The sequence below is a fragment of the Indicator indicator genome, chromosome Z (genome assembly GCF_027791375.1).
Source record: "Indicator indicator isolate 239-I01 chromosome Z, UM_Iind_1.1, whole genome shotgun sequence".
Classification (NCBI taxonomy): Eukaryota; Metazoa; Chordata; class Aves; order Piciformes; family Indicatoridae; genus Indicator; species Indicator indicator.
This window is the reverse complement of record NC_072053.1, coordinates 21,221,532-21,484,383: the sequence shown is the minus strand read 5'-3', so window position 1 is coordinate 21,484,383 and position 262,852 is coordinate 21,221,532. Positions and strand designations below refer to the sequence as shown.

Sequence of the window (262,852 nt, the reverse complement as noted above, 5' to 3'; positions counted from 1 at the left end):
GCTGGACAGATGGGCAGAGTCCAACATGATGGCATTCAACAAGTCCAAGTGCCAGGTGCTGCACTTTGGCCACAACAACCCCATGCAGAGCTACAGGCTGGGGTCAGAGTGGCTGGAGAGCAGCCAGGCAGAAAGGGACCTGGGGGTACTGGTTGACAGGCGCCTGAACATGAGCCAGCAGTGTGCCCAGGTGGCCAAGAGAGCCAATGGCATCCTGGCCTGCATCAGGAATAGTGTGGTCAGCAGGAGCAGGGAGGTCATTGTACCCCTGTACACAGCACTGGTTAGGCCACACCTTGAGTACTGTGTCCAGTTCTGGGCCCCTCAATTTAGGAAAGATGTTGAATTGCTGGAGCATGTCCAGAGAAGGGTAACCAGGCTGGTGAGAGGCCTTGAGCACAAGCCCTATGAGGAGAGGCTGAGGGAGCTGGGACTGTTTAGCCTGGAGAAGAGGAGGCTCAGGGGAGACCTCATTGCTGTCTACAACTACCTGAAGAGAGGTTGTAGGCAGGAGGGGGTTGGTCTCTTCTCCCAGGCAACCAGCACCAGAACAAGAGGACACAGTCTCAAGCTGTGCAAGGGGAGGTTTAGGCTGGAGGTGAGGAGAAAGTTCTTCACAGAGAGAGTGGTTGGCCATTGGAATGTGCTGCCCAGGGAGGTGGTGGAGTCACCATCCCTGGAGGTGTTCAAGAGGGGATTGGACGTGGCACTTGGTGCCATGGTTTAGATAGTCATCAGGTTTAGGGTGACAGGTTGGACTTGATGATCTTTGAGGTCTCTTCCAGTCTTCTTGATTCTATGATTCTATGATTCTATATTCTGAGATTTCCAGAGCTTGCAGACTGTGTTCCTACCATGTTGCTCATTCCTGCTGCTTTTCTCCCTCATCACTGGTGCTCTTCTACAGCTTTCTCTTCACAGAATATATCTGATTGGAAGAGACCTCAAAGAGACATTCAGTCCAACCCTCACCCCAGCACTGAAGTGTCAACACTAAACTAGAAGGGAAAGTTTATGTGGGTCTCAGGAGGACCTGTTGCCTACCACAATGAAGAAATGAAGATGACCTAAGTGGCACATATTTGGGATGAGCAGTCGTGGAGACTTTTCCTCCTAATGTTTATCTAGAAGTTCAAATCATACTAACAGCAAATCTTCTTCTATCAAGCATATCCAGTTTCATTTCAGATACAAGTGGGAATCAAATTTAGAAACCCCAAGCAAATCAATGATAACAAGACATTTTTGCAAGGAGTAAGGAAACCTCCCTTTCTGATTTTGACAGCTGATGGAATAAAATTTGGAACATTTTTAAAAAGTTCTCTAAATCCTTCTCCTTTAAGCTGTTGAGAAAGGTGTGGTACAACTTAGTGGGGTTTTTTTTTTTTTTTGGTTTTGGGTTGGGTTTGGGGTTTGATTTTTTTTTTCCTTTGGTGTCTCTGTCAGTAAAATGTGACTGTTACAAGACAATGCAAGTAAGTGTCAGCAACGGACTGCCCTTTATATAAGGCTCCGAATGAGCGTGTATACTGTGTGCTAGTATGAACCAATGAAGCATCACTGTGTCATAAGGGGCTTCTCTGGGGAGATGATTTTAAATCCCTTTAAATCTCTGCTCTTTTAGAACAGATGTGGTACTGCCTATATTTAATGTAAACACATCTCTCATAAATTTTTTCCTACGTGACACAGGTGACATTTCCCTACATGACATGCTTTTTGGTACAAAGTGAAATAGTGCACAGCCTAAATTTTTTTCCCTATCCCCACCATCTGAATGGCTAACACAAATTAGGAATGACCAGAATCAGAGGCTACAGCAATGAAGTTCATTAGAAGTTTCATGTGTTGCTTTAATTTATTCATTTCATGATAAACAATAAATCTCTATCTTCTTTGACACTAACTATAGACTCAGAAGAGTATTTTAAAATTACTCTGTGTGAAGATTTTTGAGCAAATATGGTAAAGCCACTCTTAAAAACAAAGGTAATCCCTCTGAGCCCACATGGTCTCGGTCATGTTTATTCACCTCTTCCAGTGTTATAACTCAATAAATACTGCTACAGCTTAGCTAGGACAGCCACTAAATGTATACTTTTATAGCTGAGTCTGCTCTCTGGCTCTCATTTAATAATGTGTTTTATTGTCAGCTCTTCTCAAACTCTCAACCATTGTTCCTTATGAGAGAGAGACCTGCTTTCTGTAACACACATCCCTGTAGTCCCACTCATCATTTGGTACTATTGCTTTTCTTTTCTCTAGCCTGTTGATGACATTTATGGCTTTTTTTCCCCCATGAAATAGCACATTTTTAAAATAGGGCCTCTTTCACTTTTTAGTGCTTTGGCTCAGTAATTTCTTACATGCTAGAAACGGCCCAGCTGATGTCTTGATCCAGCCCCATCCAAAAGCTGTAAGTAGCAGTGAAAATTCACAACGTGTACTGATTTTCCCTTCCTCTGGAGGCCCCGTGGAAGATCCCTTTCCTCAGTAAAACAAGTGCAGAAGCCACATGCACTGTGCTCCACGGCACAAGGCTGCTTGCTCCTCATGCCTAGCCTCTGCCACTTTCCCTGAGCACAGGCACTGTGACCATGGGCAACAAGGTCAATGCAGTGGAGAGATACAAATACTTGCCCACTTTCACATCCAATAGAAATCTACTACCAGTGGCACGGCACTCCAAACCGGTGGTGTGTAAACCTGTAGTGGCCTCTACTATGCACAGGATTTACCAGTGCTGTGGGGCTGTCTGTGTCCATATAAAGTCTCAGAATAGAATAGTACAGTCTCCACTGAAAAGGATCTACAGCAATCATCTAGTCCAACTGCTTGACCAAGTTAAAACACATCTTCTGAGCTTCAAACAAGGAATAGCACACAAGGATCATCGAGGAGAGATGTTCCTTAAGCAGTCACCAGCCTCATTTCGACCTACAGGGATTCACAAAGACAACTGTTTAGCAAGAAGAACCAAGAAAATAATCTGCTTCTTGGGCTTTTATGCATTTCCATGTACAATATTTTAAGAAGAACAGTAAAAAGAACTGGCTGTTTCTCTTATGCTTTTTCAAACTCAGCAATTTGTTTCTCTATCAGAAGTCATCACAGCAAAACGGAAACCTTTTGTGATAACTCATCCATTCAGCCAATGCTTCCTATGGCAAGCAACAAAAAGGGAGCTCAGCACACCTCTCCCATGGATGTAACACAGCATGTCAGGCTGTGTGGTAAAGCTGAAACAAAAATGTTTTGGCATTGCAGAAGCCAAATATCCCAGCAGGTTTGCCAAAAATATCCTTAGTTCTTGCTCCTGACACTTCACTTCCAATACTGGTCTGCAAGTACCTTGTGTCCATCCTGACAAGTCCTGGGATCATCCAATTGATAGGATGCTAATCAGGGCATACCTGTTCCCACTTTCTGGGACATGGTGAAACAAATAGTAAAGCAGAAAAAAAAATCCATCCACTGCTTTCTGACAGCTATTCACTACAGAACCACCCTGCTGAAGACAATGGAAAGCATCAATGACTTTCACATCATCAGTTTAAGAGGAACAGAACAAATTGAAAAGAGAGTCTTAATACCATGCTAAATTGCATGGTTTCAGTCTCATGACCTATGCATTTTTCAGGTGTTCCCCAAAAGCCTAACTCATGAATTAGGCTGCCTGTTCTGCCAAGACTTGCCAAAACTGCTCAGCAAGTGGGTGGACAAGAGTGTATCGCAAAAGCAGAAGGGTGCTTGGAGCTTGGGGGCTGTGCTGCAGTACCACTATTTCAATCCAGCTGAAGAAAACCCTCTGTCTGAAATCATACAGAGCGCAGTAAATGTGTGTTTCCTGAACTCAACTGCAGTATGAGAGGAGCCCATTTCAGTTGTTGAAGCTTTGTACTTTGTCTTTGCAGATTTGCCAACTCCCTCTGCACGATGGCCTGCAACATGTGTATAACATGGTATCTGGCAACAATAACTCAAGAGAAAATGAAAAATGCTTCCCATTCATTGCAAACAAATGGGTACTGTACAATCCCAGGCAAATTTTCCCAAAACAAGAAGCTTTCTGGATTAAAAAAGATAAGAGTGAAAAGAGAGTGTGGGAGCCCATAGGACCCCTGACAGAAAATGCATGGGAACAGTTACTTCAAAGAAGGGAGCAGATATCTAGGAAAAGAGCAAGTTTTCAAAGGCAGCCTTTGCTTCCTTCTCTGGAATAACACAGCTCTGCCTGTGGCCAGAATGGGTGCTCACACAGGAATTGCCAGGACTGCAAACCACACTGTCACTGTCAACATCCTGCTCCCAGCATGGACCCTTGTCAGTCATTGCCAAATTATCCCCAGAATAATTAGCTGTGGCATTTTACTAGCCTTGGGTCTCTGCAGGTCTAGGCACCTTCTAAGAAATAAAAAAAATGCTTCATTTACTTCCAGATATCTTCCTTGTAGAAGCTGTCTGTCAGGGCCTGTGGACACCAGCACTTCAAGCCACTGAAAGAACAAATCCATGGACAGCCCCCATGGGCAAACTTCAGAGGGAAAACTTTAGAGGGCAGCCCCAAAGCTCTTCTGAGCAGGGATGTTTCAGATGAAGGCACCAAAGCCATGCAGTGAGTAACTGCCAACACAGCTCAGAACCTCTTAGCCACACAAAATTTGAGGAAACCAACATGGCTGTCTGCACCCATGCCTTTACTTGATGGCCCTTCTCATTCTTCTCTGATATAAAATTAAAAATTATTCATAAAAAAGCTCAGCAACTAGGTGGAGAAATTTAACACTACTGCCAAGTGTGAAAAAGCCATAGCATGCAACATCGGTTAGCAAATAAACCACTTTTATGAAGACTACAAGACATTTGACTTGGAGTTGGATTGTATCTAGTGTGAAAGCTAAGGCATGTTACTATCATCTGTCAATAAAAATTAATTCCCACTATATTTTGGGCATACACATATTTATTTATATACATCAACAGTGTATGCAGTGTGGACGTCGTAACTTGTCTTAGCAATAGAACCTCAGAGCAAACATAATAGATTTCATAGTCAGCCATCAAAATTCTAAACCAAACAGCTCATCTGATTTTTCCAAAGCAATCACAGAACAATAGATTCATGATAACATTTCTATTCCCATTGGTTTAAAAACTATATGAGTGTTTTCCTGAAGGTTTACAGGGACTAGCAGTGGACAGTAATATCACTTAGGAATGCTGATTGGAGATCACTTGTTTTGCTTTCCCTTGTAAAAGCTCTGTTATGTTAACTTTACTAAAGTTTAACATGGCTATGATTTCATGACTCCTGAATTCACGCTTTCCCCCCACCCTGGGCCAAGCCACAGAATAGCTAAAGACTCAATAAAGATGAGTGACGTCATTAACTCAATACAGTAGCTATTCAGATGTACGCTGTGGTCTCCTTACATAATCACCTAATTTTAGCCTCTGAGTGAGCCACGTACAGTACCACAGTGTATTACAAGCTCCAAATAACTGTCTCATATCCAAATGCTTTTCCCAAGGCTCTTTTCCTGGTTTACAATTATTTTCTTAGACAAATCTCAAGGTGTTCTCTTCTCTCAAGTACACCTTCTCTTCAAAACAGGTTCAAGGCTTCTGTTGCTCCTGATCACCTTGACACATCATTGGCTGGTCATCACAGTTGTAATGGTGATATGATACAAGCCTCAATTCAAGCATCAGGTGCACACATACTCATGTCAAAGCATCTGGTTTGCTAAAAGTGGCCGTTTCTTTTATCTTTACAAAATGCCTATGAAAATATTTTTTTTTAACACTACATAATTGGAAGCAAGAACTTCTTTTTGCTGCACACTATAACAACAGCATCTGCAAGCATTGTTCCCTGCAGACAAATGCATATTTGATGTCTTTTATAGGCATAAACTCAAGTTATAAATTAAATGTGGTAGCTGAGATGTGCTAGTGGTAGAGTTGGAAATGCCTCAGATGGATGTTTGACCTTTAAAAAAGAAGTGAAAACAACAGAACCTTCACTGCAGGAATCCCATCTGCACCCTTGTGCCATGCACACCTTCCAGGTGAGTTGCATATGATGCACACTGCACATGCAGACTCCACAGATCACACCACATACAAAACCAATCCAATGATCCTATTTGTCCAACTTACCTTGCTTCAGCCTTTTATTGTAATTTTTTTGGTCATGTTTTTACATAAGTGTGGTCTAACAATGAGACCCTTAGCTTTAAAACACTCCCTGTTTCTATAGGATGTTTTGATCTACATTACTTTACACACTAAATGCCAGAACTTATAATTGCTAATTGCTCAGATATTCTTGTGCTGCAGAAACTTACTGAAAAGAGAATGATGAATTCCTTCAAAACTACAGAAACAATACTGCCTAGGACTAGCTAGAGTGCTTGTACCAAGGTGCTTTATTATGGAGCATGTAGAAGGAGATTATATGTAGAAGTTGACTCAGATGTTACAATCACCAAAACCACAATTTCAGTAATCCCCCACATCCCTGTACTAGACACTTGACTTTCTCTCACAGCACAGCCTCCTTCACTGCTGCCCAGAGCTGTTCACCAGCCAGGAGAGCTGGCAGCTGGTCCCCATCCTTTGTGTAATCAACTAGCTCACCTCAGAGATATGCTCATGTTGTGCTGGCACAGACTCACTTCTTCCACTTTGCAGTGCCGTGCTCTGCAGACAGAAGTCTGGCCCAGCTTTCTGTCTAGTTAAAACAAAACTAGCGTCTTTGTGACAATTTCTGGAAAAACAAATATGCTAAAACCCAAGGCAACACCGTCTGCTGGCTTAAGTAACTGCAGCTACTTAGCACTCCTTTCCATTAGCAGAGGTGCTGGCTCTTGAACTCCAGTTCACTCTGCACTACTGGTACAATGGTTTTGCTTGTGGTGTTAACAGGAGTCAAACAAATCATGCTAATGTTAGGAGCTGAATGTTTGTGCTGAAGAGGGCAACTCACTGCACACAGCTTTTCCCTCCAAGCATCTCATCTCTGCCTAATGATACCATGGTAATTAACAAAAAAATCCTCTCCAAGGGGTAAAAACTGACTGTAAAATTCATACATTTAATCAACATATTAAAAACTAAACCAAAACCCAACTGTGCAGGAATGCTGAGCAAAGCAAATGGGAATGCTGATCATGCCCTGGGACAGGGACAGCCTAGCTGTCCCACCAGGGTCCTGTCTGTTTCTCTAGCAAGTTATAAACAGTGTAAGCAAAATAGCATGGTTTGATTCTGCCCAGGACTGTTGGATCACTCCTACAGGCACAAGGCCCTGCATCTGAAATTCCGATCATTTTTAATTTAAAAAGCCTTGGCTCTCAGGCAGTAATAAACATCATTAATGCTGAGGCTGAGTTGTGGAGAACCAGTGCAGCATACTTGCTTCCCGAAGGAAGTGAAATGTTCCTCATCCCTCTGCAGAGTACAGCATGCCAGGAGGAGTGAGTTAAGGAGCAGAGTGAAGGCAGACATGCACAAAGCAGAATTAAGCTATGTGTCAGTCCAGGCACATTTCTGAAGAGGCCATTTCAACCTGAATTGCCTGTGTGATATGCCCCCAATATGAAGGATTCAGTCTTTTTATGACAACCAAATGGCTGCTGCTGCAGCACCATGCTGTTTGTATCTCAGTTACAGGCACAAACTCACAAAGGTTAAATTACAACCATAAGATATTTCTCTGCTTCAAAAAGATGTCTTACAGACTTCCCCACAGCAGAGAATTGCTGGTAAAACACACCAAAAGGACACTGAAATAACTAAACTATGTTCCTAGATCTGTCACTAATCTTTGATTAACAATCCTCCTCTTCTAGTTCTGTTTCTGTATTCCTGCAGTAATAGTTGTTTTTCTCATTTAGATTCTTACAGAAGATTATATAATCTCAATCATAAGAAGCACCTAACAATAAAAGCCTGAACTTAAACAAAGATTCTCTGTAGGAAAAAAAAAAAACAAAAAACAAAAAACAAGGGTGGGAAGCAGGGATACTTTCCAAAATTTGATTAAACTCCCATCCCCAGAGAAAAAGAAAAACATTTTAACAACTTCTCTTGCAGAACTGTTTAAACTCTGTTGCGTTCCACAGCAAGACAATATGCTGGAGAGTAAAACAAATGGTTAAAAGAAACAGGAAGAATATATACCACTGTGGAACTGATCTCATTTCCAGAGCTAAGCTCCCTTTTAATTTTTTTTTTTTTTAGTGTAAGCATGAGTTAAATCTAGTAAAATTTAACAGAAGAATTGTACAAATAGACATTTTATAGATGCTCAACAAAATAGACTATCACCCTATGAAGAGCAAAATATATCACTGAATTTGGGAATGTGACAGCTGTTACCTTCACTAAAGCTTCCTTCTTCTGTAATCCTTCTTGCATTACAGGATGATTTTGCAGTATCTTTGTAAAACAATATGGAACCTCTGAAAGCTGACTTATTTATGACCACAGGCTATGATGCATGGGTGTGCATCATCTTCATCTCTCACCTTCATCCTGCAGACCAACCTGGGTGCTCATCTGCCAGCTCTACCACTCCTATATATTTCCTGAAAAAGGAGTCAGTGCAATAGAATCACACAAACCTGAATTTCAGAGCTGAGGATAACTAAAAATGAGTGCCTCAGCACTGCAGAAAAATCTCACCAAGAAGATGACTTGCAGCACCACGTCACTCTAACTCATTTTCTTTTTCCATTTTTGGGCTCCTTCAGTGCATTGATCCATTCCACAAAGGGTTATTTATTATCAGGTGAGTGAAGATCAAACCCCAGAATGTTTAATGTTTTTTTTCACAAGGGACAAGTGCCATTCCCAACAATTCAACACTCATGTGAAGCTCTAAAACAGAGCACCTGAAGCACAACCATATGGATAACAGCATAACTGGGAAGAGACCAGCAGAACTGTTTTTTAAAATGTGAAAATTTCCAAACCAGAGAGATACAGTGATAAAAAGTCTCTTATATTCCTTGAAAGTTATAAGATGTTAAGGATGCAAAGAGCTGAAATTACAAGCAGGAGAGAGAAAGGAGATGTTTTAAAGCTGATAGGAGACAAGAGTTTCTCAGAGCCAGCTAAATTTGCAAGACTGCAAATACAAAGGAGCACTTTTTAACTTGTAGCATACATAACATCAGCATTTGGTGCTTGCAAGAGGAGATCTTTCTACATTGTCTTTACCATGATGATTTTCAGGTGAAAGGCATCGCAACCACTTCTGTGCTTCTCAGTTGCTGCACGATACATTCCCAGCCCAAGTGTCACTCAAGCTGCTAAGTCAGGAGCAATCCTTTTGGCAAAAGCTCCAAGCTCATTTTTGTCTGTCTTGTCAGAGGAAATAGAGAAGCACAAACTGCCATCCACCAGCTCTGGTGTAGCTGAGAGATATCCCATAACAGAGGAAAAGAAATAATCTGCATTTTACATTACTGTTTTCTAGATACATTAACTTGTATTTGTCAGGGTGACTCCTTGTTATTTCCTGCTTCTCCTTTTTCAGTGGTGTTTGCAGTATTCACCTGCATCATCTGTTAATTTGATTAACAACCTATTGAATGATCTTGAAGGGGGGAGTTTAAAAAGATGTCACAGAAAACCGGACATAGATTCCCCATTCCTGCAGCACCCCATCCTTCACCTCCCACTCATCTCTGGGCCCTATTATTTATCATGACCTCCTTCCTTGTCTCCTGCAAGAGCTCTTCTTGCATTTGCATGACGTGATGTTTTCAGGTCAAAATTCCTGAGTCACTGGGCCTTAGTTTTATTCTGGGATTGATTCTGGTTTTCCTTTGACTGCTACATTGTGCTGTTAAGGACCTTGTTTCAATCCCCACCCCCACTCCCTCCTCCCCCAAGGACTGAATTAACAGTTAGAATGACAACAGAGTTTTGCCCCAATGCTGCGATGGGCTTGTAAACAATGGCAACGTGGCTATAGGCACAAGTGTTACAAATCGTAACAGGCGCTGATATAACAAACTGGAAATTTCATATTCTCAAAAAGATGATTTAGTAAGTGTATGCTTTTACTACTGACTCAACCACTTCACTAAAATACGTATCGAGACACACTGAGATTAGCCTATGAAGATCTTAGTGGAAAATGCCACAAAAACTTAAGAGGCGTTGTTGACAAAATTGTTTGCAAAGGGTATTTTGAAGATGCTGACCTCTCTACTTGGAATATTCCTGATGTTTGCTTAGTCAGGAAATTTTCAATGAACCAAATGCAAACTGCACACCAACACCACAACACAGCACAGTGACCTCCTTCCTGATGCCACAAGTCATAATGTTAGAGTAACTGAAGTTTGCTTGCTAACAGATGTTTTTCATTAGAATCACATGCAGACTCCTAAGTTTCAGAGTCCTTTGCTTGCATCACCCCTGCAAACTTACGTTTCACTGCTCTAGAGAGATGCCACCAAGGGACAATGGAAATGAATAATACAGAAAAAGGATAAGCCTCAAGTGGCACAGAATGGCTGCACTACTACTTGTGCAAATTATGTGGGTTGAAGAAGCATGCCTATATACAACGCCACAAAAATTACTACTGCAGAACTCAGAACAATACAGTTAAAACTATTATATATATATAATCCCATTAGATACCCCTCCTCACCCATCTGGTCCTAAGCTGAGGAGCAAAGGGGGAGATGGGTGTTGTGACAAGCTGTTAGCATCCCTAGCTTTTTGTCAGGAAATTGATGTTGATGAGGGGGTTCTTCCCCTTCATTCTAGAAACTGCATGAGAATATTTTTACACATTTTGCAAGACATACTGACCCTTTGCTCTTTTCTTGCTGAAGTTCCATGTTTTGGTCAGATTTACTAGACACAACCTGCTTTGTATTTACAGATATGTGATTTTTCCCCCTCTTTGCTATCCCTACAAGGAGTTTATCCAGCTTGCATTTATCCAGTTGCATTCTCTGAATGACTAGTAATTACGACTGAAGTGTTCCTATTAGCCCTAAGGCTCACAGTCCTCTGTCCACACCTTCAAAGCCACTGCTGTCACCCGTCACTCCACTATGTTACATTTTAACTGCAGGGTCATCAAGAGTTCATTCACCACAGAACACCCACACAGAGTTACTACCACCAGCTGCAAATTCATGAATGATAACTTGAGTTTCCCTGTCATTGTACATGGCAAGGCGAAACCTTAGATAAAGCAGCAGTCACCTGGTGACTAGACAGCTACTAAAGAAGCCCAGACAAAACTGCAGGTAGCCCAAGAAACGATGAAAACCAGACAAGTCCTGAGGCCTCTTACCTTCATACAAAATCTTGGCTGGATACTAGCAATGGCAGCTCCATATTAAAGGGCATCCTAGGCTGCACAACAGATCCTCAGAATAAAGCTAAGTAACGGAAGTACAGAAAGTGCCTGAAGACAGAGACTTCCAGAGCAGCTCTCTAATAAACGCCAAGTTCCACAGCATTTGAGCACTATGGAAACCTGCACGCTGTCACATAACGCCTGCAAACTAAGTGTCATGTACACTACTATGTTCTTAAATCAACTGCAATGTAAGTCCAGCAATCCTGACAAGCATTACTAGCAGGCTAGAAAAATGCCTACAGATGATGATTTTCAGTAAAATGTTCTTGAGGGCACTAGAAGAACAGATGGTGAAGAGGAAATCTGTGGAAGAAGAAACATTGCTGCTTCTATAATGCTTGGGGATTTGGGAAGTCAGCGTGTGGGCAATAGAATCATCACAAGAAAGGCAACCACAGATTTCATTGCAGTGTCACAGCTCTTGGCAGGTACAAATGTAGTGATTCAATCTTACCATAGATCAAACCAGATGTACACTTACAGGTGTGTGGCTAGCAGTACTGCTAATTCACAGAGTATAACAGATGACATTTTTTACTATAGAAGGAGAATTAAAACAAGTGAGAATTTAGGACCAAAACACCTAGCTGGGACAGGCTTGAAATATGTTCAGAATGTGGAGGACTGAAATGCTGAGCATATGGAGATCTTAAGTCTCCCTCATCTAACACTCTCAACGTGAGATTAATTCCCGCTGGACACAAAGGGAGAGAGCCATTGCAAAAAATCCTGACACCAAATGATGTGAAGGGAATACAGCAATTTCTAGGAAACCCAACTGTTTTTCAAAATATTTCTGATTACATTAACTAGAAGAAAATTAACACTGTTTGAAACATTTCCTTCCCAGACATATGGGAAAACTTACTGATTTGCCACTAACCACTAACTTCAATAGCAGCTTTACTGAACAAAAAAAGAACACATTTGTTGTATCCACTGACAATTTGAAACTGTAAAAAGTTACAGGCATTTTGGGCCCAAGAGAAAATTCAACATAACCTGAACAGAACAGTGATATGTTTTTGAGAAAATGCAATGAAATGCAGGACAAGGGATAAAGACCAATACCTCAGGATAAGACAAAACCACTAGACAGTGAACTGGCTGGGCAGCAGCTTTGCAATATAAGTTCTGGAGTTGTGAGGGGACAGACCCGAAATTGAATCTGTAAGGCCAAAATGCAGAGACAAAAATGTGACTGTAATAAGATATGCAAACAGTTTTCTGTTCACTTAGTGGTGCTAAAATAGTAATTTCATCTGAAACATCAGATATATTGTGGGCAGCACTCTTCAAGAATTGTGGACAATCATAATAAGGCATATAGAAAAGTAAGTGATGATATACCAGAAAACAGATAACCATGAAGGTAAACTGAAACAATAAGAAGAGTCAGGATAAGTTAACATTATTCAAACAAATAAAAAGCTGCTGCAAAGAAGAATATCACAGAATCATAGATTGTCAGGGGCTGGAAGGGACCTCAAGCCCCTGTCGTCTAGTCCAACCCCCTGCCAAAGCAGGATCACCTATACCAGGCCACGCAGGAACTCATCCAGGTAGGTCCTGAAGATCTCCAGAGAGGGAGACTCCACAACCCCCCTGGGCAGCCTGTTCCATTGTTCTGTCACCCTCACATGGAAAAAATTTTTCCTCATGTTTCCATGGAACATGTTTCCATGGAACTTCCTATGCCTCAACTTCCATCCATTGCCCCTTGTCCTGTCATTGGGCATCACTGAGAAGAGCCTGACTCCATCCTCTTGGCACTCACCCTTTACATATTTATAAACACTAACAAGGTCACCCCTTAGTCTCCTTTTCTCCAAGCTGAAGAGCCCCAGCTCCCTCAGTCTATCCTCATAAGGAAGATGTTCCACTCCCTTCATAATTTTTGAGGCTCTGCACTGGACCCTCTCAAGCAGTTTCCTGTCCTTCTCAAACTGAGAGGGGCCCAGAACTGGACACAATATTCCAGATGTGGCCTCACCAGGGCAGAGTAGAGAGGGAGGAGAACCTCTCTTGACCTACTGACCACACCCCTTCTAATACACCCCAGGATACCCTTCGCCTTCTTGGCCACAAGAGCACATTGCTGACTCATGGTCAAACTTCCATCCACTAGGACCCCCACATCCTTTTTCCTTTCACTGTTCTCCAGCAGGTCAGTCCCCAACCTCTCCTGGTACATGGGGTTGTTCTTTCCTAGGTGCGAGACTCTACATTTGTCCTTGTTGTGTTTCATTAAATTTCTCCCTACCCAGCTCTCCAGTCTGTCCAAGTCCCACAGAATAGCAACACAACACTCTGCTATGTCAGCCACTCCACCCAGTTTGGTGTCATCAGCAAACTTGCTGACAGTGCTCTCTGTTCCCTCATCCAGGTTGTTGATGAATATATTCCTCATATATTCATATAGCTTCCATTTTCAAAAAGGGTAAGATGGAAGAACCAGGGAACTACAAGCCAGTGAGTCTCACCTCTGTGCCTGGTAAGATCATGGAGCAGATCCTCCTGGAGGCACTACTGAGACAGAAGAATAGTGAAGAGGTGATCGGGTACAGTAAGCATGGCTTCACCAAGGGCAAATCCTGCCTGACAAACCTGGTGGCCTTCTATGACAAGGTCACAACATTAATAGATGAGGGGAGAGCAACTGATGTCATTTACCTGGACCTGAGCAAAGCCTTCAACACTGTCCTGCACCACACCCTGGACTCCAAACTGGTGACACATGGGTTTGATGGGTGGACCACAAGATGGATAAAGAACTGGCTTGATGGCTGCACCCAAAGAGTGGCTGTCAACGGATCCATGTCCCAGTGGAGGCCAGTGACAAGTGGAGTCCCCCAGGGATCAGTGCTGGGACCAGTCTTGTTCAACATCTTTGTTGGTGCCATGGACAGTGGCATTGAGTGCACCCTCAGCAGGTTTGCTGATGACACCAAGCTGTGTGGTGCAGCAGACATGCTGGAGGGAAGGGATGGCATCCAGAGGGACCTTGACAGGCTGGAGAGGTGGGCACAAGCCAACCTCAGGAGGTTCAACAAGACCAAGTGCAGGGTCCTGCATCTGGGTCAAGGCAATCCCAAGCACAAATCTAGGCTGGGCAGGGACTGGCTGGAGAACAGCCCTGAGGAGAGGGACTTGGGGGTGCTGGTGGATGAGAAGCTCAACATGAGCTGTCAATGTGCACTTGCAGCCCAGAAAGCCAACCAGATCCTGGGCTGCATCAAGAGAAGTGTGGCCAGCAGGTCAAGGGAGGGGATTCTCCCCCTCTACTCAGCTCTGGTGAGACCCCACCTGGAGTACTGCATCCAGTTCTGGAGCCCCTATTACAAGAGGGATATGGACATGCTGGAAGGTGTCCAGAGTAGGGCCACCAGGATGATCAGAGGGCTGGAGCACCTCTCCTGTGAGGACAGACTGAAAGAGTTGGGGCTGTTCAGTCTGGAGAAGAGAAGGCTCTGAGGTGACCTTATTGTGGCCTTCCAGTATCTGAAGGGGGCCTACAAGAAAGCTGGGGAGGGACTTTTTAGGCTATCAGGTAGTGATAGGACTAGGGGGAATGGAATAAAGCTGGAAGTGGGGAGATTCAGGCTGGACATGAGGAAGAAGTTCTTCCCCATGAGAGTGGTGAGAGCCTGGAATGGATTGTCCAGGGAGGTGGTTGAGGCCCCATCCCTGGAGGTGTTTAAGGCCAGGCTGGATGAGGCTCTGGCCAGCCTGATGTAGTGTGAGGTGTCCCTGCCCATGGCAGGGGGGTTGGAACTGGATGATCCTTGCGGTCCCTTCAAACCCTGACTGATTCTGTGATTCTATATTGAACAGCAGTGGTCCAAGTACTGACCCCTAAGGGACTCCACTAGTTGCAGGCCTCCAACTAGACTCTGTCCCATTGACCACAACTCTCTGACTTCTTTCCTTCAATCAGTTCTCAAATATGAAACAGACTTCCATGACTGCTGGGCACAGGATAGTAAATAATGGTCTTAAATTGTTGCAAGGACATTTTTCTTACAGATTATGAAAAAAATTCTACTGCTAAGAAGAATGAAGCATTGGAACAAAATGTTTAGGGAAATTGTACAGTGTCTGTTATAGGAATTGTTAAAAAACTGCTTCAATAAACATGCCAGAACTGTTTCAGATATAGCTGTAACTGGAGTCAAGAATGTACTACATAACTTCCTAAGGACCCACCTAGCTCAGTTTATTGACTGCAGATATTCATCTCTTGCATCTACTACTTTGTGATACAAGGGAAAATGCCAGAGCCTGCAGTACTCTTCTAAAGCATAAGAAAAATTGTAATAGCCCTGACATACAATAGTCCAACATGGCATCTAAGGTGAAAACAAACAAAAAATCCAATCAACCCCCTCAAACAAACAAAACAAGCAAGCAAACAACAACAAAAAAACCCAAAGAGAGACATACTATCTAATGCCTTTCTTTTGAGTCATGAATATATTGTTTGAACATCAGTCATAAAAACACCAACCAAATAAAACCCAAAAAGCCAAAATCATAAAGTATTACCAAGGCACTCAAGGAACACATAGCTTATAGAGATTACAAGCTGATCTGAGTGTAAGGCAAGGCTGCTGAACTGGGGAACTGACAGCATGCTCCAATGCCTTTGCATGTAGGATGGCAACCTTGGAAAATTTCAACCAGGATGATATGCCACACACATATCTTGTTTCAGAGCTATCCAGACTGCATGAATCAATAAGATGTTTGATTCCCTGAGGATGAAGTATACCTTGTATGCAAAATAGCATATGGAATTAGCCAAAAATCCTAGCAGATTTAAAGACTGATATAATAAGATGCATCTATGCTTCCATGCCAGGCAAACATAAGGACATCTCTGCTAGCCAACTATCCAACTTTTCATTGGCATGTAGTGTGAAACAGTTCAACAATTTAGAGGAACTCAAGTGCTCAACAACAGTGGACAGAACTTCATGATTCTAGCCTAGCTGTGGTAAAAAGTCAGAGCAAGCTTGCCAATTTTTAATGAGGGTAGCTGTAGGGCTCTTGGTAAATTCCCATTGCTGAGAGGTAGGCTAAGAGGATGTACATTTAATATGAGAAAGAAACTGAAGAGGGGTATTTTGCAATACTATTGCGACTAACAGGTTGGATGTGAAGTACCAATTACTCGAGCTGGACATCCTCAAAGGTATCAGAGGTCAAAGAAACTAATGGACAAAGGTTTTACCAAGAGGACTGCACTTCAGCTCAGCAATGCCACACATTGCAAAACACTTCTTAGGGTCCACCAGAGATGAAACTGATAGGATAAAGATTCACGGTTTCTCTTCCCCATAAGACGTATTTTTCTATAACCCAGTAGAGAAAAGGCAGGCCTGACAAAAACCATCAAACTAGGTATGTGATTATTACAAAGTAGCTGCAAACAGCCAGATGAAAAGTGTTAGGATTCAAAGACACCTTAGCACTCTTCTCACCTATTGACGAACACTTAAAAAATAAGATAAGACAAAGGAATAAGGACAATAGGACAAGGACTTCTGAATGAACAGCAGCAGCCACACAAAAAAGGAATGGGAAAAGAGGCTGACTAGTAGCTGGCAAGCTGCGATGATCTGGTAGGAAACGTCTTGGTCCTTATGGACAGGTATGTAGTGTTTGACTGCTGGTCTTAACTAGTCATTAACACAGTGGACAAAAGATTGTAAACTACTGTAAAGATACATCTTTTAAGGTGCAGAGAATATGGAGGAGGCAATTTTGCACATCAGAATAGTGATGATTATGGCATCCCTGTAAGTAGGTTTTCTAAGGAAGCAAGCAAACAAAATGCCCACTTTGTGAAGTATTTAAATAAAAGCCCATCTAACACTAAATTATGCCACATTAACACTAAATATGGACACATTGAGGACCAAGAGCAAAATGTGGCCAGTAGTGAAACCCAGTGAAATTAGTGAATCCTCTGTGAAGTTTAAAAATATTAGGTTAATTAAAAGTATAGTTTCTACAGTTCCAGTTGGCATGTTGAGTTGTGTCTTTCACGCCCAAATACTTAATCACGTTAATACTTTAGATGTTAAGATTTTTTTTCCCCTGGACAATTCAAAGGGTTCAGCTTTTCAAAATGTTTTAAGATTCACCTTGTTAGTGAATATGCCTGAAAATCCATTGTGATTGGCAATGGCAAACCAACCAAGTCAAGACTTAACAGTGTAAGTACAATCTAAGTTAGTTTTAAGCCTATTAAACACATATCTGCATGGGCATTGTTTTAAATTCTAAGCTGCTAAAATGACCATTCAAGGTAATCACTCTAAGTTACAATGATGAATTCTTAGAGAAATTCTAATGGAACCTTTGCAGAGTTCACTTACTGAACTCATTGTTCTACAAACTAGGAAACAAGATCTAGTTGATATGACTGAAGAAGCAGCTCCTCTCAAACTCAAGAGTAGTTTTCTCATTGTGCCTTTCCCTGCAGCTCAGCTCCTTAAGCCACACCACCTTAGTGAACAACTAATAACAGAAATTATAAAATGTTAATTTTCAACCTATAATCAAGGACATATTAATCCTTTAAAAACCTTATAGAAATCTATTTTATAGAAAATTATTTTGTAGTGCATAATTTGCATGGGAAAAAAAAAAGGACAAAAAAATAGCCTTAAAGGAAACAAGGAAACAATGCTATTTAATATTTATTTGCTGAGGGGGACACTGCATGGGTAAGTCATACCCATAAGGTCTTGTTAACTACCACTGCTCTTCATCTAGTACTTGTTCTCCTCCTGTCTGCCTAGGTATCAAGTCTTTCATTCCACATAATACAGCTGCAATTTTAAATTCAACACTGATTTGCTATTCTACACAAGTATATATTAAAATATTTTTACAAGGGACAAAGTCAAGTTGTGGAATATTTAGTGAGCTACACTGAATAAAACCAGCGAAATATTTTGTGGTAGGAATGTTATGCCAACACAACCTTTTAAAGTGAAGCTTACTTTTTCCTAAGATTTAAAAACGGTAATTGAAAAATAAGGATAAACTTCAAAAAGCAAATCATATAATGATACAGAACAATGCTTTAAAAATTCTAAGCTCTGCTAACTATCAGGACCATTTGCTTGAGGTTTGGAAGGTGATTAAGTGCTTCGCTAAATATAGTGTTAAAATATGCCTTTGAATCTATTCATAATTAAAAAAGCTCGATTGTTTATTACTCTCTGCTCCTAATGGAAATGTGGAGTGTTCCTATATTGTATATTATTACAATCAGAAAACTTAGCATATTGTGTATTATTATGACCACATTATAAATACCTAAAATTAATGTAGGTTCCTTTCTCCTTCTCTAAAGGACATTAATTTTAAATCTGGCCTTCACTTTATGACATGCAGAATCACAATTTTGTGTAAAACAAAGAAAACTTTCACTATTGAAGAAACCACTTTATAGTGGCTAGTCTTCAGAGGGTGTGAGGCAGGATATACATAATTCAGGCACACAAAGTCAAAAGATAACACGGATTTGGTAGTAAATGCACAGCTCTACTCTATCCTAACACTCATCAATACAAACTAACAGGGATAGTAAGCGTGAGGAAAATTCTGCATTGCTTAGGTGATAAGCATGTTATTTTTTTATTAACCCAAAATATGTAATCGTCCATTCCAATTTCACATTGCTGAAAAACAAAAACTGCGTGAACTTCTACTGAGATACTACACATACTTTTAAAAGGAACGTAATTCAAGTAAGGACACCATAAAAAATGTTCTCTAAAATTCACACACAAGTGTGAACTAAATTAGAACTTATGTGAAGGCATTAACGAACTTAACTTGACTGTTCCACATTAATTAAATAAAGATGTAAAGTGTTAACTTGTAACAAAGGGGGTAATTTATTCAATCTTAACTAGAAAAAATGAAAAGGAGCCTGAGAAATTGTATTAGTTTATTTGTATACTTAAAATCATTGAATGCTGTCATGACACGGCATTTGCAAAGTTGGCAGTAATTAAAAAAAATTCGCAATGAAATGAATTCACTATAATTATAAAGAAATTCTTTTCATTTGAATCACAAATCTAGACAACTGACATGGAGAGAAGCTCTTTGCACAATACAATTAATTACTTATTACAAAATTCAGATGCAGGGTTACAATCCACTGTAATACAACAATCCCATTTTACAGTGCAGAAAGTTTTATGAACTGAAGCAATTTTTGCTTTAAATTTTTGACTCACTACCTAAAATAAAGAATTAAATGCTGTACTTTTTTCCTAATGTGCTGAAATTATTCTTTAAACCAAAATTTTCAAATTTTACGTTTTTTCCACTCTGGCTTGTCTGTTTCATCATCTTCTGGTTCCACTTCTGCAAAAACTGTTTTTGGCTGTGTTCTAGAAAATATTGGGGGGAAAAAAAAACAACAAACAATTAAAATAATGGTCAGACTAGAATCCTTTATCAAAAACTTTATTAGACATGCACTAGACACATTCAGTTCTTTGCTTACTTAAAAAGAGTATCCTAGAAACTTGCCTGGTTTTCATTTTCAATATAAACCTACCAATGAACCTTCTAAGAACTGAAGAAACTTTCAGCTCTCAGGCAAAGAACAAGCATAACAAACACACAGCTTTTGCAAATATTAATTCCTCTTCAGCACGCAACCACTCTCTGTGTGTTCCATTAACCAAGATAGAACAGAGAAACATGTCAATTTAATACAATGCTAGAAAAATGGAGCTACAGGTCTTCTCATTCCATGGTTCTGAAAACCAGAAACCTCCATTTTGATACACTATATAGTATGACAGCAGGTAGTAAACGAAAACAGAATGGCTATCAGGTTTCTCGCTTAGCCTATGCATGAAAGACAGCTTCCCCAGAAACTTTATCCAGCACTACCATAACATACAAACCCTAATGATCTACATATGAGAACACAGTGTATCCTACAGTCAAGCTTGATGGTATCTATTCCTCTGCTGTTTACTTGTATTTTAAATAACACTTAAACTTTACAAAAATAATTATTGATTACTTTTTAAAAACAAACACAGTATCAAGTAGCATTTCAATAAACTGTTTGGACATTCAGTTCCCCTGTTTTACACTTTAATCACTGCATGGTCCTCGTTTCCAACCTAACTCTCAGCACAATCACTGCAGAGCTGAAACTACTGGATTTCTGATGCTGGCGGTGCTTGACTTCTCATTACTTCAGACACGACAAAGTACAAAATGCAGCCAAGGCAGTCATCCTCTCATTAATGTATTAACTAATGTTTTTACAGCACTATTATTCTAACAACTGTTATTTGGCAGACTCTATAAAATGCATAAACCTTAACAAAATTGTGTCTGCCTTACTTAACACAATAGACATAATTCAATGTTGCCACTAACTTTGAAGAGTAATAGTAGCAAGGCACTGGCTATTAAACTCCAGGATTCTCCACTTGTTATATGTGGCACAAAGAGAGTTTTAACATTAACAAAACTAGTCAAAGACAACGTCCTTTGTATACAGGATCTTTTTATCGACCTGCTCTCTCTTCCATCCTCCAAACTTGCCACAGAGGTAAGAAGTATACAAAGATGTTCCAGAGATGGTCCTACTGCAGGACTCTGTTGGCACACGGTCCTGGATTCAGGCGTATACTTAAGCAGATCTTGTACTCAGATAAGGACCTCCATTATTAAAAGTTAGTTTCTATGCAGTCACCATGGAATGTAGAATTGTTTGTTTGCCCGTTTTTAAATTCCACTTTTTAAAAAAAAGGACAATAATTATAAAAACTCTACTTAACCAATCACTGAAAGATGATTAAAAAAAAAGTAACCCACTTCTGATCCAAAACAGACAACAGGGAGGACAGCTACATTATCTGAAATGCTGCATTTGGTTAGCTGTTTAAGAGGTGGAATTTGCAGAATCTTCTCTTATTTCAAAATACACTGATTGAAATTCACTTAGTCCATTTTAGCAGTGCACCTTCCTTTTATCAGAACAGATGAAAGGTAAATGCCCAATGACCTAGGATCACATCAGGTCAGTATTACGATGATTATTAGTAAAGCACAAACAATCAATTATAAACCTACCATTTCTGACTACAAAACCTGAAACTGTCATAATTCTGGTTAGAAACTTCCAACCAAGAAGAACAACTTAATTTGTGAAACAAGCACCAGATCCTATGTTTTTTCCAGCATAAAAGTGCTACAGACAAAAGCAATAGGCTTCATCTAACATAAGTATGCTACTGAATGCAGCAAAGCTGCAGGTGGGTTGAGAGAAAAACTCCAGAAACTGTAGCACAATCTAGCAGTAACCAGCTAAAGCAAAACCATACAGTGCTATCTCATTTTTTTAAGTTACCATGAAATAAATGGCTCTAGCCTCAGCTCAGTTGAAATGTGAGCTACTGTATCTCCACAAGCTACACAACAGTAACTGGGGCACCTCAGGTGATTCACTTGATCATTTTAAAGAAATAAGCATATAAACCACTGGTTTAGCTATAGCTCTATCAGCAGTGATAATTTAATTTAAACACAAATGAGGCTTGAAGAGGGAAGGGATTAAACACAACAGTACTAAAGATGAAGCAAAGGAGGCTGAGGGTGGTAAGCCAGAGATAGGGTTAAAACCAGCAGCCCAGCCGAAGTGTATGTACACTAATGCATGCAGTATGGGTAACAAACAAGAGGCCTTGGTACAAGAGGAAAACTATGATGTCGTCGCCATCACAGAAACGTGGTGGGATGACTCACACAACTGGGACCCTATAATCAATGGCTACAGACTCTTCAGGAGAGACAGGCAAGGAAGAAGGGTGGAGGAGTGGCCTTGTATATTAGGGAGGGTCTGGACATCATAGAAGTAGAGATTAAGGATGATCAGATTGAGTCCCTATGGGTAAAAAATAGGGGGAAGGCCAACAAGTCTGACATCCTAGTTGGAGTCTGTTATATACCACCCAAACAAGAAGAAGAGGTTGATTTATTATTCTTCAAGCAGCTGGAGGCTGCTTCAAGATCACTTGCCATTGTTCTTTTGGGTGACTTTAATCTGCCAGACATCTGCTGGGAATTTGACACTGCAAAGAAGAGGTAGTCTAAAAGGTTCTTGGAGTGTATGGAGGATATCTTCTTATCCCAGATGTTATGTGAGCCTACCAGGGGTGCAGCTCTGCTCAACTTGCTGTTTACAAATAGAGAAGGGTTGGTGGGAGATGTGGTGGTCAGAGGCTGCCTGGGGTCCAGTAACCATGAAATAATTGAGTTTTCAAAATACAGTGAAACCAGGAGGGGCATCAACAAAACCTCCACACTGAACTTCTGAAGGGCAGACTTTGGCTTATTTAAGGAACTAACTCGGAAAGTTCCTTGGGGAACAGCTCTTAAAAACAAAGGGGTCCAGGAAGGCTGGACTTAGTTCAAGAAAGAACTCTTGAAGGCACAGGAACAGACTGTGCCCATGTGCCGGAAGAGGAGCCAACGAGGGAGAGAGCCAGACTGGATGGGCAAGGAGCTTCTAAAGGAATTAAGGGAAAAGAAGAGGGTGTATCACTTTGGAAAAAAGGGAAGGTATCCCAGGAAGAGCTTAAGGACATTGATAGGTCTTGTAGGAAAAAAAATCAGAGAGGCAAAAGCCCAACTAGAACTTAGACTGGCCACTGCTGTAAAGGAGAATAAAAAATATTTCTATAAATATATTAATGGCAAAAGAAGAGGCAAGGACAACCTCCACTCTTTATTGGATGTGGACGGGAATATAGTAACAAAAGATGAGGATAAGGCAGAGGTACTTAACACCTTCTTTGCCTCAGTCTTCAATAGTAGGACAGGTTGTCTTCAGGACAACTGGCCTCCTGAACTGGCAGATGGAGCCAGAGACCAGTATAGTCCCCCTGGAATCCAGGAGGAAGCAGTAAGGGACCTGCTGAGCCACTTGGATCCTCACAAGTCCATGGGACCTGATGGGATCCATCCTAGGATGCTGGAAGAGCTGGCAGATCAGCTGGCCAAGCCACTCTCCATCATTTATCAGCAGTCCTGGCCCACTGGTGAGGTCCCAGATGACTGGAAGCTGGCCAAGGTGATGTCCATCCACAAGAAGGGACAGAAAGAGGAACCAGGAAATTACTGACCTGTCAGCCTGCCTCAGTGTTATGGAAAAGGTCATCTTGAGTGCAATCACACAGAACCTACAGGATGGTCAAGGGATCAGGCTCAGCCAGCATGGATTCAGGAGGGGCAGGTCCTGCCAGACCAACCTGATCTGCTTTTACAATCAGGTTACCTGTCTGATGGATGTGGGGAAGGCTGTGGATGTAGTCGACCTGGACTTCAGCAAAGCCTTTGACACTGTCTGCCACAAGAAGCTCCTGGCAGAGCTGGCAGCTTCTGGCTTGGACAGATTCACTCTGAAATGGGTCAAGAACTGGCTGGAGGGTTGGGCCCAGAAAGTGGTGGTGAATGGTGCCACATCCAGTTGGCAGCCTGTCACTAGTGGTGTCCCCCAGGGATCAGTGCTGGGCCCCATCCTGTTCAATATCTTTATTGATGATCTGGACAAGGGGATTGAGTCCATCATCAGTAAGTTTGTAGATGACACCAAGTTAGGAGCAGGAGTTGTTCTGTTGGAGGGTAGAAGGGCCCTGCAGAGGGACCTTGACAGGCTGGATGGGTGGGCAGAGGCCAATGGGATGAGATTTAACAAGGCTAAGTGCAGGGTTCTACACTTTGGCCACAACAACCCCATGCAGAGCTACAGGCTGGGGACAGAGTGGCTGGAGAGCAGCCAGGCAGAAAGGGACCTGGGGGTACTGGTTGATAGTAGGCTGAACATGAGCCAGCAGTGTGCCCAGGTGGCCAGGAGAGCCAATGGCATCCCGACCTGTATCAGGAATAGTGTAGCAGGCCCTGTACTCAGCACTGGTCAGGCCACACCTTGAGTACTGTGTCCCGTTCTGGGCTCCTCAATTCAAGAGAGAAGTTGAGGTACCAGAACATGTCCAGAGAAGGACAACGAATCTGATAATGGGCCTGGAACACAAACCCTGTGAGGAGAGGCTGAGGGAGCTGGGACTGTTTAGCCTGGAGAAGAGGAGGCTCAGGGGTGAGCTCATTGCTGTCTACAAATAGCTGAAGGGAGGTTGTAGCCAGGTGAGGGTTGGTCTCTTCTCCCAGGCAAGCAGCAGCAGAACGAGGGGACACAGTCTCAAGCTGTGCCAGGGGAGGTATAAGGCTGGATATTTGGAGAAGGTTCTTCACAGAGAGAGTGACTGCCCATTGGAACAGGCTGCCCAGGGAGGTGGTAGAGTCACTGTCCCTGGAGATGTTCAAGAAAAGACTGGATGCGGCACTTAGTGCCATGGTCTAGTTGATTGGACATGGCTGGGTGATAGGTTGGACTGAATGATCTTGGAGGTCTCTTCCAACCTGGCTGATTCTATGATTCTATGTTCTGCTTAGCAACTGCACTTGAGATTGCCAGTGTAGCAGGAGTTTGTTGCACTTATACAAAAACTATCAAAATAGGTTTAAAACTTTAAAATATTTTTATTTCTGAAGACTAAAATAATACATATGGAAAGCTGCATTCTTTTCCCTATCAATTTTCTCATATTTATTTATCCTTGACTTTTGGGATTGATTTAAATTTGTTAGCATCTGCTCAGCAGACCCCACTAGAGAATGCGATGAAGGGCAAAGGGGTCCAGGAGAACTGGTTGATTTTTGAGGACAACCTTCTCAAAACACATTCCATTCTGTGTGCAGAAAGTTAAGTCTGGGAGAAGCTTCGTATGGATGTGGAGGGATCTTCTGACCAAAATAAACCACAAACCCAAAAAAGGAAGATCACAGACAGAAAAAGCAGGGACAGCCTTAGCAAAGAGGAACAGAGGCACTACAGGAACATGTAGGAGCAGAGCTAGGAAAGCTGAAGCTCAGCTTGAGTTAAAACAGGAAAGAAATATGAGAGGCAACACTAAGGGCTTCTACAGCTACAATGACAGCCAAATGAATACAAAATAAAACGTGCCCAAAGGGCCAATAACACACTAATGTAGGATAAGGAAAAGCTCAAGATACTTGGTGCTTTTTTCCACTTTGTGAACATGTTTCAAAGCAGGAGATTAGAGTGGGTGCTCTCCAGGGGTCCTTTCCTAGCTAAGTAATTATAGAATCCTGTGTTTCCACAGAACTGTCTGCTGAAAACCAGTATCTCATACACTGACAGATGTATCCCTATTGTGGGAAAACAAACTAACACAATTTATTCATACTGCAAACTTCCCTCTGTTTTAGAGGGTTTCAACATACTCAAACATGCAGATCCCTTAAAAATTTCCAGGTGCCATGCGGACTGCTTTAGTCACAGTAATCCCTCTGGTTATGGGTTGTTTTTCTCAGTTACCTTTCAGGGATCCAATAAAAGTAGCTCATTAACATCTGAGGTTCATAGACTAGCATATAAAAAAACCTAAACTAGAACAGCTAAACCAGCTGGAGATGACAATTGCATATCTCAGCATGTGACTCATGTCACAGTAACTTCTGAAAATTGTGTTTATATTGCACTGAAACAAAGCGGGCAAAAAGGCTTGCAAGCACATTGGAAACCGCAATAACGTCACAACGCCTGCTTCCCTGATGAAAAGTGAAGATTTTTAGCATCAGGCCACTTTGTACTCCTTAGCCATTAACCAGACAGACTCTTCTGTGAATCTGAAGGGCATCCCTCTCAAAATCACCTACTTAAAAAAATTCAGCTTAAATACATGTGTAAACAAAATCACTGTTACAAAACATTGTTCAGTCCCACTTCTTCAGCTAAAGATACTTGAACCTCTATATGACTGACACGTCACACACAGGCACTGCCCCTGAGAAAAAATTCGGTGAACACAGTACAGATACAGGCTGTTGCTTCAAATCACAGAAGCATAGAATGGTTGGAAGGGACCTCAGGGATCATCTACTCTAACCCCGTGCCATGGACAGGCCTGTGACACAAAGCTATGACAAAGACAGCAAAATAGAGTAGAGACAACATCACTAAACCAAAAGGTGTTTTCTAAAAACTCCGAACTATCTTGGTGAGGAGGGAAATTTCACGCACACGTTCCCTATGGTACAGAAGAAAGCTACATTTGGACTTGATTAGGCCCTCAGCTACAATGCTTAGTAATTCCTGCTGGTACTTCAGAGGGACATCTGAAGTCATTATACTATCTCTGTACAGCTGTGCTAAAACAAACAGCTCACAAAAAGAATGTAATTTTCAAACATTTATAACTGATGCCTCAAGTTCCTTTCCTGTAGTTCTTTGCTTGAAATCTTCAATCTGTCCTTCCTTTCCTTTCAGTCCACTGGAATGGCTCTTGCCAAGGTCTCTAACAAGCTTTTCCCTGAAAAAATCTCAAGGTCTTTTCTTCATCCTCATCCATTATGACTTTTCTACTGTGTTGATCATATCTTTATTTGACACTTTATTCACATTGGGGTTCTGTGATATGTCATCTACTGATTCAGCATGTGCTTATCATTCCCAGTATCCTTTTCAGCAGCATCTGGTTTTTTACACTCATCCTTTTGCTTCTTACATACTTCCCCCACCCATTTCTGGCTCAAATTTTAGGTGAAACAGAAAGGTCAGCCTAATGACAACAAGCCTGAAAATTTTTTCAAGTGATAAATAACACAAATTACTATTTGGCTTCAAGAATAAATGGGGCACCTTTAATTCCCACAACAAGAAAATAGATTTACATACAATGTATAAACTAACAGCAAATGTCATGTTGCAGGTATTTCTCGTAAGAATTATTGAAGTAAAAATACAATTAAAAAACCCCATAAAAATCAGTTATGTAATGTAGAGTGATCGCATTAGGATGAATCAGAAGAACTCTAACCCTATGAAAAGTTTGATCAACCAGAAAGAGTATTTCCTGGTTTTCTCAGTCTAAATTATTTCATAATCACCACATAAGAAATGTAAGTAACCACAGTTTCCTTAGGCATTTCCTAAAGAAAGAAAATGAGAAACTGTAAGCAAATAGCCATTTGTTAGACAAAACAAGGCTAAACATCTCATCTAACAAGAGACATATTAAATGGATAGTTCTATACCACATTTAAGTGAAAATTTACTACAAGTAATCTGGAAGCACAGCAGAGAAATAAAGTAGTAAAAAGAACAAATACTATTAAAAAAAAAGAGAAATGTACTAGATTTTTTAGGTATCAAGACAGTATATAATTCTAAGTATGTATCAGACCTTTCCTAACGCTCTAGTATAACTTAAGCTATAGCCAAAGCAGTCACTTTCCCTGTATTTTTACACTGATCATTATTATGAACTCCTGATTTTAACAGAGCCACCAGGGACACTCTCACAATCCAGTATTACATGATAATTTATATAAAACGACTGTAAGGTATTTTATATACATGTCCTGTAAAGTCAGCTTTCTCTATTATCTATGCATGGAGGCAAAGCAGCTAATGAAACCTATGACTGCCATTGGTCTGCAGCTAAAGTATAGACTTCCATTTCTGTACATTAAGAACATAACACAGTCATTAAGAAAGGTTTTGCATTCCAGTGTCCTAGCTAATAGTAATAACAACAACATTAAAAATTATTATTATTAAAATGCTTTCTACATAGAGTACATCAGTCAAGCTTTTAAAGCAAGTGTAATGTCAGTTTCACTGGCATGAGATTTATCAGCTGACAAAATCATCAAGGCAGCATACTGCTGGCTGCAGTTCAATTCTTCCACATGCATATCACCGTCTGGACTGCAAGTTAATAGCAGTCTGGATGCGCATCCTCCCCACTACTCTCCTTTCCCTGCAGCTACATCTTTAACAAGCAACTGTAACAAGATCTGCCCACCCGACAAAGTAAGCCTCCTGAAATACAGCTATGTTTTAAAACTTTCATGTCTACTACATTGCACATGTCAGAGATGAAACTTTGGCTCAGTTCCTGAGCCAAAAACATTGAGATATCTATCTACCTGATGGAATGTGTGACTGCATTAACTTTTAAGAATTGGTAGTTGTGTATCTCAAATAAAATCAGGTGCCTACACATTCAAACTAAAATTTAATCTCTAGCAACAGGAACTCTAAAATAATTAAAAATTGGTACGTAGCACATTAATTATAACAACTGTCAGAGAAACAGGCTTACAAATACTCCTACTTTAGTAACAAGGATGATACTGTATAATACACTGATTTAATCTACAACATCAAATTCCACACTTAATAATTACCAGTGTGTTACACTTATTAACTACCTAGTCAAAGTCAGGCTGGGTCATTGATGTTCTTAAGCTGCTTCGAAACAGCTACTCAATTACATTTGTGAACATGTGGATCAAGTCAGAAAACTGTCACCACAAGAAATTATTACAATTCTAAATATTTTTTGAGTTTCTGAAAGAAGTGATGATTGTTTCACTGAAGAGCTAAACACTAATAAAGAAATTACTCTCAGTAATGTACTAACGAACATTCAGCCCAGTTTTGTGTAACAAAAACATCAATGACAATAACAAAATGTGGAAAATAATAGTAATTTTTAAAGGGGTAGTTTCTGTTCATTAGTATGATGTGCATTTATTTAGAATTCCTTTTAGCACTATTATGAATGTATTTATTTAATGGCTCAAATCTTATGTATTTTTAGAAAAAAAATCTTTAGTAGAAAGCATTCTAGAAGTATAATGCACAAACTTCATTGTGACACATACATGCAAATACCACACTCACACATACAATTTAAATTGAGTAAATTACCTTCTGCAGGATTACCAAGATTTTATTTTTCTTTACATTTATTATCTTTAATTTAACAACAACTGAATATTAACTTCTTTATGTTGAATTTTGAAATAGGAGATTTTCTTGGTGCAAATGATACATTTGCTATAGTTTTAACAAGTTCATTTAAACAGGTACTCAGGTCCCTATGTAGGAAAAAGTAAAGTAAAATGACATTCAAGAAATTATATAGAATATGCTGTCATAACACAAAGTAATTATTTTGAAAGTTTAACCTAAGAATCAGTCAGAACTAGAAGGTACATTAGAAAACTTATCCTTACAGTTTTTCATTGGGACAGTACCTTATTAAAAGCCATATTGCAATTTCAGGTATTTATTTAGGGAAAATTCTAAACAACTTAGGAAGCTTAGAAATTACTTCTAGTACTGATAGGTATGTTTTAAAAATGGAAATGTCGAATTTCAACAATTTAACCTCCTGGAAATTCTTGTCTTTAGAACAGAGTATGGCATATTCTTGTTTTACATGTCCATGGAATCAACCCAGAAGAGGCAAAGCATACCATTAAAAATAGCTCTTCAATTTCTACCAAACTCTCACTGGCCTCCAGAAATACTGTATTTTTAATTGTTTTCTTACTTAGCATATGCTGGGGCAACCCAGTATGGATTCTCCTCTGCTTCCTTTGCATGACGTAAAATAGCCTCTCGAGGATTGCTATCATCTGTCTTATCCAGTGCAATATTTTTGACTATATAGGATGACAAGGTGCCTCCATGAGTTCCAACACGCCCACCACGACCTGTAGCAAAAAAAAAAAAAAAAAAAAGAAAAAGAAAAAAACAAAAAGGTATTTTAGAGAAAATATTTAAGAAATGAACAGAGAAATATTGTGTCAATAATACTGACCTGATACAAAGACATTATTGCATTCACATTTTACTGATGTTAAGTCACAGAATCACAGGATATTATAGATTAGAAGGGACCACGAAAGATCATCTAGTCCAACCTGCCTGCTACAGCAGGATCACCCGGAATAGGTCACACGTGAATACATCCAGGCAGGTTTTGAGTGTCTTCAGAGAAGGAGATTCCACAACCTCCCTGGGCAGCCTACTCCAATGTTCTGTCACACTAGTGGTCCTGGTTCCATATACATATATAGTGGAGGGGCCACCCAAAAAAAGTTTGAATGAAAATGTGCGAAAGTATAGAACCTAAGCATGATGGTCCCTTTGGCAAATGGCAGCCTGAAATTACTATGCCTTGATTACCTGGTCCTGCTACCGGAGGTTCAGGTTTGTGAGACTTCATGGGGTCCAACCTATCCTTTTCCAGCTGTTTCCTGGTGCTTCGCTGTCGTGGTTCACGGAACATCGGAAGTGCATGGGCTAAAGGGTCATGGTTTGGAGAAAAATAAATGTTAGAAGTTCAAATTTCTTAAGTTTAAATTACAATGACTGGGATTACTCCTTGCAATGGAAAATGTGGCAGAAGCAGCCTCCCAATTCTTCTGTATCCAAACAGTGGTTTACTGAGTTAATTTTTCAAAGATGAAAGCAGCCAGATTTCCAGGGTTCCTTCAGGCAACAGCTTTACATCTGAAATACTGTTTGCACAGTTTATGCATATTTAACTTATACCTCTGTCATTCAGTTCTCAGCATTAGCACTGTAACCAACAGGTTGCTTTTTTCTGAACTTTCCATGTTTCTACACATTTCTGATAGTCTAAGAGCATGACAAAACCCTAGATTCATTCTTGGATCTGGAACATAGACGGATGGAATCACCTCCATGATCCAAAATGTAATGTTTCTGCATATGAAGTCAGAATCATACTCTTTCTTAAATTATGAGATTAATCAAGGTTCAAAGATTACCCATATCTGAGACAATCTGGCTAGATGAAAACTTTTATTTCCTCATTGCTACAGTATCCTCAATCACAGTAATTGTTTTGGTCTGCTCAGACAAGACACATTTGTCAGCAGCAGAGAAATGCCATGTTGAGTAACACAGTTTTCCTGTGGTGTACTGATTGCTGCTGTTTTCCAAAATGTGGGAAATTATGTTGGTGTCAAAAGTATAGGGGGAGTAGCACCACACTGAATAAAAACCAGAAGGCAGCATCTAAGGACCTATCAGCTTTATTTTTCTGATTATTTCTGGAAGCCTGCTCGATTTATTAGATTGACTGAAGTCACAGCCAGGTGATACAGCAGCAGATCTTTGGAAATAAATATTTAGGTTTCATTATTGCAGAGTTCATGAAGTATGAAATGCCTGGGACAATTTGCTGGCAAGCACAAAGCTTGATAGGTTTGCACAGAGCATCTGTGGTGACTAATACACAAATCCCAGCTTTTGCCATTTCTGGAGTCCAGACTGCCTAAGGGAAACCCAAACTGCATATTTTTCTGTTTTAATAGTAACACCTAATCCCTCAAAATAACATTCTTGCATTTTAAATATCTATTACAGGCAATCCTGACATTAAAGAGCAGCTAGAAGTCCAAAGGGGAAGGAAAAGTAAAAAAACCAAACTAAACCAAACCAACCCAACCCAACCACCCCCCAGGCAACCCCCCACAAACCAACAACAACAACAAAAACCCCAACCCATAAAACACTAAAAGGAAGAGAAGGAAAAAGAAGTTGCTTCACTTTGCGAAAAGGACTCCTGAGATCCTCAGTTCTTTCCAGTTTGACCTGTAAGCTTAAATGACAGACATCTAACCTCTGAAAAGTTTCCTAAATATGCAATAAACTTTGCCAGCTGCTACTTTACCCACTGCTACCCAAAAACTGGAGCTGGACATTTGCAGCAATGAGGTAAGCAGGAGACAGCTGTAGCTGGAAAGTACTTGAGATGGGAACCCAGAACCAAAATGCCTTGTGATAGGAGGCTGGTTACCGAGACTGCCCAGACCTTCTCGTTCTAAACTTTCTTTTTATTTATTATGCTGTCAAATCTCTGTTTTGCTCTACAGAAGTGGTTTTAGCTATTTCTAAGATCAAGACTACTGGAAAATAGAGCTGAATCCAAACATATTGTAACTGGAAAAGGATGAAGAGAAGCAGGACAGCACAACTGTGTAACTGTTCTCATTTCACACAAGCCATTTCTTAAGCATCAGTGAGCCTCAATATGAACACACAAGTATAACCCTGAGGCTAGAGAGATATTTTAAGCTATTTTATACCCCATACAATTCTGGGCAAGTTTTAAAGTTTGAAAATTCACTGGAATTTGTTCCAAGACTTACCTCTAACGTCTCCAATTTTGCCAGTAGTACTGTTAATGGTCCCAAGTGGCAGAATACATCCTAAACCCATTCACAATTACCAATTTATTGGCAAATGATACAATGAAGATCTAAGAAAGACCCAGAAGTTTTTGAGGTGTTTCTTTCAGCTATTTTTTGGTTGTGTAAAACTATCAAAAATTGTATGAAGCACTAACATCTCGCACCAATGATGAGTATTTTGACGAAAGACTTCAACTTTTTGTGGGAAGCAAAAAAGCTAAATGGTCTGCAAATACTTTCAAACTGAGAAAGAGCTAAGAATGCTGTTATAAAGATATGTTTAAATTCCTTACGTGTTATAATGTAATCCTGTGTAAGAGTCTCTGCATGTCTCTCTTTTCGTTTTGTTTTGACAACACATAATTTTGCTCCCCTAGGAGGAAACATACAGCAGTTTAGTTGGTCTGGTTTTATCAAACTATTTTTTATTCAAGACAGTGTCAACAAAATTATATAGTACTTTACATATTCATGAATACACGTATCTTTGCCTGTCCATTCACATGTAAGAGAGATTAATGTTTCTGCTAAAGAGCAGTTATAAGAAATGTGGAAATAAGGGTGGAAGACTCATTTCACACTTCATTTGTCCACAGTACTTGTAGCATGCACACTGAAAGTGTTCCTCTCCAAACATGGGTAATTATTTGCTTCTAGTTCTCTCGCTTAGCAGCAGAGGTGGCAGTTACCTAACCAGAGGTATCTGTAATATTGCAGCAAGAAAGACTGCCCAAGCCTGGCTGCAGCAAGACTGTTTTAAATTGGTGGAATTTTCCTCCTCATCATTAACACCAGGAAACAAACAAAGCACAAAACTGAGCTAGGTCACCTCCTATGACTAGGAGACCCCCTCTGGAGAGGGGTCCAAAAGATTATGACCAACTCTCTTGTTCTCCAAACTGATAAAGACCAAAAAAAGAAAACCTATTTCCAATAATCTTGTAAAACCAGTGTTTATCTTCACATCAAAGTGTCCAGGTCACAGTAGGTATCCAGAAATGGTGAACTGTAACACAGTATCATTTTGGATGTCTTTGGCGAAACAGGACGACTGCATATAGGAGAAGAATATACCGCTTAGTATAGATGAAGCATAGACTTTCCCCCTGCTTACAGGAAGGAAGCATGCTCAAGTTCTTCAGCCAATCAAGACAGTAAAAGAAAAACAATTGCAAAAGAAGTATTTATAGACTAGTTAAGTCTTCTTCTTTTCATTCCTGGCTGATAAGCCACCTTCTGATGAATCACTACCACCCCTTTCCATTAGATATAAAGGCAAAACCTAAATGTGATAGGATCAATCAAATTATGTTTTCCATTATTAATTCACAGACACTTAAGTTTAAGCTAATGCTTTTACAAAAAATTTTTACTTCAAACAAAAAAACCTCCCAACTACTGTATGCAATAAATATCCTTTTAATAACACTGCAGCAGCACCTTCCAGTGATCACATGAAAGGTTATTCTTATTGCAGATTTCATGCAATTAAAAATTGAAAGTGTTCGTAAATTCAGGTAGAACTGCCAGCAAGTAAAGCAAAGGATACAAAAGCAGGTTTTCTAATTCTTAGCATGTGTCGGTGTAAGCTGAAATTCCCACCCCCCCCCAGCAATAACCAGGCTAGCTCAGTCTGGAAGCAAATGAAGGCTGTATTTACAAGCAGAGTCTAAAATCTACGATGAAATGCAATGAATATGTACAAACATACAAAATTCACAACATTCACAAATACATACAATCAACAGAAAAAGCACAACCGATCTCCCTTTGCTTCCCCCCAAGGGGACCCTCCCAAAGGGGCCTCTCTCTCTCCCAGGAGCTTCCCCCCAGGCCCCCCTGGACAGAGAAGCAGAGTTTGTTAATCAGAAAGTTGTTAACTTAGCTGCCAAGGTCAGTACGTGTTGTCTTCAGCCAGAAGAGAAGAAGAAACAGCAACCAGACAGCCCAGCAACTGCTCCCACTGCAGAACGCAGAATGTGCAGAGTGCCCACTTTGTTTTGGGTAATAGTTCTTAAACACTTCTATTTATCCAATGGAAGTGTTTAGAACAATCAGTATTTTGCTTTCTTATACCAAATAGTGACTTATTTACAATCTTTCACTTTTCTGTTTTGAACTTTGCAAGGAAAAAATTAAAAAGACAGTTTCAAACCATCACATAGCATAATCATAGAACTTTAGAACTAGGCTAAATTTGAGAAAAATGTCTTCTTGATTACATACCTCTGGCTTTTGATTGGATCATAGTACACTTTGGCCAAACCATTTCCTGTACCAACCATGATTTGGTTCAACTTAGGATGCCAAAGGCAACGCACAACACTCTGAAATAAAACACATTAATAGTTCATCATTAATCTGTATCTTACAATGAATATTCATATTGCCAAATACTGGATCAAAGTCACACTGTAGCAGGAACAAGCTGGATATGTGAATGAATAAAAGTTCCTCTCCAGAGCAGGATACAGTGTAAAAGGAATGACAATACACAGACATAGGCAGACAAGGAAGTACAAATTAGTGGCAGTGTGCTAACCGGTGGTTTCCACAGGGTAACTGCACCACGGTCTTCACGGGCATAATGAAAATGTAAAGTTTAAGGGGGATTTGCAGGAGAACAATGAAGTGCTTCAGATATTGCAGCGCAAGCTTTCATGACGTTTTTATTTTTAATTCTTAATTCTGCCACCCTGTCCTTTATCAGTTTTTTTTCCTTTTTCTCATACAGTGCTGACCTTTCACTTGCTGACTGCAGAAATGGAAGAGCAGCTGATTTTCACTCTTGATTATTTCTTCCCCACAACACCCAGAAGAACTTGGTATTTGAAGCCAGTGTCTCACAGCTCTGTCACCCGTCTAGTCAGCAGAGAAACCTATTTTCAGACATTAAGAGTGTTGTTCTTTTCCACACACAGTGTGGTTCTCCACGTGACGCTGACTCTCCGTAAGATTACTGTATTCAGTCTGATTAACCAGTCCAGCACAGACACGCTTTAAGACTCAAGCTTCTGACTCAAGAGAGCCAAAGAAGTGGGCACAATCTGCCATGAAGGACTCAATTTATCTTAACAAAAATATAAAACCAGTCCATGCTTTTGACCAACTAGAGGGGAAGATGTATTTCTGGGAAATAGTAACTCCTTAAAGGCTATTGTCCAAGACTGAAGATGAGTCTTAACAATGTTTGTGTTGCCTATGTAATAAATGCATCCAATAAATAAATGCATCCAATAAATGCTAGCAAGATGCACTGGCCTTTCAGTATTTCACTTAACTATACTCATTTTTCTAGCCATTTTCCTCCCCTAAAGCTAACGACTTATCCTTTCTCGAAAGCTAGGAATAGACTCTTCCTGTAGTGTGAATGGTTTAACCTGAGGGAGAGTAGGTTTAGACTGGATCTTAGGAAGAAGTTCTTAGAAGTTCTTCAGTACAAGGGAGGTGAGACTCTGGAATAGGTTGCCCACAAATGCTGTGGATGCCTCTTCCCTGGGGGTGTTTGAGGCCAGGCTGGATGAGGCTTTGCATAGCGAAGTCTAGTTGAGAGGCATCCGTGCTCAGGGTGGGGTGGTTGGAGCAGATGAACTCTAAGGTCCCTTCTAACCTAAGCCATTCTATGAATTAATAATTCAATATTCAACTACTATCATCCATCATTAAAGTGTGTGTGTGTATATATACATATATATATGCATGTATGCATTTTTTTGGTACATAACACAGCATATAAAATAAAATGGGAACCACTAATCATAAGAGAAGTACAGAAAAGATAAAATATAATCAGCAATTTAATGCAGGCCTAATGTGGGAGATGAGAACCACCTAATCTGGAAAAGAATGGTTATATATCAGATCTAGTGACTTCTGAATCACTTTCCACTTCATGCTCCATACTATTTCTGGTTTGGTCCAGATCCTTTTTTTTTTTTTTTTAATTATGAGAAATATAATATTAAAAAGATTTGGAAAAATTCTGAAGCCCATTCAGCAATAATGAATCAGAGCCTCATTTTTTACAAGATGATGGATGACTCTCTTCTGAGCTGTTCTCCTGCTTTGTGTTCTTGCTTCAGAAAAAAAATTGACTGAGTTTAAATGCATCAACTGACCATTACTCCCCAGTAAAACATCCAACATTATACATTCCCATTTACTTACAGATACAAACATAAGTACTTGCTAAATACAACTAAAGGACAACAATCTTTTCACAAGTAACTCTGAAGTACAAAGTAGAATTCTTATAATGCATTGTGTCCATGATCCCTGCTACAAATTCAGAGCTGTTAAAGAATTGTTTGACTTAAATAAGAGACTCCTACACACTGCTACGTAATACTCAAAATGCTATGTAACTCTAAAACACACAAAGCTAATAACAAGTATTGAAGGTCAAAGGTGGTTAACCTTTTCTTTTATTAATATTTATTGCATGTGTTTAGCCAGTCTTTTAAAAAGTTTGTAGTTAGCGTGGTTTCCCACATTTTTAACTGTTAAGTAAACGTGTTTAAGAGCATGGTACTGGATACTAGCCAACAAAAACAAAGCCTGAGACAGTGTGGGTCAGCACTGATGGGGATTGCTAGGTTTCTAACTTGTCAAACATACACAGCACACTTAAAACCACCACGGCACGTGCTCCAAAGGAGGCAAAAGAAACTGCTATAAAATGCATCCTTATAAATCTTTAGAAACCACAAAACATCTCCAAAATATAATTTGTTTGAAAGTAAACAAATACAAGGTCTGGACATGCAAGTAATTTTATTAATCCACTGACATATAAACCTACTTTATAATAAAAAATACTTTTTTCAGATTTTCAGATAATTTTAGAAATGAGCAATACTTTGAAAATATCAAAATACTGAACTCCTGATCTAAATCTCAATCATATAGCCCTACATAAATAAAAATTCTGACTATACATAGAGATCCTTGTACACTAGCACTAATACTGTGAGTGAAGGTGAAAGGGCAATCTTTATCATATAAAAGTAATTAATTCTTATAGAACATTTATCTTTCAGTGCCTATAACTTTCCGTTTGCACGTAGAACAACTGAGGTAGACATCTTTATCACTGGAAATGCTAAACATCAAATTCCATCTCAATCAAGGCCCTACCTCTCAGACACATAAGTACATTAATAGCAGGAAAAGAAGTGTCTTGATTGCCTGGCCTACCTATGCACATTGGTAGATACCCACCCACTGATACCAAATTGTACACAGATTTACACAAAATTACAGAACGGCTGCTGTTGGAAGAGTGCACAATCTATTTTCTTATCTTTAAGTGGAATTTCCTGTAATTAGTTCTGTGCACCCTTGAGCTCTGCTTTTTCTGCTTCACAATCCTGTCCCTCTTCAAGTACTTCTATGTAACACCACCCACAAGCCACCCCTTCTCCAGGATAAGCAATCCCAGCCTTCTGTGCCAGATCCTCCAAACCTTTAATCATCTTTGCAGTCCTTCACTGGACTCACTCTAAATCTATTTCTGGTACTGGGATCTCAGAACTGGACCCAGAATTACAGATGTGTCTCACCACAGCTGCATGGAAGGGAGTAACAGCCTCCTTCTGCTGGCAATGCTCTTTTGCCTGATGCAAATGCCCATGGGATCTGCCACTATGCAACCACTTTTTAAAAATAACTTGTTTCATTTTAAGGTTGGGCCCTGCAATGGAACCCAACACAAACAAGGTGATACTTCCGTTGTAACTGCCCCTGAGACAGAAGCTTTGACTAGCAGCAACGATCTCAGCAGTTAAACACCAACTGCAAGCTCTCACTCAACTTAATAAGCTGGCTTAGTAAAATAAGTAGAAAAGTAGGGAAGTAAATTGCCTAACATAGTTTTATGGAAACTTAGCACAAAACACTTGACTAACCAGAGCATTGGAACAGGCTGGCCAGTAAGGTTGTGGAGTCTCCTTCCCTGGACACATTCAAAACCTATCTGGATGCATTCCTGTGTGGATTACCCTAGGTGATCCTGCTTTGGCAGAGGGGGTCATACTTGATGATCTCTGGAGATCCCTTCCAACTTCTAATGTACTGTGGTACAGTGGTAACCCTAAGCACTATTTGGAGGACAGCTTCAAGACTGAGAAATTACGAACACTAGAACAGTAAGAAAATCCTTCAGTTAACTAATTCTTGACTCAAACATTCACCACAGAATAACTTAGTTTTGCAACATTAAGTCTGAAACAAGACAAATCTGCAGATTCTGAAATCTAAAAAATTTTTGGTCACACCTCTGCTTTGCAAAGGGAAAATAATGTCTTCTTATAACAAGTAAGAATGGTAACATGCAAAATGCATTATCACATAAACATCTTCAACATTTCAGAAAAAGCTATCTGTAATGACTGGATGTTTTGGACAGTGTATCTTTGGAACACGAAGTCCTGGAAACCTGTCAACAAAATCCTGAAAATAATTTCATCCATGGAAATAATGTGGCCATCTTCGTGACTCTAAGATCTGAGAGCACAGCACTACTAGTAACAGTTCAAAGGCTGTTTGGTACTATTGCTGTTCAAAAGAATTTGGTTCTTAAAATGAAATCAATCTGAAAAGCCTTTGACAATGTCTATTGCATGCAGGAAACACAGTTGCTAGCATTGGGAAATACTCTGAAAAAATGTGAAAATATTTTCCTGAAATTGGACAATAAAAATATAAATAATGTTAACAGGAGAACCACTCCAAATTTACTTTCACTGTGAAAGGTTAGAATGGATTCAGTGGGTGTTACTGATAGTGGGTCTTTGTTATTATTTTCAGGTAACAGACAGTCTTGTAATACTGACTTAAACCTAAAATCAATTAAAAATTATCTACACTATTTAAAAATGTAATTTTTTTTTGCAATCTGGATGAATGTATCTGTTTTCCTAAACAACTGCTTAATAAAATAAGAAGATATTACTCATTGTTCTGAAAATTAGCCATGCCTTCTTCTAATGTTGCTATGTTATTGCTTTAAACAGAAAATATTAATAAGCAAAAAAAATACCCGATTTTTACTTTCTTTTTAAACTAAGCACTATACTGACTTCAGAATCTCAGTTCTTTCAAAATAAACTTCAGCTTTAGAAAATTTTACCTGTAGTATTTCGCCTATAATTACTTAAAGCTCATAAATGCATAGAAAGGTGGCAGGCAAAACTGATAATAGCAGTATTCCCTCACATGCCTTTTCACCTGCATTTCTTCTGAGACATGTGCAGTCCCATCTCATGTGCAATCCTAGGGTCATTACCCCTGTCCTTACCCCTATGCACGTAGCATTTTGATGGGATTTAACAGCAGCGCCTCTCAATGAGAAACTGAAGCCTGAAACATACTTTGCTGTAACACAGAAAGGCCATTTATTCTGGCTTAGAAATACACCCTGTGTTAACAGGCAAAGTGAACAATAAGTGAAGCAGATTTCTCAGCAAGCAAGAGCTAATTACCTCAACTGAAACTGTCCAGATCACTTGGGTAACACCCTGACAGAAGTAAACAATACATGGCACTTTACAAAGTCAGCAAAGAAAGATTAAAATTATCTGTAGCACAGGAATGGAAAATTTACCCCTAAGATGAAACCATGAAGCTGGTAAGGTCATAAAACTACAGATCGACGTAAAGGATTAAAAGAACTCTCCTGAGGAATCTCTGCTTATAAAAATAGTTCAAGACTGCAGCAGTAAAGGCAAAATTCAGTTTCCTGGCCCTCACTCAGGACAGAGTGGATTCAGGATAGGAAGAGCAGTCTCAGGTGGGTTACTACAGATCGGAGGTTAATATGTTAATAAATTCTAGTAAGAGGTACTAGGAAGGGTTAGAAACGTTTCACATTGGGGACTAGCAGAAACAATGGGGTTTGTGAGACGCTTCAGAGGGGATGCACTATGGAAACCATAGATGAAGCCACTTAATCTCACTAATATATTTTGTATCTACCGAATTGTAAGATTGGCCATCAAGTAACTATACAAGGAGAGCACATATAAACACTGTCTCTTAAAAATATTATCTATGCTCTATCCTCTTTCATTCCGCTGCAAGAGAGCTAGGGAAAATTAAGTTTTCCCTCCATTGCTGTCTTCTTGTATTCCTATACTAGCATTTTGCATATCCGTGTGCTGAAGCTGTACAAAAACCTGGATTTTAAAAATTTTATTTATTTCATTTGAAACTGATATCCCACAAAATGCAACTCCCTTTATTTGTACACAAACTACAGGAAACAGTTGGTCTTTTGCAGTTAGCAAAATTTCATTACAGGCACACATGTATGCATACATCTAGTGGTGAGATAAAAAGACTAATATTCCCCACTATCAGAAATCATGAATTTTGGCCATTTTACGACTGCAGGGCGTTACCATCCTGGACAGGGGATTCTGGGTCGCTCTCTTGCTTTCTGGGTCCCAAGCGTGCGGGTGTGTTTTTTGCTTGTTTTCGGGATTCTGGACAGTATTTGCCCTTTCCCTTTCTTTCTGTTTCATATATACAGTAATGTAATCTGATACCTTTTAATGAGAAGTAGAATATTTTGTGTAAGTCAGCTAGAGAACCCTCCCTGCCTTTTTTCCTCCCTGTCTTATCTCTTGGTAAGAGGGGAGGGAGGAGGCAGGAGGGGTAAAGGTGGGGCATTAAAACCATAACAATATACTTATCTAATGGATATGTCCATTCAAGTCATAATTCGCTGCATGACTGGCATGATGTTTCACCATTTTCCAAGGACTTTCGTATTTTGACCTAAACAGAAATCACCATACATTTCTGCAGCACCCAGTCCACTTTGCTACAGCAAAATGAGAAGTAAATTAAAGGGGCCGTATTTTACAAAAATGGTTTAATTTCTTATCCCTCCTTCAGGAGGCCTTAGTGCTTCTCAGTCAGACATTGTTTGCTTTTTGAAGTTCATTATTAAAGCTCCTCCTGCCACACAGGGAAGAAGATAGAAATGTATGCTTCCATATCAGTTACACACTGTTGGAATAAAACTTTTCAATTTCTCTCTCTCTTCAGTTCAGGTGCAGCCTTTCACTCTTCTCTGATAGTTCTTGACCCTCAGCCTGCTTATACATTTGTTCCAAAATACTAGAATTGATTATTCAGTTATTTACAGGTACCAGACTTGTAATTCACTGAATTTATGTCTGCTCCCACGGCTATTTGTGAAACCTGTTTAAACATAAGTATACACAAACAAGTCTGGTAAATGGAGAAGACGCATCTATCTACTTCCACATCTGCCCTGAAAGGGTAGAAATCTCTACTGAATGATGCTGACATACAATTAGTATTTGCACTATCACTGGGGTGAGTGAGCCAACATTCCTCTTGTAAACTGGAAGAAGCAGAAGTGATTTACTTACAAATTACCACTGGAAAAAAAGTCCTGCTATTTCCAGATAGTGACAATTGAAAAGGAGCATGCTAATCTTAGGCTTTCACACATCGCCTAACTGTTGAAATAAAAATTCGTATGATGTTTCCATTGATTTTTATTAAAAAGGTTTGTTACAATTTGAGTAAGGTTCTGTAATGCTGAAGTGGAAATCAGGGGCAAAAGAGCACAGACTTGATTCTCAGCTAGCACAATCCTTTCACAGAGCAACAGGCTATTCTCCTGTAAGCTGCCTAGAGCCATAAAACCTTAAATCAAAGAAATGAACACAAAAGTAACCCATTGCCTCCCACTTTGCTATTTGCAAGATCTGTCTGAGCACAAAAGAGTTAATGCTCCAGCGCTTTTGCAGGAGAGAATAAACCCAAACGTAAGGAGAAGCTAAGATCTTATTATCTGTGTGACCTCTAGATAACTGATAGGAGCAGGAGAAATTATTGAAGGTAAGTAGGTATTGCACATGAAGACTTTACTGTTACTCAGACTGTTTTTTCTCCTTTTAAACTGACCCTGCCACAGAATAGACTCACCAAACATAAGACCTTTACACCTCTGACCTTTTTAAGTCTGTTCTTCCAATAGCCCCACACTTTCACCTGCCTTTATAGTTAACAGAAAGAAATAAGCTTTTTATAGTGGCCTTCATCTAACCTATTTTGGAGATCTATTTTAGGATGAGATAAAGTCATAGTCTGTATGTGTTTATTTTTCTCTGATGATTAGAAAAGGAGCCTAGGGTGACTGGATCAGCTGTAGACATCTATATTTGGTCAGGTGAATCCTTGCAGCGTACAATGGCCAAAATAACTATACAAGAAAAACAGAAAACTAACGAGGATCTGTATTTACTGACATAAAACTCTGCAGTTCAAGGATGAAGGATTCTGGGAGCCAAATTAAATACTCTAGTGCAGAAAGAATACACCATATACTAACGTCTAAAACCGCCCAACAAAACTTTAGAATCCTAGCTTGAAAGATCAGGTCTGGCTCTGGAGATAGCTAAAAAGTGAATGATGATAAAAATAAGAAACAAACACAGTCTACGGTCACCCGTATTACTTAACCCTTTCCTAACCTATATCAAATAAATAACGCCTTCAGAATCCGTTCTGAAGCTATACATTAAAAAAGTGACAGCAAGAGCTGCTGCTCTAGGAAAATATTTTTGGTTAGGGAATGAAGAATTTAAACAAACTTTCTCTCTTTCCTACGTGCAAGCTTTGCTTCAGTGGCCATGACGGTATGTGACAGGTTCTGTTTGAACAACCCTCCTTGCATTTGCTGCACTTGGCTGTTCAGACAGCCAGATAAGTTGTATGACAGCAGGGACGATAGTGAATGTGTAAAATGACATTCTGACTGTGGATGTAGACTCTGTAGGTCACCACAGCAGTGGCCAAATGGGGCTTTTCTGACTGAACTGAACATTTATCTTAACTATAATTTTTCCAGTGTTGCTGGAGAAAACCCAAAACCAATCTGTCAAAATCAGTGCAAATACACATACAATTTATTTATTCAGCACATCTATTCTGTTGCTTGCCCTGTAAAACCTGTATATATCTGTAGTGAAGAACTGCTTGTGCATGCAGTATCTTTTAAACATGCAGAAGCTTAAACTATAATTAAGCAATAGTACTTCGGAAACCCAACTGCTTATTAGTATTTATTTTTAAGAAACAGTAATTACCTTTCAAACTAACATTTTTCCTTACCTAAGTTTATAGTTACATTATATTATCTCTGTATTTGAGAGGAGAAAGGATTAAAGCTTCTGCTGGACTGAGTGACCAAATGCCAGTGTGTCTTCCAGCTTAATCTCCTATAGTTCTAAGTTGCACAGCATTAGTGATATGACTTCCCAGAAGAGAAGGAAAAATGTACAAAACTGTTTCAGGAAAAAAAAATGTACTTATTTCAAAGGCTTTATATGTCTTTAAATAAAATATTAAAGTATTTGGATGCAGAAAGTTAAAGACAGCTTTCCACTAGCACAAAATCAGTGATTCTTCCCCATCCCTGTCTGGCTATTGCGGCATTTTATTAGCACAATTAGTAAACACTTAAGTGCAGTTCATTTTATAATGAAGAAGCAGAAGCCTTTAGAAACTACTGTATGGGGGATACAAATCTAGTTTTAGTACGTACTAAAGTGGACATACTTGAAGTGCCCCACAGTTTTCTTTGCAACTGCTTATGAAATACCTTCCTGCAAGACTGCATACACTACTTTTTAAAAAAGAGGACAATGCCTCAAAATATACTAAAACTCTCATGATGCTGGACTGCAGGAAAGGCCCATAAGCATTCAGATTTACAGGGAGCACAGTGAATCCTGCCTGTCTTACACAATGTCAAAGCCTCAAAAGGAAATATTTATTTCCTCATTCTCACACTCTATAAAGTTCAGAAACAGGTCTAAAAGACTTTTAAGCATTGTTCACCAAATTTTTACCGAATGTATGGAGATGCTTTATCCCCAATTCCATGCAACTGCAATTTAAAGAAAAAAATACACAACAAACCAAAACATTACAACAGCAAACCAAACAAAAAAAGCTCCACAAACCCCCCAAACCAACCCAAAAACCCCATAAAAGATTACTTTTAAACTCAATATTCTAATCTAAAGCTCATGGCTACCTTATCTGCAGAAACATCGCTATTTCTACGCAATAATCAAGGATCATTATTAATGATGGTTGACAATCAAAATGGAAAGTAAAATCAAGTGATAAAGTTAGTATTGTAAGGAAAGGCTTTCATAGACAGGTCTTTTCATTCTCCTATAGTCACCTTCATTTCTCTAACGAAGACCTGCATGGAACATCAGCTATGTTAACTGTCTGCTCCCCTTCCAGAACAACCACAGTTGTGCCTTAAGAATCATGAGAAGATAATGCTCACAGAGACAACATTAATACCCATTGCACACTCTGTAATCTCTTTACGCTGGTGTCTTAGACCACAGTGGTGACCCTGAAGTCAATGACTTGGCTAGCCATGCTGCTGTATCTGGGAAAGGTTGCTCTGCCTCCTGGATGTACCCAACAACCAGAGGAGGGGAAAATGTGTAAACTGAGTAACTCCAAAAACTGCTGGTTTTTTTGTTTTGTGGGGGATTTTGTTTGTGTGTGGGGTTTTTTTGTTTGTTTGTTTTATATATTGAAGAATTTAGAACTATGTCATTTACAAACATCTGCAAAACTGAACAGTAAATGCAACCAGTCTGCTTCCACCTGGTTTCTTCTTTTGAGCAAAAAGATGGTTAACACTTACATGTTGATACTGTGACTGGTTTGATCCAAAGTTAAAAAAGAGGCTATTCACACAATAAAAATATACAGCTATTATATTAAAAATTTAAAGTTTAAATCCCAATTGTAAAAATCTTCAGGTTTGAGATTTCCCTGGAGCTCTTCCAAGGAAAAATGCCAACTACAATAAATAAGGTGGGAGGTTAGGGACTACCTAGAATGGAGTGACCTGCTATCATTAGATTTAAAATACTCATGAGAAAACAGTAGTATAGGAAACAGCACTAATATTTTTCCCTTGTGAAACATGACTCAGAGAATGTGTGGAAATGTTCAACTGACAGGGACCAGAAACAGACAAAATGTACAATTTTCTATGTAGAAACCAGAAATAACTTTAAAGTATTTTCAGGGGCAAATAATTTAAAGCAGGGTCTGAGTATAGAACACATGGCTAGCAATGCTGTATCACTTCCCTTTCAAGGTACAGGTATAAAATATATTCTTAGAGGTAAGCTGAGCCACTGAACAACACCTTCCTTTTCTGATGAATAGAAAAAGTGACTTAAATCAAGGTGGCAAACTGGCTTCTTTGTAATTTCAAGGTAGGACATTTTCAGGCACTTGCTGTGTTAAAATTACAGCCACACCTGCATCACAGTATATTGCAAAAGTAAAGCAGACAACTTTTGCATACAACCCCCACTCCCTGCACAGTTTATTTCTCTTGCATACTTCAAATATCTAGTGACAGCTTTCCTAAAACAAAGTACACGCTGCTGTGGTATATATGAAGGGAAGGACCACGCTGTCTTTACATACACGAAGGCAGAGAACAAAAATTAATCTTTGATAGTTACCTCACTGTAAAATAAAAAATATTCCTCTGAATTACCTTTTATACTAGATATACTAGGGTTTTTATTTTAATCAGCACCAAAAATTTACTGGACCTTAATTACTGTATTTACTTCCTTGTGGGAAAAAGGTAGTTTTTTTCCTTTCAAATAAAACAAATTACTTAAAAAAACCCCCACAAACCAGAAGTACCATGATGATGTATTCCAGAAGTTAAAAGAACTTATTTTTGTTAAATGTAAAAGCTTTAAATCTTAGTGAAATGCGCCACAGTGGAAAAGCCGTTTACTATATTACTGCACCTTATAAATAGTAAATGATAATGTTTGAGGTCAAGGAAAGAAATACTGCAACCCTATATCAACTGTGCATAAAAGATGCTGGAAGTTTCATATTCCTTATTCCTTCTCTCCTTTTCACTCTTTAATCTAAAAAGAAGCTTTATTTATATCCTGTCTCAGAACATCTTCCTGAAACATCCTTTAGAGGTATTTTTCAGAAGTATGTAATAATTTTTAACTTTTGCTTATATTTGAGAACCAAAGAAAATACTAAGGAATCCTAACAGAAAGAGGTTTCCCAAAACAATCATAAATGTATGGTTTTGGATTGTTGCTGATTTACAAAAACACATGGGAAACTTTATAAACTTGCACATCTCATTTTATAATGTACAGAATCTCATCATATTTGCTTATTTTTAAATTGTGACATTTTCATGTAAAAACAGCATTTTCTGTAATTGTGCAACTTTTTGGGTTTTCCTCCTAGTGTTCCCTCTTGCTTGGCAGTAAGGAGGTGTACTAGTCCTTTTCATGTGGGGAAAAATGACTGCTCTGCTGCTGTCAAAATCAATCTTGTCTGCAGCAATAAGGCTAAGCACCGGGTGATCTGTTCAAGCTAGACAAACGATAGACATGTGAGAGTGATTTGAGTGGCTATCTACAGCTATTTTAAATTAAATTGACACGGGGAAAAATTCTGTGTACTCAACTTTGCTTCCCATACACTACGTATTTATAACTGGTTCTCATAAAGATCTCATGCTTGCTTAAACACGCACAAGTCTATGGGGCCAGATGGGTCGCACCCATGGGTACTGGAAGTGCTGGCGGATGTACTTGCCAAACCTCTTTCTATCGTTTACCAGCAGGCCTGGCTCTCCGGGGAGGTCCCAAGGGACTGGGTGGTAGCAAATGTGATTCCCATCTATAAGAAAGGCCGAAGGGAGGATGTGGGGAATTACAGGTCTGTCAGTCTGACCTCAGTGCAGGGAAGGTCATGGAGAAGATCATCTTGAGTGCCATCATGTACCATATACAGGACTACCAGGTGATAAGCCTGAGTCAGTCAGCATCAGTTTATGAAGGGCAGGTCCTGCCTGACAAACCTGATCTCCTATGACAAGATGACCCACCTAGTGGATGAGGGAAAGGCTGTGAATGTTGTGTACCTGGACTTCTGTAAGGCCTTTGACACAGTTTCTTATGGCATTCTCATTAAAAAAAACAGCTCCTCATGGCTTAGATGGGCACACATTCTGCTGGGTAAACCACTGGCTAGCTGGATGGGCCCAGAGGGTAGTGGTGAATGGAGTTAAATCCACCTGGTGTTCCCCAAGGCTCAGTACTGGGACTAGTCCTGTTCAATTTCTTTATCAGTAACTTGGATGAAGGGATTGGGTGCACCTTCAGTAAGTCTGCAGACAACATGAAATTAGGTGGGAGTCTTGAGGGTAGGGAGGGTAGGGAGGCTCTACAGAAGAACTTGGATAGGTAGGACTAATAGGCTGAGGTCAACTGTATGAGCTTCAACATGGCCAAGTGTCAGGTCCTGCACCTGGGCCACAACAACCCCATGCAACACTACAAGCTTGGAGAAGAATGGCTAGAGAGCTGTGTGGCGGGAAAGGACGGGGGGGTACTGATTGACAGGGTGAAGACAAGCCAGCAGTGTGCCTAGGTTGCCAAGAGGGCCAATGGCATCTTGGCCTGTATTAGAAATAGTGAGGCCAGCAGGACCAGGGAGGTAATAGTCCTTCTATACTCAGCATTGGTGAGGCTGCACCTCGCATACTGTTTTGGGCACTGCAGTACAGGAGGGACATTGAGGCACTGGAGTGGGTACAGAGAAAGGCTGCTAAGCTGGTGCAGGGCCTGGAGAACAAGTCCTGTGAGGAGTGGCTGAGGGAACTGGGGCTGTTTAGTCCACAACAAGGAGGATGAGGGGAGACCTTATTGCTCTCTACAACTACATGAAAGAAGGTTGTAGAGAGGTAGGCACTGGTCTCTTCTCACAAGTAACTAATGATAGAACTAGAGAGAATGGCCTCAAGCTGCACCAGGGGAGTCTTAGGCTGGGCATTAGGGAAAAAAAACATTTCATGCAAATGGCTGTCTGGCACTGGAATGGGCTGCTCAGGGTGGTGGTTAAGTTGCCAATCCTGGACATATTTAAAAGCCATAGAGATCTGGTGTGTGGGGACATGGTGTAGTGACAGAGTTGGTGGAGTGGGTGAAATGGCTGGACTTGATCATCTTGGAGGTCCTTTCCAGCCTGGATGATTCTGTGATAACCAAACCAAGACTCAGGAATAAACCCTTCCTGACTTGCAGCTGACAATGAAATTTCCCTTCTGCTCCAGAAAGAGAGTACATCCACAGACATCCCAAAAGAGAAGACCTCATTACAAAGCAATTACAGGTCATCTTTCCTCTCATACTACTTGAGGAACTTTCTCAAACTGAGAAAGTTCAATAAAAATATTTTCTGGTTGTTACTTGAGGTGAAAGCAAAAGAACAATTCACAGTTAATGCTGTTAAGATAGAAGAAATAGGAGCAACAAAACTATGAAGAACCTGCATGTGCATGACAGGAATTTTGTCATGTCCAGTTCTTGTTAAAAAAAGAGAGGAATTTGTACAGCTTAGCATACAAAACTGTGGTGACAGTACAAAGCTTTCATAACTTCCAATAATACCTGTACACACTGAAATACAGCATATAGAGCATCAGTTTCCTCATGAGTGGGAAAGGTAGAAGCTTCCACCCCTGAATTTTCATCTGATCTGCAGCAAGTAAATGACCCTGTCAGTAACCTGCAACATGGGTGATTTCAATCCTTCATAAACTGATGGAAGAAATATTTCACTGAGTGCTACTAATTATAAACTCCCTATGTCCATATCAAGATATCTCTAAGCCACAGATTACTGGAGGCAGAATAAGATAGTCAAAGAAGCATCATTAAGTATTTGCCCTGTTCACACCACCTTCTGCTGGCACACTGCTACTAGCCAGAGGAGGAGTCCAGAGTCTGCAGCATTTCTGACATTTAGTTAGTTTTTCTTCAGAAGTTTTGCAATTTATCCAAGAAGCTTCAGTTCTACAGAAGTGCCTACATGTTGGGATGACATTCAATAGTGGACAGAACAATATAGTCATTAGGTTAGCCTCAGACTGTGCCCAAAATTGAAACAATAAATGACTAACATGTGAAATGAAAAGCAAATTAATATTCTATACTTAGCCACAACAGCAGAGACTATCAGACTGCTATAGTCCATTAGTAAAACCATAAGGTTTCACTCCAGCAGCTCTGAAAGAGTAATGGGTTTTCCCATGAAAACTTGAAAGAAAGGTGAAAAAAGGTTTGTGTGGTATGATGGAAAGGAATGCCAGACACAGCTTTGGTCAAACATTCCCACTACATACTTTCCCATTACCCCCTAGGTTCATTCACAGGCCAATTGCACTGGCTATTTACCAAGAGGGTTTAAGATAATGTTTACTGCTCTTTAATGTTTTCCAATTTTCTAAGCTTAACAGCAGTCCCTTTAAAAAATCCTTTTGAAATTAAAAAAGTAATACATTAATAGTTTATATTTTCTCTTCATAGTAGATTTTCTGTTTTTCTGATTATATACATGCTACCACTAGACTGGTATACAACTGACCTCAAATACTCTTATTATTTTAAATTTCTACTTTTTATTAATGACTAATGATACCTTTTTTCTTTACCAATTTGGACAAAATCCAACTGAAATCACAGAAATTATTTTCATGAGGAATGGGAGCAGGTCAGGCTCTTTGCAAAGACAGATATTGGTGTGTTTGTGTAGGCACAGTGCAACTTCACCTACACAGTGGCTAAAATCCACAGAAGTAGGAACACTGAAATTACATATTTAAGCACTAGATGATACAAACAAGGTATAGCAGTTACAAAACAAAAACTGAAGTCTTAGACAACACTGCATGTTTAATCACACTAAGTGGTACTTGCAGGTTTGAGAGTATAATGAAAAAGTGGAAAACAAAAAAAGCAGCCTGCAAAAATGAAGTAATTACTGCACTGCTGAAAAAAATGCCTTGATAAACTGCACAAAAGATATTAATTTAACAATTTATAGACAGTGATCTTTCAAAAAGCCAGCATGTAATGCTTATAAAATACAAAAGCCAGATTCTTGGAAATTCATTTGTTTTTAGCATAGCTTTGTTTGTGTTTTATCAAACATTTCAATCTGAATAGAACAAGAACACTAATGAAGAAGCCAGGTACACAAGCAATAGAAAGAACTTTAAAAAATATACTGCTTTTATTTTATAATACCACTTATAGTAGTTTTTCTTCTTTTAGATTCAGGTTAATATACATAACTGCATTTTTCTTAGATGTGTAGCGTTAAAGACAAAAGCTAGGCAGACTGATTGTGGATGTAATCATTAATGCCGACTCAGTGAAAATTATGTCATAAAATAATCATTTCTAAGTCTCAATTCTTCTTAATTTGATCCATTATATTCAAAGCAGAATGACAGTCTTAATTTTTTTTAACTACAAATGAAGAAAACCAACAGCACTAAAACTCTGTGGGCAAAAGTAATTGACTACAGTTTTAAAAAGCACCATATAAATATCAGCACCTATATAAATTTATAGTATAAACTATGAACCTGCTGAGATTTGTACACACACTTAAAATTTTACTACATGAGTGGCCTCAGTGAAAGTCACTTATTGACCTTTAATTTTGTTTTTCCAGCAATTTCCTACTGTTGGTTCTCAGCTCCTTGCCTTTTTCTGCATTCTGAAGCAGAACAGGAATTGACCTCCCAGTTCTGAGAGAAACTGATAGCAAACCAATCTTTTTTGGACTCCCCTGTAGCACTACCCATTTCAGCCAGTAAACTGGCTATATTTCAGAGTATTAGAGAACTATTTTTCTGGGAGACAAAGTTAGCCAGTGACAATTATACCTCGTTTAAATACAAAACAAGTAGGTTGGCGAGTGAGTAATTCTCAATACTTAATTTCTTTTGGAGATACAGGATACAAACTTCTCCTTGCAATCCTTAATTTCAAGTGAAGTTTCTGTACCTTGTTACTGACTTCATCACCAATAAATGGAGATGCCACCATGCCCATATCCAAACACTTGGTTCTAAGAAGCTGAATTTCATTCTGAATGGAACCGCTAAGCTATTTTGCTTCCTCTGTCCAAAGACAAAAGAACTCCAAAAACAACCTACTTCTTGCACTTTATCTTATGTAGTTTTCTGTGCCATGAAGTTTCAGAGGGAATCACAGAATTGTCAGGGTTGGAAGGGACCTCAAGGATCATCGAGTTCCAACTCCCCTGCCATAGGCAGGGACACCCTCCACTAGATCTGGTTGCCCAGAGCCACATCCAGCCTGGCCTTAAAAACACCCAGGGACAGGGCTCTTCCACTACCTCTCTGGGCAACCTGTTCCAGTATAATTGTATCAGTTGTGTTCTTCCCATAGGCTGTGTCTTATGGCGTTTCCAGGTGAAGACAAGACAAGAAGACTCTTACTGTGAAAGGCAAAAGCATTTATTGTCTAAGCAACTAAGCAAAGTACAAAGCACAAGGAAAAGCAAAAGCTGAACCCAAAGCCTACTACTCTGTTACATAGTCAGCTCATACACTTTTCTAATACAGAGCTGCCACATCCCAATTGACTATCCTTTCACTGACATGGGTCCAAGCAAAGCACACAATAGGTTAATACTGACAAACAAGCTTCTCAACATATCCAGTCAACTTCTGCCTAGTCTTTCTCTTCAGTTACAAGGTGTTTACACTATTTCCAACTCAAAGACAAAACACAGCCTTCTCAAAAGTCGTTCAAAGTTTTGCTATCTTCCTACATTCCAGTGTATCACCACCCTTATGGTGAAGAACTTCTTCCAAACATCTAATCTAAATCTACTCTCCTCTAGCTTGGATCCATTCCCCCTAGTCCCACCATTACCTGACATCCTAAAAAGTCCCTCACTCACTGTCTTGTAGGCCCCCTTCGTATACTGGAAGGCCACAATAAGTGGAGCCTTCTCTTCTCCAAATGGAACAATCCCATTCATGTTTTAATCAGAAAACGTTGATAAATGCTTTGATATAATACTTTTGAGAGAAAATAAAAACCCACTAGAAAGCCTCATGAGCTGAGATGAGGTTTGGTATGTTCCATAAGGGAAAAAATTTAAATCCAATTTATGCTGGGTTTGGAGAAATTCTTCAATACTAAATACAACTCCCAATGTCATATAAACCCTGTATTTAGAACATACATTTAAAACAAACACAGAAGGGTTTTTTTTCCCCTCCACAAAGAAATAAATGCTTTCTGCTTGGACATGAAATGTGCATTTTTAATTTGCAAGGCTGCTGCCACAGAAATGATAGATATAAAAAATTCATCCAGAAGCATTTTTTGCTTCAAGATGAGTTAGAAGAGAAAATGGCATTTGAAAAGTAAATGAAAATGTAAATTATGTATACAGGATCTCCACCACAACGGGGTTTGTAGGCTGTGCTAGGTTCAGAAAATTGCAGAAGGAGAAAACAATATCATGAAACAAAGCAACAAAGCTGCTGTCAGACTGTAATGAGACTTAAACATACACTGCCATACCTAAGCAATGGCAACTCCAAATTTATTCCTCTCCTGTTATAATCTGCAGACTTACTTGTGCACACCTCGTGAGTGAAAGGACCTGTTTTCAACTATAATACTAAGCTTTGTCCTTCTTTAAAAGGGAATCAGTAGGCAACTTAAGCTATACAGACTCTTCTGTATTACAGATTCAAAATTTTAGGGTTTTCTACCACTGATGAGAATGGTATTTTTTATGGAGGGTTCCTAATCACACCCTCCTTTTGCCATGAAATCACTGCATTTACACAAGCTGGAGTCCACCAAAATACATTCTGTAGTAACCACCAGTCCAGTTTCAGGGTCAAGTCCAAGTCTTACCACAATATGGTATCTCATCATCATAACTGTTGGAGTTAAACAGCATAAACATAGAACTTCAGGATTTACACCTCATTTCACAGATCTGAGGGCTCAAAGAAATCCTTCTGAAATGCAACAGTAACACCAAAGCAGGGATCTCCTACTGCTTAAACACTTTGCCCTGTTATTTTATTTCAACTGAAAGGACAATAGCATGTACTTAGGCCACTCTATTTCCTAAATATAGAGTAGAAAAATTACAGTAGTGTTAGTAGGTCCTTACCTGTGTAATGGGAAAAAAGCATATGAATATGATTTCATTCATATTTTAAACAGTTGTCAGAAGAAAACTAAAATACATACCGCATCTGTAACTTCTATCTCATACAACTTCTGGAATGTCTCCCGATAAAAGAAGAAAAGCTTCCCACTGCCACCACCTTTCTTAACAGAGGTGCCTGTGATGAGTATTTTATCATCTGGGCTGAAACAACAATCTGTCCTGTTGGACAAAACAAATCATCATACTGGGCAAATCAGTAATTAATGCGTAGGGGACTCCTTAAAAATAATGCTATTTGGTAAACCTTTTAAGACAAAGCTTTTAAAAGAAAATCTTTTGTCAGCTGTCATTCTGTTATAGTTATAAAACTATAGTAGTTATAAAACAGCTCACACACACAATTACAAATGTGCACAGAATGTGCAAAATCCTTGCCCTAACAAAATCCTCCTTTGCTCGTAAGTCTTGTAAAGTTTTCAGCATGAGAATAAAGTAAGAAAAAGCATTTTCAAATCTGGTCATCATCACTACATAAACAAAAAGTCATTCATGGTATCTGTTTTTGCTGACAATACATTCTTCAACAATGCAAGGCAGCATGTTTACACAGTAGACAAAATTTGTTTGGCTGGTTACTTCTCCTCTATGCTACAAATTGCAGTCAGGATTTAGCTGTCCATGAACTGCCTTTCTCAGATCTTATGTAAGAAGAATAAATTGTCCTTAGAGTTGGATTTGGCTGTGCTACAGCTACAGAAATGCAAGTAATACCAACAAAAATATTAAACACAATACTTAGCACTATGCACTACAATAATAGTAACAAAACCCCCAGTCATCAGCACTTCTAACATCGTAACTTAACCATACCACTCACTTTCATATTATGTCTACTTTTTGGTCCAGTTCTGCTATTATAGACCAAATAAGAATGAGGATTACTTACGTATCTTATTACAGAAACATAAGGCAATGAACAGGCCACTTCCTGAAAAGTTGCTAATCTAATTAGACATAAGACATATGAGACTGAAAAATGGCATAAACCAAGCAAAACTAGCTATATCACGCCCCCCCCCCAAAAAGTATCTTTTAAGGTAAAACCTAAAATAGCCAAGCATCCTCACTGTGCCATCCTCCCTACGCAGTACCTTTTGCACAGTCCTGAACCTAGTAAGAACTGGGGAGAACTCCAGAAGAGTCCCTCCTATTACTAAGCACAAAAAATTAGAGTACTTACATTGGAAAGAAGCTGGGCAGCCTTTCTGCTGAATTAAGAGGTTTTTTAAATTGTCTAATATCCCATATCTTTAAAGTATCATCTCCTACAAACAAAAGGGATGAAGGTTAGCAATAATGAATTTAAGTCAGGAATTGAGACATGCAGAAAACGTTATACTCCAATTCAGATAGGTAAGAATGATACAGTAGAAGCACTCAAAATGGGAATGGTTTGGAAGGGATTTCTCACTAAATGACTATGAAAGTGCATGGATAAGAAGTCTCATATGCTGAACTTCAGCAGATCTTAAACTTCTCCCTCAGTGGCTCAACCCCATTACAGCAATCGCTACTATCAAGAACTATTATTCACAGTGTAATCAGAGGCCTCAAATACTAATTTATTCTGTGCTTGTGAGTATTGATGCTTCTAGGAGTAGTTTTAATTTTTAAGATATCAAAAGAAATTTAAATGTTATCATGGATGATCTAGATCAAACCCCTGCAACCTCAGTATGGTGAACAGGCCCTAGAATCAGCCAAAAATCCTTGGGGAACCCAGGAGAGAGAGGAAGCAAGTAAACCCCACTTGCTGCAATGAAATCTTTTCACACCACCTTTGGCCACAAAAGCCAAAGTCAAGGTTACAGCAAGACATTTATAGTAATTCTCATCTGTGTTTGATAAACATGGTGTGACAGTAGGCCAGTAAAAGTCAGGCTGTTTATTCATTTTTGTGAATACGTCGTAACTTTTCAAAGTCAGAACAGGAGTCAAAAGAAAAAAAAAAACACCCAACCCACTACGCTTGGTTATTCTGAGAGAGATCTACACCTCTGCTCATCATCCCTCAGGGAGAGATTTTTCCACCACGAGATGCACTACAGAATTTGAGTTTTGAAGCACCTCACTCAGGAACCTAGACGTCTTCTTACTTTTTAAATCAGTGCCTCAGTGCTTTCAAGGGTGAACAGAAAGACTTTCAAACAACAGTTCGTTTTTCCAAAAACCCAGAGAGAAAAAGTTATAAAATCTTCCTGACCTAGGAACAAAAGCATGCAAGTGACTGGTAATCCACAGCCCTGCTTCCTTCTGAAACACAATCCTTGCAGGGAAGTAATTTTCTTGTTTTGAAGTATTTTGTGGATTCACAGCCTCTAAGATCAAAAACTTAAAGGAGGTCTTGGTAACACAGTATTTTTTAAAACCTACAAACACATGCTGTAACAGAAGAAATTGGGTCAGCAGTACCCTTTACAAGGAAAGCAGTAATGTGTGGCCTCGTACATCATGTATGTTTACACTGAAGACTAGGATAACTCCTCACTACAAAATATTTTTAAGAAGCAGACAACTTAAATAAATGATGTATAGAGCAGAGTATATTTCTGTTCATTGGCAAGCTAAAAAATGACAATAAAGAAAAATGTTGAGTTCCTGTTTTAGGAATATCTGTTTTCTTATTGTTTCCCAGTAGACTCCATCCCAAGCACATTGAAGCATTTGGTCTTGTAATATGAGCCCTCCTTTTCACTATCATACCCAATGAAAAAACACATTGACAAGATGTTATATTTAAAGCACCAGCACTTTATAAATGTATGCATAGGATACCATTTGGCCACCCTGCAAATCTTCTGGATAGGGACAGATCTAAGGCTAGCAGCCAAAGCTGTGTTGTTCCCAGTGGAATGAACCTCTACATGATCTTGAAGCTGTAGTCCTGACAGGCTTTAGCAGGAGAGATGCAGTTAGACATCTAGCTACAGCTCTTCTGCTAACAAGAAAATATTATCTGCTGGTGAAAAAAAAATAGAAGACTCTACAAGGACTCAAAAAAGTTATGGTTAACTTCAAATCATCCCTGTCTTACACTGTGCAGAAACCAACGCCTAAATATTTCAAGAGGGAAAAACTCTAGTAGAATGACTTGGGCTGTGCCATCAAACTCTTGCCATTTTCAAGAATTTGTCCAAATTCACTATTTTTTCTAATTAACATTTTCTGTGTTGTAAATACAATATTGCTTCTTGAATCTAATCTGCATTTGTGGTTGAATTTGCCATTAATAAGAAGACAGACATACTAACTTTGCACAGCACCACAGAGTTTTTCTAGTAGCAGCCTTCCATTGATGCTTAAGGGGCTTCTTCATGAGACCTGTACCCATAACGATACTTCATTCAATTACTTCATACATGGACAAACATAGACACCCTTAAACAAAACCATGTAAACAGAAGTTTGCAGTTCACCATGAGGAATTCAAAATAATCCACTTGTATCATTCAGTATTTTTCTAGATAGCAGACTTCTCCAAACCTGGAAGGATTATTTAAAGTTTTTACAGCATTTTAAGAAGCACTTCAGACTCAGTTATTTGCCATTTTAATAAGAAGGATCCCAATAAAAAGGTTGTAGTTTGATAGGACCACATCAGACACCATTATGACAATTGTATTGAGCACTGGATTTAATCAAGAGGTAACAACTGGAACCTAGAAAAAAATCATCTTCAGTGAGGCAGGATTGGCATTTTGCAAATGGCTTTCTGTCAATATAGGGTCAGTGCAGATTTAATCCAATTTTATTTCTGTCAAGAAGACATGGACCAGGGAGACAAGTATATGGGTGCAAATGAGCCCAAAAGAAGCAAAAAACGCTGCCAGAAACTCATAAAGCCCTTCATGAAACTCCTATTTTAAAGAGAGTTCTGTGCTACAAGCAAAGCTCAAGGACAGAAATTCACAAAGATCACTGGGGAAAGCAAAGAAACATAGAGAATGAGAACTTAAAAAAGAAAATACAGCTTGTAAATGCATAGCATAATAAGGCTTACCAGGAGGGAGCAGGAAAATACGTTTACACTATGGTCACATATGTATACTACATATGTATACTACATATGTGAGGACAGGCACATACTTCTGTGTTCTGCAACAGTTCCACAAGAGGAGCTGCAACAGCTCAAGAATAACCTTTGAAGGCACCACAGGTCTGATGGTGCTACTGGCCTTGGGCAGAAAGTCACAAATTGAGGATTCTGCACTTACACTTGCAACAGCTCTCACCAACCTGCATTTACACCAGCCTGGCCAAATATTTCGGTGCATCATCTTCTCTAAATATAAGGAAGTGAAGGATGCTGGAAGACTTTGAGAAAGCAATTTCATCTCCGTGTATCACAAATAGTTGACTATGCCTGTGAAAGCTAATGAATGCATTTTTGGCATTCACATTCACCTCCTAAGAAACACTACTTGATGTAACATTTGTTTTTAAAAATTCTAATGTTTGTATCTACCACAAAGAGCAATATATTATTATTCTCTACACAAAATATGAAGTTATTATATATACTGCTGCATAATCCTTATTTATATATAATCCATATATAACAGGAAACTATACTGAAGGTGTTCCTACTCCAAAATTATATGTTTTGTTTTTCCTCAAGAATATTGCAAAAAGAGAAATATAGTTCAAAATAGAAACCAAAACAGATACAACAAAATGAAACACAAAATAGTAATTTTTGAGCTCAGAAGAAAGCATGTTATCTGCATAAGCTACCTGATAGGCTCAGATGTGAATATTTTCCTGTGGGTTTAACTACTGATTAAGATGGCAGTGAGTCTCCACACTGTTCAAACCACAAAAATAAATGAACCATCATACCAGTAGCTATCAGGAGTTTCATGGAATTAATGAAGTAACTACTTCATATTATGACAAAAACTATACTCCATAAATTCTTCATGTACCAGGAGTCAAAAAAAGATTACAAAAATTTGTTTACAGTAGGAACCCAAGTTTAACCCTAATGCTTACCTCTTCTCTCCTAAGAAAAGGAAATGTTCCCCAAATACTATTTTCACTGTATTTGGGAAAAAAAATTACTTTCACTGTTTATAAGTGTGCAACTATATCACTTTCTTAAGTTTCTGTCAAGTCATTACTTAATACCCAACAAAAGCAAGACTGGGAACTCTCACAAACAGCTCCTCAGCTTTTCATTTTCCCTTGTGCTTGCAGCTGAGCCCTGCTTCATCTCTCTCATATCCAACACAGAATCTACATCAGATGTAGGAGTCAATCAGGCTTTCAATGAAAATCCCCATGCCCCAAACAACTATCTTCTCTCTTTGATCCTCAGCACTTGGCAGGTGTGTTAATCTATGAATGCTGGATTCACATCTGCTTTTATTGGTACAGATCCAAAGCAATACTCCTATTAAAGCACTAACCAAGTAAGTCAAACTAAGGTATGAAACCTTCCTTATTCTCTAGCATAGCATACAGAACTTTTTTTCTTCCTTTTTTTTAAAATACACTAGACAAGGGTAGCACTTTTATCCATACAAAGGGGCCAAATTTCCACACACTCTTACATTCCCAAATCACTCAACATTTCATACAGCTTAGAGTATGGTACAGCTTAGAGAAGAAGTGAAAGTCTGTTTATCATGACACAAAATCTGAAGATAGAAGAGGAAGAGCAGGCAACCAAAGGTGCTACATGCAATGAAAGTATACAGAGGTCATTTTGGCAACCTACATTCATAAATGCAAATCATTAGAAAAATTTACACAAATGGAGTTTAAAGACAGCACTGGTGAATATTCCTCACATAAGCATTAACTTCTTTGCTGCTGACATTTAAAACACATTGGGGTTTCTGTTTAATTCTTATCAAGTATGTCTTTGTGAATTTTTCAGGGGCAGCACCACCGGTAGACAGATGCAGCACTTCACTTACTTAGCCCAGGTTCTCACATAGTAACTTAGGCAATTATGAAATAATCCAAGTGCCATTACCATGCTATAGAAAGCCTAGTGATGTTGAGGACAAGACTACCATCACCTTACTCTGAAAGATGTGAGATCACAGGTAGCATCCAGTAGCAACTGAGCATTATTGTAAGAGCCACCAATGCCATTTTACTTATCAGGAACTGGGAGGCGGAGCACACAGGGCAATTACAAACTCAAACACTTGGCTTGAAAGTACATCCCCTGCTTCAGAGTTTTGGCCCTATGAATACCTCTACCCTGGTGTTTTGTATACGTAATCTCACTGTCCATGTCCCAAACTGACCAGATGTCCTGTACATATGTTAGACACAAAGTTAGCTGACATTAACATACCCCCTCTCCCTAGGCCTGTCAATTTGGCCTCGGGGCCAGGCTAATGCATACACATTGCTTCTGGTTACAGCTGGTTTCCATCCAGACAGCTCAGATTTTATGCTTACACCTGCCTGAAAACTTCTGGTTAGACAAATTCCTGTATGATAAGCTGTGTTAGGCAGACACCATCCTATCCAATACATTTAATACTGGAGTCTTCTAACACATCTTTGCCTTCTCAAGAGTTCAAGTATCTAAGACTTTTTAATAGAATTTTTATGTAGAGTTTAAAAAACAAGATTTTTTTTCCTGTCCTGTAGACATTTCAAGGTTTTTTTCCCATTCAAACACATCTTGGTCACTTACTTCCAGTCATCACCTCTTGATGTAATATAAATAAGATAAAAATTCCAATTAGAACAGAAAAGGACATTACACAAAAAATTGCTTCAGGTTTAAATTACTGGTATCTAATCTCACTATCTTAACTCCCTCATAAACAATTACACTTAACAATTATAGCACCAAACCACTTAACTTAGTAAAATTAAAATTATTTTACATTCTATACATCAAAGGGTTCTTCTAGTGTCCTACCTCCTCGGCTGGCAAGGGCAGTACCATCATAAGAAAATGTCAAGCATGAAGTGTCAGTGCCTGGAGCATGGGCTTGCCTGCAGTGGAACTTTGTATGTACCTGTTTGTCAAACAAATAAAAAATTAGAAAAATGGCATATTTGAAGATGGAACAAACGTTTCTTTATCACATTCTGTGTACTCTTCTATTATTCCTACATTTAAACAAAAAAATTATCATTTTTAGCAGGTAGAGAAACTAAGTATTTTTACAGTATTTTAAAAATATCATATATGTTTCAGAATAAGCTTTCACAGTAAGAGCTAGAATGCAAACTTTTACTGTTTTCTAGGTTTAACTATACATCACATAATTATATACACGCCTTTACAAAGCTTCAGTGCTCTTGGAAAATTCCCATGAGCGTTGTATGAGGATAGTTATGCCTGGTTAAGATAAAAATATACTTTAAGACAGTTCTCAACACTGCCCTAAAGCAGGCTTATAGGTTAAAAAAAAGGACTTAAAAGAAGGATTGGAAGAACTTACTTTAATCCCTGCCAAAACTCACAGTTTATATAACAGAACAAAGCTCAGATATTCTAAGGTTTGTGAACCACTTAGCTGCAATAAAATTCAAGTTTAGGAATGGTGTATGTTTATTTTTAATTATTTCTATTTCACCAATAATCCTAGAGATAGTTAGAAATTAGTTTCATGTTAACGCTCTGCCCTTGTCTCTTAGCTGCAATAAAATTCTGTTAAAAAAGGAAGAATATCTCTTAGCATTTTTGTATAATCAGGCTTTCCTAATATCCAATCAAAAACAAAGACCTCAGCTGAGATACAAAGATGAATTTCATACATAAGAAGGGAAAAATGGAAGAAAAGGGAAAATACAGAAACAGTGGAATTTGAGACAGTTTGACTCCTTTTTCAACACCTAGGAAAACACACTTCTCATTTGTCCTCTGATCCTAATATAAAACAAATTAATTTCATTCTAAAAAAAAATTCAGGAATTAAATACTGCATATGCAGTGCATCTCAGCTTCCCATCTATAAAACAAGGACTAAAACGGGTCCTTACTCTTACAGAGCAGAAGATGACAAATCAGTGACCTTGAAGTCCTTTATTTACCATAGTAATGAGAAAAGCAGAAAAACACACAGAGAACCATCTATTTTCAGAGAAAGGTTTAAATAGCATACAGTAAGTCAGATCTAGAATCATATACTGAAGAACAGGACAACTGCATGTCTCTGGTAAGGGTGTTTATAAATACTAAGATATATTTTATGCATCGAATGCCATGGTATTTTCGAAGTTTCTGGTAACGAAAAAAAAAGATAAATCTTGAATTTTCCAGCAGAAAATTAATTTTCTATAATACTTGTTTAACAAGCAATTAAAATGTATTTTCTGTCTAAGAGATATCATGGACACTTGCAACATCACCATAAATAGTTAATAACCACACCTAAAAAATGAATGAAAGATCACAATATGGTATTTAGCTATTTTAAATAAATTGGAAAAAACTTCATTTGTGGCTACAGAACATTTGTCTACTGAACTGTATCAGTGTGAGAGCTGAAATCCCCTCCCAGCTGACAATAACCAGGCTAGCTCAGTCTGGAAGCAAATAAAAGCTGTATTTACAAGCAAAACCACAATCTATTATGAAATGCAATGAACATGTACAAATATACACTATTCACAACATTTACAAATATGTACAATCAACAGAAAAAGGACAACAAAGCCCCCTTTGCTCCCCCCAAGGGGTCTTCCCCAAGGGGCCTCCCCCCTCAGCCAGAAGGAATCCCCCCAGACTCCCCTGGCAGAAGGCAGAGAGTCAAGAAGCAGAGAAGCTGTTAGACTTAGCTTGTCAAGGTCAGTGTGTTACCTTCAGCCAGAAAAGGAGAAGAAGCCAAGCAAGCTGAAGCCAAGCAAGCTGAGATCCGAGACTGCTCAACTCCCCAATCTTGTTTTGAGTAGAGATTCTTAAACATTTCTATCTCTCCAATGGAAGTGTTTAGAATAATCATTATTTTACTTTCTTACACCCAATAGTGATTTGTTTACATTCTTTCATTTTCTCTGCTTGAACTTTGTGAAGAAAAATTAAAAAGACAGTCTTAAAACCATCACATCAACACACTCATCCCTTCCTGGCAATGTCACTCTGACACACGTGTATTAAAAATGCAGGGTTTTTCATTTTGCTGGTGGGTGGAATTTTTTCTTTCCTTTCATTCTCAAGCAATCTGAAATTTCTTTTTGTTATGTTTTGGACACAAAGTAAAATAAAGGAGAAGATCTGGGGTCCAATAAATGCCTTTTAGTTTTTATTAGTAAAATTCTCAAATGGATAGATAGATAGATATCTATCTACATATACATGTATATACACATATATATACATATGTATATATGTAGATAGAAACACAGAAAGACAGGTGTAAACACACTAAGAAAGAAAATAACATGTTTCAGGAATTTTGTTATTTTTCTATGGTAAAGATACTGATTTTATTTAGCATGAATTTACAATCCATTAATGAAACTCAAACCATATGTTTTAGGAATTAAACAGCTCACCTTAAAAATGTCACCCATTATTGAGCCTTCTCAGTTAAATACATGACTTCAACCAGTTTTCACACTTGCTCAGCTGTCCCATCAAAAAGGAAAAATCGCAATATACAGATAAACCAATAATCAGATGTGATTTAGCCCTTAGCCACAAATGTAAACAGAACAAATTTCGCCCAGTTCTATCCAGCTTTGATGCATTAGGATTTGATGTAGAAGAGTTGTCTGAAAAGGGACAATAAGACTGCATCAAAGATAGTTTGTATTTAAAACAAAATTTGCTCAGTTTACCAGTAAAAAGATTGTTTTCCTAACTTTGAGCTCTGCAAGCCTGCCCTCCATATATTATTCTGCAGTGGAATATAACCCTGAATTGTAGTACTAAATCAAATATTCTAAAATGACTGAAGGTTGCTCTAAAATGATAAAAGGTTGAACAAGAAGGTTTTACATATACTGGCAAACGTTCATTGCAGTTTTCAAAGAAAATAATGTGTTTGACCTTCTGGCCTCTTAACTTTTTTAACAGATGTCTAATCTTGCTAACAAATCATTAGCAAAAAAAAAAAAATCTGTTATCAGAATGTTTCTTGCTGGAAAGACATGAAACAACAGAACTAATGCATGCAATTCAGAAGGGAAGATGAGAGCACTGAAAGACTAGATAAAGATGCCAAGATAATTAGAGATGTAAAGATAATTTCTCTGTCACTGCCCGCTCTCCTTTTGTGCAAAGGCTGTCTGCTATTAGGGAGCCAGGGGCCTTACAAAATTTGCTAAGTTTATTAGTCTTTTTTTTTTTAAGTTTTAGTTATTTCAGCAATTCAGCAGTAACACAATTTATCTTCTGCAACTTGCTTGAAGGCTTTTTTGCAAATAACTCTGGCAACATAAACACTTTCTTTCTAGTTTTGTATTGGCACATATATTTTTGATAAGCAATTACAGCTGACTCGACTTGTGTGCAACATGAAATGACAGGCAGAAAGCATAAAGCACATGTGAGAAAGGACACAGTTTCAAGCATTTAAAAAAAAAAAAAAAAGAACACAGGTAAATGTCAGGGTTTACAATATCATCTCAGTTCTCAGAGAGGATGAGAATGCCAAGAAAGAAGGAAGCCAGAGAATGGACTGCAAACAAGGGGAAAACAAACAAGGATACCAGTAACTAAACATTCTTTGTACTAAAATCTGGGTAGACTGATGAGGACCAATATGGGAAGCGAAGGTGACTGTGGCCACATGAAGTGTTTATCACAAATGAATGATCTACAACAGAGCTGCATGATTAGAGTTCTATGCCATACAACTACTCTCACTCAGAAACCTAAATAAAACATGTTCTACAAAAAAGCGTAAGATAGACCTATTCAGTCTGTTCACCTCAGAAATCCAAGCCATGTCCATGAGAAAAACAACAATACACTTAACTATTTTTTTTAATTTTGCACATTGTTTCTAGGATACAAAATTTCACAGTAAGCTAACACATTCCCAAGACTATAATGCTTTCCCTTCCTCTGCCCTTCTTCCTCCTAATGAAATAATGAATGTCCCCGCTATTAGTCTACTTGTTCCTAATATCGTCAAGATTTTTTTTTTTAAAGCAGAGACAGTAAATTAAGGAAGGCCTTGGGAAAACTGAGATCCATGATCTACAAAGGTTAACATACGAATATTTCTCTGTATTATAGACATGCAACAAAATCTCCCTCATTTATAGATTAGCGTGAACACAGTCAACCATGCAACTGCAATTGTGACTACAGCAAAAGGAATTCTATCCAAATATTGAGTTTGTCATTAGCAACGTGCAATCTACTCCAGTTTGCCCCAGGACAAGGAAGGCCAACAGGGAAACTCATCTCTAGAGATGCCTCCCGTGTTTGCTTACGAGCTGTTCTTCCTCCTTCACGTCAAGGAATGTTTCTAACACTCCTTAGAGCTGGAAATTGGGATTTATGCTAGTTTTAAGCATGAGACAGAAGGGCAGGACTAGTTGGACTAAGATGCCAGACAAGCAAGTCCCAAGCCATGTATGGCTGCTTGAGACTTAAATGGATGGTTTTACCTGACTAAGATACTTTGATCCAAATAAACTAGCTGACACTGACAATATTGAACTGCAAAAAAAGGTAATTTTTAATAAACATAAAAGCTTTCCACGATAACACATTATCACAGGCCAGCCTCAAGGTGGCAAAGGCATGAGCTATAAATCTGCAAGAAGAAAACAAACAAACCAACCAACCATAAACCTTTTCGGTTACAAAGGAGCAAAGCTGCACAGGGTTACTCTTGAAAGTGATTCCATCAGAGACAGCCAGCAATCACAGAGATGAAAAGACACACAGGTTCCCAGGGCATGAGCTAACACTTTCTAAACAGCTATTTCTCTATCCCCACTTTGGTCAGCTCTACTAAAGGAAGCATATTTGCTTAGCTCCTAGAAAAGAAACCTAACTGTACATTCTTGGTTTAGTTATCACTTCCAATTATCAGGTCTACATATGCCAGCCGAACTCAGGAATTTCTAATTTTTTTTTTCCCTGAGTAGGCAGTTACAGACTGTATCAGATGCTTCTCTTAAGTTTCTGTAAACATGATCCCCAGGCTTTCAATTTATGTGACAGCTCTTCAATACCACTTCCTGTAGTGTGGAAATGGATGCTGTTTCAGTAATGACCATACTGATGCAAAAACAAGATCAACTTGTGAAATCTGAGTTTTCAGTGTTTACATGATTTTGCACTATTACATGATTTGCTCTTTCCCGGGATCTTCTCAGTGACATCCACATGTATCATTAGCAAGCCTCCACATCAATTATGTGAATACAGTAACTTTATTTGCAATAAAAAGGACATTTAACTAGCGATTGCGTTTAACTGTCCTGTGTGTCCATTATACTCTCATCTGCTTTTTCAGGGTGGAGGGATGATATGCTAAAAGAGGCAACTCCTTGAGATTTCTTTCTCTCTCACATCCAGGAGTGACTCAATACACTCCAATCAACATTTGCAGTCATTTCATAGAGTTTTCCTAGTTATTTACAATTACTGAACAAATAAGAGACTTGGCAATTTTTTGGTTGGTTGTTTGGTTTGGGGGATTTTTGTTTTGTTTTTTTATTTTTCTGCATTTTTAACCCTGAGCAACATACCAAATTGGGATGAAAAAAAGAGAATAAATAGAAAAGATAACAGCTCTGTAACTACTTTCAAAGTTTGCAATGAATCATGCATTCTATCATGGAAGTATGAACAAAAGTAAAAACAAAAGTGTGAAAAGTTGGGCTGTTAGGGCAAAGAGCATTCTTAGAAGAGAAGCCACACAGCCATGCAGTCAGTTGAGGCGAAAAATGATTTAGCATTATGTTAATTGCAACTAATTAAAAAAACCCCGAAGTTGATTTGTTTTGAAAAAAAAATTTCTCTAATACTTGTACTGAAGAAAAGGAGGCAAGGCATCCCATATATTTGGCTGTATGTGGTTCTAGACAATACGAGAACATAACCAGGCTGACTTGCTTTAGAGATGCCACTGTAGAGTGATGAGAAAGTCCTTCTTATAAGCCCATGTTTTCTTCACCATTTAGAGCACTGAATTTCAAAGAACATTGCTGACCACAGAAACAGTTTCTTCTTAAGTTTATTAATCAAGAAAGACTTTAAGAAACCATTTTAGAAAGATGGCTTCTCAACAGCATTGCTAAATATTTGTCTGATGGTTTGAAAATGGAATTCCAGCTGAATGTTTGGCTGCACTGTCAAACTATGCATTTGAGAAACTCATCTATCTTGGCCACAAACCCAATAAATATTACTAATAAAAATAGCTTTTGGAAACTATTCAGTTGGCTTCTTTTGAGGATTTTTTTACACCGCATGAGAAAAACATACAAGGATGTAAAAGAAATGTGCCTTTATATCTTTTCATAGCTTATCTAATTCCATGCTATTCTGTTTCACTGAAATAATCTAGAACCTCACTGAAAGTCTAAATTTCTTCAAACTCGCACATCAGACATTTGCCTATTAGCATTAAACAAGCAAAAATATAAACAGAAGCCTGAGACACATATTAGTGACCTTAGGGAGGTACAGTATGAATATATGGAAATACAGAAATTCACAAAAACCTAGTATTTCTGGTAACACTGTAACCTAGTATATTTGGTAACACTGGAGCCAAAAAGGTGTATTATCAAATATGGCTGTATAATAAACGAACTGACTTGTTGAAAAAAAATTTAGCTAAAATATATATATATATATATACATATTCCAACAAGATGGATGTATTTCTCTAACAAGTGTACAGTTACTTTGACTAAGCTATTGTAAGCTATTGTTTCTTCTACACTACTTTTTTCTATAAAAATGTACTGCAAACTGCTATGCTGTATTTTCTCTCCTTATTAATTAAAATAATAAAAGAAAACATGGGTTTGATTTTATTTATTGATTTTATTTTTTTGAGTGGAAAGGAAATGAAGGAAGAATGCCTCAGTTAAAAGGGTACATTATATTTTGCCACATGAAGTACTTCAGTCAAAAAATGACCACCCTTAACTCAAAGCCTCAGTGGTTATGAATAATGTTGCGTAAGGTGACTGTGATTATTAGCTCAATATATGTAACACTAATTTTCAAGGACCATACATACTGGAAATTCTAAAAACCTCTAGAAAACAAAAAACACCATCATACTTCAGCAAAGTATGACATTGAGAGAAGTTCTTTAGAAGTTAAAGGAAACTGTTTTTCTTCTGTTACAGGCGAGATGGGCACTTACGGATGGTAGGGATAGGGGATACACAAAGTTTAATAACCAAATATATGTTTGCTATTGTCTGAAAAGCAGAGTTGCCTAACGTTCTCAATTTCAGCTACCTTTAGCTCAGAATTTTACCTGATGAGTTCAGATTCTTCAGGACTAGGTCACAGAGTTATGTTTGGTTAAAAAAAAAAAAGTTAACTAAAGCAAACTTCATTTTCTCTTTAAGCAATCTTCCTATCTCAGTTTCATGATTACTTCAAGCCTGCTTTTTTTTTCCCCTCACAGTAATTTTATGCAATTAAGTAGCTAAATGCACAAAGAATTTCAAAACCCTATACATTTGTATGCCAAAAAAAAATAGGCAGTGGAAAAAAATTATCAAAGTATGTTTTCTGCAAATAGTTTCTACTAATTGAACACAGTGTTCCACAGAGAAAAGAAATTTCCACTTAGCTTCAGAATCTCTAAACCCAAAGCTGCAGATAAGAAATTTAATGGTTTTCCAGGTAAAATACTACACAATATAGAATCATAGAATCAAGAGGGTTGGAAGAGACCTCAAGGATCATCGAGTCCAACCTATCACCCTACACCTCATGACTATCTAAACCATGGCACCAAGTGCCACGTCCAATCCCCCCTTGAACACCTCCAGGGATGGTGACTCCACCACCTCCCTGGGCAGCACATTCCAATGGCCAACCACTCTCTCTGTGAAGAACTTTCTCCTCACCTCCAGCCTAAACCTCCCCTTGCACAGCTTGAGACTGTGTCCTCTTGTTCTGGTGCTGGTTGCCTGGGAGAAGAGACCAACCCCCTCCTGGCTACAACCTCCCTTCAGGTAGTTGTAGAGAGCAATGAGGTCACCCCTGAGCCTCCTCTTCTCCAGGCTAAACAGTCCCAGCTCCCTCAGCCTCTCCTCATAGGGCTTGTGCTCAAGGCCTCTCCCCAGCCTCCTTGCCCTTCTCTGGACATGCTCCAGCAATTCAACATCTTTCCTAAATTGAGGGGACCAGAACTGGACACAGTACTCAAGGTATGGCCTAACCAGTGCTGTGTACAGGGGTACAATGACCTCCCTGCTCCTGCTGGCCACACTATTCCTGATGCAGGCCAGGATGCCATTGGCTCTCTTGGCCACCTGGGCACACTGCTGGCTCATGTTCAGCTGCTGTCACCCAGCACCCCCAGGTCCCTTTCCACCTGGCTGCTCTCCAGCCACTCCGACCCCAGCCTGTAGCTCTGCATGGGGTTGTTGTGGCCAAAGTGCAGCACCCGGCACTTGGATTTGTTGAATGCCATCCTGTTGGACTCTGCCCATCTGTCCAGCCTGTCAAGGTCCCTCTGCAGAGCCCTTCTACCTTCTAACAGATCAACACCTGCTCCTAATTTGGTGTCATCTGCAAATTTACTGATGATGGACTCAATCCCCTCATCCAGATCATCAATAAAGATATTGAACAGGATGGGGAACAGCACTGATCCCTGGGGGACACCACTAGTGACAGGCTGCCAGCTGGATGTGGCACCATTCACCACCACTCTCTGGGCTCGGCCCTCCAGCCAGTTCCTAACCCAGCGCAGAGTGCTGCTGTCCAAGCCGTGGGCTGCCTGCTTGGCCAGGAGTTTGCTATGGGGGACAGTGTCAAAGGCCTTGCTGAAGTCCAGGTAGACTACATCCACAGCCTGCCCCACATCCACCAGGCTGGTTACCTGACCATAGAAGTAGATCAGGTTGTTGAGGCAGGACCTGCCCTTCCTAATCCATGTTGGCTGGGCCTGATTCCTTGGCTATCCTGTAGGTGCGCAGTGATTGCCCCCAAGACAATCTGCTCCATGATTTTCCCTGGCACTGAGGTCAGGCTGACAGGCCTGTAGTTCCCAGGTTCTTCTGTCCGTCCCTTCTTGGGGATGGGCGTCACACTGGCAGTTTCCAGTCTTCTGGAACCTCTCCAGTGAGCCAGGACTGGTGGAAAATGATGGAGAGAGGCTTGGCCAGTTCATCTGCCAGCTCTTTCAGCACCCTAGGATGGATCCCTTCAGGTCCCATGGACTTGTGAATTCCAAGTGACTCAACAAGTCTCGAACTAATTCCACATGGATTTCAGGAGTATAACACTGCTCCTTGACCCCATCGACCAGTTCAGGAGGCCAGTTATCCTGAAGTCCTCCTGCCTTACTGTTGAAAATGGAGGCATATAGAGTTCTTGAGAGCTCTTTAAAAAAATAAGTGGTTTGTTCAAATACAAAAAATTACAACTGAATAGTGCATTTCAATTCAGCTCCAAAAAAAAGCATACTATCTTAAATAACTCTGGCAGTTTGGATTTTCTGGTAGCGTCAACTTCAACCCAAAAAGCCTCTTAAAATACTTAAGGATTAAAGACATTTTGTATCTTTTGTAAGTTACATTTATATGCAAGATTTTACTGCTTCTGGAAGATGTGGCTCTAGTATACCTGGATTTCATTTCTGACAATAATGAAATTACTCAAAAATAAATATTTCTATTTTGAAACATGTTGCATGTTTATCCCCCTATACTGCAAAATATCATTTCGAAGCTAGCCTGCAGAGCAGCAATCAGTAGGATTCCTGAATATATTTCAAAAATGGATCACTTAAAAAAATATGTTTTTTAACGTATACTAAAAACAATCACTACTTATATATGAAAGGATAGAATTCCCTTGGAATTAACATCCTTAAATCATTTAATCCCTTTGATAATTTGATTATAAATAATAATCTGATTACTGAAGCTATGGTAATGTACAAATGCCCCAATCAACATTCAAGAATCCCTCAAACAGGCTGCAGTATCTCCATACCAATTTGCCTCAGGAGTACAGAATCATTGAAGATTTTTTTTTGCAATTACCCTTCTCCTCTACTGTTAATGTTATTTCAAAACCATCTTTTCTCTTTTCCTACTTCATTTTTTTATACTACTCTGTAGTACCCACAACTGTCTTTTGCCACTAACATCCCTAATGTTCTTCATCAGATAAAAATATTCCTTCCATTTTCTCATCCTAGCCTTCCGTTTTGATTTGAGCACAGTATTTCACACACATAGCTGGCAGTTTCATACTTCTTTTCCACCACCAGTGGCACCTTCAGAGCATAGGGAGACATATGAACTACCGTTTGTGAATGTCATCTCTCCGAAATTTTATTTGCATTATCCACATCTCGCCAAATAATTCCATGTTTCTTTCTCTTCATTACTCTTTTTGACATTTTGGCCTTTTCATCCAATACCGCGTTCTTCTCCGTCCTCATTCCTTATCAGTTACACTTGATTCCTTCCTATGTCTCAACAGATCTGTCCCTAACTCCCTGACAAATCCAACAATGCTGTTATACCCCCATTCTCATCAGCCTTGGAAAAAAGTGCCTATTTTTGATTCCCCCTTGCTTTACGATATTCTGTATCTCCTCTACACCTTGTACCTGTTGTCTCCCTTCATGATTTCCTCTGGTTCTTTATTTTCCCTCATTCTTTGTTTCACTGGCAGTTCATCATTACCCTTGGTCACAGAACTCACTCTACAGGGTATTAAAAAAAAAAAAAAATCTTGTTCACAACCACGAATACCAGTATTTTCGTTCCATTAAACTACCTTCCAATAAAAGGTACATCACTCTCCATCTGCTGAACATCTTAGTTCACTTTATTTAACTGGCAACTTAACTTCAACGTGATGAAAGCTGTTCCCGATTTTCTTACCTGGATATCATATCTCCTAAAAATTCCCTGCAATATCTAATCTCTTAACTATTCATCATAAGAAAAATGTTACAGGTACCATAATGTGTCACATCTTTTCTGTCAAATATTGTAAAACACACCATAATAAATCCAATCAACAACCCATTGCCACTATTATTACTTTGACATCTTTTCCCTGTTTCCTTCACAATGACTCTTTGGAGTCCACTGGTGCCCTTTTTTGTCTTCATTAAAAGCTGTATTTTACCAATGAATTTAATAATAATAATAATAATAATAGCACTAAATAATAGCAACTACAGATCATACCCTTCATACTCAAGTGTTTCTGTATTTTTCTCATATAAATAAAAACAAAGTCAAAACCAAAACCACCACAATTCAATTTTCCATAACACATAAACCATCATTTAAAAAATAACCAAACTAAAGTAAAACCAAAACCCAAACAAGTAGCAACTGAGTTTGAACACTGCCTTGCATTTTTTAATGTTGGTACATAACTTATGAACTTGATACTAAATGATTCATTTTCTGAGATAAAGTCATTTGTTTTGGAAGGAAAACAATCAAAGCTGAAGTTTGTTTTACACACGCTGACTCACAGCAGACCACATTAGTACAGCTCTGCCTTGCTCTCCTACCTCAGTGTAATAGCCAATAAAGAGCTCTGACCTGTATGGACAGTGCCCAAACCTTGTCAAACCCCCCAAGCCCCGTTTGGCACTACACTTTTACACACCAAATTTCAAAATCAACCAGGCATTTGCACCTCTCTGACAAGTGATAAGCCAATGGCTGGCAATGCAATGCTTTCCGCTGACTAAAACTGGTGTCTCTACTTCCGAAAAACCACTCAGGCTCTTGAAGATGGTCTTGAATATAAGCCAGTCCTCCCATTACAAGGGCAGGAATACACCATGTATACTAGTTGTGCTTTTGCAAACCCTGGTGAAATAGCCTCTACAAAGATCACAGATGGTAACCTCAACAAGATGAAGTCTTCCTGCAGGTGTCAGGTTCAGCTTGCTCTCCAGATGAGACGAGAGACCTGCATATTAGTGAGGACAATAAAAAAGGCTAGGGAGCTGGGATACAGTGCCATTTATATGCTCTTACCATGGGATGTGCTAATCACAACAACTACCTTTATCAGGAAATTTCTTAGTGTCCATCCAAACCATGACCATAATTATATGATGCATTAGATTATTTCAGAGTATGTCCCTCTTTGTATATGAACAAGCACAGTACTTTCTAATTTGTCCATCCTATCTCATCCTTAATCAAATGCATTATACTGAAAATTAAATATAAATCAAGCTTTGTGCATGAAACATTCATGAGCCAAACCAGGAAGTGATACACACACATGGTAAGAAGTGAAAGAGTAACCGCAAAAATCAGGTTTTTTAAACACCCGACACACTGCTTAAATGAAAATTACATATATTGAATTACCTTTTTAAAACTACTAGAGCTTAGAATGATTATTCAGATCCAAAAATACTATTAAACTAAATTTCATTGTAAGTCTGTAACACACAGAGATTTCATTATAATTCTAGACACACAGATACACTGCATATGCATTTATGCATAATGTGTGAAATATATAGGTAGTCATATCCAACTCCAAATCCAGTTCTCTATCTCATGAGAAATTTAGAACTTGGTTCAAGGAAGGCAGCTGTTCCACGGATGTATCCGATTTCAGCCTGTGTAGTATCACTGCAGTCATACATTAAATAAAACACAGCTGGACAATGCTCCACTTATTTCACCACCCTCTCTGCTAACTGATTAACACTACCATCTGTTGAAAACAAACTTTAAAAAATAGAGAGATCAGGAAAAAACCTCCATATTTTAAAATACTTTGCACTGGAAGAAGTTTTACTTATTTGTAAAGAAAGCCACACATATTAAATTAGGTTTTAATTACCAGAGTTATACCAAGACTTTAAGGAAACTTGGTCACTGAAAGCCATCTTACAAAAAATATTACAAATACTTTCTTAATTTCATGATTGGTTTAGTTCTGTACCTAATGCCAAGAGACGGTGTAGTTGTCCTGTTCATCATCTCATTGATAATCATTGACACAAAAATAAATTATTTGGTTTATAATCTTACAGAATTTCTACAAATGCCAAGCAAAGTTCTATTAATTAATGTTAACTGGACTACTGGACTTATGAGGTGTTACTTAGAAACTGAGGTCAATCTATAGCGTATTTTGGTCAACTATTAAAGCATATTTAGAACTGTATTCTCACAGAAGTGCACCTTGTAATGGATACAGCCATGAAATTATTGTTCCCTATGCAGAAATAGCTTGTTCTTTATCAGACTTCCTCCAAGTCAAGTGTATGTAACCTAATGCTACATACAAAAGCTATGCTTCACTATAATTCATATTTTTTTTTTAGCTTCTCAATTTCTAACATATTAATGGAGAATGTTTTTGTACTAAAATTGTGTTTCTTCATGTCACTCAAGTCACTCAAAACTGAGTACTTTTCAAGATATATCATTCAGTCAGCAGAATTAAAAAGAAATGTACCATACTTTTCTGTGTGCATCTGTTTGGCGAGTTTATTTTTACTAAATTAAACAGTTATGAAAAAGGTTATACACAAGCACCACACAACACTGAACTATCGGTTCCCCAGGCCAGTGTTCCATTTCTGATAGCAGCCATTGACAAAAGACTACATGAAAATCCCACAACTCTTAAATAGGAAGTATATGTTAACCATCTTCTACATTAGACCTCTGGAAAAGTTAGAAATTTGGTAATATTTACAATGACAGCAAGTTTAAAAAAAAAAAAAAAGGTAAAAGTTTAGTCTAGTCTAGTAGAGTATGAATAGAACTAAGAAGGGATATATGAAATATATTTCAAAACTTTAAAAATTCCTAATAATTACTTGTTTCCAGATTTTGTATTACCTGAAATGACACTTGTTTTAAAAAACCAGAAACCTAAAAACTCAAACCAGCTAGCTCTCAGAACACTATTTCCTAAAATTCGTTTCACATTATTCTTTATGAATACTCCAAAATAGAAAGTTTTCTAAAACTTACTCAATGATACAAAAAGTGAAGCCTGCAAGAGATATATTCAAATATGAAGCTGGAAAGGGGCAAAAGGCCCATAAAATAACCCAAGAGACAGAGCAATCATACGTAGAAAGTACCTAATCTTCCCTCAATATGTTCTATAGATCAGTAGTTACTATTTCCTACATTTTCTGTTCTTAAATAAATCCACTCCATCAAGCTATAACAGCTTTACTTTCTTAAGCATTTTAGGGAGTTTCTGGTTTCTCTAATAAAATAAATTTAATGACCAAGAGTTGCACAGAAATATGCTTTTCATTGCTTTTTACAAAATTTACAGTATAAAACTGCTGTTCCTCTTATCACTGTCTTCAAGTAGTGACATACTATGAATCACAGTGAGAAACATTTGGACTCAGAAGTAGCTTTCCAATGCACACAGCAAACACAAATTCCTTTTTGTAATTTACAAACCTGATCAGACACTAGACCAATGAAGTGTTCAGCTTTCTGGGTAAGTGCATATATTAAAGTATCTAAACCTGATTTTTCTGATAAGCCAGACCAGTGTGGAGTTCGCTTTTGGTTAGACTGGAATGTAGCATCTGTACTTTCAACCTTCTGCCTCTGTATAAAAGGAACATTTTCTCTAAAATAACAAAGCTAGCTCACGAAGGTTATTCTGTTTCATTATTTTATCTATTTCTGTAACATGATTCATGCTAATTAACATTAATAACATTACAATATTAATAAAGCAAATCCTGTTGCTGTAATTGCTACTCTTTTCAAAATGTCATTTCAAAAATATTTCTGAAAGCTCTACTGTTATTTTTCTTAATAGTAAATCAAAGAAAGATATATTATCCTGGTGGGAGAAGCCCTTTTCCTTTAACCATACATGAATCCTAACTAAAATTCTCTATGCTGTTTTCACTGGAGTGTGACAACCTTCAAGATTTAGAATTGCCTTTCATCAGCATATTAGATAGTGCAAACATTTAGATAGTTCTTAACTATAAACTGTTTATTACATAAGAGAGAAATGCACTTAGAAATACAGCAGGGCACATTTTATCTTAGCGTATGACTGTCAGATTCTTTACTGCAGCTAGCTGCAGGGTATAGATAGTGATGCACTGGCTAAACCAGACGTATACAAAAAGGAGTAATATATGTATCTGTTAATATTTGCTGCTGGCAAGCTTGCATGTGATTTCCAGTTTCTTGAACAGAGGTCTGGCACACATACATATGGAATGAAAGAGTGGGATATTATGGATATGGAAAACTTACCTTAAGTTTGAAAGGGGAGTATAGTATATTTGGATATACTTCATCTTGTATTTACACAAGAAATTTCCAGATGTAGCCAGACTGCCCTCTTCAAAGCATGAAGCATGTTACATACTTGAGGGAAACTAAAAATTTTGCCTGCTGTTTAGCTGTAATAGTGATATTCAGCAAATTTAAGAATAGCCATCGTAAAATGTTTCTATTAATGTTAACTGGCATAATTTTTAATGCTGAGAAGACATCAATATAAACCACAATTTCTATACAGCACAACCAAACCAAACATCCAAGCAGACAATTGATTATTCCACAGCCAAAGCAATGAATAAACCCTATCTGGTGTGAAAAGAGCACAATTCTGGAATGCTATGATACACCACATGCCGAAGACATGATCTTTGCCTGGTAGAAAATATATCTAAAAAAGCATATGCATACAGGTAAAACTTTCTAGCAAACATGGAAGACATGCATTTTGAGAATTTATTACTGAGAACTATATCTTTTGCATTTTTGCATAGACAAAAAAAACCATTCTGCAACTGTGTAAAGATCAAACAATCTCATCTTCCCAAAGCATGGACGTAAATCTCCTCAAAGAACATATAAATTAACAAAGAAAAATGTTTACAACAAGTCTCAGATCTTACTATTAGTTTTCATTACTCTGTCTTGGCAGCATTGGCTGCAAAATCCATCAAGAACAGCAAAATAACAACAACAACAAACCAAAATAAGATCTGGGCTTAGGATTCCCATTCCAAAACAAAAGGGTCACCCTATTTTGGGGAAAAAAACCAGACCAAAACACAAAAAAAGGTGAGAGAGAAGAGAAAGGAGAGGGAAGAGAAGAATCTTACATGATCTTTTTGAATTATGTAAATACATGTCCTTAGTTGCACAGTAATTCTTCAAAATGGCTCCAGTACTTGTAAACTTTTTACCTCTGAAAACTCTGCCTTAAAACTTCATACTGCACACCACAAACCCAAAGCTCAGAATAACTTTCAATCACTAAATATAGAAACATACTTATCCTACATCTATAAATCATGCAATTATTTGGAAAATACTTTTAATATGAGTATTTGTAATTAAAATGTACAGAGATTAGATCTGCTTAACTTCAATGCATACATACTGCGACATCCTACTTTTCCTTTAATGTATCGAGGATAGGGTGGCTTATGTTGGGATCAGCACTTGATCACACCACTTTTGGGGATATTCAGGTGGGCAGTATGTTAGCATAGTGTTGGATCTCTTTATTATTGTGTCTTCCTGTATAATTATTTGAGCTTTAGCTAAGTAATTTTAAACTGGTCAAAATACACAATTTATTCCAGCAATTCAAAAAGCCAAGCAAAATCAGGAAAAAAGAAAACACCAGCAAAGCATTAGTTCTACAATACTGTAGTAGATGTTCCTGAGTAAGACATCACTGAAGAATGGAGTTAAATGTAACAGTAGGTTTTCTATGAAAAAAGAAAAGTTAAAACATTCATTAGTGAGAAAAGTGTTCCCATGAAAGACTAAATCAATTTGTGTTTAGTCAGAATTAAATTATCTTGAAAAGCATAAAACACCGCATCTTTCCTTTTCAGACTTACACTACATAAAATGATAAACCAATTACAGAATCAGAATCACAGAAAACACACGATTGGAAGAGATCTCAAAGATCATCCAGTCCAACCTTGGAAGCAGCAGCACTACAGGAAGGAGCAGCACTAAACCACATCCCTAAGTGCCAGGCCCACATGCTGCTTAAACACTTCTGGGGACAGTGACTCCACCAGTGCCCCAAGCAGACCATTCCAGTACAGACATATTAGTCAAATCTTAACTCTTTCCTACTTAGAGTGCAGCTACTAAATAGCTAAAAGCTTATAAAAATTACTCAAAGTTTGTATTACAGTTGCAATAATACGTGATGTGTGAAACTGAGAAACATGATTAAGGCTACATACGCAGAGAAACTGTTCATGCTGTCCTGGGATGAATGACCCAGGAAAAAGCTGGAGGGAAAAATCATGTTAACAGGTAGCTTCATCACATGGTTTGAACAACTAAGAAAGGCCAACTAAGAAGTTTTAACTTTTTCAGCCTCATGAATTGCATTTGTTGTCAGTGGAAAACATCTTGATCCTTTCCTGTTCAGTGTGGAAAGTGTGTGTGGGGGTGCGTTCAGCAATTTTAACTCAGCACATTTTTAACCTACCCACTAAGTATACTAATAGTCTTTACAAAAATTACTTCAGCTTTTCTGTATGTCTAGGCATTAAGTACTCCCACTTCTACACAGAGGTTTACTAATTACAAGTAAAAAATGGTTCTAGATACTTAGTCTTAAGACTGGATTGTGGATCAGCTTGTTCACCCACCTATATTACTACTGGCCTCGCAAAAGTCTCTGAATGGGCAAGATGAGGAATTTGAACCTATGTGAGTTGCAGGTAAACCTAGAGTTTTTCCTGCAGTGACTTGTGGATAAGTAATTTTCAAGATCCTGCATTGTTTTCACTATTAGTGCTCTCCAACTCACCATATTTGCCAGACACTTCTCTGAGTCTTAGAATGCTTGAGAGTTTTAATGTATGTTATAATTAGCTACTTCACACCATTGCATCCACTACTCATTGGAAGTTTGAAGGAAGTTATTTTTTATGTCCTTTGAAGCTGTTATTTTAAGCCAAGCTGACAGTGTTCATAATATTTCAAATAGGTTGACAGATCATTCTGCTAATGTGCACCGTAAATGCACATGTACATGAAACTTAAAGAAAAACCATGCACTGACAAAATAACATACGTAAGAAAATAACAGAGATTTATGACAAAATGAAAAAAATCCTCTGAGGCAGGTGATTATAATGGATCATGATCATGCTGAGGAAGTTTGGAGAAAGGCAAGGTAGAGATGGAATGCATTAGGCTAACTTCAGCTTTAGCAAGTCACCAATGTCAGTGTCATGGAGACAGAAAAAGTCTTCCTCCAAGAGTTCCAAAACTGGTTTTACTCTCACTACATACAGCTGGGAGATTTGGAATTGCACCAGAAAAACAGTGGAAGCAGAACACTGAATGAAACACTTACAGTGTGCATTACTCGTCAGAAATAAAGAACGCAATTGATCACACACCAAAATCACTCCCTATGTACAGTAACATGATGACAATAAGAACCCTATAAACAAAACAAAAAAAAACCCACAACCAACCAACAACAGCAACAACAATCCCCAACACCAAAAAACCCCAGATGATGCTAACTTACAACAAATAGCTACTTTGACTTCAGCAGGAATGATAAAACATGCCATAGAAAAGACCTTCTTTCCCTCTAAACTAAACCAACAGCAAACTAAACAACAACAAAACTCCCACAAACAAACAAAAGAACACACAAAAACCCAAACACCAAAACATAATCAAAGAATTATTCAATCACACCATTGTGGACAAAGTTTTACTGAGCAACAATCACAAGTGAATCCATGGTGGTGATGGGGATACCACTACACAACAGGTTGATTTTTAATTCGATGGTGCTTTGACAGACATATCAGTGGAATTCCTGTATTCAGATGTAAAGTTAGCTAACCATCTGTGGAGTAGAGGATGATATAACTCTAGCCAGCAGTTAGAAACTATATCTATAGTGGCAAGGAAGTTTTACGCAAGCTTCATCAAGGAAGCGCTTGTACCACTGATAGACCTTGCGAAACCTCAAAGGAAAAGCAGCTTCCCACCAGACTGCAGCAGTATGCCTGCCCATAATGAGTGCCCTTTTTGCCCTAGGAAAGGGCTCAGACCCTCCTTCCTATTGGGGTGTCCACTTGTGCTCTTGGTACTGATGTTTTCATGACCCTTCTCCTATGGGAAGAAAAGAAAAACATTTTCTGAAGTGGGGCCTGTGTTTGTTATGAGTTTTTACTCCTGTCAAAAAAAAGAAAAAAAATCTGTAAAACCTTTCACAGGCACCAGGATAACAGGCACTGTGGAGAGCATGTAGTGTGACCCATATTATCTGGTAGGAACACCAGCATGGATTTAGTTTGTGCTGTTACCTTCATGTACAGGAAGAGTGGTATTAGCATTCAACAGCAGGGCTGAAATGTCATTAGTATTTTTTCTTAGATGCAAAACTGAATTCAAACATGTCTTTATTGGATCAGCTCTGGCATGACACTGTGGTCAATGAAGTCAGCTTTCACTTTAAAAGATCTTCCCGTCCTATTTCCTGCTGCGTATCTGCCAAATCCATACTCTGAAATAACAATGCCAAAATAATTCCTAACTGATTAAATATAAGAAATTACAGCGTCATTTTCTGATTTCAAACACTAGTGACTTTTGTTGCAGACTCAAATAGAGCCCTCCCAAGTTAAACACGAGTGCTGTCTTAATTTTGATTTGAAACAGAGCTGTACTTTAGTAAAGCAAAATCTGTGTATTCAGCTCTACTCTTGTTTCAACAAAGTCAAACAATATTTGCTGGCTGGGAAATAAAAAACGTTTTCTTCAAAAATCAGAAGTGAACATTTCTACTATATATTTCTTCAAGCAGTTCAACCCTCATGTCTTCATTCTGCGTAGCTTTACCTATTAGTCTATGTCACAACTCGTACACCCAAAATCACACCATTTAGTCACAACTTACCCTTTTCTCGTTCAAACTTTGCAAGCATTAATGCATCCTGCCAGACCAGTTAAGTCCTTCTACCATGCCTGTACAGGAGTCATTGCCATCCTTCTCTTTCTAAATCCTATTTTGAACTCACGTTCTTTTTTTATTGGGTTTTTTTTATCTCTCCTCCCATCTCCAAATGTAAGCTGAAGGGATTTTGTTTGGTTTCTTTGTTTTGTTTTATTGTTATTTGGGGGGGTTGTTGTTTTGTTTTAGTGTTGTTGGTTTTGTGTTTTTTTTTTATTATTTGATTAATACGCATTTTTAAATACCTGGGTTTAACTACACATAGAGATTTCCAAAGGAATATCAGCAGTTTTAGGTAAGAATGCCACTGAAAAACAATTTACACCACTCTTACATAAAAATATGGCACATTCTTAACGACACGAACAAAAAATGAGACAAAAATTCTTTAAGCTCAAAAAATAAAATTTAAGGATGATATCAACTTCACTTCCACTAGGAACTTGCTTTAGTTTTGCATTGTTATTCAGAGGTCATCATTTGGAAACAGCACAAGATGCACAGGATATACGTTTAAATTATTCATAATCACCTTAAACTGCACTCAATCAGCATTGCAATATGTCATCTCATAGACACACAAAAGTTCAAAAGGAAAAGTACATGAAAAAGCAGACAACCAAGAGAACTATTGTTAAAACTACAGCAGAAAGCTTAATATTTCAATACTGTATATGTTAAAATAAACAACATACACAGGTGATGAAAGCCAGTCTCTGAAAAATTTATTATTCTGTTAGAACAAGTTTACACTTAGAATGAATTCTCAAGCTTCACGCCATTAGGAAGTTTTACTGGGTTTATAGTGGAAATAAAAACAGAAATAAAAATAGATGACAATCCCAAAATACAAGCTGTACTTTGGATATGATCATCAGGCTTACTTTTCCCTTTACATCTCTAAATTTCCTCTTGCCTACAGCCATCAAATTTTATTCAGAGTTCAGGGGAAATAACCTAAATAGCCTGACTTCCTTTCCAGAATCAAGTTGTTTGAAAGAATAAAGTTTAACAGACTAACACAACTTGTATTAGTTCAATATTATTTTTCCCAAAGCCATCCTATTAAAGTAGATACTCACAATTATTAGGCTGATTAATTTTAAAAGCGGTAAACTTTTCCCTGGTGAATTTGGATTTCAAATTGGAAAATTAAACTCTTGGAACAGGATTGGTTTGCAGAATATGCTACACAAATAAATTAGGAGCACTTACTGCTCTAAGCTTCAGATTATAGAGTAGTAATAGTGAGAATTGTACGTACTTTTTGACAGGTACATACATAACTACTAGAGATTCCCTTTTAAGTTCAATATGAACATAATAAATTACAGAAGATACTTTGTAATTTTAAGGAATTTTAAATAGGTCCCATTCTGACTGACATTACATTTACATAAATTGTTTGTATTTGGCTCCATTTTAATTTTTACGAGTTGGACAATGCAACAGATTTGGCATCTAATGTGCACCATTAACATTATTCTCACTCACTTGGATGTCATTCCCCTCTGCATAATACTTGAATGAATAACTGATTTCACTATGAAGTTCTGAGTTACTGCTTCATGCATTCAATATCTCAAATGTATGCAAGCATACATCTTTAGTTACATAAGACCCACAAAGAAACCACAGCTTTTTTTCACAATCATCACATCTTAAATGAATATAATATTATAAGTACAGATGTGAGGCCAACTCAAATAACTAACTAACTAAATAAATAAATAAAGCCCAAACCACACAAACCCAAAACCAAACCAAATCAACCAACCAAAAAACCCAAAACCTCAAAACAAACAAAAAACCACCAAAAAACCTCAACCAACAACAAAACCCCAAAACACACATTGCCAAGAGTATCCTCAGTGTTTTGAACTGAATAGCAGCACACTGGATAAATAGTTGTAGAAAGGAAGAAGAAATAGTAAATATTTTGTCTACAAGCTATTTAACTTTTAGGGAATGGGAAATAAGTATAAAAGTACAAAAGCTTCAACATTTGTCACCTGATGTATTAGAGGTAGATATTGCTACAAAATACTTGACTTACATTCATATTCCTATCCCAGATCTGGATGGAGCCATCTTGACAGCCAGCTGCAATAAGTTTACCATCTCTGTTGTACGTGCAGGTTGTAGGAATCACCCGTTTACCTTGAACTGATCGTGGTTTAAATATGCTTTTGTGTTTTTTTTCATTGTTAACATCCCATGTCCTCACAGTTCTGGAAAAAAGTTTAAATGATGATTTGTTTTAGATAAAGTTAATACATGTGAAATAATTCTTCCTGTAATATTGAGGCACCTTTTTCAGTATAAATGGCATATAATACTGTTCAAATAAAGTTTATAATGGGCAAATAGAATTTAAGATACGGTATAGCAGTCATGAAACTAATGTGACAATTTTCCCACTACTTACATGTATAGGAAGCTTCTAAAGAAGTTCTCTCCCCAAACTCTCATGTAAATACATGAAATTATTTACAACTGCACAAACAGTCAAAGGTTAATACACAGGTACTACATAGTCTCCACTGTCACTGGAGATCAGGAAGATTAAACCAATCAGTCCTTTACAAGAATGAAGACTTCAGGGAACAGGCAGGAGTGCTTCTACAAGTTTCTTCAATTAAACAGATTGTCTTCATTGTTCCAATGTGACAACTAAAAAACCTGTTTTTAATGGGCAGTATTGCAGGCTGGGTGATTATTCTTCAGACTTCTCTTTATTTTAAATAGCCATTTTAAATAATTACTTGCAATAATATTGTATTTCTCTTCAATAATCCCAGAGGTCTTAGAATTCTGTTGTAAAAGTGTCCTTCAAACACTTTACAAAGATTCATTTATATAATATTGGCTTTTAAAGTTGAGTTTTTCCCACATTATTAGCAAAATAAATACATACCTTTGGTTTTAATGGGAAAAGAGTATCTGACTGGATCTTCAGTGTTTCTTAGATACACAAAAACATCCAAATGACAGAGAACTAAAACACTGAGATACAGGTGGACTCTTTAAACTGTCTTAGATACAAATGTTTTCTGTCCTTTTAATATGTTGAGTTCTTTCCAGAAAAAAAAAAATTCAAAACTCTTCTGGCATCTAATGCAGAGAGGAGTTTCAGCATTTGGCAAAGGAAGGAAGACCATTAATTTAGAAAGAAAAAAAATCACTAAGTTCTCAAGAAAACTTCATTTGTTTAGACTATACAAACATTGCTTACAATCCAACAGCACGTAATTCACTGGTCTCTAGCAAAGCAAATACCACTTTAGCAAGGCTGCCATTACTCCAGAACAAGACAAGGCACTGAGGCATAACATTAGGAACCTCCACCAGAGTTACAAGACCAGACATGCTAGAGAGCTGACCTGTAGATAATTTTAGGTAGGAAAATGAGCTGCGAAAAGCTCACAGAAGTTCTATTTAGTTGTACATTTTAACATCAGTAGCTGAAGTAGAATGAATCTCTGGTTGTCCATAGTAAAGTAAAGACTAGTCTTGAAATCTCATATTTATAAAGCATCACTTTATTGTTCTGTTCGGAGCATCTGGGTAAGTCCTGATGCTTGTGAGACTCAAATCAATGCTGCCATACAGAACACATCGCCCAGTAAGGTTATGGAGTTGTGTTTCTTGGAGTTATTCAAAACCTGTCTCAACATGGCCATGTGCTGGGTGCCTAAGTGATCCTTCTTATAGAATCATAGAATTGTTCTGATTGGAAAAGGCTTCAAAGATCAACAAGTCCAACCATCAACCTAACACCATCATGGCCATTAAACCATGTCCCATAGTGCTTTCTGACCACCTCTAGCCACAGTGACTCCACCACCTCCCTGTGCAGTCTGTTCCAATGCCTGATCACTCTTTTGGGAAATCCAATCTAAACCTCCCCTGGCACAATTTTCAGGCCATTTCCTCCCATTTGTATTACTTGATACTAGGGAGAGGAGACCAATGCCCTAGCTCACTACAGCCTCCTTTCAGGTGGTTGTGGAGGACAGTGAGGTCTCCATTCAGCCTCCCTTTCCAGACTAAACAATCCCAGTCCTTGTAAGACTTGTTCTCCAGACCCTTCATCAGCTTTGACGATCTTCGTACACACTCTAGCTCCTCAGTGTCTTTCTGCTTGGTAGGGGCCCAAACCAAACACAGTATTCAAGCTGCAGCCTCACCAGTGCTGAGTACAGGGGCTCAATCACTTCCCTGCTCCTGCTGGTCACACTACTCCTGACACAGGCCAGGATGCTGTTGGCCTTCTTGGTCCCGTAAGATCTTTGAACAGGATAGTTGGATTAGAGTATCTTTAGAGGCCACTTCCATTCTCAAACATTATGTTATTATGAGGTTCCCCTTTTCCTCTCCGTATGTTGTCAATAATCATCTCAGTCTCTTACCTTTCAATAGGCACCATGACACTTCCTCCCATTCTAATGTTTACTTCAAATTTTCATCTTTTTCAAGATCCCTTCAGAATTTCGTTTGAGTATCCTGTACCTCCAGCTTCTCTTTCTCATCTTGTGATGAACACCTGCTAGAAAGCTACTCCCTCTCCTACAGTGCAGGTTTCCAGGACTGCCATCGCATACCTACTTAAACAGTGTACATAGTGTTACATCACCTATAACACTGATAAAAAATGTGATCCCTAATCTACTGTAAAAACAGCAGCTCAGGCGAGAAAACAAACACCCCAAAAAATAACCCCCCAAATTTCCTGAGATGCTACTTCTGCTGCAGTTGGCCAGACTCCCTCCCATACAAGGCTACATGACCTCTAAAATATGCCCACATAGACTGCAGTATGTATCTAACATCCTGAAACGTTTTCTGAATGTCCCCCCACTGAATGTATGTTTACTGTTTGATGCTTCCACCTCACACCCCAATCCTTCCATCCAATCCATCAGCCCCATTTACACTTGAAACTTACTTGAAGCCTTTTTCCAGTCCCTTTCCCTCACAACAATTGAACTCATCCCATTCTAACCTGAATGATAGAGGATAAACTAGAAAGGAAGAACATACACCCAAACAATTTACTTCAGGGAACATGTCTTAAACTGGCAATGTGGCAGTTTACTTTCTCTCTCCTGATACTGGTCATCATAGTGTATCAAAGTCAACTTAGAAAACACAATCTTGAATTATGCCTCTTTTTTACAGAATATTTTCTACCATTTAGCCATTCTTCCTCAAATATAATACCTGAGATTGCATTACAGAAGTTTCATTTTTCATTTTCTAACCTACCCTGGGGCCAATCTAATATTGTTTGAACAACACTGAAAGAAAGAAAAAGTTTTACCCCTTGATCCAAGAGACAAGTTCCAGTAGACTTACTTGGGCCAAAAATGTCTCTTAGTATCTCCTTAGGCCTAAATAAGCATGGGATGAAAGAGTAACATTGTTTTATGCTTTATGTTGCAGCATTTAGCCAAAGTATACTACAAATATTCATCTGTTGATAGATATAACCAAGATGTTTTTGAACTCCACTGAAAACAAACAAAAATTTCATGAATTATGCTTTTTTCTGCCTGAAAAAATGTTTAAAGTTTGTTCTTCAGTAAAAATGTGGGGTTTTAAAATTATCCCTCCAACATACAATGTTATTCTTTCACATCAGATTTTAATGTACTGAATGATACCCACAGCCAAACAAATATTTCTACTTTCATAAATTTCTTTTGAACAAAACTTTCATGAAAAAGGTTCCATATATATTCTAATTTTAACTTTCTAAATGGTGGATTCCACATCTGCAAAACAGGTTTTATAATGTTCTTTTGTTTGCCAAGAGCAATTCAAAGCAACTTAGAAGAGAATAGGAATGTTCTTTTGGAAAGGTACATGTGCATATTTTCCTGACTATTGAAAGTTAACAGTCCTATAATAAACTAGTAATTAATGTAATTAACTAGAGTTTGGGGAGGGGAGCTGTGGGGTTTCTCCACTCCCCCCACCTTTTTACTGTTAGTACTAAGTGACAATTTCTAACAAAATTAATTATTGCGAATGCTGCTCTATTACACAAATTTTTGAAAGTCTGTATTTGGCTACAATTCCCAGTCTGCAAGCACAGAAAGCTCATCTGTGCCCTGACTCAGCATGCCACTTTCCCATTCCAATACTATTCTAATATATTCTGCTGAAATTCAGGGAGTGAACCAACTCACATATTAAAAGCCAGATCTGTCATATTCCACTGAACTTCTCTTCCTGTCCCACCTCCTCTGTTTCTACTGGACTGCAAAACTCTCTTGTACAATATCGAATGTTATTAGCATATAATATACTATAAATACATTAAATGTGTTCTTAGTAAATAAGTATATTATTACTACAGCTAAAATAAAAGAAAAAATTTAAAAAGGCAACAGAATACATTACTTGCTACAAATACAGATCAGGCTTAATGTTACACATTTCATCACTATTTATAATGCCTTCCCTTCTAATATAAGGTTGACCAAAAAAAGGCTACCTTGGAAAGCCATAATGTATTTTAAAATCATCATACAAACACTGCTGCAATTGAATGTATTGCCAGAACAGAGAATTTCAGGTCATCTTAAAACTGATCAAAAACACGTTTTCAAAAGAGCATGCTAAGTTAAGCCACTTTACTAAAAAGTGACTGGTCTTAAAGTATGATTTCTTCTCATCTTACCTACACAGGAATGAAATTAAGATGTTCATGTAATACAGTGAAAAACTACCTAAAGCAGATTTATGTAAAGAGAAGAGATAGACAAGAAATAGTTGAAAAGCTCTGTTAAGATGCACTTTGTACATACAGTAATACAAGACTCTGTTAGCAAGAAAATTTTCATTATTTTCTTTGCCCTCTTTCAGCTGAAGTAAGTTACAGTCTTCTTTTGAACACATGGGACCCAGCGAAGGTGGAATCACCTACCAGACATTGCAAATAAATTGTACACACAAACAGATGGGGAAATCTGAAGAAACTTCCCATACTTGTTTTGCAGTAAAACTTCTAAATAAGCTACCAACTCCCAGCATCTGTACAGAGTTAAAAGAACTTAAAGGAAAATACAAGAAAATCACATCCAACGTCATAGCTATGGGAGGAACTAATGAAAAAATTAATTCAATTTAGTAATTTATAAGAATTCTTCAGCTTTTCTGTTACTTCCATAATCCCTAAATGTAAAAAAAAAAACAAACCAAAACCTTGAGAAACATTTTACCAGAGAAACAAACAAATAAACCATTGGTTAATTTCTACGTGATGTGCAATAAATGGGTTAAAGCAACTATGAAGTATTTCCAAATAAAATAGGTATCCCTTCTCAGAGGAAGGGAGTATGACAGTTATAACGTCATGTCAGATTCGGCATGACTAACTTCAAGTTATTTATGCTGCATGTTCATGAGAGGAGAACAGAAGAAGCAGCAGCAAATACTAGCAAGTTATGACCTACCATCACTTTTGGCTAAGGAACTGACCAACAGTTACATTCAAATATAAAGAGTTACCCACCAATACATTTGTATAACCCCTTCCAGGTTATAAGGGACAATTAATTTAGGTGGTCAAACTTTGTGGTTGTGAAAGTTTCTTCCTTGAAGATTTTTTTTCTCAAGTTCAACTCAAGGTAGTTATAATATTATAATAGATTCAGTCTGTTTGACAAAACCTCTTCCTCAGCCCACCATACAGGCAATCACTGAATGTGCCAATCATGCACAAATTTACGTAAGCCCTTAGTATTTCCTCAAATACTGAAGTATTTCCATTTGTACTTCCCTAAAACACTGAATATATTTGATTGTACTAGTGATGAGCATGTGGGCAACTACACTGCATTAGCAGAAAAAAAGCTTGTTATTTTTTAATGACTTTCTCACAATGAATTTGCTTTTGTTTTTCTTGATAAAGTCTTCACATACAAATCCAACTGAAGAAAAGAATTTGTTTTCCTTTGCATCAGCCATTAGCAACCATAGATGCCTGCATCGAAGCGTATCACTGCTCCACTTCAAATCAACAAAGTATCTGCGCAAGTCTTCAAAAAACCATCGACAGAGTAGGTTAGAGAAGCATCCACCTGAGATCTTTTAATTCAATGAGTAAGCCATTAAGTTATTTTAATCAAGTTTTAAGAGACTAAATCTTGTCTCCCAATTTAAATGAACAAAGATAAAACCACCTTTGCTCCCAGCCCAGACAAGAGATGCTCAGAGAGGGGATGCTGTAAAGAGCCTCTGTAATGTCCAACAAAAGATAAGATGGTTGTGAATGACCTGCCTGATGGGTCAGCTTTGCCTACTGAGAGCACACGGGGCAGTCGCACATGCATTAATGTGACTTGGGCGTGGGCTGAGCTGTGATAACTGAATAAAAGACACTGAGCTTTAGCAGCTCAGAGAAAAAAAAAGACACCACCATGCAACCCGAAAGCTGCTGCCCAGCTCTCCACCACCACACCACACCTGCCCTAAGTTTCATTTGCTGTAAGAAGAAACGGAGAAACTCATTGAAGACATCACACATTGGAAACATCACTGGGCAACACAAACTGAAAAGGACTTGGACCTTGGGATCTCTCTCTCCCTCCTCCACCTGAGGACAGCACAAGCCAACAAGATGACATCTCATTCAAGCCAAAGAGGCAGCACCCTTCCTTGGACCTAAATGGTCTTGTGGGGGGAGATGGTGGTGGTGGTAATAGAATTCCTTTCCTGCTCTCTCTCCATTTTTCCTCTCTCTCCCTCCTTCCGTTAATAAGTAGCCTCACTTTTATTATTTGGCCTCGTTTGTGCCTTTAGTTTCACAACACAGGAAGAGAACCGAGTCTCTCTTTCCCTCCGGACTAAGACACAAGTATTTTGAGGTTTGTGAAGAGTCAATATACTTTTGAATTAATAATAATTCAAAGTCTATGATAAAGATGTGCTATTTGAAAGAAAACAAGCATCAGTATGGTTCTTAGACTATGCAGCACTTTGCACAGAAGAAGTCCTTCACTTATTACTTCAGTAACATCTAACTTGAACATTACTATTTCTAAACAGAACATTAAATGAATTACAGATAATATGTGATTTACTTCTCGAAGCTGTGACAGTAAAATGAGGTACAATTTTGTGTCATTTTCCAAATGGGACAAAAAGGCAATGAACCAAGATCTCATCTCCCATTTGGTAAAGAGTGAGATATAATCAATCTTCCTCTGTGGTCCTTCTGATTAAGATCAAAGCGGAAGTCTTCTGGTAAAGAACATTGACAGTTGAAGTTACTGTCACCTGTATGAACTGGAATGACTCAAGAGCAGTCTTGCATGACACAGCAAAAGCAGTAAGAGTAAAGCACTAGGAAAACAGGATGCTTTCCAAAAAGCTGATTAGTCATGGCTATAAAATAGTTAAGCTCATTTGGATCTCAAGTTTTTCTTCACTCCCATAAATAACTTAGATTGGAACTCTCCATTAAACCAGAGAAAAATCAACTGAAATTACATTAAACAAGCAAATAAAAGCTCTTTGAAGCAACACTTTAGCTGATGCCATACACATGACAATTAGTTTTAACCATTTTTGTTCTTGTCTCAGATCCCACTTGCAGCCAGTCTTCTGCAGTTTCCTTAATAGTGAACCACAATCCAAGAGAGATGAGTAACAAAAGACAGTAAATTGTCTTAAATGTATTGTAGTTTTTTATAGGTACAGATTTTATTCTAAACAATGCAAAACTGTAAAGGCTAACTATGTACTTCAGGCTACCAAGTTTTACTTTGCATTTAAGTATGAAGTAATGAACCTTGTATGTTAGTAGTACCAATCTTCATATAGGAGGAAAGGCTAATAAAGACCAAGCTAAAATGCAGCACAAACTGTATGTAAACAGAAATTTATGCATTCCTTACACTTTCTGGAATACACAGCTAAGAGTAAGACACTTCCCTACTTCTCCCAAGAATTCGGAAAGGAAGAGCACCTTTTTTACAGAACAAATATGGCTGTTAGCCTAAGATCTCCAAAGAGCCATGATACAGTTCCCTATCTGTCTGGATAATCAGGCAAAGCATCACTTCTTTATATATTTGTCACCATGGTCTGCTTATATCAAAATATTGTTGCTAATGAAGAAGCATCCATACAATACTTGGAGATGGATATTGGAAAAACTGCAGATGTAAATTATAGTTCTTACTTCTCCCTTCTGCGCTCATGAGGAGTTAACAAGCACCTATCTTCACGCGGGTTTGGATATTCCACAGCAATTGAGGTTTATCTTGCAGCTTCGAATGCTCCTACATGGATCAATTAAGAAGCAGGACTATTTTCAACTATCTTTTTTTCCAGCTAGAACTCATGGATGCCTCCTCAGTAATTCAGCTGTCTTTAAATGAGTGTAAATGCCCAGCTTTACCCTTTCTTTTTAGCTGGCGAATTTTGTAATTCTGCTTTTCTTAGAACCACATAATATCTCAAGTGGGCAAGGATCCATCATTTTCTGCTCCTCACATGACCACCTAAAACTAAGCCCTATGACTGTCATCCCAGTGCTCCTTGAACTCTGACAAACTTGGAGCCATGACCACTGGGAAGCCAGTTCAGTGAATGGATGACCACTCCCTCCTATTGTCCAGACTGAACTTGCCCTGTAGCATTTTCTTGTGTCATGTCAATGGCCACCAGACAGAAGAGACCTGCACCTCTCCCTTTGCTGTCCCTCCCTCTTGCTCCCCAGAAGGAAAGCGTAGACTGTCAAGAGAGCACCCCCCAGATTTCCCCAAGCTGAACAAGCTGAATGGCCTCAGCTGCTCCTTTTCCGTCTTGCACTCGAGGCCCTTCACCATCTTGGTCACCCTCCTCTGGACACACTCGACTTATCTGATGTCCTTCTTACACTGAAGCACCCAAAATTGGACATTAGTACTGGATGTGGGGCTGCAGCAGCGTAGAATGGGCCAGTCACCTCCCTCAACCAGCTAGCTATGCTGCACTTGATGCATGCAGGGCTCAGTCAGCCCTTTTGGCTGTCAGGGAACACTGTTGACTCACATTCAAGTTACTATAAACCCAAACGCCCAGATCTCTTTCTGCAGGACTGCTCTCTCCAACCTCCTGTACCCAGTTTGTAAGTGTAACCTCAATTACCCCATTCCAGGTGGAGAACTCTGAACTTGCTCTTTTGAAATTTTGTACAGTGGAATAGGAAGGAAAATCAGGAGAAAAACGCAAAACCCATGGGATGAGATAAAGAAAACTTAAAATAGAAAGTGAGAAGAAATATAAATGACAACCACACTAACGAATACTTTACACAAGTGATAGAAAACAGCACACACCAACACCTGACCCTATGTCATGCAAAAGCCCATCCACCTGCCTGAGCCAGCCCTCGCCCTTTTATGTTGGGTATGATTGTCAGAATACCCCACTGGCTAACTTAGCTGGCTATCCTGGCTGTAACCCCTCCAAGCACCTTCTGAAGAAAATTAACTCTATCCTAGGTGTAGCCAGGACAGACTAACAGACCTGTAATTACCACGATTTGCCTTCTCACACTTACTGAATGTTGGGACATTAGCCAGCTTCCACTCAGCAGGAATCTATCAGTGAAAAGCAAGTATATGATGATTTGCATGTTTAGTTCCTTTCTACTATGACAAAATACATCTAAGGAAACTCTTACGAGCTACAATTCAGCCATTCCTAAAATACAATTTTTACTTTTTTAAAAATATATTTTCATGTTTAAAATCCAAATGTGTGTGTTCTTAAAGCAAGTGAGCCATCTATATACTAGATGCAAACATGCCAGACTAGTGGTCTCAGACTGAATTTGGCCTCTTGCACAATTTCATCAATTCTGGCACCTTCAGTTTTGTGGCAAGATATCACAGCTTTTAGAAGTGCCTAAGATGTCAAAACCACCTCTTGTACGTAACTATGACCAGGTGTTTAGACCCACAGTTATTGGTGATTTTACACATCACAGGGTAGACGTTACTAAGGTGCCATTCAGTTCCTACCACTCAAAAAGTTGAACCATCTTATTTGAATGTGTATGTAGTAGGTGCAGATGAGTTAGTGTCAGAAGCGTAAGACTACCATGTGCTTTCAGCTTTTGGTGTAATCATGCTAAGCTGTAAACTAAGTTTATGAAACCAGTTCCACTTCCAAATGTATGGGGGGGGAAATGTGTATTTTCAAGTCACGTCTGCTGTTTGCACATGAAAAACACGAACAACTTCACATGCTTACGGAAGTCGCTGCATTTATGTACACACCAGATATACATGCATGTATGTGTATCTCAAACTACTGCAAAAGAATTACAAATTCTTAATTTATGAGCCATCCCCACTGGGTGGATTCCATAGCTTTTCCTGTCTGAGTTTCTCAGTCTAATGTCGACAAACAAGAGTCTCCTCTATTTCATATATATAAAACAACCCTGGAAGCTGGGGATAACACGAACTTAGAAACTTTTCATAAAACCAAACTGATCTACTTTGGAATCAATACATTAGACAAGGGGCAGCATCTCAAAACGAAACTGGAAAATCAAAGCATAATGCTTAAGTGAAAACCTAGCTTTCATCAAAAATTTTTGTGTTTACATGAGCTACAATGTAAAAACCATCAATTCCACTTCAATCATGCGATGGATAAAGTAGAGCTTTGTTCCTATGTGCATAAACACATCTGGACTTTAAAATGAAAACCATTCCACAGGTACAAGCCATACTCACTTCCACAGAGTCATGGACAATGTAACAGCAACATTTGCCTAAATAAATGAAGAAAAAGAATTGGCAGCATTTAACACAGTTTGGTCTCTCCTTTTCTCTGCTTTGCAGCAAGTTCTGATTTTGTTTCTTAAGATAATCCACCTGAAATTTCATGAATCCTTTAGAAATCAAGTTATGCTGTAAAAATACCAGTTGAAAAAGGTCTCAAATGCAATCTCTTACAACAGACTGCATTTCTTACTGCAGCAGCTAACATTTTAATCAAGGAAAACTTCAGGACAATATTAATATAAACATACAAAGTTTATAAAGATAAGAATAGCTTTACTAACCCTTTTGTAAACATACAGCTTTCAGCAAGGACCAGCACAGTCATTATTCAAACTCCTTCTAACCAGGCCTGCCCATGTGCTGTACTCTCTTAATCAGCTTTGTACTGCATATACACCTATAAATAGGGAAGTTAGTCTAGGAAAATCCCTCGTCATGTACCTGGAGTGCACTTCACAGCTTTGCACATGTCAAGACAAAAAGCAAACTACTATGCTAGTGCTGCGCAAATTACTACCCACAAGTGAGATACAAGCAATTTCTCTATGAAGGCACTCTTGTATTATGAACAAGTCTCCAGAAATTATTTTTCCAAAAATCCAGGATTTTGACTGACCAGGGGAGATTTTTCCTAAGCAAAAAAGAACTTGATAGCTACACAGCCACGATGCTCCTTCTTCCTGCAAGATACCATGCTCCTATGCCAAAGGATGAGAATTCATACTGCTCCAGAGGTATGAGAAAGAAAAGGTCACCAAAACTTAAAATAGTTGCCAAAAGTAATTCTTAAACCTCACTATCGGAAAAAGCTGAATTCCTATGGCTGAAATAAAAAACAAAACTATGTGAGGACGACAGACAAAGTGGATATACAGATTCTCATGCATAATCTGATCTTCATAAATGCCAATTCTGCTTTATTTTTACCCCATGAAATTCTTGAGAACAAGATTTTAGATAATCTGCATAATATTTCAATGTAGGCATTTAAACAACAACTCTACAGTACAGAGAATATATAAGATACTGGTTATAGCACAGTTGTGTGGAAGCAAAAAGTATTATATTTTACACTGTTAAGAACTGAGATAAAGACTTAAAATCTCTGTAATTAACAGAGGAACTTAAAAAAATTATTCTACAAAAAATATTTTATCTTGGAACTGGGTACCAGATTATCAGTTCCTCATGATCTGTGCCTATCTACATGCATATAAACATCTGATTTCTTTGAAGCCATAAAACTTTGTTGCATTATGTATCACTAACTTTCCTCCTGCTTTGAATTTTATGAACATAGTGTGTCAGATACATTTGACAGTTAACTCTAAATATTACCTGCAACAGCTTGAGGGTGCCTCATTTGAAGAGTCATTACAAGAAATAAAGCTTGTAAGGATCATTACCTTAAAGTCTTCTTGTTACAGCACTGAATATGCAAGGAGTACGTTTAAGTTATATTCCATAATTACATGTTTTATCAAAGTGAGCAGATCTACCACATCTTTTTTCCGCTGCAGGCAGCACAGAGCCTGGCTCCACCAGTCTATCTCCATTTCAGTGTCCCTAATGCTCCTAAGCCTTTCCAGTTCGCCTTGCAGCTGTGCCACTTGGCACATCTACCTGCTACCTATTACCCTTCTCTGGATATGCTCCAGCGCCTCAATGTCTTTCCTTTAGTTAGGGGCCCAAAACCAAACACAGTATCTGAGGTGCAGCCTCATCAGTGCTGAGTATAGGGGCACACTCACTTTCCTGGTCCTGTTGGTCACACTATTCCTGATGCAGGCAAGGATGTTGTTTCCTTCATTTAATGAAAAACAAAACACAGACAACATTTATCTCTTAGGTGCTGAGCAAATAATGTATCAGTGGGATTTTAACTAAAACACATAACATGAGGACACTGATAAGAGGAACAGTTTTAAATCTCACTATGCAATGAAATTATCTGCAATTCCTAAAGTCAAACATTCCAAAGCAAGTATTTTTGCAGAATTTTGATCTATATTAAGTACCATTACTCATTACTGCATAACTTAATACAGAATCTAATCTGAACATTAATCATGGCAATTTAATTTTATTTTCTTAGACAGAATGTGTATTTTATCTTTGTAAGCAAATGTGCCAAAATAAATAGTCTACTCAACTTTATTTTCTCATTATCAAACAAAAACATTTGAGTTTAGTTTACTACATCTATTGTACTTCCCATTATTACTAGAATAATCAGAGAACTCTGGTCATTCAAATAAGATGCCTATCTTATGAGAAAATAGTCCTTTAAAACGAGTTATAGGTTAAAATAACTAATGAATACTTGAGTGGAAAGGATTTCATCTTCATATAATAAAAGACATAATCAGTTCTTCATGGGAGAAGTCAGCAAAGGAAATGACCAGAGTGAAAGATAGTTGTGGCACAATGTTACCACAGAGAAGTATTTGCTCAACAATCTGTGTATGACCCAAAAACATAGGGAGTTTCCTATCAGTTAAAAAAACCCAATAAATTCCATTCTTCTTCCCTATCAGATATCACCCTGATCTAAGTATTAAAATTTTCAGTATCCTACCATTTCTATCCTGCCAGAAGATATCCCTCAGATCTGCTAAAGGGCTTGCTCAAAAGCATTATCTAACCCATCTCGACGTGAACCAAAACCAGGAAAGGCGTAATAATTAGACGGTTTTTCCAATGGATTGGAGAACAAGTCACAAGAAAAGCTTATGTGTATAACCCAGACTGTGTGCAATACTGGTGAGAATAAGTACTACATATTCTGGGATAAGAGAAGCCAATACATGCACCAAAAATACCGCCTTCCCATGCTGAGCTAAGAATACTGTCAAAAGTTAACTTCCTATGAAGAGGTTGCCCCTTTCTGCTATGCTCACCACACAGTTAAAGAGAGCAAAATGTTCACAATGCACTAAGTACTGTGAATATTTAAATTCTGTGCTTTTCAGGTAAACCAACAGAATTTTTAAACATGTATTTTCTTGTAACACAAAAAGGAACTTTCAAGTTTCCTGCCATAACAAAAATAAGAATGAAACAATATTAAGTAACAATAAATGACTGACTGGAATGGTATCCTTTTATGCTCTAAATTAATTCTGAAGATTTGCCTAAACTGTAATATTGTTCGGGGGGGGGGGGGGGGGGGAACATAAAAATCTTGAAATCTAAGAATAAAGGCTTAGCAATTAAACAAGTTTTTTTAGAATGATCCCCTAGACAAAGGTGAAACATTAGTAGCTATTCTCAAGTACGTTTTGCCAGCTAGTCTTCAAATCTCTGAAGACAGATGCAGTGTTGAAGCTTAGGTTTTAAAAAAAGTTTATACAAACATCTTGGTAGTAGCCTTGGCAGTGCTATCTTAATGCTCTTAGCAGCTTTCAAAGCTGCAGACTGATCAGTGTTAACTGTATTTATTACACATAAAATGTTTAACACACACACACACAAGGCATTAAGACTAATAATATTTATTCAAAAGCTACTATGCTGAACACAATGTGGTAGTCTGATGCTCTTACACAAAAGAGGTCATAACATGTAACAAGTTAAGTCATAGTTATCCCAAAACAATATTCACAAAACTCCTAAATTTTGCATAATAGCAAGACAATATAATTATATTTACACTGAACTGCCCAAGTCTGGATTCTGCTCTCACCTGCTTTCATACATACAGTACTACTGATACTTAAAACATTGAAGTGAAACTATAGCTTCAGTTCTCTTGTTGCCAACCAACCTACTCCTGGCCTTAGACTTCAGACAAAATCCAGGATTGTATCTACTTAGCTGAGTCCGAGAGGCTATCCACCTACAGTGAGCAGACAGCGTGTAACCTGAAGATTAGATTCTATAAATGCAGGAGAAATGGCATGTAATCTCACTTTCACAGCCAGCAGAGCTGAACTTCACAGTGTGTTGCCAAGCATGCTAGAGATACCAAATCTCAAGCTCTCCTGAGAACATACTAAGACATCTAACATCTAAGGAGCATGTATGTAAACTGCAGTAGGTGCATTGGCTCTAAAGCTTGTGGGTCACAGACTTCATCAAGGGTGACAAGTGCTCAGGGGTCAGTGCTGTTTAATATTTTCATCAGTGATACAGTGGGATCAGGTGCAGCTTGCGGATGACACCAAGCTCAATACTGTGGCTGATATGCCAGAGGACCAAGATGTGATCCAGGGGGTCCTGGACAAGCTGGAGAAGCAGGTCCTAATGAACCTCATGAGGTTCAACAAAACCAAGTGCCTGGGTCAGGACAACGCTCATTGATCGATACAGGCTGGGGAGGATGCTATACAGAGCTGCCCAGAAGAAAAGGACTTTGGGGTTCTGGTGGATGAGAAGCTGGACATGAGCCAGTAATACACACCTGCAGCTGAGAAGGCAAATCACATTCTGGACTGCAGCAAAAGAAACACAGCCACTTCTGCTCTGGTGAGACCCCACCTACCTGGAGCACTGTTTCCAGCTCTCGGACCCTCAACACAGGAAGGAAATGGACCTGATGAAGAGGGTCCAGAGAAGGGACACAAAGATGATCAGAGGGCTGGAGCACCCCTACTCTGAAGATTGGCTGAGAGAGTTGGGGTTGTTCATTCTAGAGAAAAGGTGGCTCTGGGGAGACCTTAGAGTGGCCTTGCAGTACTTGAAGGGGGGCTACAAGAAAGCTGGGGAGGGACTGTTTACAAGGGCATGTAGAAGGGTAATGGTTTAAACTACAGAAGAGTAGATTTAGATCTGACATTAGGAAGAAGTTCTTCCTAAGGGTGGTTGAGCACTGGAACAAGTTGCCCATGAAAGGCTGAGGCCCCATCCTTGGACACATTTAAGGTCAAGCTTGATGGTGCTCTGAGCAACAGGATCTAGTTGGGGATGTTCCTGCTTACTTGCAGGCAGGTTGGACTAGATAACTTTTTGAAGGTCTCTTCCAACCCAGCGCATTCTATGATTCTGTGATCAACTGAATGAAAACAATCATCTGGGTCAAAGGGAGCTTGCCAGTTAAGACAAGCATAATGGCATCATGTGAGGAAAAGCAACGGGTTACTCTCTGAGTACTAAAAATGACTGCTGGTCACCTGCAGCAGTCCTGTTTCAGACCTTGCTCAAATGTTTTTTCTGTTAAGCTATAAAACCTTTGTGCAGATCTGTATCTAACTTAAGAAACACTTGCCCGAAAACAGAAGTCAGATACTGAGAGCTGCCACCTACACAGACACAGAAAAAAGGCAGCTAAAGGGAGGAAGACAGGAGAGAAGCTATTCTAGATGCAAACATGGTTAATAAGGTGAAATTGGTTAACATAAAAGAAGTGAAGGGTAGCTGAGATAGAAGTGATCATGAAACAATTCTGTTCACTAGGATGTATCAAATTTCCAAAGCCCCTTGAGTAGTATGTAGGATGTTACGGATGTCCTAAAGGACAGAAAGCTCCTCTGAATAGCAATGCATGCAAACATTAATGGAAGACATGCAAGACTATTATCTACATCTCTTCTCCTAAAATTATATTTTGTATCCTTTAAAAGGAAACGTATTTGTAAATTTAATTAAGCTTATTGTCAACTGTTCCATTAAGTAAAGTAATTACGCTACCATTACCAAACAAAGTTTTAAATCTGAAAAGAAAGATTTTAAGAATGGAGTCACTTTTCCTTCCTGAACACCCTTCTGTGGTCTTTCACTTATTCTCATTAATGCCCCAAGTGGACAAAAATCTGTCTCTTTTTCATTAAGATACAGAGAACATTTAATAAGCAATAGTATGTATCTGAAAACAGAAGCAGAGTAGCATCATATTTGAAACATATATTTGATAAAACTCTAAGGATTAAATTGTACCTTAAAACAAAAAAAAAAAAAAACTATTTCTGAGGATCTGAAGCTAGTTCACTGAAATAAATCCATTATTTAATTAGAGACAGATCTACACTGGAGCACAATTTATTCCTAAATAATACAAAACTCACTCAATGATGTCCCCATCAATATTCTCTAAGACACTTTTTAAAGAGTATAAACACTAACTTACTAGAGGGTGAAAGACAGAAGACTCATGAGAGGAATTTTCTACAGAAAAACAACTGTTAAGCAACTAAAGCCCTACCTGCAATGAAAATCAGGACTGCTAAATTTCAAGGTTGGCTGTGATTCTATTTTCTAAAAGGGAAAAACATGAGAGCAGGAACATAGAACACCTGTTGCTGGAATATTTAATATCACTGAGGTCTATTGCTTACTTATACAGCACGACCCATCACATTTCTGATAAGAAAACATCCAAATAACAAAACCAGTATTATCCGTTTCCTCTTCCTCCTTTGTTTTAACAGAGAAGTGAACTGGTATTTTGAAATTATATAAACAAGGAGTTAATTATATCATAAAACATATGCTTGGATTTTTTTTAGGCCACTCTGCTCAGGTGTATTTTCAAGGAGGAGAATAATTTTCAAAGTCTAATTTCCAAAATTTTCTTTCACTTTTAGGCGATGTATTAATGCTGGCATTTCTGTTACCACAGACCTTACTGCAGTCCTGTAGACTTGCTCCATATACTGCTGATATATATCTATATCTATATCTATCTATCTCTATATACACACACACACACTAACAGAACCTTACTGTCAGAAGTGTATGTTCCAAATAAGCCTAAATAATATGGTAAAGGCATTATGGAAAAATTGACCACACACTGTATCTGAGCCTGAGCCTTTCTAGAATGGCAAGGAGTACATGCAATTAAAAGGAACTGATCTTTCAGTAGTAGCTGTGGGGTATTTCAAGTTCTAGGCAACATAGAGGCATAAATGGAAAGACAGACTGAAAGAAGAAAAGTTAATACCAATAATGAAAAGAGATTTGTAAATATGTTTTAAAACCAGTGAGACGTTAGTATGAATTAGCAACAGACAAAGTTAGTGAAATCCAGAATTATCGTATCTGCAGAGCAAACTTTTTAAGATATTATTACTGCAGTTCCATGAAGAAGATAATTCAAGTTTCTCTCTTGTTTTTGATACAATTTTAATTTTGAAACATTAGAAAGATAAAAGCAACATTACAGAGTTCTGAGAATATATAGGTACAAGTCTTAACCTAGCTTACATCGAAATAAAAAACTCCTTATCTGTATCTCTAGGTTAGCCTTGTTCATCCGTACACTTACAGATGTAAAAGCCTAACAAAACTATAATTCATCTCTAATTCAAGAACAGTGATACTCTTTGTTTAAAAATAAAGGTTGTTTTTTTCTGTGACATGAAGAAAGAAACTTCAGTATTACATATTTTAACAAGAAATCATCTGTAATATTTTCAAGGCAAACAAAATGAATTGAGCTACTGTAAATTATCTGTATTCACTAACAATCACATACATGGATATAAACTTATTTTACTAGTTAAAAAGAGGAATTTTCAGACTTATTTGGAAACTGCCAGTTCTAGGGTCTGCCTCATTGCAGTGTGTAGTTTTTCTCATACAGGAGGCAGAACGAACTGTGTCTTTTTCTTATGTAGTCTTTTCTGAGTTCAATGTTGTGCCCTTTAACAGTCATACAAAACACACTGAGACTCCCTGCTGGTAACCCATAGATCTGCAGTCTGAGGAAATCAAATTACAAATAGCCTAATAACCACAAATCAGAATATGTTAAAGCAAAAATGTGATTATAGGAATTTTGTTAGAATGTGGAACAAATTTAAATGCAATGAATAGATCACAAGAAGCAGACCCTTTCTCAAAATAATTATTTTACAAGAGCCATTCTAACAGCCTTCACTTTAATTACCTTTTAGTTCAGGATACTATTGCAGCCTTTATCAACTGGAATCAAAACGTAAAGTGCATGTGAAGACCAACCCAAGGAAGAATTTTGATTATAACAGCTTAACATAAATACGTATTTTAAGTATTTTTTTAAAGTATTTAATTAAAATTTACATGAAATGTGCTATTTCAACTTGACTCCATGAGTCTGCTAACAAAGTTTGGGTTTTAGGATCTTCATGTATCATGAAAACTGCTTTCAATACACTAACCAGATAATACAATCATCCTGTCTTACTTTCTTTTAAAGTGTATGCAAGTGACAACATTCACCTAAAAAAGCAGACAATGCAAATGCTACAGTACAGACAAAAAGGACTCCATAATTTGTAAATATCTCTAACCTTCAGTTTATGAATGATTGCTTCCTCTAGAGGCAGGACAAACGCTATATAGAAGCAGAAAATACACAGCTTAGGGTTTAAAAGTACATTAACACCCCTCAGGTGCTTTCCTGTATGTTCATCTTCAATCTCAGATTACCACTAAGCATGCCTTAAGGAGTTTCTCATACATGCTTCAACTGTAACTTTCATCAGCTTCAAAACTCATAGACGGACTGAAACCCTTATACCTTTTCTTGCAAACATCTTTTAAAGAGCTACCTCACAGAAAAGGACCTGGTGGTGCTGTCTGACAGCTGCCTGAACACGAGCCAGCAGTGTGCTCAGGTGGCCAAGAAGGAAAATGTCATCCTGGCCTGTAACAGGAACAGTGTGACCAGCAGGACCATGGAAGTGATCATGCCCCTGTATTCAGCACTGGTGAGGCTGCACCTTGATTACTGTGGTCAGTTTTGGGGCCCCTTTAGCGTTCCATCACTGCTGTGATGTCCAAACAGAACCTAAAGCCAGCAAAACTTGATGTTCAATGTTTGCTCATGACGGCAACACTGGTTTCATTCCCCATTTATTATCCATGCATTCAGTGTTTACTTTGGTGTTATATAAGGTGTCCTTCTACACACATGCCAGTTGTGGTTGTTCCCTTTCCAGTGAAAGGATTAAATCTCAACATCTAGAGATATAGATAGCACCACACCGTCTATTAGAATTTCCAGAGCAGACACTGTAAGTCAAGTCAATTTGGCCTTACATCCATATCTACTACAAGTTCTAGGAAAAAAATAACAGAAACCTACTGCAAAATTTCCAGAGCTCATCCCTACTGTACACAAGAAGAGCTGTGAAATGTCAGGATAAAATCTCTGAGATGAGTAGGTGTTTGATTTCACCTTTTCCTTTGATGTGCAGCAGTGCAAGGCTTTTAACTTCTCCCCTTACGGATATAGATCTTCTTGACAAAATATGACAGACAGGAGTAAGTTGAGGACTGGGAACGTCAAATCACATCTCAGTATAGTGTCAAGAGTATCACAATTTGGTACAGGCAGGGTGATTCAGGAATAGGAGACTTTATAAAAAATACATAAATTAAACATTCTTACCTGAAAGCTCTCTGTACTAAAGCCACATAGATATACATTGGACTTAACATCTTCCCTGAGAGAGAAGATCCTCCTAACAGTTAACCTATCTGCATGAAAAATGCATCGATTCTAGATATAAAACCCTTACCAAAGTATTATCTTGAGAACAAACCACATACTAAATTTCCAACAACAGTGGAAATTTTGACAGTGAGGAGGTTGTGGGCAGAAGTCCAAAAGCAGTCAAAAGGGACTTCAAGGCACTGGGGCAGTTAGCTGAATGATAAGGAGCACAGGTGGTGTCTTCCTCAATCCCTTCAGTGGCCAGGAGGAATACTGAAAGGAACAGGAAAACACACCTGATGAACATGTAGCTCAGAGGCTGGTGCCACAGGAGGAATTTTGGTTTCTTTATTCATGGGGAGGTTTACATGACACCAGGCCTGCCAGCAACAGATGGAGTCCAGCTCAGGAGTTAGTGGGGCTCATCAACAGGATTTTAAACTAAATTCACTGGGGTAGGAGGATAAAAACTAGGCTCACTAGAGATAAGCCTAGGTGTGGCATGTCAATGTTGGGTGTGAAATCAATAGGCCATCTCAAATATGACTACACCAATGCACACATCATGGGCATCAAAGAGCTGGAGCAGGGAAGCCATTGTGCAGCAAGATAGCTATGACTTAGTTGCCACCACAAAAATGGTGGCATGACTCTCATGACTGGAGTATTGCAACATTAAGATCGACAGGCCAGCAAGGTGAGGTGGTAGAGTTGCTCTTATGTGAGAGAGCAGCTGGAATGTATTGAACTCTGCCTAGGGAGGGAAGAGGAATGAGTTAAAAGTGTGGGTAAGAATTAAGGACAGGCTAACACGAATGACGTTATAGTGTGTGTTTACTCCACTGGCCACCTGATCAGAAAGAGGAAATCAGTGACGCCTTGTGTAGACACCTGAAAGAAGCCTCATGATCACAAGCCCCGATTATCATGGGAAACATCAACCACCCTTGTATTTGCTGGAAATACAACACAGCAAGGCACAAACAGTCCAATAAGTTCCTGTAGTACATGGATGATAACTTTTTGACACAGGTGGTAGAGGAGGAGAGGTATGCTGCTGGATCTTGTGGTAACAAAGGAAGGAGGTCAAGTCAGGGATGTGACAGCCAGACACAGCCTTGGCTGCTGCAGTGACCATGAGATGATTGAGTGCAGGATCACAGAATCACAGAATGTTAGGGGCTGGAAGGGACCTTGAGAGATCAACTAGTCCAACCCCCTGCCAGAGCAGGATCGCCTAGAACAGATCACACTGGAACACATCCAGGCAGGTCTTGAAGATCTCCAGAGAGGGAGACTCCACAACTCCCCTGGGCAGCCCGTTCCAGTGTTCCATCACCCTCACAGGGAAAAAAATTTTCCTCATGTTTCCATGGAACTTCCTATGCCTCAACTTCCATCCATTGCCCCTTGTCCTGTCATTGGGCATCACTGAGAAGAGCCTGGCTCCATCCTCTGGGCACTCACCCTTTACATATTTATAAACATTAATGAGGTCATCCTCAGTCTCCTCTTCTCCAAGCTTCTCTGACACAGCTCCCTCAGTCTTTCCTCGTAAGGAAGATGTTCCACTCCCTTCATCATTTTTGTGGCTCTGCACCAGACTCTTTCAAGCAGTTCCCTGTCCTTCTCGAACTGAGGGGCCCAGAACTAGACACACTATTCCAGATGTAGCCTCACCAGGGAAGAGTAGAGGGGGAGGAGAACCTCTCTGGATCTACTAACCACACCCTAATACACTCCAGAATGGCATTGGCCTTCTTGGCCACAAGAGCACATTGCTGGCTCATGGTCATTCTTCCATCCACTAGGACCCCTGAGGTCCTTTTCCCCTTCACTGCTTCCAGCAGGTCAGTGCCCAGTCTATACGGATCTATGAGGTTGTTCTTTCCCAGATGCAAGACTCTACACTTGCCCTTGTTGAATTTCTCCCTGCCCAACTCTCCAGCCTGTCTTGCCGAATGGCAGCTCAGCCTTCAGTTGTGTCAGCCACTCCACCCAGTTTTGTGTCATCAGCAAACTTGCTGACAGTGCACTCTCTTGCCTCACACAGGTCATCGATGAATATATTGAATAGTACTGGTCCCAGTAATGTCCCTTGAGGGACTCCTCTAGATAGAGGCTTCCAACTGGACTCTATCCCGTTGACCACAACTCTCAGTCTTCTTTCCTTCAACCAGATCTCAATCCACTTCACTACCTGATTATCCAGACTACACTGCCTCAGTTTACCTGTGAGGATGCTGTGGGAGACAGCATCAAATGCATTATAGATAAACCACATTCACTGCTCTGCCATCACCTATCCACCTGGTTACATCCTCACACAAGGAAGTAGCAGGGTACTAAGCAGGACTGCAACCCTCCTTGGAAGAATACTGGAACAGGTTGCCATGGAATGTGGCTGAGGTCCCATCCCTGGAGACATTCAAGATCAGACTCAATGTGTCCCTGTGTAGTCTGACCTAGTTAGAGGTGTCCTTTCTCACTGCCCCTGCTGACTGCCCCTGCTCACTGTAGGGGGATTGGACAAAATTACCTTTGAGGGTCCCTTCTAGTCCAATGCAATCTGCATAGGTTAGGGGTCTAGAAGATAGGGAGGCTAAAGAGAGATGGTTAATATTCAAGCACCATCTCCTCCAAGCTCAAAATCAGTGCATCCCCACAAGTAAAAAAGCAAGCAGGGAAGACAAGAGACCTGCATGGATGAGCAAAGAGCTTCTGGAAAAACTCAAAATGGAAGAATGTATGTGGAAAAAGGGACTGGGCACTTGCAAGGAATATAGGAATATTGCCAGACTATGTAGGGATATTACAAGGAAATCTAAGGCCCTCTTGGAATCAAATCTAGCAAATGATGTAAAAATGATGCTGATCTCTTCTCCCTGGGATCCAGTGACAGAACATGCAGGAATGGTTCAAAGCTGCATCAAGGGAGGATCAGACTGCACATAAGGAAGCATGCCTTCACCAAAAACACACTTCCTAAAAGGTGGCTGATGCAACAGGCCTGTCAGTGTTTCAGAGACATTGGGACAATGCTCTTAACAAGGCATTTTAACTTTTGGTCAGCCCTGAAGCGATCATTAGATGAAGTGGATTAGATGATTATTGTAGGTGCCTTCCAACCGGAACTATTCTATTCCAGTTTACAGCTTTACAGCTACAATCTTAAGAAGAAACACTGATTAAACTTTGGTTAAACTTTGGACTCTTTATAGTTTCTGGTTGTTGGTATTTTATAGTTATTGGTAAATTTCACAGATGGAATACTGCCTTAATATTTGAGTCCTGTATAGCAATTTAAGCAATCTGAATTGTTTCTTTTCGCATGACTTGTCCAAATTGTGGAATGACCAGCCACTAGCATGAATCAAATTAAATGGGTTTAAAATATTTTTCCTGTAATGTAATCTATGTAATGTCTCTGAAAATATAATTATGTACCCATTTCTAACAGTATTTATCTGGATATTACCTACTTGACCGTTTCAATTCACAGCAATTCAAGCATTAGGCATGCACTGAATCCCTATTTGGTATATTAGTTAGAAACTTGCTTAGATGGGACAAAAATTACACAAGGTTCATGATATTTTGTTTTTCACTGTCTACAACCCAATTAAGAAGCTGTACTATTGAACTACATTCAAAAAAGCAAGAAACTTTTAAATGTACCTATTCTACCATTTAAAAAGTATTTCTAATATGGAATTAAAACCTTTGTGTTTACAAACTGGAAAAAATATACAGGTGGCTTAATTGGCATGTATTTTCCACAAGTGAACTACTCCATAAAGCAAACTGTAGTATTCAAGTGTCACAGTCTTATCAGAAATTGTAAATTGTCCTATTAAAATCTATTTTTCATGTACCTGTTTGTTAAACCAGTTGGTTGGTCCCTTTTGGAAGAACCACCAAGTCATTTAAGCCAACTGAAAAACGGACTCTTCTGTTTACCATGGACCCTGCTATGCATGTGTGTGTTAGGCAATTCTGTCTTCCACCCACTGTGACTCTTGAGTAAAGTCAACTGCACATTTCAAACATGTTTAAAAATCACTCACAATCTTGCTACTGACAGCTGCAGTAACTTTATCAATTAATGCAACTGCCACAATGACATTTTGCAGTTTGGTTTTAACCACAAATAACAAGACTGAAGCCACAAAATATCTCTAATAGTATCTTTCACATGTGTCAAACAACAGATATTAATATTCAATTACATTTAACAGGAAATTTGCATCTTCCAGTTTAAATATTGTATCTCCTCAATGAATTCAATTACATTTGAGTCTCTCCACAGGAATTATTCCACTCTGACGATACACTGAGTAAAGTTAAATTCTGTCCAAAATTTTTTGTTAAAATATATTTAACCAACAACTTTTTATAAAGTATCATTAATTTTAAATTACAAAATTAAAATAACAGACAAAATACATTATCTAGTGTTGAAACAGACACTATTTTTGCTTCCAGATCTCTCCTAGCATTGCCCTGAGCACTTGATCAAGACTTAAAAAGACAGTATTTAAAGCAAATTAGGGCATAAAGAAAACAAGCCTCTAAAGAGACTCTGAAAATATAGACCTCAATACTTACCCATCATTAGAACACGTCAAAAATTCTTCCTTTATTTTTGGATGCCAACAGCCTGAATTGAGCATTGCTGTGTGACCCTAAGAAAATAAACACAAAGAGGTCTTGCAAAGTTTTTAAAATTTTACTCCAATTCCTTCAGGAGGTATCACGTGAAAGCAGAGAGCCAAGTCAAAACAGCAGACTAATATCACAGTGACTAAACAGATTTTACATACTCTACACCATTTCATCCTTGCTTGTTTTCATTTTTTAGTTATAAAACCTCCACCATTCTTCTATTTACATTTTATCTTTCAGAAAATGTTATGGAACCATACTTCCCCTTTTTCTCTTGGGAGAAATGTAAAGCAGAAAAAGAATGAAACAAGAGGCATTAATATTGCGCCATGTGAATTGTTTCAAGCTACATAAAATAACAGGAATAACAAGAATTACTATGGTGACACATATACTCAGTGCCAAACTACAATAGCCAAAGGCCTTGCTGGAAAAAAATGAGGAAACAGAATTCAAGAGTCAAGATGGATTTAACCTCAGATGAGTTTTATGATAAAGATTAGAAGCTGCTGCAAACTGAGTAGTCAGACTGGCTTCTTTTGTATGGAAATAAAAAAAAAAAGGTAACAATTATATCCTAAGAAACCATTTCCATTATGATGACTATGAATACAAAATGTCTTTGTCCAGTTGGCTTTACTCTGAACTACAGGCACATGTTCACTGACCATATTCAAAGAGAAATTTGGAAACTACTCCTGCAGTGTTTTAGTTACTTCAGTTTGCTTTAAACACAAATATGGACAGAAATACTGAAAAGCTAATAGGATTATATAACAAATATTTTAGCATTTTGGCTGTTGGACCACAACACACTGCAATTCTAGAAGTTTACAAGAGAAAAAAATCTAAATTGGTTTAAAGTAAATAAAAACTGAAGAAGAAGTTACTATTTAATGGATTTATGTATGTATCACTAGCCAAAACAGTCATCTGACAAGAATATCTTCAGGCAAGACAGGCATTTAGTCTAGTTATTTGGCAATATACTTTACAAGAATAAATAAAGCAATTCTGTCATCAGTTTGAGCAGATTTTATCACTAATTTTTATGCTTAAGCTATTTTAAAAAACAATCAGAACTCTTCTCTCATATAGTTTGTGAAAATACAAGGCAAGTGGTCAAAACGAATCAGCTATTGTTAAAATATTTCAAAACCATTGATCAACCCTCCTCCAGTTGCACTTTAAGCTGTTAAAAATGCACACATTGTTGCTTATTAGCTTTACACTCATAGTGTGCAACCAACAGTAACAACTCTTCAATCCCTGCCTTGAAAGGGTTACTTGTATAAGCAAAAGAATGGACAGTATTAGAAAGCAATAGACTAGACCAAAGCAATAGCTTCTAATTTATTCTTTTTTTTGGTTGGTTTGTTCGATAAGGGCATCAGGGAAACTGTTGTAGCATCACAGAAACACTATTTAAAAGAGACATGTCGAGTTAACCTAAGTCAGTCTCCCACTCAAAGCCAGATTATAGACATCACCCTATCAGGTCAGCTCTGATTTTGATTAGCTGGGTCTTGAAAACATCCATGGAAGAAGGTTCCTCAACTTCCAGCATGTATCAACACAGGATTATTGCATCCTATAGACAGGTCATCCTTACTGAACTCCAGGAGGTTTCTCCTTTACAGCAAAAATACTATACTATCAAGTCTTCTGGTGTTTAATTAATTTCTGACTTTACCTTTGTGTTTGTCATATCCACTATGTACTGGTCTCCTTTTATGCATTCCATTACTGGGAAGCCATCTCTGTCAAGAACTTTCGCCTGAGAGTTACCGGATACAACGAGAATAACGTCTCCTGTGCTGCTATACTGTAAAGATTTGATTTGGTGACTGGAAAAAAAAAGAAAGAAAGAAAATGTTCAAATTAACTTCAGTTTCTGTAACGCTACGCTAAACCAAGACTGTCAATGGTGACAAAATACATTGCAGCAATAGACCCATACACAGTACTATACCAAAAAGGTGGGAAAAATAAAAAAAAAAACTGATATTAGTGGATTAAAACTTTTTATTCTTTTGTGTACTGGTGTCTGCATGTCACATTCCTTCTTAAATCATGCAACACCAGAATCAATATTATTTACAAAGTTGGAATTTAAAATATTAATTTCTGGCAAATATATCTCCAAGTGAAAAATATGTGTCAGATTCAACTATTCAGGGCTGAAATTTTTTTTTCAACTTCTCAAGCACATCATGTGAACTTACAGTGAACTTACAAATTACTATAAAAGGGTGTGGTAGTGCTACAGAAAACTCCACTGTACATTGTGCACAAGCAAATTAGCCATATGTCAGCATTTGTGCTTCTTTTTACAGGGGCAGGGCTACAGCTTCATCAGAATCTTAACTAAAGTTAAATATACCATCAACCCTAGAAACATGACAGTAGATAACAATCTCCATAGTCTACTATGTCTTAGCTGATTGCTCATTTGCTGTAAAGGTTTTCTTACATATGTCTTCTATCGATTACTAAAACCTGGGACAGAAATCATGGAATACCACCAAGACAACAAAAAATTATTAACTGTAAGTCAGAAGATGGCTGATAAGTGAGAAGTTTATTTCTAGCTTCAGCATCTTCTCTCAACATTCTGCTTTATGAACCGTGCTAACAGAGGTTGCTACATATGAAGCAGAAATATCCCTTTGATGCCCAACCTGGCTATGTTCTACAATAAGGATAGTAAAGAATGCAAAAGGCAGTCCAACCACTCCACCTCTGCCAGAATTTGCATTCTGGTACATTTACAAAATATGCACATTAACACTACTTTATATTAATGCTCACTCCTCAAATTAAGGACTGGAATGCGTTTGTCAGATTCTGATTCCCACAGCATTCAAACTGACCACTCATAAGAGAATCTTTCTTTTGGTGAAGAACATAAAGTTACTCGAACTTGAATGTACATGGTTAAGAAAACTATTTCTTAACATAATTTCACATCAGTAAAATTAACACTCAGATGATGAATAGCACTGACTATGCAACTTGGAACAGTAATTTAAAGTTCCATGTCTTATATGGTAGCAACTTCATGACTGTAGCTCAGCAGTAGCTACTGTTAAATCTGTCCATAAACTGTGATTTACTATACAAAATACATAAAACATTGTAGTAAGTATTTTTAAAGGTCAGTGTTGATCATTATAATGTAAACTAAGCTTAAGTTTCTTATTCAGAAAATGTTTGGCAAAACTGATTGCAACATTATGACTCCTATTATGTAATACAGACTGGCAGCCAAATTGGCCCATATATCACAAACTTGGAATTTTAGGAGAGAGGAGACACTCAAATCTGGGAGTTTCTGAAACAGATCACAGGCCATGGCTGAAAAAGCATCCTTAAGAGCAAAAATGGATACTTGCTAAGAACAGGGCAATGAAGGCTATCTGCATAAAGCTCAGCAGAAACACTGAAAAAAATTAAAAAGAAACCCACAAGAGAAGTCCAGAATACTCTCCACAGGCAGCTAGTGTACAGAGAATCCATTGGATTCAGCTTCAGAACAATGAATATACCTTAGAAATTAAAAAGTTTTCCTCAGACATATTACTGAGTGTTCTTGACTTATCATAGGATTTGTACAAAGCTCAAAATATTCCTGAGCCTCACCTGAGTCCTACATGCTGGATGAAGTTTTTATCTAGTTATATTTCTCTCATACTAATGCTGGAATTGTCGAAAGAAAATAGCCAACACACCTTCAAAGCACAGACTTATGTTTTGCACTTTTCTTTGTTGAAATGTAGGAAGTAAAAATAAACATTTAAAAACTACATTAAAACATTTTTTCATTTGATGTATGCCTCATGGATGAAGTGGATTTGGCCACTGATGATCAAACAGCTTGCGCTGGAGTAGAATCTGATTTCTGAGACAAACCAGCATGTGCAAAGGTCCATATAGTCTTCTGAGAACTCTTTTTTTTTTTTTTTTTTGACACTGAAGAATGAAATTGAAGCTAATGAAGTTAATACTGTTAACATGTTACTGTTCATAAATTGAACAATACAGCCTCACTGCCTCTTTGTAGGTCTTTATCAGTTTGTTTCAACAAACTTTATCTTACTTTTTTTTAACAAGGTAGAATACCTGATTTTACAGTAGCTAGCACAACAGAAACGTAACTCATATTCCACCAAAGCAGTTACTTTTAAAAAAATATTCTGAGAGAAAACATTTCCACAATCTTTACGTAAAGGAAAAAAACAGCACCTTTGTGATTGTGCAGCTAGAGTTTTAAAACCTTGTCCAAAAACTGGTTCTATAAACAAAACAATTGCAAAGCCCCAGAAGTTACTGCTTTTCAGATGTTTGTTGGAGTATGACCAAGAGTGAGGCTCTACAGAGTGAAGCTCTGCAGTGGCTCATGTTCAGCCTACTGGTTGACAGTAGGCTGAACATGAGCCAGCAGTGTGCCCAGATGGCCAAGAAGGCCAACGGCACCCTGGCCTGTATCAGGAATAATGTGACCAGCAAGAACAGGGAAGTCATTCTGCCCCTGTACTCAGCACTGGTGAAAATTAGATACTGACAGTCTCAAAAATACCAGCAGCACTTAGAGAGGCTCACCACAAAGAGGTCAACTTATTAATTTTCTTCTCTTCAATAATTTTATATAAGGAGAGTACATTTGGAAAGAGTATTCTATTATTTCAGTTACAGCTATGAAAGTTTGAAATGGTTCAAAATCGATTTGCTGATATACTATTGATTTCATCTGCAAATTTACCCTCAGCTTTTTAAAAGGAGAAAATATGCAAGTTGTCAGAAAAAGCATGAACAGACATAAGCAGGCAAGTTCTTAGGCCATATTCAATTTACCACTTAAAGTACAGTGGGATACAAAAGCCCCTTAAACAAGCTATCTTACAAGGCTTATACGCACTCTAATAGGAGCTTAACATAGGTTAAGTTTTAGGTGAAAAATGCAGTCTTCATGCCTACCATTCACAAGGCTGGAGTGACCGAAAAGCTTGGAGAGATGCATCCATTCCAGCAAAATCCCAAAATTTAACGTCATAGTCATATCCCCCAGTTATCAAACGGGCACCTGAGGGATCCAACCCCAAAGCAGAAACCTATTAAAAAAAAAAAAAACAAAACAACAAACCATCTAAATTAAAATGATTAATCAAAACTACACACAACCTGCAATGTTCAAATGTCTGAAAACGTTTTTGTAGGAAGATAAAACTCATATGGCGTTTATGTTTATTGTAAGGTTTTAACCCTTAGAATATAATTTAACCTCTATTAGGCAGACCATAAGTAAAATCTAGACATTGGACCATTGGAGAAATATCTAGATGAGTGATCACATACATGTAAGATAATCAATAGATTCAGAAACTCTTTCACAACAAGTGGGACAGTCTCTAGCTCAAGAAATTAAATTAGCAATAAGTTAAGTTCTGCAAAATGCTTGGAAATGGATTTGAAGAGAGGAGCCAGAAAATTCTGGAGGGAAAAAATTTGAAGAGCTTTCAGACTGAACAGAAAATCGTGTGTGGAAAAGAACAACCAAAGAACAACAACAAACTGTATACACAATAAAGAATGAATAAGCCTGAGTAGAATCACCTGAGAATAAAAATTACAATAACTTTCATATAGAATGCTTCTTTGTATGTATCTTCTTTACATGTACACATGAAAATACCTGTATACATGACAGTCACTATGATTTAATGCAGACACACAGAAGTACCACTAAAAAAAACCTGTCTCAAAGATGTATCAGCTTCAGTATATACACTGTGTTATGGAGACTTTTCAAACTTTATGTAAACTGTTGAATAGTTCCCACACAAAACACTTCAAAAAATGGATTTTAGCAGGAGATATTCCATTTTCCATGCCCAGCTAATAAGCAACTTGCAGAAATAATGTTTAAATAGAAACACCAGTTATGAATGGAATTTATTTTTTAAGTTTAAAACAGACAATTTGTTTTGTTAAATCTATTTGTTAAATTTTTCATCTATGAAATAGTACAAGCTTTTGACTTACCTTTTTTCCAATTTCATCTAGAAAACGTTGAGGTAGTCATTCCTTATTCTATCAAAGACTCATTTCCTGTCATCTTCTTAAGGCTCACACTGCTCATGCTTGTACCTGACTGTATTTCAAACATATAGAACTATCGTATAGCCAACTATTTGAAAAAATTAGTTTCACAAAACCAAGCTGTTGCAGAAATAATGCTGCTGGTCACAACGCACCTTGACTCCTTCTTAATCTAACTGTCCTGTTTTATTTTAGAAACATTCACTTGCACAAATCTTTATCTTTTAGAGAAGGTCTACAAACCCATTCTTCTAAAGAATGCAAAGCAGCATTGGATGTTCTAATTCAGTGCTCTCAAAAAAAAAAAAAATCTAATTTACAGAGCTATTAGAGATTGAACATTTTTCTTTTTACTTCCCTGAATCATTTTGATGTCCTGTTTTGTGCTATGCCTATGAATTAACTGAAGTCCACTTAGTGATAATGTCACTGTGATATATTTCATTTTCAAATGAAACAGATGCAGCCTCTTACATGTTTCAAAAAAACAAAAAAAAAAAAGGCAGCCTCTTTCACCATTTAAATGCAAATTTTGAACCTCATTCATTTTATTCATGATTTCCAATGGAGCCAGGCTCTTCTGAGTAATGTCCAATGATTAGTCAAGTGACAACAGGTGCAAGCTGGGGCATAGGAGGTTCCATGTGCACATAAGAAAAAACTTTCACTATGAAGGTGACAGAGAAGTGCAACAGGCTGCACAGAGGTGGTGGAATCTCTTTCTCTGGAGACATTCAAAACCTGCCCGGATGCTTTGCTCTGTGACCTACTCTACATGATTCTGCTCTGGCAGAGGGATATGGACGACATCGTCTTTTGAGGTCGCTTCCAACCCCTAACATTCTGTGATTCTTGAACACCTCCAGGGACGGCAATTCCACCACCTCCCTGAGCAGCTTGTTCTGATGCCTCATCATTCTTTCAGTAAAGAAATTTTTCCTAATATCCAATCTAAACTTCCCCTGGCACAATTTAAACCCATTTCCTCTTGTCCCATCACTAGTTACTTAGGACAAGAGACCAACACCAGCTGCACTACAACCTCCTTTCACATAGTTGTATAAAGCAGTAAGATCTCCCCTTAGCCTTCTCCAGACTAAACAATCCCAGTTTGCTCAGCTGCTCTCTGTATGGCATGCCCTCCAAATGCCTCACCAGCCTCATTGCTCTTCTCTAGACACACTCCAGGACCTCAATGTCTCTCCTATACTGTGGTGCCCACAATTGAATACAGGCCTCAAGCTGTGGCCTCACCAGAGCTGAATACAGCTGAATACAGGGCATGATCACTTCACTGCTCCTGCTGGAAACACTGTTCTTGATACAGGCCAGGATGCTATTGCCCCTCCTGGCCTTAATTAAAAAATTAATTAAAGCTTCAAATACCAAATTAATATATTTTAAATAATAAGCACATTAACTGATTTTGCTGAATGTTCAATTTTTATGTGCATGATTAATTACGTAAGTAGAAAATTAATCCATGAATTCTCCATTACTGTATTTTTAAGGAAACTACACATTTCCTTAGACTACTTGAAACAATTATTCTTTTTTTCCCCCTCTTCTCCAAATAAATTCTCAGAATTGCCATGAGTGAGAGCTTTATTAAGTAGACAAAAGTGCTTTGACATACATATAATAACAGAAGAAAGTCTAGTATTATTTTCTCATTGAACTCTATGTCATTGCCCAAATTCAGGAGAATAAACAGCAGCAGCATCTTCTTTTTATGACCAAAGAATATGAGCAAGGTATTTGGGAACAGATTCAGGGCTATTCATGGCCAGAAAACAAATTCCATTCTAAAACAGAATATAGATCAATCAGCACATAAAAGCAGTTGAGGTAGGGTTAGAAGATGAGACTAGCCATAGGTAAGATTTTCAGAACAAAGAAATAATAGCTCTAAGTCAGATAATGGTTCCTTAAAAGAAAGTAGAGGACCAATATCAGAAGTGAAACCTGGAAAAGATGTAGTCAAGGACAAGATGAGGGATTCAAGAAATTGAGAATGGTATATAAAAGACACTTGAAATAATCAAGTTGATGGAAGTCTATATTCAAGTGAATCTCAGAAACTTCAGCAATATTACTCTCTTTGCAATCCAAGACCAATCAAGCAAGGTCTAGATTATAAAGGTCCAGATTAGGAAGGTCTAGTCTAGAACAGGAACTCTTAACCACTTCAGAATCTATGTGAGAATAAGGAAGAAGAAAATGACACTACAATTGAATCAAATAGAGACATATTTGGATTATTACAAGGAAGTCAGGAGGTAGTCTAAAACACATTTTCAATTACCATAAGAGTTAGACTAAAATATCAAACTAAGAAAAATAATTATCATCTTGAATTTTAGTTGATAATAATTATTTCTTAACTTATTTCACACTGTCTCAGATCTGGAAAAACAAGAAGTGATATAACTGTATTACACTTACTGTTTTTGTCCCGTGTTGGAGCGTAATTTCATGAGAATCTGGGATTTTCTTTACAGGGTTCTGGAAAAAAACAACCAACCATAAACATCTGAAAGTGGTGCTATGATAAAAACCTCAATATTTCAATATATACATAAAACCAAGTAAAGTTTCCCTCATGCCAGCTATAACGTTAAGAGGAGAAAGTAGGGGGAAATCATTAACTAGTGAAAGACTCCAATTTTTACCCCAACAAATATGACGAATAACTATTAAAAAAATGTAAGAGTATCTCGTTAAAGAACAAAACCAGGAAAAGCTTTCCTGTTTAGAAACACCTCGCATTCTTTTTGGCTATTGCTAACATCTAACAATCTTGAATTTTTATTTAGCCAATACATCATTATTAATGTCTTTTTAAAAGAAAGTGACTACAAAAAGACCTATAAAATTACTGAAAAAATATAACTTCATTACAAGAGCTAAGTTATCTACGTGTTTTATTACAATTATGGACTGGCTTCCAATTTCCACTTATGCCATTATCTCCAGCCCTCATGGGTCTTTGTAGGATGATAGCTATCTTCCTATAGGTCTTCGTAACTAAGGCACTTCTAAGGCATCCATAACATAGCAAATGTAATTCAGGGGATTCCATTTAACAGCAACATACAGACTGAAGGCAATTAAAAGTTTAAAATATCTAACATATCACACAAACACCTGCAACATAAATAGGAAAACGGCTAATTTACCACAGGGAAAATACTCAAGTAATTGCAAGGTTTTACAAAGGCAATTTGAATAATTATTCTCAAAATGCTCCTTTGCCTGGTATCATTTAAGTTTCCCAAAATATTTTGATGCCTGAGATCTTTGTTATAATTTTCTGTGGCCTAAGTCAAATTTCAAAATAATATTTAAGTGTTCTTTATAATATACATTGTGTATTTCTTATCCATCTCTGTCAGTTCCTCTTATTTATGTTTGCCACAGGAAGTCTCTGTAGCATCAGGCTGATTTACTTTTTACTCATTTTACCCTGCAGTTCCATCAGCTTTAAGTCTTCAATACAACTGAAACTTTTATTATCTGTAGTTTAGCCAAACCTACCCTTCTTCCAATTTCTTGCTACTAACAACAGCTTTGATTCTCAAAAAACCTGTATGATTTTTTTTTCCTTTTCAGACGCATAGAGAGAGAGAGATAACACAGAAGACAACTCATGCCTTTTGTTTTCACATATGCACATCTTCAACAATCACAAACGTTTGAAGCGGAGCTCGAGTATTAGCATGGAAATCATATTTGCATCGAAACAAAAAGGAATTTCTGGGATCGTGGTCCATACTAAGTCTGAAAAGGTATGCATCAGATCTGCCTGGGATTGAGTTAATTTTCCCTGTAGCAGCCCTCATAGCGCTGTACGTTGTATTGAAAGAAAGGTGTTGATAACACAACCGTGTTTTGGTTACTGCTAAGAAGTGGCACAGCATCAAGGCTGTCTTTCTGACATTACCCCTCACCAGCAGGCTGGGCTTAGGCAGTATGGTGGGAGGGGACATAGCTAGGACAGCTAACCCAAAATAAGGAAAGGAATATTCCATACTACACAACATCTTCTCAGAAAGAAGGGTGGGGGCATTTGTTGCTAGTCTTCTGGAGCAACCACTACATGTACTCAATCCCCAATTGCCTGGAAGTGCTGGATGTCACTTGCTGATGGGATGTAGAGAATGAACCTTTTGTTCTCTTTTGCTTCCACGCATGGCCTTTACTTTTTCTTTACGCTGCCTTTATCTCAAACCACCAGGGTTTTCCCATCTTTTCTTTTCCCCTGTTCTGCTGAGGAAGTGAATGATAGAGCAGCTTGGTGGGCAAGCTGGCATCCCAATCAAGGTCAACTCACTACATGGTTAACAGTAAAGGTTTAAACATGACCATTGAGAAAAGCAGAGCCCACATGGCACTAAGAGACACTTCCACCAACTCAGTGGTTCATAAGCTCAGAAGTAGGTTTAATTCAGCATTCCCAGGTTTTGTTGAAACAGAACAGTGAATACAGTGCAACTGAAAGCTTACTGTTCATTTGACACTAAAAACCCTAACATAAGATTATAAAACTGAGCTTTCTGCGCCACCTCATCACCTGCACCATAAATTGGTAGTTGTTGTTCTTAAGACGTGAAAAACCTGCTCAGCAGACACTGCCTGTACTTGCTATCTAAGCATATTCCATAAAAATGGAAGTGTGAAAAGAAAACAAAGAGCTTCCAAGATTCACACTGTTATCACCCACAGCAAAAGATGTACTACTTCTCTGACAAAAAGGCTTTTGTGGAAATCATTGCTTGCAGAAGGAGAAACAGCATTTTGATCATTCTCCTCTTAATCACTGCTAGATGGCTTGTTTTGTATTCCAATCTACTTACTGGAATACTATATAGTTAACTGCTCATTACATACAACTTGCTAGGACAAACTTTGTTAATTTTAACTGCCATCTCCTCCAAGTGACAACAATCAGATCCCTTTTATAATGTGAATAATGAACCACTCTCATAAAAACATTTTTGCTTTACAGTGCTCTCATGCTGAACACTGTTCTGACTAGTTGTCTTTACGTGAGAATAGCAGATAGGAACACATTCTGTCACGTGATAAATCAAACAGCCTGAGTCTTCAAGTCAGACATCTGGCAAGTGCTAGTGGTGCTACACTCTGCCGTGTCCAAGGGATGCCTGACAGTTAAAGTAACTGTTTAGACTGTTCAAAACAAAAAATTAAGATAACAACGTCCAGAAAAATATCTTGGCATAACATCTTCATATAAGCCAAACACTACAAAGAACAAGGTGGCTTATTCTGTTTTAGTTAACTATGAACTTCCTGTATGACTGAGAATGCTCCACATATCGCTAACCTGCGTTAACAAATGCCTATATGAACACAGAAAAATCAGATGTAACTAAAACTTTTACAGTTACTACACTCCAAAGACCAAAGAATGCCACCAATTTCTTTTTCCACACTCTCAAAAGGAAATGCGGTTAATACATTTTATACTGATTTGAACATCAAGATCCCATATATATTGCAAAATCACTCTAAGTTTAAAAAAAGCTAAAAGGTAGAGTACTGTACTTGCAGGTCTTCCAGCTGTTAAGTTTACAAAATTGGTTTTAATACTTCAATAAAACTGTTCTGAAAAATTTGTAAGGTGATTAAAATTACAAGAGATTAAAACTTTACGGGATTTTTTAAAATTTCCTTGGTGTCTTATCACGAAAAGATTCTCTTTGAGCAGAAACAAAGGAAAACGGCTTTGATCTTGATGCGTCTCCTAATATTTTTACAAATAGGCTCAATTCCCTGTCTTACATGATTAACATATGCTGATATGTGAAATACTGTATCTAGGAGTTCACGTTTGTTGCGGCTTGCAGATTCCTGTATAAAAGGTGTCTCTTTTGCAGGTCCAAGAATTCTCTCTTGAAGCATCAGCTGAAACACAACCCAAATGCTCTGCTTTTCAGGGGAATAAGAGAAGTTCACCGGACTTCACAAGAAGACACCTGCACAACCTCCCTGCACTGTAGCTAAGTTCAGAGCCACAAACTTGCAGATTTTCCCTTCTACTTCACATATAACTTTGATAGATACTATATGCGGGTAAGTGAATAAAATCAAGAGACCATTAGAGTGATGATGGACAAGAGAATCTTGTTCCATTGTTCAATATCGAGTCTGAAACACTATTAGAAGATAAAGGGCTGTGGAAGGGAGTATTTCACAAATCTGGAAGAAAACATGCCTCATTCCTTTTTTCAGACTAGAAAAATATTTTAAGTTGTTATGGTTTAACCTGAAAGTTGAAGATAGTAGCAAGAGCCCAAATACATTTTTGCTGTCCTTTTTTAACTCATTTTGCAAACACACACACACTGATACTCATGTCTTGTTCCAGAAGTTACTCTCCATGCACAGATTAAAACCTTATTACTTGTGAAATGAGCAGGTTTTTCAAGACACAATTTTTTGTTAGTTTCCTCCATAACTTAGGCATTTATTTGCTGTTTAATACTAAGGTTGCATAAGTGTACACTCAGGAGAAAGGAGTACAAAAAAATCACAGTGTGAGAGATGAGTAAGATTCTGGTTTACAGCAATAGAAAAACAGAAACATTTTTGGGTTTATAGGAGTATAATATCCACAAACTTGCATGCAGAAGGAAGTATCCAGATTAGAAATAACTTTTCATCAACTTTTAATTTCCTCTTTTTTAGGCATTAGAGTTGACAGATGCATTCTGATGTAAACTTGGCATGTTATTAAACTCAGTTTGGCCCAGATTTATAGAGTATAAATATGGAAAACATTTACTTCAGCTTTCCTATATAGCCTTCAAATGGAGACATACAACTCTAAGGAAAAGAATCAATGTACCAAAACACTGAATCATCTGGAGAGCTGTCCTCTTTGTGATTTATTCAGGGAGTGCAAGGCAACTAAATTTCTAATATAGTTGCCTTGATTAGCTTGGATTCATGAGGGCCTACGTGTGCAGCATATTAGCTAAAATTCTGGCCTGAGAAAGATGAAACAAAATAATACGGAAAACAAGAGTACGCTTGCAAATTTACAGAAGCAATGGAAGAACCCTACAAAATGCTATCTCTCCCAGGGATCCTTTAATTTGAGTAGCACTTAAAACAACACAGAACTTAGGTCTTGAATTTTAAGCACGGAAAGACTAAGGGTAAGTTATTCTTTAGTCAGTTTAAATGCATGTCTCCAGGGTGCGTTCAAGAACTAAGGAGGTGCTCAAGTAGATGAACTTCCTCTCACATGCCTACAAGACATAAATTTATTTGTTCAGTATGGAAATGGTACTGTGGCTAGCTTCTCTCAACATCGTCTAATTCACAGCCTCATGAAACTTCTTATTATGATCTGACCCAGAGTGTTTTGTCAGGTTTAAATAGCAAGGGAAAAGATCTTAGATTAAAATTTCATTCCAACATATGACTGCATAAAAATAATACATTTGTAATGTTATTACAAATCAGATACAACTTATTTTATTATATGATGGGTCAAACAGTAATTCAGAGACTGTTCCCAGACACAAGTTAACACAAACTAAATCTCCTCTTCCATTTCATCTTACCTATTGGAATGTCCAATTCTGACAAGACTAATGGCTTAACAACTCAGATAAAGTATTGCAGTTAAGAGTATCAGCAAATAACTTCACAAATAGCTTTTTTAGTTATAAGCATCGTAGATCTGAAGTACAACAAAATGTCTTCCTGGTCTGTCTCCTCGGAGATTCTTTTAGATTTCACTATTTTTTCACCTAGGTTCTAAAATGGCATACAGATAATGTCTAAATTTATAACAAGCTCTTGATGTATGAAATCATAGATTGTATTAATATTTATGATCTCGAAACTATTTTCACAATATATACTAGAGAAATTCCATTAAATCTTTTCTACAGCAAGTTCTAATCACTGATAAAACTGGTTTAAATCTGAAGTTGCCTATGGTTGTTCAAGTTTCCTTTGCAGTTTCTGGGAGACTGACTGACTTAAGCTGAGTGATCTGGCACTTACTTCAGACATGCTACTATTTACCTATTTAACTTTTATTATCTCTGTTTCATGTATGTATAAATACTTCATATTTGGTAGAATAATCTGCACAACTGACAGGTAACACCCACATTCAGTCAAGACAGTTTAACTACAGCAGTAAAATACACAAAATTACCTACCTACCATGTTAAGAATGAAAAAAAAAATCCTAAACCTAGCATTTTCAGACAGACATACCCTTTAGAGCTGATTAGAATATTCCATTTTAACATAAAGGAATACTTCTATTTACTCTGATACAGTAAAACAGCACACAAAAAGCACAGATCATCTGACAACGACAAGCAACAAAACAAACATTCAACTAACATCTTTTCCCTGAAAGGATTGTTCAGCATGGCAGGTAACCACAGTATAGTTTAACTCTCAAATCAGAAAGGCCAAATAATTATGAACCTTCAGCTCTGGAGTTTAAGTGCCAAACATTCATTTCAGAAGCAAACAGGCCTCACTGAGGCATTGTAATAGAAGGTTCTATTATTAGGTTGTGGGTACTACAGTCCACATATAAAGACAGTTAAACAATTCAAGCACAGATCTAAGAATTTCCAGCACAGCAATTCAAATTGGAAATAAAGGTGCTGCGATCTGTGGTTTCCCACAAATGGGATTCTGTGACAGATTATCTGGGTACTCACAACTTGCTCCTTTGCCCACTATCTTCCCAGATACTGTGACTATAATTTGAGTTGCCCTTGGCTCGGAGAGGGCTAGGGGCCTCTCTCTCTCCCTTGTGTGCTCCATCACTGGGCTGTAGCCTTTCTGTGGCTCTTCTGGGATTCAGTTCTCTTGGAGCTTTCCCCTTTCTGCCTTGGTCCAGGTGCAAGGCCTGGATGCAGTCGTTGCCTGTTAGGACAGACTCTGCACCTGCTATTCGGGCAGCATTTGGCTCTTGTCTCCTTTGTGGTAAGAACAAGACGCAGGTGTAGTTGGCCTGCTAGGGCAGGCCCTTCAGCTGCTACTCCAGCAGCATTTGGCTCTTGTTGCTTGCTGGGTGAGAACAAGACAAGTTGCCTTACTTCTGTTGCCCTTTGGTAACAGAGAAACCTGATAATTTGACCTATAGGATGGGGCATATCCAACATGGCCAGGGGCACACACAGTTCACAGCTGTGTCACAAAGTTGATTACATGTGGTACGTGTTTATCTGGACCCCAGGAAGTGTCCAGGTTTGCACACCTACAGCTGCTTACAAGGTTAATTACACATGCCAACAAAAACAAACAAGCAAACAAACAGAAAAATTGATGTTCGGTACTTGGCAGTGCTGTCCAAAATGGACATGGATGTTATTACACATGAAATAAAACATGTTCTTCCTCTTGTCAAAAAAAACCCCTGATATTCACTTTAAGACTTCTGGTGATCATGTTACCATAGAACTTCATAAGAATCAAAGTGAGACTAGTAAGAACCTCTACAAAACCAACCTCATTAGTGAGCCATCTCTTAAATTATACGTATTAATGGCCAAAGTTAAACACAATGCACCATTGGTGCAGAGGAGTCCTTGACCTTTAACTTTGTGTAATTTATTTCATTCCTGCATACTCTAGTTCCCTTACCTGAAAAATCTGAACGTATAAAGTAAGTAATCCGCAAGGTTTTTGTTCAGCAGTGTTGGTGAAGTTCTTCAAACTCCACCATGATCCTGTTATTCTTAGCAAACACACTATAGTCAACAAAACTAAACAATCACATCTCTAGAGACTGAGCTGTCCATACACTATACTTTTCAACAGTTCTTCAACTCTTATTGTAAAAACATGTTCACTCAAATGTTTACTGCAGGATCTTAGGAGAGACACAAATTTATGCATATAATCACACCCAGTGACAAATATTCCACTTTTGTATACTAACTTGCTCATCAAACCGGGAGGGAGAAGTGTGTTTGAATGTCATGAGTTACTCATGAAAAGGGGGGTAGGGGTTAAAAATTACAGCATGTCTAAGTTACTACAGGAAGGAAGGACAATTTCCTATCTCGTTCCCACAGCTGGTTTGAATTCTATTACTGTTTCGATTACTAATTCTCCCTTGCTACCCATAAATTACCTTCAAAACATTAACATTTAAGCTGTCTTCTAGCAGCACAATTTTATGTAATGTGACATAAGAATAAATTGCAATGTGACTTTAACTATACATCTGGAAAGAGGAAAAGATACACTTATATTGTACACATGAGCTCCATGCTTGCAAGAAACACACATTTCTCCATACAGCACTTACATATATTCCATTAACTAAAGCTTATGTCAGAAAAAGGTAATGCATTACAGCCAGATGATGTATCCCGTAACATTAAAACATTCTAATAACCAATGACATTATAAAAACATTTCAAAATGTACAGGGCAAATGCTAAGCACTAAGTTAAAAATGACAGCCAGTGTGACTTGGTTTTGGTTGTAATCTCAAATCTCACCATTTCTAAAAGTTGCGCCCCAAACTTATGTTACTTGCTTATCTTCTCTCCATTTATGTATCTCTTACTGTAGTATTCATAAAAGTTGAGACCTCCTCCAGCACCCTGTGTCAAAAATAGCTATTTCTGCAAGTGTGATGCAGTCTGAAAATTAAAAATTATTACAATTAAACCTGACAAGACACACAACAACTAAACAGAGCTGTTGATTTCTGTTTAGCAATTGAACAGCCATTATTCAGTATTGCTCAGCTGTGGACTGCACAGGAACAAATAAACACATTTATTCATGTGGAACAAAGCCCACAGCTCAAATCCAACACATCTTATAGTCATTCCGTCATTCCTCAAGCAATCTGAGGTATATAAGCATACAGAAGCAATGTCTTAACTTTTTAACCCACACTAACATAAAGATCCATCCTCTTGACAATACAAAGTTTAGCTGTATACATGGAGAAAGATAAAAATTCAAGATCATCATACCTTACTGAAATGCTTAATTTCACAGACATTTACTGACATTGTCAAGACCTTGTATATTTTCCTTACTCCCTGGCTGTTTGAAAATGTAAAGTACTAGATACATCCTACAAGATCTGGTTTTTTGTATTATTCAATGAGTTTCTTGGTATTCTGTACAGGGAGCTGCAACTGATACTCCATAGCATATAAAGATTACTTGAGTTACCAGAAAAGGTATTTTTTTTTAATAGAATGTAAAATATAATGTATACTACAAGAGATAAGCTACAGATGTCATCTGCCTAGATATCTGTAAAGCCTTTGACACAGACTCCACACAAACATCATCCTATCTAAATTGGAGAGCCATGGATTTGATGGGTGGACTGTTTGGTGGATGAGGCATTGATTGGATGGTTGCACCTGAGGATAGTAGTCAATGCCACAGTGCCTGTGTGGAGACTAGCATCAAGTGGTGTCCCTCAAGCGTCCATATTCAGACCAGTGCTGTTTATCCTCATCAATGAACACACCCTCAGCAAGTTTGCAGATGACACCAAGCTATGCAGTGCTATTTACATGCCTGAGGAAGGGATGTCATTCAGAGGGGCTGGGACAGGCTTGACACAATGAGCCCAGGTGAATTTCATGAGCTTGTAGCAGTACTCCAGTAGCTAAAGGAGGCCTGCAAGAAAGCTGGAGAGGGACTTTGTAAAAAGTCACGTAGTGATAGTACATGGGATAATGGCTTTAAACTAAAAGAAGGTAGATTTAGACTTGATATGATAAATTTTTTATGGTGAAGGTAGTGGAACACTCAAAGAGGTTTCTCAGAGAGACTGCAGATGCCTTCCACCCACAGAAACGTTCAAGATCTGGCTCTGAGCAATTCTATTTGAAGATGTCTACTCATGGCAGGGGATATGTCACAATTTGAAGTATCTTAAGTCCCTTCCAAGCTCATTTACAAAACAAAGTAAAAACAAACAAACATTATTAAACAAAATAAATAAAATCAAAGAAGTCCTGCATATAATACCTATGCTACAACTGAAATCTTGCAATTGTTCAGAGAAAAGATGTGTGGTGTTTTGTATCTCCTGGCTGACTGATTGGTGAAATTATCAAGGAATGCACTATTTCCATAAATCAGCAAGCTCAAAAAAACCCTCCAGCAGTTCTTCCCTTGTAACAAGCAAGTGCTAAAACATAGGTCTAAGCTGCTATTCCATGAAAAGAGAAACGAAAGTATAAAAGAAGCCAAAAATGATGAGAGAAGCATACAGCTTATAAACACACATTGGCTTTCCACAGGAAAAGCTGAAGTGGTGGAAAGGAATGTATAACCCATAAAATAATCTGACTCAAATGCAAAATTTTTCTCAGATTTGTTCAAATTCCCTGCTATGGACACTTTCCAGACAACTAGTAAGGAAGCCAAAACAAGGATTCCAAATTTTGCAGTTTGCTGGGTTTGGGTAGAATTTAACTCCCATTTCTAGAATTTGTTCTGCTGGCCTGAATTCTTCACATTAACCTCATGTTTGATAACCTCATTGGAGATGTGATCTACAAAATTATATAGTTTAGTTTTGAAACTAATGCAATCTCAGGTAACAGTACTGCTGTCCTAGGTTTGACCATTTCCCAGACCTTTTAACAATATACATTTCACATCCAAGGAGCATGCTAAGGTGGCAAAAAATGGACCTAAAAGTGGCATTCTCGTCTTCAGTGAGAGAAACCAGCTCACTCTTCTAAAAATTTTGCTGAGGCACAAAATCTGTTAAAGAAGTTTTATTTACAGTGCTGGGTACATGCCTTCCTGCACATACACCTTTCCTTCCCCCACTGGGGTCTTTTACAACCTGTACTTGTGACAGGACCCCTTCCTGTGCAACAACCTGATTGGATCCAAGAACAACAAACCCCTGCCCCTGTAACATGAATTCTCACAACTGCAGCCTCAGTTCTTCCCACTGCATGTCAGGTGGTGGTCTTTCTGGTGGTCAGTGGATGAAGCCTCAGGGTTGAATTTTTGACCTCGAGTGCTGCTTTGCAGTCGGCCCCTACCTGACTGCAAAACGCCCCTCAGTTTTCACCCCAGGCGCGGAGCCCCACATTCTTCCCGCTCGCCTGTACAATTAGCTAAAGCAAAATTACTTCCTTTATCGGTGTTTATCACATTCAGGTTGCTCTCATGAGATCCTGATAAATCTCTACAGAGGAAGAAACTCCTACCAGGACATTTAGAAGCTTCCCTTCATAAAACCAATGACTTCGGGAACCACTGTACAGTTGAATTACCAAAATGGGCAAACCCTGATGCTGATAGTACCCTGTTACTTACTACCCGTGAACCAACTGCCCTTGAAATTTCATTATAATACAGAAAAAGGAAAGCAGAGAAAGCAAAATAATTCTGCTTTTAAAACAGAATAATCAGTTTGGCACAAACATGCACAAAAAAAAATCATCAAAACCCAATATAAGCCAATTCATGTGTAAGGAAAAACTAATCTGATCTAGAAGTTCCTGTTCACAATGGAGACAGAGTTGTAAAACTTTATTTGAATAAAGGGAGAGTCCACAGGACAGTTCTCTGTGGGGTCTCTCAAACTGCTGGAAGACACAACTTCCCTTTTATCCTAAATTCCCAAATGCAAATTTCCCTATCCCTTTCTCCATTGGCTAAGGTACTCAGGATTAACAGCCTTTTCCAGGTACACCTTCACTGCAAGGGCCTCCAGCAACACTCCTGGAATAGTCATGGAAGCTAATGGCAAGAACCAGAAGGAAGAACTGCCCATCATAAGTGAAGATCAGGTTCGTGATCACCTGAAGAACCTGAAAGTGTTCAAGTCCATGGGACCTGACAGGATACACCCACGGGTACTGAGAGAACTGGCAGATGAGGTTGCTAAACCTCTCTCTATTATATTCCAAAAGTCCTGGCAGTCTGGGGAAGTCCCCACAGACTGGAAAAGGGGAAACATTACTCCCATTTTCAAAAAGGGGAAGAAGGAAAAACCAGGGAACTACAGGCCAGTCAGTCTCACTTCTGTGCCTGGTAAGATCATGGAGCAGATCCTCCTGGAGGCACTACTGAGGCAGAAGAATAGTGAAGAGGTGACTGGGTACAGCCAGCATGGCTTCACCAAGGGCAAATCCTGCCTGACAAACCTGGTGGCCTTCTATGACAAGGTCACAACATTAATAGATGAGGGGAGAGCAACTGATGTCATTTACCTGGACTTCAGCAAAGCCTTCGACACTGTCCCACACCACATCCTGGTCTCCAAACTGGTGACACATGGGTTTGATGGGTGGACCACAAGATGGATAAAGAACTGGCTTGGTGGCCTCACCCAAAGAGTGGCTGTCAATGGCTCCATGTCCCAGTGGAGGCCAGTGACAAGCGGAGTCCCTCAGGCATCAGTCCTGGGACCAGTCTTGTTCAACATCTTTGTTGGTGCCATGGACAGTGCCATTGAGAGCACCCTCAGCAAGTTTGCTGATGACACCAAGCTGTGTGGTGCAGCAGACACACTGGAGGGAAGGGATGGCATCCAGAGGGACCTGGATAGGCTGGAGAGGTGGGCACAAGCCAACCTCAGGAGGTTAAACAAGACAAAGTGCAAGGTCCTGCATCTGGGTCAAGGCAATCCCAAGCACAAATCCAGGCTGGGCAGTGACTGGCTGGAAAGCAGCCCTGAGGAGAGGGACTTGGGGGTGCTGGTGGACGAGAAGCTCAACATGAGAAGCTGTCAGTGTGCACTCCCAGCCCAGAAAGCCAACCAGATCCTGGGCTGCATCAAGAGAAGTGTAGCCAGCAGGTCAAGGGAGGGGATTCTCTCCCTCTGCTCAGCTCTGGTGAGACCCCACCTGGAGTACTGCGTCCAGTTCTGGAGCCCCTATTACAAGAGGGATATGGACGTGCTGCAACATGTCCAGAGGAGGGCCACCAGGATGATCAGCGGGCTGGAGCACCTCTCCTATGAGGACAGACTGAAAGAGTTGGGGCTGTTCAGTCTGGAGAAGAGAAGGCTCTGAGGGGACCTTATTGTGGCCTTCCAGTATCTGAAGGGGGCCTACAAGAAAGCTGGGGAGGGACTTTTTAGGATATCAGGTAGTGACAGGACTAGGGGGAATGGAATAAAGCTGGAAGTGGGGAGATTCAGGCTGGACATGAGGAAGAAGTTCTTCCCCATGAGAGTGGTGAGAGCCTGGAATGGGTTGTCCAGGGAGGTGGTTGAGGCCCCATCCCTGGAGGTGTTTAAGGCCAGGCTGGATGAGGCTCTGGCCAGCCTGATGTAGTGTGAGGTGTCCCTGCCCATGGCAGGGGGGTTGGAACTAGATGATCCTTGTGGTCCCTTCCAGCCCTGACTGATTCTGTGATTCTATGATTCTACTACGTATAGCCCTTCACATGTAACTCCCCTGCATCATACATTGTATGTTCATTTAAATTAGATTCTTCACTTCTCTCGCTGCAGAAGTTAATATTCAGTAGTCTATTACATCTGTGCTCTGTCCTAAAAGTTGAGAAGTTCAGGCTGTATTCAGTGTCTGCTATCTTCAGACAGACCCCTACAAATTTTACAGCAAGATCCCAGGAGAGGCACCCAGCAAAGGGCCTTTGTGATTCTCATACACAAAGATGAGGTGAACTGTCTGTTTCTTCCTTTGCCATTTCAAGTCTGTCTTAGCCAATTCTTCCTTTGTAAAGGCACTACCTACTTGTAATCCCATCACATGCATTCTCAAATCTTCACAGACACTATGACACTGAACAATTCCAGTAGTGTGGAACATAGGTGAGGGAACAATCTATCAAGAGCGAGCAATGCATATAAATAGATTTTTGCAGTTGGTTCTGGGTATCAAGAGCTTAGAAGTATCTATTAATACTGACAGGCACAGGGTAGATAAACATTGCGTGAGCAAAATTTTGCACAATAAAGGGAGTGGAGGAGTTCTGGATAACTCAGTGGTATTTTTCATAAGCTTAGATATTTGCTCTGAGATGATAATGACTGTTCAAGTGATAGGCTTGTTTACAAACTTGCACTTATAGAACTCTAATAACCATAAGCTATATTGTGAACTGCATGAAATTTAATCTATCCACCCCAATGGATGAAAGACCTGAGATGACCTCCTCAGAACTTGTAATTACAACAAGGTATAGTATGTTAAGTCCAATGTTTACCCAGTAAGCCCCTCTCACTGTAAAAGTGCCAAGCTGAGGGATTGCTGTCAGTGTGCCTCACAGGCTCTCCCCTATGCCTTTTATGAAAGAAAAATGGCATAAAGCAAGTCAGGCAGTGTGTTTTCAGGCCTGCCACATGGTATTAAAAGAAACCAAACCAAACCAAACCAAAAAACCGCACAAAACCCCCCATGAAATCTAAAGCTGGATTGGTTTTTTTGATCAGAGATGAGTGGTTAAATGTTAATTTAATGTTATTTATTCATGTGATTTCAAATACAAACAATCAGCACAAGTGTTTAGATTCTCCTATCAGTTCCTGGCCTGCAAAACATATTTTTTAACAAAGAAAGCCTAAAACCCCCAGTAATCTTTCTTTTAGGATATGTGTGCCCCAATCACTCCTAATATAGCTTTTATTTGCAAAAACTGCAGTGTGGTCAAACAGCTTTGAACCAAAACAAGTTATAAGGAAATTTTACTGCTCAGTTTGGTTCTGAAAGTGAGCCAGTAACACCAGTCGTTATACAACCATTAGAAAAAACACATCTTAAAAATACTTTCTTGCCTACATATGAATTAGTTTTAAAATGTTCCAAAAATTATATAACTTCTTTTACAAAAAGGTGAACCAACAGGAAATGCCAAGATTGGCTCGAGAAGAAAACAAACAAACAAAAAAACCCACACCAAACAAACAAAAAACCCCCCAATTTCTTACTATACTTGGAAAGCAAGTGGATTTGATACATATGTGACAGCCAGAAGGAAACACAAATCTCTCAGTCACACATTTTCTTTTGTTTTTTTTTTCTCCTCTCCATCCTTCTTAAAGCAATACTTCAGAGTATTACTTACTCTTTTTCTGACAATTCTCTCCCTCACAAAACAGCAGTGGATCCATACTCTGTTCTTACCCCACTAACTTAGTGCATTGAGTAAGAAACTAAATCTTGTCTCTCTTTTATATCAAAGATAAAATCACAGCTCACCAGACAGTAGCTGGTTGGGAGGGATGTGGTGAAGACCCTGCCCACACCTTTGCTCCCCCGAGACTGTAGCTGCTCAGGAGGTGTGGTGCAAGCACATCCTGGGTGGTTTGCCTGGTAAGACCGCTAGTGCCCAGGGATGCGCATTGGAGGAGTGAGAGGAGGAAAGGCGAGGCCTGGAAGCTCCCGCTCAGGCACAAGACTCCCGGAAGGTTGCAACAAAAGATAAGACTGTTGTGAACAACCCTCCTGATGGGTCAGCTCCGCCCACCAGAAAACACACCTGGACTAAGGGTGAGGGGCCAGCAGGGAGCTGCGATTAACCAAATAAAAGACATTGAGCTTTAGCAGCTCAGGCAGAGAAAAAAAAGTATCCCCATGCAGCCTGGACGCAGCAGTACAGGAACCCTCTCTCCACGCCCTAAGTTTTGCCTGCTGTGAGAAGAAAAGAGCTCCTGGAGAAGAGAGAAAAAACTCCACTGAAGACACCACACGCTGGGAACATCACAGGACAGCAGAAACCGACACGTCTCTCCCTCCTCTCCTCCAAGCCAGAGCGGCAGCACCCTTCCTCGGACCTCCTCCAACCAAAGAAACCATCTTGGGGGGATGGGGGTGGTGGTGTAATATTATTCCTTTCCTGCTCTCTCCTTTTCTCCATTTTTCCCCTCTCTCTCTCCCCTCTTCTGTTCCGTCCACTCTATCTTTTAATAGCCAGCCTCGCTTTTGATATTTGGCCTTGTTTGTGCCTTAATTCCACAACATGGATATGTTCAAAAAGAGAACCGAGTCTCCTTCCTCCAGACCGAGACACACTGGTCAGTGTTTCTCAAATTACCAGTTCTTATTTGCATAATTCACCTCTGTAGTGTTTAACTGCTATGTATGATCCACATTATAAAAGGTCTGTGAGCATAAATCCCACTACATGGAGCACATCAAGATGCAGCTAGACACATTTTCTTCTTATTGGGCAAACAAGCTGGGTAAACTTTGTGATATTCTACTACCCAAACTTGGCTGTAGAGTCCATTGTTAAGTTTACTCCATAAAAGTATCAAACAATGTCGCAGCATCTGTTAGCTCCTACACTATGAAACACACAGTAGAGAGGTAAACTAATAAAAATTGCATTAAACTGCACAGAATTAAGCTACAGCTGCTGACAAGTGTTATTTTTTTGACAGAGTAGAATTAGCTTGCATCATTATCATGTGATCTGGGCAAAATCTTATTTAAAACAGCACCAGCACTACAAATAGCATAGTTACAACTAATTCAGATTTAGCAACACCTAGAGTTAATTCCTTTGCAGAAAATGCAGTGAAGTAGTTGACTACTGCTCACCCTGCATTCAAACACTGATTGTAGACAACATTACAGGAAATCACAGAAAACTACCATTAGGTCTTCTCATAAATCCAAGGTACCATAACTTTCTTCCCTAAAAAAAAAAAATATAGATTATAAGCAGCAGCTGGACTAAGGCTGGTACTATTTATACCATTCAGAGATAACTGAAAGAGCATGATCTTAAAATTGTAGCTGTTAAATGCAGAAACTTCCTTTATTACTCTCCTACACGCTTGCACTATATCACAACCAAATATAAACATATATTTGGTATTTTTAAAGATGTTTTCCAGAAATTCCTCTTCAGAAAAAAGAAAAATATCACATGGAGTCACCAGAGATAGGGATACAACCAGGAAAGAGAGACAGAGGATCAACTAGATGCCTGATACCTACATGGCACCTTAGGAAGAAGTATCAGTGATGACACAGGACAAGTCTTCTGCAGAAGAGAAAAAATCCTAACAAAACAAAAGCCTGCCCTCACCAAAGAAGCTGCTAGTAAGACACTATTTAATCATAGAACAGAGGAACAACTCTGAAGGAGTTCTCTGAAGAGAATAATAAAATCCATGTTAAGACAAATTAAGTCATTAAGTTATTTTATCATTGGCAGAAAATCAATCCATGTCAGACTTTTAAAATTACTGTCTATTGAGATACACTATGATGTTTACTTTGGCATCATAATTTCTAGGATTTATTTTTGGATGACACACATATTCTATCCACTGAAGTGAGTCACAAAGTTACTGCTTACTTCTAGGCGACCCAATATTTCATCTTGTGTGCCTGCACATGCATGTACATCATCTGAATGAGGCAGGGAAAACCTGAGGAAAACTAAATATATGAAGAATACACAAATGGTATGAAAAAGTAACTATCAAGTGGATATTTACATCTTCTCCAGAATTTCCATCTTTTCTGCAGGGAAAATTAATGGAGTTAAAAAACAATTTATTTTTCAGATGGTCTTAAGGTACAGAATGCTCACAAATTCCAAGACTTACAACAGCAGAACAGGAATGAGTTGTCTTTAAAATGATTCAGCGGTCTGTGTCACAATGGACTTGTAAAACAGGTATGTGGAATTTGTAGACACTGAGGATGATTATGCTAGTTATTTTTTATTCTGAATTTCCATTCCTGATACTTTTGGTACTCAGAAAAAAGCAGTAATACAATTAATGTACATGAAGAAGAATGTCACTGAGAAGTCGGTTTATTTTTATATTCAAGACAACAGGAATTGTGAGACATCAGACATTCACTTTGCAAGAGACATTCACTATTTGTACTGGAAAAGGCTGAAAATCTGGTAGCACTGAAAGGCACCTGATCCCTGCAGATGTGGTCACAACCTGGCATCTAGATTTGCTTACGTTGCAGAGAACAGCATGGTCCAAGAGATACTAAGTAACAGGTTGGTCAGAAAAAGACATAAATTTCTCTAACTCCAGATGATGCATGAAACTTGTAACATTACAGATTTGAGAAAAACAGTCATCATTCTATGAGCTATGATTCTTCTCACCCTCATTTATGTAACTGAAGCCTAGCAAGTTCTTCAGATAGATAGATAGATAGATGTATACAATTGAAAGATTCTAGGTTGAAAATTGTGCACTAAAATTTTGAAAGGTGGAGGAATTGTTTCATGTGCTGCAATTGTAGCCTTTCAGATGTCATCCAAAAGTTTAAGAATTTAATCACTATTTTTTCCCTCTGCTAAGAAAATTCCCCAAAGTCCTCCAAAGAGCGGCAATTCATCTTGAAATCTAATGCAGACACAACTTGACTTTTCAATTGAGCTGTTTGCATCAGCCCCCACATTTAGGCATAGTTTATTTTTTAATTAAATATGATCTTTTATTGCTAATTTGTCTCTTTCAGCCCTGCTAACCTACCATTTTCACTAAATTTATTTTGAGCCTGCACATGTGTAGCATAATCATGGTAGCTGCAAGCAAGACATATACTCATTCTGCAGGCTTCAAAGTAGGCCCAGGGATGAAAGCCCAATAAAATGCAGAAAATGTGTGGAAGCTGTCTTTCGGAGACAATGACCAACAGCAAAATAAGCAGGTAATTTCTGCATATTCTGAGGAATATTAACTATTTTACTACTTTCACTCCTATTATTCAAAACAGGCATGGACTAGCACAGTTGAACACAGGGAATCAAGAAGGCTTTAAGTACTTCACGCTAATTTTGACTGAAGAGAAAATGCCAAGTCATAGGATACAGCAGCGAAAGTGTACTACATGGAGACCCATTTTTCATTCACCCGCCAAAAAAAAAGATTTTGTTTGCTCTGAAACTCCAGAGATTTAGTATCACCATCGTTTTACAAGACCAAAAAAGTTAACAGTGAACATGAGGAGTAAGTCCTAGTCACCGGGTTAAACTTGGAAAAGAAAGGTGTCTTGTTCTGGCCTGCATTCCTCTGTTTTCTAATATAGCCCTGGATAAGGTGCAGTCTGTTGGCCTGGTCCACTTTACATGTGATCAATACAAAGTCACATGTACCACATTACAGACATAGTTGTTGGAACAGAGACTGACTACATTTTGGCCACAGAACAGGTTTTTCTTCCTATATAAGTAAAGGCCTAAAGAATTAAACACTCCAATATGCAAAAGCTATACACTTAATCAAAAGATATTTCAAACTTTAATAAATTAACAGAAAAATAAACTGGACATGAGAAGTCTCTGATAAAAGCCAGTCCGTTTTCCCCCTCCTTGTTAAAGGCGTAAGGTGGTGGATAAACCCAAAATAATTTCTCTATTGTCCAATTCACCTTCCAAAGTTGACAATTCTATCTTTTTAACCAGGGGGGGCGCAGGAAAAGGCTGAATGTGTAACACAGATAATTTTGTTTGCTTGTTTCAACATATTAAAAGAAAAAAAATTACCAGCTCTTATGCTTTAGCAGTCCTACATAATAGAATAGCTAACCCACATAAGGTAGCAGAGAGACACTCATACACAAATTCTTGAAATTCATATGACATTGCAACTGTAATAAGGATTCTTAGCTTTTTCTGACACATACTGTACAAATACACACCATACAGTAAATGGTAGGGAAATATTACCTACGTTATGCTATTTTTTTGAATACTTGACTTAAACCAAGTCAAGCTTTCTAGCATGTCCATGCATGCAGCTCAGAAATTAGTGAGAAATCTAGCTTCTGCTTTAATTCCAGGTATTATCTCAAATAATTGACTATTTAAACTCTTCAAAACTGAGTTTTCCACGACAAAAGTTTTGGTCATGCACAGAAAAATAAGTTCTATTCCTAATTTACACAGCTCTTCCAGGATTTATTTCCTGCATTCATCCTCACTTTAATATATGAAACATGACCTGTCAAGCCTCTGTGCTGCAAAAGTGCTATCATGATTTGAGTCCAACCCTTATTTAAGACCTTGTGTTTCACCACACGAGAATGTACACATGCTCACTGCTGTGAGTTCCACACATCTAAATAATCCAAATCAAGATCTTTACATAGTAGCAATTACTCTGAAAACTGCTTCCAAGCTAGTTGCTAAAGAGGGATGTGAAAACTATGCAAGACAAATAGAAGTTCTGGGAAGGCTGGTATGCATCTGAAATGTTTTCACTGACCCCTAGTGCAGTTTTGGTGAAGGAAAAATACAAAAACAATATTGATGTTAGATGGCAGTATATTGGCTTAAGGTGTATTAAACAAATTTTAAGTCGAACATTGAATGCATCTCATGCAGACAAACTCAAATTTGTGTATCAGATAGGAAAACTGTGTACAAATTGCAACACAGACACAACAGGAAAGAATTAACTTTCCCATGTTCCTGCACCATGCTCCCTTGTGCAGCTAGCTTGTGCAAAGCTTAGTGCTGTCCCAAGCTGCCCAGAAAGCAGAGCAGTTATTTTGGCACTCTGTCACAGCTCTCACATAGACAGAGAAGACTGCTCAGTTTCACGAGCTTCTGTTTGCACCTTAAGAGCACATCTTTCTGCAAAATATCATACATTTGTATTTATTAAACCTGGAAATAAAAAAGTAAATCACAAATCATCTTCTTTCCATTAGTGGTAAACTATGGTTTGCCTGACCTTCCATCTCATCAACAGTGTGAAAAAACCCCAAAGGAACAACGCTGGTAGTTCCACTGATTAAGCACACTCAGTCTCATTTGGAAGTCCAAGTCTGTAGCCACATTCAAGTCAAAACAAGCATTTCTGTGGATAAGGACCCAAGTCTCCAACCTTAAATAATGAATCTGAACTGCATGCGATAGCTGTTTACTAGCTGTTTTCATTAAGCCCTACTTTAGAAAACTGAACATAAACCTTCTTATTCCTACTGCATAAAGGTCCTGTCTGCATTAAATTCTTTTTATATTGAGAAGTAAAGGTTACATAACTTATCAACTCTTTCTATTCTTCCACACGATGCTTATGATACAAAAATAACTTCTGCTTTACCAAGTAATGTTTCAGTTGAAAAACAAATTCTACATCTAACTCAACTGACTTTTTAAACTACATTAGAATCCTCATATAAATAGATGTAAGATCTTAAATACTTCTTTTTCAGTTTTATATCTTATCCTTCATTACGCAGATATTCGTTGAGACATCACAAAGACTTTTTCTACAGAATAAACATAAAACTGCTAATTTTCCAAACTAAAATATAATGCTTCTAGTAGAATAAAGGTGTAAATAAGTTTACAAAGAGCAGTTAGGTGCAGTCGCTGGAATTCAATTAAGAGCATTAAATACATTTCAAAAGCCTTGAGAGTGGACCATGAAAGGGGATGCTTAATAAAATCTCACATGAATGATTCTTCGTGATTCTTTAGTTCCTTAGGAGAGAGTAATTATTTTTGTTTATGAAAGGAAATCAGAAATTTCGTAACACATTCCCCTAACATTTGGCTATATAAACCTTCATCAATCATCAGTTACAATGATGTGTCAAAACCACACTTCTTAAATAGCAGACACGGTAACTCAGAAAAATACTATTCAGTACCCTAATAATTTGAAAATACTTGCACTAGGTATTAAAACAGAAAAAGGATAAGCAAGAGCAAAGGAAGAAAGTTCCATATGATTGTTGTGCCACCTGGGTAATGTTAGCATCAAGCAGCCTCAGTATTCTGCTCAGTGCCCACCTGCAAATAAGAGATGCCATTGCAGCAGTTGTAAAACATTACATGTGGTAGTCTCGTATTCATAAAATCCAAAGTCATCTTTTAAACAAACAGCAGACATTCCAAGAGTCAAGAAAATTGCTCTCCAAGGATACCATTGGAGCAGTCTGCAGTTACAGCAGTTTAACATAAATCATTTGCTAATTGAAAATCCTGTGAAGACCTGTTTTGGAAAGGAAATGTAACTGCATGTCACTTACACTCTTCCTCTAAATACAGGCTTCTAAATTATTTAATGAACCCTAACATAAATATTTCAAATACTTGTTATCATCCATGTTATTTTCTTCTTCAAGCAAGAGCTTTCTATACCTGTGTTTCTCATTATTCTGCTTAAAGCATAAACTACATTTCCAAATGTATTTTCCACACTCACATGCCAGATACAAGTAAAATCTTTCTTCTATTTATCTGTTCCACAGTGATACCAACAGTGTCAAATACAGTGATGATATCACTGTTAGCTCCCCTTCCAGATTTAGTAATATTTTATATATTCCAACACTGACACAAACAATATGCTGTTTTTGCTTCTTTATAAAAAGACATTGGAAATGTGTGGCAATTGCCAACAAAAGCATCATTTTTTTTGGCTGTAAGCATTTCACGTTTTCAAAGAATACATTCTTTTCAGTTTCTTCACCTCCAAAGTTACCAGCTTCTGCTGGAAATAAGTAACATTTAGGATCAGATGTTCATATGCTACTACATGAATAATTTCCAACTAGAAATTCTTGATAAGTAATTCTATATGGAAAGTAGAGTCTTGTGACTGAGATATGCATGTAGAATATGAGCTTAGAAATACTTAAGACTTTTTTTTTTAAGAGATGGCTCACAACTGCAACCCGGCTGAAAGAAAAATAGAAGCGTTACTCTCCCTCTAAGGAAATAAATGGCATTCATCTCCACAAAATCTTCTAGCTAACAGAGAAAGCAAGGGTCTCTAGGGAGATGAGCAAGATCCCACGCTTCAAGCATGAGAGCTCTACAGCTATAGTGTATCTGGGCCATATATGAAGAACACTTTCAGTTACACTCAGCATTTTCCCTTCCAAACACAGAAAAGGTACCAGTAACAGGCAGAGTAAAAGCAGGACATAAGTGGATCTCTATACTTCATTTAAAAGGACAGTAGTAACAACAATCATGTTCTATATCATATCTTATTTAATACGGAATCTATAATAATAAATTAATTTAGTACTTTCAGTCACCTCTCTCTAAAGTATCCTGAAACCAAAAAAAAAAAAAAAAAAAAAGCCTACTAATTTTCTTACAAAATATCTCTAGAAACTCATAGAACTAAGTATCTAATTGTAGGGGAAACATTCTAAAACTTGTTATATTCAGTCAGATTACTAATTAATTAAGAGTATCACACCACCAAAAAGGCATGGCATGATACACAGCAGGGAAGTTTTGGCTTTCCTATGCTCTGCAGAACTGATAGAAAGAGATCTTGTAAGTACACTCTTTCTATCTGGGGTCAATCAGTAACCATGAACTCTGGGGCACTGGAGGAGAGAAGCAAGTACTCTGTGCCTTTCTACAAATGACAAACATTTCCTAAGTGAATTACCCTGTTAGATTTGTCTTGTACAGTGGACATATAATGCTCTCACCTTATGTAAAGCATTTCTTCGCTTGCAGCTTCTGACTGATTCTCCTACATTCTTACAGTAAGCTTCATTAAACAAAACTCAGGGGTTTGAAAATCTTTTTGAAATTACTTCTGAGATGAAGTTTCTCATTCTTTGCAAAGCAGTAACCACATCCTTAAAAATTCCACGACTTCCCTTATTTTTAAGCATAAATACTGTTAAGATCTAAGAATGTATTATGCATTTCACAAAACTGTTTTCTTCTTGATTATATAGGAAGGTAACACTAAAAAAAAAAAAAAATCGAAAGCAATGGTAATTGCAACCTATTTTTCATAAGTGTTTCAGTGACTAGTAGTTAAAAAATAATGCCTCATCCTTAAACCCAAGCTTTTCTATCTCTACGGCACACAAAAATTGCTCTGTTCGGCTTACTTTGCTGGATAGTGTTTATGCAGTTATGTTCCATCTTGTCTAAGAAGAAAAAGCAGTTACCAGGACAGACAACATTCAGCCCAAATGTTTTACCTCCTTAGGATAACTTAAAATTCCTGTAACATTTATTTTTACAACACCACGATTTTCAGCCTGGTACCACAGTCAGATTCTAACTGGAGTAATTACAGCCTACTTAAATTCTCCATCTAATTCAGCAGGAAATGGCTTTCTTCCATTCTGAACAAGCAAATATTACTAGTATGTCCTGTCAAACCTCTGCAAAACTTTAGAAGTCTCAAAACAATTATAACACTTGGAATATGGCTAGACTATAATTTTGGAAATATGTCTCTATCAGAGTATAGCCTTGGGCCTCTCCAAGGCTGTACTTGTTTCAAGGACATAATTACAACACGATTAGTATCCTTTTGCCATTACAGGGAGAAATAGTTCTCTATTTCAAAGAGGAATCAACTGTAACTAAGCTTCACACAGAAGATAAAGCTTTGCAAATCCATCTGGCAAATTCTTGCAACAGCTATCTCCACACCTGTGGTTTCAAGTGATGAAAAGCGTCACATGATGCTAGCACTCCATTAAGTTCCGCTGAAGATCTCAGCACATTTTTTAACACCATGTAGAAAAGAAGACCAATAAATACACACTCTCTAACTGACGTCTTTTAATAGGTGTCATCCATTATCTTGAAAAATGTTTATGTCCTAGACTTAAAGCTGTTCACCCATCAACCTTGACGTGACTGCTTCGGATAGCCTCCTGTACCCCTCCAGCCAGATTTTATTTTTGACTGCACAAACACCAGATATACTCCCAGTGTGTGTCTTGCCAGGGTGAAAAAAAAACGGTACATCACCCGGCCTCAGAATTTACCATATGAAGTATTGCCCTCATTAAGAATCCACCTTCTAAAACACCAAGCCATTTTCTATTTTAAAACAAACCAACCAAAAATATTGTCTTCAAGTTTTCCAGTTCACTCCTCACTCCAGTTCCTCACACTACAGAAGACGTTCTGCTTACAACCATGTAAGAACCCAACACTGACATGGTCAACCAAGTCTTTACACTATTAGAAGAAAAAGCACTAGACAAAAGCACTGACCACAATTCAGACAGACAACTCTCCTTCTCACTTTCCACACTCCACAAATTAATGTAGATCTTTCATACAAAAACTGTAATGAAAGAAAAATATCACAGGGAACCGATAGGAAGTGTACCTTAAAATATACTTAAAATAGCAGCATTCCTTACACTACGGAAAACCAACACTTTTAAAATATTTCTGTAACTACAAGCATACTGTGCCTTTTTAAGAATCATCAATTCCGGCACAAATGGAGATGAATTATACTAAATAAGTTATTAAATCTAATATTTATTAAATGCAACTACCATGAGTATTAACACAAGATTTAACTAAACACAGAAAATTGTTTTAAAATAGCTACCAGAAAAACTTGAGTATATACAATGTGTTTATATAAATTCAGAGAAAAAAAGTTAACTCAAGTCAGAATTCACTTCTGTGACAGAGTTATCTATAACTGCCCTCCAAAATTTACATGACACAAACTAAGCATAAATGTACACTACAAAAATGTGTCATACTCAAAGATAGTGTTGATTAAAAACATCCAGCAATTAACTCCTGTTACAAATGTTCCTACAAAAGCCACCACTAAGGTATGATAAATTCCCCATAAATTCCCAAAACCACTATGCACTAGCTACTCCTTCCACCTGATAATTATTCAGTAAAACTAGGCAGCCCTAGGCCAATCCTAGACTCAAGATGTTAACCACATAGCAAATAATTGACTAACATTCTACAGACAGTCTCTCATACGAAAACAAAGACAACTGAACAAACAATGGTAGGAAAACAATGTTCCTATAATAAAAACGTATATATAATCAGACTTGAGAGACCGTGATAAGCTATCAGAGCAAAGCCAGTATGTTGATGCATTTTATCTATTACACAGAGTTTGCAAAGATTTCAGACTCATGTAACTATTAAAGAAAAACGTTTCCTTCAGGGTCAAAAATACATATTTGAGTTTCAAAAAAGTTACTTCAGCAGCAAAATATGATAACAAAAGAGAGACAGTCTCACAGTACATCTGGAAACAAGACAAAGAAATTATTCAATGGAGCTTTCGGTTTCTCCTCTCCTAGTTGTGTCTCCAAGCACACCAATGTGATGCACAAACAAAAAAAAAGGAAAGAGAGTTCTCCTAACAACACCTGTCTTCCTTGGGGCTCACAGGTCCATACTGTGATCGGCAATCTATCAACAAGAAATCAGGAAAGCACAGCTGCTTCCTGATTTTCTTCATAGGAAAGAAACTGTATGAGTTCATGCACACCAATGAGGGGAGGCTCTAGATCCTAAAGACCTCTGGCATCCACACTGACACAAAACTTTCCCAGTTATAAATTAATTGTTTAGACTGAAACACAAAAGTCTCATATTTCTGCTGCTCTGCTTATCCTCAACCAAATCTACTCTAGACTGTCTTTTAACTATTGTCTTAAGTTCAGACAAACTTAAATCACACCAGTCTGCAAGCTACCTTTCTGTCTGAAACTTCATTAGGTTCCTATAACTCTGGTTTCCACTAACTCCACTTTGAAGCATTCCAGTTACAGCAGTATTCAATTACATAAAAATTAAAAAACTAATATCTCAGTCTTGATAGAAATTAGTACAATCAAACAGTAAATTAAGTGACTCTTGAGAAAGGCTGAAGAAAAAATCAAATACTGTTTTCCCTCTGGCAGTGTAGAGAAGTTTATAGAACTAAAGCAAGGTTTTCACTAAATGAGATGTCAACTGCCCTTTGGAGAGGCAATGAAAATAAATTATATTCACTGCTTGCACTTGGTAAATTTGACAGGCCTACAAGTAAATAAGTAAAACATTTTATAAATCTGCATCTCATCTAGCTGAAGTAACATTCTACTTCTTCTTTACAGAAATGTAAATGTACAGAACACAGCATTTTAGAGTCTCTAATGCACAAAGCCCTAGGTCCAGCCTTTGACGGACAACAGAAAATTGCTACACATTCAGCAGCAGCTCTTTTTTTTTTTTCACTTCACCCCTATTGCCTGTAGTTACATGTTTTCAAATCTCCTTATTATTTTCTTAAACAATGGAGATCGGATGAACAATGAAGTGTGTGTAGAAAAGACCAGGATTAATAGCTACTAGAGATTAGTGATGCAAAGTTTTGTCCAATAGTTCAATGCAATATTAACTGACATGAGGCTTAACCTTGGATTTAGCTGCCATGATATAACATGGATTCAAGTTTACACTGTTTTATTTTAGCGTGGCATACACCAAAACCTTTTAAGCATCACCGAGAACTTTTACTCTCTTGAAGATTAAAGATACCTGGCAGGATTTGATTAGCAAGCCAGGCTGTTTCTTTCTGTGTGGCTTCAATTAGCCAGTGCTGTAACACAGCTACAAGCTTCTGAAGTGCTGACAGCAGAGCAAGAGATTGTTTTATTCTAAGAAGACAAACAGGGACAGTTCAGGAGAGCTGTGATTTATGAATGGCATCCTGATGAGACGCGTAAGAAAACTAAATATCTGTGCAGAACAAGCATGCTTTTTTTTTTTTTGTAGATTTACCACTTCCTAGTATATACATACACAAAGTTAATAACTATTAAAGAAAAATTTCAGAAGTTTCTGTTATTTGTGCAATATTTTGGTTTGTTTTTTCAAAAATGGCACACATTTCAGTTCACCACTATCTGCGTACACACTAACACCCTGACACTGAAATAGGTTGAAAGGCATCTAGAGATAAAACTGAGTATGACCAAACATTTTCTTCAGCATTAGTAAGTGCAAGTACTTTTCCAGACAAGAACTATTATTCTGATTATCTGTTGGAGAAATCAGCGTTTGATAAAATTTCTTGATAAAGCACTGTATTGTAAGATTTTACTGAATTGACAATGAATTTTATGAATTGAAAATACATGAACAAGCAGACCTGAGATGGGAAAAAAAGATTAAAACTGGCAGAAAAGTAGTGACTGGATTAAAAACTGGCTGGATAACTGAGAACAGAGAGTGGCTGTGAACGGTGAGGCATCCAGTTGGTGTCTGGTGACCAGTGGTGCCTCCCAGGGATCAGTACTGGGCTCAGTTCTATGTAACATCTCTACTGATGACCTGGATGAGGGGATCGAGTCTACTATTAGCAAATTTGCGGATGACGCCAAGTTTTGGGGAAGTGTTGATCTGCTGGAAGGTAGAAAGACACTTCAGAGAGATCTGGACAGGCTGGGTCGATGGGCTGAGACCAACAGCATGAAGTGTAACAAGGCCAAGTGCAGGGTTCTACAGTTTGGCCACAACAACCCGATGCAGACTGGGGTAAGAGCGGCTGGAGAGTGACTTGGCAAAGAGGGACCTGGGAGTACTGGTTGACAATCGGCTGAACATGAGCCAGCAGTGTGCCAAGGTGGCACAGAAGGCCAATGGCATCTTGGCTTGCATCAGGAATAGCATTGCCAGCAGGACCAGGGATGTAATTCTGCCCCTGTATCCAGCACTGGTGAGGCCTCACCTCGAGTACTGTGTGCAGTTCTGGGCCTCTGACTTCAACAAAGATATTGAGGTGCTGGAGCAGGTCCATAGGGGAGTGACAAGCCTGGCAAGGGGGCTGGAGGGAAAGTCTTATGAGGAAAGGCTGAGGGAGCTGGGGTTGTTTTGCCTGGAGGAGACTCGTGGGGACCTTATCCAACTCTACAACTACCTGAAGGGAAGTTGTAGTAAGATGGGGATTGTACTCTTGTCCCAGGCAACTTGTGACAAGAGAGCACAGCCTGAAGCTGCACCTGGGGAGGTTTAGGTTGGATGTTAGGAAGCACTTCCTCAGGGAAAGGCTAATTAGACACTGGAATGGACTGCCCAGGGAGGTGGTGGAGTCACTGTCCCTAAAAGGGTTTAAGGCAATATTGGATGTGGGACTTAGTGACATGGTCTAGCCAGTGTGGTGGTGTCAGGTCATAGGCTGGACTTGATGATCTCAGAGGTCTATTCCAGCCTCAATAATTCTGTGATTCTGTGACTTCGGTATGACATAATACACAGCAACTGAAATCTGATGAGTTTGTGACACCTTCAGCAATATGGACTCACTGCACAGTGCCTTAAGAGATAAAAAAGTTAAGAGAATTCCTGATATGGATAAATAGCAAGTCTAACATTATCTGAAGGATTACAGTATTTTCAAGGAAAGTTTGGGATTTATCCTCAGTTGGTTCCCTAAGATAGAAGAAGTCATGTGCGGAGCACAGATCAAACTACAGTAGATGTAGTGTTAAAACAAAGTTTGATAAAGAATACATAGGTTACAGTGAATCAAGCAGATCAGATAAAGTAATAAAAAATTATAGGAATAAGAGTTTCTCATCACTTGTCGCCTTGAAAAAAAGACCCAACCGATTCCCCCTTACCTTCCTGCCCCTCTCCCCCCCCAGAAAAAACAACAAACAACAAAATACCACAACCAAAATAAAAGCAAACAAACAAGCAAAACCTGGAAAAAATACTGAAATCATGCTCATATAAGGTTAGGATCACTCTAAAAATAAGTTCTGCCATTGCTTAAGAAGCTCCTCTTGTTCTATCTAAGAGCAGTCTAAACTTCCATTTTGAAGTTCACAAGACAGGACATTTTATTGGAAAAGAACAGAACACCCAGTCAAAATGGAAAAGGAATTGACAAAAAAAGCTTGAGACACCTGGGAATTTGTTCGTTTATATTTGTGATGCAAAAATTACCATAACCCGTCAATACAGGAATTTTTAGAGAAAGAACTTCAAATCAAGAGAATTTAACTAAACAGAGAGATTTGTCAGCTGAGTATCTGCAGTACTCAGGGTAGGTTGTTGGTTTCTTACTTTTAGCATAGACAGCAAAGAGAGTCTATATTCACTCTAATGAACTGAATGGGGCACTTACTTGGATTTAGAAAACCAAACAAAATAACCAACCAAGATCACTACCACAGTTCACTCTCTCAGAACAGTATTGGCCCAATTGTTCTCCCTAGATTAAAGCTCATTTCTACCTCCTCTTCATTGTAAAAAATTCTACAAGTGCATTATTTATATTAAAGATTCATTCATATAGTTTTTACATAACATGAAAAAAAACAAGAGTAACCAATACATGCTAATTGATGACTATTTTCCCTGAGTTTCACATGCATACATTTTTTTTTAATCCTGGTATTATTCAGTAATAAAAACTATTTGCACTTGTTGAGTAATCATTAGCAATAACACACACCAAAAAAATGTATTTCAAACAAGAGTCATATTTCACCTGCAAAGTAAGTCTGAAAGTGCACACTTAGCAATCAGAACGTACTGAAAGCGCAGTAAAAAATTAAAGAGGAACAAAATACTTACATTATCTTCCTCTTCTGTATCATTGTCATTATCATCATCACTGTCCTTGAACCCAGGTGGAAGTGGTGGCCCAATGAATTCAGCATCTTCATCATCACTACTCTCAGCTGGACCTTGAGCAGAAGTCTGAGATTGCATAGAAGGACCAATTAACTCTTCATCTGAGCTATCTTCACTTTCTCTACAGGCTGTCTCTCTGCATGGAAAATTAAAAAAAAAAAAGAAAAACACAAATGCAAGGAGACTGACAATTCTATACGGATTTTCAGATAAATATTGAGCACTATTATGCATTTGTAAACACCAAAATTAGCAGCAAACCATAAACTAATTTTCACAGAGTGTAGGCCCACCATCATCTTGAAAGCATAAACAAAGCTTTAAAAAAAAGGAATACCATAGTTACAGTTTAAAAAAAAATAATGGATAAAACAAAGTTTTGGGCTGCTCACCACAAGAAGGGAAGACATTGAGGTGCCCTCTACAACTATCTGAAATGAGGTTGTAGTGAGGTGGGGATCAGTCTCTCCTCTCTAGTATCAAGTCATAGCACAAGAGGAAACGGCCTGGAATTGTGGCAGGGAAGGTTTAGATTGGTTGGACTTGATGATCTCAGATGTCTTTTCCAATCATAACAACTCTATGATTTCAATATTGAGTAGAAGCCAATAGATTATATTCTTATAGAGTAATTTTCATGGTTCTGCTTCCAGCTGTACATTTGTAAATACTCTGCACTTCTGTTGGCTGGACGAAACTCCAAACAGTAATTGGCCAGGCTCACAAACAGGTAAAGAATAAACTGAATCCAGCACCTTTTGACCAAATCTTTGATATGATCACAAATCTAGATTCTAAAAGTTACATTAAATTATAATTTTGCTGTTGTCCAGATCAGTTGTGCAAGTATGTTATTTTTGGTGTTGGGAATTTTCTGAAGAGTAGAGTTATTTAGTCCACGTTCATTGAGTTTTTTCAAAATAAATGTGCACCCTCTGCTGGTAGCTACCAAGTCAGCAGTGTTATAACTGGCAGGTCTCAAAATAGATAACTTCGCCACTAGACACAGCCTATCATTACACTGATACCTTGCAGTAGGAATAAACATTCAGTGAGATGAGCTCAACTTGCAAGACTTGGTTTGGGACCTACATTTTAACAGTGTGTGAGTTTTTAAAGGAAGAGACTGCAGAAGATAGTTGAGCAAAGTTTTTTAAAAAAGACTGCACAGGTACTGAGCTTTTTTTCAAGTTATCACTTAAAAAATATAATTAAAATACAGAAGTGTAAGAACATAATACAGGACTAAAAAAGTATGTTCTGAACTATGTAATTGTGGCATAGAATTCAGTCTCACTCTGCCCCCCAAACTAGCTGTAGACCAGCACATAGCAGGTTATACAGAAAACATTTCTATTGGATAAGCAACTGAAATTCTGTTTTGCAAAGAAATCAAAACAGGAAAAAAAATCAGCATAAATCTGGATCTCAGATGAGAAAAGTTTACATGCCTGAAAGCTTGCCTGAATTCTCCACCTATATTTACCTGCCTAATAAAACATACTACCTCTAATACTAATTTTGTTTTGCATAGTGATGAGAGACATTTAAACACCTAGATCAGGATACAATTGTCTAATAAATCTAATTCAAATAAGAAGAGCTTCTTTTACTCAGTATATGTGAGGAACCAGTTGGAACCATTGAAGTTCTTCAAAGTAGGTATCCCCAAAACAAATAACTTGACAACATTACGTGGGAAGCTGTGCCTTAAAGAGTCGACAGGCGTGTCCAGACTAGCAAACCACTTGTATTTTCCTCCAAAGGCACTATTTAATTAGCTTTATAATGGAAATAAAACATACGCTGTAGCTGCCAGTGAGAAGCATGTATACAACATAAGGATTCAAGGGGTCCATCCTTTCCAATCCTAGAATCAGAGATTTTTAGATTTTTCTGGAGAACAATAACTTGCTTCTTTCCAAAGTACCTATCCTTGTCATTCCATCATTTGCTATGAAAGATAAACTGATCAAACATTTTAGTATTTTGAGGGACAGTGTAATCTCTTTGCACGGAAAACGGTCAGAATTGTGGCACTGTTTCTCACCACACTCTGAACATAGTAGGGACAGTCAAGTATTTCAGCTACAGATACTGCTATCTTCTGATCTTAATGGAAGAAAGAGTCAAAACACAAGAACATCCTAATAAAGACAGACCAAAACTCCATCTACCCCTCTGACAGTGACCAGAAGCAGCGCTGATAGAAAGGACAAAACAATTGGCATTTCTTCAACTTTCAGCCTTACCGTCTTACTTTTCCTGAGTCAAAAAAGAAGAACCAGTTTGCCAGCCCCTTTCCCAGGATTCAGAAAAGAGTAAGGAATTGGGTTTTTGTTCTCCCTCACTAAATGAAAATCTCCTCAGTACATGAAGCTGTAAGAGGACAAAAAGAAAGCTGCACTAGGGCATGGATGGCTGTCAGAACCCAGTATCCAGAGCCAACCCTGGGCAGTGGGGAAGGTCACACAAAGATTAAAAAAATTTGTTTGGAGTACATAAAAGGGAACCAATGTCAAACAGATGATGAGTTTGGTTTATCAGATTGGACCAGAGCAGCGGGAAAAGTGAGGAGAAAGTGGAGAGGAAAAAATAGAGAGAAAGAGAGTTAAGAAGTAAGAGGAAAACAAAGATGTCACTATCAGCCCTAAAGAAACATAGATTGATGTGTACTAATGTCCTGAGTGGATTAGGATTTCATAAAGAAACCTAAACACTGTTTTAGTGCACTGATCACTGCAATCCCTGTCATGCAACGGAGTTGTGTGGCCTCCATTACTTTCAGCTATTTTTGACTTCCCAGCATTTGAAACTGTCAAAGCAGTAGCATTTATTGTCAATAAAAAGCAGATGCTGGCAAGTTTGACAGTAAATTTCAGACTGAAGTAACAATGAAACACATTCTCAATCCCATCATTACTCTAAAAAATGTGCATGCATGATTTCCACTTTCTCTTTCAGCAGGTATAAACAATTACCAAGCACCAGTAGGAGCAATAGGTGCTCATTAAGTCAGGTCATACAGTCATTACATTTGCCCTATCATTTTTTAAAAATCCACAGAAAACAACATTGCCCTTTTTTTGTTTTTAAGTATGCAGAAAAGGTTTAGGGAGGAGACTAGAAAATACACTATTAAATATACATCAAGCCAATATTTACAAATATTGACACATCTTTACAAAAGCACACATGAAAATCAAGTATCAGTGTTTCCAGTGAAATACTTCAGACAACATAAACATGTTCACACAACTTAAATGACACTTGTTCTCAAAAAAAAAAAACAAAAAAAAAAACAGAAACAAAACAAAACCAAAAACACCTCTTTCAGATAAGCAATCTGTTACATGAAGTCTCCAACCATATCTTACCTTTGGGTTAATGTGGACACGCTTCCTGCTGCACTGGATGCTGAAGCTGATGAATCCATGCATGGACCTCTAAACTCTTTTTTAGCCTCATCTTTGCTCTCTCGTTCACGAGCCTCTGAATATGGAGAGCACATAAATAATCAGGACTATTAGAAAATAACAAAAATAGAATCTTGTTGCAGACAGTAAATTAATTTTACTGACTTTAAGATTTAAATGAAATATTTGAAAGTAACAGCAATTAAAGGATTTCACCTGAAAATAGATCACTTTTCTATACAAATTAAATTTCCATTGCTACTGCAATGACCACTCAGAAGAAGTATCACAAAGAAAATGCAAACATCTTATAGCTGTAGTTTGAACACACTATCAAACATAGGTTGATCAGGCACCAGTGCAGGTTAGGAGCTGCCCTGCTGGAAAGCAGCTCCACAAAGAAAGACCTCGAAGTCCTAGTGGACAGCAAGTTCTCCATGGGACAGCAATGTGCCCTTGTAGCCAAGAGAACCAAGGGTATCCTGGGGCACATCCAGAAAAGTGTGTCCAGCAGGTCTAGGGAGGTTCTTTTCCCCCTCTACTCTGCCCTAGACCACACCTAGAATACTATGTCCACTTTTGGGCACCCCAGCTCAAGAGATACAGGGACCTGCTGGAGAGAATTCAACCGAGAGCCACGAGGATGATGAGGGGACTTGAGTATCTCCCCTATGAAGAGAGACTGAGAGCCCTGGGGCTGTTTAGTCTTGAGAAGAGAAGACTGAGAGGGGATCTCATCAATGTCTAATAATATCTGAGGGGTGGGTGTCAATCTGAGGGAGAAGGCCAATCTCTTTTTGGTGGTGTGCAATAAAAGACAAGGAACATAGCTTGAACACAGAAGGTTTCACCTCAACATGAGGAGAAACTTCTATACAGTGAGGGTGAAGGAGCACTGGAACAGGCTCCCCAGAGAGATTGTGGAGTCTCCTCTGGACACATTAAAAACCAGTCTGGATGCATCCCACTGTGGACTACCCTATGTGATCCTGCTATTGGCAGGGGTGTTGGACCAGATGATCTCTGGAGACCAACCTCCAATGTACTGTGATCACATAAAGATGGTGATATTTCAGTATTTTCAACAATATGCTAATTTAGTATGATTACTTCAGAAAGTTCTTGTAAGTTTTCTTTGTACAGGCAACAAAAATTATCATAAAGAAGTGAACTGTAAGTACAATTTACAGAAAATAAATACAAATATTTGCTTCTATTAAGAGTTTGTTCCCCCTTCACTTACTGAAAGTTAATTCCTGTGGTACACTGCAACAAAATCGATGTAAACATAACTTTCCATTTCAAAGAACAAGAATAGTGGAATGACAGCATAACAGATGAAGCTACTGTATTTCTAAAAGTGCTTGAATAACTTCAACCAAGTGAAGAAAAGCTTCTTCCTCTCTATACACACATCAATTTCCTTTTTTCTCATTATTTGTTAACTAAACTAAAAGACAGATCATGTTTTGTGGCAAAGCTAGGAAACATTTTCCTCTGAAGAGAAACATGAACACCAGCAAGATACAGGAAAACTTATTTTGATCTCAATTCTTACTATCCACAGCTCAAGAATCACTGGAAACATTTCAAAAAGTTATAGTTATTCCAAAAAGCCAAGAAACAACAGTGAAAGACATTAAAAAAATCTGAAAATAAATGCTCACAGTATTCCACCCCCACAAAAAGCTGTAAAATTTACACCTTTCTGATTACTATAATCTGAATACCAAAATTTGTTTCTAAGTTAAACAGATGAATTACACACAAAGACTCATCATTTTTGGTAAAATGAGCGACCTTGTAAACAACAAAATCTGCTGTTTCCTTTACAGCTAAGAACTTAGAAAGCTTGTAGGGAAAGGGGAAGAGAAGGGACAAATTCATGATGCAGTTCAAGATGTCTTGACTTAGAGGTATTGTGCTTTTGTAATCAGCTAATAGATTTCCCTCCTAAAGGAAAATACTGTAAGTAAATAGTCTTTTATAAGGAATGTTAGCTCATTCTGAACCACTGTCAAACATGAAAAGCTTTCCAACATGGAAACATGTTGTGTTTAGATTCTGTCAACACCAAAAAATGATCCAAATCAAGTTTTGCAATCCCTTGTACGTTTCAATTTCAAAGTATCTTAAAGTCCACAAAGACAATGATCCTCCAGAGGTCTATTCTCATGGTTCTGGATAAAATCAGAACAAGAAAAACAAAATCATAATTTTCTCATTCTTTTATACAGAATTGCTTTTCTCTTGGTCAGGTTCTTCCAAGTCCACTAGCTTCATAAACTTTAACGCTTCCAAGAACAGATTAAGCTCAATCCAGTAGGACAGAAGCTGCTCAACCATGATGGCACCACATGGAAAAAACAAAATCCAAACATCCTGAACTAAGTGGAGTGAGAAAGCATGAATATATAGATTTCTAAGACACACACGGGGCATTCCCAAGGCTGGGTTTTTTTGTAGTCCTGTTTGCTTGGATACTGACACCACAAGATGTATTATTTCTCTATTTCCCACTCTCAACCACCACCTCAAAAATTCCCCCACTTCAAACACAGTACAGAGACAAATTCATGGGCTGATATGTAACCTACAGTTTGGTGTGAGACACATATTCTTGATAGTCTGTTCCTTCTACATTAAAGTTCTCTGTACCAACTTCCATTCCCAAATAAACACACAACTAAATAAAAGTCTTCATCTGTAAGGAACGTTTCACACGCACACTGCTCTTACATAATCAGATCCAAAGTTAGTAGCTTTACCAAGTTCCGAGCTGTTTAGGACTGTTTTCCTTGAATAGAACTGCATTTGCCGATTTTTTTTTTCTTTAGGCAGGCAGCCCATTTGAGAACTTTAAACATCACTCCAAGGCAGAAAAATAAAAAACGTTTTAAAATGCATTGCTTGTCTACACCGGCACTTCTTACCCAAGACCTTCCTACTCCTCTCCACTGCAGTTCTTCTAGTTTGCTCAAACATGGCTTCGAGGTCGAACGTCCGAGCTTTCTTCCCTGAAAATAACGAAAAAGGAGACTGAAACACAGACTCACCCCCGACCACAAGCACTCCCGGCTGCTCTAGGCCGCGGGAGGAGGGGGGAAAGCGGCCGACAAGGACGACGGCTTCGTATCTACCGCCACCTATCACCCTCTCCTTCCCATCGTGCGCGGCCAGCCTCAAGCAAACACCCCCGCGCCCAGCACCCCACCGCCCGGCACCCCCCAGCCAGCATCGCAACACACCGAAGCCTGAGAAGCCCATGGTAGCCGACAGCTCCGGGTCAGGTCCCCCCAGAATCTCAGCATCTGCAAAGAGAAGTAAAAAAAAAAAAACACAGGCATCAATCAGAGGTGCAGGGTGAGTTCGGACGGGTGCGGTCACGACCCGCGCCGCGCCACAGCTTACCGCTTTCAGCCGTCGGCTCCATGCTGCTGCTGCCCCGGAACCACAACACTCACCGGCAGGAAGCGCCGGGGAGCCGCCAGAGAGACCAGGAGGCCTATCCGCCAGCGCCGCCCACCGGCGCGCACGGGGTGTGTCTTGCGTTTCATCTGCCGTCTCCGGGCGTTAGCCGTCGGTCTTGTACCTCTCTCCCGTCGCTGATCTGAAGGTCTCGAGTAAATCTTCACAGAATTACAGAATATCTCAATTTTGTAGCACGCCTGAGGAGCATCAAATCCAGCTCCCTGCTCGTTGCAGCACTAACTACATGAAACATGACCAAGATAATCATTCAGACGCTCCTTGAACTCTCACAGACTTGGTACCATGACCACTCATTTTGGGAGCCTGTTCCAGGCATTTATCACCCTCTCAATGAAAAGCCTCTTACTAATGCCCAGCCTGAAATTGCCCTAAGCTTCATTAAAGTTTTTGAGTACTGTCACCAGCCATCGGAGAGAGGGATATCAGCAGTTCCTTCTTCACTACCCTTCTTCCCTCCCACCTCTCCTGCCACACTGAGAAAGGTGTAGATTGCCATGAAGACACTCCTCAGTCTTGTCAAAGCTAAAAAAGCCAAATTACCTCAGCTGTTCCTCCTAAACCTCCTAAGTCTTGTTCCTAAGGCATTTCACTACCAGACTCACCCTTTTCTGGGAACACTCAGTCTGATGTCCTGTGACATGACCCTCCTCCACTTAAGTTCTAACCACGAGCAGGGGTTGTGATAATTGCATCCTGCTTGTTCTGTACTTGGGGGGAGAGATAGCAGCATAGTAGTCAAAGGCTGTCTGGAATGGTGGGCACCAAGCTTAATCGTGTGGTTGATACACGAGAGGGGCAGAGGGACCTGGACAATCTTGAGAAGTGGGCCCAGGTGAACTTCATGAGGTTCAAAAAGATGGAGTACAAGGTCCTGTACGTGGGTGGGGACAATCCTCATTGTCAATACAGGCTAGGGGAGGCTGTGATAGAGAGCAGTCCTGCAGAAAAGAATTTGGGAGTACTGGTGGTTGAAAAGTTGGACACGAGCCAACAATGCACACTTGCAGCCTAGAAGGCAAATTGCATCCTAGGTTGCATCAAAAGAAGCGTGGCCAGCAGATCAAGAGAGGTGATTCTGCCACTCTCCTCTGCTCTGATGAGACCTCACCTGGAGTGTTGTGTCCAGCTCTGGGGCTCTCAACACAAGAAGGACAAGGACCTGCTGGAGCAGGTCCAGACAAGGGCCACAAAAATTATCAAAGGACTGAAGCATTTCTCCTACAAACACAGGCTGAGAGGCGTGGGGTTGTTCAGCCTGGAAAAGAGAGGGCTCCAGGGAGAATTTATCCAATATCTAAAAGGGACCTACAAGAAAGCTGGGGAGGGACTGTTTACAAGGGCATGTAGCAATAGGACAAGGGGGAATGGTTTTAAACTAGAGAAGGTTAGATTTAGACTGAACATTATAGTATCACAGTATCACAATATATCAGAGGTTGGAAGGGACCTCAAGAAATCATCAGGTCCAACCCCCCTCCCAGAGCAGGATCACCTAGGGAAGTCTGCACAGGAATGCATCCAGGTGAGGTTTGAAAGTCTCCAGAGAAGGAGACTCCACAACCTCCCTGGGCAGCCTGTTCCAGTGCTCCATCACCCTCACTGTAAAGAAGTTTCTCCTCATGTTGAGGTGAAATCTTCTATGTTTGAACCCATTGTTCCTTGTCTTATCACTGTGAACCATCAAAAAGAGCCTGGCCCCCTACACTTGACACCCACCCCTCAGATATTATTAGACATTGATGAGATCCCCTCTCAGTCTTCTCTTCTCAAGACTAAACAGCCCCAGGGCTCTCAGTCTCTCTTCATAGGGAAGATGCTTAAGTCCCTAAACATTAGGAACAAATTCTTCTTTATGAGGATTTGTGGAAGACTGCAACAAATTTCTGAGGGAGGTGGTGGAAGCCCCAATCCTGGAGTCATTTATGGTCAAAAGTGATGGGAACCTAAGCAATCTGATCTAATTGGGGATGTCCCTGCTCACTGCAGTGGAGTTGAACTAGATGACCATTCCAACCCAATGCATTCTATGTCATACTGCATGCTAATACAAGTCAATCATCTTACTCTCAAAATAATGGACACCTCATGTCCTGTTGAGTTCTCATACACAAAAGTGGGCTGCACTTGAGCTCTCCCTTTCAGTAGGGACACCTCTTGAGTTTGCTCTCTGAGTCTGAGAGATTCCTTGCCACAACAGATACTCTGTAAGTGGTTAACAGCATGCTAAGTTTTGAAATCTTAGCTAAGTGTTACAGAAGATTGGTTGTGCATATATAATCCTCTAGACATGAATCACTGACCAAGTTTTGGACAAGCAGTGGATGCAGCTGTACCTCTCTGGGAAGGAGTTTAGAAAGCAAAGGGGTCCTTTTTTAACCTCATGACTCGATGGGAAGGTCTCCTTGACAGTTCTGTCTGACCCTGTCCTCTATGAAGTAGGTAATCAAGTGTACCTTGCAATTGAATCTTGACAGGCACTCTTGCATTTACCATTAAGCTTTGTTATATAAAGTATATTGTTGCTTCTTACAAGCAAAGTGCATGACTCTGTCCTTAAACTGAGGCACCTAAAACTGCACACAGTACTGGAAGTGGGTTGCACCAGTGCAATATAAAGCAGTCACCTACCTCAAATGGCTAGCTCTGCTGAGCCTGATGCACACAGGGCATAGTTGGCCCTTTGGCTTTCAGGGCACACTAAGACTCACATCCACCTTGCCACCAATCCCCAGACCTCTTACCACATGGCTGCTCACCAACCTCTTGTCCCCAGTTTGTACATATAACCAGGATTACCCGATCCCAGGTGGAAAATCCTGAAGTTGGTCTTGTCGCATTTCAAACTCCCTTGAGAGCCGAGCTCTCTGTAGTCTATCCAGGTCTCCCTGTAAGGCCTCTCTACCACTTGAGAGAGTCTACAGCTCTTCCTAGATTATGATCATTGGCAAATGTAATGAACATTTGATTCCAGCATTCTGATAATTTATAAAAGCATTGAAGAGCACTAGCCCTAAAATGGGGAACCTCACTGGTGACCATTATCTTCTCAATCTTGAGAAGATACAGGGAGAATTTCCTGCTTTGCCATGTAAACACTGTGAACTTTGGGGCTTAACTTCAGGTTCTTTATTTGGAAAGCAGAGTGGGAGGGATTTATTTTCTTGTGCCAAGTCTCTTTCCCATAAATTAAGCTTTCCTGAATAGAAATCTGCATCAGTGGAGCCTATAACAAAAGCAGAGTCAGCACAGTCAGGAGAAAAAACATTATTTACAAACGAGACCCATCCCCTGAAATCCAAGTTTCACAAACCCCAAGACTTCCTAAAGTGGCTTTGGAATGCCTACACTGTCTACAGCAGACACATCACTTAAGAGTCCCAGCCTTGACAAGTTTGCTATGACCATATTGATATTTCATTGGTGTCTGTTTTGCTATTTCATGAACTTCTACCCACAGATTTTCTGTGCTGGGGAAGGGGTCATATGACAATAGAGCAACTGCTATAGGATAGCACCAGGTACAGGCTAAAGGTAGACAATCGCCACACGGAAAATCTGTGTATGAGTAACTGTGGTGTGTACGGTCTCGCCACAATATCGTATCGCAGTATAAAGTATCTTTGCGCTGTCAGAGGGAGCCTACAGCCAAGCAGGCAGGGAGCAGCCTAGAGCTACACACTGTTCCCAGAGAACACTCCCTGCTGCCCTCCTCCGGGCCGTCACTACCACGCCTGTTCCCGGTCCGATCTCCCGCCTTTCAGCACGGCCTGCCCTTCCCCCTCCTCCCGCTGGCGGAAGCGGCTCTCAGGCTGGCGGAAGTGCGTCGCATGCGCAAGGCCTGCCGGTATTTGGCGGGTGTCGAAGCGTTGGGAGGCCAGTCCGCGCTTTTTGGCCATACGCGGAGGCGCCCGCTGGTCTAGATCCCAGCCCCGCCATCGCCATGCCCGCCGCCATGAGCCCCGTGGCGCCTACTACACAGGAGGCGCTGGAGATCGCGGGCCGCATCATCGACCGGCAGATCCAGGATGATCGCTGCTACCCAGATCTCTCCGAGCTGCTGGCGGTGCCGTCGCCTGGTGAGGAGTGCTCGAGGACCCTCTGTCTCCGGCCCTCGTGGCCTCAGCTGCCCCGGTGCCTCCGACGTCCCGCGACGCCCTGCAGGGCGGCTTTCACTGGCCTAACAAGCCACGTGTGGGGTTCCTCGGCACGACCACATCCCCTTGACGGCTAGTGCACTGGCAAGGTTCCGGGGACAGCAGCTGCTCGCCCTGATTTACAGATGGCGACGAGGCTGAGTCTGATGGTTTCTCAACCATCAGAAGAGGGGGTGGGGGCGGAAGGCTTGTAGTGAACGTTTTGGTGCGTGGGTAGATGTTGCGATTGTAGGATTTTCGGTTATAGGGGTAGCACTGCAGGAGCACTAGGTTTGGGGTGTCTCGACTCCCCGGCCCTATCTGCCTCTAGGGAGAGGTGAAGAAAATCGTCCTTGTTTTTCATTCTGTCTTGCAGAATGCTCTTAGGGTCACTAAGTGCCCAGCATTGTCCCTAAATAACAAGTATCTTGAGAATCTTAAGCTGCTTTGATTGGTGTTTGTTTGTACCTGCATGTGACATATAACTATTGACAATGGAAGGTGTATCTCAAACACTTGTGCTGTTTTGCTCGAGACAGCATCTCCTACTTCACTGTTACCAACGCCCTGGGAAAGCGGGCTGGGAAGAGGCACTGTGGCTCTTTTGGTGACCTAATTAGTATATATACGTAGGGGCCTATCATGATATAAGAAATAAGTATGTTTTCTGTTATGATACAATGCAATACAATAATACACTTTCAAGTGCCCTAGCAGCATCATAGATAAAAACCACCTCCACATGAGGAGAAAACCTCTTTACAGTGAGGGTGATGAGCACTAGAACAGGCTGCCCAGAGAGGTTGTGGAGTCTCCTCTGAACGTGTTCAAAACCTGTCTGGATGCATTCCTGTGCAGACTACCGTAAGTGATCCTGCATTGGCAGCAGGGTTGGACCCGATGGTCTCTGGAGGTCCCTTCCAACCTCTGATGTTCTGTGATTCTGCGAAATCATGTAAAATACTGTCTGTGAATAGGTATTTTAACTTGGTACTAGGAGTACAGATCAGCTTTTCTAGGTGAAGGAAAGGGCTCCTGGCTTGTTCACATGTTATATTTGGTGTCTAGCCATCCAGTGGAAAAAAGGGCTGGAGAGTATCATAGGAAGAGCAGGCTAAAGAGTAGGCAGATGAGTTATGGTAAGAGTTTGTTTACACGTCTTTGCTCATGTCTGATTCAAGATTAAGATTTATTGTTTATGGTCCTCCTACAGAATCCGTTCACAGATCTTAAGAATAGTGGCATTTAAATGCTTGGTCTCTGCAGTATCAAGACCTTTTTTCTGCTTAGTCTGAAGGCCTGTGTTACTAATCTAAAATAAAATGGGAAATGTGATTAGTCTAATTCCAATTTCACAAAATAGGAAACAATCAGGTTAAGATAAAGAGAACAGAAACCTTTCTAATGAATTTCTCATTCTTTATAAGAGGTCTAATTTTTTCGTTGTTCTTACTTGCAGCTAACCCTACTGTTTCTGGTATGGCAGATATGGATTATCCTTTGCAGGGACCAGGTTTGCTGTCAATACCTAATCTTCCAGAGATCAGCTCAGTTCGCAGAGTTCCACTTCCCCCAGAGCTAGTGGAACAGTTTGGACGTATCCTTATGAAAAATACTGTGTTAGATTTTGTAAGTACTAATTCTAGAAAAAATGTTTGGGGTTTTTTTTTGTTTTTTTTTTTTTACTTCTGTAATCTTCCCCAATCCTTCTGGTAGTTCTCACTCCCTTCATCATGCTTACAAGTAGTGCAAGATCCATTTAGCTAGTGATGCTGCTGGAATTAAAATGTTTCTGGTACACAGCTAGTGTTCTACTTTAGGTAAAGTATTATATTTTTTTCAATGTTCCAATGATTTTGCATTTGCTACCCTGAATACTTTAGTCCTTACATCAGCAGTGCTTCAGATATGCAGTGCAATTGTATGATGGGGGTATTTCCAGAAATCAGCAGAGCTTGGCTGACCATTGACAGTGACATCTTTATGTGGAACTATGAAGATGGGTATGTAGAGAACATGTTCCTGATTATATTTTACTAATATTATACAAGAATTAAGCAATTGCAGTAATAGAAGAATGTTTACTGGTAGAACAGAGGTGGGCTGTTGAGTTTAACATATCTCGATTCCTTTTAGGTTTTACTAAATCTTTTGAATAATAAGCGTTTAAGGGTTCTTAAGAGTTAGCAGTATTGCTGCCAAATAATCTAGATATGAAAGTGAGGAAAATGCACTTGCTTATCTAAAGTTTTACTGCATTTATGCTAGGGTTTTGCTTATGTAAAAAACCCTAGGGTTTTGCTTATGTAAAAAAGTTGAAAAAGAAATAATAGTAGTTACTAATGTTTCTAAGTAGATTTAGTAAGTACTCTGAGACATCTACAGTGGCCAATCATTCCAACAATGTTAAATAATACATTAGTACTTTGCAATATTGTGATTGTGAAGAGCTCTTTCATAGCTTAAAGATGCATAAAAGGGAAAATAATTTCATTAATTTTTGAAATGGCAGATATGTTTATAGTTCACAAATTTGTTTCTTTATTTGCTTATACAGTAATAATTCTTTCAGTAAGAATTGCTTTATACACATTGTGGCATTTCCTAAGAAGCTTAAAGTTTAGATTGTGTCTCCTACCCATACGTCTACATTGTGTCACAGTGTATTAAATATGTTCTTCAAATGAAATAACACTTCACAGTGTTAATCATAAGGTGCTAGGGAGAAGGTTGAGAATTCATGATTTAGGTAATTTTCATGAGAAAGTAAGCTGTTCACTCTTAATATTAATCAACATTGCCGATGCTTCATTGTGTAGTTCAGAATAGACTGTATGAATTAACAAAATCCAAAAATAAAATACTGCAGTTGAGTTTCAGATCTGAAACTTAGACATATGGGCTCTAAGCAGATCAAATGATCACTTACGTAGTTTTGCTGTGAAGCTTCCATTCCGCTGGACCTGCTTTTACTCAAAGCAGAAGATGTAGGCTGTTTCAGATTACACTAAGTGTTAAAAACTTTTAAGTATACAGAATCTGATGTTATTATGTTCGTTATGTTATGTTATGTGACAAGTTTTATGCCTTTTATTGTTGCTGCTCATTTGACAGGGGAGATCTGGCATATTTTGATGGCCTTAGTGAAACTATTCTTGCAGTGGGTCTTGTAAAGCCAAAGGGAGGTAAGGACTGTCACAGTAACTAGAATTAGGCAGTTATTTAATGTTCGTTTTAATGCATGTGTGTGTGAAAAATCTGCATTTTGCGTGTATATATATTGTGGTTAAAAAGCCTAGCTTGATGTGGGACAGGAAGGCAAGTTGTTTTAGCACACTTCAGGATCAGGGCCTTTTTCGGTCAGCAGGTGTTTTTGTTGAATGAAGATTCACAAAGCTGGCTTGCCAAGGAGCTGAAGGAAGGAGTGTTGTGTAGATAAGATGACTCCATTTTGGCTAAAAGTGGTGACACGGGGCTCGAGTAGTGTAAACACTCAATGTCAAAGCAGGTTCTGAGGGCTAAGGTGCCCGAGGAAAGACCTTTGCTTAATTAGCTCCTAGTTTAATATTGAAGTTGACACCTTTCAATATGCTAATGAGGAAAACTGAGTATGTGATAAACATAAATGACTGTTACTCAACTTTCCTCCCAAATCATGCCAAATGTCACCTAGAAGGCGCAGACAGCCTGGGCTGGGGTATAAAACTCCTGAGAGGGACATGTGTTGCCTCTGGCAGCAGAGCACATGCATGCTAATGACACTGGTACTGGGGCCAGTGAAGGGGGTGCATAATGGTTAGGACCAGCATCCCCACCAGCTGCAGCAGCAGCTGTGAGTTGAGGATGGCTGATAGGCTGTCATCCTTTTCCTCCACCCAAGACAGGGACACCTTTCTTGTTAAGAATTGTGAGTTCAATGTACTGCTTCACTTTTGCAGCATTTCTATTATATATTAGAGCTACTGCAAAAGTTTGTGTCTCTTACTTTGTCAGATGTTACTCGGGATTTATCAACCCAAGATCAGCTTGAATTTAGTGCATTTATCATTAGTAACCCCGAACCTTCTGTAACTATTGCTTTGAACAATTGAACCATTTAATTGCTTTACCTTTCTGAATTTGTGTAAGAGCAAGTCTTTGTTGGGGTACTTGAAAGAGAGGCAAATCTTAGTTTTGCCAAATAGTTTCAGGAAGAGTTCTGGAATCTGAGACAGGTAAACACTGGGATGGTATCCTTAATCCAACACACAAGATACATGCGTTTGTTTCATTTGTAGACACACAAAATTAATTACAAGCCACACTGACAAGCTTGTATTATTTTGCCATGTCATACACTTAACACTTGTACTGCTTCTAAATGTACGGGTTCATGTGATAATTTACATGAGTTCCTGGTTTCTAACCCTCAGAGTTCTTTTGGTAGCTACTGCTTAGATAACATTGAAGTCAAAGTTGAATTTGTAATAGGGCTGAATTTAAAAGACGACAGTTTGTAAGAAAAAAAAATTAAAAGATCCTCTGTTTCATGATCTGGAAGCTGAACTGCTTTATAATTCTAGAATTTCACAGAACATGAGGTCTTAACTGGTTTGAGGAATTAGTTATATCTGGTACATCTTTCCAGTGGATATGTTGTTGTTGTTGTCTGAGAGGTTGGTGTAAACTAAAATCTCATTTTGTCCCTTTCTTAAGGTATCTTCCAGCCTCATGTACGACACTTGCTTGTTCTGGCTACCCCTGTGGACATTGTGATTTTAGGGCTCAGTTGTGCTAATATACAAGCAGGTAAGTTTCTCATCTCCCCTCCTTCAATTGTGCTTCAACAAATACACATGTGGGTTAGCAGCCATTTAAAAACCAACACCACATCATACAAAAACAAAATTCCAAACAAACCCCCAAAACAGACAAAACAACAGTAAAAAGCCCAAGCCACAACAAAATAAAGCAATACCATGTGTGCCTGGCTAATTTTTAAGTCACGTTGTGGACAGAGGGAAGTAATTTTTAGGGGGTGTGCTCTTTCTGGATCCTGGTCTCCCATAAGGAGCATTGAACAGTATTCTTGAGTTGCTTAACATAAAAAGAACGTATACCTCTGCTCTTTGAAACAGATACTTCTGTTAATTAAATGGCATATTGCAGAGGAAGAGAAGAGATGGGTGTGAATCTTGGAACAGTTTGTTAATGCGGCATTTGTGTCCCAACCACAGAAACTGAGAACCTGATACCATTTTTCTAATAGTATATGTGTAGTAACAGAGAAAATACAGAGTTGTTTTGAGAAAGTGAGAGGATTACAATGTTTTTTTTCTCTTTTTATACTACCTTGATGTGAATTGAGAAGAAAAAAAAAAGTCAAATCTGTGTTTTGGGCTTGTTGTGGTTGGGAGATGACAACGAGTAGAAATGAAAAATGTTACATTTCGGTACTTTGAAATGGACATGAAGAATTTAATCTTTTTAAAACCACAACATTTGTTACTCCACAGCTCACCTTAGAGATTACATATTCCAGAGTGTCTTTAGTAATTATGAAATTTGCTGTAATTTTTCCTGTTTTCAAAATGCTTTTTGTCACAGACCTGTAATATATAGAACAACAACTTAAAAACTAAAGCTAATTTGTGTGTTTTAAGGTACTGGATCACTTAATGACAGTATGTCTGGTGGCATGCAGCTGCTACCAGATCCTCTATATTCGCTTCCTACTGACAATACGTACATTCTGGCGATAACATCTACTGATAACGGACGTATCTTTTTGGCTGGAAAAGATGGCTGCTTATATGAAGTAGCATACCAGGTGAATATAGATTCTACACACAGACAATTTTCATTGTTTTATGAGGGTAGGATCTACTCACTAGGAGTTGTAAAACATGTCAAGTTTTCCAGTTTTTGTCCTTCCATAATTATGTTGCACAGCTTAGTTCCACAATAACTCTGACACCTTAGTGTAGATGTGTTTTGTCTGAAGAAGTAGTGAGGAATAGCAACGCAGCTTTGGCCAGCTTCAGAAATAAAATTAAATCTGATGTCCTGCACACTTTTCTTAATGTAAAATTTCACTTTTCGTGATCATCAATTTCCACTAAATAACGCATACTTTTAAAATTAGATCACTGTGGCGTAGTTAGGTTTTTACTTTTCATACTTGTCCTGTTAACTTTTTTAATACAGCTTTGTTGGTTTTTTTTCTTTCAACACTATTTGTTTCAAATTGTAGGCCGAAGCAGGCTGGTTTAGCCAGCGCTGCAGAAAAATTAATCATTCAAAGAGCATGCTGTCTTTCCTTGTTCCTTCATTTCTACAGTTTACGTTCTCAGAGGATGGTGAGTACTGATATTAGAGACTTACTCAGTAATTCAGTATAATCTTTGAATAATATTGCTAAGAAGTCAGACTTAATAGTTTACTTAGAGAGTTTATTTGTTGCCAATGAGTCTTGCAGCAGTTCATAACTATACAAAAATTAGATTGCTTACTTGTTTGTCTGGTTCAGAATAGAGATACTAAAGCCTGGTAAGTTTGAGGTTTATGACTAAAGATAGTGTTACATAGAAAATTTAATGTGCTTAGAGGGATTGCTGCAAACAGTAGAATCTTTAAGTAAATTTAACCTCTTTCACTGTTTAGTGAAAAATCAATTTTCAATTTTAGTTTACTGATAACTGTGTTTAAATTGATTTGAATTTTAAGTCCCTTCCAGTAGGAGCCCTGTGTGGGACTCCTGCAGTTTTTGTTCACTTAGAATATCTATAAAATAACTGTGTTTTGTTTTCACCAAATCCATTGATTACGTGGTTCTTATTCCCCCCCTTCCCCAGATCCTGTAGTTCAAATTGCCATTGACAACTCCCGAAACACCTTATACACCCGCTCAGAAAAAGGAGTGCTGCAAGTATGTTGACTTCTAATTTCTGTTGGTTATGTTACTAACATGTATATAGCTTTTTAAGTTTTCCTCAGTACCTGGGAATTTTCTGTACTTAAGTCAGGATGTTACTTCAGATTATCTTCTTGTAACAAAGTGTGTCCTGAAGACCTAAAACACTTTCTTCTTTTGAGTATCCATTTGATCTTACCCTCAACTATATGGGAACATGAAGATAAACTGAAAGTAAGAGTTTGAGCTGCTACTTGATGAGTGAGGCTTTATTAGTTCACCCATAAATCACTGAGCTCTATTACTGAATTACAGGTTTATGATCTGGGACAAGATGGTGAAGGAATGACCAGAGTTACTTCTCTTTCACAAAACGCTATAGTTTCTGCTGCTGGGAGCATTGCCAGGTATATGTATGACAATTATAGTGTAAAAGGCTTTCTTTAAGGCTAATAGTTTAATGCTATAGTTTGGGGGAAAATTTTTTGTTTATTTCTTTGCAGTCGGATTGTATGGGGCTTTTTCTTTTTATTTTTTAGAACAATAGACCGTTCTGTATTCAAGCCTATTGTTCAAATAGCAGTGATAGAAAATTCTGAATCCATAGACTGTCAGCTACTAGCAATCACACATACAGGTAAGGTAGCATTTGTAATTCCCCACAGTTCAAAGTGATAAATAACATCCAGACCATTTGGCAAAATTACAACTTTTAAAATCTTTTGCTCAGGTGTCCGACTATATTTTAGTACTTCACAATTTAAGCATCCAACAGCTCGCCCCTCCATGTTAACCTTGGTGCATGTCCGTTTGCCACCTGGATTTTCAGCTTCCTCTAATGTGGAGAAGCCTGCAAAAGTTCACAGAGCTCTTTATAGCAAAGGTAAGCAAAGGAATACAACTCAGATGATTTTTGTGGTTGTTTGCATTTTTATTAGTATATGAAAGTATGATAGTGATACTCACAATTTTGAAGCAGTGGGAATAACTGCAAAAAAATTAAGCATGGCTTCTCTGTATTAATCAGAGGCATTTCGAAAGTATAAGGTTGTCATTTTTCAGAATTCAGTTCATCTGTAGTGTTTGAACAGAGAATTCTGTTCATATGTTGATCAATATTTTTGTTTTTCTTCTAATCTCCACATTAAATTTATTTTATGCGATCAAATTTGCCTGCATGTCTCTAGCCATGTGTGATTAGCTCTTGAAGGCAGAGGATATAATACACTTATTACCTATTTAGTGCCTCGTGCTCATTTTAGTGTGTGCTGTTTATTTTTTAACTCATGTAACTGCTGATATTATATTAAGATACAAACAATTGCCGTATGGTCGCAGCTTTCTCACTTCTGATTCTAGGCTGAATTTTAAGTACTGCAAAAATACAGTGCGTACAAATACCTGTATGTTGCTGATAGTCATACATACTGGTTTTTATCCTTGAAGTTACTCCTGAATGTTTTTCCTCTATGATCTATTTAAACATCTCATTTTTAAGACCTGTTTTGCCTATTCTAGTCTATATTGTTTGTACGTTAGAGTAGATAGGAAATGGTGTTAAAAGAAGCCTTCTGAAGAGCCCTATAACACACAAATTCAGTAGATACTGTTCAGACTGTATGATTAAAACTTAAAGAGGGATATTTTTTTAAGTTTTGGGTTTTTTACTCAATAAGGAATTAAATATCTTGCATCTTATGCATAATTCTTGCTTCTGTTATGAACTTAGTATTGCTGTTCTTTACAGGGGTCCTGCTGATGGCAGCATCAGAAAATGAGGATAATGACATCCTGTGGTGTATCAACCACGATTCTTTCCCTTTTCAAAAGCCAATGATGGAAACACAGGTACTAAAGCGAATGTATATTTTGATAGAAACTAGATACTACTTTTTGCTTTCTTATAACAGACACTTGAGTAATACTTATGCAAGAAATTCATAGCTCACAGAAAACTTCTGTGAGGAGTTTGGAATGCTTACAAATCTGCTGATCAGTATGCCTCAAAGAAAAACCAAAGCAACTGGACAGTTTGGTCAGTGAATGGAAGTGATTCCTTGGTAGGAATTCCTTGTTCAGCCATACTTTGTAGCTGTTCTACGTATCAAACGGAATTGCCTTCTAATTAACCTTTGAAGATAGTATTGTCCACTATGCGTGCTGCATATTGTGCACTATACTATGCATGCTGCATATTGTGCACAGACACAGGAGGGCATAGTTATATGGTTCATAGTGATTTTTGATGCAAATAATACTTACCAGGGATTGCTTAAAATACAGGTTCTAGAGACTTTGGATTTCTTTTATGCCACAAATTTTCAGACATGATGAATATCTTGGTTATTCCACTTTTTTTTTCCTGATTTTCCCAGTTGTTGCATAAGTAGGTTTGTAAAGCTGATCTAAAGGGGTTATTTGCTTTAAGCATCAGTTCAGGGAGAATATACAATATATTTCAGCTTTAAAGGAAGTTTGCAGTCTGCTGCTGGAGCAGAGAAGTGATAGGTCAAAAAATAGTATTGTTGAAGAAGCAGTGATAGAGTTGGAGTGAATTGAGAGACTCTGTAAGGTAAAAGTTTCAAAGTCAGGTTTTGCTCCATCTACTGTTCTAATAACTTACTAAGGAGCTATGTAATTATTCCACATCTGTTCTCTGCAAAAACTTACACATAAATATCTCAAGTGCTGACATCTCTCTTTTTCAAGACATTTGACAGTAACATACAGCTGGGTTTCTCAAACAAAACTACAGCCTGGTGTCAAATAGCAGTTCTTCCTTGTTAGCATACATAGTTTTGTGGAATGCCTTCACTACCGTGTGACTGTCTTGATGCCTCTTCTTTAGTTCCATTTGAAGTAATTGCTGCCAGATGTAAAACTCTTGATTTGGTTACAGTATTTTTTAATTCTTAAGTAAATAATTGAAAGTCATTATACCTTCGGTACTTAGTTTTGATAAGGGTAGCATGTTGCTGCTTTTTATCTTTCTGCAGCATTTGAGGATTCCACTTTGCAAGCTGACTTAGGTTTAAATGTAAACTATTATCCCTGTCTCCCAAAAGCAGCAGTGTATCTGTAGCTCTAAGTTTGGCAGTATGGTATTAGACAATATTAGAATTTGCTTATTTGCTTCGGATTTTCTTGTGTCAAGACTAGATTCTATTCTGTGTAATTTTAAATGATAAATAGTAAAATAGCACCATGGATATGCAAAATCCATGTCAGTATCCAACATTTATTTGATATCCATCTACTGTTCAGATGACCACCCGTGTCGATGGACATTCTTGGGCTCTTTCAGCTATTGATGAATTTAAACTTCAGAAGATTGTAACACCACTAAATAAAGACATTATTCCAATAACTGATTCACCTGTTGTTGTGCAGCAGCACATGCTGCCACCCAAGAGGTTTGTTCTGCTTTCTGCCCAGGTGAGTATTTCTTTTATATTAGAGGAAATCAGAGAAGTAAGTATAAAATTCGGAAGGCTTATTGGAAATTGTAAATGTTCATTAATTTTGGAAATGTTTTAGGGATGATATGCTTAACATTAGGAATAAGGAAGAAGATTGCTGAAATCATCCATACCTATTTTAAATTTACTCAAAGCTACTGGGTCAACTGCTTTTGTACAGTGTGCTAATAGTCTTTATCTAGAAGGGTCTGTGGAGACCTACAAAAACTATCTGCAAAGTTCTTTTAGCCTTGGCTGTACTCATAATTACATCAAACTGAAGCAGATACTGGTTGCCCAGAAAATAGTTTGAGTAAACATCATTGATAGTTAAAATTTGAATAATTTTTTCTTTGCTGTACAAGTCCCAAATGTTTTTGTTGAAAGAGTTGTAAAAAAAAAAAAAAGTTTCTTCTCTTTTCTGATTGCATTTAACAATATTTTAGAGCACTTATTATCTTAAACAATAAGCAATTGAGAAAAACAATAGTTTAATTATTAATGTCTTGCAGTCTCTAGACCCAATCTTTATTGGCAACTGTTTTGTTAAAGGCACTCATCCAACCTTCTCTAGTACTTAGTATGGGTGCAGGCAAGATGATTGAGTGATAGTCTTTCTGTGCCCTTGATCATGAACTCTTCAAATGCTTTTGGTTCTTTTTATCCAGCCAGTTTGGTGGATTTTCAAGATATGCAAAGCCTTTCTTTCTGTCAAAGCTTGCTATATGTCTGTATTGCGTGCTTCATGTTAGACCAAGAGCAGCAAAATTAACTCGGTTTATGGAGCGTTTATAGGTATTTCAGTATATAGAACTTTCTGCATGTGAATGGAACTTTGTGAATGTTAGGCACCATCAATGTTACACCTTGATCCAGCAGTGCAACCAAAGAAAACTCACAGAGTACTAAGGATAAGCATTGTGGGGAGATGGCCAGGGTAAAGACAACTTTATTCTTACTTGCTTTGGGTTACTTTTAGGGGAGCTTTATGTTTCATAAACTCAGACCTGTCGATCAGTTGCGGCATCTGCTTGTAAGCAACACAGGGGGAGATGGAGAAGAGATCGAAAGATTTTTCAAGTTACATCAGGTAAGAACTTTCAACCTGTTACAAAAAATGGAGGATACATTTATGTAAGCCTAATCGTTTTTTTTTAGTATCTTTTTGTTGCTGCGAACTTCTAGTTAACGTTTTGTGTATTAATTGAAGTATTAGTTTTTTCTTCTTGTACTGTCTACATAAAAGAAGTGTATGAGAAATAACCTCTTAATCTAAGAGAGCTGAAAATGGAAGTGTAATTCAGTTTACCTGAAATTTTTAGGTCTTGTATGCAGAAATACAATAGAGTTTTTAGTTTAGGAAAGAAGTTCATCTAGTAGCAAGGGAGGAAGAGTTTCAAAAATTTAAATTCCTATGACTACAACAGGTTTTTTGCATTTGGAGAGCAGTAGATATGTATAATTGGTCTGTTTAGTGTTTGAATTACAAACAAGCAGGGAGAAAGTAATTGTGTATCACTGTCCTAATTTGACTAGTACTGATTAGTATCTCTAACAAATGCTTACTGTCATCTGTTCTCTTGTGCATTGATAGGACATACTAAGTGCTATTTTAACTTATAATTGGAATATGCAAGCCATTATTTGTATAGTTTTGTTCAAAGAAACTTAATGTAAGTATCTGTAGAAATTGCATGAATATTAGTCATAATTAGGTGACAGACTTGTATAGTTCCAAGAACTGTATAAAAAAAACTGCCACAGCAGGATGCCTCACTATGATCCATTTCACATCTATAAATCACAAGAGCTGATTTCCTTGCCTTCTAAAATTCATGTGAGAAGTATTTAGTTTTTAGTTATTAAGCAGTAAAACTTCCATGCATTTCTTATATAAGCTACCACACTAATAGTGTAATACTTTCTAGGAGGATCACGCTTGTGCCACATGCCTTATCTTGGCTTGTTCTAATGCTGCATGTGATGGAGAAGTATCTGCGTGGGCTACTAGAGCGTTCTTCAGGTAATTCTCAATTCTGTAGGTTGTTCTGAATATTATGCTTACAATCACTACAGCCACTAAATAATTGTACAGGCTTTTTAACCTGCTGCCTGAGCAAGCATTGTTTTAAAATGAGCAGAGACCTGGTGGAATATGCTTTTACACTAACTTAGGGCTCATCCGCAAAGAAAGCTTCTGGTACAGGTGATTATGGTTAGTTCCTCTCTTGGATGTAGAGGAGGCTATTCAGAATGTAAGTTTTTTATGTGCTTGATCTTTGGTTCACAGTATCCCAATTCATTTAAGTACAGTGTGTCATAATGCCTTTAATGAGACCTACTCAGGCGACTGGAAATTTTTTTAATTTTGGGGAGGGTTTGGGATCTTTTAGGTTGGATTGGTTTGCTATTTATCAAATTGAGCAGGGCTTCCACTCTGGAGGATATGTTTGTCATCTATGTATCTTATGTACTGCACATCCTTGGAATTTGGGAAGATACATAGATTCTAATTAGCCTTAAATGGGATATTTTATTATAGGACTTCTGGCTGTATAAAAGTATCATACACTCAAACATTTCTGAAAGGTTATGCCATTTATTTTATTCTCTCCTTTAAAAAGACCCCCAAAAATGCTGTGAATCCTCAAAGACAGGAAAATTAAACGGATTGTGTATGAAGTAAGAGGAATTCTTGTCTTTGTATGTAATGTTTAGGTATGGTGGAGAAGCACAAATGAGATTTCCATCAGCTCTGCCTCCTCCAATCAATGTTGGATCTCTTTTGGGTTCTCCTGTTTCTGCCAGTAAGTAGGAAGCATTTCATGGGTTTGGATAGTTCTGTGTTTTGCTTTGTTTTGTTTTTTTAATATGTTGTGTGTTGCCTTCTCACAAGTACCTGTGTTCTTGTTGTCTGAAATAGTCCTTCATGTTCCATTCACTAGCTGAAAAATTACAGAGGCTTTTTCCATTTCTCTTGAGTAATTTTTGGGTTTAGTGAGAGGGTGGTGTAATCTCAAACTATGTGTGAATGCTGCTTATCTGTTAAGATTATGTAAGGAAAGTATATATTTGTGGCTGCCAGGATTACTTCAGCCACTTCAATATTATTGTTCAAACTTTACAAGGATATTAGTTTTCTGTGGCCATATCAGATGTTCTTAGAGGGTCATTGTCATACCTTTATAGATAGTACATATGCAGAGAAAAGAAAAAAATTGGTCAGGAAATGGTTAGTTGTTTGAAGTGATCTCTCCCTGTAAAAGCTCTAGCATCAACATATTATGGTTTCTGCCTAGGTCATCAATGCCACCTACAAATAAGAATAGCGCATATTCTTTCTCCTCTGAATTTGATTCTTAGTGCAGTGGATGCCTTTCTGCATTATTCAGATTCACTTAAATATCTACAGTTGCTTCAAGAAGCTGTCCCTTAGTGTGCATTATATAATTCCAGATTTTAAGGGTTTTTTAAAAAGAAAGTGATAATGATGAATATGGAACAATGAATTCCTAAATTTTTGTATTTTTTTTTAACCAAGAACCTGTTAATTTCCAAGATCTTTTAGCCTTATCTTACATGCGGCATTCGATTTTGCACATCAGACTTGGAAAAACACTTGATAGATTTTATCTGAATTTCAAGCAATTTCAGTACCTTTTTTTAGAGATATATCCAATTTCCTAAGTATTGGAAAAATGTGTGCTGGACAGGAATAAAGTTTTGGAAAAACAGTTGACTCTCTTTTTGCAGAATCCTTTACCTAGTATTAAAACACTAAGGAGTGACTTGGTGGCATAGTTTACCAACCCTTATGTTGTGGAACAATAGCAACATGGGCAGGAGCTGAGGCAAAGCATATGAATATAAAATTAAATCTGAGCTGGAGAGGGCAGCAGCTGTGGGGAGATGCTACCAACAGACTGAGAATGAAAGTAAGATGTAGGGGAAATTACAAGAAACTAATCAATAAGGTGACTTAAAAGTAAATGTATTTTTCCCATGTCTAAATGCTTTTTTATCATTTGCTTTCATACTGAAACATAGTATCAAAGCATGTGTTTCCATTTTGCTTCAGTGACAGGAACAGGTGGAAGATGGCACCCTTCTTCTGCTACTGGTTTCTCAGTTTGCTCAAAGGGTAGAGACTTGAGAATCTGACATTGTGGGTGTCCTGTGTGCTGACAAACTGATTATACAATAATGTTAGCATTAAAAGCATTAAAATAGACTTTAACTTAGTGATGTACTCTTCACTGTTGAAAAACTATAGTTATGAATTTGCATGTTGTTTTTTTGCAGTTCTGTGCTTTGCTTGGCATGCAGAAGAACATGCTCTGAGAATGCCTTAAATCTGTTTAGTGAAGGACTTCATCTTTGGCGCTGTTGTGTGTTGCCATATTGAGAAAACTGTAGTGAATAAGGCAGGAAGGTCTAATTCTTTGGTAAAAGCCAGACTTTCAGAGTGCATTTTCTTGCCCTTTCTGTGAGATAGCATGGTACATGTTGATGGTATGTAGACAATTTTGTGGATGTCTGCACATGTTCCTCATGTTTTAGAATCTTAAATTATGTGTTCAGACTTCATTTGCCGTAATAATACCAATTGCACTTAGCTGAGTGCTTTGAAGATAAAACTGATGTTCTCTAAAAAGATCTAAATGAAAATAAGTGGTTTGAGAGTAGGTGCCCCTATCAGGAATGTAAGCAGTCAGGGCAGGAGTAAGAAAAAGTATGTGGATGGTATTTAATGCAGGAAACAGATGGCGTGCAATAACACATGAATGCTGGAAAAAATTTTTAACTGCTTTTGAAGAGAGCATGTCCTTGCAGTTCGCTCATGGAGTGTGATTTTCAAGAAATGAGTGCAAGCTGGTCTTTAAATAAAAGCTATTGGAATGGTTTTGACTTTAAAATACTTGATTTAACAACTGATTTTACACAGGAATTTATACAGCTTTTGGTTTAGTTTGATGTCTTTGTTTTTAATTCTTTCGGGAGTTTTGTTTGTTTTTAATAAACTTACCTTTGTTTCTTTTTCCCTTTTAGGCACTCCGATGACTGATGGTCATTCTCTTCCTCCTAGCTTTTTGGCAACACCTGGGCTGGGTAAAGTCTTTTTCCTTTGCTTTTTTATACTAGGCTTTTTTCTTCCATTTAAAGGAGTAATATTTAATTACTTTTACTCTAGATTTACCTTCTAGTACGTTACCTCCCGTAATGATGGGTCCTGAGATAGTATTTTCTGGAAGACACAATGGCATCTGCATATACTTTGCTCGGATTATAGGGTAAGGTGTTGGTATGAAAAGATACAGCATCACTTAGTTTTGTTTCATAGTTTTATCTTTGCCTAATGCTTGTAGATAAGAAATTCTATCTATATAATTTACATCTGAAATTAGTGAAGTGCATTTATGTTGTGTTTATGAAGTACCTGTTGATATAATACATTCTCTTTACTGTTAATAATAATGCATTCAGTGAATGACTAGGACAAGACTTTGACCCTGCATTGGAATGTGTATGCATAACTCTGAAAACTCTAGTTTCACTTTTCAAATATAATGAGCTATATGTTTTAACTGTTAATAAAAGATGAGCCAGAAATGCAGAAAGACTTAAAAAATCAAACTCCTGGCTCAAAGGTTTTTTTACTCTTAAAAAGCTTTAAACAGAATGCTCAAATCAGAGCAACAAAGCAAGAGTGAAGAGGATTCTGATCACTTAGGTATTGAGTTCTGTGTTACTAGGCAGTGTAGTACTGGTAACTACTGCTGTGTTACTAGAGAGCTCCTGATATCTTGATCACCTCTCTGCCTGCTGCTTGGGAAATAATTCTCTTTTATGGCACATTTTTGCCTTGCCTCTATTTCTGGAGAGTAATTTTGGCCTATGTTTCAAGTATTTGAGAATGTCCAACTTAATTCAACTGAAGTTTTTAAATCTGAAATTTTGTTAATTTCCTACATATCTATCTTTGAGAAGTGTAAAACAGTAACTTTTTTGAATGTGTAAATTCATCCAACTTAAATCCTTATTTTAGACCCTGATGTAAAGCGTTATTATTTTTTTCTTATGGAAGATATGTGGAAGACTTGCAAAAACACTTGCTGGGTTACTTTTTTTTAACACAATGTTTTATGTTGCAGAAATATTTGGGATGGCACTACAGTTGTGGAGAGAGTTTTCAAAAGTGGCAATCGAGAAGTTGTTGCAGTATGTAAAAGATTATTTTGTATCTTTAAAGTCCCTTACTGTGTATGTCTTAAGCCCTGTTGTATTTCTGTTCCAATTATAAACTGCTAAGGAAAAATCCCATTGTTGTCATTTGTTCTTAAGTGCTTCACTCTTAACTGAGGAGGAGTACTTGTAGATTTCACTTTTTTTTTAAGCTAGTGTTTTGAATGCTGATACTTAAGAAACACAGCTGTGATTCAACCTCTTATTCATTGGCAATGGCCTGTTTTCTCCATGTATAGCAACTGCACTTCCGTAGTTTCTGCATACCCCCTTGAGACAAAGCCTGAAAAAAAATAATTTAATAATAAAAAGCTTTAGTGAGTTAGGATAAACACTGCAGTGCCGTAAGGACATAAATGGTGATGGTTTACTTTTCTTGTCCGTTATCCAAATACACTTTCTTCTGACTGGATTCATTTCAGCAAAGCAAAGTAACTGCTATAACGGGCTTTCCTTTTCCAGTTTTAACTGGGAGACTCTGGAAGACCTTGGCAGTAATACTCTGTGTAATGGTAGTGCTCAATCATTATTTCCAGCTCTGAACTAAAACAGCTGGTTTGGTTATCAGAAAGTTAAACAATCATCATGGGGTATCATCTTGGCTATTACATAGCTCCTGAGGACTGTCACCTCTTCACGTGTGCCCCCATCTTCAGTGACTACTATAAAAATGTTGGATTCTAGTGATAGCACTACTGTTATGACTTATTTGTACCTTCTTTGTGTTTGTTTTAGCTTAAAATTGTAATTTTTTATTTTAAAAAAATACTTGGAAGCTAAGCTTTCTTTAAAGAGGTCTGCTTTCTTTTGCAGGTAGAAAGCAGTGTTCCGTCCCATGTGCTGGAATGCATATTAAAAGATCTAAAAGGTTTACAAGATTTTCTGTCCAGAAATTCACAGTTTGCTACAGTAGGAGCCCTTGGAAACCCAAGGTATTGTGTTAAATTTACTTGTGGTATTGCATGTCCAGCTCTTGAAAAACAATACCATGAGTGTCTGTGAGTTAAGTATTTGTGTGATTTCATGCAACTTTTCAAATGCCAAAGAAGAGGTGTTTGATTTCATCTTTAAAAGACAAAGTATTTGTAACCATATTGGCATCTTTTTATTTTGGAAATGCAGTTTCAGCACACCATCCAATCTGCAACAGAGGCTCCTGGGTTTCATGCGGCCGGATGGTGGAAGTTCTCAGCAAGTCCAGCAAGAACTCCAGAGGAAATACCATGGTATGTAATTACTTTTGATCAGGAAGTATTGGGGAATGGTGTATTTGGATGTTGTCTGTCTTAATTTTCTTATTAAAATAAAATAAAATGCCTTTTTTTTGCATATGAATTGGATATCCATCAATATACCATACTTGGTAATAAATCGTTCAGAGAAAGCACTGCAGTTTGTAAACTGCATTTGCTGGCACCTTGCTTTTGCTTCCTCGCTATAGCATACTGTTCTGTTGGTAGTGCTTCTGCAGTGATGTTTATGTGAAAAAATAATTTTCATACAATTGTACTAGAGATGAAGTATACACTGAGAATGGTTCTGGGTACAGAAGCATTTCCTACCTTTAGAATGACTGTGGCAAGAGAGTTCATTTGTTACATGTTGTTAAGTTTGATATTGGAAGCCTTCGTATTGAAACCAATTAAAACAGACCACAAAGAAGAGTATCTCCATAAAGAGAATCTAAGTTTCAGCACAGTAACATCTGCTGCTCTTCAGCCACTGCAGAATTACAAATTGTATCTCAATTAAGCTGAATAAAAGTACCTGAACTTTAAAGTACTTTAAAGTTCTTTCTCTTACAAAGAATTAAATTTCAGTTGTGGAGATATAGATCCTCTATTCTCCTCATACAGACAGTCTTGAAATACAAAACTAGAGGTTTCTTTACACATTTGTCTCTTTTTTTCTTCATGATGTTCTCAGTATTTCATAAGATTGTTTAATCTCCTCACTACAATTCTTAGTAGCTGTACGCTCGTTTGTATTTTCAGGATAGCATTTGTTACGCAATTAATTTGTGAGACAAGTGAGTATGTTGTCCCATTAAAAAGAAACATTTTAATGTAAGTTGCCAAAGTTAGTCACTGAAATGTCTACAAAACTTTGTTCAGAACTAAGGCCTGTAACACAGCCCATTTAAACTCCTGTGCTTGTATAGCATAGCTTTTGCCCAGTACTTGTGGGCAATTTGAGAATTGTTGGGAAATGTTAACATGGCGCTTTCCTACAAAGAAAGCTAGACAGTATTAAGAATGGAAGTGGGGAAAAAAATTAAATTTAAGGAGATTGTTAGTGTAAAACTTCAAAAATGTGTGTGCTCGTATGAAACATGAACAGTTACTGACAAGTTCTTCCCTTTTACAGCTGAGGCACAGCTAACTGAGAAGATGTCACTTCAAGGCATTCAGCAGCTTGTTCAGAAAACCTGCCAGGCTTTGGCTTTATGGAAGTTGTTGTGTGAGCACCAGTTCAATGTTGTTGTGGGTGAGCTTCAAAAGGTATAATATGACTTAGATTTGTTTGAATTTATGTAAGAACTTGTTTTGCTACTAGATTATTTTCAAAAGAATACTACTTTAATTCCTTGAGAAACATATAATGAATTTTAAACCATATATGAATTTTTATTCTGCTTGCAAGTCTTTGTTTTTAAGAGATTGATATGTCTCTAGCGTCACTAACAACATTTTGTTTTATTGACTTGGTTTTATAAATTTGTTTCAACCTTAAGCATATTCTGCAAAGTGTGCTGAGTAGACCAGTGTTGTCCAGCCAACAGGAATTCACTCTTTGCCTTAATGTTGATAAAGGTTTGAGAGTGGAGAACAGAAGTTAGTGTTGCAGCCTCAAACTATTGCACTTTTGTGTCAGTAGGGCTCCAGAAAGTTGCACGTAATACCTGAGGTTGGAAGGGACCTCTAGAGATATTGACTCTCTGCTCTAAGCAGGGCCAACTTGCCCAAATTGCCATGGGCTGAGTCCAGTAGTGATTTTAATATCTTCAGAGATGGAGACTCCACAGCCTCTCTGGGCAACCCTTTCAAGTATTCAAGCATCTTTAGAATGAACAAGATTTTTTTCTTATATTCAGGTGTGATTTCCTTTGCTTCAGCTTTTCATTATTGTGCTGTGTCCTGTCACTGGGCACCACTGAGAAAAATCTCTCTGCCCTTTTAACCCATGCTACGATCCCACATGCTGCCCCCCTGAGTATTCTTTTCTCCAGGCTAAACAATCCCAGTTCTTTCAGCCCCTCCTTGTTTGTAATGAAGGAAATTTACAGAACTTTGCTATATACTCTTTGCCAATGCTGAATTTGCCTCTGGTCCTTGAGGAAGCTGTTAATTTGGATACTAGGCATTGTATCCTAGCACTCGATACGTAAATAGATTATCTGAAAGTATTTTTGGTCAGTGTAAAGAACAACTTTTAAACTTCACAAATATGCAGAACCTGGAACTCTCTCCTGCTGTTGCTTTGGGGATGCAGCATGATTTCTAAGAAAAGCAACATTTTCTTCTGTTGGATGAGGAGTTAATTGTTTAACAAATAGAAGCTTTTCTTCTGTCTTCAGTAGAGATTTTGTAATAGTATTTTCATGCTGTTAGTGACTATACATAGACACTCTTGGAAAGTCTTATGTGAGGAAATACTCCTAATAATTAATAAGCTTCAGTGTATATAAATATTAATAAAAAGAGTGCAGAACTCAAACTTTTAAAATTCCTCAATTTTACATTTCTGTATTTTTTTATCTATGACAATACTGAGATTTTTCTCATTATTAAAAACGGTGGCACGAATCTTGTAGGGTGTGCATTCTGACAGTGCCCCATGTTCCCAGTTGCAGAGATCCGAAACATAAGTAACACATAGTGAACATGATAGAGGAAATCTGACAGACCTACTATCCTTTTGCATCCAAGGGCTTTGTGCCTTCATTGATAGGGCTTCTTTATATTTCCATTTTACTGTATGCGTCTTTTAAGGAATGCATTTCTGTGGTATATACTTCATTTTCTGGAGTTTTGTACTTTTATATTTCTTAGTTTGAAAAACTTCAGTACAATATTTAAATTTTGTCTATTTTCAGGAACTTCAAGAACAACTAAAGATTACTGCTTTTAAAGACTTGGTCATTAGAGACAGAGAGTTGACAGGGGCACTGATAGCTTCTCTTATAAACTGTTATATCAGAGATAATGCTGCTGTGGATGGCATCATTGCCCATTTGCAAGATATCTGTCCTCTTCTTTATAGCACTGATGATGCTGTGTGTTCCAAGGTAAGCACATGTTCAGATCTTACAGTGCTAAAATGCATCTTTAGAATGTGTTCAAATAAGTTAAGTTGGGCAGTTTGTAAATCATTTATGCTCAAGTAGTTTCAGGACCACAAGAGCAAATGAATACAGGTCATGTACACATTTGTCTCATAGTTGATTAATGCTGAAAATTACATAAGCTCTGCTTTGAAGCATTTGCAGTTATTTGTAGTGTCCATAGGGTTTCTACGTCCAATGTGATGTTTAACTGTCTTCTTGATGCTATTAAATATGTTCTACTCCAGTCTTTCTTCAGCATAGTCTCTTGTTCTCTGTCTGTTGCCTAGTTTCATGAAAGTTTTGGAAAGATACTTCTGTTTAAGAACTTCAGTCTTCGACGCTCTTCAAATAGATGTGAAAAAAGTAACTGGTGAAGGGAAAATGGGGAACCAGTTGGTTAAGTCTTAAGGCCTTCTCTCTACTGCCATTATACAGGCTTTCTATTGGAAACTTAAGTGTTACCAAGTGCTGAGAGTGCTTTTGAGAGGACAAGTTTCTCCTGTTTCAGCTTTGGAGTCTGGAGTAGTAACTCATTAACTTATAATGTTGTCTGCGATCTGTTCGTGTAAATAAATTACATTTTTCCTCTAATTTGTCATCAGGCAAATGAACTGCTTCAGCGATCTCGACAGGCTCAGAGCAAACTGGAAAAAGAGAAGATGCTAAGAGAATCACTGAAAGAGTACCAGAAGATCAGCAATCAAGTAGACCTTGCTAATGTTTGTGCACAGTATAGGCAAGGTAAGAGACAATCACTGATCATATTCTGGTAAAATTTTAAAACAACTTCTGTATAAAAATATTCCCACCTACTTATTTCATGTTAATACTGTCTGTTTTTTTCATGTGTGGTAAAAATGTTGTTTGTTTGTTTTGTTGTTGTGGTTTTTTTTTTTTTTTTTAGGAAAGTTGTTGAGGTGTATGTAAGCAGGGGATATGTGACTGTACTTTTGCAAGTAGGGTTTCATACCAAGGATGCTTTTTTGGAGAATGGTTCTGTATTATGTTTTGTATAGTAGAAGCTGGTGCATAATTTAAATATAGATAAAACTGTTTCACCTTCTGCACAAGTATGCATCTTCAAATTTGCTTATTATCTCACAGGCATATAAATCTTTTATATGATAGAGACCAGAATGAAAAGAGTTTATCTTGCATGCTAGAATGAAAAGTATTTGATGTTGCTTACCATTTTGTCAGATTTAATACAATAACAAATAGTGATATCTGTTTAATTTTTGTGTTGTGTTTTTTTTTTTTTTTTCTAGTACGTTTCTATGAGGGAGTAGTTGAACTCTCTCTTACAGCTGCTGAGAAGAAAGACCCTCAAGGACTTGGCCTTCATTTCTATAAAAATGGAGAACCAGAAGAGGATATTGTTGGACTCCAAGCTTTTCAAGAGAGGCAAGTTTTCATAATATATTCTTATCATTATATGGAGTCCTTTATATAAGTGACCGGGTTATATAGGTTAATAACAAGCAAGCATTTTATAGTAAGGGACAAAATGCAGAAGTTTTTGCTCAGCGTGCTCTTGATATTCGTTACGGCACCCACATAATCTGGAACAGAGGGTAAACTGATGGGTGCAAAACCCATTGTGAACTGTTTGTTTTAGAAATACCTATTAGAAAGATGATCAAGCAACTAGATTGTGGCAACTAGCTGACAATCTGTGACATTTTTAAAATTTTACCTACAAAGGCATACATATCACATTTGAGAAGAGTATTTCTTAGGTAGTTGCAATGAAAATTTAGGCATTTATTCTGCTCTATTTACAGATTGAACACCTACAAGTGTATCACTGACACCCTTCAAGAGTTAGTGAATCAAAGTAAAGCTGCTCCTCAGTCTCCCAGTGTACCCAAAAAGCCAGGTCCTCCGGTGCTGTCATCTGACCCAAACATGCTAAGCAATGAAGAAGCAGGACATCATGTGAGAAACATACTGCCCCACCACTACCCCATATGACTGCTCTCCAGAAAACAGTGTGATTTAGTGGGGTGTAGATTTTACTACTTTAAATTACAGATTTAAAAGTTGATGGAAGTCAAGATTTGTCATGAATTGGCTTTTTTATGTACAGAGTGTTCATAGGAATTGTGACCTGTAAAAACCATGAACCTAAGTGCTGTTGCATACATACTGTGTGCATGCATACATACGTGATGTAACATAACCACATCTGGAATAACAGTTTTGGCCTTTTTTTTCCTTAGTTTGAACAAATGCTAAAGCTGGCTCAGCGTTCGACAGATGAACTCTTCAGTATTGCACTTTACAACTGGTTGATACAAGCTGACTTGGCAGACAAACTGTTACAGGTGAGCTCATCTTCGTACAACAAAACAATCTGTTGGAAGTTTCCACTGAACTGGAAGAGTTAATTGTAATAATGCTGATGTTTTTAAAAAGAGGAGAGAGCAAGAACATATCCATTATGACTTTTGCAGGTTACTTCCCCCTTTTTGGAACCCTACCTTGTGCGGATGACCAAGATTGACCAAAACAAAGTCCGTTACATGGATTTATTATGGAGATACTTCGAAAAGAACAGAAATTTTAGTAATGCAGCCAGAATCTTGGCTAAGTTGGCTGACCTGCATAGGTATGGATTATATATGATCTATTGTATATATTCAGGTAATTGTCAAAAAACCCAAACAAACTAAAATATAATCCTAATGTGTGGGTATTTTAAGAAAAAGCCAAGGACAAAAAAAAAAAAAAGGGTAATTTCCAAGGGTGTTTTCTTAAAAAATTAATGAACTACATTAGCTTTTAATCTAGGCCATAATTTGAAATAGTTTGTTTATTTTATGTATTATACATTAGCTTGCACCATGTTTCCTGTTGTAAGTACCATATATCTTAAAGAGATCTTTATATTGTGGTAGTTGTAACTGTGAAGCAGTGAATTGAGAAATACACCAGAACTAAGCCTGCAACAAAGGTGAGGGTACATGGTTGGATAATCTTCTGCGTGATTTAGTAAAATCAGAAGTCGCATACTAGTGGTAACTCACTAAACTATTAAGAACTCATTTTATTTTGAACATGTTTTGCAGTACAGAAATTTCACTTCAGCAGCGTCTCGAATACATAGCACGAGCCATTTTGAGTGCCAAAAGTTCCACTGCCATATCCTCTATTGCTGCAGATGGTGAATTCCTACATGAACTAGAAGAGAAAATGGAAGTAAGAAAAAACTATTAATAGAAGCTAGACTGTAAAAGCATTATTTCACTTTGTCTCACTGGCATATGATGTTTTAGTTACAAATTATTTAGAAACTGTATTCTGTGATTTCTTCCTGACATAGCAAAGTTACACAGTTGATAGGAGGCTCTGAGATGTAAGATAGTAACATTTCTACATTTAAATAAGTTAAAACTAATTCTTAAGGTTTGATTAATCCCGTCTTAAAATATTTTTCTTTTTAAACAAGGTTGCAAGAATCCAGCTTCAAATACAAGAAACATTACAACAGCAGTATTCCCATCATTCTTCAGTGCAAGATGCAATCTCCCAGCTTGATGCTGAGCTGATGGATATAACCAAGGTGATGAATCTTTGTCTTTATTAAATGTCAATGCATTACATTTGAAGGGGGGAAGAAAGGTATTTTGCAAAGAATGATCCTGTGCTGACTAGGAGGAGTCAAGACACAATTTGGCATTCCTGGTTTTGGAATGTCTGTTACTCTACCACCGTATTTTTCTGTACTTTGATATTCTTTAGTACTTCAATTTCTTCAATGAGTTTACCTTTCTATTAAGTCTGTCAGATTTCTTTTTGGGAAAAATCATTAGAAAATTAATGGCATTTTATACAAAATTGGGGTTTATACTTAAGAAGTGAAAGAATGGAGTAAAACAAAATCATTTATGTTTGACAAGTTACTGAAGTTGTACTTTCACTAGTCTGTCTACTACACAAAATAAAGAAAATCTAATTTAAAAAATTTCCTTTTTATCCAACTTGAAATATAAAGTCTGGTAATTTTTCTTTCAGCTGTATGGAGAATTTGCTGACCCTTTTAAGCTCTCAGAGTGTAAGCTTGCAATTATACATTGCGCTGGTCATTCTGATCCTATCTTGGTGCAAACCCTCTGGCAAGAAATCATTGAGAAAGGTAGGTGTTGGTCTTAATGGTCTAGGAACAGTGCAGGCTAGAGCTACAGAAAAGTGGTACAGGTAAAGCTTTTCAGACTGGCTATGTGCTGCTGCTGCTGAGCTGTCTAGGTAAATTATTGCAGAATAGTTCAGAAAAATACATATTTGTAAGTGTCCTTAAGTAGAAATTCCTTCATGTTGTTACCTTTGGCTTCTGTGCATAAAGGACAAAACGTAGTATTTTTACATATATATTGGCATATGCTGAATGTATGCCTTAAATAATCACTTTCTAGATAATATTTAAGAAACTGTTTTACCTCTTACTGTTTTTGGGTACCATTACATATGGACTTTAGAATACCTATGAAGTTTTGCCTCAAATTTTTCAGAAAATTTTATTTAAAATATTTAATTTGTTGTGACAGATTAAAGAATCTTCAGGGAGTTCAGTGGTCTTACGATGCTGACAGGAGTGAAAGTGTAGGAGGTTTGTCCATTTATAGAAAGGCAGAGTAGTGAGCACAGCTCTGCAAGCCTAGCCAGTTGGATGTGATAATCTGCCTCATGGCTTACCATGATTTGTTTTTTGTCTTGGATTTTGTGCTAAGGGTTGCTATTGTGCAAGCAACATTTGAGGGGAAAGTGGTAGTATTTTATTTGTGTGTGTGTTGTTGAGGTTTTTTTAAGTTGATTTGCATGGAACTTAGAGGAAACAAAGGCCTGTGAATATATATGCATACATACACCAGAAAAAGTTGTTGTATTTTCCCTTCCATTTGCTGGTTTTGCACTGACAATAGCATAAGATTTTGATGTGTTAGTAAATTTGAGAACTTCAGTGTAGTTGTGTATAAATGTGGAATGTTTTTAGGATATTCTCTGTAAATGATTTCTTTCCACTTTCAGAGTTGAGTGATAGTGTGTCTCTGAGCCCCGCTGACAGAATGCAAGCACTTAGTCTGAAGATGGTATTGCTTGGAAAGATTTATGGTGGCACACCTCGATACTTTCCTTTAGGCAAGTTGTTTAGCCTGCATGGTAAATAACCATACAGATTACATGAGTGGTTCTCAGCTTCCTTTTTAGCCTCTTAAAGTTTTAACATATATAATGTTGGTTCGGTTTTTGGTTTTAGATAAAAGGAAATAATGCTGGTATTTTTGTGATACATAATTACTGTAATAATTTAATACTTCACCTACAGTGAAAAAATCCACAATTTCAACTACTAATAGTAATTATGTTAATCTTGAAGGTAGTGGGGTAATACTTTGCAGTTTTGTCCAGGAAATCAGAAGCAAAAGCTTTGAGATATATTTGCTTATTATTACAATGACAAAGGATTGAGGAGATTGAGGAAAAATAAAAGTGTAAATAGCAGTCAATAGGAATTCTACTTTTGTAAACACAGTATAATTGTGTGATGATTAAACCATTACAATTGTTACAGGTGCAGTTTTCTCCCAGAACTTACCTACAGATTTAAGTAGAATTGAGATTTTGACTCTTGAGTGGGAAGTAAATGAAGCTTAGAAGGCAGCAAGTTATTTGTGAACGACTGTGCAAATCCCATAAGAGAAAGTAGTGAAGTTTGTTTATATCCAAGTGCAAAGTAAAAGTGTGTATTTACACATATAACAAGATTTTAGGCAACCAAATTTATCTGTTTTTTAGAAGTATCTGCAGAGGCAGATTGTAAAAATAGAATTCAGGATATTTCTGGATCATTTCGGAGCTTGTTTCTGAGTTTGTGTGTTTGAGATGCTTGTGTGTTTTGAAAACTTGAGAATAATTTTACAGAAGAACATTTAGTGCTCAATATATTGTTAATTGTTACAAACATGATAAAAGATGTAGTTTTGTTGGCTGTTGTAGCAATGGTGTTCTCTGCTGAATCAAATTAATCAATGTGTTAATTTGGGCTTAAATTAACAAGGTAGGAATTATAAAAATACAGTTATTTTTATTTTCCCTGAAACCCTGCCCCAAAACTGTGTACAAAACTGATAAAAAAATTATTTACAGGTTCTATTCAGTCACAAATTCTTCCAGGACGCTTACAGCAATTTTAGTACAATTTGGAAAATTCAGATAATGGAAAAAGAGAAGCCAGAAATAGCTTCACCCCACTTATAAACCAAAGGCCAGTCAAGAAACTTCTAGGGAAGTATGGGATGCCGATTTTTACTCACGAGTTCGGAGTAGGAATTTGAAGGTGGTCCCTAGCTCTCCCTCTCTTGCTGACAGGCTCCAGAAACTGCTGGTTTTGTAATCCAATTCGGTGGGTCACATGGCTCAAATTCAAATAGTGAGACCCGCCAGAAATCAAAAGTGTCAGTAGGAACGGCTGCCACGAGGGAAACTTGTGCACTGCAAGGAAAAGCCGCAGGATTGGTCGTGAGCAGGCACGATCGTGGCAGGATCGGTCCCAGGCAGACAGGTTCACGGCAGGCAGGCGGGTCTGGGGAGAAGCCAGTCAAGTGCCGGTTCCTCCAAGGTAGCTACAAATCCAGGGCAAGGCGAGTAGAGTCCAAAAATGAGCAATCAAAATGGAAGAGCCGAAGATGAGCGGGCTCCCAGGAAAACGGGTGAGAGCGGTGGAAAATTGAGAGTCCTGACTGCTCCCTGCTTACCCTATTTAAGATATTCCTAGACAATTGTCCAGGCCAAAATGTGAAATGCCCCCTTATCACGTTTCCAAATCCCAGCAGGACTTCTCCCCCTATTTGGTAAATAACCTGTGGGGGCCTTTGTCCGGCAGACAAAATAGGTGGTTATTACTGTCCTCAGAGCAGAGGGAAGACCATTTCACACCTTTGTCTCCCCTGTTCAAATCTGCTGATACATAATGAGGGAAGGGGGTTACCTTGCAACAATGAACTTCTCTTAACGGTATAGTTCCGTGGCAGAACAGCAATGAAGTACTTGGTATGAGTAATTTCATGTGTTGCTGAAAACTTAATACCATGTTTGGAGATAGTTATGTTTTCATGCCCTTCCTTCAGTGCAGACTGAGGGAAAACCTGTTACATGTTTTTCACAGAAGAAAGGACTGAAGCATGTGAAAGACAGAAGGTTAAACTTGGAGTAAATTACTTTCAAATGCCTTTGTAATCTAAACATCACATTATTTGTGTCCTATAGATTTCTTAGTGCAGTTTCTAGAACAACACGTCTGCACTTTGAGCTGGGATGTAGGTTTCGTAACACACACCATGCAAGAAATTGGAGTGCCGTTGCCAAGACTGCTAGAAGTATATGACCAGTTGTTTAAAGCACGGGTAAGGAAAATAGCCATAAAATAAAAATTTTGTTTTCGATCATCATCAAGATCTCTGTAGCAGCAAACTTAATAATGTAAGATGTGATAATTGAAAATACCAATTTCATAGCTTTTGGATTTTGTTGTTGCTGGTTTGTTTTACTGTTTTTGTTTACTTAATGCTGGGGGTTTTTTTTTCATTGTTGATTTTTGACCTTGGTCCTCAAGTATGAAGAAAACTGTTAATACTTCTACTTAACCTAAAGCTAAGTTAGGATTAAAGAGGATTACAGCGGATATGTTGCAGAGGGAATAGTATGTCTTGACTATAATAATTTTGTTTCTTATTAATGATTAAAACTTGCTATATTACTGCATGTTGACTAACCTATCGATGTAATAGCCATGAAGAGTAAGAAGTTACATTTTTAACTTTCAGATTGTAGAACAGGCTTAAATAGATTCAAAACAAGATAATTGACTTTTTTCCTTTACCCAAATTCCTTACACTGTAAGGAATTCAGAACTTACTGAAATCTATTACATTACAGACAGATACATAATGGAAAACTGAGTTAAATTCATATATGTTCTAGATTTAAAAGTCAAAGTAGTACTGAAATACAGATTTGATATAGCTTAAGATAAAATTGAAATAAGAACTCTTTGTTACAATGAATAAATAACTACCACAGCTGGAAACATGTGTGTACATACATGCTTTTTTTTTTTTCCTTCTCTCCTTAATATTTTGGAGTTTACTTATTTTCTTTAGGACCCATACTGGACTAGAATGAAAAAGCCTTTGCACCTTTTAGAATGTATTCATGTATTATTATCAGGATATGTACAGGATCCAAGCAGAGTACTTCAGAGGTAAGAAAGATGACTATTTCCTAGTAAATACATCCTTAAAGCACAGCACTAAAGCAATTCTCAAAGCTTTTCTTCTTTTGTTTTGGGTGAATTTAATATTTCTATTAATTTAGTATTTCTTTAGCAGTGATTACTGAGACTCCTTATTCAAAACCAGTTGATAGAAGCTCCCTGTAGACTACTTCAATACCAGTTTATAGAAGCTCCCTATAAACTACTTCAATAAAGATAGTTTTCTTCACTTGACTGAAGATTCATGACAAACTAAGAATTATTTTTTACACTTCAGCAACATACTTTAAAGGATTAGTAAAGACAAATTTGAAGTAGTCTGTGAAAAATGGGGAAAAATAAAAACCTGATGTGTGAATGAAATGGTGAGCAGTGCTTAAATCTTGTGTTCTGGAAAAAGAGAAGACTAAATGTGGGGATAGGTCTCCCCAAAGTATTTTTAAGAGGTTGTTGATGAAACACTCTCCAAGACTAAAATCCAGCTTAGTCTGCAACAGAATTCAGGTTTAAGACTAGAACAAGTTTCTAGATAAAATAATAACTTTGTATTTTAACAAGTTGCCTGCATATTATGGAATATCTGTGTTTAATTTCTGTACAACCCCAGTCAGAACTAGGAAAAGTCGTAACTCTTCTAACCATATGTAAACAGGGGTTATTTATATCTGTTCTCACTTTTTTTGTCTTTTATGGTTGGCTGATTTAAATACTCTAACATCTTAGAACTTCAGTGAATGCTGTTTAATTTTAATATCTACTTAGATTTTCGTAACTGTATTGCCGTGATTTAATCCTAACTCTAGGTATTAAATTGTCATTTAAGTGACTTAAACATTGACTGTATTCATATGTAAAGTAATACCTATATATTAAATATGTTGCAGTTAACAGCATCATGGTTTGTTTATATTTAGTATCACATAAATAGTAATGGTGAAGTTAATTTTCCTCTGTGCCTTAGTCACAAGCATGAGACTTCAAAAATAAATTTTCCTAATAAATGAATATTTAAAAGCAGTTGACGGATGTCTTGATCATAATTTATTCTATTAGAACTCAAAGAATGCTCAGTTTCTATTTCAGGCGAATTCTAATATTCAAGACCGAAGTTCAGTAATCTGTGTGTGTTTTGTTTTTCACAGGCGATGGTTCACCAATGTTTGCTTGGATGCTTTAAGTTGCTACTTGGTTGAACTTCAGTCTATGAGCCCAACGCTAATGGTTCAGACGAATATTGGCAACTTTAAATCACTACAGGCTAAATTAGAGCGGCTTCACTGATTGACGTATTATAATAACAGAATCAGCTCAAAAAAATGAATTATGACATAAAAGTTCATACGTCTGCATTGCATCTCTGGAAGAAGAACTCCTCAAAGAAATTCTAAGTTTCATATCCTGCTGCAGATATCAATTGTGTGGCCTGTGTTCATGCTGTTTTGAAAGTATCTACAAATTGTAGAATGTAAATGTGACTAATGGAGTTCCCTTAAATACTACCAAATTTTTTAACAATAGAAACCTTTTTTCTACTATTGAAATAAAATTGTGTGATCTTTCCATTAAGGACTGAAATTATTTGAAAAATAGTTTTCTTTTTCTTAAAGTAATGGAGAAAAATAGGATGTAAAATCTACATGGTAGACATGACAGCTGCAGGAGGTGAGATAATGTTAGAATGCATGTAAACAAGCCTAGTTGTAAATGTGATCATACCAGGGAGTAGTGATGCAATCATATCTCTGCATGAGTCTACTGGCAGGTATTTCAATGCGAAAGATAGTAATTATTTCATATCACTTTTGAACACAGGGTGCCTCTGCAAATGGAACATTTGAGACAAAACTGCATGAACTAGTGATCTAGTTTTGATTCCAAGTGAAAGAACAGTACTGAATGGCCATCAAATTATTTTTCTTATTCCATATTATTGTGTCATGTCTGTTAAAATGAAGTCAAGAAGTGACTTCTGCCTACTTTCATTACATGCACACAAGCACCATTCCTTAAAAGTATTCCTTAAAAGTAGGAAAGCCTACACGTCATCTTGTATGCATGCTTCCTAAGATTTTAAAATCTCACTCTACAGGAAAGTCTGTTTTGTTTTTGTTTCACTGGTGCTGTGCATTGTGTACAACAACGTGATCTCTTCATAACATATATAAAAATTAACATGCTGGTCTTCAAACTTTCTCAAATAACTTCATATACTCAAAGAATTTGAAAGATTCTTTTTTAATGGGGGAAAGGAGCAAATACATTGTATGCCTACAGAATAGTATTTAGAACAATGAGTAGGTGATACACATCACAGGGGCTTAAAAAAAAGAAAAGAAGTGTGGATCTAGACAATTCTTTACATGCAAGTTACCTACTTTACAGCCTTCAGTACCAGATCTGTTTCCTATGCTCCAAAGGCTTGTCTAAAGTACCACCATTACATTTTTTCACAGAAAGAGCAGTCAGGCATTGGAATGGGCTACACAGGGAGGGGGTTGAGTTGGCAACCCTGGATGTGTTTAATGGTCGTTTTGATGTGGTGCTTAGGGATATAGTTTAGAGGTGAACCTTGTAGAGTAGGGTTAGGGTTGGTCTTGGTGATCCTAAGGGTCTTTTCCAACCTGAATGTTTCTGTGATTTCTTTCACTGTGAACGGCCGGGCACATTCTTATGGTTTTCAGCCATAGGCTGCACCCAATGTTGTCATCTGTAAATTAAAGTACACTTTTTTTTAACCTCTTCTTAGATCAAAATAGACCTGGAATCTTAATACAGCTTTTGACAGTGTTTCAATTTCCTCACAAAGTATTTAAATGGAGGAATTACTCTATGTCCTGGGAAAGATTTGCACCTTTTCATGTGAAGTATGCTGTCTTTGGATGCCGATAGTTGTTTCATGCTAAGGTTATCATGTCTGTTTACCCTAGTCTTGTTATTGCAGTTCTAGTCATACAAGTGATGTCCAAGGTCTTGCCTGATGTATTTCTAAGTTTCCAACATAATTTTGTGCAAATGTGTTCAGCAATATTCCATAATTAAGGCAAGGAGGTTTCTACATTCAGAGCTAGGAAAATGACAAGAGTTTGGAATAAGCACAAGTCCCTTGAATTTCAGCTGTTCTCTTTTTTTCCGGTTATTGGAATCAGAATCAGTATTATAAGTTTTTCTTAGTAAGAAGATATCAAAGTGTATCAACAGTTTTTGATATTTTCAGCTGATTACAGGTAATTTCAGTGTAGACATACATGGTTTGGTTTTGTAATGCATGCTCTGCTCTCAGATGGAGAAGTAGGTTTTGTTTCCCAGTTCAAATTGGGAAGAATGCTGAAACTGGAGACTAATGCAGTAGCTGAAACAAATGCTGGCAGGACACAAAATTAACTGACCAGCGGGAACATGGACCACTACCTAAATTCAGCTTACTTTTTTTTTTTGTTGTTTTCCCCTGCCCCAGTGTTACTCATTCTCAAACTGATTCAGGGAATGCAGAAGGGTACTTGGTCTGAAGCAGTTTAAGAAAAAAGAAGCCGTTATCCCCTCAACCTGGCTCAAGGGAATCAAAGTTTTTCTTTGGACTGATGACACAAAGTAAGCGCTCACTTGTATTGCACCTGAAGTTGAGTATGGGGTAGGGATCGTTAATCTCATAGCTATGTCTCCTGTTATCACTCGTCTGCCCGTTCTCCAAATACTGACGACGAGGTACATTCTCCCAGGCCCAACCTCGGCAGTCCTATTGCCTCTGTGCTGTGGCCACTGTTCTGTTGCCCCCGCTTTTCCTGCTGCTCATGAGGTCTCCTCGAAACGCATGGCACTTCTACCCTGATAGACGGCCATCCGCAGCTGCCACACCTCCAGCGAGAGGCGGGTGTCGGGTGGGGCCCGTTCTTGGGCTGGGCTCCACGCCGGCGCACTGCGCTACCCGTGCCCCGCCTCCGGTGGGAGGTTTGCAGCCGTTGGCGACGGGTGAGTGCGGCCTGGGTGGCAGTGGGTTCCGGTGAGACCGACGCGAGCCCGGCGTGGCTGCGGTTTCTGGAACGTGTGGCAGCCCTTGTGCCCCTGGGCTCTGTCGATTGTGGTGAGCATTGATTTGGGCGGGCGCCGGCTCCATTTATCTATGTCCTGAGGACTGGAGTTAGCCTCAGGGTCCATCTCTGCTCTTATTCAGGCAGAAGTGGCGGTGAAGTTCATGGGTGTAACGCCTGGAGAAGGGAGGGAAGTCTGTGTGCTCCCTTACTCCCCACGCGGGGGTAAGCGGCTCATCGGTGCCTCTGCTGGCCCCTGTAAACAGCCGAAACGTGTGGCAGTAGCCTCACGGCATTGGTGCCCTTCGCTGGTGGGGAGAATCGAAGCTTGTCACCCCGCGGTCTGTGGTGCTTTCGAGGATGGAATGTCCCTCCTGCCCGTGTTCTAATACCGGGCTCAGGTCTGAAGTACAGCCGGCCCTCCGCCCAAGGAGCCAAGCTGGTGTTTCGCTTGAATTTCTAATCTCTGAAGTTTAGGAAGCTGCAGTATGTTTTTATCCTTCTTTTTTTATTTTTTCGTTAGTGCTTTTAACAGGGCATTTAATCTTGTGGTTCCTTTCTCTCCACTTCTGAAACAGGCATGTAGTTCGCACAGCCGAACTACAAATAGTCTCTGAGTGATGTGATTGAAAATATTTCTTTTAGTTTCTTAGAACAGGTAAGCTCAGTTTTCCTTGGCCTGAGGCTACTGTAGTTAAGAGGCTGTGTCTAGATTGTAATATTCTTCTCCAGTCCCCCAAGTAATAAAAGCTTACCGTCTTTATTTTTTCTTCCTTCAAATCTCTATAGATATATGAAAAAGTGATGATTTTTGCTTTACTTTATAATGGTTACCTAAATACTTAATGAGAATGGAGTTTAAGCTAGATGTCTTCATCTCTACATCTATCAAGCAAAGGAAACCATGGCCTCGCATCTCATGGATTGGACAGGTAATTGTAATGAACCTTTATTTAAACGAAATTCTATGAACAGTAGATTTTAGAATTATGTAATACTTTCAATGTATGTTTATAGAGTGGAGGGGAGAAGTACCACGAAGTGATTTGAATGTACCCTGCTGCAGGGTTATCAAAATAAATGACTCTTACTAATTTGAAGCTGGAGAGTTGTAATCATTTGGGGGTTTTATCTCACTCCATCCTGCATCTGTTGATAAACAGACTTTCTTGAGCTGTTTTGATAAAATGAGACTAATTTGTTAAATTTCTTCTAATATAAGATTTGAGCTTAAGTAGGTAATCATTTAGGGACAGTTCTTTCTGTTGAAATTATTGGCAAAAATTTCACTAAACGTAACACTACAATTCAAGATCACTTGTGTGTAATTTTTTTGATATTGTTTGTTAGCAGGTAGGTTGGCTGGAGTACTTCAAAGGTTTTATTTTAATAATTATTGTAGAATTTGCTTCACAATTTTTGAAACCTGTGAACGAAATTCATCATCGGCATATGCTGGCAAGATATGATGCTGTACTGTACAGTAATTTTAGCTGCAACTTTTTTATTTCTTAGTTGCTTTCCCCCTAACAGTTTTTCTCTGCATTATTTTGCAGGCTTACACAGAAAGTAATGTTTTAAAAAATCACATGCTTTTTTTTATTCTTTCAACAGAAAAAAGAGGCTGTTTTTCTTCTAGATGATAAACATATAAATGAAATTAACCTTACGTCAGGAAAGACAAGGAAGAAAATCCCTCGGCTGCAATCATTGTTGAAAAATGTAGTTGTTTTAACAACATCAAGAAACGGTTAAGTACAATATCTCATATATTATGAGCTAACGTTTTATTTGTACTTGTAACAGTTTCGAAAAGTAGAATATCTAAAAGATCTACTAGTTCACTGTCAGCTTTAGAACTATGGATAAGATGGAAGGGAAGTAATTAGAAACACTTCACAATAACAGCCTTCAAAACATCTCTCTGCTGATAAACACAGGTGCTTGGTTGGCAGGAATGCTTAAAACAGGAGAGCTGTTTCTTTGGAATAAGGATCAGGACTTCTTGAAAGTTGTACCAGCAATCGAAGAGTCTAGAAAAGTAGTTGCAGCAGCACAAGGTAATTTTTTTTTCAGTTAATCTCTTCAGAAATGGAATAGAGAGACAGTAGTTTTAAGTGTTATACAAATATATACAAGTAAAAGCTGTATTCTCACATTGTTTTGCATTTTTATCATTTGTATGGTAGCCAGGCTTTGACAGATGTTCTTTTTGTTACTTTAATAGTAGTCTTTTTGCATGTAGAGTTTTACAGTAGTCTCCTGTAAATAGTAACTAATCTTTTAAAACAATAAATATCTTATATTTTTAATTACTAGTTTTTAGCTGTAGAAGAGTTTTCCTTACTAGGTTACCCATACGTTGGAGCAGGCATCTACTGGAGGTAAAGCCTTTATACATAATTTAAAAGTTTAATCTCTAGGGTTTTATGATAGAGGCCAACTGGACAGGATAATGCCTGTATTTTCAGACTTCCAAGTATCAGAATATTCATGTATTGAGTTATGTTACTCGTAGCAAGTTGTAAAATGAAGAATTGAACAAGCAATTCTGTCACAGAATCGCAGAGTTGTAGGGCTCAGAAGGGCCTTCCGGAGATCAAATCCAATTCTCCACCAAGGGCAAGTCACACAGGAATGTATCCAGACGGGTCTTGTAATTCTCAACAGAAGGAGACTCCACAGCCTTTCTAGTAGGACCCTGTTCCTCTTGAACTGGGTAGCCCAGAACTGGACACCATACTCCAGATACAACCTCGCAAGGGCAGAGTAGAGGGGCAAAAGAATCTCCCTTGCCGTGCTGAACACACTCTTCTTAATGCTCCCCAGAATACCATTGTCCTTCTTGGCCACAAGGACACATTGCTGTTCCATTGATAGCTTATTGTCCATTAGGACTCCAAGGTCCTTCTCTGTGGAGCTGCTTTCCAGCAGGTGAACCCCTAATCTATACTGGTGCATGGTGTTATTCTTCCCCAGGTGATACACTCTACTCTTACTCTAGTTGGACCTCATTAGTTTCCACTTTGCCCAGCTCTCCTGTCTGTTGTGATATTGCTGAAGGGCCATGCAGCCTTCCAGTGTATCAGCCACTCCTCCCAGTTTGGTATCACCAAGCTTGCTTGAGTGTACACTCCATCCCCTCATCGAGGTTGTTGATGATATTGTACTAGTGCTGATGTTTGGGGAACACAGCGCTAATTAAAGTTTTCCAAGTGGACTCTGCACCATCGATTATGACCCTCTGAGCTCTATTGTTTAGCCAGTTCACAAGCCATCTCACCATCCACTCTTCGAACCCAGTCTTTCTGAGCTTGCCTATCAGGATGTTATGGGAATCAGTGTCATTTCAGGGAAGATCAGTAGTGCGTTTGGCAGCCTATGGTAATAGAGCACTCACACATTTATTAGTAGCTTTTGTGAAAGATGGATTTCAGGAAGAATGATACCAGGATTTTAAGAAGGAAACAACTCTTAATGGTTGAGATAATTCATAAAATGCATAAAACCAGGCAGCTGATCTGATATTACTGCTGTCAACTGCTATCAGTGACAAAGCTGGAAATGAAAAATAGTTGAGGTGACACCTTGGATTTCCTGTGATGGAAAAGAAATTCTGTTTTTTCTTCTTAAATCTAAATCTAACATAGGAGTGGAAACTATTGTGGCATATTGTTGTGGGGTTTTTTTCTTTTTTCTTTTCCTCAGAGTGTTTAATGAGATTATACTTGTATGTATCTGGAGATGGAAGAAGGGCACTATTAACTACTCCTACAGCATGTGTCTTTTTGTGGGAGAGCACTGAACATGAAAATACATCTTATAAAAATTCTTCTGGCCGTTGGACACAAATTTTGCCTGATGAATCAGTCATACTGCCTTCTACTGAAGAAAAAGAAATCGGACTGCATGCTGATTTCATACAAAATGAGGTAATAAATAAGGCCTAAGGCAATTATTTAATCTCTTAAGTAAATTAGAGCCACAAAAGCTACAGAGAATTTTCAGAGCAATGTCAGTCTCTGTGGTGGTGGTGTGTGTAGGCTTAATTACTCAGTTTACGTTATGTTTAATGACAAGAACAGCCATACTGGATCAGATCAAAATTTTATCTGGCTCAGTAATACTCTTGCAGCCTTCATATTTCAGAAGGACAGCATTATGTTATTTAATCTGAATGGTAATAGCTATTCATCTAAATGTATACATAATTAAGAGAAAATTGTGTAATACTAGGTTTTGGCATTTTTTCTGGTTTTCATTGTATTCCTTTTTCCACAGATACTGAGTGATTGCTGTTTGTGCTGTTTTGTGTTTTATTCTGGGGAATTTTTGGTGCTCACATTTTTGATTCTTCGGTGGTATGACAATACCTTTAAATATGTTAGGTAAGTTCAGTGGTATTTGAAGCTGCATTAGCTTAAGAGGGGTAGTTTTATTATGAAGTGTTTTAGAGCTGCGATGAAGAGATGCGTTTATATTGATGTCAGACAATGATTATGAGCTTATGTTTTCATATGTATGTTTGTAGCATACCACATTATATTGTATATATATGCATAAATATACCTATATGTGGTGATATATGGTCATTTCCAAGTATTTACATGTGGTTAATATAACAGTATTTATTTATGTATTCCATATTTCACTATTATCTTACACCTAAGTACAACTGAGCATATATATCATTGTATGTTGGTGGCTGCACACATACCTTCACACGTGTGGGTCAGTGTCAGGGTGGTTTTTGCATCATGCTGTTAGCATTCCCTTCTCTCTTTTTTTTTTTACGTTGCTAACATGTACCATGACACCATGAATGCCCTGACTACCTCTCTCTTGTTAAGTGTATTTGTATGTTTTACTTTTTTTCTGTTCCTGCTTTGATCTGTTATGTTCAGACGGTGTAAGAGTGTGTGTGTGTGTGTTGCTTTGGTAATGCCTTTCTGGTAATACAAAAAATTTAATTGAGCATAACGTTTGCAGTATAGTAGTGCATATATGTACTGTAGTAGTTGCAGCCTGAAGCTGTAACTGCATTCCTCAGCTATATTACTCATAATTGTTTTATGCCGCTTACCATTCATCACTTTATTGAAAGGAATATTTTTTTTTCCTGTCATTTTTTGTGTCTGTTTAGGATTTTATAGTGGTTTAGGTTGGGAGAGGCCTTTAAAGATTGTCTGGTCTCACTGCCCTGCCATGGACAGGAGCAGCTTTCACTAGCTCAGGTTGTTGGAAGCCGAATCCAACCTGATGTTGAAGAGTTCAAATGATGGGGCATTCAGAGCTTAATTGTTCAGAGCAGTGTGCAGTTGATGTTAATTTTTAAACTCTAAGTGTTCCTGTATTGTATGTTACGCTGTTTGAGGAAGCTCTTCAAGGCTAGAATGCAAGTGCTTTAATTACTTGGCATGCATAAAAATAATTGTTACTGCTCGAGCATAATTTTTAAATTTGCGTAAATAGAGTATTTAATTTTTAAGGTTGTCGAAGAAAAATATATTTTTTAGAAAGTTACTCATTCTTTATGTGTTTTTGCCTTGCTTGGATTTTACTATATATGAACCATTCTTGGTTTTGTCTTTTTTTTTTTTGGTATTCAGTTCTTTGCCGTACCAGATCCACTGGGTACAGCAGACTTGTTCCCTTGTTAATTTGGTTCCTCGGTGTGCGCCTGTAAAGTCAAGAGGAGCTTTGCTGTGTGCCTTTGCAAGAAATGGGCTTCTACTTGCTGTAGCTGTTAATCAAACTGATCCAAAGGTGTGAATGATAGACAGTACATAATTTAAGCTAATAATTCAGTTTGAATGAAGTGGTAACAAAGATTTAGTAACACGTTTTTAGGAGTGATTTTTCAGCATTCCGATTGCTGTATTTAATATGTATAATCACACTGATATCCATAGCTAAAAGATACTGCCACAACTTGTAGATTTTGAATGCTGTTGTTTAGATATAAAGATCTAAGCTCTTTTGTCATTTTTTTTTTTTACTCTCCAAGAAATACATCAATAAAGAAATTAATTTCAGTTACTGCATTGTATCTGCAAAGATTCTGGGTGATTCTCAATGAGGCCTCAACCAAATGCGTATTTGAGGTTATGGTCCCACTTATTAATATTATTCCTTCTAACAACTCAGAAGACAAAGCTTAATGTGGTTTTTAGTGCTAATGATGGACAGGGAATATGGACCATCTTACTATGGTGTGGTCCTTCCAAGTTCCAGTTGTTACTTGCCAATAGGACTGAAGAAGACTGATCTTGTATTATTTTGAGGGTTTTAGAAAAACATTATGTTAAAAAAAAAACACTGGATTATATAACAATCTTGAATTATTTTTAAACTGTAGAAATAGGTATAGAAATTAATACTTGTAAATAACATTGAAATGCAGTGTCACTTTAAAGTTTCTAGTACATCAAATGTAATGCATAACTTGCATTTATTTTTTGTAAATACTAATATTTTGATATGAACATATATTCTTCATATTTACTTCTTTCTAGGCAACTCAAGTTTTGTTTTTAAACACGTTGAGTTTTGTAACTGTTTCGGGTAACCTTAAAGGTTGTAGTAGCAAGAGTAGCGTGGTTCCATCCAAGTTTATCAGGTCAGTAATTGATGCTGGTTTTGTTGGTGTTGTGGATGTTTTGGTTTTGTGTTGGGAGTGGGGAATGGTGTGTATTTGGGTGTTTGTTGTGGGTTTTTTAACTATTATAATCTTTTGATACAGAAATATAACAGAATTTTTTTTTTCCTGCCTGATTTAGATCTTACTGGGTTGGTGATATGAGTTGGACTCTTGATAGCCTTTTCTTGGCTTGCATGTTAAAACGTGGATCTTTGATTTTATTGACATGTATGGGTGAATTGCTGACACTGGTAACTTCTGGCTGCTCTGTAGAATTTGGACCAGCAGAGTTTATTCCATTTCATCCACTAATAACATGCAGGTAAAAAGACTTTCCTGTGTATATGTTTTTTTCATACTGTTTTATCATATGTTATTTTCTAATATTTCTGACAATTCTACATAGTCTTTCAAATTCACTCTTTTGCTTTTCATGTGTCTTCTCAATATCTGTTTCTGATTCATAGTTCTATGTTTTTTCGTAATGGGTTTGTCATGATGAAAATTGACATTGTGACAATGTAAATATACGTTATGTGATTTGTTTAAGTGTTTGAACTTAGTAGTAATTAAAAATAGTATGCTTTTATGTAGTTAGAAGAAATCGAACTTACGGAACTTTTTCTGTAGAACTTTATATCACTTTTGTCAGATCTCTTAAATAACATATGTGCATGGACAAAAACTAGTTAGCTTTGTAAATGTTTGGGCAATCCAGGTTTAAATTTTGAAATTATGCTCCTGAGTGCACGGGAGAATATTCTTGTATTTCGCTTTTTGCATAAATTTATATTTTTTAGCATAAATACAGAATTTGAAAAAGTAACAGGAGCCTGAATAATGAGAAGAAAAAAAATAGAACCTAAACTTTAATATTATTTTTAAAATCCTACTCTGTGTGACTAAGGCTGTAAAGTGTGTAAATATAACATCGCATTAAAACACTCAAAGCGTTTTGATACCTTCTTACACTGGTTGAAAAATTAGATACTAAAATGCCTTAACTGTGGATATTTATTGAATGCATGCAACTAGTTTGTCTAAAAATAATTTAGTTTTTGGACTAAGAAGTTTTAAAAAATTCAACAGTAATTTTATGCATTATTCCAAGTTACTGTGGGGCTAATATTGGAATACATGTACAACACAGCTTTCTGGAACTCACAAAGGAATGATTTCTTTATAAGAAAAGGCTTTGTAAGACCTCTTCTGTAAGAGAAGACTTTTGTATTGATATAAAATAATTCTGTTGAACGTCTGAACTGATTCTGAAACAAAAGATTCAGATCCTGAGGGATTTGTTTTTTGTTTTCATACATGATTGTATTAGAAGCTACTGAGAAATTAATCTTCAGGTACTTGCTATACACAGTAAGAGCTGGGTGAGGAAGTATGATACAGAAATTTAAAGCAGGATTGTGAAAAGATACATCTTGGTAATGAAATAATAAGAGAATACTGAAAGCTATTTTTACTTTAAAAAGTTACAACTACAGCAAGATGCCATCATCATAGAAGCATAAATAGTGTTATCCAGAGTGCTCATCCTGCAAAAATACAGAAACTGGAGGTACCTACTGGGACAGTAGTGTCAGTGGTATTAAATGTTCTTAAGTTATTTCTTCTCTACCCTGTTTACTATTATTACATCTGATAGTTGCTACCCATTTTCCATGTATCCTTGTTTTAGACAGCAGCACTCCAGTGCTTGTCAAGACTCCAGTCAGTCTCTTGGTTCTTCAGCTTCTGAAAGTGACTTTATGAGACAGAGATTCTCTGTTGCTGCACATTCAAGATTACCCTACCTCATCATCTCTGACGGATACATGATAACAGTGCTTAGATTTCCTAACGACCTTTCACCATCAGGATTTATAAGATCTCTTTTGCTTGATTCAACCCAACGACTTGAAAATACCTGCCGGAATTTTCTGAACTCCAAGGTAAGATTATTACTTCAGGTAAAAAACTTCATGGGTACAAAAATGTGTAACTTTTAAGCCAGATGCCTGATTTTAGTTTATTGTGATATTTGTATACGTTTCATTGAATTATACATTTTCTTTGAGAACAGTGTTGATCCATAAAAAATAACCACACAGGCATTGAAGTGAAATGTAGTAACAGGGACAATCTTAGCTGTCATTATATATTTTCTGGAACTGTAAAAGAATTTGGGATTTCTCTATATATACAGTTGGTTCAGGGCATTGACAGGTACTATGCTACTCTGACTGACTCATCCTTTCAGAAAGGATTCCATAAAACCTTGTCTATTTTAGGCTGCTGCTGTTTTGGGGCAGTCAGCAGCAGTCTCAATAGTGCTGTGTGCATGTCCATCAAGTCTTCAGCTAAGATTGTCAATTAAAACTTGCTTCAAGCATTTTTGTTTATTTTTCTGACACTTCTAAATTGAGCTAAGTTTGGAAGCAAGAGTTTGTGTTTGCTGGTGGAATGTAACATTTCTTCCAGTTTAATTTGTATTTTGGATATTTGGAGGTTTCACTTGAACTTAAGGAGAAATGACTTCTTAGTGACAGAACATTGGAACTAGCTGCCCAGAGAGGTTGTGGAGTCTCCTTCTCTGGAGACTTTCAAACCCCATTTGTACACATCCCTGTGCAGCCTGGTGTAGGTGAACCTGTGTTGTTAGCAGGGGAGTTGTACTGAATCATCTCCAGAAGTGCCTTCCAACCCTATTCTATGATGCTATGATTCTTTGATTTGGAGAGGTGACTTACGATGGTATTCACGCATAAGCTCTAAGAGGATTTGAGGATTTATAGAGATATGTTATTAGTAAGAATGTAAACTTTTAGAATCATTTCAGGTGTCAAGAAAGATTCTATCAGCATGAAACAAAATTAGGTTGTCTGGTACTGAGAATATTGTGTGTAACTGAAGCATGATCAAATGATTTTTTTCTGTGCCACATGTGGCTGCTGGCCTGTTCTCCCTTTCTATCTGGGACTTTTAAACTGAAGCTTCTCACAGAAAGGACAAATTTCCTTGTTTCATTTAGAAAGTGTCTGGCTTGATTTTACTAGAGATAGATAATATGTTTTTGTTATTGTTTTTGTTCCTTTAGTCTAAAAGGAGATCTCTGTGTTTACGATCACTGTTGTCTTTAAAAGCTAGTCTTCTAAAGCACGCTCAAAAACAAAGTTCCATCTTTTCTACCATTCCGAAATTCCTGGAAGAGGACACAACAGAAATCAGTGAGAAAACCACAGATTACCTGGTACTTAATAGCATTTTTCCATTTATCATTATGCAAATTATTTAATGTTAATATATTCTAATTGTAAAGAATATGCTTTTCAAATAATATAGGTATATTTGCTCTTACTAAGTATATTTATAATAGTTCAGTATTGGTAAATTGTCATTTTATTATAGGTGTGAGAAATGTGGTTATTTTTCCCAAGTGATACTTGATTTAAAACATTTCTTTGAGCAGTGCATTAACTTTTTGAAAAAAATGTTTATTTATCTACATATACATCAATTTATTGTCATTTAATACTTCAGCTTCACTTTATAATAAAATGTAATGTTACACTATTAAATGTACTGAGGCTGTGAATGTATTATTATCTTCAATAAATAAGATATTTATCCTCAGTTTTAGAGGATTCTTCCATAGAATCAAAATTTGTAGATGTATTTTGGAAGAATGGCTCTGTGGTGCTTTTGGTTTTTGATTTATTCGTTGAAGTTTTTGAGCTTTTGTTGAATGGCTTTTATAACTCACTGGCATCTGGCAAAAAATCTTCCTTGTACTCTAGGCTTAATAAAGGACAGGGTTTTGCTTCCTGGTGTGAAAACTGCTGCTGTGCTTACAGTGTACTTAAATAATTTAATTTCTGTCTGTACAGCTGTTCCAAGTAGCCATGTTTAGTTTGAAATCTTGGTGAGACTGCTGTGAATTAAACTTAGTAGCAATTAAGCAAGTAAGTGCAGCACAAAGATTTTATTATGAGATTTGCTGAATGTTGATTCCTTGCAGAATGCTCTCTCTCAACAGACTTGAATTAAACTGTTGATTTGGGTGTTTTTCTGTCTAATTTAGGATTATGAAGAAGAATCAGATGGTGAAAAGAAGTTTTGCACTAGCCCTTCTAGCTTTTATAGCCCAAGTATCCATTCATTTGTTGGTAAAGCTGATAAAGGCCACTTAGAATTTGCATCAATGTTTGATACTATCCATGCAAAAGATGACACTGAAGAGAGAGATAAATTATCAGTGGAGCTACATTCCGTTCAGAAAAACCTCCTTGTTGCATGGCACATAGGGATTTCGAAAAGTAAGGAAGTGGAAGATACGTTTCTGGATTGCACAGTGAACTGCATTACCCATTTTTTCAATATTCTTCAATTCACAAAACCTCCTTTGTTAAACCAGGATACGTCTTCAGCTGAATCTATGAAGAACAGTCACTGGATGCATTGTGTGCTAAAATATTTTCAGCAGTATTTAACTGTCTCCTGCTGGCATTCAAGAGTCAGTCTGACAAGGCACGTGGCAAAGCTGACATTACAAACTTTAAAACTGATGCTTATACAGCAACAAGATCAGTTGTTTTCAAAAAATCTTTTGGCGTGCTTCTGTCTTTTGAAAATGGTTTCTCACACTCTAAGTAGCATGTGCATACTACAGTATGAACATTTTTTTGCGTCTCCTGATGGTAATAACTTTGTGGAACTTGACTCGCTCACTTTGCCTGTTTTTCAAGCTCTTGATGAGAGTACTACTCAGCAGTGTAGCTCACTGAAATCTTTGCTCAGAGAACCTCCTCAAGCAGTAAACCGTGATGCAAAAACAGAAAAAAGGTATGTTTTTTTCCCCATGGAAAGATTATTCATATACAGGGAAACAGAGCTCAGTCTGCACAGGTTTATAAAAGGCAGGTTCTGCTTGGCTAACCTGATCTCCTTCTATGGCAAAGTGACTCAGTGGATGTGGGAAAAGCTGTGGATGTTGTTTACCTGGACTTGAGTGAAGCCTTTGACAATGTGTCCCACAGCATTCACCTGGAGAAGCTGGCTGCTCATGGCTTGGATGGGTGGATGCTTTTGAGTTAAAAACCAACTGGATGGCTGGGCCCAAAGAGTGGTGGTCAATGGAGTTAAATCCAGTTGGCAGCCAGTCACAAATGGGGTTCTGCAAGGCTCAATATGGGGGCCTGTCTTTCCTCTCTCTGTCAGTGATTGGGATGAGGGGATCGAGTGCAGAGTCAGTATGTTTGCAGATGACAAGGTGGGCAGGAGTGCTGGCTGACTTGAGGGGTAGGGGTGATTCAGAGAGGATGTTGACAGGTTGAGTCCATAGGCCATGTCAGTGGTATGTAGTTTAGCAAAGCTGAGTGCCAGTACTGGCTGGGGTAAAGGAATTGAGAGCAGCCCTGTGAAGAAGGATTTTGAGTTGGTGATGTGTGACAAACCCCATCCAGCAATGAATATGAGCCAGGAATGTGTGCTTGCAGGCCAGAACACCCAGTAGCACACTGGGCTGCATCAAAAGAAGAGTAGCCTGCAGATTGAGGGATATGATTCTTCTTCCCCTCAGCTCCATTAGGGTGAGACCACACCTGGAGCTCTGTTCAGTGAAGGACACTGATCTGCTTGAGCAGGTCCATGTGAAGGCAACAGAGATGATCAGGGAGCTCGAGCACCTTTCTGGTGAAGACCAACTGAGAGAGTTGGGGGCAGCCTGGAGAGGAGGAGACACCAGTGAGACCTTACACCAGCCTTCTAGTAGCTAAAGGGGGCCTATAGGAAAAATGGGAAGCAACTTTGTCAGGGAGTACAGTGATAGAACAAGGGGTAATTTTAAACCGAAAGAGGCTATATTTAGGTTAGATATGGGGAAGAAATTCCTTACACTGCATGTTGTGTGACACTGGAACAGGTTGTCCAAAAAGTCATGCATACCCCCTTCCTGGAGGTGTTCAGTGCTAGGGTGGATGTAGCTTTGAGCAGTTTTCTTTAGCGGAAGGTGTCCCTGCCTTTGTCAGGGGAATTGAAACTAGATGACTTTTCAAGGTCTCTTCCAACCCAGATACTGAGCACTGTGCATACAATTGACTGACTACGTGCTAATAATGGAAGATTTGGCGCTGGACAACATGGAAATGTGTTGCTGTTCTTTGCAAGTTTTCTCAGGTCCCTGGCAGTGTGTATTTGCTTGTACCAGCAAGCTTATTACCTTGGTACATCTACTGTGCTGGGCAGCACAGACTTACTAGCCCCACAAACATGCTTTGCAGTCTTTCGTTTCCTTGTGTTTGCTTTTCTGTGTTATGCTTTCATTGTATTTTTAGTCAATCTTGTTTATAAAGACACTTGATACCTGGTTTGAGTTGATAGTTCTTAGGTTAATTTCCCCAGTATTTAGATACCAGGATTAATTTGGTGTGTATTTGACTACTTGAAGTCTTTACTACTTGCTGCCTATACACAAATTTTAAAGAATCAATGTTGGTGAAAAACAAACAAAAACAAAAACAACATCAACAACAAAAACAAGGCAGAAAGCATTTTATTTTTGCTCTCCTCACTGAGGTCAAAAAAGTAGTTGCTAACACATGTAGTTTATTCTTCAGGTACATATACAAAACATAAGGAAATAAGGAAATTACATATATTAGTAACTCATTTTTTATTATTTTCATAAAACTACATTTCTTGAACTACAGGTTGGTTGTACTATGGCAGTTATTGTATAAGAAAGTGGTTTGGTATCAGATGCAGCTGCACAGAAAAGCGAACAAGAATGCCGAAGAGTCTGTTGTGTCATCACTTTTAAGTCATATACAAGCAACAATCCAGTCTTCAGGAGTGACTTTAGAACAACATTTGAAGATTAATTCTATTTCTGGTTAGTATTTTGGAACAAATACAGATATTGGGTAGTTGTGTGGTCAACTTAGTACTTGAAAACTTAGATCCAACCCAGTGGCAATCAGTAACTGACCACTAGATTTGAAAAAGGTTAAGTGGAATTTCTCCTACAATTCTTATGAGAGCTCTTTCTAATGCAGTTTATTTCCCAATACACCTGTGGATCATATTATAATTTTTAGATCACATTGAGCAAAACATAAAGCTGTTGACTTCAGTTTGCTTTATCCTAGAGAATCCAAATACAGGATCTGAATTCTGTTGTCATTTGTACTGTACTGTTTCCTTTGCTGATGGGCATCAATGCTGATTGTGATCAACATTTCTCTTACTGAATATGGATATAGAAATCCTGTTTATTCCATGTGATCACTCCGGGCATGAGCATGTCATGTACATGAATGGAGTCAGCCTGAGCTGAGCATCTAATTTAGCATAAACTAATGTAAGACACTTGATCTAGTATTTAGCCAGCAGCACATGATTGTAGCCTAATTTTCTTCAGGTTACTGTTCTGTGGTTTATATTCCTTTTGCCTTCCATACCAGCAAGCCCAGCTTCTCACAACAGCTCTGTTTTGTTTCTCTATTCCTGATCTCTCTCCCTTAAGTGATACTTATAGCTTCATTTTCTACATCACTTCGTACAATACATTAGCTCCTTCATGCCTCTCTTACTCATCCTAACAACACATGCCACTTCCCACAGTTTCTTTCCACCCATTCCTTATGTTCTTTATTTACGTTCAGTTCAACGACTGGTGAGATTTTTGGCTGAGCTAGAGTAGCCTATGTGCTGATGGGCCAGCCAGTACCTCAAATGGCTAGGTGCTTCTAAGCAGTGTAGAGTGGCAGTTTTGTCCTCATCTTTTTTTAACGTGTTAGCACTATTTTAATTTATTTTTCCTTCTCCTCCTTTGCTCAGGAGCTGTGTTCTTTTACCCTTTCTGTCAACACATTTAGGAATTAACCACTGGACCAGGGGGAATAAAGGTGGAGAGGTGACATTTAGAGAGACGAAATGTGTAACAGTCCATAGACATGTTGTTTGAAAGTGCTTTTACACTAGAAAAGATGCTAAATAACTTTGCAGCTACTTTTGCAATGCAAAAACATCTCCCACTCCTAACCTAATTACTGAAAACCTTGTAGAAGTGACTATAACCTGTGTTTTTTATCATTTAATAGTAATTTATCAATTAAAGAAGAGGGTTATTCAGTCATCTTCCAGGTCCTCAAAACTTATATTTAGTTCTGAGAATGGACATTTTCTCGACACTCATGTATTTTACTCTGCTTTATAAATCTGTAATACTGAAGTAAGTGTATGTGTCTTTGCGTGTCTAAAACTAACTGCATAGAGCTTTAAATTTGTTACATATGTGACTTCTGTAGGTGAGGAGAAGTTCCTTTTGGGCTCATACAGTGAATGTGTGGACATTTGGAAAAGATCTCTTTGTGAAAGCAAGGCAAAAGGTAAGGGATAAAATTTTTTTTGAGGGTGGAGAGGTAAGTTATGTGATCACTTTAAATTGTTATTTGTGGTTCTCTATTTGCCATTTAAAAAAAGGGGGACAAGACACATAAAAAACAAATATTTGAAATTAAACTGGGATTTGCATAGAGACTAATCAAAACTTAAGTCTGATTGCTCTCTCTCTGAGAAAGTTCCACACATTGTATTTCAATATCAAGAGTTTTCTTGTGTATTTCTTGGTACAAAAAAAATCCCTAAATATGTTTATGGCCAAGAAAGAGACAATATAAAAAATATTAGCAAAAATCAATTCCTTTAGTAGCTGTAAAATCAAAAGACTTAATATTTGGGGAAAAACAAAACAAAATAATTTGTGACAGGAGTTTATTTAGGAGTTGATTGAAACAGGTATTCCAGAATCTCTTCCCAGGCACCATGAGAAAAAAAAAATTGCTGGTTGTTATGATGAGGAATACCTCATGGAGAAAGAATTCATGATATTGGAAGCTTGGTGAGTGTTGTAGCAATTGCGTTATGGTTTAGGCATCCCCCCTTTGAAGGCTAAACTCCCTTCAAGCTCTCCTGCCTTTGTACCTTTACAATAATGCAGTATGTAATTGTTACAACTGATATCTCAGGAAGAAAACTGTTGTGGATGAGCATTAACTCACTGGTAAATCAGAGCTTGTAGCTGCTCCTGATACCTATTCCTTCTCAGAGTATGTATTTATGTAGATAGGTTTCTGGAGAGGGAGGAACTAATACTTTCAAAACTGCTGTGTACATATTTGTGTTTGTTTTTTTTTTTTTGCTTTGTTTTTTTTTTCTAACTCCTGCCCCTTTTTTCTCGTAATGCAGGAGGAAAAAGAACATGTTTTCTTCAGAGGAGATACTATCTTGCAATATTATTTTGCCACCTATATCAATATAACTTGCTTGAGGCTCAGGGACTCTGCGATCATCTGGTAGGAGAGATTCTAAGGAGATCACAGCTCTCAACGAGGCAGATGGAAAAATTTTCTGGTATGTTTATATTGCATATAAAAGTGTGGTAAGGTATGATGATTCTGTTGAATTAACTTAGTTTCTAATTTCTGTGCCATCCTACACTTGGTATCATACTTTTCTCGTTACACAGACTGAAGTCTGTTTTCAGTAATTTAAAAGATCTTTCTCTGATCCTCAGATGTTTTCAGCTGCACTTGTTGAAGTGTTGAGACAACTTTCATTGTATAATTACTAGTGAAAGCATGGCTTGTTTGATGTTCTTAGATTCAAATCTCAAAGAAAAAATTTGGATAAGGAAAATAAGGGGGAAATTATGAGATTTTATTTTATATTGATTTAAGATTGTTTTTTGATGCAACATGATAAAATAGTGGATTTCACATTGGTTACCAGTCCCAAATTGGAAGTAGGATTTTTTTTTTTTGCAGGTATTTGTCTTTTTTCTATTTGGTTAGAATATGAAATCTAAATTTCCTAATTTAAACATTTTTTTTTTCCACTCAGTGCTCATCTAAATTTAGATACTAGGAGTCCATCTCTGCTCATTAAAAAGCTTGTATAAGTCTTTAAATATTAATATAATGTGTAATAGGTGTAGAGGATCAAGTTCTGTAAGTCCTGAAAGGTTGTCAAGATATTAATACAATAATTATTATGTTTTTTAAAAATGTCCTATAAGCTGTGATTAAACAATTCTATCATTCAAATTTAATTTTCCTCAATGTTTTAATTTGACGCTTTTCTTTTTAGATACCAAATATTTTCAGCATGAACTATGGATGGTGACAGATGTTTATGCTGAAACTGCTATGGCTGTGATTCGATCCATGGCACGGTTCATGGCCGCTTATTTCACAAATCAGCTACTTTATATCTTTCCTCCACACAGTGTTGACATCCTGCAACCACTTCACATCAAACAAGGTATTTCCTCTAAAAGCAGTTTAATTTTCCGTGATTAACTGTTGCCACTATTTTGCATGTGTATCAGTGCTATCTGTTACACTTTAACTTAGTGATTTACAGTTTCAGCTCCATTGATTGTAAAGATAAAAGAACTTAGTTTTTCCATCTGTTTTTGTTTGTGTGATTAATATTTTTAAATCTCTTGATTATTGAAAATACTTCTGGTATTTAAAGTTAATAGTTTGATGTGTGTGACTGAGTGATGTCATTCATAGAACAGAATCAGAATCATTTAGATTGGGAAGGACCTTTTAAGGTCATTGAGCCCACCGATTAACCTAGCACTGCCAAGTCCAGTATTAAACCATGTCCCCAGGCACACATATACACAATTTTCAAATACCTCAAAGGGTGATGGCACAATCACTTCCCTGGACAGTTTGTTCCAGTGCTTGACAACCCTTTCAGTGAAGAAGTCATTCCTGCAGTTCTATCTAAAACTCCCCTGGCATAACTTGAGTCTATTTCCTTTTCATTTCATCCTATCACTTGTCACTTGGGAAGACAGACTGACACCCACCTCACTACAGCCTCCTTTCAGGTAGTTGCAGAAGGCAATATGGTCTCACGTCAGCCTCCTTTTTGCCAAGTAAGCGTTCCCAGTTTCAACTCAAGTCAGTCCTTGTTTTCTAGACCTTCCATCAGTTTCACTGCCCTTCTTTGGAGCAGTTCACCTCAATGTCTAGCTTGTGGTGAGTGTCCCAAAACTGAACACAGTATTTGAGTCATGGCCTCACTTGTGCAGGGTACAGGGGAATGATCAGTTCTCTAGACCTTCTGGCCACACTGTTTCTAATACTAACTGGCGTGCTTATGGCTTTCTTGGCAGCCTGAGTACTCTGATAGGTCACACTCAACCCATATTCAGCTGGTTGCCAACCAGCACCCCGAGGTCCTTCTCTACCTGCAGCTGGAAAGGCAACTTTCCAGCTGCACTTACCCAAGCCTGTTGCATTGCACTTGGCCTTGCTGAACCTCATACTGCTGGCCTTGCCCCACTGATCCAGCCTGTCCAGGTCCCTCTAGAGAGCCTCCTTACCCTCAAGCAGATGGACTTTCCCCCTCAACTTGATGTCATCTGCAAACACACTGAGGGTGCATTTGATGACCTCATCCAAGTCATTGATAAAGGTATGAAAGAGAGCTGGCCCCAGTACTGAGTCCTGAGGAGCACCACTTGTGACTAACTGCCAACTGGATTTAACTTCATTCACCACCATCCCTCTTTGGGCCTGGCCATCCAGCTAGATTTTTATTCAGCAAAGTGTGCACCTGAGTAAGCCATTAGCAGCCAGCTTCTCCAGGAGGATGCTGTAGAGGACTGTGTGAAGGGCTTTACTGAAGTCCAGGTGAACAACATCCAGAACCTTTCCCTCATCCACTTAACAGGCCACCTTGTTGCAGAAGAAGATCAGGTTCATCAAGCAGGACCTGCTCTTCATGAGCCCATACTTACTGGCCTGGTCACTGGTCGCCCTGCTCATGCTGCATAATGGCACTCAGGATTATGTACTCCACCTTCCCTGGCACTGAGGTCAGACTAGCAGGCCTGCAGTTCCCTGGATCATCCTTCCAACCCTTTTTGTGGATGACCATCAATTGCATTTGTCTTACGCAGTAAGCAGCACAGTGAGTACAAACAGCATAGCTACACTAGCAGAACTCAGAATTTCTCATTATCTCCGGAGCACCCTCTGGAATATCCTGAGCATACGTAGCATACTTCCAAGTGTTCCATCAGTGTGATTAAATCTTAATAGTAGGACTAACCCCAAAATTTTGCACATGCTTGTATATCCCACATTATTATTATCAGACAAGTATCCTACTCCAACCTCACTTTTATGTCATTACATAAGCTACACCTGCCTGCTGCAACTAAACCTCGTAGCATTCCTCTTAATAATCAGTTGCATACTGAAATGAATCCACAAGCAATGAGAACGTCTGAATTCCAGATTATTCATCTGATAACACACATATTTACTTAAACTTTAAATGTGTTTTTTGTGTCATAGACTTAACACCGCGTATTATACCGCTGCAACAGTGTTTGGTTACCAGAGCTGTCAGGGACCAGAACCTTTCATCTGTGTGGACAGCTGAATATGCACTTGATTTGTTCTTTATTGGTGGACTCATTCCAGAAGCTGTGTGGTTAACACACAGACTTGGGAACTGGAAACTATCTGTTTCCATTGGTGTAGCCTACCAGCTGTATTGTCAGAACTTGGATGAATTGTCAAGGTAAATATGAGCTTGGAAGTAGTGTACTGCATTATTTTATTAATGTTATTATGAGACCTTGAGCAGGCTTGTCTAGTGGAAGGTGTCCCAGCCCATGGCAAGGGGTCTGGAACTAGGTGATCTTTAAGGTTCCTTCCAACCATTCTATGATTCTGTGATTTGCATGAAGTTTGTTGTAACAAGGCATATTTTTTGCCTCAAAAATCATGTACCCAGACTCATGTGTAGGAACTAACCTGTTAAGATTAGTTATTTTGTCTTAGATACACATTTAACAATTTCATGAGACAATCTCTGGGGCTTACTTTGTTTTGAACAATTTCTTGTAATTTCAGATTGAAAAATACAGAGCGTCACCTGCCTTTAAGCTTATCACCAATGCAGACTTTTCAGGAGAAGTTGAAATCTTTGTTAGGACAGCCAGTTAATTCTGAAACATCAGGATGTATTAAACACAAGCAGTTTACAGGTACATAAAATTCTAAATAATTCTGTTTGTTTTCCATATTAATTCACTGCATATTCTGTCTGATACATTGCCTTAAAAAGAAACACCTTCTCTAATGTGTGCCTTACTATTATAATGTATTCACATACTTGAATTTTTGAGAGGTTTGGGTTTTGGCATTGATCATTCTAGAAATGGACTAGAAATGTATTCTTTGTGATTTCCAGCTAAAGCACTATTTCATTATATTTGATACTAACTTCATTTTGGAAAAAATATGAAGCTTCATTAAAAAAAAGAAAATAATGCCCTGAAGCAAGTGTGAATGTATTAACACCGCCTCTGTACAGCTGGCCACACAAGTCAGCAGCTATGGACGTGCTCAGCGCTTGCACAAACAGTGGCAACAATCCAATCTTGTTTAACTGTCTTGCTGGTTATAATGAGAGTCTGATACCTATACCTATATGTATGGTGTGTTTCTCTCCAGTAGCTGGGCTTAGGCCCTGTAGCTGAGCCCCTCAGTTGCTGATGTCTGCATATATGAGCACCCAAAGAAGCCCCAGCCACGCTCCATTATCTGGGACAACCCCGCTCACAGATGTCTGCTTTTCCCTAAAACACGCATGTTGTCTACACACACCCACAGCAGCTGGCTGTGAACATACAGTTCATCCAGTAGCAGCTCATCAGGGATCCTGAGTCTTTCCAGGTGCCTCAGAGACTCACACTGTCCTTCAGCAGGTGGTCGTGACTCCCTTGATTGCTCCAGTATCCAAATCCCCTTGTCACATGGAAACAGGTCTCTTGGTCATCTCTGCCAGCTGGCCAGGTCGAGTGCCTCCTGTCATGGCCAACTCCTGTGGTCTCACACTTGGAAAAGTGTTCCTGGCCTAGGGTGCTTCATTTGTTGTCAGTTACTCCAAATTGATACTTACTAGCACTCACGTGTTCCCTTACATAGCCTCCCTTGCTGTAGTTGCTGGCACTATGGATACATGGGCACTCTGATCTGTGATGCTGTTTTATTTGCTGATTCCTAATTTGACTTAATTCCAGTCTCTGCAGTTGCTGGCTTCCCAAAACACAGAGGCTTTCTAACTTGTGGTCCTGCTCCAGTTGCTGGCACTTAAATTCCTATACACAGACTAGAGCTGTGCTGACAGGGCCCAGCAGAAGTGAGGCTGTCACAATACAATGCCATGCCTTTGGTTTCTTTCCTAAAGATCCTGTAGCAAGCCTTGTGCAGTTTCATATTGCTCTCTGCATCCTGTAGCTTGTCCTCTCTTTAACAGCAACCCCTTTCAAGCTAAAAGGTACTGAAAGAACTGTTCTCCTTGGTTCTTCTTGATGAGTTTTACACCTTGACACTGGGACAGATGGTTCTCCTGGGAAGAACCTGGAAAGGGTGTCCGTTTGAATACATAATTTGCTGTTATGTGTCTCTGGCCTTGTAGAAATGAGCCTTTCATGGGTTGATTTTTTTCCACTATAGAAAGATAGTAACGATGAAAGAGTTGTTACAGTCATTATTAATAGTGTACCTAGTTTATGCCTAGTTGATAAAAGTGATTTGCTAGAATTTTATGCCAAGCAAATGCATGGCTGACAAATTCAGTGCTCTATCTAGAAAGGCAGTAGCTTCTCCCCTTACGTGGCAAATCCTAATATTATTATTATTAATATTTATATTATTAATATATTAATAATAATTAGACATTTTTATATAAATATATAAATATATATTTCATATAATATATAATAGAAAAATAATAAATTATATTAATATATATTAATATTAATAATTATTAATATTAATAATTAAATGCTCTTTTCAGGTGAGAGATCTTTTCTTAAAGCAGGTAGATGTGATGATAAATTGCAATAGCCAAATACAAATTCTAAGAATGTAGACTCAGAATTTCAGAATGAGTCAATAATTGAGTCAATTAATTTTTCAGTTGCTGTGTTTAATGTTTTATAGATCCTATTGAAGAGGAAGATGCAAATGTTCTTTATAGTTCAATACAGGAACTATTAAGAGCAGCAGTTATGGCAGATATTGACATTCTCTCAGAGACATTTCAGCTTTTGATGGATTCTGCCAAGGATCTTAGCAGAAAATTCTATGGTTTAGTTCCAGATGGGCTTTATCTTCCAGCCCCACCATTATACTGTCCTCAGCCAGCGTCTCCCAGTGAAGTAAGCATGCATGATAGAAATTTCTTGGATTTTTGTTTGAGTGTATTAATGAAATAGTTAAATCTTTAGTCTCTTTCCTTTCAGCTCAACTTTCTGTCTTTTTTTATCATGTCCTTTCATTTATTTATGTGCCTCTGGGCCTTTTTTCTATAAAGCATCTGTGCCCTAAAGAAGAAGGGAAATATCTGTAGGAACAGAATGATTACGTCAGGTTTCGTGTTGTGTATGTCCTTTCTAATTTTGGGTCTTGTTTGTGTCTTTGAATTTGCATGTTTCAGGAAGACTGCAATGACATTCTTTTTAAACTTGAGAGAGAAAGTCGTCAGAAAGTGTCTGGAGTTCTTCAGCGAATTATCTTGCTTTTCCGGGCTGCTTGTTGTTCCTGCCCTGCAGCACAGTGGTATATTGCACGACTGAAGTGGGCAAGAAAAGTTATGCAAAAAGTAAGCACTTTTTTTTTTTTTTTTTTTTTCCCCAGAAGAATTCAGTCTCGTCAGAAATTTGATGCCATGCTTTTTATATTTAATCTTCTAGTTCTACCGTCCATATTCAATTATTTTAAGAAATTAGACGTTACAGAGATAGGCTATCCACTTCACAAAGTGTCTCCTTCTAGGTGTCTTTCTGTACCCACTGTGTAGCATGCAAACTAATTTCTTTCTTCATTGGAAAGAAACAAACTGATTTTAGTTAGGAGTTGCAGCTGTTATCTGGAAGCATGTTCTGTATCATTTAGGGCAGAATATATTAACAGACCATGATGCTCCCTTCAGATGAAGTGGTCACCGTAGTGCACACAGCACAGGACTTGAGAGATCTCGTTTCTACTCACATATTTTGTTTGCTCAGAACCAAGCTTGGAATATATTGATTAAAAAAAAATTTCTGTAGTCTTAGAGGTTTTCTTAGGTCATTGCTACAGAGTTGACTTTCTGCAGAAAGAAGCAGGGGATGTGTGTGCATCAACATTCATATAGTGCCCCATATCAGGAACGGGTCTGACTGACAAATACTTCCTTCTGTTTGCTCATGGTGTGGTTCCATGCTTAGCGCTGGCACAGGGGGATGATCAGAAGTACCAGATGAAACAGAAGGAAAGTAGTCTGCCTTGGTTGATAGTAGGCTGGACTGTATTGGATTAAACTGGTTTCTTAGTTGCATTCCTGTACTCAGCACTGGTTAGGCCACACCTGGAGTACTGTGTCCAGTTCTGGGCCCTTCAATTCAAGAGAGATGTTGAGGTACTGGAATGTGTCCAGAGAAGGGCAGTGAAGCTGGTGAGGGGCCTGGAACACAAACCCTATGAGGAGAGGCTGAGGGAGCTGGGGTTGTTTAGCCTGGAGAAGAGGAGGATCGGGGATACCTTATTGCTCTCTATAACTACCTGAAAGGAGGTTGTAGACAGGTGGGGATTGGTCTCTTCTCCCAGGCTCCCTGCACCAGAACAAGAGGACACAGTCTCAAGCTGCACCAGGGGAAGTTTAGGCTGGAGGTGAGGAGAAAGTTCTTCACAGAAAGAGTAATTTGGCACTGGAATGTGCTGCCTAGGGAGGTGGTGGAGTCACTGTCTCTGGCAGTGTTCAAAAAAGGGTTGAACATGGCACCTGAAGCCATGGTTTAGTTAGTCATGAGGTGCTGGGTAATAGGTTGGGCTTGATCTCTGGGGTCTTTTCCAGCCTCGTTGATTCTATGATTCATGGTTCTTACACTTTGTTGCTCTTGTGTTTCAACGTAATTATGAGTATCATTGAGTGCATTCTCAGCAAGTTTGCAGGTGATGCTGAGCTGAGTGTCTGGTTGGTATGCCTGTGGGGTAGGATATCATTCAGAGGAACCTGGACAAGATAGAGCAGTGGGATCTCATGAGGTTCGTCAAGGCTAAGTGCAAGGTCCAGCATCTGGGTAGGATCAATCCCATTACCAATACAGGCTGAGAGATAAAGGGATTGAGAGCAGCCCTGCTGAGAAGTGTTTGGGAATACTGGTAGATTAAAAAACAAGTGTGAGATGGTAATGTGTGTTCACAGCCCAGAAAGCCAACCATATCCTGGGCTGCCTCAAAAGAAGTGTGGCTAGAAGGTTGAGCGAGTTGATTTTTCCCCTCTATTTCTCTTTGCTCAGACCTCACCTTGAGTACTGTATCTAGCGCTGGAGTCCTGAGCACAAGGACATGAATATGTTGAGAATGTTCTAGCTAGGAGAGTTGTGGTCTTTCAGCCTGGAAAAGAAAAGGCTTCAAGGTGACCTTATTGTGGCCTTTGAATGCTTAAAAGGGGCCCGATGAAGGAAGGGAAGTTTTTAGCAGGGCATGTTGCAACAGGACAAGGGGCAATGGTTCTAAGCCTAAAGGGGAGATCTAGACTAAATACACAGAAGAGATTTTTTAATGGTGAAGGTGGTGAAACACTGGAACAGATTGCCTAGTGGGGTGGTAGATTCTCCATTCCCAGGAACTTTCAAGGTCAGGTTGAATCTGGGCTCTGAGCAACCTGATCTAGTGGAATATGTCCTGTGGGCATGCTGCAGGGAGTTTGGACTAGATGCCCATTAAAGGTCTGTTCCAACCAAAATTCCATGATTGTTTTTGTGCCAAAGTTCATGCTAAATGTATGCTTTTAAATGAATTTTCAGAATACTGATTTGAAGGAAGTGAAAACACAAGTTGAAGGGAATTCTACTCAGTATTCTGCTAATAACCAAGGGGCTCTACATGTAGTAATGATACATACAAAGCCAAATTTTATTTCCATTTATATTGTTTATTTATTTCTTCATTTTTCCTATCTATAGATTCGAATGAAAGGCTCTCTTCATTCACTGAGTCCATTCCCAGAGACTTTGCTTCGTTATTGTAGTTTCTGCACTGTTTTCTCTGGATCTGGATCTTCTGGAGGCCATCAGTTTGATGATACTACCTGTAAAATTTTAGGTCTGTATGCAATAAAGTAGCATAATGCAGAGCTGGGAAGAGTAACATAAATGACCATCCACTGGTAGAAAGAAGCTTACTGCCTTGAAATATTACAATGCTGTGTGTGCAGAAATACATTCCCTTTCTGGCTTTTATCAAAACTTTTGACAAAATTCTTATTAAACTGCAGGTTGCTGTTCTTATTGCTGTGTATTACAGATCACATTTAACAGATGTGGGAAAAAAAAGATGGAACTAGAGAGCTCTAGCTACAGAGCACTGCTGAAAGGTCAAGAATGAGTAATTTTTGTCTTTAACTTCTGAAGATAACGCTAATTCCTTTCTTCTAGCTGAAAACTCAAGGTGTTTTATTTCATTCACTTAAATAGAATCTCATCATGCTGCGTGTTTCTGACCTAGGTTGGTTCAGAGAGCTGTGTGCTTTGTGTTGGATGTTTCATGTTCGTGACAAATTATCCAACAGCTGTAGGCAGTATCAAACTGCAAGGGAAAATCATAAGGTAATTATGCTACTAAAAGTTAAATTTTTAATAAGATGTAAGAAAAAATCTAAAGCTCTGCTGAATGTTTCTCTGAGAACTTTTATTTGTTTAATAGGACAAAATTGGCATAGTGCTGTAATGTGCAGTTAAGTATTTGATGCTACGGTAGTGCTGTCGATGTGAACTACATCTTTCTAGTATTTTGTTTGGGGTTTTGCTTGATATTTAACTCAGATAGTTTCTGCCTTTGTTGTCTACTAGTAGTAATCTAGTTGATTACTAGAGTATTAGATTTTGAAGGTATTAAATCATAGAATCAACCAGGTTGGAAGAAACCGCCAAGATCATCCAATCCAACCTATCACCCAGCCCTAAGCAATCAACTAGACCATGGCACTAAGTGCCTCATCCAGTCTTCTCTTGAACATCTCCAGTGATGGCGACTCCACCACCTCCCTGGGCAGCCCATTCCAATGTGCAGTCACCCTCTCTGTGAAGAACTTCCTCCTAAGATCCAGCCTATACCTCCCCTGGCACAGCTTGAGACTGTGTTCCCTTGTTCTGCTGCTGGTTGCCTGGGAGAAGAGACCAACCCCCTCCTGGCTACAACCTCCCTTCAGGTAGTTGCAGACAGCAATGAGGTCACCCCTGAGCCTCCTCTTCTCCAGGCTAAACAGTCCCAGCTCCCTCAGCCTCTCCTCATAGGGCTTGTGTTCCAGGCCCCTCACCAGCTTCGTTGCCCTTCTCTGGACACGTTCCAGTACCTCAACATCTCTCTTGAACTGAGGAGCCCAGAACTGGACACAGTACTCAAGGTGTGGCCTGACCAGTGCTGAGTACAGGGCAAGAATAACCTCCCTTGTCCTGCTGGCTACACTATTCCTGATACAGGCCAGAATGCCATTGGCTCTCCTGGCCCCCTGGGCACACTGCTGGCTCATGTTCAGCCTACTGCTGACCAGCACCCCCAGGTCCTTCTCTGTCTGGCTGCTCTCCAGCCACTCTGTCCCCAGCCTGTAGCACTGCTTGGGGTTGTTGTGGCCAAAGTGTAGAACCCTGCACTTAGCCTTGTTAAGTCTCATCCCATTGGCCTCTGCCCACCCATTGAGACTGTTCAGGTCCCTCTGCAGGGCCTTCCTACCCCCCAGCAGATCAACACCTGCTCCTAACTTGGTGTCAGCTGCAAACTTACTGATGATGGACTCAATTCAAATATGCATATTCTTCAAAAAGAATGATGAAAAATATACAATTCAACCATGTCTTCTCTACTTACATCCTTATCAGTTGATGTGAGAATTCAAGAAAAAAAGAAAAAAATCACTAGTATGACATGTCATGTATTCTTTAACAGTAGAGATGCTGATTTTTGTCCTATCTAGTCTTGCAGCTCAGCTGTCCTTAAGAAAGGTTGCTTCTTTTTTGAAACAAATCCAAAAATCAAGCTCCAAATAAGCAGAATGGGTCTGTTTTGAATAGTAGAATATTCTGATTTTTCTGTGCTTTGTGCAGCAGTGACAGATGAGATAGAAACTACCAACTATTTCAGAATACACTGGTCCATTTCAAAATTCTTTTGACTGACTTAAATATCTTGCTCCCAAGAAAGAATTTGCAGTCACCTTAAGTCACAGAAAATTTGTTTACTTCACTTGGTAATTCAGTATGTTTAAAAAGTTAGAGCTTGTTTGGTCAAATCCTCAAGTTTTACTACAAATGACTGCATACGGACTCTTCAGAATGTTAGCGGAGTTAGTGTCAGATGCTCTTTTTTTTCCTTTTTTTTTTTTTTTTATAATATAAGTTATGGTGCATTACAGCATTTGTCTGCTAGCATCATATACTTCTCAGTTTGGCAGTTAAATTAGAGGGTTTTATATTCTGTTGGCTAGGGAAGAATCATTGCTATTTGCAGTGTGTGAATAACTTAGCTGAAATACATTGTTTGTCCCAATTAATGTTTCCATAGCAAGGTGGGATTTTTTTTTTTTTTTTTAGGATTTGAAGAGCAGTGAATGTGATGACTCCACAGTTGAGCAGTGTCTGAAAGCAGTGGAGTGGGCTTGTCGAATGCTGCCTTTCTGCAGGTTCATGAATATTGAAGAATTAGTTCAAGGTGTAATTTTGAGTCTGCTTGGAGAATTGCCACCAGTGAAACAGGTAAAAGATATTAAAGGGAGCTATAACCAAAGTAATAGCTGCTACTGCAAATGATTCTTCTTGTAAAAGCTACTGGTTAGACCTTCTAGTGCTTTAATGTTCTGTTGGAAATTATACTTCATTGTAACATTATCTGCTTGAAAAGATACTTTATTTTGTGCAGGTGGCAGAGATTTTTGTAAAAGCATTTCCTAATCCTGAAGATGTAAGAGTTCAACTAAGAGATAAGTACCATGGACTTCAGCAGCGACTCAGACACAGTAGTGTTAAAGGTAATGTGCATCTTTCTTCAGGAAACATGAACTTTTTTCTTTATGCTATTAATTAACTTGTGAAAATACCTTCTTTCATACCCCATGTAAGACAATTGTTATGCTTTTCAGTCAGATAACTTTGAGAGTTTTTTGGCAAGTCCTGTGTTTTCTTTCTGATATGTCTATACCAATAGCAGAAGATTGTGACTTCCAAGTTGATGGTTTTTTTTACTTTATCATCATAGTTCATGTCTGTATTTCTAAGTGGCTATAATTTGTGGTGATTTGAAGTTCATCTGTGTTTCAATTTGAGAGATTAATTGAAAACTGAGAAATTTGTATTTAAAAATTCTTCTGGGTTTCTTTCTTTCAGTAGGTCCCGAAAGTGAAGAAATTATGTCTGTTGTTATACAGGCTACTGAAAAAGAGAGAATGAAGGCCTTGAGGCGTGTTATAAGGAACATAGGTCCCATAGAAATTAATATTTGGGAGCCAGCAGAAGAGGGAGCAGCAGATGATGAGGAACACTGTTGTGACAAATTCTCTTTAGGCACTAGTCTAAGCATAAGCACACTTACTGATCTTGGGAATCCTCAGGCATGTAGTGATGCTGACACGGCAGATACACTTTCTGATGCTTTGTTTACTGAAGAAACAGGAGCTCAAACACCTTTACTCCAAAGGTATGAAAATAATTGCAGCAGAAAGCTTTCTATTTAAATCTTAACAAAGAAAAATAAGTTGTCTCTTACCAATCAAGTAAACTTTTCACCAAGCAGGATAATCTTCCCTTTGGACAATTTATCAAGCGACAAATTACAAAATTACCAGTTCATAGGGCGCTGTTACCAAGGAGAAGAAGCTAGCTCTCACTTTGTTACAACTTCCTTTAAGGTAGTTGTAGAGAGCTACAATGAGATCTCCCCTCAGCCTCCTCTTGTCCAGGCTGAACAACTTTGTCATGGGACTTGTGTTCCAAGACCCCTCACCAGCCTTGTTGCCTTTCTCTGGTCACACTCCATTGCTTCAGTGACCTTCCTGTAGTGAGGGGCCCAAAACAGAACACAGTATTTGAGCCATGACCTCACCAGTGCTGAGTACTGGGGATGGTCATTTCTCTAGTCCTTCTGGCCACCCTATTTATGATGTAAGCCAGGTTGCTGTAGGCCTTCTTGGCCATCTGAGCACACTGCTGGCTCATATTCAGTTGGCTGCCAACCACTGTCCCCAGATCCCTCTCTGCCAAGCAACTTTTAAAGTCTGCCACTCTTCCAAAGTCTGTAGTGTTGCATGGGGTCGTTGTGGCCAAAGTGCAGAACATGGCACTTGGCCTTGTGCTGTATCCCCTTTAGGGATTTTATTTTCCTGTTTCTAACAGTAGAGGGAGAAAATGAACTAGTGCTACATTTACTTACTTTTTTCATGTAATTCTTCTTAAAATGAGTTTTGACATTAACAGTAGTTGTGCTTGTCATCCTACAGGGATAGTGGACATCAGAGACAAGAAGAAACAGGGAGCAAAAATACCACAAGCAAAATGAAAGCTCTTAACAGGAAAACAAGCCCTAAAGACAAAGTATATGGAAAAGACATGCATCATCAATGTAGTTTGCCTATAGTTGGTGCATGGGAATTCGAGCGTGATGATGATGAATATGTTATTTTTTTAGAACTCTTTTTAAGCTATATTCTTGAGAGAGACCTGATAGAGTACAATAACATTGGAATTCCATTGCTTACTAGCTTTTCTGAACTTCTTCGTGATCATGAATTAAACTCTCTCTTTTTTGATGTCCATACAACACTAAAACGTCGACAAGGCAAAACTAGAAGCAAAAATGTGTTTAGAGCAGGGTCTTGCTATGCTGTCACCCCAGTACCTTGTGACCCTGAAACAACATCTGTCTGTAAAGAAAACCAACATGCTTTGGAAAATTCAACAGGTGTACAGACCATTGTACAGACAACAGAACCTTTTCCACATAACTTAATGAAAGGACTTAATGAAGGATTATTTGGCTTAAAACACAAATCAATTTACAGAGCTCAGAATGACAGTCATGGAGCAAATGTTACATCAGCAAGCCAGGCCTTTCCTAACCATACTTACTCTAGCCTGCAAACTCAGGCAACTTCTCAGTACATTTACAGGACTGTTGATATGGTTGACATTGTACCAGGAGAAGAACTAACTATAGAATTGATGGGTAAGTTGAGCAGTATTGCAAAACTGCTCGAGTGGATGATTAGGTGGTCTGATAAAAGGCAGCTCTGTGGTTCTAGTGAACAAGACTCAGAAGAGGTTCTTCCAATGATACATATGAAAACATCAGCAGCTGCTGTCCTTACTTCTTTGTGGCTCTTGGAACAGTTAAACAGAGATGGATCTCAAGAGAAGAGCATAAAATGTAAGGTAAGAAAGAGATAAGTGTGAATGAAACATGTCAGTTAGTTGTGCTAGTAAAGAAAATCACATCTTTTTAGCTCATAGTTCTGTTCTCAGTACAGTGTGGAATACCACAGAATCACAGAATTGTCAGGGTTGGAAGGGACCTCAAGGATTATATAGTTTTAACTCCTCTGCCATGGGCAGTGACACTTTCCACTAGATCAGGTTGCCCAGACCCCCATACAGCCTGGCCTTAAAAACTTCCAGGGATGGGGCCTCTACCACTTCTTTGGGCAACCTGTTCCAGTGTCTCACCACTCTTATGGTGTAGAACTTCTTCCTAACATCTAATCTAGATCTACCCTCCTCTAGCTTGGATCCATTCCCCCTGGTCCTATCACTGCTCAACATCCTAAAAAGTCCCTCACCAGCCTTTTTTGTAAGCCTCCTGCAGATACTGAAAAGCCACAATAAGGTCTTCTCAGAGTCTTCTTCAGACTGAACAACCCCAACTCTCTCAGCCTGTCTTTGTAGGAGAGGTGCTTCAGCCCTCTGATATCCCCGTGGTCCTGCTTCCCTTGTAGTAGGGGTTCCAGGACTGGACACAGTACTCCAGGTGGGGTCTTACAAAAGTGTTGCTAGGAAATGGTTGCTGGGAGAAAAGTAATATTTCAGGAACACTGAAATACTCTCTATAGGAAGACTTTGGTCGAAAGGCAAAGTTGTCATTAGAAGTACTGTTTAAAATGTAACTACCTAAATACCACATTATTTGAGTGAATTCCTACAGGTTCAGCCATTCTGTCTAGTTTTAGATGGAATCTTTGAAGAATGGGGCCTTGAACACAAGGACACGGACTGACGGAGAGGGTCTAGAGGAGGGCCACAGTAAAAATGACACCTTTTCTACAAAGATAAACTGAGAGAGTTGGGGTTGTTCAGCCTGAAGAAGGCTCCTGGGAGACCTTATAGCCCCCTTCCTGTACTAGATCAGGATAAATTAAGGTTAGACATTAGGAAGAAGTTCTTTACTGTGAGGATGGTGGAACACTGCAACAGGTTGCTCAGGCAGGCGTTGAAGATCGGACTTGATGTGGCCTTGGGCAGCCTGTACACTCATCTAATTGTTTGATTATGTATGGCTTTTTGCCTCTTACATTGTCTTCAGTCATAATTTTAGAGTTTTGTGTTGAATGTGAAGGTGAAGCTTCATTGTATATCTTTGTATGGAACACATCCAATTGTGATACAGCATCTTTGATAATTGATGCTCAGTTGACACTGACAGATCTCTTACCTTGTTTCCTTTAGATAATTCAGAGGGCCATTGGTTCATTAAATGTCAAAAGGGGCAAAACTCATGTTCCACAGGCAACTGCAAATCCAGAATTTCTCATCTCTGTAACAGAAAAAGATACGAAGTTAAGCATAAGCATGCTATGTGAAATCATTGTTGGTTTTTTTCTGGTTTTGTTTTGTCAGATATTTTTTAAACCAGTGAATTTTCATTGTTTTTATTAATAGAGTCCAGATAGTGAATATCTGAAAGAATTTGCGCCTCTGTCAGAAGCCCAGTGCAGGACAGAGAAAGAAAGTAGTATGGATGAAGGCTCTTCCGCACTGGCCAATGCTCCTCTGGATGTCCAGAGTGTAAAATCCTGTGATGATCTTCATGAAACTAGTTTGGGGTAATTTTTTTTTTTTTAACCTTAAACTTCAGTTGGTTGTAATTCCTCAGCTAAGGAGCATGTTTATGCATATGAAGAGTCCTGCTTTTGTGTTCTACTGTGTCTCTTACACGATACATGTGTGGGTCAGAATATGAGTCAAACTCGTGTATATTATTTATAGCTTTTAAATATTGCCATCAGGTAGGAGGTAAGAAATCAATGTAGCTGTTGCATATGAAATGAATTGTATGTGGTTGGTTGTTTCTAAACTTAAAGATTGTTTTTAGTTATATTTTCCTGGAAACAGCCCATCTGATAAATTATACCATTAATATAACTTAAAATATCACGGCTATACCTAAAAGTAATACTAATCTTGATTTAAGTGAAATTCCAGGGGGAAAATTATATGAACATTGATTATATCCCAGTAGTGTTTATTTTACAGTTATTCACTAGCCTTCAATCTAGGAGTTGGACTCGATGATCTCCACAGGTCTCTTCCAACCCCTAACATCCTGTGATCTGAAAGAAAAGGCATGCTTAAAATTGTTAGATACTTTTGTAATTTCTGTTATTAATTACCTTTTGTTATCCCAATTGCCAGAATGTCTACTAAGTCAAAAAGCGTTGATAAGAAGAATCTTAATTGTGAGAATGATTCTGTACCTCATATGACTGGAGATCTTAATGGAGTGGGAGTATCTGTTCAGGAGGAGTTAGACAGAACATCAGAAATAGAAGGTTTGTTTTTATAGTATAGCCTTTACTGACATATAAAACAGTAGCAGTTTTACTGGAATGGGATTAGATGTCCCTCTTTTTATTTAATAAAAAAAAAGTCAAAGTAAGTTTTCATTATTCTGTTGAAATTATTCTTGTATCTTGTAAGTAAGTTTTATACAATTGCCTTTGCAGTTCTTTCTGGTGATTTTTTCACTAATGCAACTGCTTACTGATATTGAGGTAGTACAATGTACATTAACATACTACATTCTTTCCTTTACTTTCATTCCAAAAATCTCTGTGCACCTGTGTAAGACAGAATTTGAAAACTGTAAGAGCTCAGAGTGCATAGGTTAAATTTATCATATTGTTACCATGAATTTTCTTCAAGGGCATGCATCATTACTAGTAATAACACAGATTTTGAATTTGCCAAGATATCCCTCAACGCCTGTCACCTTGATAGGGAAAGAAAAAGCTAGCTAACGTGATCAGTTGGTAATAATCCCATAACAGTGCTGTATGTCATGTAGTATTTGGATTTAAAGTAGCTGTTTATTTTGTAGAGTTCTTTGAGGAGCCATATGAAACTCCAAAGAGTTCTAATAGCTATGTCAAGATCAAGCCTGTAGAAGATCAAAGAGGAAAGGCAAGTTAACCTTCTTGCATAGAAGTGTCACATTGTTTTGAATTCTCTTTTCCAAATATCCTGAATACCTCAAGATACTTAAAATATTGAGGACTTAGGATTGGTTAATTTTTTTTCCATGCTTAAATCGACGATAGAAGTCAAAAGTAATTAAACACTAGTAAAGTGAGATCTGGCATGAGGAATTCTGAAAACTGATGAATTTTTTGGTTGTATGCCTGTATATGTAATACGTAGATCTGCTGTTACATACATGTATAATTATATATAGGATCTTGTGCAGTTGGAACAGAACACCAAGCAGGATCACAACCTTGGACTTCAGAAGCGCAAATTTTGGCTGTTTCAAGCAAGTGCTAGGGGAAATTTCATGAGACACGGTACTAGAAGCCAAAGGGGCCCAAGATAGTTGATTAATATTCAAGGACCTCTTCTTCCAAGCTCAAGATCAGAGCATTCCAACAAGTAGGGAAAGGGAGCTAGGAGATCTGCATGGTTAAGTAGGGAACTGCTGGGCAAACTGAAGTGGAAGAAGAGAGTCTATGGATGTTGGAAGGAGTGGCTGGCCACTTGGGAGGAGTATAAGACTGTTGGGGATGTAGGGAGGCAACTAGGAAAGCTAAAGCGTCAGAATTGAACCTTGCAAGGGAGGTCAAGGACAACAGAAAGGATCTTTTCAAATACATTGGAATAAAAGCTAACACTAGAGGCAGTGTAGACCCACAGCTGAATGAGGTGGATGCCTTGGTGAGAGAGGATACAAAGAAGGCGGAGGTACTGAATGCCGCCTTTGTCTCCATCGATACTACTGGAGAGTGCCCTCAGGAGCCTCAGACCCCTAAGGCCCCAGAGGAAGACTTGACAAAGGAGGAGTTTTCCTTGGTTGTTGAGGCCTGGATTGATGAGGACTGGGTCAAAGAACAGTTAAGTAATCTGAACATCCATAAATCCATGAGTCCTGATCAAATGCACCTGTGGGTGCTGAGGGAGCTGATGGAGGTCATTGGCAGAGCACTCTCTGCTGTCTTCAGTAAGTCATGGCAGACAGGAGAGGTGCCTGGGGACTGAAGGAAGGTAAACGTCAGTGCACTTTTCAAAAAGGGTAAGAAGGAGAACCCAGGTAATGATAGACTGGTCAGCCTCACCTCCATCCCTGGAAAGGTAATGACGCAACTTACCCTCAGTGCTGTCCTTAAGTATATCAAGGACAAAAGGGTCATTAGGAGCAGCCAACATGGTTTTACCAAGGAAAAGTCATGTTTGACCAACCTGATAGCCTTTTATGAGGACATAGCCAGGTGGATTGATGATGGTAAAGCAGTGGATGTGGTTTAGCTTGATTTCAGTGAAGCATCTGACGCCATCTCCAACACAGCATCCTTGCAGCTAAACTGAGGAAGTGTGGTCTGGATGATCAGGTAGTGAGGTGGATTGTGAACTGGTTGAAGGAAAGAAGTCAGAGTGTTGTGGTCAATGGGATGGAGTCAAGTTGGAGCCCTCTATCTAGTGGAGTCCCTCAGGTTGGTAGTGGGACCAGTGCTATTCAACATATTCATCAACAACCTGGATGAGGGCATAGAGTGCACTGTCAGCAAGTTTGCTGGTGACACCAAACTGGGTGGAGTGGCTGACACAGCAGAGGGTTGTGCTGCCATTCAGCAAGAGCTAGGCTGGAGAGTTGGGCAGGGAAGAATTGAATGAAGTTCAACAAGCGCAAGTGTAGAGCCTTGCATCTGGGAAAGAAAAACCTCATGTGTGAGTATAGATTGGGGACTCACCTACTGGAGGCAATGAAGGGGAAAAGGACCTCAGGGGTCCTAGCGGATGGAAGAATGACCATGAGTCAGCAATGTGCTCTTGTGGCCAAGAAGGCCAATGCCATTCTGGGGCATGTTAGAAGGGGTGTGGTTAGTTGGTTAAGAGAGGTTCTCCTCCCCCTCTACTCTTCCCTGGTGAGACTGCATCTGGAATATTGTGTCCAGTTCTGGGCCCCTCAGCTCAAGAAGGACAGGGAACTGCTTGAAAGAGTCTGGTGCAGAGCCACAAAAATGATGAAGGGAGTGGAACATCTTCCTTACAAGGAGAGACTGAGGGAGCTGGGGCTCTTTAGCTTGGAGAAGAGGAGACTAAGGGTGAGTGCCAAGCGGATGGAGTGAGTCAATGCCCAATGACAGGACAAGGGGCAATGGGTGGAAGTTGAGGCATAGGAAGTTCCATGTAAATGTGAGGAAAAATTTTTTCCCTGTGGGGGTGATGGAACAGTGGAACAAGCTGCCCAGGGAGGGTTGTGGAGTCTTCTGCTCTGGAGACATTCAAGACCTGCCTGGATGCGTTCCAGTGTGATCTACTCTAGGTGATCCTGCTCTGGAAGGGGGGTTGGAATAGATGATCTTTCGAGGTCCTTTCCAACCCCCTAATATTCTGTGATATGTAATGTATTACACTATATGTAAATATATGAGATTAGATAAAGATATGGAAGAGCATAAAAACACCCCAGATGGCCTTCTGCTAAGTAGACAAGACTTTTATGATGTGTATTTTGTTATACCAGAAAGCTGTATTAAAAACTTCATTTTCCTTAAAAACATGTGCTGTCTCAGAAGTTGTCACAGGGTGATTAAGTAGGGAGTTTACTCTTGTTTGCTCATTTTAAAAATAACTGTATAAAGATGTTTATTTTCCTTCTGTCTTAAAACTCATTCTAGATATGTATGGGAGCCCTGTTTTTAATGCATCATCTTTGGTCATAATCTCCTTTCTTTGATACTGGACAAGGGTTGTATAATGAAATGTGAATTTCAACACCATCTATTTCCATGCTGGTAGCACTCTACAATCAGTGCTGTTAATGGGATTAGAAGCAATGAACATGTGCATTTTACTGTAGTGAATCTGTGACATGTAAAATCCTGCATTTGTTTTGGTTTCTTAGTTTTTAGAGAGTTCGTGTATAATAGGGCTGTTTCAACATTTTCATAGTTACCTTGTGATGTGTGCGATCAGGACAGTGTTTTCCCAGGGTGCTACATGGATATGAATTTGTCACAATGACTTAAAAAAAAAAGTGCTAAAATGAATCAATAGGATATTCCTTATTTCTGATCTGTAGCTGTCCTTTGGCAATAAGTAATTTCAGTTATTTTTTCAGTCAAAGTTTTTTCAAGTGATGGGTTAATCAAAAGTATCTTTGCCTTAGGCTAATGAAATAATACTTCATTAAAGCAGAAGTGGGATACAAAAATTCACAAGTTCACATGTATCTTTTTATATTCCAGCAGGTCTCCATTTCAGATGTTGGTAGTCCCCAGAAAGATCAAAAGGCGGAAAAAACAAAGGAAGGAAAAGCTGAACAGAATATGTGAGACAAAACAATAGCTTTTTGTTGTTTTAATTTACATTTTAACTTTGCTTAAAAGTATAAAGTAGTTTTGTTAATTATGGTATCCAGTGAAGTCTCAGTGGGTTCTGGTTCTTTCTGCTGTTTGTAGCAACAGAATTTCAGTTCAAAACAAAATTTCAGTCATCTTCTATTTCACATTTACAGGCATTTGACATATACAAAGTGATGGATGGATGAGTGGTTACTGTAAAGGTGAAATAAAAGAGGCATGGTTTGTGGGAAGGTGTACTACTTTTTTTTTTTTGTCTTGGAAAAGGGTATAGAATAACTGAAAAGGTTTTCAGATACACAGTTCCTTCTCCATACCAGAAATAGGAGCAGCATTTTCAGGGTAAGTACAGGTGGACAGTTGTTATGCTAGAAAAGTTTAATAGTTAATTTGTTACAGAACTGAGAGTTCAGTGTCTAGGAACCAGAAAGCGAGATAAAAACTAATGTGGGCATTAAGCTTCTTAGTGCCTGAAAAAAGGGAGGGAGGTATTCTACAGAAATTAAGAATGTACTTCATTATGGTACTTTTTTAATTCATGTTTTATAATATTGTCTATATTTTAAAATATATTTCTAATATAATGTATATAAAATTATAGATACGGTCCATAAACCTGACTTTGTCTCTTTGAATGGATTACTGCTAAGTTCTGTAAACAAAGGTTTTGTTGTGTTTACCATGAGAAATTTTAGAATCATAGAATCAGTCAGGGTTGGAAGGGACCACAAGGATCATCTAGTTCCAACCCCCCTGCCATGGGCAGAGACACCTCACACTACAGCAGGCTGGCCAGATCTTTTGAAGATTTTTTCATTTGTTTTTGTGACAGAAAAAGCTCAACCTATTTTTATTACTTCAGTTAGCTTTCTTCTTGAATCCAACAAATTTGTAGCAATGGCACTTTTTCCCCCTGATACATAGTTATGATAGCATAAAAATAAATATTTCTGTGTGTATATAATCTTTGTGAAAAACTTTTCAATGCCTTAACTCTAGGAAAACTTAGAAACCCATACTATTTTAAGCCAATATAGTTTTTTTGTTTTGAAATAAAAATAATTTCTCTTAAGATGTCCCTCAAGGATTTCTTATGGTACTGGCTTTTTTCTTTTGTTGGGTTTTTTTTAAGGAATGCAGATTGTAATTATATTAACAGTATTGTTTTAATTGGATTTTCCTTTTTTTTTTTTTTTGTCAGCTGAAATCTACTCTTTTTTTTTTTTTTTTTTTTTTGCCTGCTGTTAGAGTTGAATAGCCAAAACCTTTTCAGTGCTTTTGTTTGAGTCAGTTTCTGATTGCTAGGAGACAAAGCATGAATGTCAATATTTGCCTGCTGAAATTGCAGTGTCATGTAGTAATTGAAGCAGTGCGGTTCAGTATAACTCTGATCAGGTGACTTTCAGGTATTTTATCTCACACTAATGGAAAGTACTTTTTCAGGAAGTTTTTTATAAATTTATATGTACACACATATGAATATCCATAAAACAGAAATAAACATCTTAACAAATTATTCCAATATGTACAATATTTATGTTTTCTTTCTTTGTAGCATGACTGAGGTTGTTTCTAGCACCATTTCTCATTCATTCTCATTGGAACAAGATGCAAAAGTTCCCAGGTAAGATAAACCTACAGTGTTTTAGATAATAAAAAAAAATACTATCCCTGTTATATTTTCAATCTGAAATAACATGATATGTAGGTTTGATTGCAGAATATGTGCAGGTATGGAATACTGTACCTGCAGGACTGTAGTACTAAGTAACTGCTTTTGCTGGACCCTTTCTTTATGGTAATCCTTGAGGATCGTGTACTCCTCTGTGCTGTCTGGAATATCATGTGAGTGAGACATGTTAATTCAGAGTTATCAGATTTCAAGAGAAGTGATACTTTTGTTTTCCTGTTCTGGACAGAATCATCATAATTATATAGTATTAGCACCAAGAAACATATATTCCTCTTTCTATAAAATTATAGAAAATATATAAAAATGTAAATATAAAAAGTATAAAAAATATGTGTATCTTACAGCAGCTGCTACTGAGTTTTCAGGTTAGCTTTCTAAAAAAAAAATCTTCCTCAAACTATTAGGGTTGCAGGCTTGCTCACACATTCTAGTTGTCTTTTAGAAGATTTCCTTTGCCCCTTCACACCTATCACATATCCAAAATCTTTTCAGTATTATTTTTTAGCCACTGCTTTATGCTTCTCTTTCTTCATATTCTTGGAGGCCATCCTGTTCAGCTGTGAAAAAAATCCTCCAAGGGTTGCCTTGTTGCATTGTCAACATTTATTTAAATAGAGAAATGTCTTCTAAGTCAATTTCTGTTGATGTAGATAAGGTCCTTCTCTTTCTTTATAATTTAATGTAAACCCTAACCATCTACTGAAGAGTCTTTACTTGCTAAAATATCTAATTACCTCTGTGAGAAAATTCAGTATATTGTATTGTCACTTACATCTTATTGTAGTTGTTTTCTCATCTGAAATTTTGTTGTTGATTTTTAATTCCAAATACACGGAGGCACTTTTAAATCATTAAGTGAATCTGCCTTCTCTTTTATTTCAGCTAATAATGTCCTCCTTCGTTTCCCATTAACTGTTTTGTTTTGTGACTGACAAGGCTTTCTTTCTATCAAGTAATTGTTATCTTCACTGGAGATACACACAGAAAACATTTCAGATACCCTTGTGACTAAAAACTCAGAACTTCTATCTCCACTAGTGTTTTTTTTCATTCAGTACATTGGAAAGCATTAGGAAAAAGATGTCATAACATACTCTCCAATGAAGCTTGCGTAGTCTTAATTTTTAAATTGTTTCTACAAATTACTTATGATTTAGAAAAACAAAGGTACCTTTAAAATTCTCTGTATTGATTTAAGACAAATGCATATAGGTGTTCTGAATTATGAATGGTTTTCATAGTTTTGTTCTTTTGCCTCTGAAGTAATACAGAGATTTCTCTGAGTGATGGTCAGCCATCTCAGACAATTGTGTCAACTAAGGCAAGTGTTGCCTCCAGTACTTCCATTTGTGCAAAGAACCAAGAACTCAAGGAAAAGGTCCCTACAGAAGAGGAACAAAACACATCAGAAACTGTCAAGGAAATGCTGCAAGATGAAATGTGGAAGTTAGTTCAGGTGAGAGCAAGTCAGGATTGAAAATAGTGTTCACAGTACAAATTGTGTTATTTAGAACGGTGAAAATAATTACTGTTTTAAATGTATGCTATGTGGTTGATTTTGAAAGAGATTTCCAGTTCCACATAAACCACTGTGAAAACTTTTAGCCTTAACTCAAGCTTTTGACTCACAAAAGTTAGTAATAATAAGAGTTCAAACGCGTTGTAGTTCACATAACTAAGTGTGCTCTTATAGTGTAGTCTTTAAAAAAGTCTGGTACAATACAAATTAATTACTACTGGAATTTTGGGGTGTTGTTTATTTTGCCACCTGTAGTGACAGGGTAATGAACAGCTATAACATAGCCTGGACATAGAATTTTTGCCATAATTCCTGTTAAAGCTGTTAACTTTTTGTGTGTGTATCCAGCTACAGCAAATCAACTTCATGAGCTTAATGCAAATAGTACAGTCATCCTTTGCCAATTTGCCAAATGTGCAACAAATTTCGGAACAGCATCAGTCTATTCAGCTGGATGGCAGGCAGCCTTTACACCCTACTGAAGGTAATGGCTCTCTGCAAACACAACTGCCTGCTCAAGAAGTTGAAGGAAGACCCAATCAAATCAGCTCTGATGTTCAACCAAGGCATAGTTTAAGAGATGAAAGCAGCAATGGCCATATAAAAGTAGGTATATTGAAGGGATACCTGTCCTGTTAAATTGGGAAGTGTTTTGTAGTGATTGCTGTAGACAAAAAAGATGTGTAATGTTTTTGTGCATATTTAGTGCATGGTTGCTATTTCAAAGTACTTGTAAATGCTGTTTTGTTTGCTTTTCTGATTTAGAATCATATGGATATGAATGTTTCTTTAAGCCTCTTGGAAAGCCAGGGCAAAGAAAGAGGATTTATGCCACTGCCTGAAGATCTGTGTTCTTCAACACCTGCTAAACCAGTTCATCTCCTAGCTTTTTCTTCAGATACCCAGAAAATACCAAAGCTTATCCCTATTGAAAAAAAAATGAATTACTCATGTGGATTTCCTTTGCTTAAGCTTAAATCAGGCTGTCATGTCAAACCAGCATTTTTGCATCCAATAGAAATGTCATCATCTATGCCACCCCTAGTACCACGGGTAGCTTGGAGTTCATCAGATGCCTTATGGAACCATCAGTCGTCATACACCCCAAGAAAAAATAAGCCAAAAGAAGCTGTGAATATGAGTAGAGGTGACCATGAGATTCCAAGGCAAATGCGTGTGGAGGAGAAAAGATGGGCAGAAACAGTTCATAAGGGGCCTCCCAAGCATCTTAATCTAGATCACTATGAAGGACAGCAGCAGTTCTCTGCAGATGTGAATATGGGCAAATCACTGATGACTCAGAACCCTGCTGGTATTCCACTGTTGCACTTGAAATTTGACCCAGTACCTAGACTTCTACCAGTTCTAAGACAGCAACTCACTACTACTGTTAAATCTGCAACAAAGGAGACTGACTGCAGAGAAACACTGCACCACACAGGAATATCACTACTCCATGCTAATTTACCTCAAAAAAAGAAGGTACTGGATTTTAATTCTCTTTTCATAAGTTGTAGGATTTTTAAAGTATCATGATTATTTCATCAGAAAACAGATAACATTTCCAGACTATGGAATTTGAAAGTGTTCAGCACTGCTACCAGAGGTGATCTGAAGGTACTATCTTATTGGCATACCAATGTGAGGCAGGTGGCAACCTTGAAAGTGCTTTTAGTGAAATTTGGATTGATTGCACATTCCATACTTCATTAACATTCAGCCCATTAGTAACGGATGTAAGGAGTTTACTATCTGAAATACTGGATAAAATTTGTGTGGTAAAAAATAGTTCTGTTTTTACAGAAATTTAAATAGAATTGTTTACAGAAATAGGAAGACTGCAGTAAGAAATCCTCTTTTGTAAGAACAGAAAGAGAATACTAAAACACTTGGTAAGAAAGCCTTATCTTCTGGATGTTCAGAATCTGATGTTTTGTAAGCTGTTGTTCTGATAGATTTTCATATTCTTGTGCATTCCATTTGAAAAGAATGGAAATGTCTTTCCCTTGAAAGGTGCTTTTCAGTTTATGTCTAGGTTGCTCACTTTTCATCTTCAACAACATAAATGCAAATATTAGTGAAATACATTCCTTAGGAAGAATTCATTTATTTTTGTTTACTTTGAAAATAGTTTGCATATAAACACGTTAACTGAAATTCTGATCTGATGCTGTTAATATTACATTTTCAGTTTCTCTACAAATCACTAGAGGAGTTGCATTTGTATAACTACTCTTTTTATCCAATCTGACTGTTTTACCCCATTCTGCTTCCTGTATCATTGTTTCACATTTGCCTCTTTCTCTCTCTGAACACTTTCAGGCACCAAAACTCGTTCCACTTCAAGATCTCATTGCATTTGAGCAGTGCCACCAGAATCGTGCTGTGCCCAGTGCTGCTTCTGGACAAGACCAAACAGACCCTATCCAGTTACTAAAAACTGACGTAGGACCATTTGAACTAAGAGATGTGCAGAGTAATAGAAAAAGGCAAGCCAAAATTTTAAAGTGGGTCTTTATGTGAAAGACATGCTGGTAATACCTTCTAGCTTTGAAATCAATGGGAGTTCTTGTAGCAGCTTCAAATAAAGTGGGATTAGATGTGATTCTCTTTGGTGGAGAATAAAATAGCAAATAATGGTAAAGACACAGCAGAAGTATAGCATTACAGTATGTAAGGGTTGTTGCAAATACTAGGCTGATAGAAGACTCAAGAGGAAGTGTTTTTCATAGCGGTGGTATCTGGAATTCAGTCTTGTCATCTAGCTGTTTGCTGTATACTGTATATGAAATGCTTTCCTGCTTACACAATGAATCTTAATAGGCTACTGTCAGTTTGGCATATTGTCACCATTAGTAGTAATCTTCAAGAGGGAAAGGATTACATTCTTTTACTCTAATTTAAAGTGTAGGCTGTTTTTTAATCCAAGTGGTGATCAGCAAAATATGTGTTGAAGGGATATTTCATTTTATTTTGTTAGGTATGTTGTTACAGTGTGTTACCATCCCTGGAAGTGTTTAAAATAAGACTGGATTAGGCACTTAGTACTGTGGTTTAGTTGATTAGATGGTTTTGGGCAATAGGCTGGACTTGATGATCTTGAAGGTCTTTTCCAACCTGGTTAATTCTGTGATTCTGTGAATTTGAGATTTTATTTATTCTTTATTTATTAGACAAGCCATTAAAACTTTTTTTTTTTTTTCTTTTTGAGCTGCATGCATATCTTTGTTCAGTTCTCACATTTTTTCCATGGAACAGTTACACCATCTAGGTCAGAACACTTTTCTTCTAATTATAGTGCTTTTAACTGTGGCAGTTGGACACAGACTATAAGATGAGTTTTTTCACTCTTAAGGTGAAGAACAATTGATTGATAAGTAATTGCAGCTGATGTTTATAATACCTGTTTTGATAGTACTAACTGAAATGCTTGATGCTACAGTTGTTGTTTTACAACCTGTGTATCAGAGATTAAAGGAAATTTGTAACTTTTTTCTAGTAATAGTTAATTACAAAGTTTCAGTGGTAACAGAGGTTGGGTTTGTGCTGAAATACTTCTTTATAGATTCTTTACAGGTGTTTTGTGTAGTAATGACTATTAAACACAAAGTGTAGATACGGAATGTTACACAGGTTGTAGTATTTGATGTAAGTAGCTCACTAGACAATTAACAGATTTTTGGTGTGTTTGTTAGGTGTTTTAATGAGTTCCTACAACAATTTTACGTAGATTTCTGGTAGGCCAAAGTAGGGCCTTGAACCTGTCTGTATGCAACAGATTTATCTTAGCGTGTAGTTCTTCATAGGTACTTCTAATTTCAGTGCAGTTATTATTTTTTATTTATAATTAATATAATAATATAATTAATATTTTGACAGACAGAAGAGGTGTTTTAAGAAACAAATGGAAGAGAAGGAGGAGGAAAAGAAGAAACAAAGTGTGTCCTTCCTCCCAGATTCCACCATCGTCAGCATTAGTGATAGAGTGGCAACTGTTGAATCAGGGACTGCGGTACAGAAAAAAAATCTTTTGCTTTGCCTTTTTCCATTCAGAAAGAAGGAACCTGTAAACCAGAACAATACTGTAAATATCTTCCAGACTCTAGCCTGGAAATAATATGTATCTTTGATTCATATATTTGCATTTCCTGTAAACAAGATATCAATTTTTATAAAGATTGTGTGTGTTTTTCCTGGGATGTTACCTGTTTTGATAGGATATTTGTCTGCACTTAAAGTAAATGCATCTTAAATGCTAATTGCTTAAAAAAAAAAATCAACAAACAAACAAACCACAAACCTGTGTAGCCTAATACTAATTCTAGGACAACTGACCAGGCATTACTCTTTTTATACTCTTACTATGACCTTTACAATAGCACCAGGTATCTGTCTTAGCCAACAAATGGAGAAGAAGAAAGACTTCCTCAAGCCAGGTTTTCATTTATGCACTTTTCATGTTTATTTGCCTAGCCCTTTTTTGTATCCTGTAACATATTTGGGAGTTATCCTTGCTAGTACCAGTTTTCAAGCAAGAACACAAGCAGAGTCAAAACTAGTCTGCTACCCAGAGCAGCAGGCACTATTTCTGGTCCCTACCTTCTTTGAGACTTCTGTGTGCAGCAGAACAGCTGTAGAGCCTTATCAGACCTGGGAGATAATTCTGCTACAGCAGACATAATGTAATCTTGAAGGGGGAATTTGGGTTACTGCAGATCATCCCAGGGTACTTACGTAAAAGAACGTTGTGTAGTCAGTAACCAGAAGAATTTTAGAAGTCTGTAAAAAAGAATGTTACAATGACTTTTTTTTTCCAAATCAAACAAAGTGCATTTGAAAGTAAACAACATCACAAAGTCTTTAACTGGCATTGGAACTATTTTTAAAGATAATTCTTTCTCTCCTTATCTTAGGATCAACAAGCAAAATCCACATCTTGCCTTCCAGACAATTTCTTCCTTTCAGTGGGCAAATGTAAGTCTTTTTAATGTTTTGAGTGCTTAAATATAATTAATCAAGGAACAAAAATTTGTAAGATTTGAAAGGAAAACTCTACTCATTGACTCAAATTGTGTTGTCTGTGAGCAATACAACTGTAATGGTTTATGAGATCTTTCCGCAGAAAATCAAGAACTTTCATGAGATACAGCACATACTCAGTCTCTTTTTGGATGGTCAGTTTTTAAGGGGATTTGTGTGGTGAGAGATACAGGCAAATTTAAGCTCTCATATCAGGTATCTGTAGGCTCAAAACAATTCTCCTGAAAATTATAGAAGTACTTTAAGTTTTCTTTGTAAGTAATAGTCTTGTATTTATGATTGTAAACAATGGACTTCATGAAATAATAAACGTGTTCAGTAACAGTGGATCACAATGTTTTCTGTTCACGTGATTCATCAGAAGAGTGCTGTAAATACTTGCAAATTCTAAATAATTGTATTTATTTTAAAGATATTCCTCTAGTTTTATTTTCCTCCATAGTTCTAATTACTTGAAATTTAAAGTGGCTTTAAGAGAAAGAGTGTTTACAGTATTTCTATCTTGCAAAACGGAAGACCACACTTACAGAAAGATTTGCTTCTTTCTAGTACATTAACTCATTACTGTGTTTCTCAGAGGTCAAAATGCAATCTGTTCTCTAAAATCAGAGAAATACTGGCTTGCAGAGCTCTGGAGAATCATCAATAAAGAAATAGAGGTAGACATGTCATAAATATTTCTCCCCCTTTTAAAATACGAACAAATTGTTACTGTACAGCATACTGAAATATGTAATTTTAAGAGTAAACTGAGCCTTGATGTTCATCCAGTACAACATTGTTAGTTTCAATACAGCTGCATATTTAGGTAAGACAAGTAGTCTTTCAAACCTGAAATCGTTCTTGATGTATGCATAAAGTAAGGTTAAAATTATGCCGTGAAATATCTGTTGGAGCCTGTAGTTGTGAGTTTATATAATTGCTTTCATAGATTTGAATATTTGCATTACTTGTACACATCTGGTTTGTGTTACCGCATTTTAGACACCATGGGGGAAGCAATTACTACTTCAGCAGATCTACATTACATGGCTTCTACAGGAAAAAAACCGGCAGAAACTCAAGATGCAAGTACAAATACTCACTCAGGTAAGTGCTACCTGTGTAAGCTACAGCAGCCAGCTAGTTCTGGTATTGCTTCTTCTTAACTGTGCCATTCATTGAGACCTGGACAAGCTGGAAAATTGGGCAGGGAGAAATTTAATGGAGGGCAAGCGTAGAGTCTTGCACCTGGGAAAGAACAACCCCACATACCAGGACAGGTTGGGGGCTGATCTGTTGGAGGGCAGCGCAGAGGAGAGGGACCTGGGAATACTGGTGGATAGAAGGATGACCATGAGCCAGCAATGTGCTCTTGTGACCAAGAAGGCCAATGCTATCCTGGGGTGTATGGGAAGGGGTGTGGTTGGTAGATTGAGAGAGGTTCTCCTCCACCTGTACTCTGCCCTGGTGAGGCCACATCTGGAATATTGTGTCCAGTTCCGTGCCCCTCAGTTCATGAAGAACAGGGAACTGCTTCAGAGAGTCCAGTGCAAAGCCACAAAGATGATGGACTGGAACATCTCTCTTACGGGGAAAGGCTGAGGGATCTTGGCAAAGAGGAGACTGGGAGGTGACCTCGTTAATGTTTATAAATACTTGAAGGGTGAGTGTCAGGAGGAGGGAACCAGGCTCTTCTCAGTGACATCCAATGATATGACAAAGGGCAGTGGGTGCAAGCTGGAGCATAGGAGGTTCCACGTGAACATAAGGAAAATTTCTTTTCCACTTTGAGGGTGATCCTGCTCTGGCAGGGGGCTTGCACTAGATCATCTTTTGAGGTCCCTTCTAACCTCTGTGATTCTGTGGTTTGCCGAGTTTCCAAAATGGGAGAAGTTTTTAAATACAATAGTTTTTCATGCTGCAGCTTCTTGTTTCAGAAAGCAATAAAACAGAAGACGCTGGAATACCATATAGAAAGATACTGGAATTACAAAATATTAAAGTAATTATAAATAAAAATACTACTGATGCAATTATTTTAAGAATCTCCACATACTTTCTGTAAGTCAATTCTGTGACTTTTTTTTGAAAGCTCCTTTAGATTCAGCTTGACTTTGTCAAAAATGCATTTAGATAACATTTCACATGACTGAAACTGTTTCCCAGGATCTACTCCTACAATCTCGCTTTGACTGGGAGCTGGCAAGTCAAAAATGTGCATTCAGATAATGCCATCAGTTTCTTTATTTTCCTTAAATTCCTTAATTTCAGGGTTTTGTTTTTTTCTCTTATCAAGTGCTCAAAGTATACCGAGATGTTGGAATCACTGCTGGAAATGAGGTTTCTGACATCCAAGAAAATGAGTCAGTCGTGCCTGTTCCTGTGTCAGGTGTGGCTTGCTTTCTCTGTTTCATTTATTGCTTGTGAAGTCTGTAAAATTACAGTTTTAACGTGACTGTTGTGCATGTGGTAGATTAACACAGGGTGTGAACTAAATGTGAAATAACTATAGTACTGTCTATGAAAAGTTTGGCTGGAATTTTTCATGGTGCAGTGTACCTGTGCTTTTTTGTTCCTGTACGAGAAGGTACATTTGTAGATTCTTAGCTTGATTTGGTGCAACTTAATCTTGGGGCATTGGTGTTTTGTGAAGCAAATGGATTGACCTGGGGTGAGATGTTAAGACAGATCACAGCTCCACGTGAAATCAAGCTAGAATAGCTCAGCTAATTAGCAGATAGACAGAACAACTGTTTCAAGTTGTGCAACAGCTACGTGCCAAGTAACAGTGTTTCAGTCTCAAGCAGGAATTTTATTCCTGATCAGTCATCTCTTGGGCCAGTTTGTTGAACAGAAAATAGAAAGTAAATTTGATTTGGGGCCAAATTAAGATATATTTTGATAGGAATTTTCTCCCTCCATTTTATAAAACTTTGCTAAATTGTTATGCGGAATTTGGCACCTAAGGTGTTTTTATTTCCTATAGGACCAAGTGACTGTTAATTTTTCCTTTATTCTAAAGTTCAACACTGGTGTTTAATTTGGAAGATTGCTTTATTACATCAATTGACTTATTTGTAGATAGTTACTAAAGGCCTTTCTAGCCAAGTACTATCATTTATTCAGGAAAAAAAAAGATGCAGATTTTTATTTTTTAATCTATTCAGGAGAGAATTGGACATGGATAGCAATTTAAACTGCAGCATGTTGCTTTGATTTCAGTTTTTTGAGTGTTTTTCTGCTAGCCTATCACTAAAATGAAAAATAGTTTAGTAATTTATTGTTGGAAGCAAATGTTAAGGGACCTATTAAGCTATATTGTCTGTCTCTATTTTTTAAACTAAATGCTAATCAAATCACGTTTAGAGAATGCAGACCTGTTTCCAAATACTTAGGTGGGTTTTTTTTTTAATTTCCTGTAAACATACTATTGACCATTACTCTTTTCTCACAGAATCATCTGGTGCCTCTGAGACACTACACACAGACGTGCATTTAAACATGAGAATCCCTACTGAAGTGACAGACAGACCTTTACCATCCTTTCTATCGGATGTGCCTGATTTGGTTAGTGGTCCAATGTACATATGGTTAAAATACAGTTCAAATGTACTGTTTTCCTGCCTCTTGAATTTGGGTTCATTATATCTGTTGTATAATACCATAGGGGAGATTAGTAGTTATTTTGTCTCCAAAACAAAAAACCTTTCAATTCAAAGTGATGAAAGATAAACACAGGAACTGGTTAACAATCTACTGTAAACAGGTTTAGCAAAACACACTATATAATTCTTCATCATCTTGTTCTTTAATTTTAGAGTCAACATGAATATCTCAGTGTCACTGACATTGAAGGCAGTGACATCCTTAATTTGCCCATGATACCTGAGTCTGCAGAAGAGACAGGTACTGCACAGCAAAATGAAGAGTTTGAAATTCCATGTACTGCAGAACCGCATCAAACAGCCGTTTCTGTTACTGATGCAGTTCCACCCAGGATGTTTCTGAAGAAAGGTAAACCCTCTTGGTTTTATCATGATTTAAAAGAAAAGCTGTGCTCATTTGTTGAATACTCTAAGCTCCCATGGAAAACCTGCAGCCTTTCTCCAACACACCACCCACTTTTTTAGTCTTCTACTTCAAAATATTTATATATTTGATTTGTTTTGTGATGATTCCTGCCTTGTACAATGTACTATTAGGTACAACACAGCTGTGCCTAATTGCTTGAAGTACTTAAATGTTTACTATTTATTCAGTGATGCTGGTGTGCTCTTCTTATTTAAAGAGGATCATCCGAAAAATTTATCAAGCCAAGTGCAAAAGGAAGATAAGAAGCCAAATTCTACTAGAGATGGTGTAACTTGGAACATCATACGTGAAGACGACAGAACTTTTCCTTGTTTGGGGCTTCCATCCGTATTAACTGGCAAAGAATACTTTCCCACAAAGCAGCAGGAAACGGATATGCAATTACAGAAACTACAGAACATAACAGAAAATATGGAAGAGGATTTTAGAAATACCAGACTGGTGAGTTCTGGCTGATACCTGTTGTTTCTGAAACAGTTAATTTTTAAAATTCTTTCAGGTAAAGACAAAGTTTACATTTTGGAGTGATGTACTTTTAAGTCTTAGTTCATGCTGAGACAGATCAAGAGTAACATACAGTTCTGGCACATTTAGTGCTACATCTTTTGGAGAAGCAGGTTCAAAACAGACACAGGAGGTTTCACTTGAACTTATGAAAAAATATTTACTGTGAGGGTGATGAAGCACTGGATCAGGCTGCCCAGAGAGGTTGTGGAGTCTCCTTCCCTGAAGACTTTCAAAACATGCCTGGATGCATTCCTGGGCAACCTGATCTAGGTGAACATGCATTAGAAGGGATGTTGGGCTAGATGATTTCCAGAGGTCTCTTCCAACCCTTGCCATTCTGTGACATGGTTACTTACAGTGGACCAAATGCTGGCAGAATGGTGAGGTAAATGTGATCAGTGAATGTGCAGAATATATTTAATTTCTCACTGACTGGGTAAATGGAATAGCACAAAAGTTCAGACTGAGCAGGAGACATTTTAGGCAAAGATTTCTATGTTTGTTCCTCTGCAGAACATTATGTGACTATTTTTGAAATCATATTCTTAATTATTTCATACAATATTTGCATTTTTAACATCTTTATAAAGTTAAATATAGAAATAAAAGAAGTGCATTCAGATGATCTTATATATAATTCAGGAGTTACTGTTTTGTAAGTCACAGCAGAGATAATGATAAGCAGTTAAAAATTTTCAGCACGTTGACCTCTTAATACTCTATCTAGTTGAATTTGCCTAAACTTGAGCTGTGGATGACTTTAGTTGTAGGAGTTGGGGAATGCTGGCAGTTATGTCTTCACATTACTTTGACTTTTTTTTTTTCCACTAAGTTTAGAGCAGTTAAGAATGAGCCATTAAACTGTGATTTTTACCTAGCTGCTAAAAAAATTCTTTTGTCTTTGCACAGAAAGAAAGCCAACTCAGTGTCCAGTTTCTGTAGACCTGGCATAGTAAGAAATTACTTCAGTAGTACTGTGCAAATTGCATAGCATCTACTTTGTGTATGATCATTCAGACTAATAGTGTCCATTGCCTGCTTTCCCACATACTCACAGGAATGTAAGGACCTCAGTGTGTCACCTACATAGAGTTGTTATGCAGTGCACAGAGTTGGTCATTCCTTATATTTAATATGCATATTAAAAATCAGTTTTAAGGCCTCTTCTTTATTAGAATGATGTTTAGCAAAATGTCCCAATTTAGACTACTCAGTTTTTACTTGTTTCAAACTAGGGTAAAAGTTCAGGGTATTTTATTCTAAAATAAAAATTATGTTATCAAAAGGAGTAAAACTGTTCACAACAATAGTACATTTCATATGTATTTTACTGAAATTAAGGGTCCTGACATTTAAGTCTTTGGATAAAATGAATATACTGGAGCTACTTTGGTTTGAATCAGGGTACTCCATTAAAATGTTTATAAGATTCTGAGGGAAGAAAGAATTTACTTAGAGCAAACTGCATGAATATGTGCCATGTAAGCCTCAGAAATATCTTGAAGAATATACTCTTATGTAAATTTTTGGGTTTCATTTATAGCTAGTGAAGAAAATAGAAGATTTTGAAATGACTGCCTATCCAGACATTGGTGCTTGTTCCTCATTCCCTGAGGATGCTAGAATCATGGATGATGGTATGTGTTCAGTTAATAGGACAATAAACTTACAGTTGAATCTTAAGCTCGACTTTTAATTCCTCCTGAAGTTTAATACAACCCTGACAGGTGTTACTGAAACATACACCAAAAACCAAAATGTGAGAGAAAGAAACAAAAGCTAGAAAATTGTGGGTACTGCTTTAGGAAGAATGCATTTTAAAATATCTGGATACTTGAATCTATTCCCAGACAATAATGCAGCACTTCATTATAGGATTTTAAAGATGGTATATCATGTTAAAACATGGTGCTTATAAGTGCTTTGCTTGCTAATATAAAGGATACGAAATTTATTCTCAGTTTTCTCTGTATATGCGAAGAAATTTTTTTCACACGTCTTCAGTGACCATTGAGTTGTAATATCTGCTGATTCTTACATCAGATTAGCTATTTAGAGCCGATGTGATTTTATTTTTTTATATAACAATTAACTCTGTAGTACCCATTTAACTTTTACCATACCAAGGATCACACTGGGAATACAAACTTCAGGTCCATTTTACATACGTACCAAAACATGTTCAAGACTGGTACATAACTGATTGGTTGTTGTACTCTGGACAGATAAACTACATATGCTGCTGAAGAATAGGTGTGAGTGACTTTTTACATTGTGAGGTTTTTTTCATTGGTCTGCACTAATTTCTGTATTATTTTTTTCATGGAATCAGAACATTATTTGAGGAGCATGATTTTCGAAGATGATGAAAAGAAGCTCTTGAGCTTGCAACGTCCTTTGCCCAGTCACACTCCATTAGAAGTACACTCTCCTGCCTCTGCAGCCTCTGCTTCTAACATCACCAGTGGCGTTAAGTCTTCTTCTGGTATAACCTTTAATGTTTATTTTTCCTTTTTTTCTCCTTATAAAAGCAAGTACACCTTCCTAGTAATACTTCTCCTTGCTTTTATACAGAATGTTTCGTAATGCCAATGAGCTCACAAAAGTCAGTTGTCAGTCTTTCTAGATGGCATTACTTAGAATGGCTTTATGTATGTGCATTGGTGGTGAGTTTATATGGTATATGGTGGAACAGTATCACTAAGCTTTGAAAATAGCAGTGAATTATACTTGCACTCTGATTCACCATTACTGAGAGAAAATTAATAACTTTGGTTCTCTATCTGAAGCCAATTGCTGTGCTTATTTGTAATTACTTAGTTAAGTGTATGGAACTACAAATAGGCACAGTGCCAGAAAACACACTTTCCTCCCAAAGCTGTCTTTATTATAATCTCTGTCATAGTCCTATGTTCTAGAGAGGTTTCTAGAGAGAATGCTGTAAAATCAACCCATATCAGCAAAATATTTTTTTTAATATACAGCAACTACTGGATATGTCCTAAAATATTATTTTTTGAGGTCTCATTCCATTTTACAGACTGACAATAAATTGATCTCTGTAATTATGAAGAATGCAGTAGTATTAACAGGAGGAGGAAAAAATCACTGTGCAAGCAACCTACTGCCTGTGTTTAAACATGTGGAGTGTCTTAATTTATCTACATTAGGGCTTCTGAAAATGATACATACTTTGTACAGGTGAACATGCATTTGACAGTCACATTTGCAGCAATCTTAAAAGATGTTAAAACATGGTTTCTGGATCTGCATACAGTAGAAGTGAATCACAAGTGGCATGCTCATCCAATTCATTTTATAAACAGTAATACACTTAAAGTTTTCTCTACAAGTACAAAGTTATATTTGCAAGGTAAGACAATTGTAGGTCATGCTAAGTTGCAACTGTAATTTTTTTTAGAGTACATTTTAGCTTTGGAGTGATAATAATGCTCTTCCTTCCAAGACATCTATACTGCTCTACAGGCACATTTTCGTAATTCCAGGAGTTTGTACCCTTGCTTCTTCAATGCTGTGTAGTTAATTGGAACAGGTAATTTCCAGTTAGTTGGAACTGATAAACTTAGTTGGATTGTGGCAGACAACTGACAAAAGTAATCTCATCTTCTTAGCAAAACTATCTATGTCAGCACCATGTCATTAATTAATGGCCCCTTGAAGACTCTGTATTAACCTGATGATTGATGACATGATGTTATAGGTCATTAAGCTTATGTACAACGTTCATTTATTTTTAATGTCAGCATATATAAGTTGATATATTTCTGTACTTTATCCCACCAGCTGTTTAACATATGTATTCCTAGTTTGTGTACAGGTCCAAGGCTTTTATTAACAAAGGCTGTTTCTGTTTCAGGCTTTCGTGTCTCTGGAGATCTGTGTGATAGGTATGTATTTTGACATAGGTTTTGCTGCAACACCCCTGTCTTGCATCAGTGGTGGATACAGTAAGAGATAAATAAACAGTGTAAGAGATTAATCTTCTTGTGTTCCTCAGACATTGGAAGTGCTAGGGGCACCTAGACTTACCTCTCAATAGGAATGCGAGTTACTGCCATGACTATAGGCCCAGCAGCAGGTGCACAAACAGCCTGTCTGCTGTAGGTCTGGTTGCATTCAAAACAGGCATTCAAAAGGGTGTACAAAGATTGCAGTTTATTGATGCATGACATAAACAGATTCTTTCAGATTGCCAGTGATAAACACACTGAACTACAGAATAATTGTTAGGCTCCAAATTGGAGTATGACAGCAATCACAAACTCAGTCTCCTGGGGTAGCACTCACTGTAGTTGATGTCACAAACCTTACCCAAAAGGGTGTCCCCTTTGGGTGGGAGGTGAGTGGAACAAAATCCGTTTATCTGTCCCTGCAGTTTGGTATTGAATTCTCACTCCCCTCCAAATGAGATATGAAATTGGGGTAATGTAATATTTATACCTCGTTATCTACTGTTGTGCAGAATATATGTGTGGGACTGTGATCAAAGCCATTGGTCCTAATGGTCAAACCATTGTTACGTTATCAGCTGCACAAAACCTGTCTTAATTTTGAGATGACTCCTCTGGTCAGCATTGTTGAAGGTGATAAGAGGAAGGATGGAATAGTGCCACCTCCAACTTGCCCCCCCTGTCATTCTCCCTGGTGCCATGGCAACATAGATCACTGGATCTCCATCCTGCCCCTGTGTCAGCTCTGGTCACTAGGGTAACATTCCGCTGTTTGTGCTTCCAGCACTGTGATGTTGGTCTCCCTCATTCTGCTCTGTTCACACTGAGGAACTGCAAACTTGAGTTGGCCAAATTGTCCATGATGACAGTGAAGCTCAGCTGATGGCTGGTAGCTTTTTAAAGACAGTGAGTCATCACATGTTATCCAGATATTGCTTGTGTGCACTAACACAGTGAGATGTAGACAAAAGAAAATTCACTCCGAAGGTGTCTCATAAAACAACCGGAATATTCTCATTTTAAGTATAAAAGGAAGGATTTTAGCTTGTTACTGCTACAGGCATATTCTACTTGAAATTAGTAACGAAATTTCTTTTTTTTTTTTTCTCTGCCTAACTTTAAGCTCATTAGAAGATCCTCTGCAAATTACTGGTCTGAGTGGTGTGGCTGACATCATTAGTGATCTTGTAGTAGAAGGTGACATCTCTCCATCTGAACTGGGCCTTACAAAAATACAAGCTAAGAAAATCTCTAGGTAATACTGTGGCTGGTTTTTCTTATGTGCTTGTTAAAGCATTTTAACCTTGGTTATTTTTTTCATTCTCCTGCAAACAGTGGAGGCAAGCATGTGATTTGAGTTGGTGTTAATGAGACTAGTATTAGAACTATTTAATAGCCATTGCTTTACTGGCCATTGTTGTCAAATGTGTTAGCTTTTATTATTTTGATTTTTAAATTCTTTTCTTTCTACTTGCTTCTTCCTTCTTTCACCAGGTGTAGGCTGGAGTACAGTTATGCACTTACAGCAGATTCAGTTCAGCCAAAGGCACAGGAGCTTTATAAAGTGGTTCAGGAAGGCAGAGCAGAAATTTCTTGTCAGTGGCAAAGCAGATTTAGAAGCTTCCCACCCTGGACTCCAGATTGTCATGTTTTCTTCCCTGCTGGAGATTCCTGCACCTTCCTGAGTATCAGTTATAAAATCAGCTGTGTTCTTTCCCAGGATAGGTTGAAATTACAACTATTTCCTAATCTTGCTTGTGATATCAATTGCTTAAAAGGCAAAAACACAGCTGTTCAGGATGCCAAACAATATGCTGTGTTGATGCAAATGTTCACACTAGTTTAAGATACTTTTTTCAAGATGTTTTAGTGATTCACTAAGGTGTAATGCTCTGGTTACTTGTTTTAATGTTTATTTGAATTGTAAAAGTATCTCAACAGCTTAAAATCTAAATCTGTGCACAGACCATAATGTCCTTACAATCCCTTGAGAATTCTGAACACATTAATAATCATTACATCAAAATACAAATGTTGCTAGCTGGACTGTTTGGTGAAAAATTTAGAAATACATTTAAGTAGCATTTAATGAAACCTGACCAAAGACAAATCAATTTCATGTACTTACTTTCATGTATGACTGGGAACATTTCTGATCATGGCACTTCCCTTTGCTGTAAAGTAAATCACTTTCAAATGTGTCAGCACTTGAGGGCTTTTGTGCTTCAGTCCATAAATTTCCAGTTTAACTGCAGCTACTAGAGATAATCTTATTTTGTCAAACTCATACCTTCTGTTGATTCTGGAATTATTAGTGCGTGTCTTGAAAATGAGAGAAGTTTAAAAGTGGGCTGCAAAACACTTTTCTTGGGAAATTTTGTGTTTAATTTTTAGGGCAGTGCTTTTAGTTTTACAAAGAAAATATTTATTACCTAGCTGCTTACTATAAAGACTATTGCAAGGTGAATTAGTAAATATTTCTGAAGAGCTCTGAGAAAAAGTTACATTAGCATTTCTTACTGGCTGTGTTTTTCTGTTGTTAGTATTCTGAGTTAGTGTTTTAAAAATTACTCTGTGCAAGAGGACTTGTGGAGGAGCTCCCAGGTTGAAGGGAGGGAACAAAAAGGATGGTAGAATCTAATTGGTCTTTTTTTCTTTTTAGATACTGAGGCTATACATACTTAAAAAATGAAAGATCAGAGCAACATTAATTGCAGATTTTTTGGTGCCATTTATCCATCCAATTATCTAAATGTAGTTGATAAATAGAAGAAAAAAATTAATAAGTGTTATGGAAATTAATTACATGCCAGGATTTTATGCAGCAAAATTTTTCAGGGGAAAATTTCCCCATTGTTTAGCTTACAGTTTCAGCTGAGTTAGAATTTTAGAATGATTGTTCGTTAGTTTGTTTGTTTAATTTTATTTTATCATGTGTAGCTGCCATTGTTGTAATTTAAATGATATGCTAGATTATCTGCTCTCAGGATTCACAATTCTGCTGCTGGACGCTCTCGAAAGACAGAGAAAGAGAAGAAAGAGATACAGGCGTGGATGAAAAGAAAACAAAAGGAAAGAATGAGAGAATATGTGAAGAAAGTGGAGGAACAAAGAAAGAAAGAGCATAATCCGTTCAGTTTCAGAAAGAATATGGTAAGTACCTTGAAGAGTAACTGTTGTAAATGTTTTCCCCCCCCTGTTTTAGTGATTTTTTTTTTTTAATATGTATAATTTCATTCAACTGGCCTTAGTTGTGTGAGAAGTGATTAGTAAGCAAATATACCAGTGTTCTTCACAGGCAGCAATAATGACAATTATCTGCATGTGGCAATTACAATGTGTCCCCCAGCTCAGGATTCAACAAGTGTAATACCCTGACTCTAATTGATATAATTGTAACATTCACCGATAATAAGCTGTATTTTATCAAGGTGTGATAACTACATAAGCTGTAAAGGTGTGTTTACATCTTGTTTCATCTTCTCCTGTGCTTCCTAGAAATCCCCATGAATTTTAAATGTAGTATTCAGATGCCAGCATCCTTAACAAATGCATTAGGATGCTGAGGGCAGCCATCCTTGTTATTCACAAACAGAGAAGCGTATGCAATTACAGAGGGTCAGCAGAGGTGTTACAATATGCTATATATCTCAAAATATCTGATGAATTTTTTGTTGAAGGCTGATTTCAATACAGGTGCAGCAAACATTCCCTTCTCTTCTAGAATTTTTTTCCAGTTTAATTAGTGAAAACATGTTTATGGCATCATAAATGTCATCTAATCTGTACTGTTCTAGAAATTACTGCAGGCAAAAAAAAAAGAGGTGTGAAAGTCATTCCAAAACAGTTTCCCAATCAATGTTAAATCTTAAAATATGCATTTTTCACCTGAATACATTCAGGACCTGAAAAGACATTGCTGAGTCAGGGTAAGCTCCAAAATTGCTGGAGCTAAGATCTAGCAACAGCAAACACAGCCCTCTACTTTTTTTTAACTCATTAGTTGACCCTAGAGCATGCTGTAAACTCTTGCAGCTGAAGCTTTACTAGGTTCAGCCCCCAAAAAGCAAACATGTAACACACATTATTTTTCTGTTGCTAAATAATGGAATTATTTTAGAAAGAGTAACAGAGTCTTTCAAAATTGAAGCCTGCTTCCAGGAGGAAAGGGGAATTATCTGCATGGAAGCTTTGTGTGAGTGACTGTGAATGAACTCAGCTGGCAATGTCATGGATTTTGGGGAAACTGAAGATGAGGCCATTTCAAACTTTCAGCTTGACAGGGAAGACATCTCCTTAGTACTGTTGACACTGTAAAGCATGTGAGCCATGGAAGGTGTGATTCCACACTTTCACTGTTTGGAAGTTTACAGAGAGAATATGTACCTGAATTTTGTGGCAGGTCCATATGCTTTTGTATTGTTTTTCATTCTGGAGAGTGTCTTAAGTGGTAACTATCCAGTCAATAATTCTATATTTTAAGAGCGAGAGATTGGAGTGAGGCCACAGTAAGTTAATGATTATTATACTTTCTTGCACAGCATTGTAGTCTTACTTCGAAGGATATTAAATTATTGCAGAAGAAGAAAGAAGAAAAAGACAAGTAAGTTTCTATAAATGTAACTTCTGGTATTCTTATTTAAGTTTTTATCTCCTATTCCTAAGTAAGAGATAATTTTAATTCTCGTGTTTATGAAATCCAGGTATGAATGGCATTTCAAGCAAAAATGTAAATAATTCCTGCTTGGCTTACCATTTAGGAAAATTCTGAATGTGTTTCATCGTTTGACTGTATTTTCCACTTTTCAAAATTTTTTTTTTCCCCTAATGTTGACTTGTTTATTCTGTCAAACCCATTGTTAATAAATCTTCTAACATTTTGTTAATTATCTTCAAAGGCTTAGTATGTCTGCTCTAAAACTGCAAAAATACGTTCTTATATTCTGGTTACCATGTAACCTTACAAGACTAACAAGCCAACTGTAATTAAAAAAGTAGTAGCATGAGTTAATATGTAGTATTATTTCTCCATAGAGTCCTGTTATCTGAAAATCACAGTATAAGAATATCACAAGCGCTTTCCCTGATGAATGAAATGTTATCTGAAACAGTGGTGTTACCTGCAAATGAACATAGGCCATTGTCCAGGACAAGGTCACCTCAAGAGTACAGAAAAAGGAATGTAACACCTACTAAAGGGTAACATCTTTAAGCATTATTCCTGCTTTGATGTATTGGTGTTTTTATTGCACATCAATTTTTTCTGCAGTTTGTAGCTAGTTGGTATAGGGTTAGCTGGAGAGAAGCTTTATATTCTATCAGAATCAAAGATACACTTTGGATCAGAGGAGACAAGCTCCTGTACCAGTCTTCTTACAAGTACTAGTGCAAATCTTGGAGGGAGCATTAGAACACCTTTTGGAGCACAGAATGGGCCAGACTGAGTCAGAGCTGTAATCCATGTCCTAATCTGTCCCACTCAGCAGCAATTCCACTGGACTGTTGCCAGCAACATGACAATCTAAAGACCGTCTAATAACAAGCAGTGAATAAACATAAAACTATCCATAAGCATAAACTACTTAAATTAGAGTTCAGCAAACTCTGGATTTACTCTCTTCTCTTCTGCTTTCTTTCACTACTGGGGATTGTACTTGTTCTTTCTTTTGCACTTTGGTTCTTACTGCCTTTTGAGATGATGGTATTTGAGTATTTTGGTGATCAGTAAAGTAATTCTTGATGGCATTAATACCACATGTGTGTATGTAATTCAGGTGTAAATTGGAGTATGCTTTTTCTTCTTCTACATACAATTTTATGTTTTCCAGAATAATATGAGGAACTGTGTACTTTAGATAATTCTGTAGCTTCCAAACATAAATATTGTTGCATGTCTCTTTAGTAAGTAAGTTCCAGCATAGAGCATTAAAATTAATATAGTCAGTGCTGTACAGAGCCTGCTGGTGGTGTCCAGGAGCAGTTTTAAGTACATCTGCCCTGCCAAAATCAGAAATGCTAAGGAATGTCATGCAGAAAGCCACCTTTGGAGTGGCAGTAACTTCTAAGTAGTAAGTTTTGTTGGACCTAAACTGACTCTTTGGTAAAGCCAATTTGAAATGTCTCCACTGTGACTGCCAGTAGTTCTGATTCTGGTAAGGCTTATTGGCCCCACAAGCAGCATGTGGTGCTGAACCTCAGCTAAGTGGGCTAAAGGTGCTTTCTATGGTCTCATCTCAAGAGGGGATCTCATAAATGTCTATAAATATCTGAGGGGTGGGTGTCAAGTGGAGGGGGCCAGGCTCTTTTCAGTGGTTCACAGTGATAAGACAAGGAACAATGGGTTCAAACTTGAACATAGAAGATTTCACCTCAACACGAGGAGACACTTCTTTACAGTGAGGGTGATGGAGCACTGGAACAGTCCCCCAGGGGGGTTGTGGAGTCTCTTTCTCTGGAGACTTTCAAAACCCACCTGGATATGTTCCTGTGCGGACTGCCATAAGTGATCCTGCTCTGGGAGGGGGGTTGGACCTGATGATCTCTTGAGGTCCCTTCCAACCTCTGATATACTGTGATACTGTGATCTGTGTTGTGTGATACATGATAGACAGAGGTAAGTGTTTGGGCTTTGTTGTTGTGGTGTTTGTTTTTTTTTTTTTTTCTTTTTGTAGAGAACATCCAAACAATCCTGTCCAGTCAGAAAGGAGCAAAACTGCTGCCAAACCCAGCCTTGGTCAAAAAGTACACCATTTCCTCCCAGCTCGTGGTCTAACACAGTCCAGGGGTAAGAAATGAACTTCCATAACGAAGGCACATACTCATCTTTAAGTTACTACTGGACCTTGGGAGGGAGGAGCTTTAATACCTGTGTAGAAAGTAAGACTTGCAGTTCTGGAGGTTTCCTGTCCTAAGGCTTTTGCAATTCTGCCCTCACTCTCCTGTTAAATGATGAGAGTTACCTTCCCCTATCATCTGTGTCCTAAATCCAAAGTAGCTTCATTTGCCATAGTAAGAGTACTGTGTAATCCATGAAGCAAGCTCTTAGACGAAGACGTAGAAGTATCTTTTGAGTAGAGTTGATCTACTGCACCTAGCAGAGGAAATATTTTCTTTGTCTTCCCAGGGAATGCCTGTATGCTCGTACATAAAAGTACTTCCAGAGGAGGAATGAGAAATGCAGCCAAGTGCCCTGGTAATTCTAGACACTGTAAGTTACAGTCAGCAATGAGATAGTGCTCTTCAACCAAATAATACAGGGGGAAAATAAGACACAGAGAACACATTTCAGAATACATCCTGGATAGAATTTATGCAACACAGGCCTCAGATACAGCATTATTTTAGAAGAATAGAAGTCTTCATTTTCCCCCCATATAAAAATCCTTTTCTTTAGAAACTTTCAGAATGTTTCTGTCACCTCTGTTTACCTGCTGAATGGTTTTAGCCAGGTGGTAGTTCCGAGATTAGCATAACGAGTGTGCTAGATTCTGGTGATTTCCTGAAACAAGCATTAGGAAGTCACAAGGGACAAGGGACTTTAGTCTTTCTTTTAACTAAATCCAACAGAAAGTGAGTTAGCAGTACAGTACGCAAGTGTTGTGTGCTTGCACCTTACCTTTCTATGTTGCTTACTTTCTGCGTTCTTGAAAGTAGGAATTGCCTTTGTTATCTCTCTGTACATTTTGTATTTAAGATACTATTTGCTGTAATTTTAGAATGAAAAAATACATGACTGAACAGGTTTTATAAAAACCCAACTTTTAGTTCGCCGTGCCTCTTTGCGTGGGTCTAGACCCACAAAAGTTGCCCCACATAAATGTCAATAATCAAATTCTTCACTAGATGCAGGATTTGATTTTGAGAGCAGAATTTCTGATCACACAGAAGAAGACTGAGCAATCATTGTGAAACTTTGGAAATACTGTGGATTGATGCTGTTCTCCCTCAGACCCAGATTACACTAATGGCATAATAGAGATGCTGTTTGGCTAATCAACTGTCAGTTTAGTTTAGTGGCCAGGGTTGGAAAGGGAGAGAAGCAATAGTAAGCAGGTAGGCGTTTTCCTGTATCACTCATTCACCTCTACATGTGTGGAAAGTCATTCTCCTCCTCTTTCCCATACTTTCTCTTTTTGAACTGTAAATAGAGGTCTTTCTCTAATTTCCCTTAACCTTCTTGTACTTGTTTCTCCAGTACATCCCATCACTACTAAGAGTTTCGCTGAAGTTCCGTGTCTTCTAGGAGGCACAAATTCAGGATTTGTAGTTTTATTCCTCTGTTGAATAATGTAGCAATGTCCATTTTGGGGGACTGCAATACAGGACCTGGATGCTGTAGGCACTGCGTATTCCACTTAGTGTTCTTCCCTGGTAAGATAGTTTAGAGTGTGAGGCTGGAAGAGACTCACAGCATTTCATCACTAACCCATCATCAGTTCAGGGTGACAGGGCATGTTGATTTTACATGTATTTACACACAGCTTCAGTTCTCAGAACTTGGATCTTCTGTTCTTGGAGAAGTTTCAAGACACTCAGAAGAAAACAGCAAGAAATGTTACTGTGCTATGGTTGACTTGTTTTCTCCTCAGCTGCAGAGTACAGAGTCAGCAGAACGTCAAAACAGAAGCCTCCACATGTTGCCACTGCTGTTCAGACACAAGACGTTGATCAAGAGACTGATCGAGACTTAGTAAGTCCTTGGACTCTGCCTGATGATATCCACAGAATACTTGAAGATACTCATGACTCCTTGTTTCAGGTAGGATGTCTTCTTACCCTAGGAATGATGTGATACCTGGCATTTAACACCTAGTTTACTTCTGCTTTATTTAAAACATGGTTCTCTACTTAAAACCTGTGGGTGGGAGAGGGACGTGAATTATGTCATTCACCTACATTTACAAGCAAAGTCATTTGTGTGGGCCTTGAAAATGAATGTTCATTATTGCAACTGTATAGGCAGGTGTTCTGCCCAGGCAACAGATGCTAGTGGGACAGAAAAATAATTGCATTTTTTTGCAGAATAATGGGATACATAATTTGACTAGGATGTGAGAGTGGGATCATTTGTACTGGCTGCACAGAGGTCTTGTCAATGAATGGTATGCAATGATTCAGCTCACCTTCTTTTCCTCTTACAGGCCTCTGCACTGCACCCAATGAGTTTCTCCCCTCCTGGCATTATTGACACTGATGGTGTTTCTGAAAGCACAGGAAGTATCCTCAGCAATCTGGACTGGAATGTGGTTGAGGCTATGGTAGCAGATGGGGAAGACATATGAATAAAATTTCTCAGCTGCCGTGCACTTCCAAACAGTCACTGGCATTTGGGTTTTCGTTTGTTTGGTGTTGTGTTTTTGTTTGGGTTTTTTTTCCTAATTACCATTGTTCTACTTAAAATGGATTGAGATTTGCATTGGTTTTCTTCTTAAGCAGCATATAAACTCTCACAGCTTTAAAACTTGCCTAGATGAAATTCGTTAACTTGTAATTTGCTTTCTGTATGTCTTCAAATCAGCTAAGTGTGCTAAATGTAGTTGGCAAATGTAGAACAACAGCCTTCAAGAAGAACTTCTGGGTCAGCTACTTTGTCCCTTTTATTCTGTTTTAAGAGCACTGCACTACGGTTTTACCTTTGATGTTTAACATCATCATGGATAAAGTTATTTTTGTAACTTAATTGTGATAAGCTGATTTAATAAAAGTGAGTTTATTAGTTTCTGCTGTAAAGTGATTTACACAGAGCACCTACTGCTGTGTACTTCTGTGACTGTGCACAGGCACTGTCCTGGCATTTTACACCTACCTTAAAACAGTTTGTATTTTGTACAACTTTGTTTGTATTTCAGTACAAGCTTACTAGTTATAAGTTTAGAGAAATCTTAGGGGAGTTTGAAATATTGATAGAAAGGGGTGCAAATAGGCAGCAATAAATGAAATGCAGAGTTCTGTTAGGAAAACCAGACACCAGTAGAAGGCCCCATGGACAAGTACTTAGTGAGGTACAGAAGAACACCACCTCTCATCTGTCCATATAGTGCTGTCATATTGCAGCTCTTCAAGCCTCCAGATGATTGAGGAAAAATTTCCCATATGTTCGGTGGTCATCAACTAGTTGTGGTAGCCTGAACAGATGCAGCTATGGTGGCTCCTTCTCAGCAGCAGCAGTTTTTATTGTTGTTGTGAGTTTTTCATGGAAGTGTGTTAAGTTCTAGTGGTTAATTACTGTCACCCAGTACTGTTAAAAACTGCATGTTTCCAAATGAAACTGCATCTTGGAAAAACATCAATACTCTTCAAAGAAAGCCTGTTGCAGGGTTACAGACACAGGAGGACAGACTGATAGATTCAGAGATCAGACTGGCTCTGTATTTTCAGCAGTCCTCAGAATTTGCATCAGCTTGTCCCACGCTAGTGTAGTGGCCAAGGTGCAAAACTTAGTACTGGCAGCAATCATCTCCACGTAAAAAGGTAAGTACCTTGAAAGAAATAGTCCAAAGCATGAAACTATGACTTTACTCTGCTGCCCCTCTGGAGAAGGGCAGTTTAAGACATTGCCAGTAACTACCTTCTGTTCCTAGCATAAAGGAATCTGAAAAATCCTGGTTTAGTCAAGTATGAAAGTCTCCTTACAATCACAGCCAGCTGTGACAAGGAAGAGCAAGCAGTCAGGGGCAAGATGATGGCTCATAAATGTTATCCTGAAAGGCTTGTGGGAACTATCAGACTTGGCCTTTGTAACCTGTGAGCTGCAGAGTCATAGCAGTATGTAAAAGCACTCTGATACATGGGAATAATCATGCTGCTGCTTCTCATAGGGCCAGAGACTAAACTTTTCAGTATGTCTCAGGGGAGCAGATAGTGCTTTTACTTCTGCCAATCTCTAAATGGATTGTGAAATGCACATTAAGACAGAACCACATCAGCCAATTCCCTCAGGGCTCTGGGATGCATCTCATCAGATGTACAGATTTTGGGGAATTGGCTGGCACCCTGTTGGGCTGTGCAGCCATCCAATGACATCTGTACAGGCTGGAGAGCTGGGTGCAGGCAAACCACATGAAGTTCAGTAAGGACGAGTGGAGGGTCCTGCATCTGGGGAGGAATAACAACAGGCACCAGTACAGGTTAGGAGCTGCCCTGCTGGAAAGCAGCTCCACACAGAAAGACCTTGGAGTGCTGGTGGACAGCAAGTTCTCCATGGGACAACAATGTGCCTTTGGGGTTAAGAGAGCCAACAGTATCCTGGGGCACATCAAGAAAAGTGTGTCCAGCAGGTCTAGGGAAGTTCTACCTCTTTACTCTGCCCTGGTGAGGCCACTCCTGGAATACTGCATCCAGTTTTGGGGTCTGCAGTTCAAGAAAGACAGAGAACTGCTATAGAGAGCCACGAGGATGATTAGGGGACTTGAACATCTCCCCTATGAAGAGACACTGAGATCCCTGGGGCTGTTTAGTCTTGAGAAGACTGAGAGGGAGTATGATCAACGTGTATAAGTATCTGAGGGGGGGTGTCAAGCAGAGGGGGACAAACTCTTTTTGGCGGTATGCAATAATAAGAAATGACATGTGCAAGCTTGAACATAGATTTCACCTCAACCTGAGGAGAAACTTCTTTACAGTGAGAGTAACAGAGAACTGGAGACTTTCAAGATCCACCTGGATGCATCTCCTGTGCGGACTACTCTGAGTGTAGTCCCCGATGTTGGACACGATAATCTCTTGAGGTCCCTTCCAACCTCTAATGTACTGTGATATTTTCAGTTTTCTCAAGGGGTCTCAAACCTGAGCTCTTAACACTGGGAGGGACTTTAGTCCTCTAGTACCTGCATGGAGGTCCATCCACTTGAGAGATATGGGAAGAGAGATTGCCAGCAAAGACTGAGGCAGAATGGTGGTAGAGTTCCTCAGCTCTCTCTTGGTCTGTTACCAGTTTGCCAGTTGTGTCCATCACAGGGGTTATGCTTTCTCTGGCACTCTTTTTCTGGCTCACAATTCTTACAAAAGCCCTTCTTACTACTCTTTATGTTCCTTGCCATCTGCAGCTTGGCCTTCCAGACCCTATCCCTACGTGACTGGGCAGCTTTCTCATACTCTTCCCCACCCAACACCTATCTGTGCTTACACTACCTGTGCATTTCCTTCTTGCCCTTCAGTTTGACCAGTAGATCCCTACTCAGCTATGTCAGTATCTTGCCTTCCTTTCCTGGATTCTAAAACCTGATGATCAAGAGCAGCCTATGGAAAGTGCCAGCAGCTCTGTTCTGCTTTCTTGTCCCTGAAGGCAGTTTGTGAAGGGGTCCTGGTGACTAACTCCCTCAACAGCTGGAATTTTGCTTTCCTAAAATTTGGAGTCCTGACCTTAGTATTTGTCTGACCCATACATGACCACTGCAGCCTAGGCTGCCTCCCATCTTACTGTCTCTGATTAGGTCGCTTCTGTTCCAGAACTACACCACTTCTGGTAAAGCTGTTACCTGACTTCAGTTATCCTCCATGAGCTCACCCTCCATGGGGGGGGTTGAAATTACCACCCAATATAAAATTGCCAGATCAACTCAGTTGGAAACAAATGAAGCTGTATTTACAAGCAAAACTACAATCTAGAAATGAAATGCAATTAATATGTACAAAATATACAATATTTACAGATATTTACAATTTATGAACAGCACAAGAACCACCTTGGACAAAACCAGGGGGCTAAAAATAGCTTCCCCACTCCATACGCCCCTGTACACACAGTAGAGAGAGAAGATCAGAGAGTTGTTTGTTAGTACTTAGCCACAGCAAAGCAGTATGGCCAAGGTCAGCCAAAGCAGAGGAAACAAAAAGAGACAAAGTTAGTATACACAACTTGCTTAGGTCTGTTATCTGTCCAATGGAATTATTTAGAGCTTATCATAATCCTTTTTTTTTTTTTTTTTTTTTTTTTTTTTTACATCCAGTGGTGATTTATTTGCATTCTACTACTTTCTGTTCAACATTTGTGGAAAATTTTCAAGGCATAGCCCTAAACTACCACAATACCACTCTAGATCATGAATAGAAATACAGTTCTGCTCTTGCTTTCTCCCTTCCCAGCTTCTGCTTAAGGGAGATCATCTTGGTGGAGCATCAGGCACCAAGGTCACTAGAGAAAAGAAGACAGTATGATGGGTTATTTCTCTAGTCAGTTCAGTCCAGAGACCTTTTTTTCATTCCTGTGGTATCTCCACTGTAACAGTGATGCAAAGACATCTTAGGACTTTGCAGAAGGTGATAAGATAGCTGTAGTCATGCTGTGGGCCAAAGAAAGGGACAGACCTTTGAAATTCTGAAGCACAGTGTTGTAAATAGAAGGATTGTGCTACTGTAAGGTCTGGCAAGGGCAAATTCTTTAAGCTCTTGGAGTCCTCAAACTTCATGCTACCTGCTGCCAGGTGATGCATCAGTAAGGCATCTGTTACATGATGCAATGTACACACAGGGTTGCATATTGAGAACTCTCTACTGATCCTGTTGAGCAGCACAAATAGACCAACCTGCTATTTTCTCCCTTTCTCCCAGTGAGATGTCCCTTAGGAAGGACTGTTTCCAAGGGCGTGTAGCAAAAGGGTGAGAAGCAATGGTTTTAAACCAGAGCAGGGTACATTTAGGTTGGACATTAGGTAAGACCTTGTCAATGAGGGTAATGAAATACTGGAATAGGTTGCCCAGAGAGGTGGTGGAGATTACTCAGGACCCCATCCCTGGAGATGTTCAAGGTTAAAAGTGATGGGGTCCTGAGTAACCTGATCTAGTTAAAGATGTCACTGCTCACTGGAGGGGAGTTGGACAGGATGACCTTTGAGGGTCCCTTCCAACCAGATGATTTCTTGCCGTGATGGAGAGACGGGACGAAGCTTGGTACAAGCGAGGTGGCAAAAAGGCAAAAAATCCATTTTTACTGATCCTAGAAGTTCAAGCTCTTGTGGTTCTAAATTAGGGCCATTGTCTGTTTTTATTTGAGAGGGAATTCCTAGTGTTGCAAAAGCTCTCACGAAATGCCTACGAACATCTCGGGATTTTTCTCCTGTGTGACAAGAGGCATATAAAGCTCCTGAAAAAGTATCAATGGAAGAGTGAATGTATTTAAGGTTACCAAATTCAGGAAAATGTGTAATGTCTGTTTACCATAGTTGCAGGCTTTGTAACCCTCTAGAGTTACCTCCTCCAGCAACACTGGGAAAGGAATGTCTTTGGCAATCAGGGCATACCGAGATAATGCTTGTAGCTTGTTGTGAAGAGAGGCCAAATTGTCTTTCAAGGCCTCCCACATTCTGATGGAAAAAAGAGTGACTGAGTTTAGCTTGGGCAATTCTGTCTGGCAATATATTTACTGGTAAAGTTAGAAGATCAGCCTGGCAATTTCCTTCCGCAATGAATCCAGGCAAAGAAGCACAAGATCTCACATGCATGACAAAACAAGGATGCGCTCTGGAATCCAAATGAAAAATCAGCTCCTGCAACAAGGTAAATAATTGTGGATTACTGATTTCTTTTAATACTGCAGCCTCAGCTCTTTGAACTATACCTGCGACATAGGCTGAATCAGAGATAAGATTGGTTAATAAATAAAATAAATAAAATAAATGGTTCTGACCATTTTTGAAAGACTCATACCACTGCATTCAGCTCTACTATCTGGGGAGACTCTGAGACTGTGGCAACATCAGATTTCCATTGTTTAGACTGGTCGTCCCACCACACAATGATAGACTTGTGAGTTTTTCCAGACATTCAAAGCTCATTCCTGTTAAAGTTAGCAATTTTTGTCTGGCTCGGATGATCAAAGAAGCAAACATTTCATGCTGTAAAAAGATAGTTTTTGTTGATTGGTTTGGCAAAAAGATCCATTCAACGAGAAGCAACGGATCTGATTTTCACGTATCCCACTGAAAAATCAAAGCGTGTGGCGGTCGAGCAGGATTTAACAGGATCAGAAAAAAGGGTAACTCTGGAGCCCACCTATGAGCTTGTCTTAAGGCGATAATCATAGCATTGCTTTGAGATCATGGCCAGAAATGGTTTTGATACACTTTTTAAGGAGCTGATTCATCAGCTCATATACGTCTCTCTCTGAGGATGAAGCCTGGTTCCCCATTTCAATTTCCCACAGCTCACCTCACTTTGTGGAGGGATGATTTGTGCCGGCCGGCGTCCTGCTTCCTTTCAGCAGCTCATTCAACGTTCTGTGGAACTCACAACAGGCCCACCATTTAGTGGTTTCTTGCCCCTATCACATCGAGGGTCACCATTATGCCGTGATGGAGAGACGGGACGAAGCTTGGTGCAAGCGAGATGTTGATTTATTGTACAAAGCTTTTTCTTTATATAGGTTAACATAATATCAGAAGGCAGCTTGTAATTGATCATTACTACAGTTGTAAATTCATGATTGGCTACAGAGAGAAAGTGAACTCATATATTTTTTCCAAGGCTTAAGCAAGCGTCAAGCAAGAGATAAGGGATTACATAATTCTGTCCTAAGTTTTGCTTTGTTCTTGTTATCAGGTAACTACGTAATCCCCACAGGTCACAGTGGCCACTAGGGAGCCGACCTGTCTGTGGTTTCTTTTTACACAGCTGCACTTTGTTCCCAGGGTTTGCCACCCATCAAAGACAATTTCTATGATTCTATAATAGGCTCTGATATCTGGACTGTAACATCTCCAAACAATGGTTTATGACATCCTTAAGTGATGTATTGTGACTATGTATCCCATTATACATGGTCACAATATACTTACACTGCTTATCTCTGGGTGGTCAATCTCACCTGGCTGGCTAATGTCTGCACTCTGAGCAAGACTGTGAAGTTTGGAGCATTGAGCAAGGCCTTTGGTGCTGGTGTTGGGCTCAAGGAGTTGTTTGTTGCAGCTCTTGGTGTCTGACCTCAGAGCCACCAGAGAGTTTTCCCCAGCCCTGCCTGGTTCAGGCAGCCAGGGCATCCAGGAGGCAGGCTTACAGCAGCAGAGGTGAGCTGGGTTGGGGAACCTCACCCTTAGATGCTTAGAAGCTGAGAGAGTTTCCTTATTGAGGGGCCTGGACATGTCTTGCACCCCTCCCTGGACTAGCAAATGATGGTGGCTTCTCTTTCCATTCCAGCATGACATCCGCTGCTGCAATGCCAGTGACAGGGAGGGGGTCAACATCCCCAGCTGCCCATAACCCACTGCAGGACACGGAGACTACAGCCACAGAACTGCAGAACTGCTGTTCAGCATGCCTGGACAGCTGGGAGGAGGCCAGCTACGTGGTGCCATGCCTCCACCAAAAGGAGGTTTGTTCACTGCCTCATTGACGCTGTCACGCTCCTGTGCAGGAGGGAGGCTCGACGCTGGGTGGGCCTCGGGGGCGCCGATGCTGCTGAGGAATGGGAGGGCAGCCCCACCACCTCCTGAGGATGGTCCTCTGCCCCCAGCCCAGTGTTAAGAAATTGCACTTAACTAATAAATGATATGGCAAATGGGTATTAATAAAAATCCTAGTAACCCTTTATTAATGAAAATTGCCAAACTTGTTAAATAGGATCATTGTACAGTTGGAATATATATTTACAATGGGGATATGTAGTCTTAGGGCAAAATACAAACAATTATATGCAAACTAGGAGGCAATAACTTGGAAAGAGAAGGTCCCCAAGAGCAGATAGTGCTCGATTACAGCAGGGGGAGGCTTGGTAAGAACCTTTAAACCCAAAGGGCAATGAATTATTTACTCACAGCTGGTTTTACCCACATGGGGGCTGCTGCTTCTGTGTTAGCTTGGGGGTGCTCTCTTATGGTGCGGGCACTGCAGATTGCCAGCAAGGAGAATTTACTGCGTGGTCCCAGGCTGATCTGCCTTCAACGGATGGCAGGCAGTTAACGACGCTCTTCACAACAGGCGCTTGCTTGGTTCCTGGGTAAACTGAGGCACAGCACAATTCTGGTGGCAAGGGGAAGCAGGCTAGGTGGAACAGGCTTCTAGGCTTGTGGCTTTTCCAGCTGGCATGTGTAGGGCTCGTGACTATATCCAAGGCTCTGGACCAGGCGCTCAAGGCAGGGCAGGGCAACTCGAGGTATCTTCTATGAGACAGGTCCAAGTAGGCTTGAAGCAAGGCTTAAGCTGGGCAAGGCTTGAAGCAAGGTTTAAGCTGGGCAAGGCTTGAAGCAAGGTTTGAGCAAGGCTTAAAGCAAGTCAAATGTGACTACCAAGTCACTTGTATATATACAAAATGCCAGAGGTCAATTGGTCTAATGGGGCACTGAAGCTAACGTGTAGCTGCCCAATGGAAAGGCGTTCTGCCAGGCTATGACTGTAAAAGGCAGAAGCAAGGACCTTGTATCTGGGGGAGCAGTGGTCAGTTTATGTGCTCTCACCCTAGACAGATTGTTTACCAGACAGGCAGGAGTCCTGTCCTCTTTGTTCCTTTTCCCGCGTTGCCCTGTTTTTCTGCAGGAAGGAAGGGAGAGAAAGGGACCTTCTCTAGACATCTTAAGGCCTGTCTGGGTTTGTACTGGGCCATGTCGTGGCCCTACCATGACAGGCAGGCTGCCAGCAAGAAGGGTGCCACATTGTCCCAGGCTGATCTGGCTTCAACAGATGGTGAGCTGTTTATGATGCTTCTCACGATGGGCACTTGCTTGTCCTGGATAAACTGAGGCATGGCACGATTCTAGTGGCAAGGGGAAGCAGGCTAGGAGGATCTGGCTTCTAGGTTCATGGCTTCTCTGACTTGCTGTGTATAGGCTTATGGCTTTACCCCAGGCTTTGGACCAGGCACTTGAGTATGGCAGGGCAAACTTGAGGCAGCTTCATGCAAGATGAGTCCAAGAACCCAGTTCAAGCAAGGCAAGGCTTGAAAGCAAGGCAAGGTGACTACAAGTCAGGATATACATATATATATATATATATATATATATATATGTGTGTGTGTGTGTGTGTGTGTACATATATATATATATATATATAACTTGCTTGAGATCCATTTGGCCAATAGCGCAACTGAAGCTAACGTGTAGCTGCCCAATGGAAAGGTGTTCTGCCAGGCTATAACCATAAAAGGCAAAGCAAAGGCCTTGTTTCTGGGGTAGCAATGATCAGCACACCTGCTCTTACCCCAGGTAAACAACTTGTTTACCAGACATGGAGGGGTCCTGTCCCCTTTGTTCCATTTCCCGTGTTGCCCTGACTTTCTGCAGGAAGGAGGGGAGAGAGTGGGACTGTGTCTAGACACCCTAAAGCCTGTCTGGGTTTGTACTGGGCCTGTTCTGGCCCTACCATGACACTCAGACCTACCGGAGGGTCCCAGCAGCACCCCCTCAGCCACCAGAGCTGCCAACAGGGAGCGAGAAGAGCCAGAAGAGGATCCAGAGGAAGTGTTGTGCAGCTGGAGCAGCCACCAACACTCCTCTTGGTGAGCCCAGAGGAGGAGGTCCAGAAGTCCTGAGAACCCTTCCCCGCCCCACAAGAGGCCATGTCACTTGCAGTGACACCAGCAGGGTGCCTCAGGGGATGGCTGGGGCAGCAGCTGGGGCTCAGACCAGTCCCCAGGTGATCCCAGCCCCTAAATGTAGTTATTATGCAACAAAATTGTTGAAAGATTTGAAAACTGTAGCAGTCCCAGTATTACTAACAATGCAGGAGGTGTAGCTATCCCCCCCCCCGTGATGCTTTCTCCCCTTTCTCCTGGTGTTACACCCACTGTTTCCTTGTGTGTCCGCTGGGCCCTACTACCTGCTCCTGCCAGAAGCCTTGCATACAGAGCCTGCAGTCTGCTACAGCAGTGCCCTGTTCTTGAGACACAGGATTCAAGGGACAGGGTGCACCCACTGTGGAAACTGCTGTTCTGTAAGGCAGAGGAATGGGAGAAGATGAGGGAAGGGGATGCAGAAAGTAGGAGGAGACTGTGGTCCCTGGAGGAGCAGAGGCACAAGCTTCTCTGCTTTGCTGGTGTGCACCTCTTCTGCTGGTGTGAGGTGGCAATCACAGAATCACACAGAGACAGAATTCCTGAGGCTGGAATAGATCTTTGAGATCATCAAGTCCAGCCTATGACCTAACACCACCACACTGACTAGACCATGTCACTAGAAGTGCCACATCCAATCTTTCCTTAAACACCTCCAAGGAACAGGACTCCACCACCTCCCTGGGCAGTCCATTCCAGTGTCTAATTACCCTTTCCATGAGGAAGTGCTTC

The 262,852-nt window shown here is 38.5% G+C and overlaps 3 protein-coding genes across 4 annotated transcripts; 2 read left to right on the top strand and 1 right to left on the bottom strand.

Moving 5' to 3' along the window:
- Positions 1–19,644: 19,644 nt before the first annotated feature.
- WDR70 (WD repeat domain 70) lies at positions 19,645–152,894 on the bottom strand. The gene is made up of 18 exons (XM_054397660.1): positions 152,867–152,894; positions 152,704–152,766; positions 152,389–152,472; positions 149,417–149,531; positions 145,980–146,175; positions 116,154–116,213; positions 112,587–112,720; positions 109,303–109,456; positions 107,553–107,629; positions 82,846–83,020; positions 60,612–60,711; positions 54,903–54,987; positions 53,743–53,881; positions 34,787–34,887; positions 32,854–32,933; positions 30,525–30,641; positions 29,887–30,049; positions 19,645–19,821 (listed from the first exon to the last, which is right to left on the bottom strand). The coding sequence occupies exons 1-18, from the start codon at positions 152,886–152,888 to the stop codon at positions 19,737–19,739; spliced, it is 1,950 nt and encodes a 649-aa protein (XP_054253635.1). The 5' UTR covers positions 152,889–152,894; the 3' UTR covers positions 19,645–19,736.
- Positions 152,895–156,945: 4,051 nt separating this feature from the next.
- On the top strand, positions 156,946–187,776 carry NUP155 (nucleoporin 155). 2 transcript variants are annotated; one of them, XM_054398149.1, is made up of 35 exons: positions 156,946–157,023; positions 158,540–158,677; positions 158,987–159,083; positions 160,195–160,265; positions 161,776–161,868; positions 162,723–162,889; positions 163,313–163,418; positions 163,914–163,987; positions 164,288–164,379; positions 164,512–164,609; positions 164,703–164,855; positions 165,720–165,820; positions 167,237–167,407; positions 168,410–168,520; positions 169,359–169,453; positions 170,149–170,237; positions 172,480–172,539; positions 172,622–172,721; positions 173,583–173,649; positions 174,487–174,605; positions 174,802–174,899; positions 176,041–176,174; positions 177,770–177,961; positions 178,603–178,741; positions 179,269–179,404; positions 179,785–179,938; positions 180,223–180,327; positions 180,457–180,611; positions 181,072–181,201; positions 181,452–181,565; positions 182,018–182,138; positions 183,029–183,139; positions 185,267–185,403; positions 186,160–186,260; positions 187,415–187,776. In XM_054398149.1, the coding sequence occupies exons 2-35, from the start codon at positions 158,560–158,562 to the stop codon at positions 187,551–187,553; spliced, it is 3,948 nt and encodes a 1,315-aa protein (XP_054254124.1). In that variant the 5' UTR covers positions 156,946–157,023; positions 158,540–158,559; the 3' UTR covers positions 187,554–187,776. The 2 variants fall into 2 exon arrangements, with proteins under 2 accessions (XP_054254124.1, XP_054254125.1); XM_054398150.1 differs by lacking the exons at positions 183,029–183,139; positions 185,267–185,403; positions 186,160–186,260; positions 187,415–187,776 and having other exon boundaries at positions 174,796–174,899; positions 182,018–182,188.
- Positions 187,777–191,142: 3,366 nt separating this feature from the next.
- CPLANE1 (ciliogenesis and planar polarity effector complex subunit 1) lies at positions 191,143–253,008 on the top strand. The gene is given in 51 exon segments (XM_054397326.1): positions 191,143–191,229; positions 191,912–192,047; positions 192,238–192,357; positions 194,006–194,229; positions 194,579–194,685; positions 195,907–196,063; positions 196,813–196,916; positions 197,077–197,259; positions 198,628–198,880; positions 200,026–200,178; positions 201,010–201,770; positions 203,636–203,817; positions 205,235–205,315; positions 206,175–206,339; positions 207,075–207,248; positions 209,309–209,537; positions 209,825–210,006; positions 211,970–212,193; positions 212,466–212,630; positions 214,978–215,116; positions 215,519–215,619; positions 217,600–217,761; positions 217,925–218,033; positions 218,392–218,698; positions 219,498–220,428; positions 221,929–222,092; positions 222,682–222,818; positions 223,367–223,449; positions 226,728–226,810; positions 227,974–227,992; positions 228,371–228,465; positions 229,798–229,990; positions 230,402–230,659; positions 230,819–231,535; positions 232,376–232,542; positions 233,933–234,062; positions 234,967–235,021; positions 236,078–236,182; positions 237,372–237,464; positions 238,530–238,642; positions 238,894–239,089; positions 239,364–239,608; positions 241,218–241,311; positions 243,552–243,582; positions 244,769–244,900; positions 246,633–246,798; positions 248,187–248,248; positions 248,680–248,844; positions 250,317–250,429; positions 252,234–252,403; positions 252,786–253,008. Coding segments are annotated over 51 exon segments (9,363 nt in total). The 3' UTR covers positions 252,927–253,008.
- Positions 253,009–262,852: the final 9,844 nt, after the last annotated feature.

Excerpts from the sequence above, each read along its gene's own strand:
- WDR70 (XM_054397660.1), bottom strand. The coding sequence starts at position 152,888 with ATGGAGCCGACGGCTGAAAGCG. Across the intron at positions 146,176-149,416 it reads GTGTCCACATTAACCCAAAG|AGAGACAGCCTGTAGAGAAA; the intron begins GTAAGATATGGT and ends TTTTCCATGCAG. Across the intron at positions 30,642-32,853 it reads ACAGGATTACATTATAACAC|CCCATGCACTTCCGATGTTC; the intron begins GTAAGGAATTTA and ends ATGACCCTTTAG.
- NUP155 (XM_054398149.1), top strand. The coding sequence starts at position 158,560 with ATGGCAGATATGGATTATCCTTTGCAGGGACCAGGTTTGCTGTCAATA. Across the intron at positions 174,900-176,040 it reads ACTCCAGAGGAAATACCATG|CTGAGGCACAGCTAACTGAG; the intron begins GTATGTAATTAC and ends TCCCTTTTACAG. Across the intron at positions 182,139-183,028 it reads GCAAGAAATCATTGAGAAAG|AGTTGAGTGATAGTGTGTCT; the intron begins GTAGGTGTTGGT and ends TTCCACTTTCAG.